A 243793-nucleotide genomic window follows, 5' to 3' on the forward strand; every position below is an offset into this window, starting at 1 on the left:
ACTCTGCGTCACTAGCAAAGTTACTGGAAGCGATGCTAACTGATGTAATTTTCTTTTAAAGTATTTTTTCACCCCGAATTATCTGGGTTTGTTTTTTATCTGACCTGAAGAGGTGGTCTGAGAAGCCTCATTTGAATTCAGGCAGTCCAGCACGAAGGAAAATTTTCTTTTTTAGAAGTGCTTGAATGTTTCCATTAAATCGCTTTTTTCTCTCCTAGAACCTTTATAACCATGCAAAGCACTCCAACACCAAATTTACATACACCAAGAGTTTCAATAAGACCAAAGAACTTGTCCACATTAATTGCAAAAACACTGAAATGCTTTGTAGGGCTCCGATGAGCCCATACACTGTAAGTACAAACCAGGTCCTTTGATCAGAACCTACACATCTCACACTTGGAGAAAGCAGGACTGAGGCTGCAGTCTGCTTTTCTGTGATAACTGACAGGATTCCTGAACTCTCCCACCCAAGGAACAAAGGGTATTTCTGCAGCTTGGCTTTGTCACTGCTGGGGTCTGGAGCAGATGTACCCCCTGCATTCCTGCACGCTGATCACCTCCACTCCCCCCTGACGTCTGCAGCCTGGGCTGCTCTCCTCTTCCAGCTCTCCCATGGTGATGAGCCAGAAGGTTACTTCACCTGCTGCACTGTATTATGATTTTCTTCATTCAGTTCTATGGAGAGATACAGTTTGTGACAGGGCCAGGGTGTTCCTTAGGGCTGTACAAGCCTCCAGGGATGTACACTGGAAAAATTTACATAATAAAACACCCTGAACAATCCTGACCTCCGCAAGCATCACCTCAGCACCACAAATGCTTAAATGAAAACTGTGTAAGATGAGAAAAACACGGGTAGGTTCTGAATCTCTTCAGGCAAAGCTCCAGCAGAGAAACTCTCTTTTTCTATCTTACAAGACTTGCAGGATCTGAGCTCTGTAGGGAAATTGACCACATTCCTCTCATTGAAAGGAAAGCCTTTTCCCTCTTGCTGGACCCTACTAAACCCACACATCTGTAGCAAAAGCTCTAAATACGTTTTCAGCTTGCCCTTGTTCAGATCCACTTGGGAACACCTCAGATTCACCATTTCCTTCAGTTAAACATTTTGCATCTGAAAACTGCAGACATCAAAGGTCAGTTGTGGATTCTTATCAGTTTAACCAGAGTTTTCCACGGGAATCTCCCATTAAGGTACTGTATCTCCACCAAACAGGGTGGAGTTGCTCTGATTACTAATGCTCTCCTTAGCCCCATCTATATCTAATAGTAGGACACTGAGGGAGTTCCTGCCTGTCCTGGCCAGGAGCCAGCGAACTGAACCTCTGACATCCCACCAGGGTGACAGAGCTGATGTACAGCTCTGCTAAACCAGGGAAGCACACAGCCTTTAACCTGCTCACCCATCAGTAACAACAGAAGAACTCCGTTCTGTGCCAAAATCAAGTGAAGCATCGCTTTATTCTCCAGGCATGCACATGTTGTCACTTGGGCTAGAAAACAGCACCAAATGGCAGACAAGGGACACATTTAAGTATTACACCATGTGAACCACCACCAAGAGGGTCAAATGGCAGGGCTTCCCAAATCAGAGAAAAACCTATATCAGTTGGCCTTTCAGGCTGAAGTGCTTCTGTTCCTGAATGAAGGTCTGTGACTTGTCTCTGAGAAATTCTATTTCTTTTTTTAAAGCCAGGACTGAGGAACAAAGTTAAAATCCTTTACACCACTAAGCAAACCCAGATTGTCCCAGTTCCACCTCCATGCTACTGTTTATTCACAACTTGGGCTCCTTTGCTGGGAGGCACAAAAGACAACACGCAAAGGAAGGACTTTGTCCTGGACCCTGGTCCAGCCCCTGATAGTATCAGTCAGGTATGAGAAGATGGAAGGGAGATTGAGGTTTTAGGTTCTGTTTACAGAGCTGGGCAGGATCCTGCACATCCTCATCCCTTCTCCTGTTAATAGCAGGTTCCCTGCTGTACTGAAATTAAATAATAAAGAACTGACCAGTCCTGCTGGGGACATCACTAATAACGTGAGCCATCTGCACTCCTACAATGGGTGGTTCCTCCCACGTCACCACAGCGAAGGTTACTGGCAGGACACCCAGTCTACTTCAGGACTTGTTCCCAGAGCTTTCCTATCATCCTGTCCTGAAGGGAATTTTACTTACACGCTCTGATATTTCTGCAAGCACCACCCTTCTGAAGCAGCATGTTGCAATTACACGTCAGAATTTGGCTAAGTATGACCAGCAATTTCATATCAGTTACTACTTCTACATTCACTTAGGAACAAATAAGTCACTGCTAGCAAACTCCCTTATTCTCTACTTCAAATGTATCTTTCATAGGATGGTTTACTAGAGAGTATTTTTTATGTAAGCTTTACAAAAAATAACTTTACAAAAAAATCCAATGTCATTGAGGAGCCATTTTTGCAATTAACAGTTACCATGTGATTTACCAGATACTGGGACACAAAATTAATATTTGCTTTTCTGGAAAAGCTGGGGTTTGGCTCAACTACAACTCTGGAAAGCAGGAGGACTGCAATGGTAATTCATCTTCTGGATTATCCAGATGAAAATGAATGAGGCTTTACTGGTAAAAGTTTAATGAAACAAAAGGTTATACTGCCACATATAATAAGCACCTGCCTGAGACAGGTTGGCACTGAAAAACAGATGACACAGGGACTAAAGTGTATTGAGAACTGATTTAAACTACTCAGAAGTCCTGGAAGAATTTGAATTCTGGCCAGTTCCTTGGTAATGTTACTTTTTCTAAATTTAAGTTTGGAACAGAATCCCAGCCTGCTGCTTCAGAAGAAAACTTCTGGTTTGTCAAAATCAAGACCTAAAAGCTCAAACACAATTTAATCACAGTAGGCTTATAGTTCAATCATGAGAAAACCTAAAGTGTTCAAAACAAGTGGAACCAAGTTGAATCACATATTCCTGTGACAGTATCCATTTCCTAGAGGACAAAATGCTGGCATTTCTGCTCTCCCTGCTATAAATAGATATATACAGATATAAGAGATTACACGTATAATATTTCTACACAACCAGCTACACCTGGAAACACAGGCCACGTAGGAGCATTCAGCCTCTTGGCGCTCATCAGCTGGGCTCTGGAAACAACTCAGTGGTTATCCCAGTGGCCCAACTGCAGGTGCTGTTGTCCACATGTGGGCGTTTTTAAGGGCAGTCTGAAAGCAATTATAAACCCAGTCAAACAAGAAACCTGAGGTTAGATTGTCTTTATTCTGTTTAAGACATGTGATTGAAGCTCTGCTTTTCAGGCCATGGTAGACTGTCATAACATGTCAGTTAATTATATAAGTCCAGTTATTAAAAAAACCAAGCAAGTTTTCACTTTTATTGGAGCTGAAATATTCCCAAAGCCAGCAGTAAACAAAGTGTCTGTATTAAATAAATCTCAGGATGTATGCATTATTGACACATAGATTAACTGGGCTGGATATTTCAAAACCACCTCTGTGCCTTTGCCCGTGCAGATGCTCTCACCAGACCAACAAAAAGTATTGTCTCATCAGAAACCCTGCAGGAATATTTGTCTAAAAATGCTTCCATTGCTCCTGTTGCCACTCAGCTTGCAGGGGAGAGGGATCTGTATATTTTCTCTGCCAGCTGGAGGGCGGACTCAGCCCTGTCTGTCTGACACGCTGCCCTGGCTACCTTCACACCTCTCAGGAGGATTTTGGGCTAGAGGAGCGTGTTTCCCTTCCCTGGTAGCTGATGCAACCAGTTTAATTCAGCTTTAGCTCAGGTGCTCAGAGTCTGCCCGAGCTCGCTGCTGTTCCCAGCCCCGGTGCTCTGCTGGCTCAGCGTTACCTGTGCACTTCGGCAGGGAAATTATCCAGGAAGGATTGCAGTCAAGCCAAGACGAGCTCTCCCGGTTACACGGCGAAGGAACTCGTGGAAGGAAAGTGTCTGTAGAAATGTCAGGGGCTTGAGCTTTCGTGGAAAAACTGAATAATTTGGAAGCAAGCCAGGTATTCACCCTCTTCGGGAGCAGCCTTCCCACCCTTTCTCTTTCTAGAAAATCAGATGAAGCTTCGCAAAGCCTGATTCTTTAAAAAAACCCAAAAGTGATGAAATGAACATGTGCTACCACCTGCTGTCCATTATTTGGAAGAGCAGGGTCCCCAGCAGGGCCTGGCACCCACGGTCTTTCCGCAGCCCCAAGTCCCACTCTGGCTCCAGGACATTGAGAGCATCTTGAGTCCATGTAGGGCCAGTCTTGGGGAGCTCAGGGGCACCAGTCACCCAGGAGAGAAGGCATTTTGTTGAATTCTCATGAACAAACAGCAGCATCGAGGAGAGAATTAGGAAATGAGGTTAAAGGGGATGTCAGAAAAGTGCCCAGGCTGGTGCAGTTCCTTGTGGTGCCAGATCCACGGACAGTCGTGGAGGTACCAAGATGGAGAAAACAGCATGGGCAGCTCCAGACATCCAGGTCCTGGGTGCTCTCCTGGGGCCCCTCACCACCCACTGGCACATCCCTGACAGGCAGCTGCTGTCACAAACAGCCATTAAGGCAAACGATTCACCAAATAAATATGGATTTAAATAGACCAATTTCTGTACAGGTCACTTCACTTCCACAAGTCCCTGCCAGGGACTGGCAACTCAGATTTGAAGCAATAAATCACCTCGGGCTGGCAAGAATAAGGGCCCAGAGCTCACGAACACAAAGAATGCATTTAATCCTTTTCTGTTGCTGTGGTGAGCAAACAGAGCGTGCCCGGTGCATTAGGCAGCTCTCTGTGTTAATGTATTACCTATAATTATTTGTAGAACAAAACAGAGCCCAGTGGAGTCAGTCCAGGTACTCACCATTCACTGCAGCCAAGGGGCTCCCAGCAATCATCATCTTCCCAAAGTCTTGACTAAGAGAGAATTAAGGGAGAAAAAGGGCTTGGTTCTAATTGTTGTAAAAAGAACCATATATACCCTGAACCCATGGTTACACACAAAATCTTACAGGAAAAAGAAAAAAAGGAAAAAAAATTTCTGGACACATAAAAAAACCCCCTTCCTTTATTCTTCTCAAGCTGTGCAGAGGCTTCTCTTTTTGCAAGGGCATCAATATTACCCATCTCAAAGTCTTTTTGCAACATGTCACTGATCCATGGTGTCTCCCATCCAAAACCCTCAAAACACCTCTACAACTAATTAATCAAGCACATTGTTTTACAAAGATTAAACGAACTAATCCCTCACATACAATGTTACATAGCTGAGCAGCAGACCAAGCAGCAGCTCAGTGCAGAACACATTACAGACACGTCCCAAACAGCTGAGGAGCTCAGCTATGCGGGTGGAGACAACACATCAAACATTTCTGAATAAGAAATTGGGAAGAAGTTGCTTTTTCCAAGAACATGTGTCAAAATAAAGTGTGGCTAAATTTAATTAATAAATGACCCAGATATAATATTCTGATCAGCTGCAACAAAAGGTTGGATTGCAGCAGATGTTTCATCGGTAATTCCCCTGGACTTCCTTAGCCTGTTGCAGTTTGCTCTGAAAGGAAACCCCACCAGGCCAGTTTGGAAGGCATAATTTCCATAAGCAAGTGTACCCCAGTTTTATCTGAAACCATCTCTGTTCAGCCAACATGCTGGAGCAATGGAATAAAAAGGCCAATACAGCATCAGTAAAAGCAGAAAGGCAAAAGGTAATCAGAGAAAAAGCAAAAAGGCAAATAAGTTAATGTCAATCCAGGCATTACAAACATGTCAAGGGTTTTTCTCTTACTTTCCATCTGCCATGAAGACAGGAAAGAAACATTCTATGGTGAAATAAAAATGAGCAAAGGAAGAAAACAACATGTGTGTTAAACCCATTTTTCCGAAGCCTCGATGGCATTTCTCTGCCACAGCACTCCACATCTCTCTGTAGGCTCGAGCCAGTGAGCGGATGCTGGGTTACTTCACTCTCATAGCATGAACTCGTACTCCTTGCTATTCTCAATCTGTCACATTCAACAATCATATGCGAAAATGACTCAGGCTGCCAGTTGTCTCCGTGTTGTGCTCGTTGAGCATTTGCCAGTTCCTCAGGAGTAGGCTTGATATTGAAAGCCACACTTTGAGAAACGTGATTTAGCCTCAGCCTGCTGCATTAGGCTCAAACATTTTGATTTTTTTTTGTCTGACAAACTTTTGTCCTTTTTTTAATCTTGCAGACCAACAATTCTGGACACAGAGGAAACAACAGCAGGTCAGATCAGTGGCCTGGCATTTTGTCCCTCCCAGGGGCATTTATTCAAAGTGCCCAATATTTTGGAAGGAGTGGAAAAGCCCTTAATGTACCACACCAATCACCAGCTGTGAACATTGGACAAATTCTCTTACTGTCACCTGCAGTGATCACCTGGGAAGCAGGCAATGATTTTCACCCTTTTTCTGTGCAGAAGCTGTTCTGTGCTGCAGCCTTTTAGCTGGCATGGCTGCAGACACTGAGTCACCCCCCACTCTTTGCAGCAGTGAATACCCTGCGTTCCTTCAGTTCAGTGAGGTCTCCCAGTGCTTGGAAACAAAACTCTTCCAGTTTCATCATCTCAGCCCAATGCCTGCCTTCAAAGCCTTCAAAAAGAAATTAGAGCCCCAAGGTACTGCAGCCTCCTCTGAGTGCAGGGGAATCCTGCAGTGAGCAGCTCACACACACAGATACGCCCACACTACTTTGGGTGATCCTACTCCAGTGTGTCCCAAAGCAATGGACCTACAGGTGGGGAACAACCTAATTAATGTTTAGCTCCATGAGAGGCTGAGAAGTTTTCATATTCAATTATTTTGGCGGTGCTGGTGTTTGACCCAACACTATGCTGACCCCTCTCTCTGCATACCTAATGTCCTAAGGAAAGTATTTTGTCAATTCAGATAATATAGAAATAGCCACACTTAACTACCAGCTAAATTTATTCAGTCATTTTGTAATTATTTTTTTTTTGCAACCAGCAATGAAAAAAAAAAAACCCTAAGAATAGTAGGCCAATAATAGCCTCAAGCTTAAAGTGTACTTTATAAATTCTCTGGAAGTTTTTTTCCCCACCAGACACTGCCCTTAGCCAAAATTCTTCAGATAAATAATAATAATCTCCTATACAAAACATTCAGCAATGAGGACATTCAACATCTTGGAAATGCAAAACACATTGCATAAAGAAGACTATGTATAACTGTAATTGAAAATTTTATGAAGTTGCTCGCTGTTAAATAAGCAAAATTTGTGCCTAAGGTTTGACACAGTAAATAACAATATTAAGAGATTGATTCCAAAATCCTCGTGCAACCATTTTATTGTTATTCCAAGTAATAAATCTGACTTGCTAATTTACGAAAGGTAAACAATAAATCACTCATTCTATCCCTCAAATATCAAAAGTTAGTTCATGGGGATAATAAACAAAGTCTGCTACATTTTCTAATAATGTAGCAAATGGACTTTTTCTTCAGGAAGCCTCTCCAGCGTCCCCCAATTACACAGATAGCTGTCTGAAAGCATACGGTTTGTGTAAAGCCTGTGTGTACCATATGCACGTATCACTTCACTTGCCACTGAAACAGTTGTGTCATGGGTGGAATGTGGCAACTCTACCCACACACAGTAATGTGATACAACAGATGAAGATAGTGGAAAGCCGTGAAACTGCATGGGGAAATTTAAGTAGATTGAGTCCATCTCTACTTCAGTGGGAATTAGATCAGGCCCCAAATGAGAATTTATGCATGACAGCTGGATTAACATATATATTTCCTGAAAGACAGTACCTTTATAAACTGAAGAGTTCCATAGTGTCACACTGGAGCATTCGTTCATTTTTTATTAAGAGAGAAACCATCATTTTGTAATTCACGGTAATTTCCTCCAGGACATAGGTCTCCTTAGTTATCTCTTTTGAGTCCTGATCCTACTTAATTTGCAAGGGATGAGACTGCAGCAGGGACAGCTTAGTGTATATTTGAGTTATAGTCCTCATACATTCTGGTTCATGAGCAGGAAGCAGTGCAAGCACAAGAGACCAAATTAAATTAAAAGTTCAGCACTCTTCCATTTCAATGAACGGTCAGGCAATGAATGATTACAGTATTATTGCATTTCCTTACACAAGAAAAACCCTCTTTTTTAAAAAGAAACCCATGCCCAGTGGGCAGTGCCCTGCCTGCCTGATCCATGGTGTGAAATCCTGGCACTCCGGAAGGCTGGAGCTTCCCACCCGTCGCATCAAACTCCATCAGACATGCAGTGCCACGGCAGGGGGAAGCTTTACAACGCGGGAGCACAGATGGGATCAGCTTGCAAGTAAATATGTTTCTGTTGCTAGAGAAAAGCATAGAAAGCGACGATGAATAAAGATGAAAAATAAGATGCTGACAGAGGAAGGGAAAAAAGCCGCCAAAATGGATACAAAGGGAAGAGGATATGGTAGAAAACACCAAAGATCTGGATGGGTAGTTTGAACACTGGCTTTCCACTAAAGAGAATCCTTCCCTCTTACATCAATAATGCCATTATTTGGCATTTAACCTCTCAGTTGTGACTCCATAACTGGGCATTCAGGTATTTGATAGCAATTTGCTCTATTCACTCACATACATAAAAGCTTTCACTGTGAAAGGCAAAGCCTGGTACTCTTTTTGCAGAGCTCTGAATGCAACCAGAAGCTCTGCCCATGTAACGAATGCAGGCAGGTCATACCATTAACATTTTCTTTCACATTACTAACTGAGTTCTAATATGAAAAGATGGATATCTTCTTGGAGAATTGTGACCAAGAGTTGGAGAGGTGATTCTAGGAACAAAAACACACAAGGATCAGCCTGTGTCTAAAAAATGACAATGAGGTAAACAACATCATGGTTCATAAATCCACCTTCTTAATAGCCTTCAGATTTTAATATTTGATTAGGACAAGTAAGAATTATGGCATTCTAAGATCTGTTACTTCACTGCTACAGTATAGCACAAATGTACAGACTAGGAAGTATTAATGACTCAATGCTCCACAGACCTGCACGCTTGAGATAGAGAACAAGATTCAATGCTCATTTTAAACTGCTACAATCCTGGTAGTTAATCAAATATCCAAATAATTGTAAGAGTCATCTAAACATAGTACACAAGCATCTCAGGTAGTGGCAGAGTTATATAGTAGTATCCATAACTGGCAAAAAGGAGTTAGAAACTCTTCTCTCACTGTGGAAGTCTTCCTACTAAAATGCAGATACTTCTAGAAAGAAAGCTTTTGATCATATTCAGTTTCTTTCAAAGTACTTATTCCGCTTTTGTCTACCAATGCATATTAAAGTAATTCCAGCGCTGCAAAGCCCTTACCTACAAATTGTGCCATGCCAGGATTAAAATTCCTGAATTCATCTCTGTTGTGGATATGCATAAGGGGAGATTTCAATTACCTTTTTACATACAGGTCTTCTGGAAACCACTGAACTCCATTCCATGCAGAGGAAAGCAGGAATATTAATTGCCTCAATGCTTTTTGTATGGAGCTTTCACTGTAGTTTTAATGCTCAATAAACATCAAAGATTTATCTTTACTATCCAGCTGTGAAAGAAGACGCTCTTACATTCACTCGGTAGATGGAGAACAGGCCATAAAACTTAAGGCTGAAATCATTAAAAATGCAATGATTTCAGAAGCACAATATGAGTGCTCCAAGTCCTCATTTTTCAGACTACCTGTCATTTTAGGCATATGCCATGTTCAGAGCAGCTATCCCACTGATCTCAACAGCCATGGAAGCCATCCTGCAGTTCAGGTCCCTGTATCTATACCCACACAGACTGAAAATGCAGACCATAATTAGGCTCTGCCCTCCTATTTGGGATCCCTCTCCATCTCCCAGTTACTCCTTCTTTCCTCCTCATTATCTCCCTTGCTTTACCATAACTGCGCTCTCCTTGCTGATCCCTTTCCTCCTCCAGTTACATTGCTTTTGTCACATTTCCTGGGCACAGAAAATGTGAGGGAGTGGGTAGGACTGAACCTTTTCTTGGTCACCTCTTCTGTGACCCCAGACACAAGAAATGTCACAAGCTACGAACCCTCTGTGCTTGCTCTCCCTCAGGATGGGGTGATGTATAAGCCATGCAATATCCTTTCCTAAAAACAAGCCTCTACTGTGCAACTGTATTTAGATATTTCAAGAGTGTATCTTCACCAAATTCAGCAATTTAAATAAAGCAAAAAAAGTACCACTGCTCAGCCACAAAGACAACTCTCTACCACAAGTTTCACATCCCTCTGTCAGTGCACAGAGGCACCAGAACCTCAAACCAGCTGTAAGTGTTGGTCAAATGGACCCACTGGCCTCCCCGAGGCCTCCCAGGCACGTTCCCAGTTCCAGCCTCGGATGTGTGCATTCAGGGAGAAAATGGTGGGGACCACTGTGATTTTTTTCAACCACTCACAGCAAATACTTCTATCTCCAAGTGTAAGGTGAGAAATGTAGGGCATTCACCTTCATAGTGTGGGACATGGGGTTGTGTGAGATGGGAGGTTTGACCCAGCTTAAGGTTTATTCCACAGCACAGAAAGGCATTTTTGGTTTAGAGTTAACAAAAGAAAACTTACACTCAGAGTATGGTTTATCTAATGTTGTGTTTTAAACAGTGGCTAATTTCTGATTAACCTGTTTTTCCTTCACAGCACTACTGTCCCAAACTCAGGACAACAGCACTCAGTGTGAGATGGCAGTTCCTGAGATGTATGGAACTGTCATGGGCAGGTAAAAGATTAACGGGAAGGGCTCTCTTTTGATTGATGAATCTGTGACCTTGAGCAACCAGAGCGCTTGCACCAAGTATATCTGCCATGTGAGACAGACAAAATGAAAGAGGCTCGTGTTACACTCTCAGATCTCATTAAGCACCCAGACCAGAAACACTGATACTGGCACTGGCCATCTGCTCTGCTGTTTGCCTGGTTACAGGTCTGATAACACTTTCAGGGAGCAAAAGTTAATCAGACGTACAGATGAGCAACAGCACTTCTGCACAGGAAATTCAGTGGAACATAACAGTTTCTAAAAAAAACCCCACATACCTGTTTTTACTTCATTTTGCTCTTTCAAACCACACAAGCTGGCAGTTAAAAAAATTGTTGACATAAAAGGCTGTTACTTTAGACCTTTCAAATACTGCTGTTGTTTCATAAATAACCTGTAAAATTGTAATAAAGTTCACTAACTTGAAATCTGCCAAATTGCTGTGATCTCCAGTTAATCTATATAATGGGCAATAATACAGAATTATTTTTAATTGCTTTTAAATTATTTTCTCTAAGGTTCTCATTTGCTTATCTCAGTTATTTGAGAATTACAGTATTTTCTGCCATTTGTTCTCCCCTTGGAGGCTTGAAGGCCTTTGCCAGTAGACCTTTCCATGTCTAATGTAATATTACCCCAGCACCCATCCCTGAGGAATGAAGGTTCCCTGCAAGCATTTTTCAAGAGACTTATGATCAACTGAATTTTCTTTGCTGAGCAGCAATTCCTGGAAAATCCTGCAACGTATTCAAAGACTTTCCTACTGCTTTTGGAGAATTAGCTCTGGGCAAAATGATATAGTCTATTGAGGCCATATCTGACCCAGAAAGTATTAACTGAAGAATGTGCAGGACAGCTGCTTATCGGAAAGAAAAGGCATGCAGTGCAGGAGAATGACATGTAGAGCTACTCGAGTTAGTTGTGAATGACTGTCAGCTCTCCAGAGGCAGCCAGCACGGGGAAGCAGATACAGCATTCTGCTGGAGCCCCTGCGCATCCGTAATGGAGCAGGCTCAGATATCTTAGCACAGGACTGCACCATGTGGAGAGGAGATAGTTTATCATCCAAGAGCATTTCAGATATAGGATATGATAAGGCTGAACAGAAATCTGAAGTACAGCAGGATTATTTCTAACCAAGTGTCAACCTTTCCGTGGAGGATGTTCTGTGAGCAGGTTTGGTCTGCCGCATGCCAGGGTCATGTTTTCCAAAGCACTGGCCTCGATGGACGGGGGTGGTGTTCCTCAGAAACTGGACCTGGTAACATCCTCTTTCACATTATGTTAAAAGAGAACGCCTCGCTGCACAGCAGTGTGAGTGCCATTTATTTCCAGCGACATATCCAGTTATACCTAAATGGAGGCCTCAATTCCTATTCAGCTTTCCCAGATCAGAAATAGGGTTCTGTACTTGGGACAGTGTCTTTGTCTTCACTATTCCATTGGATGAAGTGGTGTGTACCAAGTGCTCATTTGCTGCAGCATCATCAATTCTCCACACTTTAACTCTCTGACAAAAACTGACAAAACCCTTAATTTGGAAGTCATTATTTAGGAGATTTGCTAATATTACACTATGGATGGCACTTCCCCACCATCATTTCACTTGGCATCTCTCATCAGAAACTCCTGTGCAGGGACAGTAATAATAACACTTAATGAGAATGTACTTAATTTTTTGAAATATCTTGGTTTGAATCCAATAATCAGTTCACGAAGAAAATGCTGTGAGCCACAACCTGAATTTCAGAAAGGTGTTGCTGGGGGTTCTGGGGGACATTTGACAGCAAACATTGTCCATGAGTATGTCACAGCGAAGGCTCCGAGGCACTGGTTTACCATTAAAGACACAAACACGGAAAAAATGTACTCTTTCCAAAAAGGCGTCCGGCCTACCACCTGCACCGTATCTGAACTCAACCGCTTCAAGGCTGAGTTCCCTGCTTGGGCTTTTGCAGGAGAATTTAAAAGTTCTTTCCCAAACAAGTGACTGTTCATCCCCATTCGCCTTCCTTGGGCTCCTGCTAGGAACCCCTTCCCTGCCGTACACCATTCGCACGGCTTTCGAGCCTCACAGCGCAGCCCGCTCGTTACTTTCACCCACTCTCCCCCGCCGCGCTGCTGCGGCCGTACCCCCAAACGCGCTCCAAACCCCTCCCTCCGCATCCCCCCGCGGCCCCCCCGGCCCCGCCGCCCCCTCCCCGGCCTCCCTCCGCGGCCGCGGAGCGTGCGCGCAGTGCGGGCGGCCTGGGCAGGTGGGGCGGAGAGCGGAGCGGAGCGGAGGAGGAGGAGAGGAAGGAGGAGGAGGAGGAGGAGGCGGAGGAGGGGGGCCGGCCCGCCCGCAGCCGCCGCCGCCGCCAGCGCCGCCATGATGCTTGTTTGCTTTCAATGAGTGTGAGGAGGAGGCGGGGGGGAGCCGCTCTCCCGTCCGGCCCGCGGCAGGAAACAAAGAGCCAGGCAGGCGGCGGAGCGAGGGCGGCGGGGGGACGGGGATGCTGCAGCCACAGGTAGGGGCGGCCCCGGCGCCCGGCCCGGAGCGGGGGGCTCTGCCCGGGGGGGGCGACCGCGCTGCGGGGGGAGTGCGCCGAGGGGGGGAACCGGCGGTAGCACGGCGAGGGGGGGATCCCCGGGCTCGGCGGGGAGAAGCCTCCGCGCCGCGTCGTTTGGGGGTGTCGGGGGGGGCCGAGGCCCCTCTGGGGGCGGCGGGGGGGGCGCTCCGGGGGGGTGTGCTGGGCCTGGGCAGTCCTGCCGCGGGGACGGCCGGGGGAGGCTCCGCGCCCGGGGAGGCGGCGGGGAACGGCGGCTTTCGAAGCGGGGGCGGCGGGGAGGGGGCTCCGCAGCCCCGGGCCGAGCCCCGCGAGCGCCCACCGGCGAGCGGGAGGCGGGGAAGGAGGCTGGGAACGAGCTGGGCCGGGCGGCGCCGCGCAGGAGCCCGGCTCTGTTTGCATCGCGGAGGCAATTAAGAGAAATTAGTATAATGGCATCTGAAAGCCTGAAGTTGTTTTTTTTTTTGTTGTTGTTGTTGTTATTATTGGTGCTGGTGGGTCCTGTTGGTTTTGTGGGGTTTTTTGGTTTTTATTTTTTTTTTTCCTCACCGTGCAATTGAGTTTAAAATAATTAAACAAAAGGCCGAGGGAAATGACATCAATCGGGGAAACTGCCCGTCCACCCTCCACGGCACGGCACCCCGCGCCGCTGCCTCCCCGGAGGCCGATCCGCCTGGCTGGGCGCGCAGCGAGGGGCGGCAGCGCTGCCTGTCAGCGGAGCGCTTCGCCTGCTCCGGAAGGAGCCGCGGCAGCCGCCCGCCCGCCCGTCCGCCCGCCCTCCCGTCCCTCCCCGCCCCGCCGGCAGCGGGAGCCGCGGCCGCGCTGGCGCCGGGGCCGGAGCGCCGCTCGCTCGTTCCGGCGGAGGGAGCGGCGGGGCGGGCGGAGGCCCTGAGTGACAGCGGCGGCGGCCAATGTGAGACCGCGGGGGCCGTGAGTGACAGCGGCGGCGGCCAATGGGGAGGCGCGGGGGGCGGGCGCGCGAGGCCGCGGGACAGGCGCATGCAGGGATAAACAGAGGGAATTGGGGCGGGGGTGGCGGCGCCGCGCTCGGGATCGCGGGCCCCGGCCGTCGTTCCGTGACCGGGCGGGCCTGGAGCGGCGTCACTGCCTCGGCCGGGCGCCGGGAAGGAGCGCCCGGGCTGCCTGCGGAACCGCATCGCGCGGGGGAGCGGGCGGTGGGCAGCTCCCGCACCCCCCGGGTCGTCTTGGGGTTCGCAGGGCAGCCTTTCCTCCTCCAGAATTTTATGGAGAGCGATAAGCCTGGGATCAGACAAGGCTTTAGGAAAGGAGATATCTCATGCACCTGTCTCTGTCTTGGTATCTGTGTTGATCACGTATTTTATCAGCAATTTTTCCACGAACATGAAAAATTCATATGAAACCAACTAGGTTGTCGTCCTAGGTTGGACTCGGTGATCTTAGAGGTCTTCTCCAAGCTGATTCTGTGCTTCTTTGCTTCGTGTAATATAAGGAGTATATTCAAAACAAATACACTAAGCTAAAGGTTTTGTTGGGTTTTTTTTGTTTTGGTTTATTTTTGTTTTGGTGGGTTTTGTTTGTTTGTTTTTTAATACAGCCATCTGTATTTCCACAAACGCATAGAAAATTGTATCACTGAAAATGGAACTTCATGGATGGGTATTCGCATTATAACTAGAGTTGCAGATTGCCTGTTTTTTCGTTTGATTTCTGGGGCTTATTTTCATAATCTAGATTTCGCCACTGTGGGTAACTTATTCAAAATCCAAGGGATTAAGAAATACCTATGGTATTTGTCTGGCTTAAATACAAAGATGTGCAAGTGTTGACTGGTAATTGTATTGTATCTCGCATTTTTTTTCATTCTAGAGCAGGTCTCGTAATTGGGAATTTATCATCATTTCCACTGGGGTAATTTTACAGGATTATCCGCCCTCTGTTCTTCCTGCTGGTTCATCTGGACTCTGTGGAGTTTGCTGCGAGCAATGGAGCCTTCTGTGGGGGTTTATTCATGCTATTACTGAAATGGAGCCCTTCGCATTTGGATTAACTCTTTGTTCACTTTTCACCTGAATCGCTTGGATCAGCCCGTGTTTAAAAAGGATCCTACCATGCCTCTCTTTTCTTTTTGCATTCTGAAGTTGAACTCTGAATACAGTCTCATGTTCAGGCTGTTTATTGTGCTTGAATTTTAGAGGAAGAACTGAAATATAAAGATAGCTGAAACTGTAATACTGCATGGGCAGGTAAATACATTTGACATTTTATACATGAAGACTTGAAAACATGTTATGAAGGGTCACAAACTGAATGAGCATGGTACCTTTTCAGGATAGGGCTGTACTAGATATTAGGAAGACATTCTTATAACCAAGTGCAATATTTGTGATGGAAACCACCGTTTTTAAAATGGTTCCAAGACTGAGCAAACTAAAAATTCTTTCCCAACGTATGAACAAAAGAATCTATATTTGAAAACATGGCTGTATAAACAGAAATGGTTCTGATAATTTATTACCTAAAAACTTAAATATTAGTGTTTTCAGTGCACCGTGCCATGCTGTTTGGCTCACCAACATGCCAGGAGTCCATGTGGTGAACCAGAATTCTTCCATCCACTTGTGCAGTCCCTGTTGCAGAGGCCCTGGTTCTGTTTGCTAACAGACTGTTGAGTTTTAAATAATTATTATCTGTTTTTGTCATGTCCTTTTGGCTGTACACTTGTCTGATCATTATATCCCAGTCTCAAACAGGTCCACGTTAGGCAGAGATTCTGCACAGAATCTTTAGGAATGAGGGTGCCTTTCAGCCTTCAGAACTGAAGGGATGTACAGGAACTGACACTTATTTCTATAGGGGTTTTATTTTCAGGAAATATATGTAGTATTGAAAGATTACAGTTGTGTATGCTGGGCTTTAAAAAGCTACCAGTGACCTTCAAACACCACAAGAATATTCTCAACAGACCCAACCACCAGATTTTAGTTCTGGTTGTGTGAGGCAGAGGTTGACCCGTGCCCAGTTGCATAGAAAGTATCTGGGATTTTCAATCCATGTATTGAGGTTTTACACTACTTCCACGTGAAAATACTGACATTACTGATTCCGGTCTAAATTTAGCCTTCTCCATGGTGCAATTTTGAAAGCTTTATGCATAAATTGCTCAAACTGAGTCACTGCAGGGTTTAATCTGTTTTGTTCCTTCTAAAGTGTTGGTGCTTCACACTTGGAAGTGTGATTATTGTACAATACCCTGGAAGATTATTAGCATTGTGTTAAGTGACATAATTTATGTTCTTGCATTGAATTTGGATTGTACAAGTCCACTCAACAAGAGAGTTTTGGCATAAGCTTGGGGACCTGCGCTCACAGTTTCTACATGGAGCAATTTCTGCAGCTGATGTCTTGAAGAGTTTACAAATGCTTAGGCAGGTCCCAAAGAAAAAGCTGTTTAAATGCTTAACATGTACTTTTAGCTGCTAATTGCACTTCCAAGATGGTGCTTGTTTAAAAAAAAAGATTGGCAACAGCTCAATTTTTCCTTTTGTAAGACTGCAACATGAATCCTTTCGTTAATGCCTTGGAGGCCTTTTTTCTAGTGTATGAATCAAGGAGGGACTAGGAGCAGTAAATATACACAGTAGTTTATTTTAGAACTGAAATACTTGCTGTTAGGATTCCAATTTATGCTACAATGGAGATCTGCAGGAAGAGATTGATTTGACTTTAGATTTTTTTAGACTAGGAATGCTGTTAGTTGTTCTACGGAGGCTGCCAGCTCGACATTGTGAGCACAGCCTGGATATTTGGATGGCTCTCTTGTGCATCTTAGTTCATGTTCCTGGTATGCAGCCTTTATTCTGCAAGTGAAGGGGCTCCCTACCTGAGGACTTTCCTAAAGTTTTTGTTCCATTTTATAATACCAGTATCTCCAAATAATCCTTTGAGCTTCCCTTTTTCCTTAGCAAGGCAGCAGTTTCAGTTTGAGCCAGGAGGGTTTTCCAGAGCATGCTGAAGCAATTTGAGTGATGGATCCTTTCATGAGGGTGCAGCATCTTGCCATGGTTAGGAGGCCAGGAGTATACAATAATGTCATAATCCTGCATGTTACAAATAGTATGCAGCTTTATTGCTTGAGCTATTTTGGAGTGTATTGATGGGTGAGATGTGGATCTTGCACGTTGATCTGACTTAAATGCTGCTCCACAAAAGTATCTCTCTGCATAGATCAGTTTGCAAAGTCAGAGATCAGAAAAAAAACATGCTTCTGAGACAGATCTTTCATGTGATTTTTGCAACAAAGGCCATGTTTAGCCAACACCTACAAAGATAGAAGGCTTGAAACTAAACTGAAACACCACCAGGGTTGGCTGTGCACCATTTGATGTGTATCACCTGTCGCAGCGAAGAAATGGCAACGTAACGGTTGAATATAAAAAGGATTGAGAAATTTTATGCCATACTCTGACCATTAATACTTTTAAATACTGTTTTAAAGAAGTTTTAACAGTTGCTCACCCAGCAGAGGAGCTTTGTCTGACAAAACAAAGGTCCTGTGGATTAAGAAGGATTTCAGTGCAGCATTAATCAGAATTCATCTGCAGAGTACTTTCAGGAATGAGAGCCTCAAGAAACAAGTAATAAGTGTGAAGAATAATGAAAACTAGTAAGGATGTTTTGATGAGGAACATGATGAAAGATCGACCTCTGTAGATGTGCAATGGCCAGTCATGGCATAGGTGCTTTCTGTATCGGGAGCAGTGGACTAGATCACCTCATGGTTTCTTCTGATTTAGTAGGTCAGCACTTTTCTCCAGTGGCAGAATTTGGAAAGCTGCTACTTTGGTTGCACGTTAAATCCACATCATCTATGTCAGTTCAACTGTTGTCAGAGTTGTGCTCAAAAGCAGCCAGTGATGTGGCTGAGCAGTGATACTTCATTATTTAAAAACCCCAATCCCCACAACCTCTAAACCCCACTTTCTCACCTGAATATCATTGTTGTTTTTCAGTATTGTCTCACGAACAGCTGCATCAACACAGCTGAGAGAGGTGATGCAGTGGAACATGGGGCAGGAAAGAAGTCTTGAGTTGGCTTTGCTGCACAAGAGTGTGGTTGTGGAAAAACATTTTCAGGCTTGTTGGTTAAATTTGAAGTTAAACCAATCTGTGAATAATTTGCTTGCTGTCAGGATGTGGCTAGATGGGTAGAGCATCAACTGTACGATGACTTGTGTAACATCCTGACCTTCAGTTAGTTTAGCAATAATACTAACAAACATTTAGGTGTCTAGAAATTGTGTTCCAGGAAGGCAGAGATTTTCAGATTTAGATACTGACATGCCTTGTCAAGCTCTAGTTCAGTTCTATAGCAGGAATGCTGAAAAGAAGTTCATGTCCAAACTTCATTTAAAATAGCTGAGTTCTCTTTTAGTCCTTAGTTCTGTTGTAAGACTAAGAAATATTGTTTTGTGTGGTGACTTTTGGTTTTCCCCTATGAAACAACAGAAATGTGGTAAGCATTCTGCAGATATATAAAGGAAAATGTGGTAAGGAACATGTTGGTGCATGTACCAGTGTTTAGAAAAGCTTACTGAGTTGGACCAAGATAAGAAATTTTGCACTTGGTTCCCTAAACAAGAATCAATGTTCCATGTATTGTGAAGAATCTAAATAACTAAATTGTCAAATATGGTTGGATACAACCAGTGGAGTGGGAGTTGGTATTACATTAATGTTTTGGAGTGTAAGACTATACTCAACTTTCTAGAGATATTGGTAGGTGAAGCTTTTAAGCCTTGGTCTTTCTGCCTACATTTATAAAACCTGAACCTATATGTTTTACTACTCAACTCTTCCTTTTTAAAGCTGGTCTTTTAGGTTCCATCTGACTTGTACAGTATACAGTTCTGCAATGCAATGCAATTTAATTAAATTCTTCAAGTAATTAGTGAATCTGATATCTCTTTAATATATTGGCATTTCAGAATACACTAACAGAATGTGCAAAAAGCTGAGTGCTGTGTAGTACTCATTAACTAGCCAATGTGGTTCCAGGGGTACCAGTTAAGGTCAGGCTTTGCTTTGCAATTTGTTTTTGTGTTAGTATTTGTTTTGTATACAGCAGCCTTTTACTATAGTCATAATTAGATACAATTTCTGATAATTAGGAGCTATTCTAATCATCTGGACCATGTTTGCAACACTGAGAACATTTGGAAATCGTATTTCTAATGATTATATGTTGTGCAGGGTAAGGGGTGGGGATTTGAGGGGGTTTTATCATAAGCCTGATAAAACAGGTCTGTCTAGAAGATGGAGCAGTCAAGGACTTCTGTCCTCAGTTGTGCCTTATGTACTCTGATCATTTTAGAGATCTCTTCTGAACCTAAACTTCTTTATAGCAACTGAACAAGCAATTGCTTCTTTGCATTGTGTTTTTCACACTGTGCGAGGTTTAGAGGATTACATGTACACCATTAAAATACAGGGCTGCACATTGCTCATCCGTGGGAAATTGTAACAGGCAGGGCATGGGTGGAAAAAGTAGAAGTTGGGAAAATGACATCCTCCCTATGCCTGCCACTGCCAGCTGGAACCAGGCAGTTTGCCTTTCCATAAACAAGCAGTTATGAAGGACAAAGAAACTTTAATTAAATTTGAAATACCTGCAGGTCAAAATTTAATATGCTCTTCTTAAAAATATGAAATGACTGAGTTTTGAACTTAAGAAAATTTAAAGCCTGTTCTAGTCAGTGCTCTCTAGTCTAATGGAGCCTTCCTGATTTGAAGACAGCAAGTAAATCCTTTGACATTTATGGCCCAGTTTGTCTGAAGCAGGATGCTTTGCTTGAGTTTCAGGAGGGTTATGTTTCATTTTAGTCAGCTTTTGCCAGATTAAGGGGTTTGCTGGACTTTAACTGCTTTATAGATTTTTAAAAGAATATTAAAGCATTTGTCAGCTTCTGAGTTTCCTCCAGAAGAACTTATATATGCAAATTCGTATCACTCATCTGATTAGTAATATTCCAGATACACTTACATGAATTAATTGTTATTGACTTAATCAGCATCTTGTATTTATTATTACACATGTTCACATCCCAGAGCATTATCTTAAGTCTGAAAAGGAGGAAGGGTAACTCCTGGGGTTTTTTTGCACTTGTGTAAAATTACAGTTTTAGAAGTCCTCAAAATAGGATGGAGAAGCATTACATCCCCGATGAAGCCATTAAATCTTAATACGCTAACAGCCACTAAAATGTGATCTTAGCAAGTGAAAAAGTACTTGGAATGAATCAATTGACTTCGTGTTGACTCAACAGCTATTTTTATAATTTTAATTTAGATTATTCCAACATTAAGCTATAAATTGGGTTAAAGGGATCTTGACACTTTCCCACATGTTATAGTTGAGTCTCTTGGGAGGGGGGAATGTTTCAGGAGCTGTCCTTGTGCTGCTGCAGTTGTGCCTGTGCCTGTGCCTGTGCCTGCAGGCGGTACATGCCATCCCTCCCCACGCTAGGCAAAAGGAAATTTTTAACTTGCAGCATGTGTTCTGAAAAATTCAGGTGTTGCCCTTTAGCTGATTTCCCAATCGGATTTTTCCTAGCCTTATTTTTTTCAATACCAAATACTTACTGTAAAAAAAAAAAAAATTACTTGAACAGCTTTTTTTTTAAAAAAAAAATGCCAGGAGTGTTTGTACTAGTCCACAAATAATAGGTGTTTACACAACAGACTTGATATTTGCCTTGAAGTAGCATACTAGTAGGGAAAAAATAAATATGTGGTTTCTTGCAACACTGGTGTTTTCTTTGTGTATGTTTCAATAGAGGGATCTGGTTCATGCCTACAAAGTTAAATGTAAGGTTGTATTTCAATAGATAAGCAAGTCTTTAAATTTCTGTTTATTCAGCCTCAGAATATTTGTGATTTTGGTTCTAATGTGCTGTAGTATGGATTTCTCAATTCTGAGGCAGATATAATTCTTCCAGATTTTTTTTTTCCTTTTGGGTGATGGCTCACACCTGCTTCCCTGAAGTTTGGTTTATCTGCTTTTGTATTGTAGCAAAATATATTTTGCATACATGTTGCATGTTACAATACATTGTAACAAAAATACATTTTATATAAAATGTAAATTACATGTAACAAATATATATTTTATACTATATTGCAACAAAACATGCATTGTGTAGCAAGCCATGTTTCATAGCAGAATGCAAGTACTATATTATGGTGTATCCCTGCTAGTAGTTGGGAAATACACAGGTATATATTAAGTTTTATTTTTTAAAAAACAAAGTTTCAATTTAGTATGTTTTGAGTAAGACATTTATAGAAATAAGATAACATGAGATTTTGAAGGCTTTGTAGGAACAGTATCAGGGTACAGAAAAAGTATTCTCTAGTTTTATGTCTTAGGTGGGTGGGGTGATGCCACGTCATTTTAAATAAGAACTTAGCTGAAATACATTAAATGTGCTTCACAGGGCACTTGAGGTTTAGCTGGGATGCATTGGGTAGTTGTTTCCTTTCCTCATCATGGCATCTTGCCCATGAATATTTTTCCATCAGTTTTCTGTATTGACATCACTCTCGAGTTTGTTGCCCTGGCTGGGGACAGGCTGAGGATAAATTCAGTCATTGACTCAACTCATCAAGTCAAGTGTGTAAATTCTGCAGGGACTGACCTTTATCATAAACCCTGTTCAAGCCGCTGTGACTTTTCTGTGAGGAGGTGCCAGATGTTGCACCTTGTCATCCTGGCCAGGGACAGTGTTGTTGCTTATTTGCCTGTACTTCAAGCTGAAATGTAACTAAGTTCCCGTTGAAATTCATGACTTGCTGAGTAAAGCACCATCAGTGACAGGACAGGGAAAGCAGCAAGCTTGATTCGTGTTGGAAAAGCACATTTTAAGGAAGGGGTAGTGAGTCTTTGAGTAGGAAAGGGCAAGTCTGCAGTTTTATAGTAAAACTGTAATACAGCACTATGAAATTATCTTAAAGATTTTTTTTTTCCAAAGTACAGTAGTTATCTTTTAGAGGTACTTCTGTTCCCTTTGAAGAAGGTCACTGGTAGGAGTTGAAAGCAGAAATTCCTGTTAATTCTAATAAAGCTTAACAGTAGAAATTAACCCTTTCAATACAGGCTAACACATCTGATTAGCCTATACATTGCTAGACCTGCTACAGCCTCAAGTTATCTAAAAAGCAGTGTACTTTGCCTTCAGTTAGGATTTCAGACTTTGTTCAGTGTTACTGTTTAACTGGCTGAGGGTAGCTGGAAGCAAGAGTTTGCTTCCTGCTATGGGAGAAGAGATTCTGTGTCAGTGTGGCCAGAAGTGCTATTATGGTGGTGTCCTCATTTCAACAGCTGCAAATCCCCACATACATTCCTGCTATGCAGGAATAATAACATAGGAAGCTAGTCTCCCTCAAATATATATTTTTTTTCCTCTTCCCCCCTTAGCCAGTTCAATTCTCTTCACCAGCTCCTTTGTTATCAGACAAAAGTCGGTGCTGATGCAAGAGTGAAGTGGAAATACAGGGTCCTGGGGACGAGGAACTGCAGCAGGACCAGCTTAGTTCTGCTTCATGCTTTGTAAAACCACAGTGCAAGTGGTAGAGGGTGTGGAGGATCCTAAATTGACTTTGAATTCAAAACAGACCAGTCAATTTAAGAAACATTTATATTTGTGGGGAAGGTCATTGGAACCCATTTTTAAGTGAAACTTTGGATTGCATGGAAAAGAGCTTCAGGGTTAAAGGCACAAGGTTACAAAAGAATAATCTGGGGTGAGCTTCGAGTTGAGGGTTTGGAGAGAGAAAGGGAAAAAAAGTCTCTCAAATGTGCTATTGTTTTGTTATGAAATCTTTGAGCAACTTAATAGATTGCTTTCTGTCCTGCTACTTTTCAGCAGTTGAGAAGTAATTTATTTGGCAAGTAATGCTGCACTGCACCAACAAATGGAAAATATTGTCCAATTGTCTTCTTACTTCTCTCTTTATTAGATCTAGATTTGCATCATGTATTTGCTGTTTTTAATTAAAGTAGCAAGAAGTTTGAGTAATTCTTGATCAGATGTGGTGCTACTTCGTATACTTTCTCCTCCTGGCTATCTCCTGATCTGCATTGGTGCGTTAGTGACAAGTAAAAGCAAGTAAAGGGGAAGGAGGGGATGCCAGAAGAAATCACTGACATGTGATAGGAAGTTTCAGAAGCAGAGCTGTAATGCTTCAACATCGTGATCTTGAAGTATTTCTAAAGGTACTCCCAGATTTCTAAGTGGGTTTTATAGATAGTTCATAGTAAGTATGGAAATAGGTTTTTTGGGGTAGTTGATTGGATCAGTTGAAATTATGTCTGAACACTGTGTTGCTTTTACTTGTTCATCATTTTCTACACAGTTCTAGAATTCAAGTCTTCTTTTCCTAATTTAAAGAAGATGTTTTAGGGGTGAACTTGATATCTACAACCATAGTAATAGTATAAAAGATTGTACTTGGTCTAGAGGAGTTGTCCAATACATTTAGTTTTGAAATCAAGTTAATTTATTATGGTACTGGAGAAAGCATTTCAGGAAATGAAGAATTGCTGTAGTAGTGGGGTGCTTAAAAAACCCCCAAAACCTTGCTCTTGAAGTATACACTCACCTACTTATTTTGTTTAAATCTTCCTCCTTGCCATCTTCCAATTTCATAAGAATGGCAGAAGGGTTGAACAGGAAAAAGTCATCATTTTTCCTGTGCTGTCACTCAGAGCAGACTCATTTCTCCATTCTGAAGACATTATTTATTGGTAGTTTCCATAGTCACCCTGGGGCATTAACTACCTCATAGTCTAGCTTCCACTTTGCATGTGTCCATAGCCAAGGACACTTACCATTCCAAATGTCTTGTCAGGCAATGAGCTGAAGTCCCTTCGTTCTTCTACACTGAGCAGTGTATCTAAACCAGCTTGGCCTCCAGGAGGTCCTTTTCCAGGCCACCAGCTTCTCCTGACATGGTGCCATCCATGGCCCTGGTGCTGTGGCTGGGAGTGCACCCCAGGAGCTCGTGGTGCTGCTGATGACACTGTCATTGTCCAGGACAATCCCAGACCCAGCTCCTAGCCTGGCTCTGCATGGCCTGGCTGCAGTCATGGCTGTAATCTGGGGCAGGTGCAGCTCGACCTGGGAACATTTGGCTTTGTCTCCAGTGGTCTGTTCTGAGGGAAGCCAGAGCCAGAGCTCCATCACCCACCTGCTGTAGTGGCCAGCTTGGTCAGCACTCTTCCAGCAAGTTGCCCTCCCTTGACATAATAATCTTCAGGTTTTTTCTGTCTCGTTCTGGTCCCTGTCATCCTTCCCTGAAGGGGCTGTCAGTCCCTGCTGCCTCGCACCCTGTCCCAGTGCCTGTCTTTCAGCACCCTCCGTTCAAACAAGGGCTTAAAGCAGTGTCTGCACTGGAGGCTTGAGCTCTAATTCCCTGTGTCAGACCCTGAGCACTGCTGACCTCATTGGCCTTGCTTGGCTCAGTTTCTTTGGGGCAAGGGGTGTTAATTCTGTGTGGGGACTGAGTGACCCACAGTGGGAGTGGGCAGCCACACTCAGTGCAACTCTCAAGCTCTTCTGTTTTTACAGCTATTGAAATGACAATTTTAATAAGCTGGTACAAGATAGTAAACAACTTCATTTGCATTCAAACATATTTTCATGTCCTTTTCATTAGATTTATGTTGTCTGGAGTGTGTTCCAGGCATCCATGTCATATCTTTGTTACAAAGATTCTCTCCTTTACAAACTGATTTACTGTATGCAGTAGCAGCCTAACATTAATGGTGCTTCCACCATCTGTGTTGGTGCAAGTGAGAACTAGAGGTGGTATAAGCCCTTTTGAAAATTACCATGATGGTTGTTAAGAGCTGCAGGTAGCAATGGTTCTATGGATGTTCAACACTATTTTATGGGTCTTACTAAAAATTGCTTGAGTCTAACGAAACTCTGTCACTTAATCTGATGTTTACCTCACCTTTTATGTTTTACTGTAGCAGCTCAGCAGGTGCTAAATTTGGATTTGGGGAGGTGGAGAAAGGAGACAGTAAAAGAGACTGATTTTCTTGAACTACTCCATGCTGTGAACTTTTGAAACGCAATTCAAGGTGTTGTGCTTGTATTTTATGCTGTACTGTGAGATGCAACCCAAATTTAGCCCTCCTGTCAGTTCCTGAGAAATTTTGAGCTCTGGGTGATAGATGAAGATGTGCTGATGCCTGGTGTGACAGTATTCTAGATGTGGCTGGTGGCAGTGATGCTCTCAGGCAGCAGCAGCTCCTTCAGCCAGGAGGCTCTCAAGCATTTGCTGCTTTTTTGGCACCTGGTAATTCTAAACAGCAGGAACTCGTGCTCTGAGAAGTGCAGCAGTGAGAGAGGGAAAACTATGGAGAGCAGGAACTTTATTGAGAGGGAGGGTGGTGCCATGGAGCTACTGGGAGTGCAAGATCACCAGGATCCAGTGTTAAACCCTCAAATTCTTAAATCTCTACTGGTTTTAGTGTACATTAACAAAAACCACTGGAAAAGTATGTCATCCTCTTCTAGCAGTGAGCAGTGATACACTGCTGGTACCAGCAAAGCTGTTAATTAGTGCATGTGATTGAGTGTGCTCTGGGGAGCGTTCGTGTTTCTGTGCTGAATGAGATTTCTGTCTTTGCAATACCTGCTTCTCGAAAAATTGGAACATATTTATTAATTCAGGGAGCGGCAGGAAGAGAAGGCAGTAAATGTCTGAGGAAGGTAAATGTTTCCTGACAAGCTGGAGCGTTCCTGCAAGGTCTTTGTGAATTATATATAATTACACATAGAAATTTCAGAAGAGATGCTCTGCACATTACTCTGATATATATTTTTGCACTAGTTGCATAATTACTGCAGGGAGAAGTTAGGCTTTTACCTTCCTGGAGATTGTAATCCACTCTCCTCTCGTTTAATTAGGGAAGTTTGATGAAAAAAGTGTTACACTTGGTGATTCCCTCACCCTGGGTACTCAAATGCCTTCACTCTGGAAGGAGCCTCACCCAGCTGCTATTTATAATCTGATCCTTTTACCCACAATTCACTTCTTAAAGGGGAATTTCTCTTCGCTGCAGAAATCTGGTTTTGACCAGTAGTGGGAGTGGGAAAGGGAAGGAGGAGTGTGACTTAGTAAAAGACCTGTTATATTAAAGTAAGCATGTGATTTATAAAAACTTCATTTTAATTAAAATGCATAGTTTTCAGAAAGTTTTTGGTGGATTTCTGTTGTTTTGTTTAACATGCAGAGTAAACATTTTTCAGTGAAATCAGTAAACAGATTATAAGTTTGGTTGATAGTCTTTTTTACTGGGAGTTATTCTTTGATTATTTTATATAATGAAATCATTTTTCAGTTCGCCCCAGGAAATGAAAAAATGAGAAAGCCTTAAAAGACTTAGTTGGAAGATGTCCTTAGAAATTTGACCAGTAAAGCTGCTTGCTTATTGAGTGGGTTTGGGTAGTATTATAATGTTGCTGTAATGTATTTTGCTGAATAATTGCATAATATTGCTTGTAATATGTTTTTAAGTGTGACTTGAGCCAGCATTGTTGAATTTCTCTATTTCATATAGATAGATTTATAGCTTGTTGTTTGTTGAAGATGAATGTTTGCTTCTCTGTCATGGTGCATGATTAAGTATGGTAAAATGAACCTAGAAAGATTATTCTTATAAAGTTACCAGGTATGATGTGAAAAAGAATGAGAAAAATGAAGTTAAATTTCAGTATTAAATACCTAGCTGAAGAAAGTGATAGAAATATCTACCTTGGGCGCAATATTTTCGGACTGCAGAGAGTAGGGTGAATGTTGGATTAAAACCTACCACTTTGGAGATTTAAAGAACTGAGGATCTTTTTGAAACCTTAATTCTTTTCTTCATGCTGATTTGTGTGAAAAGTTGAGAATTGCAGTAAACCTGGAACTGATTGGTAATCTGAGTTACTAGGAAATCTGTTCTCTAGGAGTATGAGAGATCCCAGTGGTGGTGATCATCCCTTTTTGAAGTTTTGTTGTTGAAACAAGTGCCTGCAGTGGGATGTGTCAGTTTTGAGGGACAGACAACAGAGCCATGGAAAGTGGTGGGACACAGTTTTTAAACTGCTTTGCAGATTCTTGTAAATTACTGAGGGGGGCTAGGCCGTTGTCTGCCATTCTAGGAGCATTAGAAATCTCTGGGGTTTTTTATTTTATAGCAGTGTTTCCCATTCAGTGACATTTGTAAGTGGGCACATTATCTGAAGCTTTGAAAAGTATCTGGTACAAAAGTCTAATATGTAATTTAACTGAAATGGGAACTATCTTCTAAAGAATTCTCAGTATATAATATCTCAGTTAATCACTTGACTTTTTGTTTCAATAGGAATGCCCAAGGAAAAGTACGATCCACCTGATCCACGGAGGATGTACACAATTATGTCCTCAGAGGAAGCAGCCAATGGAAAGAAATCACACTGGGCAGAGTTGGAAATAAGTGGTAAGAAACTGGGGCAATGGTCCTGAGTTACAAACTCACTGCAAGTAGTGTGGTGGGCTTGGCCAAGTCTGGGGTGGAGTTAGCGAGGTTGAGGTGAGCCAGCTGAACACTGGGATAGCAGCTGCCAGCTGGGGGTGTGTGGGGGGAAGAGCTTGGGCTGGGATAACACAAGGAGCTGTAGGAGGGGTAAGGTGGGGCAAGTAGGAAATCCCCATGTATAGGGAAGTTGTCAAGGTGAGGATATGGATGTAAGCTCTGTGTGTTTTAGGAAGATGAAGTGAGTGAGAGCGTGAATTTAAGATCTAATTTGTCAAAGAGAAGAGGGTGAAGTTGGGGTTGACCTATAGTGGTATGTTCTTACTGTAGGTAATGTAACAGTAAGATATTAGTCCATGAAGCCAAAGTTTTCTGTTTAAAAGCAGTTGGAAATTCTGCTTTGTTCTTAAGATTGGAGACAAAACACCAAAACCTCTACAATCTGTGCAAGCTTTGAGATACTGTTGGACTCTTGAATCTTTTCTGAAAAATAAGATAATGCTCAGAATTCATAAGCATGCATTCCAACTGGTCAACCACTCTTGATTTGTAGAGTAAATCCTGAGTTTGCTAAAAAAAAGCGTGTTTACAAGGAAATTAAAGCAAATATTTTAAGAACTAAAAAATTATTTCGTGATGTTTTAAACATAGGCTGTAATTTTGTGTAAATATATAGGTTCTTAAGCAACTGCAAAAATTGCCATGTGGGATTTATAAATGACTGTTCAGTAGAGAGATTTATTGAAGAAGGACCAAACAAACAGTTCTTCAAATTGTGAAGAATCTTTCCATCCAGTTCACTGAGTCTGTGCCTTGCTTCCAGTACCACCACGTGCCTCACCATGTGAATAGCATTCTTTACTGAAGGTTACAGATGCAGAAACCCAGTTAAATGCTGCTTCAGGAATCAGCATTATATATCAGCATTAGGCTTGGAATCCTCTTGGACATCTGCTGCTCTGCATAGGAAGTGCATTAAGTGATGGCTCTTTCCTTTCATGCCTGGTAATCTCACTACAGACTGATTCCCGCCAAGGGAGGTGCTGGAGTGGAGAGCCTGGATCAGGGATGTTGATTGGAAATCCTTTCAGCTACAAGGCTTTCTATGATCACAGTCACCTGTTTGCATTGGGGGTGGGGAAGGGGTGTTAATTCAGTTTTAAAAATGCAAAGAACTATTGATTTGTGTTTAAAACCTTTCAAAAGATTTCTTAACGAGCGTTAGAGGAACATCAATCCCTTAAGAACTGTGTGCATTCGCCTTGCAAACTGTGCAGTGTTTTTGTTTCATTAATGTTCACACTGTCCTTTCCTTGCAAAATACTTGGTCACATAATACAAAAAGCCACAGATGTTTTAACTGATCTCATTTAAATCATGTTTTTCCACTACAAGTTTTTTTTTATGCTCCTTGTTTTGTTATAGCTCACTGGAAATTATACCAGTATTAAACATTTTGCTCCCAGGGACTAAGTCCCAGATGTCTCAGTGTAACCTTCCCTGGGCACTAAATATGCATTTTTATTTTGGAGAAGATAATTTAAGGAAAGGAATTATGTTTGTGTTGATATAATATTAAAATGTGTGTGTTGGTATAATATTAACCAGACTGTTGCTAACCTTGATGAGTCACAGTGGGGATTTTAAAGTTGTTCCAACTAACTTTTTGCTTTGGAGAAACTGGTGTTGGTACTCCTAATGCTTTCAGTACAGTGAGATGATTTATGTAAATGAAGAAGGATTTACCCCTGGAGGAAAAAGAGTCTTGGAGAAAAGAAATATTTTGAGACTTTCTGATGATATCTCACACTCACTGCATGTGGCAGTGTAAAAATCTTGATTCTCTCACCCAAATCCATATTTCCATCCTTCAGTTTATACAAAAAATCATACCTTTTTTAAAATATCTGGCAATAGTTGATACAGCTTTTAGTTGAATGCCAGATGGAAATCCATGTTCTCAACTAAGCATCTTAGTCACCCTAAATATAGTGTTTCTATCTGTTCTTGGCTGGATTAATGCCATAGAGTAAAGATTTTTGGTTTGAAAGATGTGCGGAAATAAGGGAAGAACCAGAGCACCGTCTTTCATCTCAGACGTAAACTGTAATTGAAAAAAATCTGTTTCTTACACCTCTGTTAATGATAAATTCATGGTCAGCTAGTTAATATGTTTTGTCTTGCATGGAACTAGATAAAGACAGATGTTTAAGCCTTAAGTGTGGATTGGGAAAAACAGCCTCAAGCATCCTTGGCAATATCTTGCCTTTTCTCACACAGTGACAGATTTTTCATCTATAGAATCAGTGATTAATGGAATTTATATTGAATAAAATAATAATAAAACCCACAAGCAAAACTTCCCCTCAAATTCCTCTGCCCCGTACATACTTGAAAAATGTGCTGTTACTGCTAGACCTATGTATTTTAAGTGTTCTGTTTCCTCTTGCACTTTTCTTCCACAGGGAAAGTGAGAAGCTTAAGTTCATCATTGTGGACACTGACCCATTTGACAGCTTTGCACCTCAGTGACAATTCCTTATCCCGTATTCCTTCAGACATTGCCAAGCTTCACAATCTGGTATATCTGGACTTGTCCTCTAACAAAATCCGCAGTTTACCAGCAGAGCTCGGAAACATGGTGTCGCTCAGGTACGTAAATCCTAACGGGAGTTAAAATTGTTCTTTTATTATCTTTGTAGCAACAGTTCAAATTTCAGCGCAAGTAAATTCCCCTTTCCTCCCTTCTTATGTGTCTTCCTGAATACTTGCTGTGGGCTGTGCAGTTATAGCAGTACTGGCTTTTCTGTGATCTGCTGATCTGGTGTATGACAGCACAGAATGAGCCTCAGAAATGCTTGGTTCATGGCAGTCACCCATTTTATATTTTTCCAAGTCAGGTTTCCTCTCAGGCATCTCTTTCCAGATTCTTTTACAGATCTTTTATGTGGTGTTTGTCTCAAAGAGTAAGTGAAGCACCAAAAAAAATTGCTTTTAACTCATAGCAGGGTAGGAAAAGATCAGATTAAACATTTATAATCATGTTGATTACAATGTTTTCCTCTTTATTCTTATTTAGTAATTATACTTAACAGTAGTTCTTGTTCTGTTTATTGTATAACAATTGCAACATGTCTAATATCATCTCCCCCCCACCTTTGCTGTGATGTAACTGCATTTCTGTGCAAACTGGGAAGGAGAAAAAATGTTCTAATCACAGCTTTTTGAGGGTTTTTTTTCCTTCAGTTTAGTAATGCCAAGATGTACAAAGCTCACATGGAATGAAAACTCCTTTTGGAAGTGAAATATGAATAATGATGCTTATTTAGATTATCCTTAAGGCTGCAGCATTTTACTTTTTAAAAACACTGTTACATAAATATATAAATTATTTATATAAGACTAAATATTTACAGGCAACAGTCTTTTGCCCTTGGCCCAAAGGAAGAGCCTTATCTTAGGTTTATTAGACAGTTGCCAGTAATTGCCTTCATTGCTATTAATTTTGAAGATATTTCTGAACAGCTTTCTCAAATCCAGAAAATACACAGTCTGAAAGTAACAAGAATGTTATTAGAAGTAAAGACAATGATAGAGAAATGGACTGTGCCAGCACAGCTTTCATGAAACTGGAAGCCAAGCAAGTTTGTACATAGAAATATCTGTCATTGCATTTTCCTCCCCTTTAGAAAAGTCCGCTCTGTTGGAGAGGATTAAACTAGCTGATTAAATTGGTGCTAAAAGCTCAAATTCCAGAGCAGTTCAAGTCTCAGCCTTGGAGGCTGAGCAAAGGGACCTTGCTTTTTGAAGCATAATTGGCAGCTCTGTTTTGTAGCATGTTGTATAGTTGCTTTCAACTGGAGAGGAGTCTGTTCTAAGCTCTAGTTCTTTCTTTGCATTACTATTTCAATTAAAAGCAGTTATTAGTAACAGGTTTCTTCCCTTCTTTATCCAGCTCCTTGGATATTTTGAGCTAGCAACCCTAAGTTTACTGGAATAGTCTCAAATTCATCTTTGTACTTCATTGGCCTCCCTTCACTCTTCTTTGTAAAACATTTTTGTAAATGTAACACTTGTGACGTGGGGATAGCTTAGCAGTGCAGAGTTACCAGTAATGTCAAGTCATTATGCCTTCTTCCCAGCACTTGTGATTTATTCTGGCTGATTCTGTGAAGCTTCAGCTCATGCAAGTCCTTAGTTTCTTCTGAGCAGACAAGGGTAAATCTTGTAAATGTGAAATGTGTAGCTAAGGTCTAGGATCACATAAGCTTTCTATTTATGACCTAAACACAGCACTTGAACCCGCATCTCTAGATGAGAAAAGCTGTGCATGAACCCACTGTGCTCCTCAGTAATTGCAGCTGCTCCATGGGTTTTTTTCACTGTAGTGAAAGGGAAGAAAAACCCATAAGCACATCCTATATGAGAGCACATTGCAGGTCCCAGCTGGGCTGGGGTTTTGTGTTCCAGGCTGGCTCTTTCTTGCTGCAGACACTTCCCCTGGATTCTGGGAAGTTGTTCAAACTAATGGTAATTCAGCCCTGGGCATTGCTGATATCCTGAGCCACAGAAAACATTTGTGCTCTCAACACGGAGAACTGATAACAGCTCTCCCAGCTCCCACATCTGGAGCTCTGGGTTTGGTCTGTACTGTAGAGCTCACCCAAGACTCCTTTCATCTCCCTTTTTACTGCAAGTAGTTGAAAAAAGAGATGTCAGAGCAGTAGGATTTCTGATCTTTGCAGAAAAAGGAGAAAAAAAATAAACAGTGTAACATGTTATCTTGGAAAGCTCAGCTGCAAAACAGATGCTCTTGACATGCTTGAAAGAACTTGAGTGCACCCCCAGTACATTTGCAGATGACACAGAGCTGGGTGGAAGGGTTGATCTGCTGGAGGGCAGGAAGGCTCCACAGAGGGATTTGGACAGGCTGGATCACGGGCCAGGGCCAGTGGTGTGAGGTTCAGTCAGGTGAAATCATGATCCTGCACTTGGGTCACAACCCAGCAGTGCTCCAGTTTGGGGGAACTGTGTCTGGGAGGTTGCCTGGTGGAAAAGGACCTGGTGGGGGTGGTCAGCAGCAGCTGAACATGAGCCAGGTGTGCCCAGATGGCTGAGAAAGCTGATGGCCCCTGGCCTGGAGCAGCAATAATGTAGCAGCAGGACCAGAGCAGTGACTGTTCCCCTGTGCTGGGTATTGCTGATGCCACACCTCAAATCCTGGGGTCAGTTCTGGGCTGCTTATGCCAGAAAGACATTGAAACCCTCAAATGCTGTTCTGTGGAAGTCAACGACAGTTAAATTAACTCTTGCCCTCTGGGTTTCCTTTGTTTTTTTTTTTTCTTTTTTTTCAGAAATACTTGTCAAGTCTCTAGACACCAAGTTCTAAACACTTTGGAGCAGCAACTTTAGACTGATTGATTATATGAAAGTCTTCACTGTTTAGTGGGAATTCATTTAGGAAAGTGAAAAGTCTATTTTCTCAGCCTGATTTGTTGGGATATCAGAATTCAGGACATGAATTCTGTTCCTGTCTTTATATTGGTTTTGTGAGTTACAAAGCACATATTTTGTCTTACCACTGAAATTATGAAAAGAAAACCACTCAAACCAACAGAAAATTACTGCTGTAAATGACTGCTGCATGGTAATGCCATAGCTGTAATCATACTGCCGTGATCTTGGGTTTTTTTAATTTGGTTTCAGGGATATAATTTCCCTTTATTTCTTAATCACAGCTGACCTGTTTCATGGCCTGATTTGTCTGAGCTGTTACTGCATCATCACTTGTAGATAATAAAGTGTTTAATTATTGCTAATGTTCACAAAATGTCTGACTGTTTAAGATAAACTCTCCAAACAGCTCCATTCCTTTGTACTTTCACACAATGTGTTTTGTCTGGGTGTGTGTTTCTGAGTACAGCAGGATTTCCCTAACCATTGCTGTTTAGTCTCTGAATTTTTCAATATTGTGGTTCGCTACTATATTGATTCTCTTATAGTTCATTTCTCATACTGCTGCAGATAAACGTTGCTCTGTTTTCAGACCCATATGATTCTTGCTCTGTCTACAGGGAACTACATTTAAATAACAACCTGTTACGAGTTTTACCTTTTGAGCTGGGAAAACTGTTCCAGTTACAGACTTTGGGTCTGAAAGGTATTGCTGTTTTTTTCTTGGTATCTCTTCTTGTTTAGTGATACTGCTGCTGAGCTGTAATGGCTGTAGTCTGCTGGTTCATAAAATGTTACTGATTAGCAATCCCAGATGTAGCTGCTCACTCCACATTTATAAATACTGTTACTTACGGATTATTTAGAAAAATAACAGGTTTAGCAGAGCAGTGCCCATAGAAAGAGGTTTCCCTTTCTTTTTGCAGAGTGTGCAGAAGCTTTCTGTTGCTTGCATGGGAGTTGAATGCAGTTCTGCTTTAACTAAGAAATAGTCTGTGGTTAACTGTGGTACATCTCCAGCCAGAAAGGGAGCATCCTTTGTACAGCTGCAGGGTTTTGTGCTGTTCATGCAAGCAGCAATTTAAGTCTTTTCCCATTTTTTTTTTCCCTCTGAACTCTATGGATTCTAGCCTACAAAATTGCTGACCTTGGGGAATTTTGAGTCACAAAATCAGAAGCACTGAGAGATATAATACTCTAAACACTGTTAAGTCTCAAAAGTCTGTTTATCTCCCCCTTAAAACTGGGCACTTGCAGTGTGTGTTGTCCATGACAACAACTTCTGCAATCTGCTTATGTTTGGCAGATGGCGGAGTCTCTGCTGAGATCTGACTGTCAGATCAACTGCTGGTGGATGTTTCACACTGAGCAGAGGTGGCTCCTGTGTTTGTGCTCATCAGCTCTGCCTGTTGTACCACACAAGTTCTTCGCTGCTATTAGTCCAAAGACCACCTTTGAGATGCTCAGTCCCGCAGCAGAATCAGGAGGGAATGTTGTTAAACTTCACTAGGGCTCTCCACACATCCAGGGTTTTGTGGGATTGAAGACCTGAAATCTGTAACCCCAAAGTAGTTCATAGTAGATCTTGTCTCCAAGATGTCAGCTTTCAACACTGATGTGCAAGTCTGCAATAGTTCTGTATATTTTATTCAATATTCCTGTGACTTGGTTTGTAGGAAACCCACTTACACAGGACATTCTGAACCTGTATCAGGAACCAGATGGGACACGACGGCTACTGAACTATTTGCTTGATAATTTGGCAGGTACTGCAAAAAGAAGTAAGTGATCATTCTTAAAACACTCATTTCTGCTGTGTAAAATAAATGTGATTATCACTTGTTGTATCTCTATTTTAAAATGTTCCCATAGTTTCAACAGAACAGCCACCTCCAAGATCCTGGATTATGTTGCAAGAACCAGACCGTACAAGACCAACAGGTATTGTAACACTTCAAAGATTTCTCATTTCTTCTATTTTCCTTTTAATAAAAGCTGTTGATCTTTACTGGAAAAGAAGTTAATACTTAAATTAATCAATCATCTCTTCAGTGCTGACCAGCCAGCTGAAGTCATTCTATCCCAATTGGAACACCTGTTCCAGATTTACCCATCTTTTACTCTAAAGTAATTTATTTTTAATTAATGTCCCCCTCACAGGAATTGAAACTGTTGTCCACAATTGGTTAAATGGCAGAATTACAACAGGCTTAATTTAATGTTTGTTGAAGAATAAAAAAATGGAAGCATTTGAGCATGATTTCTGAAAAGTGTGGAATTGTTTGAAGTAACCAGGGTATTATCCTTGATTCAGCATTTTTCTTGCTGTTAGGATTCAGGTCGTGTTTAATTCTTTACCCATTTTTTTCCTGCATAGATTGTTTAAAATACTATTTTTTATATTTACCCACGCACCAAAAATCTTAGTGTATTTCTCAATTATTGCAGTGTCTTCTCTTTCAGGACTGATAATTCTCCCATTATTAAGGTGATTGCTTCAAAGAGCCTGTTAATGCAGTTTCTGTTTTACTGTCACCTGTTTATTTGTTTTCCAAATGCCAGACTTTGATGCCAGTCAGCCCAAGATTCTTTTCCTCAGTTCTCTGTATCTTCAAACTTCTTGTTTCTTTTTCCTGCATTTGAGAGGAGCTTCCAAGTATCTCATTGTTGTACTACAAATTCCTTAAATGCTTTTTAAAAACTAACAAACCTAAAAACCCAACAAAACAGCCCCCCAAATCCATGCTGCTGGATTACCTGTCAAGTTGCCCCAGCCTGTGTCATTATTACTCCTGTTTCAAATTAATACAGAGAAGAGATACTTTTTGTCCTATGCTTTTTCAGGTGGAAATGGCTTTTTCAGGTGGAAATATTTGAGGGGTTAATTAGCCTACACTTTTTCTTTGTGGGAAAGGATCCTCAGCCTGCCTGTGGATCTGTTACAGTTTGTGGTGGCCATAATTAAGGTAGATTTTAAAGAATCTAATTGTAACTTGCAGGCCTTTGTGTAGCTGGCAAATACAAGTGTTCAAATACGCGTACTTTGTTTTGGGTTTTTTACAGTACAGCACCACTTACCATAAAACACATTTTTCTGCTCTTCACTGTGTTAACCGTATAAAGGGGGGTGTTTGTTTCCTAATTAAATGCTAGAAGACAGCTGCCATTAATCCAAACATGTAATTTGTCTCCCTAGAAGAGCTAACAATTTTTTTTAGCATAGATACACATGCTGTGTTTTGGTTGAAACAAATGAAGCGTGAATTGATAAATTCGCGGAAGACAAAAGTCAGGAACGTAATTGTATTTTTTTTTTTAATCTATTAGTGTGTAAGTAAAATTATTGTTCTGCAGCCTTGTTCTCTGTCATGTGTTACAACGTCCTCTGTGACAAATACGCCACACGGCAGCTGTATGGCTATTGTCCATCCTGGGCCTTGAACTGGGAATACAGAAAAAAAGCCATTATGCAGGAAATACTGAGCTGCAATGCTGACATCATAAGTCTGCAGGTAAATAAAAAAAAAAAATACACCATTATTTCTTTTCCTTTTCTATTCCCATGTGCTGGTTTCTTCACATTAAGTGTATTTATAGTAAACGGTCTGTTTTCAAAACCTTCTGCAAACAAAAGAAAAAGAAGTGATGTTTAGAACATTATTTGTGGCTTGACATCAAAAGAAGGCTCTCAGCCCCCGCAGTTGGAATGGGAACCAGCAGCCCCTGATCAAAGCAATGTTCGTGGGGGTGTCTTTGTGCCTGTGTGTGTATGTGGGGCTGTAATTGGCACATTTTCAAATAAGAGGCTTGAGATAATCATAACTCCAGGGATTACAGAAATACATTTATATTTTCTTAAAATAAGGATATTGCTCTTGAATTTGCATTCTCTGATGTACTTAATTCTTAGATTTTTTCCCCTTAAATCTAATTTGAAAGTGATTTACACTTCTGAAGAGTCTAAATAATATCTGTCTTCTATATTTTGCTAATAGAATGTTCATGCTGTGCTTCCTTAACTTTACAGGAGGTTGAAACAGAGCAGTACTACAGTTTTTTCCTGGTAGAATTGAAAGAACGTGGCTATAATGGATTCTTCAGTCCAAAATCTAGAGCTAGGACAATGTCAGAACAGGAAAGAAAACATGTTGATGGTTGTGCAATATTTTTCAAAACAGAAAAGTGAGTAATGTGGTTTGCTGAGCCTTCTGTTGTCTCTTACTGTCTCTTACATAATTTCTCAGGTTGGTCTGTAGTTCAAACAGTTGGGCTTTAACTGTCCTTTTGTAGCCAGGCAGGGTTTCATACAGAGCATTCCTACCCCTGGAAAGACTGGTTTATATGAGAGAGATCATTCTGTGTGAAACTAGCAATAAAAAAATTAACCTTGAACTGCGGAGTTGAATGAGATCTCAGTCTGTTTGAGCAGTGCTGGTTGGGAGTTCACTAAATTATCCTTCACTTGTTGAGTGTGGGTGTTCCAACCATTAGCTGATAATAAAAGAAAATGAAGGAAATAATGAAAAATGAAGCAGATTTTCTTGCCTTTTGGTTTTTTGAGTAAAGGAATTTATAATTCTCCAAATTGCTAAAATGAGGCCTCAGATGACATTAACTTTTTGATACATTAGCCTTTGGTAAAGCAAACGAGAAGGTATCACTGCACACTTCTGTAAAAAAAAAACCAACCCAGTCATTTAAGAGCTGCAGCACTTACTGGTTGTGTCATATTGCACTTGTACAACTTTGGATGTGATGGTAATAATGTCCCTTCCTGCTTCCATTCCTGTGTATCCACAAGTAAATGTAGGTGCCAGGTTTGCTACCTAGTGACTTGGAAAATTATTTAGTCCCTCTCTGTTGAATCTCAATATTTGAACTAGGAACAGATGCAGAGTAAGAAACAAGCATGACTTTTTAAAAATCTCTATCTCTCTTAACAAAATCTTTTAATTGCAACTAAGGGACTATAAACTACATGAAGATAGCTAGGAAAACTATCACTTGATTTCAATTTAGGATTTTATGAAATGATGTGACTGGCTGAGATTTTCACATCATAAATGTGTTTGAGCTTTAATTAAAAGGAGAGTTACTGATAACATTTCCAAGTGTATCTAGCCGCTGAAAAAATTTGCATATGTTTTTCTTTCAGATTTACTTTGGTTCAAAAGCATACTGTTGAGTTCAATCAACTAGCAATGGCAAATTCAGAAGGTTCAGAGGCAATGCTGAACAGAGTTATGACAAAAGATAACATTGGAGTCGCTGTTCTGCTAGAACTGCGAAAGGAATTGATAGAAATGTCATGTAAGTCCCATTTCATTTCTTTTTTAAGTAAGGTGGTATTTTGTAAATGAAAAAAAATTTCTCTTGTAATAAGCAGGAGAAACCAGGTTCTGCAGGTGAATTTGGCTTTGCAGTTCATATGTTCAGACAAATTTATTTCCAAAGAGGATTTTGGGGAAAAGTCATACTGCTTAAATGATGAGGTTGGGTTTTTTCCCCCCACTTGTATTTTTAAGGGAAAAAAAATATATATATAAAAACTTGAGTTTGAGTGATTTTGTTGTTTGGTTTTGGGGATTTTTTTCTTAAAATTATGTACAAGTACCAAAGAATCAGGTGGTGTTAGCTGTGTTTTTAGACCGTGTATCTCCATCATTTTAACTTATTTTCTTTACTGTCATGCTTATACAACCTGTTTGTTCTGCCCTGTCATTCTGAATTTAGGAAATGTAAATTGGCTTTATAAGTATCACAGTGGGAAGCTACTCAGCCTGTGTTATATTTATCCAAATGATATTTTGTTAATTCAGATTGTAGCAAACAAGCCTTTTAAGAAACACTTCCAGGAAGAGAGGTAACTTAAAATGTGGATAACTTAGAATTCAGAGCTTGCTGCCTAATAAGATATGAACAGAGCCTGTTTGCTATCATAGCCTGAGGAAAGCTGCTGTAATTTTTTAGAAAAACATTATTTGCCTGTAATTAAGATTGTCTGTTACTTACGTTAATTTTCAGTGAATACAAAAGCATTACATGTAACAAGATGGTCTGCAAGTGATCTTGAATATGAAATACCATTCCTAATGCTTTATATCAACTAAAACACTCATTAAATGTAAGAGGAGTTATCTGACCCTCTTCCTTCAAACTATATTAACGCTCTTGAAGTCATCCTGGTATTTTATTTTCTTGTTCCCTTAAGCATTTCGTTTAAATTTCTGTAATAGTGTTTTCTGTTGCTGACTGGTTTTAAATAAATAACTGATTTTAAATTTTAGCTGGAAAGCCACATCTTGGGATGGAAAAGCAGCTAGTTCTTGTAGCTAATGCACATATGCATTGGGACCCAGATTATTCTGATGTGAAGCTGGTTCAGACTATGATGTTCCTGTCCGAGGTAAAGAACATTATTGATAAAGCTTCTCGTAGTCTCAAACCTGGTGTTTCGGGAGAACTTGGAACCATTCCACTTGTACTGTGTGCAGATCTCAATTCTCTACCAGACTCTGGTAAGAGTTCTATTTCTTATTCTTTAGACTGTTTCAAGTGTGTAACAATTTTAAGTTTTTCAATTTAGAGAATGCATTGTTTGATAATATAAGCTCTAGGGGTGCTAAAGGAGGAGAAGGAGGAGAGAGAACTGTTCCCTTTGTGAGTGGCCTTATTGCCTGTGCTGTAATAGAGCTGTATCTGGTCTTTCAGAAGCATTTCTACTGTGGTTTTGTTTGCACCTTGTTCCTGTATTTTAAAATACCTTCCAAAAATAACTGGAAACATGAGTGTGTTGCTGATAATTTGGTTTTCCTAATTTTAAGTGTGAAAAGATAATTTTTTACCTTTAAATTTGCTACCATACAATAATTTTCTGTTGTGTTTTAGAACTTCTAAAATTCAATACATCCCCTTGAGAAGGGGACTTTCCAGAGCTGTTTACTAACTTGGAACTTTGTTTCTTGACTTGGTGTTCTTTTCTTGCACCTTTATAAAGTGCAAGAAAAGCACACATTCAGTGACTTCCGCCTTGTTTGCTCAGGTACCCAGTTGAAGTGCTGTACTCAAGAGCCGGCATTCCTTCTTAGTGCTGGTTGTACAATCTAATCATCTCCATTCCTGGTCCCCTTCCTTCTGGCTTCATCTTGGCAACTCTTAACATCTGTTAGGGTTTTAAGGAGCAGTTACTGCTCAGCAGTAATGGAAATGGGATTCTTTTTGATCCCAGAAGGCCAGTATCACTAGTGGTGATTGCAACGACCAGTTCATGTGTCTGGTTGCGTCTTCAGAACAACTTAACAGCTTCTTTTACCTTCCAGAACTTTAACACCGCTATTCTGAAATTGAGGCACAATCACTTTTCTCTGACACAAATCTAATCAATTTGGCTTTGCAGCGTCTTTACCTTCTTTTGAAGTACTGTTTCAGAAGTCGGCTTTTTTGCAACACTTCAGCTGAAGAACGTTGAATGGCAGGACTTGAGCATAAAAGCAGGAAGAGGCAGCCAGTAACTAGCACTGATAGAATTTTACTTCTGATTTTTTTCACCTTCCCCTTCCCAATCTATGCCTTATTATTTTTTCTAGTCAAAGTATGTCTCTTTGTTCTAGGTGACATTTGTTCTTGATACACATTGCCCTGCAGTGTTTTAAAAGAACTACTGTTGGTTGTACTGTGTATTGTTAAAGTTTTGGTTATATAAAGCCTAAAGTTGTGTGTCTGACTTCAAGTACCTACACACACTTATTTGCTGAATGTTTGCCTATACCTTCTTGTTTGTAATGTGTGTCCTCACAGGTGTTGTTGAGTACTTGAGCACTGGGGGAGTGGAAACAAACCACAAAGATTTTAAGGAACTGAGATACAATGAAAGTCTTACTAACTTCAGCTGTAATGGAAAAAATGGGACAACAAATGGAAGAATTACACATGGTTTCAAGTTGAAGAGTGCCTATGAGAATGGTCTAATGCCTTATACAAATTACACATTTGACTTCAAGGTAAGGACTTGCTTGTATTTTGGAGAAGTTTTCCATTTTCGAGTGTAACGAATGCGATTTGTTCTATGAAGTTGTTACGTAAGTAGCTAAGTTCACCAAGTTTATACTTAAAACATAGCAAACTAGAATGCCCAACACTTCAGTCTCCTAGAAACTATCTTATTCTTTTTAATAACTTGCAATAGCTTTGCAAGAGTTGGGATGCTCTTAACCTTCCCTGTAAACAGTGAGAGTTTGTATTTTGATACTCCAAGCTAAATGACAGGGCCACTTAAGCTGTCAAGTGCAAGGAAGTAATCCATGTTGCTCTGGCAAATTCTCAGTTCTCTGTTGCCCAGGGAAGACAAAGCTTGTTTTTTTCCTCTTCAAAATCACCGAAATCTGATTTGAAGCTCTGTAGGAGGTTGGAAATTGAAACCCACAAAAGCATAGCAGAAGTGATAAAGGGTGGCCTTTGCTTTGGTTTTCCTAATCTATAATTGAGCATCCCACTGGATATAGGAAGAAGAAATCTCCTAAATTGTGGTGTGCTATAGAGAAGGAATGGGATATTTCATTACTTGTAACACTGAGCTCACCTCTTGTTTGGAATAATAACTTCAGACAAGAATAAATACTAACAATAGTCTTTTTTCTCCCTTTTGTTTTAGGGTATTATTGATTACATCTTCTACTCTAAACCTCAGCTAAACATACTTGGCATTCTTGGACCTTTGGATCATCATTGGTTAATAGAGAACAATATAAGTGGTTGTCCACATCCACTCATCCCTTCTGACCACTTCTCACTTTTTGCACAACTGGAGCTTTTGCTGCCTTTCCTGCCTCCTGTAAATGGAATCCATCTCCCTGGCAGGAGGTAGTCAAATACATTTTAGAGGGCAACCTCAATCTAACTTGTACAATTGTAAAATCTGAATATAGAGGAGTGAGGTATGGCCAACAGGGATTTTTTTTTCTTAATAATCTTAATCTTAAATCTAATTATTTGCTAAAGACATAGTAAAAGCCAGGTGCTATCAACAGACACAATTCTGAGCCCAATATACTTTGTATACTGTTCCACAGCGATTGGTGCATTTGCGCCTTTCTTTAATACGTTACAATTAACCTTCCTGTTTCTTTTCTCCAACGTGACATTTTCATGCCTTGAAATAGGGAATTGTTATACAGTGTATTCTCTTTGCACAGTTATCTGTAGCACTACTTTTTTGAGGCCAGTAGGAACATCCACAGAACATTCTCCGTACTTCACTCCCTCCTTTTTCAGACTTGTTTGTAAAATATAGAATTTGAATTTAGCCTTTATTGATTGTATATGAACAACAGAAAACCTGATTTATGAGATTTTGTACTTTAAAAAAAAAAAAAGAAAAATCAGATTTGGAAAATGATTGTATTGTAAACTAAGGCTAAATTTTTATCTGTTTTCATGTGTTATAAAGGCCAGCGTGTAAAAGAGGTTGTCACAGGTTTTCTCTGCTAATGATTTGCACTGTTAGGGTTTTGTTAGCCCTTTTATACTACTTTTTATGTTCAATTGAGAACGTTGCTTTCAAAATCCAAACCTATAAAATCTTAGTATCTTACAGAGTTAACAAAATACATTCTATTTCTGATAAAAAAAGAGAGGCATAGAGTTCTTGCAGAACAGATAAGCTGAGCAGTGAATATAAGTAGACCTGTATGGATTAAAAGTTATTGCTGATGTGTACACACTCAGACATTTTTCTCATCTCTAACTTTTGAAGTAAAATCTAGGGATACTTGTGTACAGCTTCTTCATTTCTGTTTTAAATATTTGTCCTATCTCCACTGTGCCTGCTTAAATTTCTTCTCAACTAGCACTGCCTGTGCATGCAGAGAGATCCTGTGCATCCTCTTTTATTTTTTTAAATAATGTTAACACTTGTGAAAATTTTATGAAGATACTTTTGTATAAGCTGTGGCATCTTTTTTTCCTTTGTGAAGCATTGAATATCACATTTTGGAACATGTTCAGGTTATGGGTACACAGTTTCTAGCTTCTAATGCCCATGCACTGCTTCTTTCAGTGTCATTGCACAGTGCCGTTGTTCCCACTAAGAGTTACTATCATGTGGATTCTCTTTCATTTGTGTGTTCCTCAGTTTCTGAAAGTATAATTCCTTGAAGATAAAAACCTAGCCCTACATTTTCTATTAATGAAGCAGTGTAAAATAAATGCATCTTCAGTACAGGTCCCAAAGACAATTCTTCAGATCATATTTTAAAGTGACCAAGTCTTATTTTAAAGTGTCAAGCAAGACCGAAGTTATAGTGTACCCTCAGTGCCATTTGTGTCATGAAGCCAAGTATGTAACAGCTTACAAATTTAACTTGTCTATTTGTATCCTAAAAGGGAGAATTCATCATCTCCTTAGACTAATACAACTTGAATAATAAATATTAAAAAAAAAAAATAATGGAGATAGAGCTTGGTCTTAAACAGCTTTTGTTTCAGCTGCGGGCAGGGAAGCAAAAGGACACTGAGCATTAAGAGAAAACTTTCTAAATATTATGAGTTTTTTATATATAAGAGAATGAATTGGTAATAATGATTCAAAATTTATTATTATCCAAATTATTATTATTATCCAAATTATTGAAAAGTAGTCAGCACACAAATGTGCTCAAACCGTTCTGTTTTAAGCTCAAAGTAAAAATTGCGAACAGTTCGGATGTGTAAAATGTACATTTTAAAATTTCAATACAAGAAATTTTGATCTTGAATCCTTGTCTGGGACCTGATCTCTTGGGGTTATCTTGTTTTGGTTTTAGTTGTAAAAACACCAAACATGTCCAGTTTATAATCAGTACATTGAAATGCTGGTAGTATTGCTGTAGTAGATTTAATGCGTAGTGTTATTTTTTTTTCTGTTTGTTTTTTGGGGTTTTTTTGTAAAGTGTGAATAAAAGGTGTTTTACTCATGTTTCCTTAATGATGTCTTGGTAATGTACATCATGACAATTTCCAGAAATGATGAGCCAATTTAGCTTGTCAGACTAAGCAAACTATTTTTGTTTTCTGATATCTGGATTGTGTAAGGAGTCCAGAAAGCTTTACAGAAGGGGAAGGGAAGCACTTACTCATTTTGTATTTTTTTAGAGGGGGATAATTTACTTTAATAGATGCTGGAGCTTGAGTGCACTTGTTAGATTCTAAAGGTTTGAGCTTTATCCAGTATGTGTTCTCCTCTATTGCTTAGTCTTAAAAAATATTTGAATTTATGACAGCATGTGAAAATATGGCCCCTTGTGCTTTTGGAGACACAACTGTTCCTGCTTAGTCACCTTATGGTCTAAGGGTCCATTTGAATAACCGTTTCCTCCAGCTTTTATAGTAGTCCATCAGGTCCTGATTGAAAACCCTCTGAATCCATTGAAGACACTCCTTTGACTTCACTGGGTTTTAACTGGACTGCAGCTGTGACTCGGGGGCTGAAGGAAGGAAGGAGAAATGTTTTGAAAATAGGAAAAGACCAGATGGCACCAAAACAGAGCTGAGATAAACTTTGTCAAACAATCTTTCAAAGAAAATACATTCTTGTGTCAAACAAATCTAACTCAAAAGTCTCAATTTCCAGCTATAACATAGAATAAGGCAATAAACCGTGTCTTCACAAAATCAAAATGTTTGCTTCATAGTTTTTAACATGAAGTGGTTATTTGCAATATTTTTATTCGAGGTGGTTTTGGGTGTTGCCATAATGTACCTTCAGTGTTCTTGTTGTAAAAGCACATATAGCAAAAGTCACAGAACATCCTTGGGGTTGTAAGGATTTATTTAGGTAAGACCAGGCTTTTTTCGACTTAAAGTACACTCTGCCATATCTTGTCTAGTTTTATTTACATTTACCAAGAATTCTGGGTGTCAAAGTGTAAATTGAACTACATCTTTAACTAAAACAATTGTTTAGAGTACAAGACTAATACCACAAGTTACTGCTTTTAACATAACACAAGTGGGGGGGGAAGAGCATATAAATCGGTGTGTGTTGTAATTATTTTGTTCTTTTAGCAGCTTTAAATTAAAGGTAAATTTGTCTAGCATTTGACTGAACTGATTTTAAGAACATTGTGTGCATCTTTGGTGTAACTTCAGCAAATCTCTCAAGGTGGTTTTTTTTTTTTAATAGCAGGCTTAGAAAACAGCTTATGCTTTGCTTTTTCAACCATGCAAAACCTGTATGAAAGACAAAATAATTGCAACACCATTGTAGGGGAGGGGGAAAAAGAAAACTAATTACACTGTAAAACTTTGAAAAGTTCAGTTAACCGCTTCAGTAGCAACGCCTTTCTCATCCAGCCGGACACAGTATTTTTTAGTATGTTAACTGCTATTCTTTTCTTTTGGTTGCATAAATTTGTAACTCTTAAGTGTCTTGGTATGTTTAAGTAGTGTCTAAAATAGAATATCTTAGTCTTTATTCACAGTACTTCTGTATAATGTGTAATGCACTGGACTAACTCTTGTTTACCATTCATGTAACAAAAACCAGCACATTATCTGCACTAAGCTCAAAGAATGTTGCATTTGTCTATAGGCAGCTCTTCAATAAGATAAATGGGAAACTGAATATGGTCTGATGGTAAACAAGGGCTTTTACTGTTCTCTTCAGTGGAACTTTCTTCTTGGTCAAATTTTAACTAGTTAGTATTATATTTATATACAGGGTCTTCTTTTTCTTTACCAATGTATTTTCCTACTCATAGCTGACCAATAAATCCAGTATCTGTTTCAAACCTTCTTGAAGTCTAATTCATATTTTAATTTGATTTGTAAAGCTCTTCCTCAAGAGTTACAGCCAAAGTGAGTGAAGTATATGAATAGTATAATGAAAACATTAAGGAATTTGATAATCCCAGAAAGACCTGGCTGTTCTTCCTGTGGCTTTTGAGATCTGTGCACCAGAAATCTCCTCCAGTCAGTTGGGTTTGGATTGCAGAGTGAAGGCATGGTCAGAAATGCCTCCAGAGCTTGTAGAGAACCCTGTCCAGACCTACTCAGAGCTCAACCCCTTGTCTTCATAGCTGGCCATCCTCTGACGTTCCAGGTCAGTTTGTAAGGTCAGTTGTGTAGTGGAGGTTTTGTCTCAAGTCCTGTAGACCCCGCTCCTTCCTTCCTCTTACTGCTCTAGAAGCACAAAGTAGACTTGGGGTCTGACAGCAGGAAGGGATTCAAATACTCAATTAGCTATGGGTGGGAAACGAAGTGAAGACTTCTTCAACTTCTTTTTCAGGAATGAGATTTAGTTAACTCTTGTCGTTGCATTTTTGTACCTCGTTCTTTCCCTGCGGGTGCCTCTGTCTCAGGGTCTGTAACGGTGCAGCCTCACCACGTTTGGTGTGATGTTCCCATCACTGGAGCAGGAAACATCAGACACCTGAGCACACCTGTATGAGTGTGGAGCACTGAAGCACCCAATACCTCTCAGAGCCCACGTTGTGTATGTTGGTGCTGCTTTGCTATGAAATAAATGATCTAGTTCAGTGTTCCCACAAATGCCAGAGGCCCCAGGATGTTCAGCTTGTTTGTAGGTTTAAAACGTGCTCTCTTTAAGTCCCCAGCAGTGTGATGGCTCCCTTGCAGGTTTAGCAATGATTTCTCTCTGCTTTTGTCCCTTGGGTGAGATGTTTATTCCCATCACATTTGCAGGATTGCCACTAGATGGAGTGAGAAACACAGACTTCAGCTGCACGCAGCCCGAACCTGTTTCAGTGCCACGCACAAAGTGTGCCTTGTGGAATTATTCTGAAGAATATTCGCGGGAATTCAGGCAGAGGGCTGGACCTTTTCTAGTGGCAGCAGTTGGTTTGGTAACATCCATGCCAATTAATCCTGGTTTTATAAATCCAGCTGTCACGATGGGAGAGAGAAGGACCTACTTGGTCCTTGGTGACAGAATCACTAAGTAGGGCTTCCCTTGTTGCATTAACCTACTTAACGTCATGTTTTCAGCTAAGTACGGTTGTTACATGGTTCCAGATTGGAGTTTAAAAGCTCTTAAATAGTGTCTGCAAACCTGACATGCAAGTATGGGGAGAGCTGTTTATAGGGAAACTGCCAAAATTAACAGAGAGGCCAGTGTTCTGTCAGAAAGAAAACAGCATCTCTCCCTCAAAGGCAGAGGACTGAGTTGAGCCTCTGTCCTGTCATCCTCAGCCAGGTCAAAGAAATCTTGCCTTTGCTTAACGTGCAGTAAAATAACTGGAACTATTTTAATAGAATTGAGTACACAATCTCTCTGGACAAACTCTGGTTACTGGTCCCTCATACCCCATGTCCACTGGCTCTTCAGTGATAGAAAAGAAGTTGGATTTGGGCCTTCTAGGGAGAGAATCTCCCAAATCAAAGCAGTTGACAGTGTGGCTTGTCTTTTCTACTGGCACTACTGGTGAAGCAGAGGAACCTTAAAACCTGTGGAATTGAGCCCAAAGAGAAAAAGGTAAGTGGAAAGGACAAGACTATGCCAGGTAGATGAAGTGACCTCTTGGGAGAAGCCATACTTCACTAAAGGTGAGTGTTCTGGTTCTTTTCTTGCTTTTCATCCTCCTTTTCTAACCCAAAGGCAGTAATGGTTTACTCTCTAAATGTTTCCTTACTCTATATGGAAAGCAGTAAATCTAATTAAGCTATTTATAGGGATCTTCTGTACACTTGAATATTTTCTTATTCCAAAATAAGCCTAGTGTTCTCACAGATTATCAGTTTTTAAAAGTAGGACGGTACATTTTGGTTAAATCTCCCTAGTGCATCAGTGGAGAGTAGTGATTTATTCAAAAATGCTAGATGGTTACTGTAAAAACACACGCACTACAGAAAATAAAAACATACATACCCTTCCTTTTGGGCTTTAGTGACCGCCGAGATTTAAGTAACACATTGGTCACTTGATGAGGCTACACCTTTTGTTTTGTTTTGTTTCTAGTTTAAGTTTTCTCTGCAGTTTTCTGGTCTCTGGGAACATGCCAGGCTCCAGTGGCTTGTGAGAGTGCTTCATGGCGCTCTGTGGGGTGGTGGGATGCTCGGAACCAAGTCCTTGCCACACTTACGCCCTCACGTGCATCATGGGGGGCATGTGCTGCCAGCCGTGGAACAGCTGCTGAAAGGCTGAACAGGCTCAGAAAGATGAATTACAGGTCACTGTGCAAAGGAAATCAAATGGAGACAGTGAATATTTACCTTGGTTAATACCTCTGAAAACTGAGCCTCAGGGGGAACCTCATCCCACCGTGCAGCTCTCTGGAAGGAGGCTGTAGCCAGGTGGGGGTTGGTCTCTTCTCCTAGGTAACCGGCAACAGGACAAGAGGAAATGGTCTGTCAGGAAAAGTTTAGATTGGATATTGGATTTCCCTAGAATATTTCTCGTGGAAAGGGTTGCTAAGCATTGGAACAGGCTGCCCAGAGAACTGGTGGAGTGGCCATCCCTGGAGGGATTTAAAAGATGTTTAGCGGTGGTACCTGGGGATGTGGTGGGCTTGGCAGTGCTGGGTTAATGGTGGCCAGTTTTCCAGTGACTAAGAGCAACTATACACGCATTGCCCAGTGAGGCAAGATCAAATCAAACATGCTTTGCCTTCAACTGTTCTTCGATTTTCGGTTTCTGACTTCACAAATTTATGTGTTTTCATGTCCTTTCCAGTGTTTTAAGTTGGTGTGTGAGGCAGCTGAAAATTTTTAGTGCCTTAGCTGTTCTCTGAGAGGCTGTACCCCTGTGTAAGTGGGGCTATGCCTGTTAATGCTTGCAAGTAGTGAACTAGGAGTGTTTCTGCTGTAAAGTGAGGTAATAGACTGCAGGAAGGGTTGGGACTACCCTGTGTAACATTGTCTCCCTCGGGTGGAATCATTTATCCACAGACCAATGGGGGAGGAGGGAGATGAACAAAAGGTAGAAATTTGAGTCTTGGCCCAAAACAGCCATCAGGAAACTTTCCATTGACTCCACTGGGCTTTCACTGGGAAAACAGGAGTACAGAAAAATGAAGTTACCACATGTGCAGGTGGAACAGCCTGTCTTCCCTGGGACCTGTCCTAACCCCCAGGGCCCTGCAGGCACGAGGGCAGTGTCTGACCTGTGGCACCCAACACAGGATTCACATTCCACTGAACAGAGTTTGCATTTTTGCTGGGTCCCGTGCCAAGTCTCTGGCGTGGCTGTACAATTTAATTAAGCTTTCAATTTGATGGTGTGAAAACTACACTTTCAACTTGTTGCAACATCCTCAGGAGTCAGTCAGCCTTTCCCTTACATTTGTCTGTGTATTACTCATGTCCTGCAGGAACTGGTGAAATGAATAAAGAGAAAGAACCACCTGGCACAGCAACACATGCTCCTCTTTTACCTCTGTGATTCTTTGCTTGACCTGGAAAATCTGGGGGGTTTATAGATAGATAGATAGATAGATAGATAGATAGATAGATATAGATATATATATAGTATATAGTATATATATGTATGTATATATTTTTCTTATATGTTTGGCTAATCCTATGAATCTTCATCCCCTAAGTAGGAATGATTCCCATTCTACAGAAAGCAGAAATAATTCCAAAAGCCAGCAGCTAGCTGAAGGTCCTGGGTGTCTGGGTGGTGGAGCAGGTCACACCTGCAGTCCCCAGCTTGGACTCTGGAATTGGTTCTGCTCCCTCTTGTCCTGCGAGTGAGAATCTCATCCCATGAGCTGAGGGACTTTAGCAAGGGTACAACTGCTCTGCATTCAAGCAGATCAAATGGTCTGAGGAGGGTACAGAGCCATGGCCTTGTCCTCCCTGGAGCTCCTCTCCACAGCAGGGTGAGCAATGTGTCTTCAGTCTGTCAGGGGGGTTGGTTCCCTCCTGTCCCCAAGGAAAAGGAATGCGTGTGCTGCAGGGCTTTGTTTTCACAGGGATTTTAAAAGTAATGTACTGCTGGCCGGGAACACTCTGTACAAGGTTCTGAGAGCAGTGACTTCTTAAACACATCTGCAAAGGTTCTGACCCATGAGTCTGTGTTGTCTGTTGAAGTACAATGGAGCTGAGAGACCTTGGGAGCCCGTGTGGGTCAGGATGTGAATGCTTGTACCGGGAGCAGTAAAATCCAAGAGTCCAACTGTTTCATTGTGGTCCAATCAAAAACACTTCCCTAAAAAAACCCAAATGTGTGACAAACCACGATGTAAATGTGATGCTTGATGCCTTCTGATGAGAAAGGAAGGATTCTAATAAAGGTTAATTACAATGGCCCGGGCAAAGATTCCCAGAGAAGCTGTGGCTGCTCCATCCCTGGAAATACTCAAGGTCAGGCTGGATGGGGTTTGGAGAAAGCTGGTCTAGTGGAAGGTGGCATGGCAGGGGGTTGGAATGAAATGATCTTTAAGGCCCAAACCATTCTATGATATTATGAAAGTTTTGAACACAAGGGACATCACAAATTTTGCCAAGCCTAATGAGGTGATGTTTAAATGCTGACATGTTTTCCTTTCTAGCCTGTATCCTTTGCAATGGAATGTAGGAAGGAGACTTCTTCTTTGGGTGCAGAATCCAAAGATTTCCGCTGCCTGTCTGAGATCACCAGGTAATTTTTTGTTGCCAGCATTAGCCTCAGCAAGGCTTTTCTCTCAGAATCCTGTTGTTGAAGACAGTGAGATGTAATGAAGTGAACCGATGTGCTCAGAGCAGCTGCACTGCCCTTGCTGTCACATGCAGTGCCTTGTGCCTGCTAGCCAATTGTGCCAGGAGCACTTTTACGTGTCAGAAAAATGTGCAGGGATTATGGATGTTTGTCAGCATCTTTCTACTGAAAAATAAAATCTAGTATAAGGTTATACTGGATGCCCCAACCTCCACCTTTTACCTCCATGGCAAGTCCCACTTTGGAGCAGCTGGTGCAGAATCTGCCAACCTGGAGAGTGAACTCTGTTCTAAAACCCTGAGGATTTTGCTCTTCTTTTTCCTTGTTGCAAGACCCAATCTCTTCTTCTCTCTTTGGTGGTGGAAGCCATCACTCCTATTATCCTCCAACACTTCCCTGTAATACCACTGTTGGCTTCTGGATCCAGCTATTTACCCCACATGTTTTTCTGGTTAACACGATTGTAGTTATACAATTAATTCAGTTCATTACGCTTAGTAAGTTTCAGGGTGGAGACACAAGCAGCTCATTTGCAGCCAGTTTATTGTGCAGTTCATTCCCTTCTTGAGAAATTGTTGATCTGAAGCTTAGAGACAGCAAAGGAAGAAAACTTTCATTTTCTGCCTCTAAAAAGATGAGGGGAGGGTTTTGCTGAGCACCGTGGCATGGATTCATTGTCACTTTGGCCTTGAGGACTTCCTAAGCAGGCAGTGCTTTATTATTCCAAGGGAAGAGAAGACACTTTGCAATAGATCCTGCTATTTGCTTGTTGCTATAAAAAGACTGGGAAAGGGAGGTGGGGAGGAATCTGTTCTAAACCCAGCTGGTACCAGCTCAGCCCTTCAGGGAAGCACAACACTGAATTTCTCTTGTATTTCTTTGACCCAGTTAGCATTGCACAAACGTTCCTGATCACAGGACTGTCTAATCCTCTCTTGAATCCTGCTGCATTTTATCTTGTTGACATCCTGCAGCAATTAATTCCAGGAGCTGACCCTGCGCAGCAAAAACACTGTGTTGTTTTCTGTCTGTGTTCCCTTGTTCCGGCAAACCAGGTTTGAGCAGAGGCAGCATGGAGGGTCAACACCGAATTTGGCATCTGAGGCAGGGATGTCACCATCCCTGGAGGTCTGGGGATGCCTCACACCCCAGCACACCTGAAGGAAAGCTGAACATTGACTGAGCAGCTCAAATGTCACCACAGCCTGCCTGTGCTTTGTGTCACCTTGTAGCGCCTGAAGGAGCAGGTGTAGTGATGTTTAGGAGAGGGCTGGGACTGAACCAGGCTGGGAGCAGCAGCAGAGTCCCAGCTGCAGCCACTCTGGCCCATCCCTATCAGCTCTTCTGGGCAGGAGCAAGAACTCACCTGCAATATTTGTACCACCAAACCCTTCTCACCAGCAGACAGTGCCAGTTGTTAGACACCCATCTGTCCTAAACTGGAGTCTGGAGTAGGACTTGGATGGTTTTGGATTCAAAACTGGGCATGATCAGGCCTGTGCTTGTATTTGCATAAAATAAACAATTATGCTTTTACTGTTCTCCACAGCTGGCTCTGTGAGCAAGGACCATGCTCAGGTTCCTTTGGCCTTTGTGCAAATCAGCCTCAGCCTGAAGCTCCCAGCTCATCCCACGAATGAGGCTGCAATGGCTTGTAGGCTCAGCCAGTCAGGGGTGGCCACTCGGGGCATTTACACAGCCCCCAGCTCAACAGGGCCTGGTGGGAGGCTGCCACTGCTAAACAACCGTGAAGGGCATTTGTGAGCCAAAACAATTTATTCTGAGCAGTTTTTGATGCTTCTGTAGCATGACCTGAGGGGGAATGCGAAGAACATCTGGAGCAAATTTGGTATTTCTTGTGTAATTGTTTTGGAGCCCGGACACTTGAGATGTGGCATCTCCCTGCTCTGAAGCTGAGCTAGTGGAGCTCACCCAGGGCTCATTGAGTCAGTTGGAAAGACAAAAAAAACCATAAAACAATTCACGTTGGAAAAGCCCTCTAAGATCGCTGACTTCAGCACGGCACTGCTAAACCCTGTTCCCAAGTGCCACACCTACCTGTTTTTGGACCACTTCCAGGGACAGTGATTCCACCATTTCCCCTGGCAGCCTGTTCCAGGGCTTGACAACCCATCCAGAATTTTTTCCCAATACCCGATCTAAACCTCTCCTAGCACAACTTGAGGCCATTTCCTCTGGTCCTGCCACTTGTTACCTGGGAGGAGAGACCAACACCCACCTGGCTACAGCCTCCTTTCAGAGAGTTTAAGAGAGCAGCCCAGCACCTCTGGTATAAACCATTTTCTCTCCCACATTCTCGCCGTCCAGGAAAAAATAACAAAACATTCAGCTAAGCACAGCTGACTTGCAAATGTCACATTGTGCTGCCAGATGAGATGTGGCAGTGTCCCTGCTGGCTCCTCCTGCTCTCACCACGTGTGACCACCCGCTCTGCAGGGCAGGGATTTGCTGGTCCTGAGGGACAAAGCCACTGCAGGTGTGTGAGGCACAGGCAGATAAAGCCTTGTGGTTTACACACAGGTTTTGCTAAGCTCACAGCAGGCTGATGGGCTTTCAGCTAGGTTAATTTAAAAGCAAAGATGAGAAACAGTTGATACAAAGCTAAATACACACAAATAAATAAACTAATAATTTGGTTTTCCTCATCAGCTGCTATTAGAAATCCGTGCTTTAAATGCAGCAGAAAATTATTCCCATTACAAGCCCATTTCAAAGCACTTAAAGGCTCCCTTTGATTTAAATGGCATTTGGTCAAACTTCATGGAGCAACAAGCTGGTATTCTAAAAATGCCCAGTTTTTCTACAGCTCTTTGCAACAGTCCTAGGAAGCATTGCCTCCAGGACCACTAATTCCAGGAAGGCTGCAATTACCAGGAACAGTATCTCTCTATTTACACAACATGTATTTTGCATCAGCTCTAGCTCGTGTCAAGCAAATTAGATCATACTTGACAATCCCTGAGCATGGGGAAAGGCCACAGGCCCATGATGTGGCACTTCAGGGGTCATCCCTGCTGTCAACTGTGCCCCACATAAGTGATGCCAGCCACAAAAACACGTGTGGGCCCTGGTGAGCAAAGCAGAGAGCTGTGCCTGAACGTTCTGGCTCTTCAAACACAAGCAGCAAAGCTTTCAGCCATCATTTCAGAGCTCTCTTCTGCCCATGGTTACAACTGCAAATGGAAAACACAAAACACTTTGCCAATAATCACGTTGCTGATGGTTCAGTCAAGGTTTCATTCAAAGCCAAGGGATTCCTGCTTATCACTAAATGCGGTTTAACTTCATTCTGCACCATGACAAATGAAGTTAGTCTGCACTTAGGAAGTCTGAAAGTTAATTAAAATATGCCCTCAATGAGGAATTAGGCCCAAATGCAGGCACTTCAGGCAGGAGGAAAGCCTGAAGCACCACCCACAGAGCCCCTGCTTTCAGCTGAGACATCCTGGTTTTGCCTTGGTCTCAGGTCTGATCTCTTTAAAAGGTGTGAGCTTTAAGGTTTCCTTGGAGCTTTAAGAGTTAGGTTTTCTTCTGAAATCAAAAATAATCCTAACTTCAAAGTTAAAGACCTTTCTAGAAACTGATTTTGCTAACCTTGCTCATACCCCTCCAGCATCTCCCTCCGATCTGCTCCCCTTGCCTCTCGCATGACAATCCCTGGCTGAGAGAGCCCCATTCGTGTCGTATCCCTGTCTGCACTGGCTCAGATTTTGGGTTGTTTATCAACATCTCTCTTGCTGGCTGTCTGTGTGGGAACAGAAAGGCCCCTCCCGGGTGGGTGAGGCTCCCTGTGCTGGAGCAGCTTCTGAGCAGCTCCTGCACTGCACAGGTCTGATCACCAGAGACAGGCTTGTGGAGCCGTTGCTTCCTCATCTTTGGTTTCAGCTGATGGGTGCGTTTGTCATCTAAAAGACAAGAATCCGAGGAAAGAGTGGGACAGTTTTCTTTCTGCCTTGCCATCTCTGGTTTGTAAATTCTGGTCATGATTTTCTGTGTCCAAATGCATTTACCGTTTGCAGCAGGAAGAGCCTGCATGATCATGCAAGCAAAATTGCCATGTTAGCTCACAGTTTGCTTGTGAACTGGATGTGAAGTCTGAGACTGAAAGCTGCCAGTGGGATTTGGATACCAATTCCCCATTCAAATTAATCCAAATCCCTTTGGCAGTTCCAATGATCTCAATAAATGAGATTTTTCTGCCGGTGACTTCAAATGCAGAGCCTGCCATGAGATTGGCCATGGAAGCAGCACGACTTTTATCTCACTCTGTGACCTACATTCCTCAGTAAGGTTTTCTTTCTTGTCTGGTAGCACTTCTGAACAGGCAGCAACTTCTACAGGCTTACCCCGACCAGCGATTCCTCAGGGGCTGTTCTGCAGAGAGGGAAAGAGGCCCTGGTGTGCACCCATGGCGTGAACAGGGAGAAAAGTGCTGTATAACTACAGGCCACATTATCCCACCCAACAGCATCCAATTTTTTTTCCTTTAGTAGGACTGCAGGCTCCCTCAGCACCTGGGGGGCAGAGAGGTTGTGACAGGGGTGTGACCCCCATCCCCTCCCCTCCCCAAGCTGCCCCAATCCCCATCCCCTCCCTGAACCCGCCCAAGGCACATCCGCAGGAGGTGGGAGATGCTGTATAGCTGCAGAACTGCCTCATCCAGGGAACTGGTGCATATTTAATTAGGCAGTGATTTCACAAGGACCAATATGGTAACTTCCAACAGAATTGATGGTGGAGAAGGTGAGGACTGCGCTTTTCAAAACAGGATTTAAGTGAACCTGGATAGAAACAACTTTCCTTACCTGCTGCCTCCATCTTGCATTAAACCAGCATTTCTTTTCTTACCTGTCAGAACTTCTACTGCACAGCTGCAATTCCTCAGCCTGGGGCTCCTGGCCCTGCCACCCAGCATCCCTCTCCTGCTGGGAGCTGCCCTGCTCACACCCTGGCACCACAAACCCCACATTTCCCTCCTCCCTCCCCTGCCTTGCCACTTCTATGACCCTAATTTGCTCATATCTCTTTGCCCGCATCTTTGCTGCATCCCAGCAGCTTTGGCTCCTCTTGCAAAACCCAGCTGCTTGAGCAGAATCTCAGTTTTCACTAAAGAAAAAGTATTCTGCAGAAAGAGGCAGTTCACTCCAAAACTTCTTTGCTCCAAACCCAACTCCAATCTTCGGGTGCTCCACGGGCACATAACAGCTACTGCTGAGCAAACCTGGACCTGACACTGTGTTTTTAAATGCCCCCAGCCCTGAGCCCAACCCTGCCACCTCCCCAGCCCCCACAACCTGCTCCCAGCCCTACATTAGAGGAGTTGGAGGCTTCTCCCAGTGTGTCCTGGGTTGTAGCTCTCATCTGCTGCTGTGCCTCTTTGCTCTGGAGAGAAAAGGTGACGGGTTTCAGGGGTGTAGGGACTTGCAGGATTATGTGGCAGCTGAGAAGGAATCCCAGTCCTGGGCAGCAGCTGCTGAAGGGTGAGGTGTGAAGGCCTTTGGTGACCTGGTAGAATGAGAAGGTGTTTGAATGGCAAGTCACAGCCCATGTGCTGTAGATCAGCCCAGAGCTAAAAATAATCCCCTGTGGAAGGCAGAATGGAAACAACAACTGGATGGAAAGATTTTATTTGTTTCCTCTGTCAAAAGCAGTGATACATGCAGTTGGCACAAGACTTGTTAGGCATTAGAGTCATAAATATTCACATGGAGAGAAATTTAAAGGACAGCAGAGCAGTGAGGACAAGCATCACTTGAACCCCAGCATTTTCCTGAGAAGGGAGGGACAGGCGTGGAGGAGGCAGAGCAGGCTGGGACCTCCTGGATTCAAATTTCTCCATCAGCTTTAATGAATGCTGGAGCCACCTTCACTTCTGTACTTGCTGTGTGGTTAGTTCAAAAACAGAGCTGAGAAGCAGCTCAGCTCCATAGCACTAATGAGTTTCAACTGAAGAAAAAAATATTTGAGGTAAGAGATGTGAGGATGAGAAGCTCAAACACTCTCACCTTTTGATCCTTTGAGCATATTTACACTCGTGTTGGTACTGAGTAGAAGTTGCTTTTTCATTTAATCTGCTTGAGGGTGGTTTGGAAATCACTTGTGAGCATTTTTATAATTGCAGCTTTCCAATGCTGTTTCTCATCTTAGCTGCTGTTGAGCAAACAGCCTGGTCCCTCTGCTCTCTTCTGTGCCAAAACATTTATTCCTAGTAGTAGTAATAATTAGGCTGGTATTGCTGTGCAGTTTTCCCAGCTACATCTCCTGACTGGCTATGGAGAGTGTGGCACCAGACACAGGTGGGTGAGGTTGCTCTGACTGCAGGAGAAAGTGCCAATGGCAGCTTCTCTGATGGAGAAGTCTTTGTGTGGCAGCGAGGGGTGGCCTGAGCACGTGCCCACTACCCCATGCCAGGACCTCCCAGCCTTTGTGGGAATGTTTCTCGTCCTACAGACATCCCATGTAGCAATACCATCAACATGAATAGTTTGTATATGCTGTGTGCAGGATGGTTGGAACATGCACGTTTGTTTTTTTCTATGTTTCAGTCTCGCAGCACGAAGCAAAGCTCAGTCAACATCATCAGCACGGTCAGGTAGGGGAGAATACAGAAGCACAGGTATGAAGGGAAACACAAGTTACTATTTTACATTCAGGTTCTATGAGCACCAGCTCAGCACCCCTAGGCTGCCCCTCAGCCAAGGCTGCTCTTCTGAGCCTGCAGAGCTCTGTGTGCTCTCCTGGGGCTCCTGCACCTGAGCAGCAAATCCTGCGGGTGCCCGTGGTGTGCAGCCTGGCTGTGACAGTGCAGAGTCCAACATGATGCCTTTTTCTTTACAGCTGGCTCCACGACAGCCACAGCACTGCCATGGCAATGCCCACCAGGGCTCCTAGCTCTCCTCCTGACAGGGGTAAGTCCAGGAGTAAGGGGAACAGAGTTGTGCCAGGGTAAGCACCAGGGAAATCCCCACCCAAGGAGTTGCAATATTCTCCACGTTGCTCTCCAAAAAATCCTCATAAAAGACTTCTTATGACTTCTAAGAAATATTTCTTTATGCTACCGCTCTAATGGATGACCTCTCCAGTGGGATCCTGGTGCAGAGGCAGGGATCTATGATGGGTCTCCCAGTAACTGTGTGTGTCAGAGAGAGTGCATTTCGTACTGTCCAAGCCTTGGGCAAAGGGTTTCTTTTTTGAATAACTGTTCCCAAGTGCCAGCAACATCTGGCTGCTTGGCATTGGCTGGAAAGCACTGGTATTTCAGGAAAGCACTGGTATAACAGTGTTCCCACTTCTTCTCCAGCACAGATGGGATTTGTGTTCTCTCCAGCTCTCTCCAGCTTTTTTTCATGTTCAGGGCAGTTCTAGGCTGTAGGTGGGAGGAGATGCTTTATGAACTGTTGCATTTCCAAAATGAGAACTGATTGCTGTTTCCTTAGCAGATGAGACTCTGAATTGTCCCTTTGCCCACGGATGAGGGATATGATGGATCACAAGAGTCTGCCTGACTCGCATGCATGTTCAAGCCATGTTTTCTGTGTGAGGACTCCAGGGAGAGCTGCTAGAGCACAGGGTGGTTATATCTTGTGAATAAAATTACTCTAAGCAGCTACTTCTTCACACTTCAGCAATGGCTGGGAGCAAACAAGCTTTTATCTTTGCTTCTTTCCAGATGCATCTGTGCTCTGAAATCCAGTTATGGATGGTGGCTTTTTTAGGTACCTGAAAAGACTCGAAGTATCTCTGCTTAGTCGGGACATCACCCATGACATTTTTGTCACAGTGAGAAGTTTCTCTTCCTTCTTTTTCACCAACGCCTGCTGTATTGAACAAATTCTGCCTTCTTGCAGAGCAGGGCAGGGCTGGGTTTCCTACAACCTTCCCTCTGGCTGAGGGTGCCAATAGCCCTTCAGCGTTAATGATCATAGGGCCACTTTCTTTCTGACTGTGGTTATTCCCTAAAACTGTTCCCTCATCCCTTCTGAGATACCTCAGCTCTGAGTATACTGCTTCTTTCTGAACTGGTCTTGGGGAGGGAAGCCTTGGAAAACTGAACACTCGTGGAAAACTGGTTTTCCCTGTGTTTTTTTCTTCCAGGTTTGTGCGATGAAGGTCGTCATTTGGGTCAGAAGAATTGCACTGTGAGTAACCAGTGCTGGCACTTTCACCATGGGAAGAAGCCTTGGAGGAGCAAAGATTTCCTGTATTGGTGTAAATTTGTTCCAGGGGGTTCTCTCTGGACCAAAAGTCGGTTTCTGCAGGTGGGACTTTTCCCAGTGGCACCACATTCGAGATGAAATTGGTCAATTTACATTTTGACCTTTCCTGCTGTGTCCCCACAAGCGGTGGAGAACCTGACACATCTTCAAGGGTCTTCGGGGTCTTTCTGTCCTGACCCTTACGTCTGCTTTCCAGAAGGGCTGGGAAGGTGGGCCTGGCAAGGTGGCAGATGGATTGGATGTAGTCATCACTGGAGTACAAGTCCGGGCTGGCTGCAGCACTTCCAGCACGCTTTGGGTTGCTGCTTGGATCCTCCATCGCTTCCTCGTGGGTTTCCCGTATGGTTGGGAGAGGCTTTGAAAGGCTCAGTCTGATCCGGGGTGCCATGGCTGCAAAGAACAGAGCAGACATGATCAGTGTGAGGAAACTTGCTGTGGCAAAGAAATCCTGGGCTTGTTTCTACCTGAGCCACCTGACGTCTTCTTGTGGTAAACACGGCTGGTAACAAAAACTGCATTTTATAAGTTTGCTCACAGTACTTTTATATCCATGGCTTCATAAAGAGCTCCATAAATGTACCAGAAAAGCCACATCATTAAATGTGGCAGTAAATAGAAGGTTCATTAAGGAGATCAGCAATGGTGCTCCCTCCTGAAGCAATGCAAGGGAGCACAGCTGGCGAGGTGTAGGGCAAGGGCATGAGCTTGTCTCACTGCCCTTGCTGGAGCAGCAAAGCACAAACTACTCTCCTTATTTAACGCTCCATGTCTGTTCACTGTGACATGGTTCTGACCTCACCCTTAGTCCAAGCAGGCAGGAGCTGAGCCCAACAGGAGAGGAGCTGCCCTTCCCCTGTGAGGAGCACCACCTAAATAAAGCAACATTACAGTGGTCTCTTCTAGAAGCTGTAGGTGAGACTGTACCGGGTCACTTTGGTCCATAGCTCATAAATGTAGTTACAGAGAAGTAGGTCTTCCCCTGAGTGCTTACATAGGGTCAAAGGGATTTAATTCACGTCCTTTATGTTCAAATAGTCATCCTCAACTCTTTTTAGGATGAATTTCCATCAAGCTGCTCCCATTACTCAGTTAAATATATTGAATTACAAATATTTCAGCGTATTTTGTGCTGCAGTGTTTTCTAACTGTAGAGATTTTGATTTTTTTTTCTCTAAACACTACCCCCTGTGCTTTGCTTATCTTCCCTTCTGGCAGAAATGACCACATAGCCTGGATTATTATCTTTTTTCTTTTTTTTTTTTTTTTACTGCTTCCCCCAGTGAAATTTGTATGTGACTAATCTGCAGACACAATATAGCTTTGTTGTGTGATTAAACACAAAAGTGCCTTGCTGGCTATTTTAATGCCTTGCTTGTCATTCTGGCTTTGTTGAACCTCCCTGCAAAGCTGCAGCTCACACACGGAGCACAGATGAGCAGCTCCAGCCCAGGGCAGAGCTCTCTGGGTGCCCATCCCTCCCCAGGCTGCTGCTGGCCCTCTCTGGTTTTTCTCAGGTGCTACTGGTAAAGCCAGCCAAACGGGGATTTGCTGACCTGACAGCAGGAGATGCTTGGTTTAGACCTTAGGGCCTTTTTATTAGCCTTTTTCCTGCCCGCTCTGTTTCTCTCATGTCTTCAAGCCTTAAAGAAAGGGCTTGTTCCTCCCTTCCCTCCCTGCCAGCCCTTGCCTGAGCTCGGCAGTGTCACTCTAGGCCCGGCAGTGACAGCGGCCGGATGCTCCTGGCAAGGGGCGCGGGCATGTCGTGTTAAATCACGATAGCGCTAATCAGTAACTAAGTCCTGCCAACACGCCCTTCCCCCGGAAGGAAATTAAATTACCTATTTGCAGTAAAACTCTTCCCATGATGGGATGGGTCAGGTCCCGCCCGGATGCGCTCCCCTTCGCCCCGGGCACCGCGCTGGCGTGGCCGGGGTCACCTCCCCGCCACCTGCGGCCCCCGGGGAGCGGCACCCGCTGCCCTGCAGCTTCCCTTCCACCACGCCTTGAGCATCACTGGCTGCCAGCACCCCGGATATTCCTGGCGACCCCCAGCACACAGCCCCTGGCCAGACCCCCTCCCCTTACCTGAGGGGTGCGGCCACGGGCGGCTGTCGTCTCCCCTGGCTGCGCGGCTCTGCCCCGCTCCCTGCTCCCTGTTTCCAGCACGGGAGATGTGCTAACACTAACCCATGCGCCAGCTCCCTGCCTCAGTCAGCTGATCCCGCTGCCTGTTTTGTTGCTGTTGCTAAATATATCCCCTGGCTGCCTGCCCTGCCCGAGCCGCAGCCGGCGGGCGCCGAGGCACCGGGGCAGCCCGCGGGCACGGGCCGGGCTGCGCCCCCCAGCCCCGGCCATCACATCCCTGCGGCCCATCCACGGCCTGCCGACGATTCCCCGGCTGGAAGGGACTGCGGGGCCGGGGCCGTGGCGAGGGAGGGCGAGGGCTGCCTGTGCTCCAGGCTGGCGTGGGAAAACAGGAGCCCTAGTTCCTTCGTGCTTTATTGCTGGAAGGGAAATCCATGGGGTTTGGGGCTTATTTGGGGCTTCTCTGCCTTATTTTGTGAACAAATTTGTGCTGGTTTGCCCAAGAGGCAGTGAGGGTTTGCAGCTTCGTTGGTGCTGCTCTCTGCTCTCCTCTGTCCCTGCTCCCATCCTGCTCTGAGCCGAGCATTGCTGGGCTGAGCTGTACATCCTGGACTGAGCTGTACACCCCGGGATTGAGCTGTACAGCCCTGAATTGAGCTGTACAGCCCTGGACTGAGCTGTATACCCCTGGATTGAGCTGTACATCCCCGCATTAGGCCCTACATCCTGGGCCAAGCTGTACATCCCTAGGCTAAACTGTATCTCCCTGGGCTGAGCTCTACATCTCTGGAGTTGTACCTCCCAGGATTGAGTTGAACATCCCTGGATTGAGCCGTGCATGCCTGGGCTGGGCTGTACATCCATGTTGCTGTGGAGGCACAGCAGCAGCCAGCCCTGCCACGGCACCTCCCAGGGCTCTGCTCCAACAACCCCCCTCTCCCACTGCTCCCAGTATCATCCCTGTTTTTGTTTCTCTCAGACCACACAAGGGCATTACAGCAAATTGGTTTGCCAGGAGGACTGGCAGCATCCAACCTTGTGGGTCCCTGGGCAGCGGGGATTTGCCTTAGTTTCCTGCTTAATTAACATGCTGCCAGCCGATTGCAATCCCGGAGTAGCCTCAGCGTCCCTCTCACAGCCTCTCTTGCAGCATCATGTTGTGTGGGGAAATGAATTGTTATGTTGCAGCAGAATCTTTCTTCTGTATTTATTTCCCAACACTGCCCTCAGAGGCAGCCCCAACAGCTGCTGCTCTTTCCTGGGGAATAACCATCCCACACAACATCCCTGTGTGCCCAGGGAGTATGACTGCATTTCTGAGCCTTGCTGCTCCCCACAATGCCTCTCCTGACCTGCTGGAGGAATGAACAGAAAAGCAGAAATCCTAGATTAAAAATCGCTGCTTTCTTTTTGATGCAAATATTCTGTGTTACCAGCATTCAGGCTGGAATTGGCTGTAACAGCTGATTTAGTCACCCAAGCCCACACTCATCATTCAGGTTTTTTCTTTATCTCCAGTAAAAAGAAATAAGCAGCTAAACAGGCTTGTGCGTCCCTTCAGGGTATGGTTCCAAGCAGATTATTTTTTTCCTGGAAACAGCCATTGCTTAGCATTTCACTATAGCAGGTATGTAAGCTTAAGCTGTTTGTCTGGACTTCTGGTACCAAACAGCTGAATTTATCTGAAATGACCCACAACCTCCATGCATTAAATTCACAACAGCAATGATCAGCTGGAATCATGCTGAAGCAGCTCCGAGCTTCAATTTTTCCTTCTTGTTTGCAGGAAACATGATTACCATCAAAAGGAAAAAAACCCTCAGACACCAGCTATGCCAAGCAGCTGCAGTATGGAGCTTGGGAAAAATATCTTGTGAGGAAGATCACTGATCTGGAAACAATCTCCACATGTGCAGATGTGCATGAATACATTATCTTTAAAAAGAGTCTTCAAGATGGTTCCTCTGCCCTGGTAAGCCCCTCCTGCCTGCTGGAGTTGCCTCCTTGTCAAAGGTCTGATGGAGTGAATAGAACATGCCAGATGGGAGAGACAAGTATAATATACCTCTTCTTTTTTTTTTTTTTTTTTCTCTTTTTTTTTTTTTTTTTAACCTCAACCACAGCCATTTGGTTTCTTCTTTCATCAGCCATGTCTTTGAAAAATTTCAATTTGAAAGAAACAAGGTGCAACTTTCAATGCTGGTTGAAAGAATGCCGTAGGTTTCTCCCAAGCACTTGTGAGGATGGTTCCGGATAAATCATCTCAGTTTCCTGTATTTATACTCCCCAAGGGTGCAGTGAATCAGCATTCCTGGATGCATGAAAACTGTCACCAAATGGGATTAATGGCAAAAGAAAATAGCAGCAAGCAGCAGTGCCTGAGCTGCAGAGGAAAACACCAGTTGTTAGTTCTGCAGGGCTTGGTTGAGTGTCTGAGATATAAACGCTAACAGTTATTTTTTGGTTTGGTTTTACATTTGTTAGTTTTGGTCTTTTAGGAATGCTTCCAGTTTTTGGGAAATCCATGCAGTTTAGCAGAGTTGGGTAAGTGTAACGGGTGATGCTCCTCTGGGCATTTTTGAAGCTTGTTGGCTCTTGCCAGGGCTGAGGGACAGGGTTAACATGACACTGAGCATCTCCACACCTCAGTGCAGGTCCTCCTTGAAGGTGCGTCAACAACCTGGAAGAGCTGCTCCTCTCTTGCATGTGGGAGAGTGACTTTTTACATGACAGATATTGAATGGGACAAGGGGGAGTAATTTTAAAATTAAGAGGAAAGATTCAGATTATGAAGAAATTTTTTATTGTGAGTGTTCTGAGGCACAGGTTGCCCAGAGAGGTTGTAGGTTCCTAGAAGTGTTCAAGGCCAGGTTGGACAGGGCTTGGAGCAACCTGGTTTGGTGGAAGATGTCCCTGCTCGTGGCAGGGTGGTGGAACAAGATGATCTCTAAGGTCCCTTCCATTCCAAACCATCCTGTGATTCTGTGTTTCCATGTTTGTCATTAAAAGTTTAGCAAAGGAAAAAGGTTTTGACCTGATTTGTGCCAGATTCCAGATGATTTGTGTTCTCTGATTACATCCCCCAGCCCATTAACCTCCTGTGCATTACAGCAAGCAGCCACTACCGCACCAGTGAAGATAATGCCATGAAATATTAATGAGCTGGTTTTGTATTAACTAGACAATGCTGGGTTGGAATTGTTGCACCCACAGCTGTTGCCTTGACTGCAGATCACAGAGCAACTGGAGGTGGCTAGGTATGCCAACGCTGTTACTGATGCACACAGATTTTCTGTGAGTTCCTGGCTCTTTCTTGCCCTTTTCAGGTGAGGAACCAGTTGCTGTAAGGGCTGGGTGTCTGTAGCAAAACGTCCCAGGGCACAAGGCTTGCTTGCAGGACCTGAGCTGGGAACATGGGTGTTCTGCTCCTCCTGTCGGGAGCCTTTGCAAAGGCCCAGAGGGATTTAGGTACTTTGTTTCACTGAGAGTTTCCTTATGCTGGAAAATGACTCCTGCGAGCCTTTGCTGGGAGTTTCTAGGCCATGACACTGTTGCAGGTCTCAGCAAGGGCAGCACTGCCATCGCCTGAAAACCTTCTCCTGCTTGGGGTCACATGAAACCCCCTGTCCTGCCAGCAGCCCGGGTCACCTAAAACTGGTTCGTCCTTCCACAGCTGTTGTGTTTCTTTAATAAAAGATTTTTTAAAATTAAATTACATTCATCAGTGGAACCTCCTGTATTGTTACTGGCCTCAAAACTTTCTTCTGTAAGCTGGGATGTCTTTAGATGCCCTAAGAAATAACAAACCCAGAAAACAACTTATTCTCGAGGTATTTTCAGTGATTTGAGTGGTGGTATTGATCACGTCTCTATTTCTCCACTGCAGGCGCTGTCTGTGTTTCTCTCCTGCAGGATTCCTCCTCCACCCCGCCGGCCACAGTCAGAGCACAGACAGCAGCACAGCAGCATCTTCTATTACACCCACACCGTGATGGGTGAGCCGAGTGGGTTTTATTCTACCTGGCCCTTCCTGAGCGCATCTCACCAGACCCAGGGATTTTTCAGGCTGGGATCACAGTCCAGCGGCCCTTTCGTGCTCGTACTTTTTGTGCCGTGCCACCATCTAGTGGTGACTCCAGCGACGAGAGGCGACCCCGCCCTGCCGGGGACCCCGGGGCTGCTCTGCTCAGCTTCATCTCTGGAGGGATGCTGCTGGCAGCACTCTGCTGATGGAGCATAAAACCCGGCAGGTTAACTAGGATAAGGCTTCTCCCACACGTGTCATCCTGCTCTGCTCCTTCCTGTGTTCAGATTTTAGAAGTGCTGCTTGTGTTCGATGCGTCTCTGCGGCTCCATTGCTCCGGGCCCTGCCCGGCTTTGGGAGGTTGCTGAAGGAGGAGGGACTGGGAAAGGCGGTGGGGAGGGGGAGAGCAAAGGTGAGCACTGCACGCACACAAACACACACATCCCCATGCACACACACGCAGTCCTAGTGGAGTTTCCAGGCATTTATCTCCCAGGAAGGCTCGGCAGCATTTTTTACCCCTGTGAGCAAATCCAGTTGATGAGCCAGAACGCCCTGTGGGAGGCTGGAAATCATCCCGTGCCCCCCTCGCTGGGGAAAAGGAGAGTCAAATTTGCACAGCACTTTGGAGGAGCTGCCTTCTGCCTGGTGTAATTAAGAACAACCTGAAAACTGCTTTCCTGGCCGGGAATTGCAGCTCCTTGAGCTGCCTTTTTAAAACAATTTTTCCTCAGAGGCAGGTGATGGTGAAAAGGGCTAAAAATCTGACACAAGTCAGGAGAGGAAGAGAAGGCCTCCTGTGGGTGTCATCTTTTGGTATTTGAGATAGAGAGAGCAAGACCAGGGGGAGGGAGAGGTGTTGGACATGACTGACCCCACCTTGAGTGTCCTTCGTGTCTGCCATGGCCACTCTAAAAATCTTAAAATCTTTGAAAGCAAAAGGCAATTAAATATCACCCTCGTCACAGCTGTAAATGCTGCATGAATTATCACAGCCAATGAACCCCAGGTTTGGGCTTCTCCACTGTTTTATTGGGGCATTAAAGTATGTAAATTGCTTTTCCAGATGGAAAGTGTTGAGGTGGCTCATTACCTGACTAAAGAATGCTGGACTTGAATGCACTGCACGGTGCTCACTGAATAATCACAGTAAGAAGGGATCTTTCAAATCCGCAAGCAACAAACTTGAACCAGATGGGAAAGATTCAATTATGTTTTAAAGTAAACCTGGCTATGTGTGTGCAGGATACGGCAGGAGAATGTGTGCAGAAGAATTTCATGGAAAGGAGCAATTACTTTATCAATAGGACATGCAAAGCAGAATTCACTCATCAGTCCTGAACAGAAGCCCAGATAAATGAGCCTTTTAAAGAGATGACACATGGACCAGGATGGATCTGGGCCTCAAGCAGGTTTAAGTGAGTTTGATTAATTTCTGTACAGTTATCAACTCAGGTTTTGGTCCAGTGACTTCTTGATATTTAGCCTTGGATAATGGATGTTGTAATAGGGATGTAGGACTTTGTCCCAATCCCACTTCATTAAGTTGTGGAAATTGAATTGGTTTTGAATCTGAAGATGCTGGTTCTTTGTCCTCCAGCATCTCTGCATAACATCAACTCAACAAAAAAAGCACAGGGAAAAGCCGAACACCTTTTTTTTTTTTTTTTTTTTTTTTTTTTTTGCAAAAGAACACAGACATTTGAATTTAATAAATTATAAAATTAAAGATTCTAATTTGTATATACATTTTTAATATACAAGAAATGGCTATTTATTGCAATTTCTGTGAAGGCATATGTAAGTGAATGGAAGTTGCATATAGATATTCAGAGGAACATAGCTAATACTGTGCATTGTAGGTGAGTAAATAAGACATTAAATGCATTATGTAATAAAATAAAACATAAAACCCTTTGAGTACTGGTAAAGCACCATTTCTAGAATTCTCAAAATATCTGAAAGCATTCTGTGGAGGTGTTGGGAGACTCTAAATATTGAATGGATATATGAATATAAAAAGTGAAGCATTCATAACAGATAACAGAAATTTTAAAGGAAATGATGGTGAAAAAAACTGGCAGATGACTGAAGCCAAGGAAACCAGAATTTGTTTGGGATTTTTTTTTTTTTTGAAGAGAGACTGTCACTTGGATTTTAAGTTTAGACAGCCAGAAAAATGACAATTGAGAAAACTGTGTACTTGCAAGGTTAGATGGTAACTACATTGTTTCGTGGGAGCACGTTACTTTATCTCTCAGATCTCCGAGATAGTCTCTGCAGGAATATATTTGTTAATAAACCTGCTTTAGTTTCTGGGGATTAGGTTACAGTAAAATATCTTTCTGCTTGTTATGTCTGAAAATGCAGCACCTGGGCAAACAGCAAACTGGCTACAGAAGATCCACTGTGATGATGCTCTTGCCCAATTACAGCATTGTAGAGAAGATGAAACCGTTGTCAAAGTTCAACCAAACAAAAAAAAAAAAAAAAAAAAAAAAAAAAAAAACAGACCAAATTTTCCTGCATGACACAGAAATGAAATCAGCTCAGGAGAGCAAACCCCCACCTTTTGTCTGGGGCTGTGTTTTCTTTATCAATAGAGCCCTGTGTTGTGTTTTCCAGTAGAAATGATGTACATGTTCTTGGGGAACTGCTGGAAAAAAACACCTTTTGAAGAACTCATGGCAGCTTGTAAAGAAGGCATCTTTCCTGGTCTGAAGAGATTTAACTTCCCCCCTTCTCACACAGGAAGAGTGTGAAGGCAGCTGGTGGCTCCTGACCCTTAAACAGATGGTCCACCAGCCTCTCCATGTCTTGAGCAAGGTAGACTGAAGCTTCTACTTCAAGTAGTTAAGTGTTCCCCCCCCAAAAAAAACAGCTAGAGAAATATTCAGGAGAATTTAAACCATTGAAAAACAAACCAAATTAAATCTCCCAGAAGGTCAGACTGAGAAGGGAACAAGCCCTTCCCAAATACAGATGGCACCAGGCATTCCATGGGGCTCCTAATGAACACTGAACCTAACACAGCACCAGACCAGCCCTCCAGGAGGCTGTTCCTGCTCTCTGAGGCAGCAGAACTTTCCACTTTATCTGGAAAAATGCTTTTTTGAGCTGTGGGCACTTCCTTCCGTGGTATTTCTTCACACTGCCTGGTTGACTAAGCCTATTTGAGAAGTTAGGGCAGAACAGAATCTATTAGATGAGTTACCTCAGGGGACTGGAGCAATGGGTCTCAAAAAAGTCCCGGAGGGTAAGACTGGTACCCTCCAGGCAGCAAACTTTAACCTCCCCATCTGCATAAATCCAGCTCCAACCCTTTCTATCTTTGGGTTTGTAAGGGTTTTTCCTAAGATTCATATGCTTGGATGAGCTTCTAGTCTATGAAAAAGCTGGGAGTTGTGGTTTATTTTTATTGTCCACAGAGCTAAAAAGACGTTAACTTGAAGGGGAAAAGATGAGTTTTATACTAACCACATCTGTGTAAAGGAAATGTGGAAGGCAAGAAATACTATGACTACAGGCTGGGAGCCCGGCTACAGCTTGTGTCTCCCATGGCACAGCAGCTGGAATGATGTTGATTTAGACACGTCTTCCTTGCTTATAAATAGAATGGTGGGGTTTTTTTCCCTTCAGCACTCATTACTACATTGCTGCTGTGACCTGAAGCTAGTCTGTTATTAAAACTTGTCCTGTCTGTAGGCAACCACAAATCCCTTGGCACCAGGATCCCCGGGCTTGTCCACGCACTGTGGCTGTGGGATGGCCGGCAGGCCATGGAGCAGGGCTGAGACAGGGCACCAAGGACAAGCACCTTTACCTGCAGGAGAACACTCCATGTCCCAGGAGTGAAAGCCTGCAGTGCAACTCTTCCCACTGTGCTGCCAAACTGCAGAGCCTGAGTTTTACTGCTCCACACCAGAACAGATTTTTGCTGGTGCTGGCTGCTGCCTCCACATCTGCAGCCACGTCTGCTTGGCCCAGGAGATGGTTCCTAATGGTCTGGACTCTTGGCAAGCCTGTTGGGATTTCCAGTTTTCATGGTCTTCAATGTATCTCTCATCCCTGTGCTATCTGAGCTGCTCCACGTGTATCCCCTTTGTCCTGTGTAAGAAGGGCCACTTGATGCCACGACACCAGCTGAAAACATTCTTTCTCTGCTTGGGCTAGTATCTCCACAAAGAATTTTTCTTAGACCAGGTCCTGTGCTTCAAAAACTTCTGGCCACAGTTCAGGCCAAAACAGTCCCACATGCAGGTGCTGTAAAGCCCGAGGTTCCCACAGGCTCCCTCCTCCTTTCCAGGAGGAATGGCTCATTTGGAAGAGGAGACTGGGCAGTTCATTCAGTCGTGGTGGTCAACGGCAGAAGGTCACAGGAAGTCATATGTGCTCTACCTTGCAATACCTGTGAAGTTCTTTGCCAGCAGCTGGGCCAGAGAAGAGCTCACACATTGCTGAGAATGCAGCATGTTCCCAATAATTTTGTGACTCCATATACAGGCATACTGCTGGTGCCTCCTCAAACCAGGACCAGCTCAGGCTGGAGGGTGAGATCTTCCCCTCAGACAGGAAAATCTGAACTTGGAGCCACCAGACCTGCCTAATGGTAAAGAGAGGATTTCAGGGAAGCCCCAGGCTCTGCAGGAGATTTACCAGCAAAGAAGAAACAAATGGAAGAATCCAAGCCAGGAAAAAAACTGCTCAGATGCCACCCACAGCAGGAACCACTCCATGCTGCCTGTCTGGGCAGTGTTAGAGCCAAGCTGAGTTCATCTTCTGTTCTCCAACCAGGAATGCAAAATGACCTATGAAAACCATGATGACCCTGAGGGGAAAAAAGTACTCAAAGGGCTGTCAGGTTACACATCTTGAAGTTTTCTAGCAGACCTGGTGCTGTGAATACACATGTGTGTGTGTTTGTTTATGTAAGGGCACAGCAAACAGTTGTTCACTTCTGCACCAATAAAGCTGTCCTAAGGAAAGGAAGGTAATACAAAATTGATTGCTCAAAAATAACTGCATCCTATATGGGGGAAAAAAAGTTTGTCTTAACAAAGCACCAAAGAAAAGACAACAAGAATCCAGTCATCTTTAAGTTAAACAGAATGTGGGCAGAAAAAAATCAGACCAATAAAAAAAGCACCAACCAATAAGGGTCACTGAGGCTGTTGCATTACAGGAACTCAAAGACTATAAAAAATATGGATAATTGTAAACAGAAAGACTAGGATGTTTTCAGTCCAAGTTGGCCAGATCTACCCTACTAAATGTCTTGCGTGTATCCAAAAGTTTAGGAGAATCCTTTGAAATTGTTTATGGAAGTATGTAAACTACTGCTTGTCAGTTTTTAATTTACACATAAATATACGGCTACAGAATTTTCTCTGTATTTTCTTACACAGTCCTGGTTCAGGAAGCTACGAGAGCACATGCCGAGCTGTGACCACAGAGGCAATTCCGCCAGGGTCAGCCAAACCAAGCCCGGAATGTCCTAAGAACCTTCCTGAAGTGGGCTGTGTTGGTGCCAGGGTTTGTGCAAGGCACAGAAGCATCACAGGAGTGCTGACCCCCTGCTTGTCAGAGTTAAAGGGATTTATTATGTCTTGGGACTGCTTTCTTCCATACTAAGCGTGACTCCCATTGCTATTCCCAAGCAGTTTTTCACAGGCATAGAAGAATTTAAAGAGCCTGTCACTGAGAAACCTGCTAACCTGACCTAAGTAATGTGGTTTGTTTGGATTCAGTGGCACACTGTAGGGATATTGCACTAATACTCTGCCGTACCCTGTACACCTAACCTAGCCATCAACGTGTTCAGATTAGCACTTACGAAACAATCTGTCTTTTCCATTTATAGTAGGCTTGAGAATTTGGTATCTCTGCCATAGCACCACTTCGATCTTTCCCCATTTTTAGTCTCTACAATGGCCAATACTACGATGTTGGTAACATCTCTATAAGAGAAAAGTGTTGTTTGTGCCTTATTTCCACTTTAGTTTATTTTCCTAAGAGTCTCTCTTTTCATTTTCTCAGCGATCAGCTCCTGAATTCTTTGATTCCTTGTCCTTTCATAAGGCCTCCTCCGTGTAATGATGTTGTGCTGCGGTACTTCGTTATCCAACCCATCAACTTTATAGGGAACATCCACTGCATTTATTTCTGGGTGCTCCTCAGTTGCATTGGAAGGGGGTGCAGGTGTTTTGGAGAGCAGAGGAGGGCTGGTGGCAGACTGTGTGGTGGACACTCCCACGGGAGGGCTGAGGGTTGTCAGGAGCTCCTCCTCAATGACATTATTCTTATTTACATTGGCACTGGTTACATTGCTGTCCTCTGTTACGTTGCTGTACGTGTTGCAGGACTTGCAACACAGCTTATTGTACCCAGGAATGGAGCAGTAACGGGAGAGGACTTCCATGCGACAAAACATTGACTTGTCTCCTTGACAATGATCTTCTGAAAGAGAAAAAGGGGACAGATAAATAAAGAGCATCTTCACATTAATCAGAAAAAGAAACACAGCTGAAGCTTTGGCAGTGGGCAGAGGGTTTGATATTTAAAGTGGGATGGGAAACTGGCAAATGAGCCTTCTATAAGCAGAAGCAGGCTTATATTCAACCTAAAAGTCAACACGCTTCAAGAGCTGCAAAAGCTGATCTGAACTGTTTGTACCAGCCCCATCCAAACTCTAGACCATGACACCCCAATTTCTGCCTTCACATCCTGGAAACACTGCCCTGAAGACCGTGAAGCCACAATGAATTGTGTTACTGTCCTGGTTTAAACTTCAAAAGACACTGATTGTGATGTGTTGTTGCTAAAACTACATTGAACTCCCACAAAGTCATCAAGTTTTATATTAAGAAATTTATTTTTTCCCTCATTGCTCCTTTTAATGCTTTTCTGCAACCAAACAGTGACTAACCATGGTCAGGGGTAACATATTTATCTGGACTATCTCAGGAAAGTCACGTCCTATTTTGATGCGTACCATGTAACTCTCAGAACTAATCCATCTCCACTAATTGGAGTGATATTGTTGCCAGGTACCCCTACTCTGAAAACAGCAGCATTTTCTCAGCAGGTCTCTTGTTTGAGAGAAAAGTGGTGCATTTACCATGAGGCTTTTCTACTCCTCCGAGAAGGGAGCTGATATTTTTGGAACAACAAACTCCAGTGAAATGGAGCCAAGCCAGTCCGTTAATGACTGGGAGACTCAGTAAAAGTCCTGATTTTTGTGTCAATGACTGTAATAAAAGAGAAAGAATGAGAATCGATAAGCTTTAAGCTGTCAATAGCTGTTACAACAATCTGCACGACAATAGAGGTGTTATGGCAGATCCTGATCTTGCTGAAATGCAGGTGGTAAATTGTAGGCTGAGGCATTAAAGGTGAAGGGGTCAAAGTGTTCCTGCCTGAGAAACAGAAACAGAAGCCTACTCGGAGATTCCCCAAGCCCTTGTGATTTCTGCCCAGGGGAGGCAGAGGACTGAATGAATTGGTGGCAAACGGGTGGTGAGAGTCTAGCAGGCTCCTTGGAGAGATATTTGCCTGTCCTCTGTCCTGCACAGACACCCCTCAGGTCCTGTGCCTCCAGGATGAAGTAATGGAGCCAGGCACTGCATGAAGGAAAAATCCCAACATGCAGCCCATGCTGAGAGAGGAGTCAGAGGGTTTGTAGGAGAGGAGAGGCTGAGGAGAAGAGCAGACTGACCAACACCTGGCATCACCAACAACAAAACATCTCTGTGACCAGAGTGCTGAGACAGAGATGAAATCACTTGCCTCTCTCCCCCTGCTCTTACTACATTTCCACCTCCTCTTACAGTAAAGGGTGAGTAACTCCAATTACTCGCCTTTATTTAGAGTGCACCCGATGGCAGACGGTGCTCTCAGCCTCATCTGGAGCTCACATTTCACCCTCCTGCTACGAGCACTGGCTTGTGTCAGCACCCTCACAGCAAAGGAGAGAAGCAGAGCAGGTTCAGCGATACCAAGGGGATTTGGAAAGCGTAGGTGCCACCTCCTCACTCATCCTCAGTCAGCAAAACAGGGCATCGTGGGTTTTTCATTGGCAAACATATCAGTCTAAAAGAAACTAATAACTGGTGCTTTAAAATGCTAGTGCTGGCTGAGGCAGATGAAAACACCTCCTGTACATTGTATTTATGCCCTGATTGTTGCTTTTGTTGCAGAAAAGCAAAATTGTAGTTCCTACTTTAGGATGTGTCAGGTAATTTTCATATTTTTCAAATGCTAAACTGAAATACTGCTGGAGATTAGGAATGACTCCTTCCTTAGGAACCTAAGAATAGTACCGTGGTTTTGGAGAGATTTTCAAACCAGCCTTTAAGAGCTTGAGCTGTTCATACCTGAATGCACAGCTCCATACAAAAGCCTGCATGTGCCTATACAATTTATATATATCTTTTTTACATACCCCATGAGAGTCCTCTTTGAACATCTTGCCTTGTGATGCATGACCCTTATGCACGTTCCTCTAAATGGCTTCCATAATAAAAGCCAACAGTTATAATATTTAAATGTGGTTTTAACAAGTCAGGTGTGTTCTTGGCTTTGTAAGAATCAATAACAGCACCTTTAGAAAAATGCCTTTTTTCCTAACAAAAATATGGAATGTCAAGCTTAACAATACATGGAAATAAAACTGCATTATGTAATGAGTTTAGTGACATCTGATAAGTTATATAAATAAACTCTGCAACTTCTCAATGCCAGAATGAAATTTTGATCCTCTATCCAAACCAAAATATCCAGATTTGCTGAACTTTTATTTATTTTTACTTGCAGTATGCATGACAGACTGGAAGTATATATTCAAAACATCAGTAAGAAAAAAATAAATCAGTTTCACAGTCACTTTGGTACACATTAGTCTCATAAAAAAATATTGAAAAGCAAACTGAATTGGCACATCTTTAATATTATGTTAAATACATACAAAACACTAATAAAATATCCCTGATAAACCAAAGTGCATATAGACATAGTGCACAATGCCCAGATACCTTATTGCACCATTCTCTATAGCCACCCATCTCTTGAAACATCACTAAACATTGTCTATTTAAAGGTAACAGTCATGAATATATTTATACAGTTAAACATCGATTATTTTACATAACAGTATTCAGTGCCAGATACGTGTCTTTGCTTTTTCACCTTGTCATGTAAATTGTTAACATGTTTCAGGAAATATTAACAGCAAAATTTAAATATGTGATCACATGATAATGACAAGTTTGAAGTGCTACACTGTTGACGACCCAAAGATTCAAAAATGCCACTTTTCCAAAAAATATGATCAAAGCAATAAGGTAGTAATTTGCTCCAAGACTGCAGTTTTACATTTCTGCTATTGGTACTGACTGTCACAAAGAAGTTTATGACTTCTGAATTCCAAATCTTCAACACAAACACGGAAGGAGAAGCACGAATGCCAGTTAAATTTCAGTAAGTCAGGCCACAATCCTGTCTTTATGAAGATATGGATATGCACTGTGCAAATCAACCTCCAATTAAATTTACTGCCTTCCAATAGTTATCATTCAAGTAAAAACACTCCATATGATTAACTCAAGGTACCAGTGTACTGTTCATATTTAAAGCTGAATCTGGTAAATTAATGCCATTCACATTTCAACATTAAGGCATTTTTCTAAAATTCATCTCCTAAGCAAAAAAAGCAATAAAAATTGAGGTAATTCTGTAGTAGTTCACACTGTTATGTTTGCCAGTTGACACATCTAAGAGCACACACGCACACACACACACGCACACACACACACACAACCGTACCAGTCAAGTCAGACATGCACATGGTGAAAAAAGACCAGAGATGTGATGAGTATAAACAGCTCCATGCTGAGCAGCTGGAGACATCGTAGTCAATGAAAACATCATATTGCCTCTGCCACGCTGAGGAAAACACCACCACGCCACCTTCACCATGGACCATGCCTGTTCTGCTTTGGGTTTGGTTCTAAAGTGAAAATACGCAAAACTGGCAAAAATTGTGCGATGGAAAAAACAAGCGCGGCTTTTCTCGAGGAAAAACCCACCAAACGACCACCTGGAGTCTGGCGAGAGCAACTGCATCAGAGCAGCACGGAAAGTACCGACAGAAACTCAGCTTCTGCTCCCCAGTGAGCCCTCCCCGGGCCACAAACGTAAAGGTGAGGGTCAGGAATAAAAAATGAGCAGTAAGGGTGAGGAAAGCAACAGCACCTCAAAGGAAAATGGAATGAAAAAATTCTTCCACTCATCAGACTACCCTGTCAGCGAACTGAAACCAGAGAGTTACGAGATTTTGGGTTTTTAGATAAAGGAGAACTTTAGCACTACAAGGTGTCATTATTGTGATGTGATCACATTCACAATAAGTTCTCAGTTTTGCTATCAAACTGAACATCAGGAACCAGTAAGAGCCTTTTTTCACCACCACCACCAAGCAACAAGCAAACCGATCCCAGCTCCCTTTCAGAGGACTGCAACATACTGTGGAGATCCAACTTCACACATCCAACACTTCAAGACCTCCACCACCAGTGCTATGCAAGCTCCAGAGAAGAAAGACACCGAGCACCGAGTGCCTGGTGTGAAAAAACAGATTCAGCCCAAGATTTAAACTTGGCAAAGTCAGGGGAACTTTCCGCATAGAGAGAAGAAGAGAGCAAAAGGCAAAGTCCACATTCGATGTGGCATGCATTTAAGGGCAAAGGCAGAGTTATAAATGGGTCTTTTACTTGAAGATATTTTCTGGATGGGGTAGTCTGGATCGGGTCTTGACAGCCATTGTATCATGTAGGTTTTCTTTGAAGGATCAGAAACGTTTCCTTGAATAGAGGAAAAAAAAAAGATGCAACACAACATATGTTAGGCAGCATTAAATTGTTACCCTGTCAGAAGGGGACAAGCTCAGAGAGTGAGTGGGCTCCAGTTGTGAAGGAGCCCAGGGAAGGATTGCAACCAAGCTGTGTGAGTTTGGACAAATGGTGCTGTTTGGGGAAGTTGCTACAACCCATGCCCAGCACCTCACAGCCAACACTGAAGACAGCCCAAGGGCCAGTTCTCCAGAAGCACTTCTCATGGCAGTGTCACACATCCCCAGAGACATGCAGTCTAGTTTAGTTACAGTGCCTCATTAAAATCTTTGTATTGGAGACCATAATTGACAGCTTGCTTCTAATTAATTAGAAATCAAAAGCCACCCTGAGAAATACATCAGAAAAAAAAAAAGAAAAATATCAACTACATAATAATAGGAATATGTGAAATGATCTCACAAGTATCATTTGCAAACAGCTGAAAAGCTAACAAGAATAAAGGCCTGATTGCCCTGGATTAAGCAGGAACAAATTAATCACAGCTTCTAAAAACTGAGTTAGATAACTCCTGTAGATAACTTGTGTTTTACGGAATGAAAAAGAGGCCTGGAACTGTTGGCAGAGGTGGGGAAAGCAGAGGCATCCTTGGTTAGCCACAGCTCAGGAGCCCCTTGCCAAGCCCCACAGGTCTCAGGGGTGCAGGGCTGGACTCAGGCACTGCTCCTCTCCCAGGGCAGCTGTTGGCTGCTGGCCACATCCAGCCATCAGCACTGTGCTGAGGTCTGTCCCGGACTCTCAGGCTGTCCTGGGCCAAGCAGGGCTCTCCAGCAGCAGAAGAGTGCCCAAGGAGCCCATCGGCAGCTCCACAAATTTTACTCAAAACAGGGATTGTGGAGAAGTGCCCCCCGTCTGCCTATGTAGGCAGACATAGCACACAAGTATCAATTCAATGAAAGCATTGCAAAATAATTAATTAATTAATTAATTAATTAATTTTTTTCTACAAGTAATAGAAGCTATTGAAGAGAAGCCCTTACTGGGACACGGAGGTAGTCGGCAGATCCTGACGGTCTCTGGTTTATCCTCCTTGCACAGGCCGATGGCGTTGTCCCTGGTCCGGCACAGGACCGGCCGATCCTGGGTGCCATTGCCACAGCTGACAGAGCACTGAAAGGACAGCAGCAGTTACTCCCCAGCCACCCTCTGGAAACAACAGGTTAGAAACTACCTTCTCAGTTTTAAACTGCCCTTGATTTGGGCTGACCTGGTACATTGTTTGAGCCACTGCAGTACCTACAGTAACGAAGCAGGAGGGAGAGCCACTCACTGCTTCTTGCGGCACACCAGTAATCGTGAAATACTCCAAGACTGAGCTGTGGTCCAGCAATAAACAAACTGTACAGACGAGCCATCTATTCACAGAGCCATCTATTCACAAATACAGGGGTGGCATTACTTGTCATGCTCATTCCACCCAGTCAGAAACCAGTTGTTTGAGACCTGCAGAAGGAGACTGACCTGTGACCAGGGTCCTATTCTCCACTGTGCTGGGCACAGCTCCCTGTTGCAGGGCCTCCTGCCCTCGGGGCGGTCGTTGTTGCAGTACTTGGTGTGCACAGAGCGGTTTGTGTTGTCCTGCAGGGGCTGGATGCAGCGCACAGACCGCACCTGGTACCCTGTCTTCCCACAGGATTTGCTGCAAGGCTCCCATTCTCCTGTAACCCAGCTGGGGTGGTGAAAACAGAGTGAGCAGAGTAAAATTTGTTGGTCTGTAACTCTTAAACACAGGTTTAACATGATGTTAACATTAGTTCTAATGTGGGGAAAAAAAGAAGAAGATAAGATAAAAACGTAGCAGTTATGGTGAGGGTTATTTGACTACCCCTGAAATAAGACCCAGATCTTCCATAATACTCTTTCTCATTATCTCCAAAATAAGGATTATTCTTACTTTGCTGTATTTGCTTTGATTTCAAGCTGCCCTTTCCAAGACTGCACATAAAAATATGGTTGCTCTTATGTCAAAAGCAGCCACCCAAGGGTGCTGCTGAGCTTCCCAGGTCTGGGTGCATGAGGTGTGCCTTGTCTCATAATGCAGCATGAACCAGCTGGTTCCCATACGAGTGAAGCCAAAACATCTGGGCTAGAAATGCAGCTCCTGCCTGGTCCACATCTGGGCACTCCATGGACCATATCCCTGGCCATGTTAGACTCAATCTGCTGAATCACTGGCAAACCCAGTGCTGAGTGCTGAGCTTGGGCAGATCAGGGTCCTCATCATCACAAATGTTTGGTTTTCAGGGAAGGCAACACTCCACTGAAAACCAGAAAGTTTGAGTTCATAATTTCTGAATTAGTTTGGCCACTGAGAAATGAAATCTACAGTCTGTAACGTGGTGTAGTTGAAACTCTCACTGATCACCCAAACTAACTCATGAATTATAGCTACAAATTGTAAAGAATTTAGAGAAGAACAGGGACAGACAGCAACAGAGGAAATTTACCTAGACTACTGAAAGCTGGGTTATAATTGAAGACATACAGCAGTCTATAAATACGTACAGAGTGCAGAGATCTGCAAGATGGAAATACTGTTTCATGTAAACAGTATTCATGGGATAAACGTAACCAAAAAATATATGTAGTCTGGAGAAACACCCTGAGCTTGAAGGATTTGTCCTGAAGTACTCATAAAATCCTGGGTTTGGAAATGGTCAAAAAATAGTACAAGGCACTGCAGTACACATTCCAGTTAAACAGAAAGTAACAATTTCTCCCAACTTTCTCTTTTTAACTTACAGAAATCACACAGCTGTGAAGAAAGGCAAGAGCTGTGGAGCCATGAATCCTGAGGTGACTTCTGGGACAAAGATGAGTTGTTCCCAGAAGTGAAGAAGCAGCATATTAGTGTAGTGCGTGTCCCAGAGCTTTGTAAAACCCCTTAATAATTGCCTCTCCTATGCACAAGAGCAAAACGCTTGGATGACATTCTATGGAAACAGAGCTAACTGAAACTTCAGGGTTCCAAGTACAATTTAGGGCCCTATTGAGTCTTTGTGGTACCTGGGCCCAATTATATTTGCAGCTGAAAGGAGGATACAGTCCTTTCCAGACAGCCTGAGATAGGTTAGGTCATTACTTCAGTTTTCCAATCAACATTCAACCCTCACCCATGCAGAGTTTATGGAGCACAGTTTCTTGCCTTTTCTCTCTTTCAGATTTTTTTTTTTAAGGAAGTTAGGAAATATTGTGTGGTATGTTCTATTTATTTGCTGTGATTCCTGGAACCTGGAACTCGGTCCCCAGAGATAAAAGCTGGGATCAACATACTCCTTTCTTGTCGAAGTAGTAGCACAAAGAATGTATTAGTCCTACATGTGGCAGGAATAACCTGCTGTCAGTCAAAAAAACCCCTGTAAAATGTGAATTAAAATATTTATAACACTTAACTATGTAGAGCAGAAATGAAGGTACGACAGGCATTTCATGCTGTACAAGGGCAGCCAGAGAAGTCTAGCAGGTCAAATATTTTCCCTGTGTTTAAATGTCCCAAAATATGCTGTGAACTTTATGAAGATTTGGATTTGAGAAACTGGATGACATTGGTTGTCTTCTGTAGCACTCTGTACATTTGTTGTGACATGGTTAACTCACGCTGTGTAAAATCCGTTGGTATAAATTGAATTTATGTCTATGCTGCATCACCTCAAGATGGCCTGAACATAAAAGCCTGAATCAGGACAGCACTCCTTTTCTAATCCAACTTACTTCATAAGTCATAGGAACCAGCAACCACAGAAAGAATATTTCTATGGGCAGAACAGAGCATGGGATCCTCACAGTCCTGGGTCCCTGTAATGGCCATCAAGGTGAAGCTAAAGCCACCTTCCTTGAGGTGACAATGCTGGCTGTGTGTGCTGCCCCCTGCACCTCCAGGGAGCAGTGCTGGGGGGCAGGGATGCTTACATGGGCTGGGAGCACTCCTGGAGGTTGCACACCCTGCGGATGGGTTTGGGCTTCTGGATCAGCTCACAGTAGCTCCGATGAACCATCTTGTGGTCCGCCTTCCTGCGGCAGCCGTACTTGGTGAACTGGAACCCTGGGGAAAGACACTGCTCTCACTCTCAGAACTGGCAGACCTCACAGAGGGCTCGAGTTTCAGATGAGCTGCACAAATTCTGTCAAGGGTTGCAGTAGGAACTGCAGAGGAACATGCTACCAAAGGAGGAGTAAGCAGTTTTGTTTTTACCTCCTCCACAAGGTTTTGAACACTGGGACCATTTCTTCAAAGCCCATTCATATGAATCTTCCACAACATTATTGTTATCTACATTCAAGGAATCTTCATGGATCATGTACTTGTAAGTCAAAGATATCTTGGCACCACCATGAGGAATCACCTAATAAGCAAAGCAGATGTAAGGGAAAAGGATATGAAAGACTGACATCAGGAGCTCTATGAGAAGATGTGAAATACTGATTGTGGCTCACGCATAAAAACATCCCCAGAGGGATTTCAACCTTTTAGCTGCACTCAACACATTTTTTCCCTGATGAAAAATTATCCCCATCCTTATGACACGGTGTTTCTAAATTGCATATTAAGAAAGACTGTTGTTGATTTAGACTTATTTTCCTTGCCAGCATTGGACTGACATAATGATACTAAATTTTTTCCACATCCCATCACAAAGGAAGGAAATTTTGCCCTGAAATGATAACGGATAATTCCACTAAAAGACAAAGCAAATTCAACTGCAAAAATAAGTGAAAGCAGCAAAGAAAATTGCTTATATTTCTGATAAAACACAAATATTCTTATGATAATCCTGGAATTCTGCAAAGCTTTTTACTTTATCTTGACAGAAATATAAACTGTTTAGAAAGAGGTCTTGTTATCACACTGCACTAAGACAAATTCAAGAAAATGGAACTCAATGTGAACAAAGTGCAAAATATTGCTCCTTTGGAAACATAATATTTATTCTTTCTTTGAAGTTCAGCTGGTGTAGATCAACACATTACAGTTGTTTTCAGAGGCATTCTAAATCAACTTACCCCTGCTAATTGAAGTCTATTGTTTGCTAATTTGCAGTGAAAAAAGAATATATTTAGGTGGTTTGGGGAACTGAACTGGTTTTGCCCTGAAAAGGGAAGCCAGGAAGTGCAGGAATCCGGCTACAACCTTTGCAGGATACATTTTCAAAACATGGATGCGAGAAGGAGCTATTAGATCTAGCTGATACCAGCCACTCTGACTTTTTTTGATTGCTGCTCACATGTCAGATAGAAGTAAGCTGCAGTCTTTACCCAGTGGCTGATTGCTATGCCATCCACAGGAAATAATCAGGACAGCTGGTTGCTCAACACATAACCCTGAATTATAACAGCTCTCATACAGAGCAATGAATTGGGAGAAAGGAATTAAAATACATCTATTGTCTTATAATTGAAGCAGATGTCTTCTTGTAACTCACAAGAGGAATCTGAATGATGTGCTAGCCCATTATGGCTCTGTGGAAGGTGGTTTTCATTTGACTTACCAGAATAACTATCCCATTACGCAGTGGCCCCATGGTCTGCACCGTTTCTCTATCGTCGTCATTCCGATATTCCCACTCCACACCCATGTCAATAAATACTTTGGAGTCTGGCACATAGTTGTCTTCACTTAGAATGAATTTCCCTGTTTCACGATTTTTAATAGCTGGAAACAACACAAGAAAAGTGAATATGAGAGGTTGGTTTCTCATCTCCAGCTTTGTTCTGCTCGTGTCCCAGTGGACGAAGCTGAAAAGGCCAGTGTGCATTTTCCCTCTGTTCCCTCACAGGTTTGGAAAGACTTTTTCAGGTGTTTCACTGAACTGTCAGTGCTTTTCTGCTCAGCTCCAAGAACATCAGTTGTCCTTTTTTCCCCTTTTCCATAGCTTGCCTTGCCAGAGAAATGAGGCCAATGCGGCTGCACCACAGGGGTCCAGCTGCCTGCTCCCATATAACAACTTCGGAATCCACTGGCCAAATCCAAGCCAATTTGAGAGCCAGTGGGGGACCCAGAGCTATTCCGCTTTTTCATACGTTGTAAGGCAGCTCAGGGGGCTGTTACTGCTCCATCAGAGAAAGGCTACTGAGCTCGCCCCCAGCAGGTCCCCACAGTGAGAGAGAGACTCCAGAAACAGCATTAATTCTCCTGCTCAGATCCAGTCCTGACACCAACACAGCCCTGTTAAGCTCCTGCTGCTCTGCAGGCACCTGCCACTGCACACAGAGCCTGATTCCTCTCTTCAGCTCTCACCAGTGCTCCATCCTCCACCTGAAGAGACTTCAGCCACCTTTGTGAGAGGACAGGTTTTCACCGGAGATGGAAAATTTGCCCTTCTCATTAAAAGAAGCAAGGACTATTGATGTAACATCAGATTTTGAATCCATTCTCTCTCTGGCAGCTACTTGAGCATCCTGCTCCCTCAGCATTGGCCTCCACAGCGAGCCAGCTATCCATGTGCACAGCACTCACCCCACCCTGACAGAACCTTGTCTGAACGAGGATTGCCCCCTGATCCACAGGGCCAGGCTGCCCTGAGCAGCAAGGAAAGCTTTCGCTGGGGAGAAGCTGGGATGGCTCACACTATAATTAGCAGACCATTCACTGTGAATCTACTTCCAATTAACAGCAGCCTACTAGTCACTGCTTCCCATTGATCACAGGGCCCGGGGAGGAGTGGATTTCCATTCCCTTCTAACCTGCTGGATTGATTTGGCAGCCTCGTGTCAATACTGTTTGCAGCAGGGCAGAATCTGCAACAGATCTGGATGTAGCTGGAAAATTACTGAGGGAGGGAAGCGTGAACGATGCACACAAAGATCATGGAATGGTTTGGCTTGAAAGGGACTTTGAAGATCATCTATTTCCAACCCCCAAAGATAATGCAGTGCACTCCATAAAGTAACTCAGTGCCTCTTCCAGCAGCTTTCACACATGCACATACCAACACAGAGATCTGGCTGGGACACCCTGATATACAGCACAAGGAAATCAAATTGCCAAACAAGTTTCCTAATTTAACATACCTTGAGGAAGTACATGGTGTGGGAGGGTAATGGGTAAACAAATGTATAAACACATTGACAGCCTCCAGAGACAAAAATAAACACCAGAAAAAATTATTGTGACTGAAATTTTTCCTACTTGTTACTTACCGAGATTATGAGCGGTGGCATCTGTTTCCTGTATAAGTAAATGTCTTGCACCAGCAGGAATTTCAAACATCTTAACATACCCTATATTGAGATATTTGAAACGACAGTTATGGATTAACAGACCACAAACAGGGAGGCTTTTTCTTAGGTTTTTAAATAAATCTTATTTTCTGAAAGCGGGGTGTATTAAACAAGATGAACTGAATCCAGCATTATGCCCATGCCTATTTCTGTGCCAGGTGATGGAACATAACAGGGACAAAGGGCTTTGGGTCGGGAGAAAGATGCTTGAAGTATCATCAACAGTCTTTGCCTCAGACTGAAATGGGCTTTGAGTGCCATATGCACCCACAGAGACCACACAACCTCCTGCCTGACAGTGCCTGATGTGACAGGTTATTGCAGCACTGGAGTGACAGAGCAGCTGGGTGACATCAGCACCACAAGTCCACAGGTCTCCAACAAGGAGCAGGGAAGCCCTCTCCTATGCATGCACAGTCCCTGGTATCAGCAGCTTTAACTGCTCACTGGACAGAAGTCATATTTTCAAACTATAAACACATTTGGAAGTCCAGACTGTTTACTGGAATTAATGATGCTGCAAACGATTTGTAATTGTCCTGGTACTTTCCATGAAACATAAGAGATCGAGAAAAAATACCCTGAATTTCCCAGGGCAAACCACACTGGATGTACTGACCTTGCTTTTTTGGTATTCTTGAAAATGTTCTTTTCACCACTTTGCAGTGGGAATTATCTCCTCCACAGACACCACACTTATCTTCCTGTTTCGTGGAACCTATGACCCTGTCACACCCAACTTTCTGTGCACAAAATAGAGAAACAGTCATTCTTATTTGTCCACTCTTCAATTCAAATGAGCCTTCACTTTACACGTCAACCCCCAGATTCTGCTTCAGCAAAGCAGCACACCTCGTAGTATTCTCTTGGAAGATCAACACCTAAACAGATTTTAATACTTCCAGTTCCTATAATAGCCGTCAACTGGGTGGTTATATTTTTATATCATGCTTCACAGTGGTTCTCTTACTGAAGGAAAGCAGCATGGTTAAGGAAAAGCTCTTAAGCCTCAGCTTACTTTAAGACATATACTTAAATTCCAGGAAAATCTAGGCATCTACATGGGGATAAACACCTCCACCAGTGTTTTGCTAGTCAGAGACAAATTCCTTTGAAAGATGACCTGCAGCATATCTCAACTTAGAGGAACTGTCATTGATTTTTTAAAAATAGCATGATTAAATACCAAGAGAATGCACATCAGCCATATCCTAACACCACTTTCCTTGAAAGCTGCTGTGCATTACCATTTCATTGTACATTCCACCCCCACCAAACCTCAGCGGGAAGAGCTTTCCTTGAAAGCTAATTGTAATAGTTCATCTCAAAATACTGCATGAGAGATTACTTGTGTAGGTAGGTGCTTCTGGAATCGACTCACACGCATGGCAACTGTGAATATCACACATAATATTGTGACAATGATCCTAATGAAATCTCCTTATTGCCCAAAGTGTTATTATACTTAGTCATCCTCGGAGAGAAACACGCAAGGTACAATTTGAATTGTTTTCACAACACTGGGCTCTGAGGAAGCCCCCAGACACTCACGAGGCAGTCCCCCCTCACGCAGATGCTGTAAGCATCCTTGTAGGAGCAGCGGGTCCCGTCGTGGACCATCCTCTTCATGTACACCACATCCCCTGTCTCCTTCGATTCACAGTACAGGTGGCACCTCTCCTTAGCTGAAAAATAAAAAATTGTGCATGTTCAGCTCTCACAGTTTAGTTGCTGACGTTTGTGAGTAGTGCTTTCAGTAGTGTTGGCTCTCCCTTCTTCCTTGCACACATCACAGAGCCCAACGTGGTACCCATAAATCATTGATGCTTGTCTCCTTTGAAATATTCTGTGATCTCTTGGAAAATGTTGAATCATAAAGCATCCATGTGTCACCATTAGGAGACAGGCTTAAAAATAACAGATCATTGGCTTTGAGGGGGGGATCTCTTTAATCCTTTGCAGATGATGCAAAGCTGGCAGAGCTCTCCTCAGTTGCACCACTACCTGTGAGAGATGCTGGTTTCTCCTGCATTGTACTTAAACAAAAAAAAAAGCCAAAGTAATTTTCCCATTAAACACAGCTGTTTGACACTGAGTGAACCTGGCATCCAAAATTTCTTCAGAGACAGCTGGGCCATAGTATTTCATCCTAACCACAAAGTTAATTTTCCCTCATGGTTGTACTTGTATTTATGATAGTTTAAACCATTAAACAAGATGAGATGTCAAAAAGATTCAGACAAAACCTTTTTTTTTTTTTTTTACTGCTAACACATGCACAAACAGCCAGACAAGTGATATTTTCTCTAATCTGTTCCAAAGAGCTAGGAACAAAGAATAAAGCTGAAAATGACTAGTCAGTAGCTGAATAAAGTTGTATTCCACTAGTGTATCTCATTTTATCCATGTCTCTTGCTGTCCTCAGCATCATAATAGGATTCACTATGCTTTCCTTGGCGCTTAAAAGCAGATGGGCTTTCTGCTAGATGAAACAAATAGAGATCCTGCTATTTTAACATGATTAAAAGTTGGAATGCCTTTCCCACCATTTAAAACAATAAAGACCTTTCCATTATAGCAGTTCAACTGAAATCTTCACAGGCCCTTTGCATTCTTCCCCTGTACAGTTCCATGGCCTCTGCCCTCTTTTTATAAAGTCCTTGTTATTGCTGTTGGTGTCCTCAAGGCCACTGGGTATTGGTACATCAGAGACCTTTGTTACTGCTTCCAAACCATGCAGAGAAGTCATGCTAAAAATCCAGGGTCTAGTCTATTAAAATAGGTACTTTTTTTGGTGCAAATTCTTCATCGGAGACTATTAAGATCATAATAACGACAGACCTACTGTATATATTAGAAATATTAAGCTGTGCACAAGATAGATGTGCACACACCACCCCTGGGTATGCACCCACCCCCACCCCGGACATACCATGCATTCATTGCATGTGATTAAATGAAAATACCAGCAGGTCTGACTGGGTGCCAGCAGCTCTGTACAAGGGCTTTATTTTAGAGGTGGTTCTGCTCCCACTGCTCCATGGGAACGGTGAATGTGCGAGCGCTGTTAAATTAGACCCTGCTATTGCAAAGAATAATCTTCTTCCTATTCACTGGTGCTGGACACACCAGCAGGAGGTGCAGGAGCATGGATGTGATGGTTTGCCTGTCCATTCCCTGCTCTCTGAGCCTCATTTAACTGAGGCTGGGATCTCATAGCCAGAGTTTCTCCCTGCTGCCCTGGCAGATGCACAATGCAGAGGTCTGTGAGCATGGTGGGGGTGAGGACGTGGGGGGCTCAGAGGGTCTGGAACAGGAGACAGACCATGGCACAACGGGGCACGGGATGCTCAAGGACACACTGGGGTGTACCCCAGCTCAGTGGCTTTTCTCTGCCCACTGCTCTCTGTTCTTATGCCCTGCACAATGTGTCAGACACGTCCAGCTGAGCTGCCTGTGAAGTGTATGGATTTATGTCACTTCTGAGCCACAGCTGCATTATCCTCACAAGTATGTCACTGATATGCCTTATCCTTACAAAAGGGAGTTTTGAATAGATTGAAGTTCAAGCATAAGCTTGTCTCTGGCCTTGTTTTCACACAAAAGCTGTTCTGTCTAATAACCCTGCACAGGTAAATGTAACTCTCAAGGTGTCTGCAGTTATACCACAGTTACATTGGAAACCAGCAGTGCCCAGGGATCAGTGCTCAGACATCAATGAGCTGGTTTCTGACCCAGAAGCCATTGAATTTAATTGAAAAAAATCTGATTTGTTTCACTGGTCTTTGCAGCAGAGTGCTCCAAAGGCTAAAGCATAAGCAAAGGTCCTGCAGGCCACAGCCTTCATCCCTTCACCCTGTGCCAGCAAAGCTATTTTATGAAATTAAGCTGTGAGGCTGTGGCTGTGCCTTTGAAAATCCCAGACTGACCAAAATGGCATGAAAAGAATGAGGGAACTCTGAGAACTCTTTGGGAAGAAAGTCAGGCAAATTAGTTATAAGGAATTTGCTATTAATTTCTGGCAGTTATTCTCTCACTGGAATGCAAAATGATTCACCCAAAGTGACCCTTCCCCTCCCAGTGATGGAAGCTGGGCTGAGGATGGGGTGGGTGCCCAGAAATTGCCCCTTGCCAGGCCAACCCTGCCCTCAAGAATGTGTCATTCAAGTGAAGTGACAGGGTACAAAACCAGCAAGTGGCTCACACTGCTCATTCAGCAAGTTGAGACTCACTGCCCTCTGCCTTTTGGTTCGGTAAAACCTGGCAGTGTGCTTTCTGGCAAGAGCTGACATGGCCCAAATCAACCAGCTGCTCTTGCATTGACAGTTAAGCCGAGGCATTAACAGGAACAGGAGCATTTTTGTTCTAGGAGGTGACCTCTGTCAAGAGGCCACAGCATTAGCCTGACCTTGCTGCTTGGGAGCCAACACCCAACAGCTGCCTCCAATGGTGCCAGCAGCATTTGCAGGAACAAACCAGAAACTTTTCTCGTAATATTCTCCCAGTTCTTCCTACACTGCAGCTTGGGGACTTCCAAAATCATGGCTGGAACTTGGTGTTTAATGGCTCTTAACGGACTGTAGAACTGTCAAGAATTTTTCAAAATAATTTCTAAAACTTTCTGGCATCTGCAGCTTTCTTTGGCAGTGAATTTCAAGATAATTAGATGCTTTGTACTAAGTCTTTCCTCTTATTTGTTTTAACTGTCACCCAATAATTTTATTTGATGTTCCCAGGCTCGTGTTATGAGAAACTCAATAATCATTCCACGTTCAGTCTCTTTGGGCCACTCACAACTCTGTAACTCTTATCTTTTTAATCTACATCCTTGCTTTTCCAGGGTGAAAAGTACTGGTTTATCCAAACTCTCCTCATCCAGAAGTCATTATTTGTGTTTGCTTTATTCTGACCTGAGTTCAGCTGTGGGTTTTTTAGAAGTGTGGGCAGCAGTGAGATGGGTACACCCTGAGCTGCATTGGCTGGGTATTTAAAGTGCAGACACAACGTGCAGGTACATGGGGGCAGGTCAGTGTTCTCCATCTCTCCCTTCACAGTCACTGAACGGATCTTTTCCTAAAGCTATGCCCAACCTTTCTCTTCAGAGCCCACCATCCATGCGCACACACACACACATACCAGTTGTTACCCCTATATCCATTACCAGTATTCATTAATACCAAATTTCCTTTGCCTTCTTGTGCCACTTAATTGTCACAAGGTCCTTCTGCAGCTCTCAGAGTGGGCCATCCTCCCATGCAAAACCATTCCCTTTTATCTCATGGTAAATCCATTTAACAGCTGTCACTGGGGAACGGTGTCCAAAGTCTTCTGAAAATCCAAGTGCACCGTATAAATTGAATCTCTCATACACTGATACTCACTGATCCCTCCAAACAACTCCTAACAGATTTAGGAGGCGTGATTCCCCAGGAAGAAGTTTTACCCCTCCCTACATAATTTTTATTCATATTTCCAATTGATTTTAGTTTTCACAGGAGAGGGGCTGCTCACCGTCAACATGTTCATAGGGGAGCCAGTGGTGTTTGGTGTTCTGGTACTCGAAGTAAGGGTCCCACTGCCGGCACTGCTCCTCTCTGAAATCCTCAAAGTCCTTGGGGCAGTCCTGGGTGTTGCACAGCTGGAACTCATAGCTCGGCCCCACACACGTGCGGCCTCCGTTGGCAGGACTGTGACAGGGAGAAAAACCCATGGTCAGTTTTGCCATCATTACATTAATCAAGTGTCTATCAAATCTTTCGAGGAGCAACTTGTTTCCCAGTGATGTCAGTAGGCACTTGTTGAAGCCTACTTCTGGTATGTGAAATACATATTTCCTCTCAAAACCCACTGTCACTATTTAGCTGTTAAAAAGAAACTTCTGCAAGTAGAGGTTCAAAATACTTGATAAAGGCAAAAAAACCCATTTTCTTTGTGTAGGCAGGAAAGGAAAGCGCAGCAGAAGTCATTCACATTCAGCCCTAATGCAGCAGCAAAGGCAGAACAGCCCAGCTCAGTGCTGTGCCCCCAGGCAGATGTGCACCAGATCCCTGGCAGATCTGGCAAGGCAGAGCTCAGGACCTGTAGCTGGGTTTTTCATCCTCTTCCAGGAAACACAGAAAATGTTTTCAATAGCACATTAGGCTTTTCCTACATGCAAATGGGTTTTACAACTAAAACTGTGCCCACAATTATAAAGGTCACTTCCCTGTCGCCAAAGTAATAAAGGCTGAAAAAAGAAATGGCAATGTTTTTCTTAACAGAACAATTTCCATTGGAAAATACTCCTTCATAAAAGTCAATTAAAAAAAAAAAGTCAATGATAAGATGATCTTCAACACTAGTCAAGTTCAATTGCTTTATAAACAAACCAAGAAATTCAATGTTAAAATATTCTCTCTGTTAAAATCATTTAATTCTAACAATTGTTTTAGTTCTTGCTGTTAGGATCTTGACATTTTACAATACCACACTAAGATAGCAATAATTACACATTTCATATCATTTACATTAACTATACTTTACTTCCACTGTTACTGGAATGGAATCATTCTATCATTCTACGTTATCTAGATGACTCATATGTAATTTATTAAAGCAAGACAATTCAAAATTCCTAAAACTAACTTTGGGGAAGGTTCTCATCTCAGGAACTTTGTTCCAACTTGGAATGAAAACAGTTTGAAAATATTTTAAGAGCTTCTTGTTGAAATATCCTAAAAAGGTGGATTAAAGAAAACTTTTTAAAAGGTTTAAAAAAATCCGGTAATTCACTGCTATTATTTCATACTCACATTTTAAAACGAGATATATAGGACCTTAAACTTTTACTTATGCTTTACACAGCACTGCATTAGCACTTTCCAGATCCTTGTAACTGCATAACCAGCTCAATGGATGGATAGACTGAGAAATAAAGATGATTCATGACTTGTTAAGGGCCAAAAGTAGAATTTCTGGCAACTTATGCTATAAGTCAGATTTAACAAGCACCACTCAGCATCCTTTACTGCACTGCTGCACTGGTCATGCACTGAGGATCCTCTGCACATCAGTGGGACCCATGGGCTGTCACTTACTGTGGGTTGTCACACTGCCGGGTCCTGTACTTCACCCCGGTGCCACACGTGCGGGAGCAAGAGCCAAACTTGCTCCATGCCCCCCAGTGCCCATCCTGCTTCAGGATGTCTGGTGTGAGCCAGATGCAGTGACCTTTAAAGCAATGCTGAAAGAGAAAATCAGATGTCAGAATGATTAAATGATTAACTTAGATGACAAGCTGTTGTACCACACGTTATAATTTTCAGCACAAGTTCTGGATTTTTTTTTCACCTCTCCAGTAGAAAGTAGAGGGACCTGATGTCAGATTGTGCCCATGATCCCAAACTCACTCAGATTTTATAAACTTACATGTTCATTATGCACATGCGTGCATACAGGTTTCAAGCCTAGCAAGTTCATTAAACTGCTCCCAGTGTTACATTTCCTCATCACCTGTTTGCAGCAGAGATATCATTTAAGGGAAACGGCAGAATCCCAAATCTTGGAGGCTAACAGTAGCATCCTGCCTCCACTATTGCCTGCAGCGTCTCCAGGCAGCACTGTCTAGAGCTCTGGCCACAGCCCCATCCTGCCCAGTCACTCCCAAATCCACAGACATATTCCTATAATAAATGTGATCAGCAAAGTGTCATGGAATTAAAGCAAGCTCCCACTGTAGACATTAATGTTATTAAATGGAATTTTTTCTCAGCTGAAGTCACAAAGAATTCTTCTCAAGGATCACAAGATTCTGGCCCCTTTCAGTACTATTTCTGCTTTCATAAAAGCCTACTGATGAAGTGTGGGTGCTGGAAAATATATTCCAGCAAACAAACGACTTTGCATGAGACTGTCACAGTTTGTCTGCGTTAACGGTTACTGCTGGGATGAGAGCTCTGGCTCAGGAGCACAGATGGCTGCAACAACAAGTGAAATCAGTCACTTACTTTCCTTAACATTCAAGTCAACAACAACATTTTACACAGCTTAACAAGCCCTGGAACGCAGGAATTTGGCAGGCTGCACAAGACAAGCATATGGCTAAATGCATGCTGCCAGCAAAAACAAAATCAGAAGATACATAACAGGAGAGCGTTCTTGAGCATAGAGCGATTAGTGATCTGGAAGGCAAATCTAAAAGTGAAGGATAATCACTAATAATGCTGAATTTAAAGAGAGAATCATTAGTAGAATGGTGACAAGGCACAGCTTACTGATTCACTAATCTGCTCAGTGACTGGCTCCTTATTCATGCAATTTATTTTGGGGCTGATTTGGTTGGACAAGGAGTAGAAGAGAGAGTAGAAATTAGGTTTCAACTATTTTTTCTTTCCCATGACTTCAGCGATTCGAAGTCAAAAACCTATGAAATAGATGAGTTACCACAAAGCCAATTATACCAATCCTGCTCCAGAGCTGTTACAGGCAGATTTTTCTTAGATGTTTGACAGAACAAGAGATAATTCAGCAAAGCATGAAAGAAATGCAAAATGCTAATATGTCCTTTGCTTTTTTTGGTTTAGAAGCTCAGGGCTGTACCCTTCAGGGACTGTTTACTTATGGCTTTAGAGAGGTTTGTTTGAACAAACAGTTTGAGTCATGGGGCCCTGTGCAGCCAGGGGACCATTCAGCGATGCGGGGGAAGCTGGCAGTGGTTCAGCTTGTCAATAGACATTTCAGCTGGGCTTGGAAGCAGATGTGAAGTGACAGCTCCTGATCTGTTCTTGCTCACACATCCTTTCATCAGGCTGCTGCATCTCTCAGGTGTAAGTTCCACAGCAGTGACCAAATCCATTTCAGGAGCCATTTAGCCTGTGTTGAGTATGTGATGATCCAGAATCCAGTGCTTCGACTCATGGAGGAGAGGGAGAGACATGTGATGACACTCTGTTTCCCAGTCTCTTTTCTCTGTTTTAATCAGGAACAGCACAATGTAGGTTTGCAACAGCCTCTAATAAACCCCCTCTCTGACACTGAGACTGGTCCCTGAACTGGAAGGCAAACACAGAAAAGTGTTACTGACTTTGCTGTGTAAATGGAAGAGCAGCACTGATTTTTAGTAGTGAAGTTGGTCAGATGCTGATTGTTGAGGAAGCTGAGGCAGAGCTATTGGGAGAGAAGCATTTGTGTAAAAAAGAGTCACCCCCAGCTCTGCCTTTTTTTGTGGATTAAAAGAAAGGAGCCTATAGAAAACAAAATGATTCACTAATGAATCTTACTCTGTGCAGATCCGTGCAAGAAAATGCATGAGAGGTAAAACCAGAGACAGAGCAATCTTCAGTCGAATAAAGGAAGCTAAAGCCAACCATTCCTAGTGCTACTACATTAACTACGTAATGAGGTGGAAAAGAGCCAATTTCAAGCACTATTCCCTTCATAAACAGGGGGTTTCACTTAAGGAATAAAGCATATTAAAGCACTTCTTTTTAATGACAAAAAAATGGGTAAATGCAAATTATTTTCTTAGTTGAAGACAAGATGACTTCTTGCAGTCTCGCCTATTTTTCTGGCAAACAGGGCAGTCCAAAACAAGTGCAATTTCCAGGACAGGGAGCTTAAATTTCTTGCAGTAAAACATTCCACTGCTGTTTTCAGCAGTTCTTTGAAACAACTGCTTTGAATGCCAAAAAAGGAGCCAGTGTGTTCCTGTAGGCTTAACACATCTGCAAGTCAATTTTCCAAGAAAATACTTGAAGATCTTTTGTGGGTATCTGTATCTATTTTATATTGGGCAGCAATGGGCACCTCTCTGATCTCCTCACTTGATGCTCCAGTATCTACGCCAAACAACCTCTCATACTGCACCATGGCTGGGGGTGCTCAGTTCTCCTCACTCTCCTGAGGTCCCATCAGGAGGAGGTTACTTATTTATTTATATTCCCCATCACACACAGGCTGGCCCGTTCTGCTCCATCTGTTTGAGATAATTAGTTGCAAGGGATGAACTGAAAGTTCCAACACTGAGGACTACTCCGAGGCAGTAAAAGTTTCTTCAGTGGAGAATCAAGTATTCTTCCAGTTTCTGTGGTGACTAACACAGCACACACTCACCCATCTGTCTCCTGTCTCCAAGAGAAGCTGAGGTCAGCTTTCTCAGTGGGAAATTAACTGGATTGCTTTGAGTACACATTAGTGTTTTCAGAAACCTTTTTTCTTGGTCCATTTTTCTTCTCAAAAGTATCTATTTATTTCAATATTTAATCATTGCCTTCCTTTCCTGACAGAGTAAAAAATCATTCCAAGTTTTACTCAGATCATCTCATTAGCACAGTGCAAGCAAAGAGAAGACCTGCTAGGTTTGTGCTGGGTCCTTGGCACAGAAGTCAAATCCAAGAGCAACATCAGCTTGGTTGGCAGGGGCAGTTACCAGGCTCTTACCTCTCTCCAAGAAAAGAAAAAAAAGGAGGCTCAGGTAGTGCAAACCTTGATGTTAGTCACTGCAGCAAGCAGAAGGACTCAAGCATGTGATCTCCCTGCGTGACTGACTCTGGGTTTTATTTCTATGCTGTGGAGAGCAGTTAGCTACTTCAGGCGACATAAATGTCTCCCCAGAAGAGTAATATATTTAAAAAATGGAATAACAAAAACTGATGATAGATTTCTGAAGTTTGCTTGGATTCAGAAGCCTGAGGCTAATGGTAGAGCTGACAGAATTGTATACAAGTAAATAAATTATCAGCTGACAGCATACATTTTCTTTCAATCTAGAGAATGCCGAGCAGGGTTAAGCTTTGCAGTTATGTCTTGTCTGCATGGTTTACAATAGCAATTTATGGAATGTCTTTGACTCCACAGTAAGATTCTGAACCTCCATGTGCTTAACTTTACACACGAGTTATTTCATGGAAGGTAATGTGACCATTGCAAGTGGCTGCATCATCAAAGCTTCACAAAACTGATAGAAACTTCCCTTTTGCTACTGAAAATTCAATCTGGTTTAAAAAAAAAAATCAAGCTAGGAGAAATATAAATTATTCTATTTCCTTTAGGATTCTGTCAAAAAAGTAGCGGTCTTTTCAGACTGGGAAGCTCCAGGAGAATGTTATTTTTTTACCATTAATCACTGCAAATTATTAATTTGCTGCCAATTAGTAATGGTTGCTCAGTATCTCCATTCGCACAAGAAGACTTTACTAAGAAGTTTTCAAAATGGCAGAACCTCACTCTGTTCGTGACTTAGTTCAAATAACCACAGGCATAGAAGAGCTTACAAACATTTAGACAAATATACACTTATCTGTACACATACACGCACAGGTATAGACAGCAACAGAAAGGTTCATCTTCCCTTTCAAAGGGTCATGCCTGGGTCCAGGACACAGCCTGGGTGTGCAGACACGTGCCCCTTACCATCCTGCCTGCCGAAAATGTGCTCCAGATATCATGTCTCCTACATGGCTGCTCTTGCCCCTTGACCATCAATTAGGAAGGAGACAGCTGGACTGGATGGTCTTCAATGGCATCTTGCTAAATTTGGGATCAGTTGTCAGTTATGTGAACACCAGCCCTAGGTGGGAACATCCACGCACTACACGCCACGTTCGCCTCCCCAGCGGCACTTTCATTTCTGGCATCCAGTCCCCTCAGCTGCAGCAAAGCCAGGATGTTTCTGTGACACATCAGCAGTGTTGTGATTGGTTTGAGCTTAAAATAGGCCCTGGGAATTAGTGGTATAAAATCAGGAAAACTGCAAGTCTCCAAAGTGGGAAACAAATGAATCTTTCTCAATCAACTTCTTTAATTGCTTATGTTCCTGTACTTTTCTTTTCTGGCATGATTCCAAAGAAAATAGGAGATCATGTTAGAAATTATTTTCCTTTCTCTCAAGTACTGATGAGGCATCCTGGGAGATGCACCTGAAAGGAAGCTGCCCAACAGCAAATGACTCCCAACTTTGGGCAATAAATGCACTTTACAGCCCTGTGCATTCAGGCAAGAGCCGCTGGTATTGTCCCAGTTGCTGAAGAGAGTGAACAGGGGAAGGCAAAACCAAGGGCAGGGATGAAACGGAAAGGAACAGATGTTCCTGCATTAAAAACACCAACATCTAATAAATACATTGGTCAAACGCTGAGCTCAGATACACAAAGTCAGCTATATAACCTTCAGAACTCACACTATTTTAAAAAACCCAAAACATTTAGTTCAGACCGCTGAGCCTTATCTAATAAAATGGTTTTCATTTTACATCGTTTTCTCAGGTTCTTCTGGAAGGTGGCAGCAAGTTTATTTATCAAAAATCTGGGACAGCTCTCTTGAGAATAAAACAGTCAGAGTCCTATCATCTACTGAAACTTCAGAATGTGCACATACTCTCTTGCATCTTTGCTGAGCTCAAAAGCCTGGCTGTCTGCACAGCTTGCTGAAGCCTTGGATCCCAAGTTCCAGTCCAAAGAAAATTTTTACAGCTGAGTTGCATAATATCCTGACAAACTGTTTATAATGGAAGCACTGACAGATCCTTAACTGTAGGGTTACAAATTCCTTTTTTCTCCTCATTTCTGTTCAAATACTAATATGAATGAATAGCTCAGAGAAGAGGGTGATGCAACAAAATGGAATATAATTGTATTTTTCAGTTGGGGGTCATGAATATTTTTAATATAAAAATCAATATAAAGAAAAGTGTATCCAAATAAATTGTCTAAAATTTTGAATTGTAACCCAATTTTTTAGTTTATTTTTTTTAAATACGAAACAAAGCTTTTATAACAGAAATAATTTAAAGAAGAGAAAACCAGAAGGGAGTGGTTTGCACAGAGCATGACTTGCTGGGGAATTAATTTAACAAAACGCTTTCATAAAAAAGACTTTTCAAACCATAACAGCAGCTGCTAATATGGTTCATTTATCGCATAAATGATGTCATACACTGGGCTGTAAAAAAACCTTTCCAAGTAGCGACATCTTCCTCTCCCCCTCAGTCACTGCATCCAAAGCTCAGGGAAGCCAGATTTTTTTCATCAGACTTCAAAGGATTTGGAGTTCAGGCCCACTGTGAGCAGACTGTGATCTCCACGGAGGATAGCTGGGACTGGGAGCAGCTCCAGCTGGTGGCGGAGCAGCCGGAGCTCTCCGAGCCTTTGCCATCTCACACCATCCCTCCATCGCTCCTTGTGCCTCCCTGGGCTCCCATCAAACCAGCAAATCCACCTCCACAGACCTGCCCTTCTCTGCTCACAGTCCCTCGGAGCTGTCATGTGGGTTCTCTCTTGCTGGCACTCAACTCCCACATCCATCCTTTCCCTCTGGGAAGCTCCAGGGGCCGTGGTTTGGCTGCGTCTCCAGCTCCCCCCCGCTCCCTGTGCCCCCACACGGGGGAGGCCAGGCAGCCCCACAGCAACATTGCTGATCCAAGCACAACACCCTGACCTCGTAAGAGTCATAGCAGAGCGGAAATTTCCCCATTTTTGGCTTTGCCACAGAGACATGAGTGGGGCTGATACCGCCATGACCCGCCTGAGGACGGGGTTTAATGGTCCCAGGGTGGCCATGCAGGACATGCCAGCCCTCACCCCATGTCCTCCCTCACACTGTTCAGAATCACAGAATATTCTGAGTTGTATGGGACCCACAAATCCAACTCCTGAGTGAATGGCCCCTACAGGGATCAAACCTATATGCTATTAGCACCATGTTCTAACCAGCTGAGCTAATGCTCAGCACTTCACAATCACCACATCTTAGCAAACCCTAGGTCCTCCAGACAGTCTCTTCTCTTGCTCCCCTCGATTTTGAGGGGAACATCCCCAAGTGCACACAAACACATGTGAACACACACGGGCATGTGGGTCCACTGGGCACCAGCTCTCACCTTCCCTGGCGCGCACATGGTCCCGTCCAGCGGAGGCCCTTTCTTTGTTTTGCAGAAATAGGGGTTCTCGGGGTGACTACACCACAGCTGCTTGCAGGGATCAAACGTACGGAACTGGAATACAGGAAAAAAAATCAGAGTGGGTGATGCTTTGAGAGAGCTCCCACTGGGAACAGCAACAGAAGCTACAGATGGGGGGGTCCCTTTCCTAGGTATAAAATGCCAGCTGCTAGCGCTGGGTCCTGAGGAGCGCTGTGATGTCTGCGGATTGAATATTTGAGCACACAGAATCACGACTCTGAGGTGAGATCCCATCTGCATGCAGTGGAATAAAGTCAGGCAAAACCAGTTTTATACAAGTGACCAACCAGTTTCCTTAGGCAGTGAGACACACGCTGCCTTTTCGTACTGCTTTTCCAAATGGGGCTGCTTCATTTGGCAAACAAAGCAAAAAATCCTTGTGCACCCATGGGAGATGGAAATGAGCTGCTCAGACTTTAGCTCAGCTGTTGTAATCCCTTTCTTAGGGGAAATTTGAGATCAGGTCCCCAGTGCAATGAATAAATCAGCATTTTACCTACAATGCACAGGCTTGTATAGGAGAGGATGGGAACCACCCACCACAAAACATACTAAATCATGATGTCTGGACATGCTTTTGGCTATTCTGAACAAAGAAGAATAGAAAGCCTCCATCTCCCAGGCTCTAGAGGATGGCTGCAAGCAAAGATTCTCTTTGGCTGGGACATTCTTCCAAGGCAGCATCAGAGGGAATTGTGTCAAGACACAATTCTACAGCTCATGCTCTAAAGGTTCTCATCCATTATCTAGGGACACTGCTCAGCACATATATTCCTGCAGATGGGAATGAAAGCAGAAATGTTACGTGTCAGCAGCTGCCAGCAGCTGAAAACATCTCTTTCCATTTAATATTTTGTTCTACTTGAGGAGCTGGAGGTGGGAGGCACAGCCCTGCTGCGGAAGACTCTATTTTCTGAGGCCAGTCCACTGAGAATTGCACTAATCTTGCCTTGCTTTAAATTTAGACTTTGTCTCTTGTTTTCCTCATACACGAAAGCTAACCATGTCATCAAGAGCCCTTAGAAGTTGCTTTATTCACTGTCATGCCTATTTTCTCTTTCAAGGTATCAAAATGCATCACACTTTCCATAAAATTGGATCATAAAAGCATGCTGGCCTGTGCTAGCACTATGAGATGTGGCAGCAAATCCATCTCCTTCACATCTAGGTGGGAGTTTTGTAGCAAAATAACCAGCTCTCAGCAAGTGGAGGGTCAATAACACAGCAAGTTTGTTTGCTTGACAACTACAGATACCTATGAAACTATACAATAATTACTTCTGTAACTCCGGTTCAAAAAAAACCCCAAAAGAATCCAAGAGATATTTAAAATAACATATATGTCAACATTCAGTTGTTAATACTTGCTTACAGCTAAGAGGGCACAACATCATTCCTTGTGGGCTTCACTACGCTGTCCCTACTAAGGACATTTCAGAGACACTTTGGACCACTCCTGGATGAGAAACAGCAGAAGCTGAAGTTAAGTACTCACAGCTGTGCACATCATGTATCCCAGACCGAAGTCAAACCGGCACTGCTCATTCATGGAGTAGTGAATCCCTGGCAGCTGTGGAAGGGAAGGCCAGTCGTGTTCGAAGGGATCATCCCGCAGACAATCGTAGGAACTGCAACAGGCAAAAATTACAGGAACAGATGGGGCTGTGAGGCTTGCACAGTGTTTGTGGTTTCATTGCCTTTTTGTTCCAAACAAAATTGAGCCTACAGTTTCTCAGATGCTGGTCCTGAAGGGCAGCTAATATTGCAATTATGCTCACATTCACTTTAGCATGTTGTATCCACCTTCAATGGATTCTACACATCTTTTTTTTTAAGCCATTCCATTGTAATTTCCATTTAGCTTGCAGGTAAATTCCTATCAGTCTCCAGGCTCCTTATGTGAAAGGAATCAAAGGAAGAATCCACATGAGACCAAGAAGAAAAGAAAGTTTAATTAATTTTCCATTTGTGGAATTTCTTGCTGCCTGCAGCTGTCTTTCAAGGGAGGTTTCAAAAGCAGAGGCCAGGGTAACCAGCCCAGAATACCACTGAACTTACCATTTCCCTGTGTCCTCCCTGAGAAGCAGTGACTCATTTACAGACTTCACCCAGGTTTGTTCCCTCTCTCTGCTTCCTCTCATCACTCCCAACTCCATCCATAGCTTAAACTAAGTTTCCTTTCTGTGCGATGAATGTGAAAGTTTCTCCTCTGCTCCTAAGGCACGAGGACAGCCTGTAGAATTACATCTGACCTAGTCATGCCAGCACAAAGGACTGAAGCTAGTGCCGCCAAATGGTTAACACAGTAAAAGTATTGGTTGATTCACAACACTGGCACAGTCCACAGGATCTCTGAAACGTCTCCCAGTTATTTAACAGACATGAGGACACCATACATGAGCCCATCCTGGCAATCATTAAGGTTGCCTTGAAGTTACCGATAGCTGAAAGCAGAATTTTGAGGTTAGATTTACTTCAAAGCAAACCATCGTTGTGCTTTGTTATAAGACATTTTAAAAATAGTTGTATTTAAAAGAACGTAAAGCAACCCTCTAGACCAGATGATTTTTATTTAATAGCTAAAACTCTGGAGGATCTTGCTAATTGAAACAATCACACTTCCCTCACAATGTTTTTATTCCTGATCGCCACGCCTAAGATATCTATGATAATAAAAATACTAGCAAAAAGACTGACTCATGTTTACTTCATGTATTTTGCTGCACTTTTTTCCTACCCATTTTCAGCTTTTGCTGGTTATGGTAGTAGTTTCCCCATAGTTTTCATACAACTTGCACACAACATGAGGAGGGTTTTTTTTTCCTGTAAGGAGCAAAAAACAGGCAATAAACAACAGACCTTGTCAGGAACTCCTGCACAGGTCTAATGTCTGAAGTGCCAGGTCCAAAAAGGAAGGCAAGGGACATGGATGAAGCTGTTTAAACAGCTCTTGCATTTAAGGTACTGAAAGAAAAATTAACAACTGAAGAACTAATTCTAGAACCATGTGTGCTCTTTAGGTATCTACTAAAGTCAAGAAAAGCCCCAAGCACCTAAAAGGCAGATTTTCTCCTCTAGGCAGCACCATCTTGTCACTGACAGGTGCCATAAACAACAAATAGCATGACAGACACGATGCTGCTGGGTAGCCAAGGCAGCCCTCAGCCAGAGGTTAGAGTAGGGAGGGAGGAAATTTAGTAATGAGATTCATAACAGCACCTTCCATCATCCCTGAGAGGACAGCAAATACACCCTCAGCGTACAGAAAATGAACAGACGTAAATGAAGTAAGAAAGAATGGACTGACATCAAAGTAAAGGCGAGATGCAGAATGGCGCTGCCCCGTGGCAGGGGAGGGGTGCAGGGCAGAGCAGGACTCACTGGAGGTAGCGGTTCAGCTCCTGCTGGCTGCAGCGGGACCAGTGGAAGCGGTGGAAGGCAGCCTGCACCAGGGGGGCCATGATGCTGCCCAGCCGGACCTCGTCCCCGCAGCGGTTCCCTTGGCCGTCGTGCTCCATTCCTAAACTGCCCCGCACACAGAGACACAGCGGTGACCCAGGTGGGCTCCCAGTGCTGCCCCAGTGCTGTTCCCTCCCCAGTGCTGCTCCCTCCCCAGCACTGCCCCCTCCCCAGTGCTGTCCCCTCCCCAGTGTCACCAGGGATTGGTGCCAGCAAGGTTCTGAAGTCCCATGGCCCTCCTCCACACGAACAAAGTCATAAGGAATAAGACAGGGCGAGGCTGAAGCTAAAGAGCTGCTCTGGAGTAACTCCCACATTGATTGACCCTTGAGAGTATTTTCATGTCAGTAGCCTAATCCACTTTCGGAAAAAACTAAAAATGCCTTTTTCAGACTTCTGTGCACATGCACATTTGTGAATTACTACAGCTAAATGTGAATCCATTTCTGAATTACTGAGCCTGCCCTCCCTCCAGGAATACTAACAGAAATGTACCCAGGCTCTAATCTGCAGCTATTCAGGACTTTATATGACTTCCAAAAAAATCACACCTTAGTTTAATTCAAAGTATTTTGCAACTGCAGACAAGTCCTTTGCATGGAAGAAAAGAAAGGCACCACACAGACAGCTAGTTCAGACAAGCTGCTGCTGCTGCTGCTGCCCGGGAGCAATCCCACATTGTTTAAATGTGAAACAGCCTGGAAAGTGGTGGATGCTTTCTAGAAAATTGCCCCAAGTTAGATATTTTAAAGTTTCTTTTTGGCTTTATTGTGAATATATATGTTCCTTTCCTTTGTTAGGATCTTATATTGCATTTTTAATAAGCACTATTGGACTAATGTGGACAATATCTGTCCACAGCTAAACCAAATAAACAGATAATGCGGAATATGATTTGAGGGATTACAAACTTTCTGCAGTGGTGTCTCTTTTAAAGCTCATGCTGTGTTCCTTTTATTCCTGATTCAAAAATTCTGGAATCAAATACTATCTGAGTCTCAAATAGATGTCCCAGTCTAACTAAGACATGTTTATAGTGATTTCAATAAATTTTGGCACTTTATTGTTTAAAAAAAGAGAAAGGGCCTGCAGGCTTTCTCAGGGAAAACAGAATAGATGGAAACTGTTCAGAAAAAGCCTTCTGGTAACTGTTATTCTACCAAAGAGAAAATGGGAAATCAGTGGGAGTTCTCTGCGGGGAAAACAGGGAAACTAAAGAGATTTGGGAGAAACCAAAGCTCTGACAACTGCTGCCCAGGCATTGGTTCAAATCACATCAATAGGTAAAATGATTGCATTTTTTATATGAGATATATAGAATAGTTATAACAGCAGTGCTTGGCACCTCGCCTCTATACAGTATTGTTGCTTTTATCAGCAGTAACATATACAGATTATGTGCTTATTTAGTATGGATTGCTTGCAAGAATACTGTGTTCCACTGACTCAGTGAATTCATATTTCTTTATTATGGGTATTTTACATTTCCACCAGGGGACTACAATACATCATTCAATCTAGTTCCCCAGCAGCCCTGGAAGATATTTCGGCATTAGTACTTTTCTCACATTTGAAAATCCCAAAATATAAAGCTTGCTTAAAATCATAAAGAAAGCCTTGTGAGAGCTGAGACCTGAAACCAGAGCTAACCCTAAATACTGTTTCTTAACACTAATTGCACCTGTCCAATGTCATCAGCATTTGTCTGTACCAAAAACCATTTAAGGTATGACACAGATGTCCAGTTGTACTCACACATGTCCAGTTTCATGAGCCACCACAAACGCAGATGAAAAACCATCTTCATGGTTGAGAGTGCAGCTTCGGACAGGATGGCACATCCCAGTGACAGGAGCATAGCCTGTGAGAAACACCAAGTGTTTCAGAAAATGAACAAGTACAGAGAAATCAACATGGTGGGAAGCTCTAGGATGAGCATCTGTGCTTTGTTGTGACACAAGTTTAGTTGAAGTGGTCCTCTCAGGACCTCTGGCCCCAAACATTTAACAGTGTGTTCCTTCAGCTATAAAACAGAGGAAACCAGCCTGTTGAACAAGTTCCTTCAGCTATAAAACAGATGAAACTAGCCTGTTGAACAAGTTAAAACTTCCTGCCTCACCAAGAAAATTCTTGTCACCTCTTGGACTGCCCTACAATTGCCTTTTCTAGGTGCATAAGACAACAGAGGCAAAGGACACCACATGCTGCTGTGTGGAAGAGCTGAGCACCAGCCCTCAGGGAGCAAAGCCCCAGGCCTGTATTGACAGCAGTCCTGGCCAACACAGAATGAATGGGAAACCTCTGAGATTTCTCCCCTCTGGTGAAAAACCTGATCTCACAGGAGGCAGAGTTCTGAAAAAAGGAAAAGGTGGACAGCATTTGGCCCTGCTGTTCCAGACCTCTCCATAACATTTCTTGCAATTTAGCTGTAACACAGCAACAGCTTTGGAACTTTTTAAACGTGAAATCTATTCTTTAATCTTTGGGAAATTTCAGGACTGTTTACATATGGATCCCATTTTCTTGGCTTCAGTAAGAACACAGAAACAATCCAATAGGTAATCAGTAACAAAGGATAAAATAATAAGTGAAGCAGTTACAACTGAAAATGGCCCAACGCAGAGCTCTTGGGGAAAGAAAACACTGAGCACAGCTCAGCAAAAGATATACAATTAAACTTCACATGACTAGCATGGCTTGGTGATAAACGCAAATGCAAAGCAAACCCAGGCACACACCTTGCATGCCTGATGGACCAAAATCCTGCCTGGTGAGGAAGATTGCATGGTCATGATACTCTGCGTGCCCAGTGTCGGGTTTCTGCTGCAGGTAGGCCCAGCGACACACGTTCTCCAGACTTTGTGAGGGGTTCCCAATCTCTATCAGACTCATGGACTGCAGTCACACAGGGGAAAAAAAGACATCAAGAGTTATTTATTTCAAGTGTGGGCAATTTCTTTTCCCCCAACGTTTTCAGGCACTTGAGTAAACATCCCATTCCCGTTACAAGTTTGTTCTTAATAAAGAGATGCTCACACTTCAGAAACAAATTTTACTGGACCAAGAAAGCAAGAAAATAGCTCAAGTTCATGGTAGATTGTGATTTCTGCATTTAATGAGATGTAAGATACAAAAAATGTAAAAAATAGAAAAGAAATAAAAAGATGGGTATCTTAATGTCAAATCTGATACTGCATTGTGCACTCTGATTACCTCTATGCCACCCTGGCATCAGTTTACATCGCTTTATCATCTCTTTACCATCACTTCCAGTCTGGATATACAGTTCCTGATGGAGCCCATGTCCCTTTTGGAGCCACAACAAGTCTCAGCCAGGAGAGATTGACCCAGTGTGGGGAAGATCAGTGCCTAATGGCCAAGTAAAGCAGAGAGCCAGTGCCCTGTGCTGTCCATAGGCTGCTTTTGTCATGAAATGTAGCTGCCTAGGTTGCTCTGGCAGCCTTGGCACACTCCGGGATGCTCTGTTGGTGTAAAACTAAGTGTACTTTTTCAACTGCACTTGAATCATTACTCCCAGAAATGGACTTTCTCAGTGACTGTCTTTTAAATTGCATTTTCTTTATCCTATTACTCATCTGAAGATCATTCAGAAGGTGGAACACGTCTTCCCACTGTGGGATGCCGTTCTCCATGTAAACCACATGTTAAATGGGTGGTGAATTGACATGGCTTGGCTGGCTCCAGTGAGCTGACATATTAGGTGAGGTGCAAAGGACAGTTCTCTTGGGAAAGGAAGAGAAAAATATTTTAAAATCCAACTATTACGTTTGCCTATTTTTTTTTTGTTTTTGCAGTAGTACTTTCTGAAGAGTTCCCAGCTAATTCTGCTTGATACTGTGCACTGCTAAAACTTTAGAAAGATTATTGTATTTGGGATACTGTAAAATGTATGACTAACTGACCTGTCCAGGTCTTCCAGGATTTTTAAAAACTACAGATGTGAACCCTGGCTTTTCATTTGCAAAAATTATATTACCATGACAACACTGTAATCATAACAAAAACCACTACAGTTTAGATGCTATACTGTACTGCAAGCATTTGTCATTCCAAAATACTTAATGTAGAGCAAAACTTAGCCTAGGCCAAAAATAAGAGAGAAGTAATACAATTCATGTTTAAATACAGATGTATTTGACGTGTCCTCTAATTAAATGCATGATGGAGTACATAGAGTATTGACTACATGAAAAAGAAAATCCTCAAAGGGTTGTGGAAGAACAACTGGAATTGATAAAATAAATGTCTGCCAAACTGAGGTCTGATTTTGGCAAAACTAAGATATTACAATTCTGCAAATGTTCAGAAAAACAAATTTATAAACCAAATAGAGGCATGGTTTGGATTCTGATACCACTGTGGAATGAAAAAGTTGTAATATAATCCTGTGCTGGATCATACTGCTTCCAGCCATAATTCCCTTGGAAATTGAACTAATAACTGTATGTTAAATGGTGGGACACTTGTGGTGCCTTTATTGAATCTTTGTATATTTATAAGAACATACTTAAACAAACTTTGAGTCACTAACACAGGGAAAAACCCTGGCTCTTCAAGTAAAAATCCTAGTCAGTTAAACAGGGTTTGACTCTTGCTGAGGTCCTTAATAACATCAATCAGTGGTAAAACAAAAACAAACAAGCAAACAAAAAACTTATCTATATCACCTTCACTCTTATTTCTCCTAAACTGCACAGAAAAAGATCAATTCCTTCAAGAAGCTCAATTAAAAAATCTTGACTGGAAGACTCAAAAGCAAAGAATGCTGTAAAATGAAGTTGAGAAACCTCTAGTTTTCTAATCTTTTCTGATGTTTGCTAACACTTCCATATTTCATAACGACCTCCTTGTGTACATTCTACCAAATGAAAAATCACATCATTTAAGACACATTGATCAGAAAACAATGAAAACACATACGCTATCAACATATGCTTTGTTTAAGGGTATCCAATTATTTGCAAAGACGTCTTGAATTTGCATGATCAGCAAAAAAGCACGGAAAATGAAACATCAATTATTTCCTAATAACCACTGCTTTATAGCTTTCCTCTGTCATCTCTTCCTTGCCCACTAAACCAAACCCTTGTTGGTAGAGTCCATCACAAAAGCAAAATATTTGTGTCTGAATGAACTAAGAGAGCAGGTTCCAGCTCTCCTCTGATTAACATCGAGACTGCCAGAGGCCAGACCAGTCTGGCACAGCAAACCAGCAGCTCCTGTGGTGCAGGCACTGCACTGGCATCTGCCACGAGTCAACAACTCTCTCCCTGTATACTGAAGTCCATTCCAACAGCAAAACCACAGGCTCAGTCCAAGAGAACCTCAGTGCTTACTTATCAAAACACTGATTTTAGAGCTTGTCTTCAAGCAAACGAAGTTGGACCAACTGGTTAATGTGGAGTGTTGTGGGGTTTTTGCATCCAACACAATAGGGAGAAAGAAAAAAGGCCCCTTCCACATAAAAGGGGAAACTGAGAACACGCAAGTCCTATAAAACGTGTTTCAGCTGACTCAGCTTTTTTGCCAATGACACAATTTTAACATCATAAAACTGAGCCTTACTGCTCTTTAAGTTGGGAAACAAGACATCCAGTAGGAAGTCAATTATTTTGAGTATCCATGTGCTACTAATGTAAATAGGAAATCGAGGTCCTGTAAGTGAAGAGGACTTCAAAGAGTGAGAGGAAAAACTCAGTCTGCCTGCTGAGTACTCCAAGTCCATTGAGCACTCAAATCATCTGGTTACTAATCCCTTTTCTTTCCTCACTGTAATGCAGCAGTGTGAAAAGAGAAACTCACTTGATTCCTAGCAAATTTTCACCTGGAAGCCCACTTTCCGCAATTTGCCGAAGACTTTCAGATCAGAAAGGCTTCAACGGTGCTAACAGCAAATATTGCATGGCCAGGAAACCATCAGTCTGACAGTAAGTCAAGCTCACTGTGCTGTGCAACTGCACTGGCTGAGACCGAAGAACCATGAACACCGTGGTACTCTCCTCACAGTAGGCAATGGTATGGCCAAGGAAAGGAATTAGAGGTAGTGCTTCCCTCCAAAGAACCTCCAGGGCTCCAGTGGTCTTTGGATCAAAGAATTCCTAAGCCAGGCATGCCTTTATATAGAATTATATCCACTTTCCCAGCTGCCTTGCCTTTATAGATAAATGTTGCTGTCCTGAAGAAATAGCTTAGGAGATCATGGGACCAGGCAGAGCTTGTTAGTAGACAGGGCAGATGTCATATGTTTTAGAAGGATGTTGTCCAAAAATTACTCTTGTAGAGATATCAGATAACACTTAATAATATTTTCTTTTGGAAGTCAATGTGGGCTTTCATCAGAGCCCAACTCGTTATTAAATGGACAAAGCAAATGAGAAAGAGGAAAAGAGATGAGCTGTGTGCAGTAATAAAGGGCTGAAAGGTGAAATCCCTCTTTGTCACACTGCAAACAGGAGAAGTTTGGGGGCCAGCAGGCTGCACATGGAGAAGAGGTGTAGGTGTTACTCTTGGCCAGCAAAGGGCCCACACTGCCAGGAACTCGCAGGTCCTGCAGCTGGCTGGGAGCTCCGACCTGGCTGGGAAGGACCTCTTTCCAAGCAGGACAGCAGGCCTGTGGAGAGCATTACTCAGCTGATCAGCAGGAAAACTGCCAATGGAAAGAGAAACTTTCCTTCTCACAGCAAGAAAAGCAAAAAATCTGTGAACTGCTGATGGAAACAGATGGAGATGTTGGCCAAGAAGTGGAAAGGGCTCAGCTGGAAAAACATCCCCCAGGCGAGAAGACACCACAGAGGATGACGAGGACAGTGTGCCCTACAGAACCAGCCGAGGCCTTTTCTCTGGGAAACTCAACATCTACCAATGCTGCACATTCTCCTTCCTTTTTCTGATTCTGCCTTCATTTCTTCTCCACTACCTTCCTTCTTAGATGGAAGCAGCAAAAAACTCCAAAACTAAAAAAAACCAGAAGACAACTGAGTTGCAACTAGCATTCTTACGAAGAGGCAAAGCAGGGCAGTAAGAAATGGTTGAAAGCCAGAGAGGTCTTGGAACCTTCTTTGCTATCTGTCTTATCCTTTGGGAAGTTATCAGTTCTCTCATATGAACACCCTGAAGAACAAGTCGTTCACGAAGCTGACAGGAATACTTGTGGAGATTGTGGGGCAAGGAAGACATATGTACTTTTTTTTTTCTTTAACAATGTCAAAGTTATCTTAGAAGAAAACCGCAAATTTAGTCTATATTCTACCCAAACCTTCCAAAAATGTTCAAGCTGCCTGCCCATGTGAAAGACATACTGGTGTCACACACGGAATGGCAGCTCCCCTTAAACAACTGTTTTATTTACCTGATATTTGGCATCACTGGGTACAACTTTGCAAAAGTGATAATGAGCAGGTACTTGATGATAAGAACATAAGAAATTTAGGCTGGTCAGAAGCTTAGGGACCTTTCCTAACTCATCCATTAGGTGGTGCTCCAAGAGAACCAACGGGGAAGGCTTTGCAACTCTTCAGTAGCTCCAGGAGGAGCAGAAATATTCCTAACATGACAGGCTTCAAACTATAGTAGGAAAAGTTGGACCACAGCAATGCACACATTCAGGAAACAATTTAACATATGACTTTTCCTTCCTGAATGTGCAAAGTCTCTGCAAAACACACTGTTTACATTGCTTCTACTTGGCACTTCTATTGTTCATTGGATATTGGATTAGAACTTCTGTATTATTCTCTCATACTGAACAAGACAAGCAAAAGATAAATAAATACAATTATTGAATGTCCATGGTAACCAAACTAACAAAAATAGCTCATTCAGCAAACTGTCATTTTGCATTCAAAGGATTTGTAAAGCTTTCTTATGGCAGCAGTTAGTAAACATTTTTCAGTCTCCAATTCTGTATAAACGTAAGCAGACCAGGAATACAAAGCACTGTTTACGCTGTCAGCCAGCTCCACATACTTCAAGGTCCCAACAAAACATACTGGGAAATTTTAAGCTCTAAGTCTAATATATAAATAAGGGAATTCAACAATTCACCCAGATAAAAAAACAGGAGGGGCAATATCTCTTCTCTTTATCCCCATATGAAACATATGGAAACAGTGCAAAAATATGAACAGCTGCCAAAATGCTACATCATATGTAGGTCCTGGCCTTGCAACTCAGCCTGTGCAGAGCTGGTTACCAGATATGGCCAAATGCTGGGGTCAACAACTCTGTCTTCAGGCACATTTGTAAGGTCAGGGCTTGATTTCTGCTGATTCTTTCAGGTCCTCTGCATCTACCAATGTAAGTGGAAAAATAAGATACTCATATTTGTGACCTAGTACAATGAGAAGCTGGAGGAGGCTCAGGAAGATCTCAATATATAGAAATACCTATTGGGTAGGGAATTAAGATGACTGAGACAGTCTTCTCAGTGGTATCCAGAGAAAGGAAAAGAGGCAATGGGCAAAAAAAGAAGCCTTTAGGAGTGTTACTGTAGTTTTACCGTAAGAGTGGCCAAACATTTTGAAGGGTTGTTCAGAGAGGTTATTGAGTCTCTGGAAACATTCAAAACCAAGCTGGACCAAGTCCTGAACAACCTGCTCCAGGTGACCTTGCTCTGAGCAAGGCAGTTGGACTAGATGATGTTCAGAAGTCCATTCCAAGCACAGCTGTTCCATGACCCTAATGTGCAGCTAACAACCTCCTTGCATTACCAGGCACGGGTGTACTCAGCCAGAGTCTTTGCACCTTCCTGGGAGATGCAGAGGTAAGTGGAGGTGCTTATCCCTTTCCCTCCAGGGAAAGAGCAGGGTCCACAGCAAAACAGTAAGGACAAACACCAGATTTAAGGAATAAACCTGATTTGTGCTTCCAAGGCTGCCCTCTGAGAAACAGAGAGAAAGAACCTGACTCAGACTGAACCAGTACTTGCATCCTGGCTGAACCAAGAACATCTCCCCTGCTAGCATCAAGCTTAGACCTTAGAAAAGGTCAGATGGCAGACATAAAGAGAGCATCATTTTATGAAAAGATCGAAGGTAAAATCCTGTCCCAAATGAAGGCAGCAGGAGCTCTGCTAATATCTCAGACATACAAAATTGAAAAGTCCTTCTCAGTTGAGCAGTCCTGTCCCATGAGGTTGCAAGCATCCACCCCATAGTACCTTCTTCCTGAGCTGCCACCTAAACCCTGTTTGGGTTTCCTTCCCTCCTCTAAGCTATTTGAGAGGCTCTCTGCAGTGGTAGTCAGGTTCCACTTTCACTCTGACCAAGTTAACACGTGGTCAGAGTCCAACCACTTGTTATGGTGCCAACACCAGATTACAGCTTATGTGGTTTCATTTCCACACACCCCTGAGCAGAGCCAGCATCCCTCAGCCCATCCCACCCTGCTCCAGGCTGAGTACAGGCTCCTTGGGCTGTGCATGGTGCTAAAGGAGAGCTCAGGGGTGTCCTGCACTGCCACATCCACACTTCCCAAGAAATAACCCTCACACATCCTCAGGTGGCTGAATTTATTGAAACCCCTGCAGTCCCTGCAAAATTCTTTCCAAGTGTTTTTTCATTAATCACTGTATTAATTACATCCATCCCAGCTAACTTGTGCTTTCCTCTGCACTGTGCAAGGGCAGCGCATCTGCACACAGAGTCACCATTGTCAGTGGACAGAGCATGGGGCTGGAGCCAGGAATTTATGAGGTCTTATCCCCAGTCTGCCAGTGGCCTTCCGTGTGGCCTTGGAAAATAACACTTAACATCTTTGTTTTTTTAGCTGTAAAATGGGAATAATAATCTTTATTCACTCACCTCAAAGAGGCGATGAGAGGATTTTATGCAGTGCTCGGTATTTAAATGTTTCCAAACAAATTTTAGAATAACCAGTCAGGGTTTTTAAATGCATGCTCAGCTCATCTCTTGCAACCTCCTCTGCACTTGGTGTTCGTGGTTGCTTTGCTTATTTTCCTTAGTATTCTAGAGCTAGCTGGATTACAGAGCTGTTACAACCAAAATAGGTCTAAGTGGAATAATTCGCACAAACATTGATATATATTAATCTCAAATGCATCCGCAGTTGCCAAAATTTGGAACCAATCTTCCTACTACTGAAGTCAAAAAGGCAGAAGAGAGCCAACTCATCTTTTTCCCATTTGAAGAAAAATGCACTGCGTGTACCCTGTTTACTTATTTGTAGTATCCCATCACATCAAAAGAGCCAGTGACTTTGGAAGTCAATGTCAAGAAAATGCAGAGAAATGCATTGTGGCTTCTGAAGCCAACAAAGATATGGAGCAGCCTTTGCAGAACACATTTTTTCAATCCCGTGATGGAATTGACAAATGATTGGGCAGCAGCAAAGCACAGCTGAAGCCTGCACATCAGTCTGTGCTAGATCATTTGTTGGAAGTACTAAGAGAAAAGTGGGGAGTCAGGGAAGTCCTGCAAAGTCTTGCAAAGCTACCCCAGCTCCAGCCCAGCCACTCTCTGCCTGCTCCCAAGCCTGGTGCTCTTGGCAGGGATCAACCTGCCACCCTCTCAAAGTCCTGAGGTGATTACTTACACAAAATGCAAATTCAGTAAAACCATGTCAGATATTTGAATTTGTTCCTGAAGTAATTTCAGCATCTAATCACCAAGTAATATCTTCCATTTTTTATTTTACCAAGGCAATTAATGTTATTCCTGAAATTAGTGAAACTTCTGCATGTACAGTTGCCTGTGTTTGAAAATATTAAAAAATAAGTACATTTGAAAGAGTTGAGTACCTTCAAGCAAGAACCAGTGAAAGGTTGGTTGCTATGCAACTCAAGCATTGTCCATATTATTCTTATCAACAGATGACATATTGTATAAAATAATATAATAGTCTAAAAAAACCCACAATACAGTAGAAGGCTGCTCAGGGGTGAAGAATTGGCAATAGCTGAGAGCGCTGTCATAAACCTGACATTGATGGTACATACTCCATCAATTACAGAGCCATAATGTAATTATTATGATTATTTAAATGGCACCCTTGATAATATATATAAATTGCCTGCAGTGAAGCAAATGAATCTGAAAATATTAGCTCCATGCTTTCAAAAGAAATGCTTATTCAAACAAGACTGGGATAACATTTTCATGTTGTGGAGCCAATCGCGCTGCTTCATTCATGCACTGCCTTAACTTGTACACATACCCTACTTAATACTATCTATTTTGAATATATATTTTCCTAAAAATTGTTAGTGCTGGTGTGTGGGAGAGTAAAATATTCAAGGCTTTGTTCTAATTCCTCTGAACAAGTTCAGAAAATAAGAACTATACACGTCTTCTTCTGCTTTTCCAGTGCTAAGTTATCCTAAACCTTTAAAGAAAAATCTCCTCACCTTCTACTCCCTGGTACTAATTCTCTGATCAGGAACTTTAAAAACATGAACAGAAAAGGATGTATTCTTATAACAGCCATGGCATGCAGGTTCCCACATCATAAAGTAGAGGAGCTCTGGAATTATATCTTTTATATATACTTTTTACTATTTTTAGAAAGCCATAGATTGTCTTTCATATAAACAAGAATCAGATATAGAAATGCAAGAAAAATTATCTTTGGGGCAAGCTTGTGATAGCAAAATTATTCCACTGAAACCATCAGGACAGCACCGAAGCTAAAGTATTGTCCACTGTAGATTGTGGATGTAGAACCCAAAAGCAGAATATCCACAAGCAGATTATACAGACCTGCAAATGCCACTTCTGTGATGTGGCCAAAGACCCGCCAAGAAATGATGACTTCTGTCCTCCACCCCAACTCTACTTTCTAAATAATACGAAACTGATAACTTTCAAATTATAAATGGACAAGGCTTTGCTCTTCACAAGAAAACAGATCCTTAAGATGGAATGATGACTGCTGTAGCCACTGTCTGCCATCTGGAAACTGGCAGAAATAACCAGAGTTCACACTGAGGTAGATCCATAGGGCTAAAGATGAATAATAATAAACACACACCAATTATGAAATGCCCATAAAATAAGGACTACAAAAAAGTGACTAGCCCAAGTACTAATTCTGCTGGCTTCCACCACTATTGCAACATCAGATTTGTATGAGATTCGTAAGTCAATTCGCAATCAAATTTTTTGCCATTACAGCAATCACAAGGATATTTCAATCATTTTGTAATTCAATGTTATCTACACACTCCATGAACTTTCAATCAGAAAATGGCAAATATGACCTTTTCGACCTTTTACTTTAGGACGTAATCTGATCAAGCTTATCAAAAGTACATAACTACATCATCCTCACTATCACTGCAGGAAAAGCAGAGATGGATAGGTTTGTTTAGTTCTCAGATGGAGAAGCTCCAACAGAAAAATTTAACCTGTATCCAGGTAATCAATCTCCTGCAGAGTCCAGGCTAAACATGAGAGCTCCCTCATTTGCACCAAGGAGGAAAATTCTCAGCTGGTGTTGAGCAGGGTAAGCTGGTGAATGCCAGTGGAGCTTCACCGTCTGCACTGGCTCTTTGCTCACAGCATTCCAGCAACTTCCATGAACAGACATGGAGTCATCCAAAATCCAGGTTTACTACATAAACATGGAAATCCCAGCAACTCCAGTCACAGGAACATGCATTAGACGCTAACCCTCTGCTCTGAGTAGCTGGGCCTGATGCTGCATTGGAGAGCAGTAAAATCACATGTCCTTAACTAAAGCTGTTATCAACATACTTGAAATGTCCTGTTCCTGTTTCCATGGAATCTGATGTTGACTTGGCAATAAAGACACAGGTACTGAACAGATCAATACTTTTGAAACCCATTTAACATTTTGTTCCTCTTTACCCAAGTTTTGTCTGTGGAGCAATCCCTTCCACAGAAACTGAGAGAAAGAACACTTGATATTTTTAATTACGGGTTTGATCTGCAGAGCTCTTGCCTTCTGGCCCCTATTCCACAGAACACCCAGTTAACTTTCAGCACATGTGTAGTTCCACTGATAATAAGAACAAGTATAAATGAGTTCTTAGAAGGAGACTGTAGCCCTCAGCATCTTCCAGAACTGACTTTGTGTTTACTGTTACTTACTTACAGTTGAACCAAAACACATTGTGTTTTCTTTAAGAACTAAAATGTTCTCTATGTTTCGCGGACTATTCCAAACAAATCTGAAAAGACAGACTGCCAGAGCTAAGCAGTAACTTCAAATGACAAGGGAAATCCCAGAAGAAATTGAAATTATTTAAAATGCAAAGTTTAAATTATAAGCATATATATATAAAAACATGAAAGCTCTTTATATTTGCAGACTAGTAAGGATAATATATATGGGTAAAAATACAAAACAAATGCATGTCCTCAGTAACTGCACTGCTCATAAGAGAACAAAGTCTATAGATATTGATATCCTCCATTTAAATTAACATTTTCTTACCTTGCTGTAGCTCAGCAGGATTATCCTCACCAAGACAACATTAATGTGAGCACCCAGGGACTCATCATGATAAATTTCATTAACCTGCAAAAGAGTTCAGTGCTTTAACAATGGTAACTATGAAGGCAGTGATACAGCCAGTACCTTTTATGCTCTGTCATTAGGCCAGACACCACTTTTTGATCATATTTAAAACGTGAAAAACTCCACTAATGAGAGAGGGAATTTTTTTTTTGCCAAACCCTGCTCTACTCTCCCAATAGGCCATAATTTAGGGAATCATTTAAGACAAATGTATACTCAGAGACTTCAGATTAACAGGTATACAAGTGCCAGCCTAATTGGACTTGGTGGTATCATGGTGCACCCACATGATGCAGCTGAGTTGACCCATGTGTGCCCACTGGAGCCTGGCAATCCAGGCAAAATCCCAAACATCTCCCTGCTGAGAAGGACCATGCATAGGGAAGGGGATGAGCGAGCAGGGAGACAGGACCTCTCTCCTGAGAGCCATTCACCAGATCAGCTCAGCTGCACCCTTGTAACTCTTCCATCTGGGACCCATCACATCACACTCTGCCAAGAGGATGTGCCTCCCCGAAAACGCTGGTCAGGCACATGGGCTGGTTTTATTGTGTGTCAAAACTCATCAGTGTTAAACTTTGCAAGAAGAACAAAAGCTACAAAATGCCAGCAAATTAAAATTGACTTCTTTTTTTTATACCAGAGCTACATAGCTGAACACACACATGGGGAAATCACCCCAGGAACACTGAAAAGAAAACTGTAAATATTTAGAGTAGAGAATGAAATGTGGATGAATAACAATTACTTAGGAAACACTGCTACAAGCAAGCTGGGCAAATATTAACTGTTAACAAGGCTGATTTAAGTATTCAGTGATGAAGACTGCATGAGACTTGGCCAAATGGCAGGGGTTTAGCTTTGCAAATTAGAAGAGGCAGATGAGATCCCTGCAAGGCAAGTTCCTTCCCTAAAACCTCCTTCTCTTCGTAAAGGTTGCACCAAACCGAACTGTTTTGCTGGCTGGACCTAGATTTCATTTATTCCTGCAAACTAGATTCATTACTTCAAGCTAATAAATAACTTTCAGGGAACATTTCACTTGAAACATGGTAAATAATGCCCTGCTACTTCAATCAGCCCCAGTTTTTAATGGCCTGTATTTTATCTCTTCAAAAACCATTAAAATTAAATACATCAGTGTAGGTTTTGCTAAGCAATCCCCACTGACATTTAAAAGTGAATTTTAATTCGTTTCATCAGTATTTTTTGACAGAAGAGCCTTATTTTATGCCTGGTAGGCATCCAAGTTTTCAACGGTCCTGAGTGTCCTGCTGGACGGCAGCGCCAGGAGGAGGCTCACACCCTCCAGGACACCTGGGGAATATTCTAGGGGATGCCTGGGATGCAGGCTTGTTACCGGTTGATGAGCAAGCAGATCCTTGGATTAAGATGGGGGATGAGGAGCTCTTGGCTATGAGTGGCTTCAGGGACTTTTGTTTTCATTGCAGGGCAGAAGGAGCTGATTATGTTCAAATCTGCTTTGTAAACAACCCCTCTAGAAATCAGATCATCTCTTTGCATGTTTAAATGAGACTTAGAAGACTGACTTTATATTCTGAAATTTTAAATACTCTCTTATTTTTACTTTGAGGACCATTGCTCAACACAGATTATGAAGAGATAAGACATAAAAGCATTTTGCTTTAACAAAATTCTTTCACCCAGGAAAAAGACCGTTGAACATTGTCAAGGGAGGCAGGGATATTAATTTGTCTCCCTCTTTGTGTGGGGGAAAGCAAGCATTCAAATCAAGGGTATGAGGTTGAAATAAGCTGTAAATTACCTGTACATTAAATGATTATTAAACAAAAACTACTGTGCATAGAGGACAGTAAACACAGCATGTAAATAAGTATGTAATTAGTTCATAAAGCATAATCCAAATTGGTGCACACCACTCTCTCATTAACTTCCAGAATTTAACCTAAGCCTCTTTAGACAATCGTTGAGTAACCGAACAACTGTATCGCTGTTGTGTGCCAAAGGGAAACTTGGCTTGAAAAAACTGATGGAACAGAATTATAACACTGTTTGACTATTCATGCAAATGACATCTAACAAACAAACTGTGAATGAACAGAAAAGCACAAGCACTGTAAAAAGCTGTTTGGTTCTCTTGGGATCCTGGATTTTCTGCAAGACAGTGGGCCAATTCAAAGCTCTGGGTCTTGGTTTCATTAACAAAGATGAGTCCAAGCCCTCTTCACACAGCATCTTCCTCTGAGCTAAACTGTGGTTTGCTGGGCGTGTCTCACTGCACATGAATAATATGCTGAAATAGATGCTTTTCCTTTTTTCATGCACAGTCTAAATCACACCTATTTGTTTCAGGAAGCTGTTAGAGATACAAGATCCAAGCGAACATTGTGTTTTCAGAGGTTCGTGAAAATGCACGTTGAAAGGGCCAGCACAATCCCTAGCTCAGATTCTCCACGTTCCTCTTAATTCAACAGGAAAGCAGAGTCAAGCTAATGCAGCTCGATGTATAGGGCAGAAAATGACCAAGCAGCCTGTGCAATCAGAAAGCTCCAGGCTTAAGAGCAACTCACAACTTTGAAACTTACTGTTTGAAAGCACAGATAGCCAGACAATGGAGATACAGGTTCAGATGTCTGTGCAATAAATACACACAGCTGTGGAAAAGACTGCAAGTACTTTTCCAGCACTGCATCTCCATGTACTTCAGCAGGACATCCTGCTTTGTATCAACAGAAGAAAAGCCAGAGTCAATCTCCTGTTGTTCTTAGATCAGTAGGTCTAAAATTAAGTTGCTGCATAGGAGAAAAAAAAGTACACAGAGACCATCCCATAATCACAGCTCCTGAACTGAAGGCAGTGAATGAATTAAATCTTGATAGATGTCCTACAGTGATTCAGCATTTATAGAGGGTGATGAAGAAGGCTGGGTAAATCTCAAAGAATTCAAAGCACAGTGAAACACTGTAAAGAGATTTTCATCAAGCTATTCTAGTTCGCTAACTATTTTGGGATATCTTTGGTTTCTTTTTCTGGGATATTTCAAAGGAAAGCATGCATTTCTATTTAAAGTTTCTGTGTAGAAATCAGGCTGGCACAGATTGGTGCTACATAAAAAAACAAAGACTTTATTTACTTTTTTCATCTGTCCCTCTCTGCTAATTTTATAATTCTTCTGCCTTGAGTAAGTTTCAAGTCAGTACAGTAGGCACATAGAATACATCAAAAAGCTAAAGGCAAGCCAAGTGCCTGTGAGGTGCCTCATGCTTTGTAAAAGAAGAACTGGAAAGTTTTGAGTACTGAGCAAAGGACGGCCGAATCCTAAAATGGAATTTTGAAAGCTCCTGTACCACAAAGAGTAATCAACAGCCTGCAGTTCTGCTAGTCTTGGGGCAGGGTGGGTTACCTGCTGATAGAGCTGGCAGGATTTTTAGGCAAAGTCAGGTGGTTCCCTGGATCCCTAATTAAACCAATGCACCACAGGAGAATAATCTGCGTATTTTGGCAAATCATCAGCAAACTCATTCATGCAGTTTGAAGGAGCTCCCAGCCTTGCAGAGTTTGTTAGTATCTGCAATGCAAAAGGCGGATCATTTCATCACAATGGCTCCTGAACCATAAATCAACCGGTTTGTCTTGAGGCAGCTCCATGGATTGCTCCTCACGCCTGGGTGAGTGCTGCTGCCCCGGGCTCCTGAGCACACACCCCTGCTGGACATTTCATAGCTTCAACCTCAGGCTACATCAGCATCAAACGGCTCCAACCCAGCAACAGCAGCCATCAGAGGGCACATCTGACCGTTTGGAGAGGGCACAAACCAAGAGTCATCTGGTTTTGCAGCCACCACAAATTGCTGACCCATCCAAGCTGATTATCCCGCTGTTTGATCACCCGGCATCCTTACACAACTGCTGCTGCAGAAACTACTGATGGCTACGTGCTCCCGGGCAGAGCTGGGACCATGTGTGGATCTCTGCCAGAGCACTACTGGAGAGGCTGGAGAGCATCAGCTCCTTCCCTGTGGGATGGCAGAGCTCCTGGCAAGCCATTGTAAGAGCCCAACCCGAGACGCAGCTCATTCATCAGACCATAATTATCTGCAGCAAAGCCTCAGTGCCTGGTGGGCATCCAGTGATTGTCTATTTCTGTAAGAAATGTCTGGTTTGAATTACAGGATAGGAACCAGAAATGTCACGGTGGATACTGAGCACAAACTTCTGTAATCTGACCCTCTCAAAAGCGTTCTCCTCTCACTTTATTTTTCTGTGGTACCACTTCAAACACCACTGTGCTCTTCGATTTTCATCACCTTTTTTATGCTTTTGTGGATCCCAAATGAACATTTTTGACATTCCCAAAGCTTTATCTTAATCCCACAGGAATAATATTACATCAGTTCCTCTGGTGGATGTACCATGGTCACACAGAAAGTTGTAAGCCAAAATCAAGGGCTCCTAGTCTCCCTTTCTAGTCCTTACAAGGCATTTCCTCATTTCCTCAGAGAAGAACTCTCTTTTTTTTTTTCCTGAAATCTTTGTTGAGCATCACAAGGAAAAAAGAATAATGAAAGCACACAACACACATGAAACTTAAAGGTCAAACTGTGATCTCACATTTGGAAAACATCTATCATTCTGCTCAAAACCAGGCAGTTTTAGAAGAGCTTGGCAATGTACACTGCAAAACAGAGATAAGTATCTCGCATTTTCTATGCAAATATGAGCCTGAGTCCTGATTTACCTTCCCTAGTGTCACAGTCAGTAGGTGTTACCAAGTCCAAGTTAGCTGCTTCTGATCAAAATCAAAAACATTCCCCAGCAGATGTGTTGGCAAGGCACTAGGTAGCTTCAAGTTACAGGTCTCTATCTCATCTTCAACTGTAACATTGGCTTTAGAAAGGTCATAGACTTTGTTTTCTGACTTCATGACTAATTTATTTTTCTTAGTTCCTCCCGCAGGCTCTTGGAACTTCTCATTCCTGTTCATGAACCACTGCTGTGAGAAGTATCTCTAAACACTGTAAATTACCTTTGCACCAACAGACTCGGTATTTTTCTGAATTACTGTCTTGAGATCATGTTAATAAAATCAACCATAGCATCATAAAATAATTAAGCAGACTGATTTATCACTTCACTACAAGGGATAGGGGTGTGGTGTCAAAGTAATAAATACGGTGACCTCTTCAAATCTAAGTGGTTTGGTTAAGAAAAGCATCCAGAATTTGAAAGCTGATCCTAATTATCCACACTCCATCACACAAACCACACTGTCACAACTCAGAAGTCCCTGGCTGAAACCTTTGTGGCTAAAGCTCATATTGGTATCTGGAGTAAAGGAAAAAGTCTATCTTTTAACAGTACCTACCCTCTGCCTTGAGGACAGCACCAAAACCTGCGTGATAGGGCAGAAAGGCACATTGCAGGTACCAATAATGAGCAATGCTCACCTAATTGACACTGGGAATAACATCCCTGTGAAAATGTCCACAACCTGTAAGAGTTCTGAGAGGGTCTTTCTCGCAGGAGCCCCTGAATGCCCAAGCACAACTACACAGCTTCCGCTGTAGGGTGGCAATCAAGATAATGAACAAAAATAACCTCATGGAAGCCTCTTCAGACACTGCTCACACCAGTCACAGCTACAGGTTTATAATGAACAGTCAAAATGTGGAGTTAACTCACATACATATATTTAAACTTTCAAACAAGCTGTAATTCAGCCACAGACAGCTGAAGTCCCTCAGATGAATAGAGCTGGACTTACATTTGTTATTTGTGGAACTTCTTAGAGTTAGTTCAAATTTAAAGTGCCCATATTAAAATAAACTGATTTTAAATAATGAGCAATGGAGCTTATGAATTATTTAATTTTCAAAAATCCAGTCAAATTCTACATTATTGAACTATCCTTTCTGTCTAAAAGAAATGCTTTTCAGTTTAAAAAGCATGATTCTGAAGACAGGGAGCACCATTATTTCAATGTATTCAATCATCACTTTCTTTTTAGCAGCTTGAATTAGACACGCTTTCAGGTTTTTATCCAACTGTCAGTTAGAAAACGATGGCATTTCTGCCCTTTCCTCTCATTAGGGACTTGCTGTTCTGTACCTGCAAATCTTCATCCCTCATCAGCCAGAGATACGAGAGCAGAAATCTCATCTATAATAGTAGTATCATGTACATCCTATTAAGGAGGACAGATAACACATTCAGCAGCGCCTCAGGGCCACAATTTCAAAGACATGTGTAGTGCTGAAAGATGCAGGTGAAAGACTCCAGGGACTTTCCAAAGCCCCCAGCTGCATAACTCTCATTGATTTCAGTTATTCAAATGAAAAGTTGTTTAATGTATTTGTTCTGGAGTTGAAGTTTCACTTGAAGGCTGGGGGATACATAATCCCATGAGTTAATTTTTAATACTGACTCTCACTGATTTCAAAGGCACGTAAATGACTTAATACTCAGATAAATCTAGCCCAGAGTGAGGGACAGTTCTTATTTAGGGTCTTTCTCCCTTTGAAATAACAGCAATTAGGCACTTTGCTACTTTGAGGAGATGGGCTTTAGTATCACAAATGTTTTGGTCATATATCCATTACATGAATATATATAAATATTTTAATATCAGCCCTTTTACAGTAAAGGAACAGAAAAGAAATTAAAGATTTTTACCTCTCAAAATTGCTTAATCCTGGAAACTACTTTTAAGAGGGTTATGAAACAGAGAATTTCAGCACGAGGACAGGGTCCCAACAACATCCATTCCAGAATCAGCGAACCCTTTAGGTTGGAAAAGCTCCTTAAGATCATTAAGTCCAACCATCAACCACAGCACTGCCAAGAACACTAAACCATACCCCCAAGTGCCACATCCAAACATCTTCCAAACATCTCCAGGGATGGTGACTCCATCACTTCCCTGGGCAGCCTGTTCCAGTGCTTGACAACCATGAAGAGATTTTTCCAAATATTCAATCTAAGTATCTCCTGGAGCGACTTGAGCCCATGTCCAGATCCCACTGGAGAGTCTTCCAGCCCTGCAGCAGATCACCACTCCCATCTACCCTGGTGTCACCTGCACATGAACTGGGGATTCACTCAATTCCCTAATCCAGATCACTGGTACCGAACAATGCTGGACCTAGGGAATACCACTTTGGACTGGCCACCAACTTGATTTGGTTCCATTCACCACCATCCTTTTGACTTGACCACACAGCCAGGTTTTTTATCCCGTGATCAGCACACACATCCAAGCCATTCAGCCCAATGACATCCATTCAGCATCCTTCTCCTCCTCCCAGAGCATCCTGCAGTGAAAACCTTTTCTTTCCCAAGCAACAAGGTAACTCTCCAATTCCACTTCTAGCCTTGCATTTTTCTAGCATTTTCCAAACAACTGTACAAGCAGAAACAATTACTGGGGGTTTGAGATGCTTTCTTGCTGAAATTCAATTACCTTCTACGTTCTTGAGTAACCACAGAACTACAAGATTCCACCCAAATATCTCTCCTCAGTGGAAATGCTCCTGCATGCTATAAATACAAAGTTAATTTGTGCAATGTGTGGGCTCACGCTTGGAAATGCAGAGGACTGTGCAGGCCAATATCCTTCCCAGGAAAAAGCACAGCATGACGTACAAATGAAAATGGTGCAAGCGAGAGGCAGCTGAGGGTCTCTAAAGCAAAAACAATGGCATATTTTCCAAAAGTGACTGAATGTCCTGATGGTGCTGAGCAGAGAAAAGAGAGGAGGTCAAGAGAAACCAGAGTTTTGTCAGAGGAAATGACTGGAGGATGAAAAAGGGGAGGCATGAGGCCGAGCTCACTGCAGTGGAACGGCTGGCGCACAGTCAGACGATACGTGGCTGCAGCCCAACGTGTTAAAAATCCTCTGGCATCTATCACCATTTGTTTGGGAGTGACTTCATTTCCAAACTTTGGGATAAATATTAGCACAGCTATTCAAGATAGCCAGGACGCTCAGCCCCTGTTTTTTCTCACTTCATGGCTTTTAGGTGTGGACTGTAACACATCACTTAAGCTGCACAAAACAGATTTTACTGAATTTACAGTCATTGCACTGGGCTTGAAAAAAAAATATTGTTTTGGTTGGGTTGGTGGTAGGGTTCCACCCAAGAGCCCTGGGAAAAGTTAGTTAAGGACAACTGTTCACGCCATTACACATAAGGAGATCAAGCACAGTGGGAGAAGCAGCCATGCTGGGAGTTGCTTCGGGGAAAGTAATGTCTTGTCCTACGAGGGACAATTCACCTAAGATTTCTTTCTTTTTTGGAACCTCAGAAATTCAGTTATTGGATCACCTGTTTTATCTCCAGTAAATACCTTCACTATTATTTTATTTTGTTACCATGAATTCTTGATTTTATGCTTACTACCTCATTACCATACAAAGCTAATTGATTCTATGCCTTGTTACTACAGGAAGCTAATTGATTACATCCTAAACCCAGCAGAGTACACACAATCTGATGGCTATGAGAGGATCTCTGATTAGATTTAAAAATACGGCTGGAATTGTTTGTAGCTGTCTCTTCTTTTTCAGTGACCTTGGCCCCACACATCTCTGCAAAAATCTGACCCCTAACAGCCAAGGAGCCCAAGGCCTTTTATAGTGAGCTCATTTTCTGAAAGAAAACCCCCCATTATTCAAAGAGGTAGAAGACAGGGCAGTGGGGGAGTCACTGCGAACCTCAGGAAAGGAGACCTAAGCCATGTTCTACACAGAATTACACCTTGCAACCATCTAGAAATGAGGGCAAGAGCTGGAGTTGCCCTGCTGAGGGGAAGGAGAGGTTCTGCACTGTGCTGTCCTTGCAGGTCCCCAGCACAACTCTCTGCAGTAACAAACCCCTCCTGCCTCTTTGTGCTGGAGCTGGGAACAGGAATGGTTACCATCACCCCCCCTCTGCTAAAATGCGGACTCTAGAATCCAGCTGAGTTTTGAAGGAAAGAAAAGGACAACACTGATGACTGCCAGTGACTATCCAGAGCCTTTCAAGAGGCCGTGGGGATTTCAAACAGCCCCTTGAATCTGGGCACAAGGCATGGGACACATCCTCAGTCCCCAAAAGACATGTTTCTACCTCAGAGCTCTCAACAGAACAATTGCTGCCTATGCCAAGGGCTGCCGTGCCCTGTGGGGATGGTTACACAGGCTGCACTTTCTAAACCACTTGCAGAGACAGGCTGCTGAAGAGTTGTTATTTCTTGCAATTTGTGTCTTGGATGGTTTACTAAAATTAGGAAAAAGTATATTCCAGAGCTGGAACATTTATGGCTTCTTTACCATTACTGTATATTTTAATTCTTAAAAATAGATTTAAGTGACATGATAAGTAAAGACTCCTGCTTAATCTATTTTGGCCTGTTTGCCACATTCCTGGTTTGGCCTGTTTGACTTGTTAATTTAGAGATGCATAAAACCATCTGTTTCACTGTGGACTTTGTTTTAAGCCTCAGAGGAAACAAACCACACAAATAAATGAAATTCACTATGTCATTTCTGTTAGAATATATGCATTTACAGCCATCAGAGCAGACACCAAGTACCCCATAACTCTAATGTCAGGGCAGGTTTTTAACTATTTACAATGCTGTTATAAAAAGCCATAACTGAATTTATATCACACAAGGGATTTTCTTAAATTGTATTCCACCTCTCATTTAAAATGAAAAACAGTGATATTCTGAACATTGCAAAAAGAACGTAATAAAGAAAGAAAAAAAACAAGCTTCATAATTAAAAAAATATATCTTGGAAAAACTACATCCCAGACAAATCTACCTAATAGCCTGGATTTCTGCCTCTGTGGTTTGCAAAGTGAAAGGAGTCATCCACAGGCTCATCCTCTTGACAGAACTGTAAACTTCAGCAGTCAGACTCCATTTGTCAAAACCAGAGCAGACCTAGAATTTTTAACTCAACACTTTTTTACTAAGAACACACATTTTCTGAGGCCAAAGCTTTTCCAGAAATGTGTTTTATTGAGAAAAGACTCCTGTTCCAGACAAGGAGAAAGAAGAAAGTGATACTCAAATGAGTTACCTATGAGGGGGGCTACCACTTCTGTTTCTTCAGCAAAAAAATTAAATATATTTTGATTTTGATCTATACTAGGGATGATTTTTCGAGTCTTCATTCTTTTCCAAAAAATAGTGTCCTTGCTTACTGTCTGGGGTACTAGAGGGCTGCTGCATTGATATTTAGAAATAAAAAGTGATTCTTCCAAACATACTATTCCCTAGTGTCTCCTTTCATCACTCCTACACTATATATTGTGTTGCACAGACTACGATTCTGAAGATTAAATATTTAACTAAGGAAACCTAAAGATGTCCGTCATGGAGTAAATACTAAATCCATCTAAGAAAGCTCCGTGTTACACTGCAGAACATTTTACTGCAGTGTGAAGGAGGAGCAGGGAGGTGGCCCAGGACCTAAAGTGGCTGTTGAGAAATCAAAGAATTCAGCAGAGTAGTTTTAAAAATGTAAAAGCCAATTGTAATTTCTGTTAGAACCTTATTTGAAGACAGTTCTCCAAACCGTGTTCCTCAGCAGGAAGCTTAGGTTAAGGGAATATACAGTTAAACATAATGACTTCCAAAAACCTGAGCCCCTGACCTTGTGTCCCCACCCACCAAAGCACATAAGCAGGACTTTGAACATTTTAACAGTCCCACACTCAGCTTCTGTCTTGACTCCTTTTTATTTGGTTTTTTTTGGTTTGTTTTTTTTTTCTTCTCCCCTACTGGATTTTCTGAAAGTGGCCTGGATTTCCCTCCCAGAGTTATTTTATCGCCTGCCACGAGAAAAAATCTGTTACGTCTTATTCAAATGGCTTACCCAGCCTACAATTCCCAGCCCTTTCAGAACCTCCCCACAGGGCAGCTAGCAGGGCTGTACTCACAATGTTCATCAAGGTCAGCAGGTACTTCTGAACATGTTCTTTCCCGTGGAACTGAACAACTGAGTCATCCACCCCCAGGAGCACTTCGATGTTGTAATCATCCTCTGTCGCGTGCCTTCGACGGCGCTGCCTCGATCTCTGCACCTGCTCCTCAACCAGGCCCAGTGCCCTGCCCAGATTGTCCAAACCAGTCAGGTTGGAGCCTGAAACCAAACAGACAAACGAGTTACCAGCCAGGAGAGGTTCAGGTTTCAGCTCAGATAAATTTGAAGTAGCAGCATTTGTTATTATCTGAGTGTTATATAACAGCATTAGTTTCACGAAATGTCAATTAAAAACGACCTAAATGAGAGAAAAATATGACCTGAAACGTTTTTATTCTGCAAAGTAAAAGCAATACTTTCTACAAAGTAATACTGACCCAAAAGAGCAGCAAGTCACACCAATGTCTTGATGAGAAGAATGGGGCTGTTAGCAGTAAAATACATGTTGCTTAAAAGTACTTCTAACAGAAATACACTGTCCAGAGATCCTGTGCTACCCAAAGTAGCCTCTATTTAGAACAGTTAAAGATGGACACATAGTTCAAAATCCAATCTTACTGCCCAAATCTGACCCTACTCCTATTTCAAGGTAAGTGCAGTTGCCAGTACAGCCTTTTGCTATCCATGCAGGTACCACAGTAGTGACATGGATCCTATTTATCATTACAGCTCAGCACCACATTTTAGATATGAGATAAATTAATCTATAGCTACGTCCACAATTTTTTTAACAGCTTTTCATCCTTCATTCCAAATTTTTCATGTCACTTTGCATTACTGCATGTCAAAGACCAACCCACCAGGCACAACAGTTGTCTCCTTCATTACTTATGATTTCTAACAGTTCCTGTGATATGAAAAGCATGTTCCCTGACAGGATGGACATGCTTAATGTGGCACTTGCCTACTAAAAATTAACATAAATATATGGAATTTTGACATTTCATCCTGAAGAATAACAATGATTAGCATTCATATCATTATTACCATTTGCATTACAAGAAACTAGAATCACCACTGAGAATCTCTTGTTTTTGCAAATGTCAAGAAAGATTCACTTAGAGAGGTCAGCAAAGGTGCAGAGAGGGCTGTGGGTTGAGTAAAGGTCCCAGTGCTTCATTCACAGAAATATAATGGGAAGCAAAGGGAACAAGCCCAAGCCATCACCTTCAAACCAGAAACGAGAAACAGCTCTTGGAAATGTTACAAAAGTGGATTCTCCATTTATTGAAGTTTTCACATCAAAAGTGGCTGCTTGGGAAGGGAATGAGTCACCATATCACTGGGCTCACTACAAGAACATCTGTGCTCTTGCCTGAACTTCGCTGCCTCAGGCTGCTGTGTCAGCAGGTCCTGGGCAATGTGCAGCCTGAGCAGAGTCCCCTCAGCTCCGCACTGAGGTGACAGCAACACACCAACCTGCACAGCCTCCAGCTGCCAGGAAGGACACACACCAGGCATCCCCAATCCCCACGGAGCAATCCTTACTGCCCTGGGCCCCAGGCTGTGCCTTGTGTGGTGAGAAGCTGGTCTTTGTTCTCCTTGAAGAGACCTCCAGGAAAAGGACAGACCCTGAAAGACACAGCATCCTGCCAGTTTCCAGCGAGCTTCAAGGACATGCTTGTCCTGAGATCCACAGCTGCAGAGATCTCCTCTGCACAGCACTGGCAGGGCTCCCCGTGCTCAGTGGACACAGGGAAGGTCCCAGTAGCAGTTCAACACCCCCATGAAGCCCCAATGTCCTTCTCCCCAGACAACACCATTTAATGCAGCTAACAAGCATAACCACCACGTTCTCCTTGCCAGCCTCTGGGCTCCCATCAGCTTCTGCTCCTGGGGCCACAAGCCTTTAAAATTAGTCCGGTCAGAATCCATGATTCAGCATGAGAATTCATTCCTCACGCAGAGCCCAGCTGTCACTCCCAGGTGTACCAGGGAGGGCAAATGAGCCTGGCCTGGCAGCACTGGAGGCAGCTCTTTATCAGGCTCCAGACCTGCCAAACAGCCAGCTCCAGCCCAGCCTTGTGGTTTACTCCACCAGGAAAACTTCAGAGTTAAAATTTCCTTTCTAGTATGCTCAGAAGTAATGACCAAGCCATCACAGTGGAGACTTACTATGGGATCATGGGGCAATCATATATTCATGATCTATAAGAAATCACAGTTACTGTAAAATATGACCATAAATCTTAAAAGCTCTGTAGAAAAGTAAGCCTAGGCTGGCAGGGGCTGCAGGTCATGACTTCTCTCTGTTGTGCATAAAAAGCTAAAGCAATCAGCAGCAAGGCAAATCTATCAGAGCTGCCACTGCAGAACAGCAGTGCTGGGCAGGTGGACAGCCTGAGCCATGCACTGAGGTTGTAGACAGAAAGCTCTGCTGGCTGGGGGGCTGTTATTTGGGTGGGTGACTGGCTGTCAAGGTATCTTGAGCTTTTGTGCTTTCATTTCTCTCCCTTATGTGTCAAGCTAACTCCTGGCACGGTACTTTTATTCCTGCTGTGAGTAAATCAGCCAGAGGCAAAATGTGATCCTACCATTCTGCAGTGAAAACTGCCTGTCCTCCCTCTTTGCTGCTCACTTCATCACTGTCACACTGTAGTCCCTACAGTCCTGCCAACTCCTGAGGAAAGTTATCAGGAGGTTCCCTGGAAGTCACCTCACTGCCAGGAGGCACCAACCAACCGCTTTAAATTTTCGTGGGAGCATAAAAATTCCGCACATACACAATTACCTTCAACTCTCAGCTGCTCCCCTCAGGACAACACGCCCAGTGTTGGGCACTGGTACCTCTGAGGCACCAACCCCATGTGCTTCCCAGCAGAGGGAGAGCCACACTGGCTCCAGCTGGTGCTGGAATCATCCCAAGACCAGAAACACAGCTCAAAACATTTACAACAGTAGCTGCAAGATTTCTGCTTCATACCCCAACTTACCACCCAGCGCTCTTTCCCAGAGGCTGTCCCCGGACAGGCAGGGATGCCTCCACACACGCCTGACCACAAACCCCACAGAGCCTCCTCCAGTGCTGCTCTGCCTCTCAGGCTCGTGGATGATGAATTGCTGGATTTGCTGGACCATGCAAAGTTATTCCCATGTTGGATTTGCTCCTAAATGACTGTTGCATCCAAGTGAAATTAATACCCGTATCTTAGCAAAGAGGAAGAGAAACAAAGTTCCATATGTAGTAAATGAGAAATTTGTGATGTTTTGGCATCTCAGCTTTCCTTAGTTAACGTCAGTAACTTTGCTGTATCATTGTACTGCAAACAATATGATGGAAAAGCTCAAGAGAAAGCACAAAGAACTAAATAAGACACCAAATTCCTCCTTCACATTTTCCACATTACATTCCTTCTGATCAGCCCTGCACTTTGCACAGTAACATCACAAAAGTAATCTCAAACTGCACTGTTTTACTAAATCATCCCAAGACCTCTCCCTCAGATGTCAATTTTCAGCAACTTTTGCCAAATCAGCCACTAATCATTGGTGCCAACTTTGTTCTCCATCTCCCAGGAGCAGACACTTGTCATTTGCAGAGCCTCACAACAGCCTGTGTTGAAACCTTCTTGCTCCTGCTAGGAAAAATTCACATTTGTGAAAATTAACCAGTCACAGACAAGCTTTTATTTCTCTCTTTTGCTGCTCATTCAGAATAAATCAAACGACAGTGGCACTCCAACAGTTCAACCAAAAATCCCTCAGCCCCCCTCTTTTTTTCTAAAGCCAGCTAAAAACTCAGTGATATTTCAGTAATTTTCTCCTACCCCTGCAGACCATCTTCCAGAGAAGGAATAAAAAGTGCTCAAGTTGTCAAATAGTGTTGCCTTTGCACATCTTCAGCAGAATTCTCCATCTGCAACAGTTTGGGATGACACCGCCTTATTTTCTGGGAATTTTTGCCTTGCTCATGAATGTTTGATATCATGTTCTTTATGGAAACCCAATTACATGACATCTCCTAATTCTGCCTCACCCATCATGGCAGGCAAAGCTCAAACAGATGCTCTGAATTACTGAAGCATGAACACACTGCCTGCCATAAGAACATCCTTTCCCTGTGTTTTCTGTCACTCCCTTTAGGACATCCACCAAATCCACAGTTGCTGGCTCATGATCTTGTTTTGGTTTTTTCATGACCCCTTTCAAAAAGGCTCAGGAAAATACAGCTGCACCTACAGTCCTTATGAAACAACTGGACTATAACAATACCAGCCTTAGGGTTCCCTCATCTCACAGCAGCAATATTGTCCAAATAAAGCAGTTTCTAATATTTTATCTCCTCTTTCTGATAGGGAGAAGGGAACTTTCTGGCAAGCTTAGAGCAGAGACCAGGATGAGCAGCTGGGAGACTGAACTGTGTGTCATGTTCACAGCCATCATCTGCGGCTTGTCAGCACAGCAACGAGCTGGAATTTCATTTCAAACCCGAGTGTACAGCATTCAGACCAGCCAGCCACCATTGAAATGCAGCTGGTCTGCTTGTGTGGACACTTCATCTGTCAGCGTGGGAGCAGACGAATGCCTGAGCCGACTGCTGAGCACCTTCTCCGCAGCCACACGAGGATCAGCACTTCCGATCTGCTGCCTTGCCACTCATCACCATTCCTGGGACACACTGCTGAAGGAATTCCCAGCTTCCCCTTCCTTGCTGCAAACCACCAGTTTTTGTGCCGTTGTTGTTATGTTTTTCATCCCGGTGGCTCAGCCTGAGCACCCGTGAAGGTGGCAGATACATCGGTGACAGCACAGGAGCCTGGGCACCCTGCCCTGCTCAGCTGCACCGCACCTGGTGGCAGTGCCACTCCAGGCCTGGGGCTGCAATCCCACCAGGGCAGGCATCAGCCCTTCCATCCCTCAGTGCTGCAAATGCAGGAGGAACAGGCTGTGTGGTAGGGAAGCAGAAGCAGGCAGGGTGGACTTGCTTTAGCTCCCAGCTTCCCACTGCTCAAGTCCATCTGCACCTCTGGAAAAGCACCAAACCCTGCTGACAGATTGACAGAGAACTGCTCTTTTGGGAATTGCACCTTAAATCATGAGCGATCTTTCAGCAGCACTCCCTGCCACTTGGATCCTGTGGGCTCCTCTTGTGTCAGTCCTCTGCAATCAACTGACTCCCTAATTAGCCTCCAAATTGCCTGTTCATGCATTCTACCAAAATCCTCATTTGTCTTCCATGGTAAACTGAAGCCCAACCCATGGAGGTTGAAGTCAACAATGAACAGTCATCAAACCTTGGATTGTATCCCCTAGTGATTTATTCTCCCATTTTTAAGTTCCTCCATTTGGGATTTTGTTTTTCATTACAGTTGTACACAAACATATTGTGTTATGTTCATTTCTTAATTAATAGTTTCTATGATTTATAATTTCTTTTAAAACATATTTCTGCTGGTTTTACTGCCATGCTCACCTTCCTCTGCTCTCTCCTTTGTTTTCCAAATGTCCTCTACTTGTCTTTCTTCTCCCCCCTAACCATCCTGCTCAGCTACATTGGTGTTTCATAATTTATAAATCCCTCTCCCATACTACAGTCTGAATTTGGACCCTTCTGCTATAGATCACTCATAAGAAAACTGGGTAAAGCCAGCAGGGAATTAAAATGGGAGAGAGCTTCTGTGAGGTGAAAGCAAATTGAAAACAGCCTAAACAAGAGGAAATCCAGAGTGCACTGGTTACATGATACCAAGTCAGCCCTGTTTTGAAGGCATCTCCAGGAGGACACTGCCTCAACACAATTTTAACTTGGAGCTCAATTTTCATGGGATTCTTGTGATTTCCTGAATCACAGGTTAACAATGGCTGCTACTTGGTAAATCCTTAACCAAGGGCAATCACTCCAGCAGAATTCTCTTGAGGAGTGAGATCAAATTCCTCCTCTCACACATTTTTACATAAAACAAAAGTAAGACCACACCAGTAAACTAAAGACTGGGCATGCACCAGGCATCCTCTCCAACTTTATAAATCATTGTCCTGCTCTGATGTGCAAAGAAGCAGCCATTTAAAAGGAAGCTTTTAGGCTGTGTGCCTTGCTGACCATATGATCTCATTGCAAGCTCCCTGCCTCTGAGTTATGGTAATGCTGCTTCTGGTCAAATCACATCTTAACACAGAGCCTGCTCCACCTTTCATCTGGCCAGGGGGGGTTGACACCACTGTTGGGGTAGGTTGGGCTGGGCTCTCCAAAAATAGGTCTCAGACTCCAGCTGCATGAAGGCCAGCAGATAGAGCAGCTGAATTCCTGCTGGAATGATCTGGTCCTGGTATTTAAAATCAGGAGTTCAAAGTATTTAACAGTATTTCATATAGAGAGCAATTATTGTAAACTCCTTGGGGCAGAACTATTGTCCCCCATCTGCAGAGTGAATGCACATTCCTGCAAACACACAGGCACAGGCAATGCTCCTTTTTCTTCTTGTCACCTTTGCAACAGCACAGTGACTTTGAAACTTGGGACATGATCAAGTGCCTACCTGAACCACAAAATCACAAAATGGTTTGGGTTGGAAGGGACCTTAAAGTTCATCCCATTCCACCTCCCTGACTGGGCAAGGACACCTTCCACCATCCCAGGTTGCTGCAAGCCCTGTCCAGCCTGGCCTTGGACACTTTCAGGGATGGGGCAGCCACAGCTTCTCTGGGCAACCTGTGCCAGGGTCTCACCACCCTCACAGGGAAGATTTTTTTCTTTATATGCAATCTAAACCTAGATCAGAGAATCAGGGTTACAAAGATAAACAAAGATGAACCTGCCAAAGTTGAAAAACAGATAACCAAAAAAAAAAAAAAAAGGTCTTTCCAAAGGATAAACCAATTAGTGCAGTGAAAATGGCCAGGTGGACACGGTAGCAAGTGGCCAGGCCAGAGGCACGAAGAATAACCACAGTCAGGTGTTGCCAGGGAGATCTTTTCTGGCATATCACAACAAAGAGAAAAGATATCACAATACTAAAAAGAGAAGTTGAAAACTAAATTGATCTCATCAGGGCCAGAGTCACACAAAGAATAACATAAAGATGAGAGATAATTGCACTGTCAGAAGATTAAGTGAGAGCAAGGTAATAGAATACCCCAGGCTAAAATTTCTTCTTTTTTTTTTTTCATTTTTTAATGGTGAAACATGGTGTGTTAAAATTTTAATTTTTATCTTACAATATAATAGCCAAAAAGGGGAAATGAAAGAAACGGCAAATCAGCCAGGAAACCAGTCTGTGTGACCTGGCTGAAATGGAGCTCTCTGAGAACTGAACACAAATTTTTTCCAACAGCGAAACTTATCCTTTGGAAAATTTTCAGCTATCAGCCTTACTAATGCAAACACAGGTTTCACAATTTAGCAGCAAATAATCCATGAGCAAGATGTCCAAACTCAGCGCTTAAAAGTAAGCTCAAAAAGGGGCAAAGAAAGCTGCTCTAGAAAACTAATTTAGAGGCAAACTTGAAAGTTTCACTGACTTAATTGATTGCATCTGAAAAGTGCTATCTGGCAAATATTTCGGCAAGTCATTGTAAGCTGGCCTGTATTGCAGAGCCTGTGACTTGCAAAACAAGGTGCCTGATTTACCACACCCCACCCACTCTGAGAGCCCACATCTGGCCTGGGTCAAGGCTGCATCCCTTCCAAGCCCTGGAGTGCTCCCTGTGCCTGGGCAAAGGTTTTGCGCCGCATCGCTCACAGAGAGCTGCAAAGGGAGCTCCACACGCTCAATCTCATTTGCAGCTAATGCATAATTAATTAAACTGCAGAGTTCAGAGGCACTGGGCACAGAGCCACAGCTCCACAGAGTTCTACGAGCCCCAAGGGCCCCACCTGAAGTCCCAAAGGCAAAGGATCAGGAGCTGACCACAACTCGCTTTTCCCGACCAGGCTTTAACGAAGTGTTTATGGGCTGTTCGAGTCCAAGTCTGCCACCAAGATACTCAGATGTCCAATCCATATTCCAAGCATGATTAAATTACAGCAAATTAGCACATTAAGTAAGCTGCCAAGCTGACCCCCTGGCTTTGTAGGTGACATGTCTAACAATCCCACTTGCATTTTTAACAGAATGAAATGCCAAGCCACGGTACAGGATCTGAATAACAACAGATTATATGGGATGGCAGTTGTCTTTCCATAAGCCAAGTATTCTGCAAGAAAGGGAAATAAAGTTTAATTACAGGTCAAGAAAATAACATTTAAAAATGCACAGGTAACAAAAGACAAATTCTTAGCCAGGGCAGGAAGGTGAGGTGAGGGAGAAAAGGCAAAGAAATACATAAAATAACCATACATAATTGGAAATATTACTGAAAAAATATGACTGAAACAAATACGTATCTTTTCTATACTTTTTTAGCCATAACCTTAAGTCTTGTCTTTTGGTAACAGTTCAAAGTAGAATTATTCCATCCATTTAAAAGGGCAGCACTTTTCTCAGTTATAAAGTCCCACAAAGTTGTAAATTATACAATTGAATGTTCTCAATGTCAAGTAGAATAGAAAACTCATCAGTGTAAATAACGTACAGCAAAAATGACAATGCAAACAGTTCCTGTTTCCTATATAATCATAATGATCTTTTAATTAGACAAAGTAAACAGTCTGCTCATTTCACCTTGTGAAGAAAAGTATAGGAAGAAATCTTCCCAAATTCTAAGGTAAAAAATGTCTGCATTTTGCAATATCAGTGAGTTCAACAGACCTTTTGTACATCTCAAAAAATTTCGCCATAAATCAGCAGTCAGACAGACAAAAAAAAAAAAAAAAGAGAGGTTAAATTGAGTATTACAAGAAGAAAACCTCATCTAGACAGGCTGAGAAAGGCAGGGCAATACACGATGCCTTGGCTACTTATGCTGGCAGGATTTAAAACTGAGGAGTTGTAATTTTACCTATGTTTTGAAAATACCCTTGTTGCTAATTCTGCTTGGACCTTCTGCACTAACAAATGCAGCTGCAATTGATTAGAGAGTGCAGGAAAGACATAATTCACTTGGAGGATGCAGGAATTTCTTAAACTTCAAAATAACACTTAAAAACCCTGAAAGAGAATCAAATCAGTCTCTGCTCCAGTGAAAGCGCATGAGGTTTACTCCCAAGGCATTTCAAAATCAAGGGCAAAGGCTTCTTTTGTTATTTGTACAAGAGCTCTGAATTTGTCAAGCCCTACCAAAGGCAAACTGTGAAATGCTGCCCTTCTATTGTGGTGGGTGGGTGGGAGATGGGCCTGGCAATGACACAGAGAAGAGATGCTTTAAATGCGCAGTCCTCTTCATGAGCATAGACTGGGGCTGGAGAGAGGGGAAAGGAAGGTAGAGAGGAAGGAAAGAAGATGAATGGGCGTGAGGATAACAAAACCCTCTGGGAAAAGGCAAATTTAGAGGCAGAAGTTGTGAGGACACAAATGCAAAGGAGGAAAGGGAAAAGAAATCACCGTTGGTTTTCCCGCTGCAGTTCCCCACTGGCCCTAGGAAAGCAAAGCCAGGGCTTCCTGCTACACCCCACTCCCCATCCCTGAAAGCTGTGTCCTGGGACCAAACCCTGAGCTTCAGGAAGATAGGGACAAATGCCAGGGTTTGCCGGGCAAACCATCTCCCCAGCACCTGCAGGCAGGGCTTTAATGTTCCTTTCTCGAAATAAATTTAGCATTAATATCTGGGAGCTTTAGAGGGATTAGAACAGGTCAACATGCATTTATTTAGTTTTCTGGCAGGTCCAAAGTATTTTTAATTCTTTTCAGGTCAAATGGACTTTAATACTGAACTTTTTAAAGAGTGAACAAACAAACAAAACATTTCAGTTCATCTGAAATCAAGTTTTACTCATTTGATATGAAATCAAGTACTTCAAGTCTCAATGCAGACATCAATTTGAAATTATAGGATATCTTAAGGGGAAGAAGGGAGATGGTTTGTTTGGAATGCACTGTTATGAAACCCCTCCACATTTTCTGCATTTTTCCTTCTTTATCGATGTGAAGTTCAGTGAAAAATTCAGAATTTATCACCAATAAAAAATTTTACCCAACTCAGCTGTGCCAAGACTAAAAGGAGTTTCCATTTCCTCTTCCTACCATCTACCCCCCTTCCTCCAAAGGAGCGATCATCATTTTAGGACCTCTGTATTTTTGTTGGGTTATTCACGTATTTTTGATAAACAAGCTGTACTCAGCACTGACTGGCTTGTCCTTCAAATTGGCCTGTAGCCCAATCAAACTCAGGTCATTTTTCTACTAAATGAGATGTAGTTGGTAGGATGTAGTGCTCCTTGGCAGGCAGCAGACAACTCTCCTATAGGGACAAATCAGACCCACCTCAAAATAAAAGCCTTTCAAGAATTAGGTAGCAAGGAATTTATCTCCTGAATTAAAGATATCGTGTTCATGCAAATAAGGCTTAAAATGGTCAGAAACTGCATTTGTATTCCCTTTGCAGAGTGCTATAAAATTGCTTTAATAGTAATGACTGCTCTGCCCTTACTACAGAGAATGAAATCAGACTTTGAAAAGCAAATGCACAATGCCAAGTAAGAAGGGCTGGGAAACCTCTTACATATATATATGTGTGTGTGTATATATATATACACATGTAGAGATATACTTACATGTAATAATGCTGAAATAAGAGAACTGTGTATTTTAAACAAGGTACAATGGTGAGCGGAGGGTTGATGGATGAACAACTCTCTTGATAGCTAACATTTCTATTAGAAAAGTTGTTAAATTATGTTAAACATTAGAAAACTATCAGAAACAACAGAAAATTGAGATTTTTTTAAAGTAAATTAAATTGTCTTTAAATGGTATTAACCCAATTGGAAGATGACTAGACAAGTCAGTGGATGTTAGAGAAACAGTGGATGCTGTTAAGGATAAAAGTAGACAGCTGTTCCAAAGCTCCAAGTAGTTTCTGCCTCTGGAACTGGAACAGGATTTAAAGACCATTCAGCCTGTAGCCTGTTACTTTTGCATAGTAACAAATGGAAATGTTAAAGCGAACACCAAAAAAACACCCCTTTTTAAATTGCCTTAAAAAGCAGTTGCTAAAGTAACCAAGAAGTTAACTGAAAACAATGCTGACATACATGGTAAAGACTTCTAGTAATTAACACACTCTCTCTAAAACTGGTGAAAACAGAGTCACTCCAGATCTGAGTTCCTGCAATGAATTACGGGTTTTATCCAAATATACTGGACTGGATTAGTTGAATCCTATCACCTGTTTCCACCTGGGAAAGAACTGGCTAACCAAGCCATTCCCAGTTTACATGATCGAAAAGATACCTGTGATCAGCTGAACAGCAATCACAGGGGAAAAAACAGAAATGCAAAAACCTTCTACAAATCATCAGCTGCATCACCACAGTTTATGTTTCATTTTGGGAATCAAGAGGTAAAAAGATGTCCATGAGTAGTATCTTCTTTATTCTTCCAAAAATCTAAATGTTTAGGTAAGAGGTCATGCAAACTCTGATAATATTAATTATTAATGCATATTGTGCTAACAGAAGCAATAATGTGGTTTCCTCACTTGAAGTCAGAATAGACTCCATCCAGTTTCAGTTCTTCCTGAGCAAGAGAATATTATTTCTTCAGTGTTTCAACATAGAAGTTCTTAGTATTTTCCCATTACTCCAAAAAAGAAAAGTCTACAAAGATAAACAGCCAAGGTAACATTAACTGAACTTACTTTAAAGGAATAAAGTGACATTTGTAGCAAAGGGGGAGCAAGGCTGGAGGGAAAAGTAATCTTTTTTGGCAGCTGAAGAAGGCACATGTTAGGTGTCAGGGTCTGTCTCTTCACCAGATTATTGTTCCCCAAGAGCAACTTCCTACCTGTCTACTCAGCAACACAAGTCCCACAAACACAGCCTCCTTCAGTTCACTATTGTACCTGCTCAACCAGATCTGAGACCATAAATCAGTGCTGAAAAAGAATGTTTCTGAAAGTCATACAAAACAGCATTTACTTGTCCAACAACAGTGCTACTCAGTTATGAAATAAGACATGAAAGTACCATTGTCAATAAAGACTCCTCTTTGCTGTGGTGCCCTGGAAGCCCCCATGAGTCCTCAACAATTATTTTGCACTTGCAGGACTCTGAATGATCTTGTGCAGTGGGGGAGCTGGACATGTATTTATTGAAGCTGACACTAATCAATACCCATCACTTTCTCACTGGTTTCAACTTTATTAGAAAAATGATATCAACAGCTGCCACTGTCCCAGCGAGCCTCAGAAGAAAGCCGAGGGTTGGTGGCATCCAGCTGCTCTCTTTGCCTGGTTCTCCAGTCTCTCTCCCAGTGAGCTCCAGGCTGCCTTTCAGTGCAAAGCTTTCCATTCGACCTTTCCTACATTTCTCCGAGGATCACAGAATTTTAGTGCATTACTTTTTCGCTCTTCCGAATCTATTTCTGGCTAATCTTCTCTAAAATTTCTGAGGCATTCGGAAAGGTTTCTTACATTCTGGTTTTAGTCCAAGGTGCCTTGGTTTCAAATACTGCAGTGCAGCTGGGCAACTCTTACATTTGGCTGAATAACTGGTTCACCAAAAACAAAGTTATGATTGCTTTGAAATTATTTTCAAATCAAATCACAGGGGGTTTTAGGGATTAAAAATAAATAAATAATGGTGTAAGGACTCACATTTCATTTTGATGAATATATATTCCACAATATGAAAGCACCCAACCAGCTCAGGCTACAGCAGAGAGGAGGACACAGGACCATAGAATAGTTTTGGATTCAAAGAACTTTTAAATGTCACCTAGTTCAACGCCCCTGTGATGGGCAGAAACATTATCAATTAGGATCCTCTCAGAAAACCTCATCCAGACTGACCTTGAGTTGATTCCCAGGATGGGGCATCTACCACTTCTCTGGGACACTCAACCTGGCCAGCACATGGGTGTTCATCTTCCAGTGACAAGAGCCAGCTCTGCCCTGTGAGGCCCCAAGCATGGCAAAGTGAGTCCATCCCTAAGGTCTTGAAGGTATAATGTAAGTTAAAGGAGTTAGTTTACAGAAAGAGACAAAAGGCTGCACCTTGCCAAAGGACCGGAGCCTTTGGGAATTCAACCAGGAATAGGAGGGAGATCCTCAAGCCTCCCAGTGAGAGCTTGATTATTTTTTGTAGAGACTGCCTCACTTTAAGCTTTGAGCTTTTAGTCTTGACCTTGACTTCCTGACTATTTAAATGGGAGATTGTTCTCTGACTTTAACAATGGATCTTAGCCTGGCTAAAAATCAGAAAATACCAATTCTGAGCAACCAGCTTGTGGAGGGAGGGGAGAAGGGGAAACCCACACCAAACAAACCCAATTGCAATGAAAAAAATTAAAATATGAAAAGAGGGGAAACAAAGAAGCTTGTGAAGGGAAAAACCTTTTAAAGGTTTTTTAGGTTTTTTTCCTCACAAAGTGAGAGTGTCAAACTGTGGGATGAAATTAGTGCAGCAACCACTGCCCATTGCATGGGTTTTAGCTGTCTCTTCTGACCAAAGGTCAGCTCTGCAGTGAGGTTTTTCTATTTGGGGGAGATAAATATTCTTGAACAATTCCACTAAAATCGTGATTTAAAAAATAATCTGGAAAGCCAAGCAATGCTGTGGGAGACAAAAGAGAACACCAGTATTTGGATCACCTAAAGTACAAGGAAAGTCAGCAAAGAACAAATTGTCTGAAGCATTAACCTGCCAGGATTATATCTTAACGTCACAAATTTCAGATCCATTTGAAGTCTCACAGCAGAGAAACTAAAGCAACCGATTGAACTTCTTTGTGAAAAGATTTTTAAAAACCCAAAACCTATAGAGTACAGCATGTGGTCTTGCCTATATGTCCCAAATTCACCCAGGGAAACCAATTCCTCTTGCAGAACCCCTCAGTTGCCATTACTCAGGGAAAACAGATGGTAAAAAAAAAGTACTTTCTAATCCAGCTGCAAAAGCGGCTCCTGTCTCTTTGTTTCCCAGCCTTCCACGCCTGGATCTCGCTCAATCCAGACATCACTTCCAGCTATCAACCTCAGCAAGGCCAAAACACGCCCAGGGGCCTGTGAGCAACATCCTGCCCCACTGGTATGAGCACCTTGATTTCAACAGGGACATGTTTCCAACTTCTCTCTCCTTGCAAATCAGAATAATCTCCAGAAAACCAACCCCCTTCCCCAAAGACAAGTCATGGCAAAACCCCAACAGGTTCTGTAGATAACTATCTGAGCGAGGAGAGGTTCATGCCAAAAAGCATGTGTGAGAGGGAAGAAGGGCTGTTTAGGTTTGGAGAGAAGATTGCTTTGCTTGGCAGACACCTGTAGAGTATAACCATGAAGCCAGAGGGTTTTGGGAAGAGGCATTTTAATGTGCTTTCAAGTGCTGGACCACTGATGGAAACACTGGTGAAGAAGTGCAAGAAGCAAGGCTGAAAGGGCCAAGCTGAGTCACTTCATGTACGTGGGACCACCACAGCTCAGCTGGCACCAGCACAGACTTCTTCCTACCCCTGCCTTCCTGACACACGTTTGCTTGGAATAATGCCCATGTAAGTAAGGCCAACTCTTAGCTTTTGAAGTTTCTCCAGATTTACAGATGCATGGGAAAGCAAGAGGCCAAGACAAGAGTAGACACCCCAGGAGCTCCCCAGTTCTTCCCCTTGGCACCTTGCGAGGAGAAGGAAAGAGGCTGGGAAGACACATCCAGGGACTGAACTTGCACCAGGGCAGGTAACGCAGGGCAGACACCTGCACCAGGCTCTGAACAGCTGCACTGGCACCACAGCACGTGGCTGCTGCTACAGCTCCTGCCAGATCTGCTCCCACTGGAAATCCTGCAGGGCAGGGAGTGCCCCTCATCCCTGCTGGTATTTCCAGCCCAGGCTGGGCATTTCGTATAACCATCAAGCAGAGCAGCTGATAGCAACAGGCCATTTTCTCCCTGGAGCCAAATGCTTTCCAAAACTTCTGTAAAGCTCTTAACATGAAGCTACCACAGGTCCGTAATTATGGATGTAGCAGAAGGAGTAGACAAGCTGGATTAGGCTTCCAATTGCATGTCTAATTTATGTACAACTGCAGCAATCATAGATGCAAATTAAATAACTGTGCAGAAAATGGGTTTTATTAGCCATAACTAAAACCCAATAAAACTCAGCAACTCATGCACATCTCTGTACTGAATATGCCTCTTCAGAATGCCAATTGAAAACGTGAGAAAAGACCAGGATTTTCTATTTCATAATCTGAACAAAAGGAAAAAAAGTATGTGCTGTCAGAGCACGTCTTTCTACCACAAGAAAACAAACAGGAGACCTAATTGGCAATTTCAGAGCAACACATTGTTTTACAGGCAGCAGTTCTGTGCAGCTTTTAAACACATTATCTGTACTCAGTCTTTCATGCCTGACATGGCTGAGAAAAGTCTCATCTAATAAAACTGTATGCTAAGTGTAATTCAGTTGCACAAGAGGCCCATTCTGACTGCCTGGCAGGTTGGGATTTAAAAGTTTAAACTCTAAGCTGAGGAACATCATGCTTAACTTTGCAGACCTTCTGAGATTTGGGAAAGTGGGGGCTTCTTAGCATCACATCAGCTGGGTTCAGGGCTGTGAAAAGCTTCTCTGGATGTTTTAATGCTGAAACCTCTCAAATCTTCTGTCATTCAGACTTAGCATGAGAGTTGTCATGTCTAAGAAGCCAGCACTTACCTGTCAATTTGTTTAAAAGCAATAAAAAAATTGTTCCCATTAAATCAAGGTTAATCTTCCTGCACAGTTCTTACACAATTCCCTGCTATGTGTGATTAAACCTATTCCATATATATATATATATATATATGTGTGTGTGTGAGTGTGTGTGTGTATATATAATATATATGTATATATATATATGTATATATATGTATATGTATATGTGTAAATATATAAATATATACAACACAAGCACCTGGATAAAAGTTTATATATACCACAGTGTGTCTGCACTGTTTGTTTGCATCATTCCTTGTTTTGCTGGGGACAGGGTATTTTCCTGGCTGGCTGCATTACACACATGGAAGTTGGTCACTGGGAATGACCCTAGGCCTCACCTCAGGAACCCAGGGGTGCTTCTGTAGAGCCACCTACACACTGCAGGTCGGAGCAGACCAACAATGCACAGCCTGGATCTCCACCTACAGCAGAGAGAATGCCCACACACGTCCATCCTTCCCCATTCAGCTGTAGGCAGAGTCTTAGAAAGGCTCTGTTCTCCCAGGACACACATCCCAGATGGGGTGGGATCACCAGGTCCCTTCCCCAGGGCACTCTGGCAGCCACAGGCAGGGCCAGGAGGAGACACAAACACCCAGCTGCTGGCAGGGACAGGCAGCAGACACCAGGAGTGGAGCAGGCAGAGTGCCACTGTCCCTCGGTCCCCTTGTCCCCAGACTCCCCCCAAATGTGGCTTCCACTGGCACCCTCTTCTCCCACAGATATCCATGGACACTCTCTATGTCCTCAGCTATCCCACTCCATGTTGGATCACTTCCAACACATCTTCTTCAGTGCACACAGGTGGAATTTAGCACAGAAGATGAGCAGGAACACTGATATTCCTATGCCACTTCCTAATGGACCTGGTCCTGGATTCAGTGTCCTACCAGTCATGAGCGTCTCCTGCCAGGCCACAGCATGGACACTCATTCTGGATGCAGAAACCACCTTCAAAATTTAAATAGACCACAAGCACTGACTTGCCCTTATCTCTTGTGGCAGTTATATCCTCAAACAACTCCCGCAAATTACTTAAACATGACATCCCTTGGCTGAATGTCTGCCAGGTAGTCTTAATTAAACCGTGCATCTCCACATACACTCTCCACATCACCCTAAGGGAGGTTTCCAAGATTTCCTCATTTTGTTTATTCCCTTGAATCATCTATCATTAAACAGCAATAATGATAAGCAAAATGAAAAAGGCAAGAATAGTTTTGTATCTGCAGAAAGATAATGCACCAAAAATAACTAACTAGAAATCAGTTATTAGATGGGTCACCATGCCTCTCCCAAACACAGATCCTGAGATGCTGAGCACTTCCCTACAGCTACTAAAGAATAAAGTTTTCAAACCTCATGGTGATGAACATGGAGTAAAATCTAAGTACAGGTTCAGATCAGGTCTTACCGTAAGAAGGATAATCTAAGTCACTAAAAAAGAAGAAAGACCAGAAATTCTGATTTTTCCTATCATTCAAATAGGTGAAGGATTTACATGGAATCATCTCCATCTTTCTTAACCAAGAGATTCATATCAAAGGCATTATCATTTGATAATTAATTTTTTATGCTGCAGTTCCAGATGCAGATGTTACAGATTCCATTAAAAGCTTTATAAACCCCGACCCTCAGTAAACCCACTGCTTTCTCAAACCTGCTCCCTCCTCTTAAATCTGCAGGAGCATCCTGAGGCCACCAGCTGCAAACAGCTCTGCAATAGAGCAAAGGGCAGGCAGGGCTCAGCACAGCCAGCCTTGGCACTCCAAGCAAACACCTTCTCCTCAGGGTGAACTGCTCTGGAAATGGAGATTTCAGAACACTGGGAACAGCCAAAGGACAGAGAATGAACTCCACTCTCCAAACCTCCAGCTGACAGTCACATCAGTGGGGCTGTAACACAACAGGAGCAGTATCCTGGGCCCCAGGAGCCCGTGACAGAGTGTTTGACATCCAGAGAAGGTGAGTAAGGTAATGTAAGGCACAGGTTTACTAATCCCGCCGAGAAAAAAATCAGTTTAAGGAGATTTAGGATTTACACTTATCCCATGCCTGATTTTAAAAGATATTTTAAGGTATCATGCATTTGTTTCTAGACGTATTTTGTAGCTGACCCATTTCTCTTCATAATTAATTGGGGTTTTATTTTAGTCCAGAATCAAGATACATAGGGAAAATGACCTGGGTTGCATCTGGACTGACGTAACAAGGTTACACAAATTCTGAGTACAAGGCTGTTGTTGCTGATGAGTGGAGGAGGAGAGAAATCACCTTGATTTTGTGACCCAAGCTTCACTTCACATAGGTCAGCACTCAAAGAAATTCTCTGTTTCCAACAGTACAATGAAATCTGGCAGCATTTCACAGCAATGCATATGGAAGTCCACAATGTCATCTCTGCAAAGTCATCTTTCAGAAGAGAAGTACACCCACAGCTGCGTCATGCCATCAAAAATTCCTCCACTGCAGCCTAGACCATGTTATGTCAGGCACATAAAAACACAGCTGGGATTTTACAGTCGGAGCTGAATATTAAAAAAATCCCAAACAAAAAAAAACCTCCAACAATCTTTTAATCAAAACCAATGTTTTAATAACTCAAGGGACTACCTCCTCCTACACCTGCAGCTGATGGTCAGCTGGCTGAGGACACTGATATGAGGTGGAGGGTGAGGACGTTGGGAAAGGGAGATGAAGCAAAAGACGGAAAAATGGGAGGAGGAAAGTTACACACATCAGCAAACTTTGCCTCCTTAAAGTAGATGAAAAAAACAGGGGATATGGAGCAATGCATCTAAGAGGAGGACAGTTGCAGTCATTCACAGTGCTCTAGAGAACAGGAAACTCTGTATGAGATAAATGACTTTTACCACAGGAAATACACGGGTACATCCATTTCGGATTTGGACCTTGTATGTGCAACTGGTGTGAAACCACAGACAAGCCTTGCTATTGACACCCGTGGTTTGTGGGCTGCGCTTCCAGTACGGGGGCAGGATGCAGACTCACTGCAGCCAGCAGACCTGATGGGATCGTCTGGCATCATGGGGGACATCACTTTCTTGCATTGCATACAGTGCATCCGTGTTAAATATTAATGAAGACTCGGGTACAGCTATCAATAAAGATGGACAAAAGTGAATACTGTGTGCAGGAGGTCTCTGTGCAGCTGAGGAGAAGAGTCACTTTCAGGCTTGCAGGCAGAACACCACACACACTTTGCTAGTGCAGCGTCCCCAGGAGTCAGCACATCACCAGATGCCATCGATCTGTGCCAGGTTATGCAAGGTCTGGGGCACCCTGCCTACAGAAACTTGACAAAGTAGAGATCCTTTCAGTACTTAACTGGAGATTTTGTTTGGATTCGCTTAATCTGTCCTCTTAAAGTACATTTTAAAAAGCAAAATTAATCAATAACTCCACCATTAAATTGCATTACTTTGCATGAGTAATTTGGGACAATACATTAGGTAAATGAATGAATAATCCTTGAAATCTACATTCAGTAGGACAACAGCTTTAGTAGCAAATCTCTGCTGGAAGGAAAACCAGCTATTCAGATGACTACATCTACTAGGCAATTTAGGAAAACAAAAAAACAATCAGTTTCATATTGCAAGCAAGTGGATTAACTTTAACAGACATCAGCATAGCAATTTATAGTTATTACAATTTTTTTGACAACATAAATCTCCAATTTCAGCAACCAGAGTAGGTGAAGCTTTGAGAACAAAGAGCTCATTGATTCAATATGTCTGTGCAGTTTAATTCTGAGAAATCGATCATCGTGCATTTCCTCCAACACTTTTTTTTGTAGCATCCTCCTAAAAAATTTATTATTATTGCTAAAATAAAAACGGTGATTCCACCACTTGCAGCCCTAGTAAATCACAGTTTAATGCTGCATGGCTGCCCTGCTTATATAAAGGGATAGCTCAGTTTATTATGAAAACAATTGCTATTAAATGTTTCTCATTTGTGTTTATAATTGGTGGCTATTATTTTAAGAAATCTGTTTTCTTTGACTATATTTCCCTTGCCCCACCTATGTCGTGTCAAGCTCTTGGAATCACCTCTAAGGGAAAGGGTCACTTTTGGTTTATGAAGCATCCCCAGGCAAAACCCAGAAGCTATAAACATGAATTTTTCATTATATTAATTGTCCTAGTTTAACTATGCTACATGACTCTTCCAGATAACCGATACAGAATTTTAATTGTGTGTGAAATATTCAGTCTTCATAAGCCTCCTTCCTAACCTTTTTTATACTGGAGGGAGCTTCTGCCAACAAACACTGCCTCTTAGCTAATGCTCAACTTTCTCTGTAATTCAGTTTCCTGACCTTTTATTTTGACATTTTCACCTCATATATTAATTTCTGCCTGCACTGAATACTGCAGCATTATAATTACTTACATATAAACCTTTCATCACATCTTTCTTTGGATTTTGTTAGAAAACACTGTATATCAAATAACTGCAAATTTCACGATAATCAGCTGGCCTTTCAGCAAAACAGGGAGATGGGAGCAGGAGATGATCCCACCTAAGAGCTTTTGTGCCTCCAAGGCTGGGTCAGAAGAGTCTTCTACTTTGAGAGAGCAACATGGGGCACCCAAATGAGAAGAACCAGCCTTTCCAGACCTCCCACAGGCCCTGTGGATGTGTCCTCAGCCTTGTCCTTGCTCAGATTTAGGGCAGCAATAAATTAAGCGGGACACTGAGCACCCTTCCAAGAACATCCCAGGAATCCCCACTGCCTCATTCAACCTTCAGACAAGCCTGAGGATTACCTTTCTCATCTTGTTCCCTCCATTTATGGGTATTACTGGTAATCTAACCCACACTTTCCAGTGAGTTTATTATCCATATTACATAAATAAATAAATAAAATTGCAGGTTTTATTACATATTTTTGTCTATTGCACATTCACACACCATTGCAAACAGACAAGGTGCAGTGGCAGACTGAAGTAGTCACATTCCATAAGTGTTTTCCTCACCTGGTTTCCACACTAGAAACAAGGAAAGTGCACAAGGCATGATTCAGGTGATCAGCTTTAGCAAGATGCTGTCCATTGACCCTGACATCTCCTAAACCCAGCCCGGGGACCCTCCTGAGGCTCTTCCACAGCAAAGACAGCACAGAGCAAAGAGATCCTTATGCCTCCCTGTAGGGAACACACCTCCCCAACAGAGCCTGCCCTGCCTCACCCCATGAGAGGGAATCTGTCCAGCTGGCAACAGGCACCGGGTTCAGCAGCTGTTCTCCACGGTATTTCTGACCCTTCAGGATACAGACGTGATTCTCCAAACTGCTGGGGTGACTGCAATATCCCACAGTGACTTCCACACACCCCTGTAGATTTCTGCCTTCCTCTCTCTTGCTGGCTCCTCTTCCCAGGACAGTGCTTCAAGCATCTTTCCAGGGACAGGCCAATGTTGGGATGACAACCCATGAAAAGCAAGAACAGGATTTAACTTCTCTAAACCCCAGCCTAACTTTTTTCTACTTCTGTTCCATCAGATATCATAAAAAGCATTTAAATTCATTCCCCAGCAGCTGCCTTCAAGAAAGTCTCTTGGATGTGACTGCTTTAAATACAATTCCAGACTTTTTTAGATTTTTCATCTTTCAGTTGCACTGAAGGAATTGTAGGACCTTCACAGCTGTCACAAATTTTTGATACATAGACAGAAGAGATTTTCAAATAACGTGTGCAAGCAGCACAGATGTTCTTGCATTGTTCTTCCAGCTTCCATTCAGCCAAGGCCTTTAGTTCTGTTATTTACCATGGAGACCAGCGAAAAACTAATCCAAATATGTGGGTGAATTGAAGTAACCTTGTCAATAGTTCTGAGAAGTGGGTATGTGCTCAGCTGAGCAAGAGAGACAGAAAAACATGCCAACACCATTTCAACTATCATGCAGTGTGAGCTGCAGGCACACTGGAACTTGTGCCTTGGTGGAAAATATCCACAACTCTGCTATCCAGCCTTTAATTTTACTAGCTAATAAAGATATAACTCAAAACTTTTGCAGACAGGAACAGCTGGGTATCCTTAATGTAGAGGTCTAAGTCATCTTCTAGTATCCTGAACATTAAGCAGACTGAGATTCTGGTGGGATACTTAATGTGCAGTATAAAATGGCACAACAGAAAAAAAGAAAGGTGCAAACAGATTATGTTTGTGCTGCCATATATTAAATACATTTTCTGGAATAGAAAAGGATTTAGGAGGAACACCACAGATGCTATCGGGCTGCTCTGTCTTTCCTATAAGGCATTACATATTTTTCTTCCTTCCCCTTATCAAGGTCCCATTTTGCAGCGGACAGTTTAGTGCCGGTTCAAACCTCCACTCCAAAATGTGAAAGCACATTTTCAGCTCCAGATAATGAGAGACTTTCCCACTAAGAGCGCCACAGTTTCATCCTATCTTTGCAAGATAACCAAAATGCAACTAAAAACATAAGCATTACTAAGCAGACATCGTCTGTGCCAGAGATAATCCTGTCGCTGAGAGGACTGCGAGGTATTTATCCTGTGTTTTTGCTTTCCAAGACCACCAGAGCAGGGTTTTGTTAGTACACATGAAGATATCATTAACTCAACCAACATGCAGCCTCGCTGGTCTCAAAATTAAGAGAAGTCAGCCCAAAACCCCAACCACAGTTTTTGCTTCTAACTTGCTAGGAAGAAGCAGAGAGCTCACAATCATTGTCCCACTATTTTTTAAATACCATTTCAAATCTCTCTGAGCCGATTAGTTCAAAGCTTGATCCCAGCTCACCGCAGAGTGATGCTCTTGTGGAACTCCTGGTAATGAGAAAAGAGCAGGCAACACAATGGCTATTTATCAGAGCACATTGTAGGAGAGAAGTCTGTGCCCATAAAAGCACAGCCAGGTCCCCTGGGCCTGTCCAGACACCAGCGCTGCTATTTAATCACTGGAAGCTGGAGGAACATTCAGAATCCTGGAATGCAAGTCAGTAAATTGAACAAGCGAAGTTTCTTTCTTCTTTAACCCATTCCAAGGAATTTTCAGCAAAATTCTTAAACCCAGACAGTATGGATGCTTTATGCCCAGCACAACTAAATGGTAAGAAACTTTCCCAGGCTTGGCAAAGGGTGAGTGAAGTTAGTTGTATTGGGGATTGCTTTGTGTGTTCAGTCTTGGGGATGTTTCAGACAGCTCCAGCCATCTTCTTGTGAAGGATACAGTATGTCCTACCTGAAGTTACACAAATTAATCTATTTTTTAACTTAAAATTTTAAGTTTAAAAAAAAAATCATTCTTCCTTTATATTTTTGTGTCTTTACTTGCTAGGATTTCTCTGGCTGTAATCTCAATGTTGGATATACCTCATTTTTGTTAGTCCTAATTTAGGGATAATTTCATCATCTAAAATGTATCATCTTTTTAGATTACTCCCAATTCTAATTTCAATATACATAGTCATTTTTGACAATATGCTATTACCAATCAAAAATTACTCTGATTCTTTTCTATCAAGGTTAGGAGTACCTGAAGGCAGATAAATTGGTTTTAAGGAAAACAAAGGTTAAACTTACCAAACTTATAATGCAGAAAGATGCTGTCAGCATGGCTAATCAGACACTATTTAAAACCAGGAATATATCCTGTGCTATCCCAAACCCATATATTAACTAAAAATTGGCCCAGTAATAACATAAGCATTTTGTTTTATTTGGTGTAGGAATGGCCCCCTGTTAAGTGCAGTAACAGAGATTGTATTCTGCAGAGAGGGAAACGAGCCCTGGGAGAGGCACACACAGAGCCAGCACCATAAAGCAAAACTGTCTGCAAGAAAGTTTGTTAATCTCTGCTATGGGACATTTCCATTAAAACATGTTTCATAAAGCCACAGGTTCGTTCTGCCAAACCCAGGCAGCAAGACCGACCCGCCAGCAAGCAGAGCCATGGAAGACCTCAGTCTCTGTTTAATGAGCATTTCAACAAAACTTGCATTTACCCAAAGACCAACAGCAATTCATGTTCTACACCATTTCCTAAGCCAGATACCTGAATCCAAACCTATGTGCCCACAAACTTTTCTTTAGATTGCTGTACAAGCAGGGGATAAATTCTTCTAAAACCTGAATACTCATGTAACAGTTAGAGCATTCCAAAAGCAACTGGATTTTATATTCATCATAATATTCAAAAACATCTTTAACACTGCCTTTATAGTAGGAGATAGTTTAAATTTAAGAAAATAAGTTGACATAAGAATAAACAAGACACAAGAGAAGGCTAAAGCCACATATTACAAATACACAAAAGAAATATCACTACAACACCTCAAAATGATAGATTACTTTTCTTTCAGCAGACCCCAAAGGTCAGTCGGTTTGAATGACTTTGGAAAAAAGGAACATTAAGTCTGAAGCTGAAAATCCACTGCAGAGGAAGTCTAGACAGCCAGTCTTGAATCTCACTCCTAAATCAACTGTGCTGCAGCTCAGCTGCCCCTGCCATGTTGTCATGCTGGGTGAGAGAAAAGTCTTAGTGAGGAGCAGTCCCCAAAACCAGAAAGGTGAGCTCTGAGGGCCTGAGATGCTGCCCTGAGAGCAGGGGACAGCCCATCCCATCCTGCACAGAGGTGCACTGTGTGAATGGTACCAGATGAGGGTGGGGTTTAAGGAATCAGAAATGTTCTGCCTGAGCTTCCAGGTGGATTTAACAACCACATCTGCAGCAGCAGCCGCGGGAGCAGGAGCAGCAGCCAAATTTTTAATCTACAGCTCTCAAAACACTTACAAAAGAGACTTTTATTGTTACACCGTGATACAGAGAGGGAAAATGCAGCTCTGGGAAGGGAGATGACTGATGGAGAGCAGACATCCTAGCCCAGTGCCATCACAACACCCCACCTGCACCCCTTTGCTCTCTGGAGGTGCCCACCAGCTATTCTGCACCTATAATAACAGCAAATCTTCCAACTCTTATTCTTTTCAGCTATACTCTGACTGCAGGCATAAGAAAATTCAACATCATCAGAAGTTTAGTGTCTGTTTTTCCCCACGGAAAAGAATTTAAAACTCCTTTCCCTAATTTCTGATTCCACTGTCTGGATCTCCTTCAAAGACTCAGCTACAACATTGGGTAGTATTTTGTACACCAGAGGGTAAAAGCTGTAAATTGATTCACTTTGGGTGCTGTCTTCTTCAAATATAATTTATCAGACTCAGCTCACTGTGAGGAATATTATGCAGGGGAGGAAGAGTGATAAATGCCATTAATGACTGGCCTGAGAACACGCAGGATGGAGCAGCGGGATAATGAATAGTGGGGGACTCCTACCTCCTGGTCATGGCTGCAGATCATTAGACAAAGATATTGTTTTATGCTGCAACAGGTTCAGACGCACTCCATTCTTTTGTTTAATCCATGGAAAATAGATTTACCTGAGAAACAGATCTGAAGTAATTAAAAATAACAGAGAAACATCATCTTTTCCGCCTTATTTTAAAATTTCTCTCTTTCGTTCATTCCTTCTCTTATTTCTCCTCCTCTCCCACCCCAGACATCCCTTTTTATTATTTTTGGGTTTATTTCCCCCAGATAGAGACCAAAAGAAGTCATACCATCATGATTACCCTTAATCTTTGCCATTCCCTCGTCTGACTCTCTCTAATTTCAGAAAAGATCCCGGAGCAAATAAACAGCTAAACCACAGCAGAAAGACTCCTGGAAGATGTATTGCAGGAAGAATTAAACAGATAGATAGATAGATAGATAGATAGACAGACAGACAGATAGATAGACAGATAGATAGACAGATAGATAGATAGATAGATAGATAGATAGATAGATAGATAGATAGATTTTTTTTTCCTAAGTAGCCAGAAATTGCAAAAAATATTTTGAGCAGCCTGACGGCTTTGGGATTCATGGCGTGAGATTTATGAATTTGGTAGCAACTGCATGCAAATATCAGTAATTTCATATAGCCATTCCACTGAGGAGAAAAACAACAACAAAAAAAAATCTTGAAGAATAAATGGGGAGAGAAAGAAACTAAGGGGTGGTGCAGAAATGGAAATGTCAGAGAATGTCGCAGGCAGAGGGTAGGTATGGGAATTACAGATCCAGAGCAAATCTGCTGGAGATGTTAAGAGCTGGCAAAAGATCAAAGTGATAAGAAGCAGGAATGGAAATAACCTTTAATTCTGTGCCTATAAGAGGATGTCAAGAAAACATTGCAGCAAAGGCCAGCCAAGGTAACATGGAAAGGGGCCTAGTCATGCGCTGGGAGCTCTGCTCAAATCGGTCCAAACCTACGGCTTTTGTCCCACTTCAAAAGCATTCTGCTAAAAACACGGGACAGAGAAGCTCTGAAACAAAGCTGAAATATTTTGGGGGTATTTAGTAAACCAAGGCTATAACTGCAGTTTTGTAACTCTTTGGACATCCCAGCTCTGCAAAGCTGCATTTTCACTCCTTCTCTTCCAGACATCGACAGGAGGCAATTCCACTGCCCATAAGTGCCATTTGTGGCACCATGTTTAATTAGGTGACAGAGCAGAGATAAAACTGACAAATGGGCCTTTGTTCCCCTTCTGGAGACATCTGGATATCCACTGTACCCTGCCCTGAATGACTGCTCTGGGCTTACTAAGAAGACAAGTAATGAGCAGATGTCTTCTCATTGGAAATCCCATCATTACTGCTTTGCTCCAGAGCAGGTGCAACCTGCCCAGGTGCTCCCAGTGCAGGTCCTACAGCCCAAATCCCTTTCTCAGAGGACACAAAAGCTCAGCCAAACCCTTGTCTACTTGCCCCCAAAGCTTTGCTGGAGCACTCTCTAAACTTGAGTTAAGATTTTCCTGAAGTTAGGAGAGTGTGTGGAGCAGACATAATGTCATCCCTGATCCAAACATGTTTTTATCTTTTGAACACCTGTTTATACCTTCCTCATCCTCATCCCAAAGTGCCAAAACACTGCCAGGAAAGGGTTGAGGGTGTTACAGCTTGTTCTCAATCTAAAACCACCAGAGAAGTCTTAACTTTACCAGAGTAACAAAACCAGATTTGCACAACTTGAGATGTTTAAAAAACTTGGCTAAAACCTGGAGAACTGCTCAGCTTTTGAGCAGCATCCGAATTGAACCACAGGGAAAAACTGAGGTTCGTTCATCACTAATTAAGGGCTTAACTGACATTACCAATGCTTAGCATATGTTCCTCCCCATTAGCTTCCAAGAACAACAACAGGCATGCAAGATTATTTTGAGCTGGAGTTGAAATAAGGTGAAACATACCTTAGGCCAACAAAGTTTTCCAGAAGGAACAAACATTTTGTTTATTCTGAAGTCAATTCTAAGACACAAAGTATTTACTCAACTTCAGCAAACACCGCCACAGATCAGCCCCATTTCCTGCAAACTGAAGTCAGCTTGATTCTTAATTCTTCATTTCAGCAACTTCAGTTTGCTCATATAAACCTGAGTGGTGATAAACCATATCATTTTAATGCTCATTACATTAAATTAGCACATTTGTTGAAGTTGCAAAGTTTTTCCACGGAGAGTTGTACAGATTCTCCTGATTACAGCAGGGCTGATATCTTGTGTGTCTGCACGATGTTTTCTCTAATGCACATGGATACAATATCCAATATGCAATATGTGCAACACATATTTGTGATGGGAACTACCCACACTGAGCCCTATCAAAGACCTCAAAAAAGGCTAAAGTGAGGCTCTGTGAAGCACAGAACTTGCTCCACGGGAGAAGTTTAATCCTAAAATGGATTTCTTCCCATATTATGGTTTCAAACTACACAGTGCTCACTAACATCCTTATCTGCAGGCACATATGGAGTTCCAGAAAACTTGCTATGATGCTTTTATATTTAAAAGTTTATACATTCAGAGACTCGGATGTCATTATTCATGAGCAAATAAAATTTCAGAACTGCAAGGCACTGTGGAAAATGTCAAAGGCAGTTCATCTCATTTTCATATAAGTTTTTACCCTCATCATTTCATCAACATCATTTAATGTTATTGTTTGCTATACAAGGGGGGAAAATATCACGTCTATTTTTAAAATGGAACACTCAGTTAATAAAGCAGCATATTTATTTATTACATTTTAAAAATCAATCTGGCTTTTACTAAAGCCCACAGAAAATTCCATTGATTCCACTGGGAAATGGGTCAGACCTTCAAATATAGGCCAAAACAATAAGGTTTCCTGCAAATGTAGAATAGGTTATACCATTGAAAGGCCTAAAATCATCACATCCCAGCTCTCCTACCAATAGTGGGTGGAGGGACAGGAGTTTTCTCCCATTTGGCTCTGGAAAACTGAGTTCAGTAGGAAGGGAAGGGCTCACTCAGTGGCTTTTGCAGCACAACCCGGATTTGGTACATGTACCTGAACTGAAGCCAAGTAGAAAACATTGTCATTTTCTTCAGGGATCAAAATTTGCATCACTGAAAGATGCTGCTATTTATTTTTCTGTGTCCTGTCACACGACAGTTTAATACTTTAGGGCTGAACTCCTGCCAGCTCTCCCTTCCTACCACCACTGGTAGCTTTTGCTAGAAAACCAGTATCACTGGCTTAAATAAACAGCTGGCAGCAGGCAGATTTCCACCCACTGTGAAAAGGTCAGATGCATCCCTGACTATTTTTAGTGTGTATTTAGGGCCCATTCAGGCGTGATTTATGCCTTCTTTTAATTCAGAGAGTTAAGAATAGTATAAAGTTGCAGTACTTTAAAACTCATTAAGGCAACATCTAAAAGGAAACCTAATGACCTTCCAGTGACCCAAGATTGATTTCAGTATGATTAGCAACAGAAATGAAAATTCATATTCTTGTAATAAAGGACAGTTGATTTCACCATTATGTTAGAATTTAGTCTTAAACCAATTATATTTTTAAAGCATTGCTAGTCTTTTACACTGCCTGGTGGAGTAGTTTCATCTATCAAAATCCAAGCACAATCTCAATAATTGGGATGTTCTCAGGCTACAAGTGCTTTTTGCTGCCTAAAATGTCTTCAGTAAGCCTGACTTCTCAAGCAAGCATGGATCAACAATTTTTGAAAACAAGGCCTTGCAAAAGTATAAAAATTGTTACTTAGCAGGTACCTTCAAAAATGTAGGTCACCTGTTAAACTCAGTGAAAAAATAACCAGGATGCTTATTCCCTTCAAGCTATCCAAGCTGGCTATGAAATTTGATTTCCTTTCTGTAGATTGCCAACGTCAACTGTCTATGTAAGAGATGCTCGGTTTTGATGTTGCTTCTATGTGGAGAGATGATGTGCTAAGAACAGCTGGACTCTACCACAAATACATCCAGGGCAGAGCCCTTCATGAGAACTGCTGTGAAGGGGCTTTCAGCAGGATTTCAGGGGCTGAGGGGAGAAAAAGAGGGAAAACATGTTGGTGAAAAGGAAGTCCTGCCTCTCATCAGGGCCTAAAAGATCAACTAGGAAGCCTCTTTTTCTATTGAGGTATAAGAAAGTTTTGATTCTCATCAAACACTTTAAAAAGTAACGTAGAACAGGAAAAAAAAAATCTTAGTTGTACTCTGTCGTGGGGAAGGTGGACAAAAATTAGGATTCAGATTTAGTCCTTGAATAGCAACTGTCACACTACGAATTTAGCAGTCACAAGTAACTATAATGAAGAGAATCAAAGCAGTTATTTACTACTTCTGGTCATCACTTTGTGCATTTAGCTCTCTCTGAAGATGACTGATAGATTGATAGACAGACAGAGAGACAGGAAAGAGTCTTCCACACACCCAGAGCAATAAATGCCAACAAACTAAAATTCTGTCACTGGAGACTTTACCTGTCTCCCAGAAACTGTAATTGCTTTCTTAGTATCACTAATGAACTGAATCTCTGTAACCTACATTCAAGCTGTCAAATCTTGCATCCCACTAAGAGTCACAAAAGCCAACATATCTCTTTGCTCTCCAGAAAACATACACTATTTTCACTAATTAAACTATGGAATAAAGAGGCAATTTAACTGTCTTTTCATTTCTTAGACATATGTTGCTTTACTTGAAAATATTTTTTAACTGAAAAATCTAGGTTAACTTTAGAAAATCGACCATGAGAGCAGGTTGGTAAATTTATATGATGGAACATAGACTAGATTTTGAAATAAAATAGAATTTCTAGCAATGAACAAAAAATGCTATTTATTAAATTTTGTTTTCCCATATCCACATGAAGCATAGCTGTACTGCCCTCCCATCCTGCCAAACATCCTTCTACCACTGGCATCTTTACAGGTAAATACAAGAAACATTTGGAAAGGTACCTTCTTGCCCATACGAGCTCTAAGAATTCCTCAATATTTGCTCTGTGAATTAAGAAAGAAGCTGAAACTTTTTAACGCAGCAAATGAGATGGGGTGCTTTGCCCTTATTCTTTCCAGGAGAGTAATCATTTCTGCCTGATTTATCTGTCCTTTAGCTACATCTGCAGCCTTTGCTCATTAACTCCAGGAAACTGGCCTTTGAGTTGAAATCCTGCACAGATTTCATGCACCCACCCCAGTGAGAAACCTTTCATATATTTCCATGTTTGTGTATTTGTTGCTCATCCTTAAGAACCATTCACTCAGTACAGCCAGCAGGAAGGTCGAGTCAGTTGTGTATAGTTTAGGAAAACTTAGCTCCTTTCCATCCTGGAATATGCTGCACCAGAGGTCTGTCCTATAAAAACACTACACAGATGCAGTGGAATTTCCCTGACACACCCAGCTCCATGGCTGTTGTTATCCTTACAACACCCCCTGAATCTCTCACACACCTTCCCCTGCAAACTGGGTCACTATCCATGGAGTGAGTCATCGTGCCCAGCTGGAGCATCTGATGCAGCTGGCTGTTCAGGAATCTGCTCACCTGAGATTCTCTAAACAGTCAACAAAGATAAAAAGGCATCTCCTGACAGTGATTCAGAAAAAGACACCAACAAAATGCTCCGAGTCCTTTTCCAGAGGAAAACAGTGATTGTCACCCAAATTTCCAGAAAATTATCAGGGCAAAGGAAAAACTCTGTGACTAAATATTTTAATGCACATCCTTTGATATTGCATTTTGAAGAGCAACATTTTTTGAAATGAGGAAAATCAGTCAAAGAAGCTCAGCTGCTTATAATATGACATTTGCAATACCACTTATCCATAGCATAGCTATAGATTATTTAGGCCTTCTCCAGCGGTCTGGTGCTAGAGAAGACCAACCATTTCATTGAGCTGTGGATGAACTCCCACTGGAAGTACTTCAGGAATCAATCACTGCACAGCAATCCATCAGAAAACACTTTGAATCACAGCAATGGGAAACAAAAACTACAGATGATCCTTTCAGATCTCTAAGACCAAAAAACAGAAATCCCATGTTTAAATAAGATTTCTAAAGCATCAGTGTCAAAGGTTTTGTCAGCTACAAAGGTTGCTCACCGAAAATGCTTTCGTAATGCTCGTGTGACCCTAACCCTGAACCCCATGTATTATGATGCAGATTTCTAGATCTTCACATACTCTTTTTTCCATTGAACCCTTGACCATGCAAGCAATAAACATGCATAGACATGATTCAGGAGAGGACAGGAAATAATTTTCCATGGAATATCTTCTTATCACATGTTGAAAAAGATCAGAAGCATGTTAGAAAGTGTCTAAGGAAGGGATACAAAGTGATGTGCTGGAGAAGAAAACTCATCTCTGTCACATGCACCACAGAGATTTTCCTGCACAGGTACCACTAACTATGTGCCATAGCCATCTGGCTTGAAACATCAGCCTTGGATTTTCAAAAGCATCAAGTTCCACAACCTGCAGCTGGGCATTAGAGCTGCTCAGTGTGTTCTGACTTTCTAAAGCACTCAGAAAAAGGTGCCTCAAGCGGGCCAGTCAGAATACAAGGGAAGTTCCAGCTCCAACCACTGGTTACTTGGATCTCTCTTCTAAGATGTGAAAAAACACTCTCTTCTTGTGGAGGGCTATAAAAACAGATGCGTTAGTGACTGTGAAACATCTACCTAAAGTATCTGAGAAAAACCCTGGAGAAAGTTCAGACATTGGAGCAGGGATGAAGGGGAACCCTGGAGAGCAAACAGAAAACAAAACCTAAAGTAGCTTCTCCCTGGAGAGCCTTTTTTACTCCATTCATCAAGTACGGCCCAAACAGCACTGCCAAAAGCCAGTCTGGCCCAAGCCTCCAGCATAACTCAGCCCTGGCAGACACCTGACACAAAAACCTTCACCCCGAACCAGGAAGGTTTGGCAAAATTTTTTAGCAAAATTAAATGCGAGTTCAATAATAGGAAGCATCATGTAAACTCAGCAATAGCTGACACTACCCACTCTGCTTACAACTCTGCCATCTCTCCAGATAAACCGCCAGCTTCCAGCTGCCCACACGGAGATTCATTGAGGCGCCCGCAGGAAAGAACCGCGCTGCTTTGTTCGGGGGAAAGTGTGAAATTTATCATATGCCTTTTATTTTTTGCTTTCCCTTTTCCCCTTACTTCAGACTGACAAGTGCAAATTAAAATTTCACACCCAGCCTCACACAGGGAGCATGAAATTCTGATTTGGAGGATTTAGGTAGATTTCTCCAGGATTACACGGATGGCAGCTGCCCAAATCAGTGCCACCGGGCCTGTGCTGGCCAGCCTGCCCTGCCCTTGGGCAAAAACTTGTTGGGGCAAATGTTTGAAGAGGAGCCAATGCTGCTGTAATGTTAACAGAACTACTGCATATGCATCTTTTTTATTACTGATAATAACAAAACACATTCATACTGGGAAGCACCCTCAGAAGGACTGAGGCCATACTCTGAGGAGAGGTGTCTGGTCCTCAGTGTCACTGCAACAGAGCCACTTACAGGGTAATCACAGATAACCAGAAGATTCGCATATCTAAACTCCTAAAACTTAATATATGATTAGCATTGAACACAGATTTTTACAGCTCCATTTCTAGAAACAAGAAAGGATTTATTATTTTGGATGAAACATTTCTTAGATAATACCTATCCTTTAAAGCTTATTGACATTAATGATTTAATAAATCATAATTTAATAAATCAGAGACTGCAGTGAACTGAGGAACAAACCATTTAAAGAAATAGGTTTCTTCTGGCACCAGTTCCTGTTTTAGTTAGTGTATATCACAGCACAGACATTCAATGAGCTACTTTTCTCTTTGCAGAGAACGTTCTCCCCGTTTTTTGAGATGATCTAGCACATGGAAAATAAAAAGGTGGGACTAGAGTCAACTCTCAGTTGTGCTGGCAGATATTTAGTGCAATCTCAATAAACTCTATGTCCTTGAAGAGTTCTAGACCCTCACCAGCGTAATTGAAAGATGTTAATGACTCCAACTCTTAAAAATCGTCCATACGACAGACCTAGGAATCCAACCTTCACATTATTAAGGGTATTGGTCGTCATTACACTTGATTAACTCTGAAACCTTTTTTCTAATTCAAAGTCAGGATGTGATGCCGTTCCAACACCACACAGTCACAACACTTCTGGAAAAGCATCCCTTACAGAAAATAACTACACCCAGTGTCAAAACAGCACTGCAGGATTAACAGCGGCCTCCACATTTGGACATTACTTTGTCCCAGTTTTGAATCCATAAAAAACAACTCTGCTCAGTCAGGATGTTTTAATCACTGAGACTTATTTGGGAATACAAATGTATGAATAAGAGTCATTCCTCCATCCAACACCACCAAACCACAGCAGAACATGAACTCTGCTCAAGGACACACTTTTACTCAGCTGAGGACTCTGCTGCCAAGCTGCCTACCCATTGCTATATTTTTCTTGTTTCAAGGGTGTGGAAATCTTTGTTCATTTAAAGGCATCCTTCTGTCTTATTGTCCTTGATCACTTACCTTCTGGGTGATAATTATCAGTACAAGCACCAGTGTGGGTACTGGGATAAAGGTGCCTTATCCCAAGCAGTTTGTCTTCCCACAGAACTACATTACACAACGACACCAGCGAGGTTGCATCATTTTAAGTACAGGAGGTTACATTAGTACGATTTCTGTATTTACATAAAGATGAAGAAAAAAAATAATGATCTACAGGAACTAAAAAGTACATCTTGATTGAAAGATGGCTGAGACAACCTGATAACAGCTTATATGTCTACAAAACACTGGCACATGGAAGGGAAGGAATTTTTTTTAAGAAGAAAGTGGGGGAGGGTTAGCTACAAAGGATAGATTGTGAAAAAATTATTAAACTTAGACCCAAGAAAACATTTTTAAGCAGTGAGATCATTTAGACTACAATGCAGGCTCCAAGTGCAAATTGTTGAATTTCTTCCTCTGGAGTTCTGCTAAATGAGTTTGAACAATGCACGGGAGGGAGTGGTGGGACGGGGGCTCAGGGCTCACCAAAGGACCAAGGAGATCATTTCCATAGCAGACAGAGGATACTGACAGTGCTATACAAGTGACTGCAGAAGAGATCTGGAATATCTGGCTTCTGAATCTAAATGAAAGATAAACAACTCACATTCTAACTGCATTTCTACGGTTTTGCTTGCGCCTAGAAACCATCCATCAATGGAAGGCAGAGAGGCACAGGGAGAGACAGATGTGAGGAGAGCAGGGTGGGTTGTAAGCACTGCAGTGTCCCTCCACAGGGAATCCTGCATTTCTGTGGGTTACACCAAAATTAAGTTCATTTCCTGCCCATTTGGCCAGAGGGAGTGGATATGCAGAATAAAAAGTAACCGCCTCTTAAAGACAAGTAAAATTTGAGGATACCGCAGTCAAGAAACAGATTGGAAATATCAAATCAAAACAGGATTTTGATTTTAATACAGCAAACCATTATCAAACACTTAAAGCAAGGACAAAAATACAGTCAGCACCAATTGCAAGGCAAATGGCTTACACCAAACACTCTGACTAAATGCTTCTCCATTTCATGTAGACAAAGGCTAATATGTATGAGTTTGTCTAAGCAAGAACTTAGAGCCTTGGTGATAAGATGTTTGCACCAAATCCTCAACTTTGTTTTTAAATTATTTTCCCCTCAGCTAATTATACACCACTTGGAAAATTCAAGCTACATTTCAATCCTGCTTTGATAAGAAAGGCTATAAAATCAAAACAGGCTCTGATTTTGGCCAAAATTTTTCTGTATTTTTCCAGAAGGGAAAAAAACAAAACCAGAAAGAGAAAAAAATGAGATATACCTTTGTGGGTGGCCTCCTGCAAAACTGGCAGAAGAAACCCACTGCTTTCCAGTTTCACTTCTATATTCAGACATGTTTGCATAACTTTTGCATTTGAAAAGGATCTTTCATATTTCACGGGAAGATGGTTCTAGTAAGAAAAAAATTCTGTACCCAATAACAACTTCCTTTTGTCTTCTTCATTCTAAGTTTAGCAAAGAAAGCTTCATCTCGTTCAACAAAACAATCCAAAACCCACTGAAACTTGATTCTTATCAAGCACAATGCTAACAGAGCCCTTGTGAACAGTGCCTCCTTGGAACCAAGGTTTTGACATTATTTTGTTCATCCAGGTTTTCTCCTGCTTCTGCTCTTTATCTTCCCAGAAATTTTGCCCAGGTGGAATTGGAGAGCACTGGCTGTTTGCCTCACATTTCTAAATGCCCAGATGCCCGACCAAGCTACTGGTGTTTTGAACCACTCCCCCAAGGAAAAGCACGGGGCACAAGGTAATCAGCTCCAGAAGCCCAGTAAATCCGGTACAGCTGCAAGGTACTGGAACATGTGAGCCACACACGTACCCAGTAAATTTGGGACATCTTTCAGCATTGTCTCTCATGTTAAGAGTGTGCTCTGAAATCTCCTGAGCACATGCAGCAAGCAGGATGTAACTGGTATGTACTGGGATTACAACAGGTAGATGGACCTGTGCTGCAGGACACGCAGCACACCAAGTCCCAGTCCTGTATATTAAATCCCACACAACTTGGATACTGCAGATTCACTCTGGTCAAAGCACACACAGATCCCTTTTTGGAAAATCCTGACAGAATGATGATCACAGAGCCTGACAGATTTGTCCAAGTCCTATTAAAAAATCCATCAAAAATCAGGTGACACTGAAATTTTTCATGCAACTCAATCATTTAGCCATAAGCATATAGACTTCTTGCAAGATACAGCTAAATCAGCAAAGCACAACACTTCAGATTGGAAGGCAGATTGGAAGATTTGAGTATCTTGACACTGCCTAATTAAGCTATGCTGCTTTTCACACCAGAACTGCCGGCAGAAGGTAAAACATATTGCAAGCATACAGCTCTCTGTACAACCAGACACTAAATGGCACTCCTGCCTTGCTTCCTCACTCCTCTCCGTGCCATTCCACCTTGCCTGCCCACCGTGCTGGCAGGGAAACATTGCACAGGGCATGCAGCAGAGAGGCACTTCCCCAGGGATCAGGGGAGTTGTGCATTGTCCTTCTCCAGCCTGCCCAGGAGCCAACAGAGCCCCTCAGCTGGCAGGGACAGGGCAGCACATGGCCACGCTCTAACCACGAGAGTTTTCTCCTTGCAAAGGACAACAGCCTGTAGCAAAGGAAACACCTGCAGCTGTGGAGTGTCTTTGGACCCCCCTGCAAAGGGAGAGTAGATCCCAGCTGGATTTCCACAGCAGCATCCTCTTCCAGCTTGAGGTCAGCACTTCCAAGGGAAGGAAATTCACCCCGAGCTCTTGGCAGCTCTTTCTGAAACATCCTGTTAAGCAATTTTTGGGTGTTTTTTAAGAGCAAAACATGAAATGAAATGAAGTCCAAGGGTTTACACTGTCATTAAGGTGACTGTGAGAGGGAGAAACAAGAGGAGAGTGGCTAATGGGGCTACAGAGGTCAGACCAGGAACTTCAAAGTCTGTAGGTGCCTTATTGATTCTCCGTTCAGATCCTGAAACCAATGAAATTATCTTCTTGAGATCCTTTCTATAATGGCTGAAGTCAGTCATTTCTCCTGGATATCTGAAGAATTTGAAGCTTGTTTTTAAAAACTTGAACTATTTACCTTTATTATGAAGGAAGTGAGAAAAGTATTTGCACATGACAATGACTTCTGGAAGAATGTGGAGAGACCAATACTGCAGGACGTTTTTGGTGTTATTGCCCAGGAAGTGTGTTTCTATCCTTTTTAGCTATGTCATAATTTAGAGGTGTTTTGCTTGGATTGGATTTCATGGACATTTTGGGATTTGGGAAGCAAGGTTTTGTGTTTCAAGCCAAATTTGCCCATGAATGAAAAATTCTTCTAAATGCTAACACAATATCAAATTCTTCCCAGAATTTCACTATAAATTGGAAGAACGAAAAATGAGTGCAGTAAAAGGCCTCATGCAACATGACGTCTTGACATAAAGTGGTCAAAATATGAAGAGGGCTTGATAGGTTCCTTGGAAAATGTGAATGAGAAGCCTGAAAGATACTAGGATATCTGGGAAACATGGGAATCACCAAGACATCACCTGGAAACCTAAGTTAGACCAACTGTTGCTAAAAAAAAAAAAAAAAAAAAAAAAAAAAAAAAAAAAAAAAAAAAGGCTCACCTGGACGAGACAAAAGAAAGGAAGTGGAAGGACAACCAGTAACAACAGAGTTGATGAGTCAAAATTTTAGGCTTCTTGCAGCTACACTGTAGAGCTGGAATAATTTTGGTGAATTTAGGAAACATACAGAAGCACAGCCCAATGTGAATTCAATCAATTACTGAAATCAATCAGTTGAGAAGTTTTCAGAAAATTGCAGCAGAGGGATGAAAAGATACTTTTACATGCACAAAAAAGCAGTGATTTTCAGAAAGTACTACAGGAAAAAAAGAAGGCACGATGTATTTCTTGAAAACTGGATTAAAAACAAAGTATAAATGGAATAATGAGATTGAACACAGTGAAGTGAATATCCAAAGAGAGAGCTGTACAAAGAAAATTCAGAAAATTATTTAATTGGAAAGCACAAGGAGGAATGGAGGTGAAATTGTTACTGGCAGAGTTTAACAAAATCAGACTCCACCTCTGAATGCATCTTACAAAGGCTGGAGGAAGGTCCACCTGACAAGGTGAGAGAGGAAAAACAGTGTTCATTAAAACAAAAAAGAGCAGTACTGAAATCCCATGACAAATAACCTGGTCACTTATGATCTGGAAGCTTCTTATCTAGTTCATTAATGACAAATTGGCTGAACTGGTTGAAACTAATGATGTGTTTCTTTCTATAAGGGAGGATATCGACAAAGCATAAGTGAGGAGGAAAAAACCCATCTCCTCGTGGCCAGGATCTTAAAGGCAGGAAAAGACCACCTGAATTCTGAGCAAATGAAATGAATGTGTATGAATTGTCCCAAGTCTTTGTCTGCGTCCTAAACAGTGAAAGCACATCTGCTGCAACTGGAAAGCAGCACAAAGCACAAAACCTCTGTAAGATGTACAGTGGGGAAACCAAGGAAAAATAAATATATTTTCAAAGGGGCTCTGATAATTTTTCATGAACCATGCAAGATGCTGCTGTCTCTCAATAGACATAAAAGGAATGTTAAAGAGCAAGCACCTATGCAGTGTAGCTTCATTAGGAATGCCTGGGTCCGTTCCATCATGTCCATACAAACACTCAAATCATTAGCAATACACAGGTCATGTTTTCAATGCTCAGTTCTTAACATAACTTCAAGTTACAAAATCCCAAAGTAGATCATGAAACCAGACGGCACAAAACTAACCTAAACAGAAGCAAAGACACTTTGCAGTTCAGGGAAATTCAGACATCCAGTTTCCCACAGCCTTGCATTGGGTCTGCCCCCACTAAACTCACTGGGAATTCTTCCACTAAAATCAGTGTGAACAGGATCAAGTGCATGGCTTGGCTGAACCCTATGCACTTGCCAACCAGTAATTTATTATTACAAAGGCAATTCCCAGAAAATGCAGTCGTATAAGGTATGTGAGAATTAGCTATCACATAGCACGCCTTGCCTATGGGATTTTGAAAGAGATACTGTAATTTATTTGGTGGGAGTACAATTTCATCTCCCATTGCAAAGACTCCAAGTTCTCCTTTAAAAAACTTTAAAAATCTGAAATAATCTTAAGGAAGAAATATGGCCTCCTATCAAAGGGGATTCTTTCTTCCAAAGACTCTTGGAAATGCCTCTGCCATCACTTCAGAGACAATCAGGCTTTCCAGCTGTCTGACCTGAGACCCACAAGGTCTGTAAATCCTATCAGTGCAATCAATCTGATCTGCTGCAAACCTCCAGATACCAGAGACACACCAGTTTCCTCACAAGGAACACTCTGCCCTTTGCCAGAGCTTTTCTCCAGGGTTTCAGCAGCACAAAAGAACATCTAATTCTCTTCAGGATGTCTCGTAAGAGGCTCCCATGAGAAGCAGCAGGCAATCCATCATTATGGACCAGTAAACACCTTCACAGAGATCTAAGGCTTAACTAATTCTGGCCAAGTGATCTCCCCACCCATATCCCACCACCATCACCAATGACCAGTGGAACGAGAGCACAAAGGGCCACCTCAGGCCCCCCCAAACTCAGTCAGCACCTGGAATTTAAGGATAATAAAAGTTGCTACAATATTTTTGCAATCGTCCCACCTCTATTCCACACCCAGCCACAAATACAAACCAGACCCACAGTCAAAAAATGGCAGCAATTAACCCCTTGGGGCTGGAATATGATATTACTCACCACCAGTGGAGTCTTAAACAAAACTTCCACTTAACTTTTAAGCTCAGATTTTATTCCAAAGCCTGTGTTTTCTCATCTGCATTTTGTTGCTATGCCGTTACTTGCACATTTTGCAGTAGACTGGTAGATTCTGCCAGTCTTCCAAAAATATTCTGCTTCAGTAATATATGACCTGCAGGTTAATATCTGAAATGCTACAATGGGTTGCCATGGAAATGTCAATACCATCCATTTCTCTACACACATTTAATTGGGATATCCTAGAAAAATACCTGGAAATTTAGTAAGTATATTCAAGTCATCTTATAGTGACTCAAAATCAGATTTGCCCCTTTTCTTATATTTTACTCCACTGAAGTCGGGGCAGTATCTATGCATTTTTGGACTTCCTGGGACATTTAACACCCTTAGCTGGAGCCTTTGGGCTGCTTTTTTGTAACCATTTCATAGTTTAACAAGTCTCCAGAGGCTCTGCTTAAAGAAAAACAAAGCAAAAAATACTTCAGCTTGCAAGTAGGGTATGAAGTTAACATGTATGATTTTCAGCCTGCTCATTAGTCAACACCTTCTTAAGAGGGACTGGGAAAAGGCTACACTGAACTAGCAAAAAGAACAGCCAGCATGTCTATGAATAAGGACTCAGGCAGAGATTTAATCTATGGCTTTAGACAATATATCATTTTAAGCTCAGTCCCCTGAAAGATCTGATTTCCCAACCTCAAGAAATACATTTTTTGATGTATTGAAGAAAAAAATCTGCTTTAAAAGCCACATAACAAATAGATACAAGCCCCAAATATCTAGGGTTTGGCATCCCCAGTTTCATTGTGAATAAAATGCAAACGAGAGCTCTGTAAAATGAGATCCACACTTCTGCCCTGCTCCACAGGGAAAAAGGCATGCACGACTGCAATGTGTTCATTACTATATATAACAGGGTCTCTCTAAAAATGGAAAACCCTAGAAAGAAAGAAACCCAGTAGGATGAATGAACTCTGAACACTGTGATCTAGCAAAGCTCAGTTAGACAAACAGGATTGCTGCCCACTCAGCAACAACAAAACACAGCTCACAAGAGATAATTGTCAGTGCTTGCTAATTTCATATATTTTAATAGTCAGGCAAGGGCAGCTTGTCATGTCACTATTTACATACTGTGGCTACCAGTCACACCAGATGCTTTCCCATGAAGTGACCTGGGTTTCCTGGTCTGTGGAAGAACGGTGTTTCCAAAATGTCATGACTCCCCACATCCAAAGACCCATTCAAAGACCTGCATCACTTAAAACCACACCACCCATTTATTTCTAAAATACTCCACAAAAAAAAAAAAAATATATATATATATAAGACAGAGAAAAGAAAAAAAATGGTTTGTATTTCTTTAAAAGTTAAAAAAAAGCGCCCTGCAGCAGCAAGGTAAACTTTCCCTGCTAGGCATGCAAGGTGGTTTTTGAAGGCGGTGCAGGGATGGGCGTTTTGGAGGCAGCCGCTTCAGGCACAAAACATTTTTTAGTGTCTCTCACCATTCACAATCTGCAAACACCTTCAACAACTGCAATATGCCTTCACATGTACCACAAGAAAAAAGACCGCCTTGACAGGCAAACAGACATGGTCACAAAATGCACAGATACCTGACAAGACTACAGGTTTAAAAAATTCCCACAGGTGGCAGTTCATGGAAACCACCATTAGGCTTGTCTTTTCAGGTTACTTTTAGACTGAGCATGTCTTACGTGCAACTCACTCTTTGGGTAAAAGAATCCTTCCTCAAATGTTCTGTAAATAATCACTCCAATGTTTACAAAGCTGTGACTGTTGAAGCAGTGCTAAAATATTAGTGTTACCAGGAAAAAAAACAACAACCCATGTCTCTGAAAATTGACAGTCTGTAATGACCAAACCCTGCAAAGTGGAGCAGAGCCCAGGGAAATTAATTTTGATCCAAGGACAACTGTCTGGAGCCCAGCAGTGCTAAAGAAGGTGATCCTCACCACCGTGAGGCTCCTGCAGCAGGACAGCAGCGAGGGACCGCGGGGCTGAGCCTCCAAGGACCACTGCTCCCAGCTCCTCCCGTGCACCTGGTCCTGCGGGATTTCTGCCACCCTTCCTCACACACCCATTAGGAAATGCTGCAAAAGACTGCTGAGAAACCCTCCCTGAAGAACTACACACCTGTGGAACTGTCAGCTCTGAAGTGGAAACAAAACCCATCCCTAGCCCCCTCACCATCCAGATTGTGATTAATAATTTTTCCCCTTGAAAGCAGCACACGCTGACGGGCAGCCGAGCCGTGCCAGATGGTCCGAGCTCACACACAGAGCTGGAACAAGGAAGCGACTGCTCAAAAGCTCAGAGATAAAAGGAAGAGCAAAGATGCATCTCAGGCTTTTAATCAAAGAACCTGCTGACAAATGAGATACATGGTATTTAACCCATTAACAAGCATTGCAGTTCCATGAGCTGAGCAACAGTATCATATAGAAAATTAGGAACCTGTTAGCGTGCAAGAAACTTCCCAATTCGCATGGGGATGGGACAAGTGGACACCAAAACCAGATGCCACTCCTTGAGGGTCCCTTTCAAGAAATGCGGCCAGTGGAGCACAGGGGCTCCATGGGCACTGAGGAAAGCAGTGCAGTGATTCAACTGCCTGTCTTGGCTCTGTTGGAACATTCAACAGCTTCCAGCTGGTGGCTGCATCCCTTCCAGCAATGAGGCTCAGATAGCAACAGCTGGCAAGAGACTAGGGCCAGTGAGAGAGGGGACTGGTCTGTCATTAGCATGGTGTTACACTGCTTGAAACCAATTACCAGACCATGCCTTTGCTCTTATGACAATAGTAAAGTTTCAGTAATGGAGTATCAGGATGCAAGTGTGTGCAGGCAGTGTGGCAAGGATCAAGAAAACACCTCTATATTAACAAATAGCCATTGTCTGGCTTGAAAATACATCATGGTCCAAGCCAGTCCTGCTGACAGACCATTTGTAATCTAATATGCAAATATTAAGTAAAACAACTCCCAAGGTTTATATTCAAATGAACAAGGACATTTAAATTCAAACTATTACCAGCAAGCATGTAGGTGGGACTTTATGAACTACACAGTTAGGGACAAAATATTTAGAAAAATAATTACAAATCATTTGAAACACAATCACTTAGAAAAAGCAGAGTTTGCACTCATAGTTTGCAGTAACAGTTTCTGTTACTGCTTTACCCCACTTACCCACTGTTTCAAAACAGTGTTTCTGCTCTATGGAAAAGAACAAATTTTCAGGAAGAAATTCATTCACTGCTGTTACCAAACTGCAGATTCAAAGCAACTATAATCAAAAACTTTGTTGTTTTCCTCCTGGGCTAAGACATTCTTGCCTTTTAGAATTTCAGGAAAGCACAGGGGAAAAGAGCCTTGCACTAGCTGAAAGGAAAGTTAACACTGCTGTTGCTTGTTCTTCAAATGAAAGTTATTTTTACCTAAAAAGTCCAAGCAGCCCCAAGCACTGCTTAGGGAACTCAAAACAAAAAAAAAAGCACCAAGAAAAATAAGGAAGAGTCACAAAATGGTCATGGAAAGTTATTACCCAACACAGGCTTTAGCTATAAAGCAAGGCTGGGCAGACCAGGCACCTCACTCATACCAACCACCGGGTTACCACAGGTGCTCTGCCCACCTCCTGCAGAGTGTAACACATGCTTGGCTAAGGCATAAACATCCATAAGCACGAGCTTCCCTGCTCATCCCTTGCACTGGCACACACCAGGGGCAGAATCTGGTCCAGAAAGCAGCATCCTCCTCTCAACCTGTCTACGGAAGGCAGGAGAAATGCTCTGTGTCCTCCATCCTGCCAGTTCACCCAGCACAGCAGCAGTGCCTGAGCTGCTCAGCTCCCCCGGCACTGCTGTCTCACTGACCCCCACAGGATCTGTGGCTGCAAGGGGGAGGCAGGACAAGCAGGAGTCCTGGCTCTGGCTTTAGGGCGGGGGCAAGAACAGCTTTTAAAGGGAACAGTGCATAATGCAGTGATTAAATACATTATATGATGCAGAACTCACCACATACAGAGTCAGCTAAAGAAACAGCCCCTTAGCTCAGGCAGTGGCTTTTGCTTTGAAGGTGTCCAATGATGACTGACTGCAGCACCAGCTCTGGGGCACTGAAAGGTTCTCCTTTAAACCAGCATTGAGCTCATGAGCAACACAGGGGTGTAGGGAAGTGTTTGGTGGCAACCATGAAAATCAGTGCAGAGAAAGACCAAGCCATTTGTTTCTCATTCTGCAGCTGGGCTCACACCACCACAAATGCAGAGACCCTTCCAGTGCCCCTTCTGCAAGCACCAAGATAACAGCGCCACACAGCCCTGCTGCTCTGGCTGGCCCATGAGGAGTACATCTCACACAGCTGAGAACAGTCAGAACAGCTGGAATACAATTTTAATCCTCGGACCACTCCACAGGGCCTCACATGTGGCTCTCCTGTTGCGAGAAATGACAGAAATGTAGATGTTTGAAAGATATGCATCTCTCTTGCAGCTCTGGGCTTGCCCATCACTCTCACTTGATGATGTCTTTCGGCCTCATCAAACCACTGCATCATCATCATCATCATCATGGACAGCAGGAAAGTTATGCCACTTTTTGTCAGAAAACATTTTAAACTGAAAACACTTATCGGCATTTTATTCTAGAGCTTATTTTAGTGGTGCCTACCAGATGCCGGTTTGTGTATTGTTATTAAACACAGAGTTTGAATCCCATGGCACGAAACAGCAAACACTACATGCTACCCATATTTTTGAATTCTCACTTTCAGAATCTCTTTCCTAAACAGAGATACGGGTTGCAGAACACTTTCAGTTTGTCAGGACAGAATATTAAGGTCTTTCTGTGAACAAGTTTCTCCCTCTTTGAGCCTGGCAGGACCCGCTGGATCCTCGCCATCCTCTGTTTTTCTCAGCAGGTTGAACAACACGAACACAGCTTGTAAATAAACAAACCCCAACAGGATGACACTTCACAGAAAAACACACCAGTAAATGTGAAATTGCAAAAACCTCGTGGGTGTGCACATACATTTTCATAAGGCAAAGCTCCCCACACGCCTGTGGGCGGCTGCACACCCTCACACATGAGAGCTCTGGCTGGGGCTCTGGAGGCAAATTCTGACTTCCCAACTGCTGCTCCAGTGAACTGTGCCCTTCCACAGGGCTCTTAGCAGCAAGACACAGGGTCAGCTGGCAGTGAAAACAAAGTTTATGTTACCCTTGTTCAAAACGCAAATATTTTGTTCTCTCATTCCTCCCAAGAGACTGAGAGGCTAAATCTATTAAGGATTGTGAGATCAATGGATATTAGAAGGAAGAATAAAAATTAGTTTTAATGAAATCTGCTGAAAATGTTTTGTCTTTATAAGCAAGTGTTGACTAAATGTAAATACAAACAAGTGATTAATCAACCTCAGTTTCACACACCCCCAAAGCCGAATTAATTGATGGAAGGATGTGAAAAGTAAAATCAGCACTTTCTCAATAATTTCATCAGAGCTAATCACAAAAATTTTACAGGCATATTCATATGAGAACTGGAAACTTGTTTTATAGACCAATATCAGCTTTATTATAATTTTTTTATATTTAGCAGCATTTGGTAATATTCAACTCCAGCTGTAAGCTATTCAGAGCAATCATTTTGGAGAGCCTTATAGAGCTTGAATTTAGCAGAGAAGCTAAAACGAACTCATCAGCTGAGAATTAAATTAATTTTATTTTTAAATTAGCTGTCAATACCAGCAAATCAGTGATATTTAAACAAGTACAAATAATTAAGTCCTTCACCCTTAATCAATGCGTATCTGAATAGAAGTACCTTGCTGCAGTAACTTGCCTCACAGAAACCCATTCAGAATAAAAAAACCATTTAGCCTAAGGTATGTACCCGAATCCCACTGAAATCAATTTAATTTAAGTACCTGCTCAAAGCTGAGCCTGCACTGAAGTGTTTCCTCAAAGTCTACAAGGATCCCAAGCTGCCTAATGAGAAAGGCAGGGACAGATACAGACACTGAGCTTCTTCACATACTATCATCATGTTCCTGTATTCCAGGAAGATAATAATAGTTTAGCAACAGTTTATTACACTTTGGTGGGGTGTGTGGGAGAGGGAGATGACAGCTCAGTGCCAGCAACCTGTAGTGGAGCTGGTGAGGTGGCAGCTCTGCTCCAGCTCCAGGCCACCCCACCAATTTTTACCTCTGTACAAGAGGATTTGTGTTCCTGGTGAAACAAAATGGTGCTGCAGGAACTACAGATTTGAGATCATGGAGAAATGATAATGAGAAACTATTTAATGAACGTTCAAGAATTCTGGAAACGATTTACAGCACCTGGAAAAAGGAGATATTTAATTAAAAGAAAAATCCTTTGAAGATGCAATATACTTCCCAAAGCACTCCAAAATTCAAAAAAGCACACTGCAAAGGTAGCCCACACAGCTTTGCTGCGGTCCTGATATGCATATGCCTCACCACACATCATTAGTTACATGAGCACATCCCATCGAGAAAACTGAGCAAAATTACTGATATTAAGAAAAAATGAATTCAATTCATTTTGTAGTAATTTTATTTCCAGGCAAAATGAAGCTGACTACCCCAGAAGCACAGGGAGGGCTGACTTTTTACCTGACACCATTCTGTGGCCCAGCTAAGGCCACCCACTGAGGAAGTCCATGGCAGAAAATTCCATCAGCTCTGGAGGAAAAGAGGCTATTGCTTGCATTGCCCATCAAGTACATTTAAGAGCGTTGTTCATTAGCCTTCACCTGATCGTCCCACATGATGTACTGCACTATTGTAAAAGTAGAAACCTTTAAATTTTTCCCCAAAATTACTGCAAGGGTCTCATTTGCCTGTGCTAGCAAAGAACTGCCTCATCAGCAGCGGGAATGATGTGCCTCATGCAGATGGCTGGGAAGGGTGACATCCCATGGCCTAAGACCACTTTCTCTGGAGACTTGTTTTTCCCAGGAGTGCCTAACCTTGCTTCTGAATCAAAAGCCGATTTGCAACTGAATTCTCAATCTTTCTCTTCCCAGAAGTCCCCATGAATCTGCAGTGTGGAATTCAGAGAAAACCCAAGACAGGAGAGAAAGACAGATGTATTTATCATGCACAGATGATGTAGGAAGGAGACAAAAAATATTGTCATCAGAATCTTACTGACTGCAAAACAAGGGAGCAGTAATTAATCAGCAAGAGTGCAGGCTGAGAGGAAATATTGATTGGATTTGGAGAAACTTCAGTTTCCTGAAGAAACTGTTCCCCTGTAAAGGTAACCAGGAAAGTTTGTGTAAATTAGAATGGCAACCGGCCAGCCAGCAGCCAGTCTGAGCCATTTCAGGCAATCCAGAAAAATAGACACCAGATGCACGTTGGTTTCTAAAGAGTAATTTAAATACATTAGTAAATCAATGGCATTGGCAGTTTGATGGACCATGATGGAGGAGTCTTCCTCTGAAATATCATCTCCAAAACCTGCAAAGCTCTGGCAACTGAGTTGTTACAACTTTATTGTATTTTTAACTTTCATCTTTTCAAAACCTTCTGGAGTGGGGTTTTTTCAGCTTAAATTTACATGGATTTCTCTCCTGCTGAAATGGGCCCTAACTTTTCAGGGTTCCTAAATGTCAGAGTGTTGTCCTTTTGCATTGTGGAGGGCCAGGAGATGCCAGTGAGAGGACTGAGGACCAGCTCTGCTCCGGTGAGGTTTGGGTCTCTCAGAAAGAAGCTGGCTACCACTATTGAGTAGAAGCAGCAAATTATTTCTGTCTTTTTCTTTGACTGGCATGTGCTTACGGCCAGGGGGATGTTAGAATCCCTCAATGTTAAAAAAAAAAAAAAAAAAAAAAAAAAAAAAAGGAAAGAGTTGAAAAATTAGCAAAAAAAAAGTAGTAAAAAAATTTATGGGGTTTGTCCCAGGAAGTACATCACAGGGACACATTAAATGATCACATCATTCAGCACCAAGGCACAACCCCTCTGCAGGTCTGACCTCCAGCAATCCCACGTATTGCCATGGGAAGGGGTCACGAGTCTCCAGCAGAGGCTGTGGGTTTGTTCACCCTGTCAGACCAGAGCTATTCGTGATGGGACTTGTGTCAGACTGCGTTTGCCCATTCCAAGGGGTTTAATTGGCACTTACAGGAACAACAACTTTCTGGTTTAAGCACATTTGGGGAGTTACCTTACTGTCCTCGTCAGTAATAAACTGTTCTTGGCTAAGGTCATCTTTCATCTGCACAGTAAATAAAACTGTCAGTAAAGCTGAGTTGCTGTTTCTCATCAATCAGGTAATACAATAAAACTCAGAGCACAGTACTTAAACAACGATTTTTAGAGAAAAGGCAAACCTTAAGGAAGTTTTAGTATAATCATTTCCTCTCAGCTGATCAACATAACAGACAGTAATTTAGCTAGAGAAATGTGATATTAAAGCTTACAAGCCCAATAATCAGATTGCCTTTAGAAGCAAAAATCAAGCTGGCTTTCCAGGACTCATCATAACCATTAATTAAATACTTACCATCTCTTCAGTTAACATGCAAAGACATTTAAGCAAAAACCCAGCAGTTTCAAGAAAAAAACAACCCACTCTAGCTTATCTATTTAATTCCAGTTCTATTATGTAGGTAGTTTTACTGCCATCAAGGAACATTTTTCATATTTGCAAGAAGGAATTCAACTGGAAATATTAAAATATGTTCAACATACTGCTTATTTTTATCTAGAGGAAGATAAATTATTATATGTATGCAAGCACTAAAAGCAGTTGCCAGAGAAAATAGGATTTATTCTCACTACACCTGCAATATTTCGGCCACTGCATGAAAATAGTTTTCTTTCTGAAACAATTAACCTAATTTGTAGTGAGCTTGCACAGACTTTCACAGTACTATTCTGCTGAAAATTATTACTTGCCTAAAATATGATGCTTACATTTTTCCAGTACATTAACAAATAGCATTGTTTGAGAGGGAGAGACCAGGCAGAAATATTACACCCCACACTCTGTGATTCTCCCAAACCCCAGATAATCCCAAACCAGTCAAAACAAATGATTCAGGTTGCCAAAACAAGTAGTTACATTTCCCAATCTTCTGATAACATTTTACATAAATGCTGAAGCAAACCTGGCACAGTCTGGAATGAGGGCAGGGCAGATCTCTCCCAGCACATTCCACTTTTCAAAACCCAGCACGTCAGCAGAGCCTTCATAACACAAGATGCACACCTTGATCTCTGCAGGGCTTAGGAGGTTGTGGGCTTTGCTTGTTTACAATTTTTAGACAAACAGAATAAAATCTCTATTTTTCTTATTATAATATATAAGATAGATAACGGTGCATGGAAAATGCTAGAAAAACCCTGCTGTCAGGTCCACCTCACCGCATGTGTTGGCATAATTTAGAATTTATTTCCATGCTGTGGAAAATGGATTTGTTTGTTTGTTTGTTTTTTGTTTTGTTTTGTTTTGTTTTTATCCACACTCCCAAGTAGCCAATGGACCTTCCATTAGTCCTGGTTGTCTTTCGGGGAGTTCAGCTGCCCCCCAGCCTCAGGGACCTTTGTCCCACTGCCTCGCAGCCCCGTGTTGGAGCTCTCTGCCTGGGCAGCTGCGGGGGATGCACACTGACCATTGAGCTCTTCAACAAACCACCCTCCAAAGTAACTGCATTTAGTAGTAAATCCAAAACTCTTGTGCCTTGAGAAGTCCAGCGTGGCCACTGCCCGCTGCAGACCCAAGACCCTGAAATGGTGACTGACCCTCTCCACTCCAAGTTCATGGAGTTTTCAATTCCTTCACCTCCTGTTTCGCTGAGGAGAGAACAGCTTGTCCTATTTCTTGTGAAAAGAGTGCCAAAGATAGGAATATTTATAAGGAATTTGTATCTATCTATCCAAACCAAAACATTCAAAAATCATGACTCACAATCCCCTCCCAAATCATGGGATTAAATTAACATATCATGGGATTTTAAAAGATGCTGTTTTAAAAATTATGGAATACATAAACTTTGTTCGTCACGCATTACCTTAAAATATTTACACAGCCAGAAACTAAAAATTTTTATCAACAGTTAAAAGAACCAGAAGCTCACCTAGGGAAAAAAAATCATCACATATTCATAAGATTCCTGGAGGCTGGACCTTTAAAAATAGTCCAAGTGTTACAATTCATCACATGTAAATTTATGGGATTTGGCAACAATGCAGTTGTCTCCAGGGATGTTGGAAAGAGGGGGAGTGCTCTTGGTTAACCTTTTTTTTTTCTTCTTTTTTTTTTTAATAGATACAGCATGCTGAAAGTGCCCTACTAAGTATTTCCTAAACCAGCCCATCAATCAGTTTAGAGCACTACGAAAACATACAGCAGAGTGTGCTTATCAATGCCCAATCACTAAATATTTTGCTATTTGTTAACCAAAACTCAATGCATTCTGGAAAAAGACCAAGTGGAAAACAAAATTACAATTTCTGAAAGCACATCCCGTCCAAGCCTTCTGCCTAGAGCAATCAGAGGTGGGAAGCCAGGTTTAATAAAAAGTGGAGAACAAACCATTTTCAAGTGGTTGCTCACTTTTTTTTTTAAAGTCAAAGACAATTTCATGGGAAAAAATCCCCTTTACAGTACAGTTTTTATTTTTACTGATTTTTCATAACAGTGGGGTTTTTTCCAAAATAAAAACTAATCTGTAATCAAGTTTACAAATCAAAAGATGATGGGGTAGAAGGGAAGATTACTGCCCTTCATGTTTTTTCCTTAGTTTAAAAATCTGAAATATCACTGCTATTCCTACCTGTCCCCAACACCTGCTGTTCCAGACAAGGTCACTGCTACGTCTCAGCCCAACCTGGCAGTGTCCAGCCTCCCTTTTCCTTTTCAGTCCCACAGTGCTGGCTGGTGGCTGTGATTACTTTGTGCCTTTTTACCACAGCTTACAAACTCCAGCCCTGACACAGGTGAGGTGACAGACACCAAGTCTGGTGGCATCAGACACGGCGTGTGGCTCTGCTGCCAGGTACAGGCTGCATCTCAGCCACTGCTGTCAGAGCCTCCTCGAGCAGGTACCAGGTGCCAGGAACTGGAGCTGATCTACAGTTTGTGCTTTTCTGTGTACCAGACTCCTACTCCTGAGGAATATTTACCATCTGAAACCAAAAATATTGCCATAAGGTGTGAACAACATCAAGTCTCTTTTGTTCAAGAGGAAACACAGTGAGCCGCTGGTGTTTTCCAACATGCGGTAATTTTATAAACATTCTCCAATATAGCAACTTCCACCACACCTACCATCCACTCCTTCTGGGATTGTGGCACTCAGACTCCTGCATTAGCCAGGTCTGCTCCACAGTGAGTACAAAGGCAACAAGAAGAAATCAGCCAAGCACTGTGTCAGTCACAAAATTCACAGGTCACTTCCAAGGTGGAAAAAAAAAAGCAGGTTGAATGCTATTGCTTGTTTTCATCTTAATCCTTGTTCCAACCTCAACAGTGAGAAATTTACAGTGTTCACATGGCCCTAATTTCAGTGTCTCATCCCTGTGGCTCTCTGTTCCTTCCTTCCTATACTTGATACCCCATTATACTGAAATAAGATAATACTAGGGTATGAGTGACAAATAACTCTGCAGTTTGGTACACACACTTGGAACAAAAATGTAGCTATTTTGTTGTTTCCACTCAAATGACCCAGTTAATTTCAGTGTTAACATCAGCTGTCAAAACATCCACTTAGCAGATTTGCATCCCTTATTTATTCAGAAAAAAAGGTGCAATAACCAAGCAGTTATCAGAGAAACAGAAAACACTACACAAAATGGGTGTTTATGTTTAATTCTTGTTATTCCATCACTGTCTATCACATACTTAGGACATTATATTCCACGCTTGGCAAAACATAAATAAATCAAGAGAGTTTGTGTGCATACTGGAGACAACATTATTTTCCTTTCGGGACTAAAGCAGCCCAGTGAAGACACTGTGAATGAAGCCCACATACCATGTCAGCCTCGGTGTCCTGGTTGCAGCCTTCCAACACAGCCTTTGAAAAGCCAGCACTGCCACCTGTCCCAGCAGGCACAGCCACCTCTGCACTGCTGTGCCACCCACCGTCCCCTCCCTCTGCTCTGGGCCAGGGCTCAGGGGGACACACGACTTTATGTTGGCCATCTCCGGAGCCAAGGAAACCCTTCAAGGCAAATACAGTGCCGGCATCCCCAAGATGGTTTGGGCTGCTGGGATGTTTGCTTAGCCCATGCAAAGTGTTCAACTCTTTTCTCTCCTTGGAGGGAGAACGCATTTCCACTTCGAAGGGCAAAAAAAGCCTGAGGTGGCAGATCACATTGGCTAGGTGCCTTCAGCTACACTTTATCCCACAGCCTTACCTCTGCACACAGTATCCACGTTCTCAATAGGAAGCTGCTTCCTGGCAGCTGCTCTGCGATAGACCACGTGTGTTCTGCCTCCTCCCTCCTCCTCCTCCTGGGCCCCCTTCTCCAGAGGCTCGATGAAGAACTCGTCCTTGTCCGTGCGAATCATGCCAGCCTGCAGCACAGGGCAGAGATGGAACACTTTGCATTACTGCACACACTGCAGGCGCTGCGAGTAAACAGTTACAATATGCTTAAGCACACTTTAGTGCTCTCTGGAGAGCAATTAGGATGCAGAGAGGAAACCAGGTGAATTCTTTATTAGAGCAAAACAAAGCATCATTTTCCCATCTTGACAAGAAAGGACAAAAGATACAACTGTGAACAAAAAGGACTTCTCCTTGAGCCACATGAGCCAAGTATAGGTCTAAGAATCTGTCTAGGAAATCACCCTCTCTGTTAAAAACCAGCTACAATGGAAATTACTCTGACCTTAGCGATCCATCAGGCCCAGACCACTCCAGTGTTTACTTTTTCTGCTAAATAAAGGATGAGATCAGTGCCACAAGCTGGTTCTGCTGTGCAGTTCAACAGTCAAAAGCCGTAAGTCAGCCTTTCTGTTCAGAAGCAAGATAGAAAAATACTATATCTTACATTCAGGCAGCTAAGCTTTGTGATTACTTCCCCTGTGACACAAAGGGTTCAGCCAACAAAATAATTTTTCAAGAATTAGCCACAACTAGTTTGAGTGTCAGTAGTGCATTGTTAAAAAAACCCCCAACTTCTCAGACTGGACCAGATACCCTGGTATGAAGATAGAAATTTGCACTTCTACAAAGCACCTCAAAGGAACATCATCCAAGAAATTCTCATTGTGTTCAGGGAAAACACTCATAAAGACTGCAAACTTTAAAAAGAAAAGGACTTTTCATCATCTATATGCAGGTGAAACGACTTGGGTACCTGGATCACCTGGGCTTGTCTCCTCTAGCAGTCCCGCCCAACTGCAGGAGGTGACAGCAGCCAGGAGCTGCTTGTAGAGATGGTTGGCTTGAATCAATTTTTTTCTGCATGTTTGCACATCTGTGTTTGAGAACTTCAGCTAGTGAACTATCAGCTTGAAGACAAAGTCTTACTATTAACACAAATGAAATTGCTCTAGATCTAACCTTCAGAAGTTCCTTCATCACATGCTTTCCCATTCTCCCCAGAGATGACCCTGGAGACACTGTAGTTTCAAACGCGCACTGTGACACTCTCCATTTTGCTATCTGAGCTTCTGGGAGCCTAAATCCCCTGTTCAGTGAAGCCTTACCTCCAGCTTCCAGGGGAACCAGTTTGGCTCCTATGAACCCAGTATCCTCACTTGAATCAAGTACATCTAAACACACTTATCATATTCCAGCACTAAAGTTCTCAAGTAGCACATATTTTTCTTCTACAAGCAGCAAACGACATTCCTACTGCTATAAATACAGTATGTTCACTGGTTCCCTCCTTGGAAAAATGTCAGGTTCATTTGTCATGTCTTAACTTACATTAGGCAAGATTTCCAGTCCCAGAATTCATATATAAAATATATACAAAAACAGATTGGAAAGGAAGGATTAAAGAAGCAAAATTATATCAAAGCAATTTAAGCTGATGCCATCCTGCCTGTATAGAGGAAACTGAATTTGAAATCATGTCCTGTTTCTTCTTAACTAATTTAGATTCTACATGAGGCACAGAAAAGGTGAGACAGGCTCAGCAGCTCCAGGAAGCCAAGACAACCAAGAAAATAAGTGCTGAACCCAAAGAGACAGCAACTGATCTTTTACTGTAAAGTGGAATACATGAAAAATTCAGACTTGATGTTACTCTCCTTTTATTCTAATTGCATTACACACACACACTTCTCCTGGACATTAAATATTTTACCCAGAAATTTGGAAATCTTTTTATGATAAATGCACAACTAAACATCAAGAAGGAACAAGCATTTGCAAGTCCAACAGCCCAGGGTACGATGCACATGCCATACATGCACTCAGGAGAAATATACTGAGAGCTTGACTGTCGTGAAAAATACGTGATTCTGGTTTCTGCAGGTGAAAAAAGCACCATGGTTGTGCACATGTTCCTACGTATTTTTGGATCCATTAAGCCTAATATTAACTAAGCAGCTAATGCCAGACCTTAGTTTGGAATGTAGACCATAATTTAGGGTACAGGGGGAAATGCTGCTGTACACTGTGTGCAGCAGGGAGTACTGATGGGAGTTTGGAGGAATTTAGGTCTTCTAAGAAAATTAACAGGGAAGCAACTTCTGCAATCAGTAGTTGAACTGATTGGACAGGGGAACAACTGTTATAGGTGAACTTTAGCTTCCAGGGTATGGTGGCCTTTTGGAAATGAAAACAGTTGGTCAGAGCAAGTTCTCTTCTCTGAGAAGATGAAGGTGACACCCTGGGACAGGCTGTAAGACTAAACAGGAAGACATATTTGAATGCAGGATCCCTTAACATAAAACAGTGCTCAAACACTGACATTTCCTGCAGATCATTGTGCCTGGTATTGGCCCTTTTCTAGGCAGGGCAATTCATGTGACACTGGAAGCTGGCAAAGAGTAGGACAACATCAGGTGCTCTCATTCCACACTCTGCTTCTTGGATGGACATGACACCACTCTGTACATGCCCACAGATCCCCCTACTTCTGCAAGGGTGTAGAAAGGAAGGAATTTGACCTTCAAACACAGAATCATAGAATCTCCTGAGTTGGAAGGGCCCCCAAGGACCATCAAAGCCCAACTTCTGACCCTGCATGGCTGAATATTCTTTTTCTCATTTTCATCTTGGACTACACTGGAATTTCTCTTTTCTTTTAGTGCTGAGAAACACATCAATTATTTTTGATCAGAATTATTAGGAAAGAATGTGCGCTTGAACTGTAAAAGAATTTTATATATTGCATGTCCTACACAGTCTTTGATTTAGCCAACATATTGTCATGAAATAAAATGAAATAAGAAAGAATGGTTGTTTCAGACTTCAAGAAGAAAATTCATTTAGATGGCAAGGCAGAGTTCCTACAACAATCCACAGTTCAAGTCATCTGCCTAATAATATAACCACAGCTATAAATGATTCATTAAGAAATATGTGGGGCTCCTGAAAGTCTCCACCACACATTTCCTTACTGCTTTGAGCAAGACATTTTACCTCTTTACTTCCATTTCTCCACCTCTGAACCAGCATAACAACAGTCTTGCAGGATAATTACACAGCCTGATTTGGGGTGGTTTTTTTTTTGGTCAAATGCTTTGAACATGAAAAGCTCAAGATGAATCACCTAATGCATTTTTTTTCTGATACTACTCAGAACACCCTCAAAAAGCCACCATGAAAGGGAGATTGCTTTTAGTCATCAACACAACACCAGTGTTGTGCAAGCAATAGGGCAGCAAATAAGGCAGCAGGGGTTTGCCCAACTCCTTCACCTTCACCCTTCAGTCCCGTTCTTATCCACAGCTGCCATCGCCCCTGTGCCAGCCCGTCATGCCAAGACCACTGTCAGAAAACCACCAAGTTTGTGATGATAACAAAGAGCATTAAAGCTCCTGCAGTTTCCTGGAGAATACCTCTGGATGACTAAAACAGAAGTGCTGTATTGTTTGAGCCTTCCCTTTGACTGGAAGGGCTTCAGAAAATCCTTGGACCGTCATCATCTGGACATCTACTCCACAAGATGTGAAAACAGATTTCAACCTTTCAATTACTTGTTCCCCAAAAAGTTCTGAGCAGAATCACAGCTGGTGCTTTCACAAACTAAGAGCTTAAAAGTACCTGCCATCCGTAGTGTTTTTCTATGCTATACTGCTCACCACCCATCCCAGGAATGTTGTACTTCCAGGCATTATGGGTTAGCAGGGATCACCCTGCACTACCACCCTGCAGCCACATACACTCTGTGCAATCCATAACCAGGCATGGAATTGTGCATCTCCATGGAAAGGAAGTCCAATTCTGGAAAAAAATGCTAAGCTCTTAACTCTTCCTCTCCTCTTCTGGGACTTTTAACTTGAAACTAAGCTGAATATGGGAATATTGATGATAGCAGCTGTGATTGTGCCTTGTGACTAAAGAAAATATAAATTAATAGAAAAAGTGTTTGCCTTTGAAATGCACCAAATTGTAGCAAGGAGCCTACAATATCCCACTCTTTCCCAAACTGGGACATCCCCAGACCTTCCTTCCAAGGGTTTTTAGATCCCAGCTGCAAATTACTCAAGTCAAGCACTGCTTGGCACTCATTAATATACATTAAAGACTAGAGCAGAAAACACTTAATCAAAAGGAAACGGCAGTTCAGAGAATCAAAACCTCTGCTAAGGTTAGCAAGGCAGTTATTTAGAAGTGAAACCCACACAGAAAAAATCCCAAGGAAGACTGAGAGTGAATGTCCTGTCTAATTACGACACGAGTTACACTGATAAGCCACAAATGAGTCCATTTGTGCATCACACAGAGTTGGGGTCTAGAGTTGCACTAATCTCTTTTGAGGGTAACAGGGCTCCTGTGCATCCCTGGACACCTCCTCCCAGGGCTTTCAAGGACCACAGGACCTACTGTCAATATACTGGCAAGGGCCACAGCCACACGGGCTTTCTGCCCAGGTTAATGACACTAATCCCATCGCACGTGATGGAGATCTCCTCTCCAGCCCAGAAGACCTGCCAGAGCTTTGCCATCACACCACAGAGCTCAGCTGAACAGCAGGTTTCTTTTCCCATCTCCTCAACATCCCCAGCCCCTCCTGCATTTCTAAAGACATCTTCAGAAGCCTGATTTGACAGAAAAACTGCCTGGCATATTTAGATCTACAGAAAACTCCAGGTTTTGGAGCGTTAGCTCCTGTGGATAATTAAATTTTTCTCTGGCTCTGCACTTGGTGAGAGACTTAATTGTCTCCTCATTGCATTCACATCACAGCTCCTTGTTCTGGGCTGTAATGAAATAACCCATCCAGCGGCTGCTTCAGGACTCCAGAGCCTCAGCCCATCCTGCAGCCACAAGTTTAATTAATGTTCATTTTCTTCCTCATTAGTACAGATTTACAAAGTTTCTTATTGCCATATAAAAGCAGATTTACATCCCAATCTCTGAGCACTTGATGCAGATAGGAAGATAAAATTAAATGTGAACAAACCTGAAATTAGTATTTTCAAAAATCCATGTAACTGGTTAGTTACTAAAATCGGTAACCTAGAAAAACAGTGTTTCAGAAACTCTTAGAAATAATATTTCTGTAAACAGAGAAAGATCTAATTTTTTGAGCATTTGATTCTGAAAGAGGTAATACCTGTGCATGAACAAATCCTGAATACAGTCTTGAAACACAGGCTATTTTCTTGAGACAAAAGTGACATACAAACTATCTGATATTTACCCTCAGTGCCTGGGTTATGATCTTGCACTCCCTGCAATGCAAATGAACACTCCAGATGAGAACTGGCAATATGGGATTCTCCCAACAATCACTTCACAGAGAATCTGAGAAAGACTTGCATCCAAACGTGGAGTTGCCAAAAATAATCTGCAGATTACTTGAAATGGAAAATATTTATATTTTCAGGACACGATATTGGACAAAGTCTTATTCCATGCTTATATCAATGTGCTTTTACTTAAAAACACAACTGCTCTACATTTGACCAAAGCGGCACTAGCAGAGCAGAGAATTTACAAGCAAATCCTACACGTTACCTTCATGATCCTTCACTAAGTCTTAGAGCCACAGGAACCTGCTCTCTCCAGACAACAACAGATGAGTCCTCCCAACACGAAAGCAAAGTACAGAAATACTCTTTGTTCAATTACAATGGAATGGACCTGATGAACCAGGAGCTCCAGTGACTGGAGCAAGTTCACCCAGGAAGTCTGTAGCAGAGCTATGGACGTAATAGAGACCTTCCAAACTCATCTCTGCCCACATGGGATCTCTCAGTATTTTCCCTCGTGCAATGTGTTCATTCCCAATCACACAGTGCATGGATTCAGGAACAGATGAGTTTGGAATTTTACTTCGATTCAGCTTAATTAATGTAGATAACAATGCAAAAACAAAACAAAACAAAACAAAAAAACCCCCCCAAAACCTTCTGATGTCATATTTGCATTGATTCTTTGAGAACATGCCTCCAACTACTGAAACGTTGCAGAGGCAGAATTGTGCATTGCTGCAAATTGATCTTCCTTTACAGTGAATGGAGGTACTGAAGGAATTGGGCAAATATTTGGAACATTCTGGCACTTACTGTGCTGCATGCTGCTGCTGCCCTCAATCTACACTGATCTATTCAGGCCCAGACTAGATGGGGAAGAAAGTTTCCCACTGACCATACATATATTTTTGTTACTGTAAGTAGTTTTCAGCTTTTTTCTTTCAAGTTGGTTTGCAATTAAGTTGCATGCTATTTTCACATATCCTCAGAAAAATTAAGGGGATGAATATTTATGGATACAGATAAGAATTACACAGCCAGACTGACAGAGAGGCAGAGCCTTCTGGATCACCCTATGGAAGCTGTGTGTCCCTTTAGGGCCTCCATTTATCCTCCGCAGGGGGGTAAGGTCACATTTTTACTGCACTTTGAGATCTACTAATGAATGGCACCACACAGGAATTATTGCTACTAGGAGCTCTTTCATGACAGGCTGCTTTCTACAGTCCTTGTTGCTCAAGGGACGATGGGTATCCATCCATTCATGCATCCACAGACTTCCGCTGCTACCAAAAATAAAATTTTGTCCTCAGAGCCCAGCTTAGTCACTACACAATTGCAGGTGTGATTGATAACAGCAGGGGGACAAGTCAGAGCCAATATAACCTGAAGTTAAGAGAGCGGCATTAGTTTATAGCAGATGGGAACCTGGACCCAAATCTTGCAGTTTTATGGTATAATTCATTTTAGAAACTCAAAAGGGTTTTCCGTGGTTTTTAAGAGACACAATAGTGAGACAGACTGTGTCTCATTCTCAGTGAACCATCGAGAAAACAGACACAAAATAAGTGATTTCACAAAGCAGTGCCAGCAGATTTCAAGGCAAGGGTCCTGGCCAAAGGGCCTGGCTTTCAACAGTGAGCAATGCTAAAAACATTGCTTTCAACTTCTCTGCCTTTACAAGAAAATTACCAAATTCTCACTTGTCACTCAGCGCCTGCCCAGGGCCAGCAGCAGCAGGAGACCAGGGCACAACCCCAAGCACTTCCCTCCAGTAAATCTCCTGCCTCTGTCCCCCACAACCTGCCCTGTCCTAGCAGCCACTCACCTATGAACCCTCAGAGATCCCAAGAGATAAATCTCATTTTCAACAAGTTTAGGTAATATACAAACCCAGAACTTTCTGTATTTGCCACAGATACTCCTTTTGCAGAGCACAGCCTGCAAAAGTACAAAGAGGCTCTGAAGCAGGAAAATTCAGAGCAGATCTCCCTGCAGTTGCTGTACAGGGAATAGCCTGGCACCTTTGCCAGGTTGGCTTCCACCTTTGGGTACCTCCACCACCACCAGCAGGAACCTCATCCCCAATGAGCCCAGCTGCCAAAGTGTTACAACTGTGTAGCTTTTCAGGGACAAGCAGTTCTTTTAGCTAAAATAATACATAAGCAAGAAAATTTTGGAAATTCTCTAGGCTTGATGCCCACAGGTATGTGTAATTCCAAGTGGGAAAGAGGTGAGTTATTAAATAGCTGTTAAGAACGAAAATGATAAATGTGGCAGATCTTGCAGACTCAGGGGATTGTAAACTTGATTGCTGTTGTTGCAAGCAGGGAATAGTAATTCCAGTGCCCTGAAACAGAGTTTCTCAACCTTAATCTTTCAGGGAGGAAAAGCATGAATATCAAGTCCATGAATTTGCTAACAGCAAGACCCAAAAAGATTAACTTTCCCAATTTTGACACACAGAACCATTTGAAATAGAGCATTTCTGAGGACACTGTGACAAAACACATAGTTGAGTCCGACCCTCAACAATAAAACTTAATTGACATTCTGCAAGAAAACAAAACAAGTCCAACTTTTCGTTGGACTCTTCAGCTCAAACCCTCACAAAATGGGACAATTGCTACACAAGTCTCTTTACAAAAATACATTTGCTCAAGGCACAAATCACCACCCACTTAAGTCAACGGGTGTCACACTCATAAATCTCAAGGCCAGAATTTATAAATGGATTTGTAAATACTAAAGCAGTTTAGTCTGATATTCTGTATAAGACAGGCCAAAGACTTTTTACCAAAGCACCGCTGCAGCCTCCCAAAAACTGTCTGCAGGAGGCCTGGAACAGATCCATTAATGGGTAGGAAACAGAGTCCAGGTCTTTGCTATGGTAAACAAGATAAAATGATCCAGAGTACAGAAAACTGCAGAAAAAGGTTTACTATATTAAAGGAAAAAAAAAAAGTTTAATATATTAAATTCATCTGAGTGGAAACTCAGCATTTAAAGTAATTTCAAATTATCTTACAAAAGCCCTGAGTCTTCCCTCAGGAAGATGTTCTGCAGCAGCATTTCACATTCCAGAGGAGCATGTGAGCGACAGAGCACACGCTGCAGGGCAGCAGGAGCCAGCCCTGGCCTGGGCCATTCCCATCTCCTGCTGCTCCCAGTGACACCCACCCCGTGCAGCACAGCAGCCCCAGTGCCCACACAGCCACACCACGGGCAGGTTCAGGGAGCTCATCCCAAAATCCCCACCCCAGGAAGCTGTGCCCCTTGGCAGAACCCAGTGCCCCTGGTCTGCAGCCTCTGACATTTGCTAGCACAGGGAAAGCAAGACCCCCAGCAGGCAAAAACTCCCACCTGGGAGAGAGTATCTTATCTCACATTGTTCCATGCGACAGCTCATAACCCCAAGCCAGCCACAGATCTGGATTCATGGCTTGGAAATCAGACAGGGTTCTTCTCTGCTAAATGCCAGCTCCAGTCAAACAGGATGCCCATAAGGGTGCAGGAAAACAAAAGTAACAAAAGGTTGCTGAAGCTGATGCTTGTTTTTCTTTACACATGCTATAGCCAGGCTTATTTTAACCTTCTTTCTCTTACCCTGTATTGGAGAAATGAACCTGGAAAGCAGTTTTTCAAATGAGAGCATGAAAACCTAATGAGAGATGAGCTTTCAATTTTATACTGTACTCAGTTGTAGGCTCCCAGTACAAGATGTCAACAAAGTGCAAGCTACAGTACAAAAACTAAAATAATTAATCCCTGGAGGAACAGGCTTATTAAGAAGGATTAAATCAAAGAATTAATGTGCACTATTTGTCTGTATGACAAAGACGAAGGGAGGCATATGATAACTCTCCAAGATCTGAGAGGATAGAAAGAGTAAGAATTGCTGATGAGAAAAGCTTGGACATACCAGGAAACAAACAAAAAAAGAAACTCTGACAAGAAATTTCAGCCTGCAATATTAAAGGCAGTCTTATGCAAAACCGGCTCAAAACTTTTCCTTAAAAATCCTTAAAAACCTCATTGTTTACACTGCGCTAGTACCTACAGTTCAAGGACCAAGGTTTAGGCATCACACAATAACAAAGACATTTTAGCAGACTTCTGCAGAGGAAAAAATAAAGAACATCACCTTAGTCCAGGGAGCTCAGCAGTAGCTGGTGATCTTCGTCCTTTGAAAAGCAAAATCAAACATGAGCTAGGTTTAGACACCAAAGACAATCTCCTGCTACTGGCTGGTGTTGAAGACAAGACACGGCCTCACACGCACATCTGGTCAAACACAGTGTGGCTCATGCGACTGTCTTCCCCTCTTTTTGATCACCTCCATTTTTCATGGTTTTAGCTGTTTGTGTTTTTCCAGATACCTTTCTCCTCTCCTCCCTTCAAGGCTGCAGCTACTAATAAAACAATTTAATATTGTGTGAATTGAAGAACAAGAACGTTCCCTCTGTTGCTTAGACTATGGCTCCAGTAACCATAAACTTTTCACCATACTCCAGGAAGAACAAAAGGACTTAAGTATCACACACAAAACTCTAAAGGACAAAACCACAGTTAGATAATAATGGTAGAAAGCTGAAAAAATAGCAAGTGTTGCGGTAGAAGGTAGACTGGTTGTAATGTTTGATTTTGGAAAAGCACCTATACTCTTAGGCAAAAGTTAAAAGAATATTTTCCCAAAATAAACAGAAATTCATATCCAACAGCATTCAGGTAGTTGGAAGTTGGACGTAACATACATTGAGTCAAATAGAGCCTGTAAAGGAATATAAGAGAGCATGGAAAATAAAGGCAAAGCAAGAAGCATAAGTCAGCCTGTAAATCTTTCAGAACTACTAGAAATCAAATTACACACCATATGTCAGTGGGCTAATGTATTCACACCAGTAGAGCTGGGTTAGCACCACCACACATTCTGGTAAGTTTTCAACTGTGTGTGTGTTTATTTGGACAATACTATTACTATAGAAGATATTAAACAAGTTCTTCAAGAGGTGGGGTGGTTTCCATAATTTACAAGTCTACTATAAAATGATGTGGCTTTCTTACTTAAAGTTGCCTTTAAAATCTCATGGGATTGTTTTATAATGAAACAGACATTATTAATTTATATTACTAGGCAAAGAGAAAAAAACCAAGCATTTGTAGTTCTTGAGACAAGAACAATGCTTAAAAACTTCTTAAAGTCAGTTGTGCAAGTACAGTCACAAGAACTACAAGCTGGGAATATAGGTCAGAGGAAAAACTCTAGTAAAGGTGCCAGTTTTCTACCTCTATAAATCCAAAAATCATTAGTTTTCAAAAGAAATTATCAGATAATCTGTATTTACTCCCCCACTCACTCTAAAGTCAATTATTGCAATTGTGTCTCTGAGTCCTGCCTAGAGGAGGACCAAATATCCAGTACAGACAAAAACAGCTGAGGGCACCAAGGGTGGCACTGAGGGTCCCCAGCAGTGACATGGGGGCATCCAGGGCCTGACAGGAAACATCCCTCATCCAGAAAACAGAGGGTCCAACCAACTCATGCTTATCCCAGACCAGAAAGGTGAACTTACACACCGGTGGTGAGTCGTGGCCACGTGACCAGTGAGCCACTGAGCTTCACAACAAATTTCCAAGTGTTTTTGAAAAATTAAAAAGGAGGTCAACATAATCCTCGCACTTCCACTTTGAATTTGTTGCTAGATACACAATTTAGAGATAGCAGCATCAGGAGCCCAAGAGACAGAACTCAGGAAGATCAAGGAATGAATGCACAGGAACCTGTCAAATGGAAGATAACACTGACAAAAAACTAAAATGCTCTGTTAGAAACATTTAACCAACCTAGGCACCATACCAAGTACTTAATTAGCTACTTCCAACTCAGGTGAGGGATGGACAACTATTGCAACAAGTTCAATAAATATTTCCTTTCACTTCACTCTACAAATTCAATCAGCACCAAAACAGGGGGAGGGAAAAAAAAAAAAAATTATGTTTAAATATGGGATAAAAAAAAAGACAAGACAGATGGCATTGTTTTGTTGTTACACAAGTCTGTCCTATAGCTGCACTGCAAACATTGGATGCAGGATGCCTGCAAATACAACCAAACTGAAGTGTTTCCAAAGAATTTGAATGGGAATGACCAGGATCTCAAACCTATCCTTATTTCAGCAGGGAGACTGAAAACGTTAAATATTTGTTTAAACACGAATGAGAAGGACAGAGAAGCACAATTAACGGTGTAATAAAGACTACCTGAAAGTCATCTCTTCGTTTCACAATAAAGAGAGTATCAATTAGATTAAATATTCTTTCCCCTGCCTCCTTCTGCCTAAAACAAATCACAGAGTAACTCTACAGTTTTTATTCTCCAGCTGACATTTTATAGCAAATTAAAGACCTTTAATACAAACAGTGAGGAGCCTCAGAAGCTCCCGGGTGCCCCAGAAAGAACAGAAGCAGGTCTGGACTTCTTGGTTTTGGACTCCTGCCAGATCAAAAGACTCTATTAAATGAAAAGGCCCAGAGGATCCTAAAGAGAAAATCTCTTTTAGTTTATTTGTTTAACTAGTGATACTGCTTTATATTTATGGGCTGAGTTTGTGCTACTAGCTTTTTGTTTTTACAAGTCAGTGCTCCAGATGACCCAGGTTTCACAGGACTTACACCTCCTGTGACAGTTTTACAACCTGCTGTAGCTGCCCCACACAACACGGCCAAAGCCAAGCTGCTCTTTTGGTAACACTGTCAGGTTTCCAGCTCTCCTTCAACAGGTTTCAAATTCTATTTAGGTCCCTCATCTCTATGGTAACTGCCAACTCCACGGAGCCTCACAGCACCGTTGCCGGAGGAAAGCAATCCCCCATTCCTCACTGGGGAAAAGAGAGGAGGGTAAACTGGATGACTTGCCCAAGGACATGTAGGAACGCTGTGGCAGAGGTGGGAAACCAAATGTCCTGAAGCCCAAGTCCAGAGCATGATCCACAAGGTGCCCTTTTCACTCTTACCAGCAAAATCTCTCACTCCAGGAGGCTCTCAGCATCAGAGTCACTTCCAACCAGACCATGACTCTCATTTAAAAAGCAGGAGACGCGTGGGATATACCTGCTGCTCCTGTTCTACTCTGCTGTAAGGAGTTGGTCAACAAATGACCCTCTCTGCCAACTGTTCACCACCAGCACAGCCACCTGCATGGCCACCAGCCCATGGCACTGCAACAAGGAGCTTCACACAATTCAACTTTTATGGGATTCATCTGAACTCTGGGGAAGTTGGAATTTCAAAAAACTATTAAAGGTTGTTTTAAAAAGTTTTCCAGATTTTATCATTTTTCACACAGTCTGCAAATTCTCCTTCCTGGGTTTTGAAAAATGACACACATCTGTGCTTTGGATCACAGCTGTGACTTCTGGCAGCAGGCAGAGGAGGGCCAATGCTAAGCTGGGGTAGCCAGTGTCACCCTGAGCTATCTGGGGCTTCTCATCAGCCAGGAGGGACCAGTCCCCCTCACTGGTACGGCACGGTGAGGCTCCTGCACTGTCACAGCATTTCTGAGCCATGAAATTCCCTCTGGATCTGCTTTCCTGAGTAGAATCACTGGAAAAAAATTACCACATGTACGAAAGGCAGTGGGGAAGATACAAGACAAAAAATCCAATCAATGTTGTGTTTTCCTGCACTTGAAGGCAGTTTTCTTTCTTGTGTTTGCCCCTTCAAGTGTTCGGTTTGTTGTATTTGGTCTGTTTTGGTGTTATCCAGGCTCCTACCAATTGTCAGCACCTTATTTTCACATCCACCTTTTCCACAGATCCTGAACATATTCTCTGCCTTTTCCAAGGAGCTCACTGGGTTTTGTGCCTCTGCAGAACAGATGGCACAGCACTCAGATTTGCTTTGGTAACTGGACAAATGCAATTGCTTTGTTCTGCTCTTCTCACAGCCGCTGGGTGGCTGTACCTCTGCAAGCCAAGGACAAGGATGCTGTGGCCATCAGCTGGCACTGGGCAGGACCAGGCACTCTCCAGATCCCCTGGACCCAAACTGGCCTTTGGGCAGCACGGATGGGCACAGACATGGCATCTCCCGGCTGGCAGCACAAGGATCAAACACCAATAGGCACCTTCCTCCCAGCTCCTCCAGGATAACAAACCTTGGGAAAGCATTAAAGCGCAAGGGGAGGTAGGGAGAATGAGAAGAACAAAAGAACAAGATATGCTGACTCTCCCAGAAGAGCCTGAGGATAAGTACTGTCATTTTTAACCATATTTCAACTTCTTAAGCAGCCTCCCATCAGTCAGAATTACGGTTTGTGGAAGGAACCTGTTCCATCTTGGAAAGCCAGAGGCCACGTAGCCTCGTGACAGCAGACACAGCTTCTGAACAGAGCCAAGCAGTGACAATTAACCCCCAGCCTGCCAAGAGCTCTGCCGTGTTGGCAGACACATGGAGCAAGCCATGTCTGAAAGCTGTGCCTGGTGATGGATGAAGCAATCTGTGAACACCCTGCTGTGGCCAGCTCACATCATGCTTACAGACAGGACCCACTCCTTCCTCAGGTGGGCTCTCGTGTGCACAAAGGGCCCACAGTAGCAATTCCAGGTTAGTGGTCCAGATTTCTTCTGGGCACAACTGTCTCAAAAGGGAGAAGATGATTATTTCACACTTCCAACTGATCACATCAGCAACCACAGGTGTGTTTGAAGGAGCCTTTTCTCTTCCTCCTCCACAAACTCACCATCCTACTTCAGAGTGACCAGTGGGAAATATTTCAGGCCACTTCAACTCAGTAAGGAATTTTCAGATGCACATTTTTGGTTTCAGTTTGGGCTAATACCCATTGGAAACATGATAAATTACCATGGAGAGAGAGATGTCATTTTTCAACCCATGGAGATAATCCTAGAGGAGGAAGAAGAGAAAGCATAAGGAAGTAATGAGCTCTGAGGTCTTGCTTTGGGAAAAAACCTCTGTAGAAGAAAGGGATTAATAAAACATCTGTGTGTTCCCAGAGCTCAGACTCCTCCTGGATTTACATTGGACTTGTGATCCTCAAAGCATTACATTTGGGATGTCTTGTTTTATCAGCCGGTATTAATACAGACGAATCTTCAAATGTATTAACACATCCTTAGTTATAAACACATCACTGTGTTCATGGGAACCAAGTGATTTTAGCATGAACCGACTTTTTTATCCACTCACCAACTCCTGCATTCATTCACAAGTGTGTTGTGTTTGTAACTGGCCATTAAAGGTGTGCCACTTAACAATAACTCTGACAGGAAACAGTCTTTGGGATCTACTTCCTACCTTGGGCAAAGAGGAGGTAGAAATGAGAGCAGAGTTGTAAAGGCCAACATTTTTCCACAAGATTTTAAGGTTTCTCTTACAGAGTTTATGCTGATTTTTTTATAGTTTATTGGAAGAAAAGGAAAAAAAAAAAGTCATTTTAGTTCAGTCTCAGAGGAACTGAAAACTACTTATTTTTTATTTGACTCTCTCCAAGCCTCTTTATGTATCCCTTAAGAGAGAACAAAAGTTTGCTTTTTTCCACATCTTGTACAGATTTTTTAAGAATTAGCATAATGCTTTAAAATTAATTGCATTTTTGAAAGAGAATAACTTCATCTTTCTTGCAGGCAGCTAGTGCAACACATGATTATGCAAACCACAACCAATATTTTGGTGCCAAAAATATAGCTCAGCAGTGAGATGTATAAATACTGGCCAAACCTTGGAAAGTTTGAGTTACAGAAGTAGATAACAGAGCTCTCCTTTCAGCAGCTATTCAAATTTCCTTCCTTTTAAAATTCCTTGGAAGGGAATCAATTAAAAACCAAGCATTAATACAACTTCTGCATCATTTTTATTGCTTCTATCTCATGGGGTAAACTAAATCACACCTTAAAAACTCTTCTTAACATCTCCTTTCAAAAAGCAATGTCACTCACTATGGCCAGAGCTCTCTGCGCTCAGCTCCTGGGGCTATAAAATCAAAACCTCAAAAACTATAAAATTCAGGTAGCAGAAACTGGGCTTTGGAACTCTGTTCTTCTCCAAGACTTGCACATGACTCTGCAGCAACCAAGACACTTAGCACACGTGAAAGATGTGGGCAAACAGAGGGGGTTTCTTATTTTACAAGTGATTCATAGGGGAGAAAATGCTGAAAGACTCACTTTCAAATTCCTTTTTGCTCTCTGTGAAGACAAACTTGGGCATTTATAGATTTCTTTATAGATCAGTACTTGTACAAATTTTATAGAGGGCTAAAATTAACAGGCAGGTATTCTTAACTACTTATTAATACTACTTTAAAAGAGCTGGAATACAATCAAACATTTGTATCTATAAACAAGTAACTTGTTTTTCAAACCTGAACCTCATCTTTCTCCAGTGAAGCACACAGGCAAAGTCCAGCCAGGTACCTGGCATGTATGTCTAAAACAATAGCCAGAGCCTGATACTGGAAGGCCCCTGGGAATTTTATGGGGGGGAAAAAAAATCATTACTTAAGAATGTAAGTACAGCATAAGCCATGTGATTGCATTATCTAATGTGACTACAACATTCTTCAAAAGCATTGGATTCATATGGAAAATATGTGGATAGAGAAGCCTTGAAAGAAGCTCCTCCATCTGTCACCTTTCCCTCCCGTAAGTGCTGTCTCACTCAAAAGTCAGGCTAAGCCTGCAACTCCTCTCAGCAAGGAAAGGACTAACCACACCCTAAATTCTCACTGGAAATGCCTAACCTTGCCACTCTTTATATCAGTATTCATGGCTGTAGCAAAGACCTTGGATACTGTGCTTAAAAAAAGCACATCCCCCATGCATTGCATCCCTATGGGGATCTGGTCTCATTCTACTGCTCAGTAGAAGGCAATGGGCGAGTTCATGGGCTGATTTTTTTTCCATTTGTTCTCCACTGGTCTCTTCTACATCTTTTCAGTTAAGCACTATGTCCTATTGAGTGAGTTAAAACTCCTTAATAACACACATAGGTTTATGGGAATTGGGTTTTCCTCTTTCCTTCGACCCAAGTATAAGGAACTGTATACTGGAAAAAAAAAAAAAATATTCAGGGGGGTTGTCTCTGTGTGCATTTCAAACAGCACACTGTGCCTCCCCTACAAACCCCTTTTAGGGATGTATAATGTCAAAGCTAAACAGGTTATGTTCTTCTCATCTATTATTAACCAAGAATATTCTGTACAGATTTCAGTATATGTTTACTCTGTGAAAACCTACACAGTACAATCTACAGCTAAGAGCAATAGTAGACACCTACAGAACCAGAGAAAAAGAAGGAAGAATTCTGTAGAGCAAATGAGAAAAGCTAAATAGATCCTATTATATTGCTCTGACTCTCTGGAAAAGGGAGAACAAATATTGAACATGCAGTATTACCATTTATTTCAGCTGAAGTTGCTCAGGAGTAAAGAGGCATTGTGTAAATATACAACCCACAAATTGCTGATGATCAAACTACAGTCCTGCACACAAGGATTAGACACAAAAAAACAAACCAGGAGTGGGGTAAACACCAGGTAATCAGAAGGAATTACAGTCTGCCAATACACAGCAGCTGGAGAGCTTGGGTGTGCCCAAGCCAAGTGCAGTGCCGCTGTTTGCACATGAAATCACAGAATCATCTAGGTTGGAAAATACCTTTAAGATCATCGAGTCCAACCATAAAACCCAGGATCCAAAGCACACAGCCCCAGGGGCTGACTCCATATGGGAAGCACATGTCAGGCTGAGGGCATAAAACCATGCAAGAAATGATGAAAAAGCAACACAGGTTACAGCAGATTGCCAGAGTTATCAATTCAAATGCGACAAACGATCCCTGTGGGCAATAATACTATTTCAAGAAGTGTCTACCTGGCAGGGGAGCAGCTGACTCCAGGAGCGTGGGCAGCCAGCCTGTGCTTTCCTGAAGTTGCACTTTCAGGACTCCTCCAGCAACAGACACTTAGGAAAAATTACACACATTTCTTCAAGTTCTTACAGGATTTTAAATTGCATTTATAATGACAACTTGATCACCAAGACAGACTAGAAAGAGAGGCAACAAAACAGGGTGTCTGACAAGGTCAGCTTCGCTTCCCAGCCCAGCACAATGTAATAAAGTGCAGCATGAGCCACTGCAGCCAGCAAACCTGGCACAGGGAATACACAGCACCTTGTCAAACAAGCAGCAGTGTACATGTCTAATGCCTTTAATTTTGTATATTGGAATCTGGTGCATTAATAAAGCCTGTCATAATGGGCACAATAAAGTTCGGAGCAATTTCTGCACATCAGTGTTACATTAGCTCCCTGTTTAGAAAAAGTGTAAAGATACATAGTTTTCATTAGCTGACAAGATTTCTAAAAATTATGGGGAAGATAGTTGAAGGGAACTAATTCTTGTGACTGTGCAACTGAGCCCATGTTTTTAAAGCAAAACAAAACAAAACAGAATTAAAAAAAATAAAAACAACCCACAAACCAATCTACCTATAAACAATTTTAGACTCTCTGAGCCTGACATGGACTTGTTCTGACCCATTTTTAGGAGCAGAATAAGACACAAAAAGTCAGAGTTCTTCTTTATTCTTCAAGATTAGCCCTGAAAAAGTCACCACTAGAATCTGATAATATTGCCTTGATGGAGATAGCCTTTGTATTGGTTACTCCAAAAATCAGTTCAGTTTCAAAGTATGTAGAAGACAGAAAGAAATGAGACAGTCTATTTTTAATAATGCAATTGCTTCATCTGTCTTATAATGAAATAATTTTTTGGCAGAACATCTGGCTGAAACATGAAATTCTGGCAAATATTACAATATTCAAATAATACAATATCAACTTATGAATCAGAATACTCTGGAATTTTAGTCAATTCTTTCAACAAGGCAAAACTTATCTTAATCTTATCATATCTTAACTTATGATATCTTATCAAAACTTATCATAATCTAATAAAAAAATAGAAAAATTAAACCTGGAATTTCTGTGTCCAGTGCAACACGTGAGCTTCAAAACATCAACTGCTCACATTGTAAATTAGTTGCAAAGTAAGGATTACTGACAGAAATTATTTGGTGTCTAATTTTAATTAACAACTAAATTCAAGTAAGCCATGCTTTATTCCCAGGCAATTCAAAATAGAAAGAGGTGACATTCATAAAATAAATTACTCTTTATGAATTATTCACCCAGTTCTAATATCTTTTTCAGACTTTCCAATCTGTTCACTAAACCCTACTGTAAAAAGCTCAATACCATATTCATTAAAACAAACTTAACTGAACCCTGAAGGAAAGCACAAATGGATTGGTCATTACAACCAACTGTTCTGCATCTGAAAATCCTGTTTTACACAAATGCAGAATGTGTTCTCTTACCTGCAGTTTAAAAGACACATCAACACCTGGATTACAAGTGCTATCCTTAAAAAGAAACTCAAGATGTCTGGGCATGACCTACTGACCTACTTCCTGGACAATCATGGGCAGACTTAGAAGACGTTGACTTTCTCCTATTAGTGGTTGGATGTCGTAACAGACATGTTCCTTTGCCACATGAAAGAACATGCTTAAGGGAAGGTGAGTCACAGGCTAAGAAAGTAAACTTTCCACATCCTGACCTTCTCCTTGCACTAAATCGTCACTTGGGTCTGTCCAAGAGCAGGAGAGGGGTAGAGACTCCTGAAACAGCAGCTGTCTTGGTCCACACTGCCAAGATGCAATCACAGACCCTTTAGTTGACTCATGACCTTGTGTCTTACAACAGAGGCACGCAAACTAAACACACTCATTGACCTTTGTTGGGGAATGCAGTGTAGTGATGAATGAAGAGGAACTGGAGCTGCTTCTGTCCGTGTTACTCACCACGGAGAGTTCACTTCTCCAGTATTAGTAAATACAAAAATATGCAGTTTTATCATCAGCCAAATAGCCAGGCTGTGGTCCACAGAGTATAATCTGGCAGTCATTGCTGCAAGGTTTCTCCATTTGGTTTGCTATTACATTAAATAAGATGTCTCAGATCTCCCTCATAACAGTCATCTGGTGTGTTATCTCTCATGTATATTAGGAGGGCTGTTTTCCCGAAACCTGATGTATCATTGTAACCAGCATATGTCAGGGAATTGCAAATCAGCACATTACAGAGCACTGCTGTAGTCCCAGCCCTGAGAACAAAATGCAGCACCACACCAGAGGGCAGGACCACACGTCAACCGAGAGGCCCCTGCTCTGCTGGGAAGCTGAGCACATGCTGCTCTGGGCACATGGGGATCCCAAATGCCAGGCAGCACTGAAGGAAGGAGATTCACAATGCAAATCTAATATTTACAGTCTTTCCCATAATCTTGGCCAGATTGCCAATGGTTTGTTGGCAGCTCAAGTAAATACGGAAGTGTGCAAAAGCAGGAAAAGAACCACAATTCTGCATTACAGGACAATAAACAAGAGCAGCCAGGACAGGCAGTGATGCACCTCAAAGCAACCTCTGTCCCTCCAGGTTGCTGTGACAGAGGGGGAAGCCTGTGCTCACTGAGCAGGGTCTTGTGGCATTGCTGTGCGCAGTGCTGCTATGCACAGGGGATGGAGAAACAGGACAGCAGAGGCAGGGTGGCTTTTTGAGAGGCTATAAAGAGCATCCCCATTCCCTTTCTGAGAAATATGTCAGCATTAAATAAACTAACTCTGTTCTCAAATCTTCTGTTCTGATTTGCAGTGTCTGAGTTCTCTACAAATCAATGTAGGTTACAATGAAGTTGCTGCTTCTCATTTTTGAAGGAAAATCTAAATCTTACATAGCTATTTCTGAGCAAATTTAGGGCTTGGGAGGGTGAGGGAAAAGTGTTCTTTTCAGAGGGGAAATGGACTAAAAACTTCCAACTAACCCTAATGGATCTACAGCTGTGTTCCCTCTGCTACATCACCACCCTGAACCTATGCAGCCACAGCCTCCACTTTGCATCCAAGAAACATGACTAACATGCTGGGGGAGTAATCTGATAACTCAAAATGCTGGACAGTGACCTTTCATGTCTACTCTGAGCCAGCCTAAAACCCCAGAAAACATTTTCCTTGGAGTGCTAGATGACCTACCGATGAAAAACACTTAAGATAAATCCTCTGTTCGCTGTGAGCAGGAAGGAAGATGGAATGGGGTGACCCACAACCTAAAAGACCAAAGGGAAGAAAGAAAAGAGAAAGACATGGCAAAGGCAGAATGGGAGAGAAAGCAGAACCTGCAGTAAATGGCATAAAGGTCCAACAGAAAAAGATGGAGTGGCAAGGAGGAAAACAGGGTTTCAACTGAAATGTCACAAGTGGTTTGTTAAGGAGGTGCCACCAGTGAACTTTTAGAAAAGAGACATTTATATCACAGAAAATATAAGGTGATGAGAACTGAACATGCTAAGAGCATAATTCAAAGTTTCTTTCTCACCTCATCCAAACCTGGCATTATTTCTTACTAGTCTTATGTCTTTAGAGGAGACAGAACCAAGCCCATCTCACTGTTGTCAGAGATCACTGTCTGGCACAGCAATACAACATATCCATCAAGAATGACCCACAGCAAGGGAATACTCATGTGCAGTTCAACAGCTGCACATTGCTTTAAAGACGAACAGAAACAGACAAAATACATTTTGTGCTATTTTAATATCCACATATTTAAACATATCTAGTAGGCAAAGGAAATCGAAATTCAAAGTGCTAGCAGACTGCCAAAACCAAAAGAAAAACCCCATGGTGTTGCTGTTGGCTCCAAAGAAAATGGTTTGTCCCTTCTTCCAAGAACTTTAAAAGTTAGTGATAGAAAGCAAAAGGAGGGGGGAAAAACATAGATCTGAAAAGAAGAAAATTACCATGTAAATGGAAACTACATACTGGGTCCCATATGTATATCACCTACTTGTGCTCATGGTGTGTATCAGCCCTGTAACTCACAATTTCAGATCAATACTCTCCACTGTCACTGGGCATTAACACACTCTGTGGCTTATTTTTGTTTGTGTAGAGATAAAGGGAAAGACCATCTCTAAGTAACAGTCAACTTACGTCATTATTAGAGAATGAGTTTCCGTGGGGAGCTTCACAGACCAAAGTTCTCATCTCTCTGGCAGTGGGTTTTGCACTACCTGAAGGAGCAGGTGGGGAAGGCTTTGAATCCAAAGGAGCCCCCCACTTGTGATCAAGGAGAGAGGTAAGGGGCTGAGGTGACCAAAGGAGCCTCTCACTTGTGATCAAGAAGGAGAGAGGTAAGGGGCTGAGGTGACCCCGTTCTCAGCCATCAGCCACATCTGTGCCAGCATTTTTTGCAAACCAGATTATTTAGAAAGAGGACACTCCACCATGTAGATGTTTCTGCAACTGAAAGGACAAAAGGATTGCAGGCACCAACCAGGAAAGCAGATCTCAAAATATATGAAAGGGGAAAATGTGGATGATGAGATCTGCATTTGAGATATGTTTAAGGTGCCTGAAGCAGTTTGGAAAGAAATCCCAGCTTTGCAGGCTTCCTACTATATAAAGAGGCATCACACTCCAAAGCCAGAAAGATGAGCAGAAAAAGCAGAAGCAAATGAATCAGCTAGTTCCACAAAGTTGATGCACATAAATTAAAGCTCACTAAGTGCTGGGGATTATGCTCATCTGAAAGAGGAATTTGTTTGTCATAACTTAATCTTACCCAGATGAACATTCAGCAACTACACTCACTTCACTGCCAGACAAGACCGTTCTGGCAGAGGCTTGAGATGCTCTAGCTAAGTCCCAGTAAGTTCACAATTTTAGGGAGTTTTGTTCCTCAAATAAACCATCCTCAAGCATTGTTAAAGAAATCTTAAGGCTATTACACCAAATAAATAAGTCATCATATTTCAGAGGAAAAAAAGCAACCACTCACAGCTTCAGAGTGGGATGACTTTACACCAGCTATTAATCTTCATGTACCTGTGGCTGGGACCTTTGGCTTTGGCCATTTTCAAGGCAAAAAAACCTGATTAATGGGAAAACAGATGGTAACTGATATGATAAAACACTTTTTCCTGACAGCAGAAACAACACAATCACATTTACACCCAGTGTAACCCAGTTCCCTCTGCCCTCCTCAGAAGGGCAATGCAACCACAGCTCCTGCTCCACAGCTGTGCTACCTCAAGGAAGAAGAGCAGGATCAAGAATGTGAACACGGAGAATTCCTATTGGTAGAGAAGCAACAAAAACAAGATTGTGCAGTCTGTGAATTCAGACTGATAATCTAAATTTTTGCCACCACTTTTCCTCTCGTTGTACCACCAAAATCAAATGAACCTGGAACAAGTTATAAATTGGCCTTTATAAAAACAGGATTTGTTGTCTTTAAATGCACAGTGCTCTGCCATGCCGCAATGCATGAATTCTGCAGCCTTTGCACTTTAAGGGACATTAATTCAAATGAATACAGTAGCAGACCACTGCCATATATTACACTCTGTTTTTACAGATGTACGTAGTTTTCCAATTGAAAGATAAAATAATGCAAACCTTGGCAGGGGAATTAGGCATGCAGGCAGAGTCAAAGAACAGGTATGAAATACAAAGCAGGACTGGCATGCTGACAGGACATTGCTTTTCTCTAGTGAAATATAACATTTTAAAAGGATAAAGTGTGCAGCTTAAGAACATCTGAATGGCCAAACACAGCTTCCTGTTTACATAAATTAATAGAAGATTAGTCTTTTCCAAGCTTTGAGTTCAGCAAGTGACGTGTAAATTCCATGTGACTCACAAATCCTTTGCATATGGCCCAAGCACACATGGGATTTTCCATCCCAAGCCAGCACTTGACTCTAGAATTTTCCTGTAATGGTGATTTCTGGGAATGGAGATAGGAACTCTAAGATCTTTTTCTCAGTCCATCCTTCTAAAGATATGTGGTAACTTTGTTTTGCAGGAGTAAGCCTGGTAAAAATGCAGACCAGATGGACATACATGGCTATTGGGAGTCATCCAAAGAAGCACGTACTATCTTCTCAGGCTGAGGCAAATGTCCTGGTATTTCTCCTGAAGAATGGTGAGTGATCTTACCCACTTCATTCCCAACATAGGGCTAGAATAAAAGTCCTCTACAGATGTCAAATAATCTACATGGTGATCACAAGATGGTAAGAAAGACGGAAAGCAAATTCTTACCATGTTGGGAATTGCATGTATCTTCCTCAAGGGAAATATTGAAATATTTCCTCCACAGCATTTTCAAGCCTCATGTGTGCCATAATAAACAAATAAGCTCTGAAAAGCCTGATGGCTTCATTTTCCACTGAGGCCAAGTGCTATCTGCTACAAAGAGGGACTGATGATTGCCCCACTGCCGAGGTGGGAAAGGCACGATCCCAGCAAGGACGGGCATCACACTCACTCCACACTAATTGGAAGAATCATCCGCTGCCTGTTTCAGCTGGCCTTGCAACCTCTTCACACACAGTCCGAACACTCCTCGCGGGAAAACTGGCAAAAGCCCCAGAGAATTACAAAATGATGAATTTTTCTTGGACAAGAGAGATTGCCAGAGTTAATTACGAACCATTATTTAGACATATTGGTGAGGAAGACATAACAATTCTCAATACTCAGACTTATTATGAAGCCTGCCAAATTCCTGCCTCTGGGTTCAATGCTGCACATAGACCAAAGACATTCCTTCAGAAATTGGCATTGATGAAATTTTATGAATAAGCAAAACATCCCATTAGCAAGGGGTCTCTGAACACCCATTAGTCAGAGCAGCAAAAAAAGCATGAGATGGAGCAGCCTACATGGTCACTTCTTGCCCTATCCCAGTAACATGGATCATGAGAAATGGATTTGCAGCCACTGAAAGACCCAAGAATGTTGATAGCTTGGGAATAGGCTGAAATTTTGCCCTGTTAAGTGGAAAGAATGGGGAAATGGATTTTCACATTGCCAAGAAATTAAATCAAATTTAATTTCCCATCTTGGGCTTTTTTGAATCTTCTCAAGTTCTTGCAAATCAGTCATTATGCCAAGAAAATATCTTTAAAATATCACAATGAACACAAACCCCATACTGCTAAAGCAAATGATGAGTTAGAAAAAGAAAACATTTTCTCTAGTGTCTGAAAAGCTTTGATGCCAACCAACAGAAGACGGGAGAAGTATCATAATAAGAAACTGAGAATTTAATACATGGAGAGTGATGGGATATTTGGACAATATAATATAGGAAAGCTATGAGAACTGCATTAACAGTAAATCTCCAAGCCACTCCTAACTGCAATAATAAGATGTGCCGATGGGATGGTGGAGAAATATGAGGGGTTTTTTCATAATATAAGATGCATAAGAGCAAATGTCTGTCCTCACTGGCCAAGACCGATACAGAGTTTTTCTGTCTAAATAGAGGATGATAGAGAAAGGTATGACAGCAGTGTTTGTGAGCCTGCTGATTGCCTGTGAAGCCTCAAGGGTCCCCAGCTGCAATAAGAACAAATATTCTCAGTACTTTGGGACTCCCAAATAGAAGTTCAATATCCTGTTTCCAGAGGTGTCCTGTAACTCCTTCCTAAGAAACTATGTAAGACTAAGAGGTATTAAACATCATACCTCCTGCAAACTTGCAAGTGAGCGGTGATGTTCTCCAGAATACACTTCCTACTTCCAGAGAAGTGCTAGTCTGGGGTTTCCTGCAGCAGTGCTGGTGAATGGATACTTCCCAGCCCTTAATCAATATTCCTTCTCTGAATTTCTGATGATTTTTTGAACTCTTGCAGCACTTTACCATCCACAGTATCACTCAGCAAATAATCCCATGGCTTTATTGTGCTGAGGTGCCTTCCTTGTGCTTGTCTGAAACTGCTTTCACTGAGTTTTACTTGATGTCTCTTGGTTGTTACATAGGAAGAGACATGGGACCTTGTCCTGAACACTCACGATTTTATACATCTTGATAGCTCAGTATTACTTCCCATCTCCGCTCCCCTGGAATAGTTCTGTCCTTTGCAACAAACACTCTTTAAACTGCCCTTGGAGACAGGTCCATCACACTCCCTGTCCCACTCTCAGGGCCCAGGAACAGTTTTGCTGGGTTCCCACACTGCCATACAGTCTGGTCTTCCAGGGACTCAGATGAGGAAGAGTTTTGTGGAAATGCTAATTATTACCACTGCAATTCACTGTCTGTTCTTCTCTATATCCTCAGTTCTGTAATAGTACCATATTCCATAGCTTTGTTTTATATTATTTTGGCATTACACATCATACCTCCTGCAAACTTGTCACAGAGGTCCCATCTAAAGGTTTAGTCTCAATTCAAGGTTAAGCTCCAACCTGAATATAAGATTTGCAAGTTAAAATTCAAGGTAACAGAACACTGTTGTTGATGAAAAGGGACAGACAGCATAATTAGTGGTTTATCCTCGCACAACCACAGCTTCTGCTATCCCAGTGAAGTCTGTTTTCTACCACTGAAAAGTTCAAGCAATTCATGCTTAGAGGAAAGAACTCATTTCACAATTTTATCACTGTTGTTATGATACCAGCAGGGGTTTCTTTTAAAGCCTGCCCTGGCAGGAGCATAACTCCCTTCGATTCTCTCCCTGCATTTAAAACAAAACAGCTTGAGCTGTTGTGGTTGCAAAGAAACATTTGAACTTTAACACAATCTTAAAAGCCCAGGGGAGGCAGCAGATATAAACCCAAACATGATGAGAAATTAAACAACAAATCTGAGGATTTTTCACCAAATCTCATTTTCTGAGCAATTTGATTTGGTGCATGAACCTCCCTCTACACTCTACGGATTATCCGTCTGTTTCCTAACACCGCGCCTACAGCCCATGCAAGTTTAAAACAGGTTCCTTGGGTATTCATTTCACCATGAAGTTCAGCTCAGGCTCATCAGTCTTTTTGGAATGAGGGAGGCTGCAGTTACAGGTTGTTTTGGAGGAGTTGTAGCCTCTCCTTCAAGCTCTCGGTGTCTCAGCAACTGCATGTGGTCTACACAAGCTGCAATCACACCTTTGACCCAAGAGCCACAAACCTAAATTGAGTTCAGAAGGACTCCAAGTTGGATTTAGCAGCTCATAGCTTCACTCTGCTGCTTTCCACAGTTCAGAGTACAACTGAAATATCTTTTTCATTCTGCACAGCACACTAAGTTACAAAATAATACTCACATACTCCAAATTCATGTTGCAGTTTGTATCCAACTTCCATGTATTTATGTCTGTTTATATGAAATCATTGCATATTTTAAGTCTTTACATAACATGGGAACCTAAAAATGGTAAAAGCTGCTCCAGGAAATTGGTATTCACTTACAGTTTGTTTACACTTGATTCAGAACTTCTTTTCAAAACCTTCTCTGAATTATTATTAGCAGCTTTTATACAACACTGAAAACATACAGATCATTTTACACATAATATGAAGAACATTCTTTGTCGTGAAAACTTAATCATGGACTGAGTTAAATTGTAGTCAGATTTCACAATCATCTTCTCAATTTGAGAATATAAATGGCAATGTTTATAAGTATAAATATAAATGGCAATTGTCCTTGCCATGGCAGGGGGTTGGAACCAGATGATCTCTAAAGTCCCTTCCAACCCAAACCATCCAATGAATCATTCCATGAATGTGCCCTCATTTGAACAAAATTGCTTAGAAGTCAGCTAAATACATGTTTGGCTGAAACAAGTAGGCATTTATCTGACAATCTTGGCATATACAAAACTTATTTACAGCAAATGAGAAAAATGGGGAGTTTGAAGATAGAGAGCTTCAAACATTGAACATTATAAAACTGTTCTACAATTGTTCTAGGCATGATCAGTGGAGGTTCACTAGCTGCATTTTGTACCCAGCTCTGGGACCTGATCCTACCCATCCCCTTTAATTTGTTTGTGGCCTTGGTCAACTCTGAGCCTGTCTGTACTTCCAAGAGCACTGACATGCGTCCCTCGGCCCAACATTCAAGCCTCTGGTTTCCAACCATGTCAGAACACATCCCCAGACACTACCAGGAAAACCCCTAAGAAGTTTCCAGGTAACTCTCTGGAAATATTCCAGCTGTGAGACAGCAAATTATTTGTTCTCTATTTTCCCCTTTCTATTTTTTAATATAGACCACATTAAGTTGCTCCCACATGGCTTATTTTAGTTGTCTCCCTTTTGCAGTTGCACTGAATTGGCAGAAGACAACTCTGCCCTGCTCCTATTCTCAAACCAGGCTTTTACATTCCAGAAGTTCCTCTAGAAACAAAGGTGCTTTTTTTTTCTCCTCACTTTAAATATTGTGTGTTTAAACAACCATCAGTGCCCTCTCAATGACCAGGCAGCTCAGACTCCAGAAATCCATGAGGGAACCACAGGCTACAACCATCTCACTCCATCCATTCCCAGAACCCAGAGTTCACATGGAAGTGTTCCCATGGGATGCCAAGGGGAAATTGATATTTGGAAAGGCAAGTCTACTTTACATTTTTACCACTTTTAAGTTTGTCTGGTCCTTCTGAAGGAGAATGTCATATTCATGGTTACTGGGTAGGAGAGGATAAGGACAGGAATGCTGTTTCATGAAGACCTTGTGGTATGACCTTCTGAGGGTACAAGGCAAAGAATTCTCCCACCCATCTTGGAGAAAAGTCAGCACTGACACTCCTACGAGTTCCTGCTTTGGTTTAACTCTCAACATCTCATCACCTGGAAGCTCTTAGTAACTGCACAAGCTGCAGCCAAAGCAGTCCAGGCCTCCGAGTGTCCAGCTACCACCTGTGATCCCTGACAGTTTCTAGTCATTTCCATGAAACTCTGAAAGTAAAAGAAAGAGAAAAGCTCCCAAACCCCATACACTCATGCCTTAAGAACCAGCCAAAACCCTGAGACAAGCAGTACCCCATTTATCTGGAGAATCTGACAACCACTCCTGACATGTAAAGGCGGACCTTCTAATCTAGCCAATTTGTAAAACTACAGGAATTCATTCCAGTGCTGCACAGCAGGCACGCTCCAGCAGAAAATCAATTCCAACGAGCAAAGACTGTGGAAAGCACAGAATACTTATTTTAGTATTTTGGTGAAAGCTGAGGTGGTTATTAATTTTTGTTTCACCCTTATTATCAATATATTTTCCAATGCATACATCTAAAAATTTCCAGAGAAACAGGGCATCAGATGAGGCAGAAATTATCTTCCTACTTATAGGTTTGGTAGGTTTAGTGCTATTGTGACCCATTTCAAAATGTATCACAGATCACAATGGATGATGGACTGCAGAGAGAAAAAGACATTTCCAGTGCATTCACAAAACCACACAATCCTAGACTCAGAGCTTAGTGGTCTTTTGTAGAATATACCCAAGCATGAAGCCATTCCACTCTTTCACTCTTAAGTCAGATTTTGCTGGTTAACATACCACTATTTCACAAAATTTTACAAGGAAATCTTAGGCTTAAAACAGGTCAGATCAGAATCACAAATCCCCAAACTCCAGATCCTGAAGGCAACCAAAACCCTGTCAGACTGGATTCTCACCTCGAGCTCACTATGGGAACTGAAACACTTACTCAAAGGCAGATGGTTTTCTCTACCTCATTAAATATTTAAACCACATATCATGGTGCGATGTTTTGTGCCTTGTCCATCCACAGCAAGCAAATGAGAACTCAGGGTAAAACCTTGACACATCCTAAATATTTGCTGGCAGGCTGAGAATTGCCACTGTCCATTGATGGGCTCTTAAAAAAGCAGAGCTCTGGGACATTCGACCCATCGCTGTGTCAGGGAGAAACTCCCACTGGAAGGACTCTGCCTGCAGGGTCGAGCACAGAGCCGTGGTGGGAGCAGACACTGGAGATCACAATGAAGGATTTCTTCAGCCCTTACTGATTATTCAAACTACAGCAGCACTTTGAGGAACTGAGAATCAACCAGAGTGCTTGCTCCTCCAGTTCCCAGGGGGTCCAGGATATGGTACAGAAGGAATCTAGTAGACTCCCAGACCTAAAATTAACTATTGACATTTTTGAGATCTGTTGCCTTTTTAATTGTAAGCAACTGTAAAATCACTCTCTTGGTTTTATCCAAAGCTCCACAGGATCAAGTTTCAGTTCCTGTCTTTAAACTTATATGTTCATATTCATATAGTGGGGTTTTAAAAACAAAAGTAAATTAAAAAAGTGATCACAACTTTCCAACAAAAATTTAGTACAACCAGAAAGGTATGCTCAGCATCAAGAGACAAAAAGAAAACGTGAATAACTAAAAAAAATCTTTACTATTTTTTTACATTATTCTGTACTTGGGGGTGGAACAGCAGAATTGAGCCAGAATGCTTTAAATTTGTTTTACTGCAACACATCCCCAGGAGGATTTAAACCCAGAAAATGAGAGCAGAAGCCTTGATATTCAGCCCAGGAGCTGTCTGGATCAAAGGTTACAGAAGAAATCACAAAGCCACATAAGCATTTGTACTTTGACATGCAGGACCTCTCCAAGAGCAGGTTTTTCCCAAATTCTCTGCAAAATAACTGCTAGCAGTAATGATATTTATAAACTGTGTTCACAAGGCAGCGATATGGCAGGTTTTTGAGTTCTTCAAAGGGATTAGTGAATTTCACGCTTGCCAGAAAAGCAGATAAATCTTAATATTCTCCTTTGTTTTGCAACCAAATAATGACTGTTTAAGAACAGTTCTTACTCCTTTAAGCTTTGCTCGAGTAATGGAATATTTTATGCACATGAAATTTGTCCCTGTCTGTGACCCCTGCTACCCCATGTAAAGTGCATATTTTAATAGAATATTTAATTATAGGCCAGTAATTCCAGCGTACCACAATTCATTTATTTCACAATCTCCATTTGTATAGCAATTCCAATCAGTTATTTTTCACACATGCTTGGTGACAAGGCTGCAGCTCCAAGGACTCCATCAAATACACCTGCCAAGCCACAACTGCAAGCAGTGAGAACAACATTAAACATCCTGTTTATAGCACTAAATGAATATGTTTAATGGAGCTTAAATGGCAAAGCCTCGTGTCTCCCACATCCTTCTCTGTAAAGTCAGGTAAGTGTTAGTAGTAGTTTGCTTGTCTGGAAGGGAAACCTGCCTTTTTCTACAGCTGCTTATCTTAAATTCAAGCTTTCAACCTTAAGGGGTAAATAGCGTGAGGATTTAAGAATAAATCTCAGTGAAACACATGGAAGATTTACTACAGACAATTTGAAAATGTAAAAGAGAAAAAACATTCTGACAGAAAATTATTTAGGTCACTGGGATAATTCATTGTTATGTGCCCTAGAATTTATAATGCCACTTGCTCACTCTAGTATTGATATGTATGCATTAGCAGTTACACTACACATCATGATTCTGACACATGCACTTCACAAACACTTTAAATCAATAAACATCTTTATATTGAGAAGACAGTTTTTCCTGTGTTTTTAAGGACCAACAATTTTGACTCCTTTTCCCCATATCATCTCTAGAACTGATGAATGAAACCACTACAGTTTCAAACCACTCGGTAAAATCAGCTGCATAACCCTTCCACAAAGAAAAGGGCAGACACCCTGCAGAGTTTATAATTCTCCTCATATCTTTCTACCTCCTGACTACACCAAACATTTTCATTCCTCAGTGTCATTTCCATCTTATTCAAAGGTATTTTAAGACCTGAACTGAAAATCCTGGCCTCTGCTTCCCAGCCCCTTTGCCAATCAGCTCCACACACCACTAGCAGAAGGAGAATTTTGTTCCATATTTTTTCTATTAACATCTTTGGGATTTTGGGGTGTTTCACACTTCCTAAAATCAGATCTAATGTCAACATTCATACCTTTGGAGACTAAGGAAATTCCTGTGGCCTGATCCATGCTGCTCAAGTGTTGTGCTGAGAGGTTAGCAATCCACTTGAAGCCACAAATGAGGGTAAGAACCCTTCAGGAATGCTAACAATAGTTTGGATTGCTGTTAAAATAGCATTTGCTGATAAACTAGTAATAAACAAAAGATTCTCATGTCCTCCTTCTTTTGCACTTAAACTTACTAATTACCCCCAGCCCATGAGGCAGCCTCCTTACTAAGTACGCTCTTGGCTGGAAAGGCCACTAGCCAGTAACTACTACTGTATTTTCACCTCCATTATCTGCAACTTTCCATGATGTTTGTCAAAGATTCCTTTGCCTTTGGATATTTATTCTTTCCTTCTTCCCTAACAATGAGCTACATGTAGGGAAACTTCTCTTTCTCTTAGACTCCTTCAATGCACAGTGGCTGCAAAATCAACGCAGCACTGGGAGCAGCGCGATTCGGTTTCTGCAGTTTCTGAATTTGCAAGGAAGATCACAATGACTTGTGGCTACACATCTATGAGACAGAACCCCATCCTCTAGCTCAACCAGCTTCTTAAACAGACACCAGACCATAAAATGAGCCCTTAAGCTCCTTGTGTTCATGGAAGAATTACACTGATCACAACAGAGTTTGTGCCTGTTTCCATCAGTGCACAGCAAGAGTTGTACCTTCCAAAATCTCCATCATAAAACACCGAAGACCATTTTCAGAATAAAATTGTTTAATATATGTATCACAAAGTGAATTTCAGTTGAATTATTCCACTTGCTTCAGAAATCTACAGGAAAAAACATTATTGGCATTGTCCCACGCTATTTGTAATCTTCACGGTCATAACACACAGAGATCGTAGAAACTGGCAGAACTGCTATGGAGACTTCTACACTTGGTGAATATTCTGTTTAGAGGGCAGTGTAGTGTAACTGCAAGACAAAACCCTGGCTTTGTCCTAGCCCTGCCACTGACCCATCTGTGTAATTGTCAAAGATTGCTGGTTTGTGAAATGGAGATGAGAAAGGGACAACCTCACACGTGTGCGGCACCCGCACCAGTGGCAGAAAGCACATGGCAGCTCAGGAGGTTTCTTCCACTCCATGCTCTTAAAAATCTATAATTTACATATAGTTCTTTGAGGTCCTTAAATAATTGAGACTCTTTGCACAGGGCATGTTGCATCAATTCCCTATGGGGTGTAAAGGGGGAGGAAATAATTTTTGGAAATACTAGGAATATAATCTGACCAACATTCTTACTATTTTAACTTTATCCAGATTTACCTTGTTCAAGGCAGACCAATAAAAGATGTATTCTATTGCAGTGGAAAAGCGTAGGCATACAAAAGAAACTGTAACTTAAGTTCTAAAAACAAATCAAACCCCAAATCCAAGATGGATCTATCCATATCTGCAGCCTACCATTAGTCCAGACACAGCTTCCAACCTGTTCACAAGCCCTTCCCAACATCAGTAGCTTCCACTGAAGCTCCATCACAGTGAGCTGAGCTACACAGAGAAGTTACAAATTAAAGAAAGTGGTAACTATTATGCTTCAGATGCTCTCCTATAGAAGCCAGGCTCATCTACAGCTTTGGTCAATCCAATTCCAGAAGCTGTTGCAGTTTACAAGGAAAATTCCATTGCACAGAGCAATGTCACACTGGAGGATGACACCAAACACAAGAGTACACCCTGTGCAGGGCAAGTAATCTGGACAGAGTGGATGTCAGCATTGGGACATGTGATTCAGCCATGGCAGGAGTTATTTCAAAATTCAGGAGCAAAGGAAAAAATCTTGAGATGAAAATCTTGGCAGGTACAATAAAATAGATAAATAAAATAGGTTGTGAAATCTCAGTTTGTGAATCTTACAAATAGATCAAGTTCTTATGACTGGATTACAAATAAGCATTTACAAAAGCATGTCTTTGAGGGGAAGGGGGGTTATTATTTTTTGTTTTGGAGGAGGATCAAAGAAGGATGACCAAGATGAGAAACTGCCTGCAAATCTGAGTACAACAGGAAAGAAAGAAGAAAAAACTCACACAAAGCCAAGAAACAAATGGATAACTGGAGAGAAAAGAATCCCTCCCTCTTTCATCATCTTCTCCTAAGTTTCAGGCAGAATTTCTCTTAAATTGTAGGCTGGGAGCAGTGGAAAAGAGATGGGGCATTTGTAATCACAATGGAAGCCAGGGAATATATCAAAACAGCTCTAGGCACAAATGCATTAGCTGGGACAGCAAGCCCACTGCCTAAGCCTGCTACCACAACTCTCTGCCCTGGCCATAAATTAGTCTTAACATAATGGGAATCATCATCACAGAAGAGGCAGACCTTGCCTCTGGGAGCCAAACAGCAAAATATGCCAAGAGGAGAGAGGAGAAGAAATTCCAGCACCGATCTGCAGCGATGCTCTGCTGCTGGAGCCCCCATGCAAGGCTCTGAGCTGGGACTCTCCAGCTCCTTCTCTACTGGCACAGATGCTCCATGTGGCCCCTGGCAAGAGGAGGGACACAGGGATTTGGCAGTGCCTCATGGTGGTCTTTTTTATATCTCTTAAAGCCTTTCTGAAATCTCTCTTCAAACTACAGCAGAGTAAGGGATGGGTAATTAAAAATAAAAGGAAGTTTTTATCTGTTTCATCAAGATCAAAGGAGAAGGTAAAGGAGCCTGTGAGTCCTGAGGGACCTGTGCTCCCCACCATGGCAGTCAGCTACTGTCATAAGACATGGATCTGTATTTTATTCACAGTTTTGCTCAACAGAATAGGCTAAGATGCATCATCTCATTTTCATAAGAAGCCTCAGGGGACAGAGTAAGAACACCCAGCCTGAACAAGAGCATTTAAATGTAAAAGTGCGAGGGGGGAAAAAGGTAGAAAAGAACGCAAAACACTGTCCAGCTACAGAGACTAATGAACGATGACCCAGGTTCATTTACCATCAGCTAACTGAACTTCCTTAGTGTAAGCAAGGCTTGGGATAAATTGGGACATTTATTTCAGCTGACAGGACCAGAGTAAACAAGTAGATGCTTTTTAATTTCTCCTTTTAGTTAGAGGGATATAAAAAGTCCAGGGAAAAGAAACCACATAGAAGATTTAGATTAGCACAAGAAATTTAACATTGCCATCTGAGCAAAGGTTTGCCTTAAAAAATTAAAAGAAGATTTTTTTAAGTCCAGAATGGCTCATCCTCAAAGAAAAGAACAACAACTTTTACTTTTGTACACATCCCTGCTCTCTTTTCTGCCTGCATGCTGGTGTCCTGAGCATCCCTTTCTCCTCTCTTCACAAAAGTAGCAATGGTTTAAAATCCTCTTGCATCTTGTGAGGAAAACAAAACAAAACAAAACAAACACCATCACCACTAGTTAAACCAAAACTGAAACACTGAGCTCTGTGTTTAAGTTTGGCTCTTCAAACCCCTAACTAAACACTTAAAAATGACCTAATTTTAAACACTCAACTTCCTTTCATTCCATTTAAATTGCAGAGCTGGACTAGCCGTAATATTGACTGCAGCTGCCTGTATCATCAACCTGAGGAAACCACAGCAATGATATTACATCTGAAACAGCACTTTAACTCAAAGACCATTAAAGAAGGGGTTAAGAACACCTTAGGTACTTTATCCCTGAGTAAAATAACACCACCCCGTCTCACACAAAACGGATACACCAAGCAAAACCAGTTATCAGAATGCCACACATGAGTCTATCTGCCAAGTAGGAACATAGGGAAGAGTCAACCCATCATCATTTAAGAAAATTGAGCAGTGCTGTGACATGTATGTAATGTAACCAGGACTTTACACACAGTGTCAAGTTGTGCTATCTAAAGGAAGTGTTCCCTTTATGGAGGATAACGCCTCAGCTCTCATGAGTTATATCAGTTTTTCATCAAATTTTATCTCACTTTTTATTGCTGCTGTTTAAGCCTTTAGGAATCAAAGTTTTTCCAAAACCTTTCCCTGATACAGAAAAAAAAAAGCCAGAAGCCTTAGGAGTCTGCTATATACTCCACTTTCCTTGCAGCTATCTCTGTTGAAGACTTTTTTAATTATAAAATGGCTTTTGGAAGGCACAGGAGTGGTTCAGCAAATTACTGCCTAGAGCACAGCATAAAACCCAATGCCAACAAGGGGGCACGTTCAGAATTTCAGTCTTGAAGGTCAGAAATACCAACTGTAATGAAAGACGGTTTGATTTCAAAGTGCTAAATGACAGCTGTGATCCAGAGATTTTTTTGTCAGATGTGAAGGAAGGCAGAATCCTAAAGAGGAGAAATTGGTGCACGCACATCTGGTAGAACAGCATCCAGTGATTTCCTGGGGCATAATAAGGCAAAATAAGGTTTTAAAAGGCAGGTTTCAAAAACGCACAAAAAAAGGTATCAATACATATAAAATTTCTTTTTAAGCAGTTAAAAAATTCACTGTCTTGTTCTTGGATGCAGTCCATAGCCTGGAGACAACTGTGGAATGCCTCACTCCACATCAGTGATCAAGGTCTGAAGAGCTGCACTATAGTGAGAGAAGAACAAGAGCTCTGCATAGAGCAATTGTTCATATACACAGATTTAAATTTCACTTCTCATATGGGAGGAGAGGGAGGAGCTCTCTCACTTTGGAAGAACTTGAGCCAAAGATAGAGACTATTACTAAGAGTTATACTGATGCACTTGATTGATTCTATAGAATTCCAGTCATCACAAAAAATAGCAAAAAAAAAACCCCAAAAAAACACCAAACAGTGGAGACTCTGAAACTTTACAGTATAAGCTATATACTGCTTTTCAGACTTTTTTCCCTGTTCATTTCTGATCATGACCAGATGTATGAAGAATCTCTGATAAGAACAAAGCAATTTTTTTTCAAATTAAAAGTCATGTTTTCATGCTAGTTATAACTCAACATACATTTTGTGTTAAGAAATGCTGCCAAATTTTATCACTTAATTTGAAAAAAATCTCATTTTCCTTGGTGTACAAATTGCTACATTCCAAGCACATCCTACACAGCCTGGCCAAATTAACATATTCTAATAAAGCTTAGCAGATATTATATTCACTTGTCCTGCAAGTCAATATGAAAAGGATGAATGTTGCCTATGATGCTATTAAAAATATTTAGAAAACAAGGTACAAAACATGGACATTAATAATTCAGAGGTATAGGACTTGTCTATTTTTCTTCTCCCAAATTATACTCTCAGTCACCACTCTTTAATATCAGAGCCTATTGTCCAACAGATCATGTGTAATTTTTGCCTTTTAATTGCAAGTTCATCTCTTTTGCGTTTTCCAACAGTCCATACTTTTTCAGCAAGTTCAGGTCCAGTCTTTCCTCACCCTGGTTTACTTAGTTGCATAATGCAACCTTATTAAAGATTACAGTCTGCTGCAAATGGCTTTCTTCTGCCTGGAAATACAGAGAGAACTGAACGAGGGCGGGCAGCATTTCAACAATAAGTCAGACTAATTCCAACAAGGCAAACTAAATAATTTTCTGTCCCAATTACTTTGGATAATCTTGAATTTAGTCCTATGCCATCTTTCTATGCAGTATTTTGCCATGAACTGGAGACTTGCTAATGCACCCTGACCTGCTTAATTGGAAGCTGAAGCATAATTGATATCAAAACAGATATCAGAGGAAAACGTTAGCCAGTTCACCAGATTTCCCATGCCCAAAAAACTTCAAATGACTCATTAAGAAATTACTGTAAGAAATGAGATATGGAAGAGCAGTGACATCCTAATTAACAGAACAGGAAACACATAATCAGCAGGAGAGTCGTTTCGTGTAGTGGGTGCACTGTGAGATTTTTCAAGTAAATAAGGCAAACGCTGTGTCCAAACTCAAATTTCCCTGCATTGATGGTGCAGTTTTCTCAGTACCACACACTAGCGAGAGTTTAAATAAACCTGCCCAACAGTAAAGTCTTAGTAATCTGCCTATCAAAAATAGATCAGTTTAAAAGATGTTTGAAATCTTAACCTCATCTCTTGAGATTATATCCACCTCCTGTCTGTTTCATTTATTTAAAAAAATACTTTTGCTCCATTGCAGAAGAATGTATTTTAACCAGAAATAGGCCAAGACTAAAAGATTTCTTCCAAGTCCTTAACAATTCAGGTGGGGCACCCATCCAAATCTGCTTTGGATGCAAGTCAGATGCAAAACCAGAGAAAAACGGTTCTCTTGTTCCAGTTCAAATACGGACAAAATCTCAAAATCTGTCTTGAGACAATGAACATGTGCCTCAGATGAAACATAATTAAAAATACTGTTCTCCTTCGTCTCCTGTTTTAATTCTTTGTAGACAGTCCCACTTTGCCCTCTTGCACCATTTCACCCAGCACTGCTGATGGTCCACGGGACACTGAAGCAAAGCAATCTCCTCTTCCCAGCTACAGACTTTCCACCACTTTGTCCTGTTCCAACCCAGATTTAACACTTCACCAAAATATGGGTGTGATCCCTTCCATTTCCAAAGTAGATTCCCACAGATTAATACACATGGATTTATGAGTCTACACGTAGCACGTTTAACGTGAGAAGCTCCTCCCTTTGTGACCACACTCCATATTCTCAGGTACAGGAACTGCATTGGAATAGAGTTATATCCAAAATCATTAATTAATGGCTTAATCCATCCCACAGGGAACGAGCAGAGGATTTATTTTCTGCAAAACCCTGCTATAAGGAAGGCTGATCTACGCTTACCACATGTTTAAAATCAGCAGCTTTTCCTTCTTCATTAACCCTCATTAATTATCACTTCATTTCACTCGGAAAAATCACTTGCAAACCCCCCAAAAACATCAGATTAATAAAAACAAAGCAAATCTGACTTGCACGGGGTTCCTTACATCATGACCACCTTCCTCACCCCAGCAGCTGCCTCGGAGTCTGAGCAGAGCAGCCCACACGTGGGTGATGCCAGACACCTCCCCGCTCCCCGCAGTGACTGCTTCCAGCTCTGCCGAGCCACGCTCAGGAGTGGAGCAGGTAAAGGGACACAGACCAGAGTTAATCCTCACCCAAATATATGAGCTGTGCACAAACGCACCCGTGAGCAGCTTGTTATCTGGGTGGCAACTGACCTCTCCTGTAATGTCATAGGGAAAATGGGAAAGTTCAATTCCTTAAAAGCTTAAGAGTTCAGCATAAGATATAAGGAACAAATTTTTTCCCTACAACAATCTGCTCTTTGGCACTGCCTCAGAATACTTTACTGCCACGTCTTACTTTGAAATGGGAGGATGCCAAGAATGAGATAAGTGCAGACATCCATGACTGGGAAACACAAGTAAAAAGCTTTCTCCAGAGCCAATTACAGCCTTCGACACACAAGTACTTAAAAAAAAAAAAAAAAACAAAAAAAACAAAAAAAAAAACCCAACCTTAAACTAAACAAACATAGTAAAAGCAACAGTAAATTTCTCTCTCTGCATTCAAGTAGAAACTCAACATTTATTTCTTTAGAATAAAAGACTCTCTTTTTTTCTTAATTAAAAGCTTCAGAATATCCAGCCAAATTGAAATAAAGCATTTGTTTCTTCAGATCATGAATCTTCATTCTCAAAAAGATACAAATGCCCACACTATTACATTAAAAAGAGATTATTCCTCATGTGCTATTCAATGAATGGAAACCCGGATTAGAGCTGACACTTGCATGAGATATAACTGCTGTAGCGGCCAGGTTTGTCTCCTGACAGTTCCATTTGCCCTTTGTCTTCCATAAATGTCTGATAGCACTTTACCATATAATTTTATCAGCAGTTCTTTCCACTACTAAATATTGTAGTCAAGATGATGAAAAAATGACAACGTGGCCACAGTCTTCCTTTGAAAGCTTTTAGTTTGGCATATCTCCTTTTGAAAAAGGAAGAGCTAACTTAAGTCAATTAGGGAAAACGTGATATGAATACTTTATAAACCATCAGGGAAAAGAAACTGAGTGAAATTAAATAAGCCACAGCAAGTAATTGGCTATTTAGATTCAGCTTCATACTCACTTAAGCCTATCAGGGATCCCAAACTGACCCATTCTGCATCCACCATTCTTGCCTGACTAGAAAAGTCCAGGTGCAGGAAGTCAGAGGCGAGCACAGGAAGGTCCATATAAGAGAACAACAACATCAAGGTATGAAGTTACTCAAATGAAAAGAGCTCTGAAATCTCTAAAATCAAGCAAGCTCATGAGTGGATGTCTTTCCACCAGTCAGACCAAATGAAACTGAAAACTATCTTCAAATACCAGTAGAAATGTGTTTTAGCTCCTCTTTCTCTTGCCTGACATGTCCATATTGCCTCTTCCAAGAGCTCTAGCAACTTCAAAGTCCTCGGTTCCACTTTTCTTTCTTTGCTAAGTACAGTGATGCTCACCTCTGCTATTGCAGAGGACAGATACAGATAATTTAAATAAATAAAAAATAAATAAATAAACAAATGTAATTTTTAAAAACATTAAAAACAAACCCTAAACAAACAATTTCAAAAGGAGTGGGTGCCAAATTCAGAAGAAGACAATGAAGCCCAGCACATGACTTCACTTCCTCTGGAGCCTATGAAGGAGATCTTACAAAAGTCAACAGTTCAGAAACTCGGCTGTGTGGGGTTGCATATCCAAAGGTGCTCACTCACCAAAGAGGCAGGTGGGATCTGCAAAGCCCCACTCCCAGTGAGTTAGATGCTTAAACCCCTTCAGGTCAGGAAAATTAAGACCACAGCTCAGTTGAAAGTGGAAGTGTCACTAGGTATCACGTATCTTTTTCAGTTCTCAATGTAACTCTACAAAAACTCAAAATACACCATAACCTTTGGTATCAGTGGAGGTTTCAAACTCCTGCTTTTCTGAGAGGTTTGATTTGGGCCTCAACTACTTTCTTAGGCTGGCTGCACACAGCTTCAGGTGATTATGTGGTTTGCATTCTCCAAGAGATCTATCAGCAGCATCATAAACATTCTTAGTGATATTAGATATAAAAGGCAAAGGACCATAGCAATATTTTTGTGAACATGTGCAAAAACACTCCAAAAGAAGCTTAAGGCAGAGCCCTCACAGCTGCTGCAGCATTGGCACAGCAATGGGAAAAGGGCAGGAACCCTGATGAGAGGGAGAACACAAAAAAATGATTGAATTGGTTTTATTCAAAGTTTCCACACAGAGGAGAATTTACCTTTGGCCTAAAACCAGGAAGGAAAATCTCAGTCCAAAAAGAATGCTTTGGCCAGGGCCACGTACAGCTTGAAAAGGGGGCTTCTTGTGAGAGCTGGAGCACTGTGGTTTGTCTGGCATCCGCTATCACATGTTTTGCATTTTCCTTTCTTAATGACATTATGCTCCCTGTAAGTACTGAAAGTAACAGAGATTTCCTTATTTTACCCATTTTTCCCATATGTTGTAGAGGTGCACTAGCATCATTTGCTGATTTATTCCATTTTGTAAGTATTTAAGGGATTTTGAATGTACAATAGTCTAAATTATTCAGCCCAAATTTCATTTCATCACTGTTTTATGTTCATTTTCTGTGACTCTTCTGTTCCACAAAAAGAATCAACTGTCTTTTGTAAAAGGTGGTATTTGGACCAATATACAATATAATGTTTCAAGCACACTGAAATATAATGATATACACAGACTACTCCAAGAAACCTCCCTTTTCCAGTATTTTCCATAAATCTTAACCCAGAAACTGAAAAGACTTTTTTTTCTAAAGGAAAGAGCAATATGTACTTGGTAAGATCTATGCAGAAGATTAAAATAAAGGTTATATAAAAAGAAAAACATGACCCTGATGCCTGATAAAAAGAAAATTATCATTAAATTAACTTTCATCTGTTGGCTTTTAATTGTACTGGCCCAAATAATTGAATAATTCTCAATTTCAAAATTGGTCCGACCACTTCAGTATGAAAATAAAGTAATACTACAGTCACTTTTTGCTGAACTCAGCCGAGCTGACCTCTCTCAAGCCACCACAGCATTGCCACTGTTTTCCTACAAATGGGAAAGAAAGGGATGCTTTACTCACTTTAGTAGTGAGCACTTCCTCACATGGCTCGTGTCTATGGCCTGGGGGAGATTAAACAGGGAGGTCAAAGAGCCACTGGGGCAGGAGGCTGCATATGCCACATTTGGTCCACTTTCTCTCTATGATCCAAAAATTGTGTCTCCAACCAACCCCCAGTTTACCCTCTCCTTTTGTGGGGAGGCTGGACCAGCACCTTCCAAGGAGCTGCCAGGCAGAAGGAACCCAGGGAACTGCAGCTCATCAGCAGCTCAGAGGGTGACAGTTCCAACAGGGATGAAGGGCAACAGACAAAAATGCTGGGACACTGAAGTCCCCAATTTCCTTTTCTCAGAAGCAGAGGGTGATGCTGCATTCAGTTTGGGCCTCAACATGCAGAAGAGAATGAAATCAGAGGACGTATCAAGGAAGGGACAAACATTTAGAACTGTTCATGTAAGAACAGCTCTGGAACACGGCAGCATTCCTTAGAAACCAGGGGCAAAAAAAAAGCAATACTGAAAATTGGTAATTCCCTCTGCAACAACAGAGAACTTTCAAAGAGGGTTTGAAGATGATATTTATTGTTTTACACTTCAGTGAGCAAATGATGCAGAAAACTAACAGAAGAGAGCAACAAGTGTATTTACACAGCTAGAATTTCAAGGGGAGCAGCTGTATTTTGAAAGGAAGGAAAGGCCACCTTCTCCTCTAAAGCTGGATTTAAAGAACACAGAAAACACCGAGCTTTATGATATTTGTATTAAAGATTTGGCTGGTTCAGAAGCAAAATAGAAATTCTTTATCTGAAAATTAATGCCTGCAAAGTGACCAGAAGGCTTCAATTTTTTTTCCAAAAAGAGATTTTTTTAATATGAATTATCTCATTTCCTGATTAGCAAACTAAAATTATGAAATTGTTTTCCCCTTGGCTATATTCCAGCTAGATCAAAGCACTGGCCCAAGAACATACTGTACCAGGCTAGCTATGAAGAAAGTCCACAAGAAATTCAAGCATCTACTTCTCATCTCTCCTGATAAAGTTATTACCCCAGAATGCAAACATGGGCTCTTCATGCCTATAGTCACAGATACATGCCCAGATTTTATAACTTTTTTGTTGCAGTTATTACTTTAGCACAAACAGTATCTGCTCTGCTTTGGGAGCAGAGTTCATGCCCAGTCCTAGACAAATCACTAAAGCTCACTCCACTATCACTTCTCTTGCCAGGTCTCACAGAGAAAAGTTTATTCCATACCTGGAAAAACCATCCCCTCTGATAAATACCAGAGGGCCACAGCTCCCCCAGGAGTTGTGAGTGCCTGTGGGCCAGCGAATGGCCCAGGGACACCCTGTGAGGAGCAGTGCACGGGGGGATACCTCAGCATGGTTCCTAAGAGTTAAACATCACTGTGATATCTATTGTCAGTGAAGACAGAGGAAAGAATCTACACCCACATCTTTTGAATGCACAGAGTCATCAATAAAAGAAGTCTCCTGCTCCAAGCCATAGTGTCATAAATCAAGGCAAAACAAGCCATTGACCTGTTTTTATTCTTATGTGGAGATACACTACTGCAGTGAGGGTTTAAGGCCATGACAAATCCTGCTGCATAAATCAGCTCCCTCCCAGGTAATGGTATGAAGAATAAATCCAAATACACACTGACAGACAAAACAGGAGAGTGGCATTGTGGTGGGGGGCCACTGGCTGGATGCCAGATGCCCACCAAAGCCAGTGCATCGCTCCCCTCCTCAGATGGACAGAGGAGATAAAATACAACAAAATCCTCTAGTCTGATATAAGGATAGGAAGAAATCACTCACCAATTACTGCCACAGGAAAAACTTGCCTTGGGGAAAATTAATTTAATTTATTACCAATCAAATCACAGCACAGTAATGAGAAATAAAACCAAACCTTAAAAACACCTTCACCTCATCCCTCTGTTCTTCCCAAGCTCCATTTCACTCCTGAATTCTCTGCCTCCTTCCCCACAATGGTGCAGTGGGATGGGGAATGGGGGCTGTGGTCAGTTCATCACACACTCTGTGCTGCTTCTTCCTCCTCAGGGGGAGGACTCCTCACACTCTTGCCCAGCTCCAGTGTGGGATCCTCCTTGGGCTGCAGGTGGATCTCTGCCACCCCCGTGTTCCTCCATGGGCTGCGTGGAGACATCTAGCCTCATCATAGGGAATTTCTGCTCCAGCACCTGCAGCACCTCCTCCCTTTCATCTGCGACGACGTTGGGGTCTGCCAGAGCCGCTGCTCTCAAATATTCTCACTCCTCTGACCACGGCTGCAAGTTCTCTCCCCTTCTTTTAAAATACGTTATCCCAGAGGCACTACCACCATCACAGCCTTGGCCAGCAGCGAGTCCCTCCTGGAGCCATTGGCACTGGGGTACATGGGGGGAGATTTTAGCAGCTGCTCACAGAAGCCACCCCTCCAGTCCCCACACACACAGTATCAAAACCTGGCCTCACAAATCCGATACAAATGTTCCTCTCTGTTTGGAAAAGTAGAGCTATCCTTTAGGAAGGTGTCTGTATAAATACTACAAAGACTGAGAAGTGATTATTATCTTCCAGAGAGCAGTGTTAATACGGGCTTTAAAAAGAGATCAATGGGCATTTTTGTATTAGTCACATTTTTGGCAGCTTGTCCATATCTGCAAATACATATTTTAGGAGATCAAATCAGCAGCCAACCTGTGCTACAGACAGAAAAAGGAAGACAGTAAAAGCATATATCGTACAATTATATTAGTGCTCCCTCCTAGAGAATGTTTTACAATTCTGTCTGGCTAGCCAAACCAATTTCTCTTTACTGCTCACTGGAACACCATCTCTTCTATTTCCTCCAAGTTGACTAGGGCTTTTCTGTTCCCCTTCTTCAGTTCTCTTATTTCACAAATGTTTTGCAAATACACTCTCTCTTGGATTAGGCCGCACTTAACCTGAAAAGGGTTCACCATTCCCTGGGTATAAAATGAAAATCATCAGATGAACAGAGAGAGATCTGGTGAACATCACTGTCCAAAGCCTGCATGTCCAGGATCAAGAACAACTCTGCTGAACACAGAACAGAGAAGCAGGTGCACCTGAAAAAAGTCAGACAGCCCAAAAACACACAGTGCAGAGAATCAGACACAGAACCCACTGACAAACAGTCCTGGAGAAAAAACAGACTTTGAGTTCGTTGCTGACCTTGGAGCTGGAGCAGGAACCTGTGTCCCATTGCCTGAGTTCAGTGAGAACTCAAAGAACTTCCTTATTCTTTGTAAAAAAGCAGGAGGTACAAAGAATATCTGAGTCCATCACCTTTCCCTCACTTCAACTGTCTCAAAAAGCCAGTTTTTGGCAAATCTCACTCATGTCCAAAGAGGCAGCAGTACATGCAAATGCTTTATAGTTTAAAATGTCATATGTTGATGCTGACAAGTTCAAGACATGAGAAGAGGTTGCTATGGAAACACATGCAGTATTGCCTGGAACATAAGGCAACATTTTACATTGGGAATTTTTTAAAAAACCAACATTGGGCCAACAAATTAGTTGGTTGCCAAATTAGGTTTAGGATGGGGAAAAATTAGTTTGTTATTTGTTCTCAGACAGAAATATTTTTGTTTAGAAACAATAAAGCTAAATGTAATGAAAGCTTTTGCATTGTATTTTGGATTATTTTCCTTGTCTCAGAGCAAAAAGCAATTTTATATTTAAAGAGTTTCTTTTGAAGCAAATCCATCTCTATATTCCCCTGTGCTGGAGTCTCCATCTAATTTTCTTTTTATAATCAATGAAATTACTTTAGTAAAGAGTTGTGTTCTTGGAAGGGTTAAACCTTTAACTTTTACATAACCTTACTTTCCTGTGAACCCACTTTGGCCAACAGAACAAATATAGGAGTAGAGCTGATCAGAAAACAGCAGAATTGCACCCTTGGGCAGTCTGGCAGTTCTTGGTTGCTTCCTAAGCCCTGTTTTATAACCCTGTTTGCAACCTGCCACCGTTGCAAGGTGACACCTGCCCTTCTGGAGTATTGCTCTGCAGTGGCATCTTTCAATGCCAATCTCTTCTACTTCATTCCCTGCCCTCCCAACACGCACAAGAACAACTGTGAACTCCCCAAGTAACAGTTTTACTCTGCAGGTCTCACGAAAAGCCTGATTCTAAAACACGATTCCTACACACCCATGTACTCAAGGGGAAAAAAAACCCTCACCACTTAATCTTTCTTACATAAAACATAAAGCTTTTTGTTTTTTCTTCTGAAAACCTTCTATTAGTTATCCATTGGATTTAAAAGAGATGATTTATAAAAAGAGGACACAGGGTTCTACTTCTGACACTTTATTTTTGGAAGTACAAAAGAGCATTTGAGCTGCTGGGCCTCAGATTGGTTCTTTCCTTTCATCTTTTCCTATTTTGAGTATTCTAGAAAATTTCAGTGTACTAGAACTTTTTTTGGGTTTTTTGGGGTGGGTTTTTTTTTTGAGAGTTTGGGTCATCACAGAATTGAAAAACATACTAATCTACAATTCAACTTAAATTACTCTCCAATCTGCACCTGCAGCTGACAACACCTCATGATTTTTGCAAGTAGAAGGCCAAGATATACTTGTAAACACACAAGACGGGGTCATGGTATCAGCGTAGCATGATCAACATCTTCGTCTGATAACTTTAGTAAAAACCTAAACCAAATTGCAGACACCATTTCCTCACAAATACCTGAGCAGTGAAGGTGGGAAAACCTCTTTTTTGCTAAGTTTGAGAGAGAGGGTGCTAGGAGACCTGATGACAAATATCTGAAATGGAAAAAAGCTTGTGAACTGGCTTGAGAGCACTGTCCTTCAGTAAACGCAGCAGCAAGCAAACAATGCCAGCAAGTTGTTTTTAGAAAACATCTCATTTAGGGTTGTGTTGTCAAAGACGCCTAAGGAGACCTGACAGCCAAACACAGATGGGCTCCTCATGCTTCAAAACCTCAGCTTACATGGTTATAGTTGAATCCCAACATATCCAACTTATTTCAAATGAGAGGTGTTGTCCAACCATCCCACTGTCTTAGGAAAATTCCCATAAATGCTTTTTGTGAGTGCAGACCTCCTGTCTCAGCAGGGCTGTAGGCTACTGAATTCAAGGGCCACTGCTGCCACCCAGGCAAAGTGGGTCACAGCAAGAGAAATGAAGAACAGCATTTCTGAGTTTTAAATGCCAGATCTTGTTAACATCCATCCAGCAGCCCATATAAATTCATTTATTACTGTATTTCTAAGCTGTCTGTACATGGTTGGGTTTTGGCCAGTTCCAGAACAGCCTTTTTTAAATTTTATTTTTAAAATAAAACCTACCTTTTATGCAGATCTTCCAGATCCATAAGATATTAACTTTTACTTTATCTTCTACTTACAACATCAATAACAGTGAAAAGCTGTTTCTCTTTTCTTTGGAATCTAGTAAATCTGTGTTCCTAAGAATCTTATAAGAATACTCAGGCAAAGTATGTGCAAATTGTTAGTATCCGATTTCAATGTTGTTTAAAGCATAACTTTTTCTTCTGTCACACCTCACTTCCCATTTTTTTCTTATTATTACCTTGAATAAGGTAATACTTATTGACTAAATGTGCCTATGAAAACTTGTAAATAGGCAGGATAAATGTAAGGATTTTTATAAGTTCAGTTCTCTTAAAAATCCACCATGTATCTGTGTCAGAAGGACTGAGGCAGAGAAAAATGGGAAAGCTCATCTGTAAAGATGCTGAGACTTTGGCTGCACTTCACTCAACTTCATAGGGTTCATCATAACAGAATTTGGCTCTCCTCTCTTCTGTTTTCTTCACTACTAACGGATACTTTACTATTTAATTAGTGCAGCATGATCCAAATCCCATCAAAGTCAATAAAACTCTTTTCATTTATGTTAACGGGTTTTGGACCAACTCCTGGTTTAATACCAGAATCAAATAAAACACCCCTAGGAAAAGAACAGATATACCAAGCTTACACTTTAAAGTACAATCTTAAAACCTTCCTAAGGTTTTTTACCCGCTTTAAAGTAAATCTCATTATTGACCATCTCACAAAAAACAGCTGGACAGCCCTTTTTTTTGCCAGTCTGATTAAAGTGTCAGAAGGCATCTAAATGCGTGCAGAGCTTCACTGTGAAAAACTTTCCCACAGCAGAGGGTGACGCCTTCCTGAAGCTTTTCCTGGGGTTCCTTTGCTGTGCAAGCACAGGAGGGCTCACCCTGGGAGGAAAGACCTGGCACAGAACTGTTTAAAAGGTCCTTGTTCTTTGTCTGGCACCACCACCGTTGTGCCAACACTGTTTCTGTTGGGCTGCTCTGCAGAAAACTTCACCAAAGTCCTTCAGCCACTAAGGCTGTTTGGCCTGAGACATCCACACCTGACCGGGTGGCACCAGGACAGCCAGGGCCCAGCTGAGGAGAGCTCTGTTCAGCAGAGCAGTCAGCTCTAGTACAGCACTGCTGAACCTCCATAACCACTTTAATCAAACCAGCAGGAGAGAGCACCAGCTATTTTTGTCACACAGAACAGAGGAGGCTTCCTGCTCTTAGACTATACCCCAGTCGCTGCAGAAAGCAATGAACCACAAAGCAAGCAAAATGACACTGTGTAAACAGGGAGATTAAACCTCCTCCTGATACTTTTGACCCATTTTGGCAATACCAAGCAAGCCACACAAAGCCACCACATCATTTCTAGCATAGCAGCATGGTTTAATTGACTGGCACATTAAATATCAAAGTTCTGTGTAAAGTTTGACCACAGAAATCACGTTCAGAAATCACATCCAACCAGGGCTGACTCAGCAGCAGCGCCACAGGATTCTTTTTTTAAATTCTCAAAAGCCCAAGCAACAACAACAAAAAAATTGTGGTGTTGCTTTCAATGTATTTTTTTTTCATTTCCCACTACTCCAGCCTGGCAGCACAGTAGGCTGGGGGATGAATTTCCTGGAAAACAACTTTGACAGAATGTTAATAGAAAAAGAAGAAAATTCAGGGCAAGGTTTAGAGGTGCTGTAGAGATGCTTCCCTTCTGGGCTGCACCTGTGACCCTTCTCATGGAATCCATCACAGCAGCTCTGGAGGGGACTGTCCTGCAGCACACCAGGACACGCTGGTGATGTGGACAGGTGTCTCCAGCTCCCTGCTCCCATCTGCCCAGTGCCTCCAGGCAGCCCTGATTCACCTTGTACTGACACATGCACTGGGTTGGGAGGTGCAGGAACCTCTGGTTGCTCTCCCATGGAGTCAGATTCCAGCCCTTCCCTGCAAACTTGCACTGAGGATAAATGGGGGCATCACTTCTTGCTTCATTCTCCCTTCTGGAGCTATTCATTAAAGGAGAATATTCACTCAGCAAAGATTCTGTTGTGAATTGCCAGGAAATACAGTGTTTTCTGCTCCTTCCTGCTGCATGGGCCACTCCCAAGCTATTCTCACCACCTCAGCACTCCAGTGCCAGTGCTCAGCATCTTGCCCTGCTGACACTGATCAGATGTCCACAACTGCTCTTTCTTTTGGCCTTCTTTCTGACACATCCCTGCCTCTCCCCCAAATCCCACACAGAGACAGTCATCTCACTGCTCTGAGCACTACACTTCTCCACAGGAACCACAGTGCATTTTTCCCCAGTGAAGGAAGTCTTTCCAGCTCATGAAAAGGAGAGCAGAACTGCCCAGCAGCCCACCAGCAGCCAGAGGGGAGGGAGGTAGACTTCCAAACAATCGGTGCAGCTTTGGAATTCAAACCCGTTTACAGTGGTGGAGCAAATTCACCAGCTCTTGGCAACAATTTCAAAGATGGCCATTTGCTCCACATTCCTGGGCAAAGGAGGGCTGCTGACAAGGTCCCTGGCTCTGTAAAGGTGAGGACTGAGAACCTCCAGGCTCAACCATCCCCTAGAACCAGCTCCAGGGAGGACATCATTACAAGGTGAAAGCTGCCTCCACACAGACCTGGAAACACAAGTATTAGGGCTAATCTAGCCAGCGCACCGTGAGATATAGAGGATTAGATCTGACCTGATAGGTCTCTGACGTCAGTGAAAAGTGGTCTTAATATAAACAAATTTAAAATGAAAAGAGAAAAAAAACCAATGCTTTCCCACAGTGGAATAGCTGGAATCTATTGCAGAACTTGCAAGCAGTGATTCAACACTCCAAAAATTATATCCTTGGGTTAAAGACTGCGTGGAGTTCATTCTGGAAGTGCACTATAAAAGCGTTACCTAAGCACAAATATTTCTTAAACTCACAAGTCAAAGCAAACACCTCTTCAAATCACCCAAAAGGAGCACAAAATTGCCAGAAGCAGCTAAATCCTTCAAAGACCTAAGTATATCCATCACGGATGAATTTCACATTACTAGCATTGCATTTATTCCACAGTCTTCCTAGTCCTGTCATGATTTCTACAGGCTTGCATAATAACATGAAAATGTCACAAAAATTAAGTGAGAATGGAAATCCAGAGGCAGGGAGCCACAGGGCCCTCAGTGAGCTTTGTATGACGAGCAGCAGTGCCTGGAGCTGTGTCTTTAACTCATCTGCCCATTCGAGACCAAGGACCCTTCAAAGATCCTGGGATCCCCAGTCTCCCTTTTCAGTGCCATTTCAGTGCCACTTTGCCATTTCCAAAAAAGCAAACCCTAAATATGTTACTTAATGAAATCTCATGAAAACATATACACATTCACAGATCTTGTGTGTCCTGCTGCCTCCCAAGAAGGAGTGTCTCTCTTTTCAAACCACGGGAGCCTGTAACCCAGACTGTCGGAGGAGGGCATATCTCCACACGAGTGTGAAAACATCTAATTACATAAGGCCAGGTCCTCAGCTAATGCAAAGTGACAGAGCTCCCAGAAATCTGTGGAGACACGATGATGTAGATTAACAGAGGTTTGGCTCGTTGTGATTGAAAGGACCCAACTCCTAATTTTCCCATCCAGTGACAGATTGTTGGAATCCTGACCACCAGAACCTCAGAGTGCAATGGGGAGTTGAAAGGAGATAGCATCAGGGAAAGTAAACTCCAGTTTGGCTGAAAGCATATTTATGATCCAGGAGTTTCAATTAACTGTTGCTGAGTTATCACAAAAGTCTGTTGAACAGATGTGCAATTAGGGTTTTTCTCATGTTGTTCTCTCTTGCAACTTGGGGTTTTTTTTCGTTGGGGGATTGTATTTGGCGTTTGGGTGGGGTTTTCTGCAAGTGATGCTAGTTTTATTGAGGTCAAAGCTAACATCTTAGGCAGAAAAAGCTCTTCCCACCACCACGCCTCCAGCAGTGCAGAAGCAAAGAGAGGCAGTCTCAGCAGGAAAATCTTTCTCCTTTCTCTTCATAGGAAGATGGAGACAGAAAAGCTGACAGAATGAGCCTGCAAATTCAAGGCAGCTGGAATTGCCTCATCCTCCTGGCATGGACTGGAGGGTTTCTCCTGATCCCTCCCCCTTACTTAATGCATCACCTCTTCTGTGGTGGGGATGTGGTGTGAGACAGAAAGAGAAGAAGGTTGAGCAGAGCTATTTCAGGTTTAGAGGCACACAGTTCTGTCCTGTTCCATCCAGCACACGGGATATAAACAGCCATGGGAAAAGCTGCACTTGAGCTTCTCATGCTCACCTCCCTCCCCACCACCACTGCATCAGGTGATGGAGAACAAGGTGAAAGACAAGGTTGTGATGTGGAATACTCCATGGCCTGCTTTTTGTCCCAAATACTCTTCTAATCAACCTGTCCACACAAAGCCAAACGGAGCCAGTGAAACTAAACACATTCACTTCAGCAGCTTTGGAACAGACCCAAAAATCAGCTACTTGTCATGGGACCTCCCTGGCCCTTATGTAAAATGATGCTGGACCATGACACAAACATTGACAGAGATCTGGGTTTTTTCCTGTGTGATTTTCTGTTTAGATAAATGCAAGATTACACTGTATTTTCGCTGGTTCAGCATTTTTATTCTATTTTATAAGATGCGTATGATTATTGTTGGGCTTAATTTGACTGCAGTGAACTAAGCACTTTATTTTCACAGAAATTCATTGCACTCTCCTACTGAGGAGTTTAAATTAATTCAAAACATCTTGTAAATGGTCTTGTCTTTCTTTGCTCGTCTATTACTTATCCAGACTGAATTTCATATTCTTCTTTCAGAGTACTAAATCATCCTTTGATTAATCCCATTTTTACACTTGCTGCTTATGTCAGCCTTAATGTGCTGTAACTTGGCAAACAAATTTAATATTGACAGACACCTCTTATCACTTATTTGGGAATTAAATATTTTGGTTTACTGATGAATGGTGGATTTGCCATTTTTACAATGAAACCTAAAACTATTAGAAAACTCTGATTTCAAGCTTGGTTATAAATCTGAAATCAATCCAAATTCATCTCTAAAACTTCCTCATCCCTAAGGTCCTTAGTGGTATTGAGCAGAAGTGGTGTAAAATTTCTGCTTCTGGGTTTTGGGGTGGGGGTTTTGTTGTTGTTCACAATGGGTAAAAGATTGTGACCTTATGTACGTTCACGGTGCTCTACAGAGAGCGTTTGAAGTCTGAAAGACACCATTTTATCCAGATATTACTTTAGGTATATAAAACTTTTTAGACATTCTCAGCCTTGCAAGCTTCAAAGCCTGTCATCTTCCAATATAACTCCTGTCACGTGAGAGTGTTGGCACGTGGAAGACTCTTGGCCCAGCTCAGCTGTCTTCATCATCAGGTAGTGATTTATTTCTCAAAGACTGTTTCTTAAATACATTCTGCTTTGCAGAATGCTTTCTGAACAACATCTCTCACATTCCTTCCACAGCTCCTCTGCTTGGAGAAAGAAAGGCCTCACAAACTTAGCACTCTGGAAAATGAAGAAGTATCTTCTTCTGCATATGAGTTGGATGAACATGATTTACCCAAAAGAGATGATTTAAAACAAATAAACCCACTACTAAAACAGTAACTACAGCCTGTGCTGCCACCTACCCTTGGTTAATCTCCGTTTTCTGTAGGCTCTTTTCCCAAAGCGTGGGCTCTGTCCTGGGAATGGGAATGCCCTGCAGGTGATGTGGTGGTCATGAGCACCAGCCCTTGCATCAGCCTTGGGAGTCACACACTTCACCATGGGAGAAATACAAGGTGCAGCTGCTTAGGGCAGGTACTGGATGTTAGTTCTGCCTTTTGCATATGGGGGAAAGAGCACAGAAATGAGAATCACAGAACCACAGAATCATTTAGGTTGGAAGGGACTTGGAAGATCTTTAAGTCCAACCATTAACACAGGACTGTCAAGTCCACACTAAACCATGGCCCCAGGTGCCACACCAGTACTGCCCTGAGCAGCCTGTTCCAAGGTTTGACAGTCCTTTTGGTGAAGAAGTTTTTCCTAACATCCTAAAAAAATCAGCAAGTGCTTGGAGTAAAATCTGTGCTTTCCCCTCTTCCTTTCTAAATTCTATAATTTTACTGTATTTGAATTAAAATGTAAATGGTTCATTACTATGCTTCGCTCTTGAAATAGCTTTACTCCCGAGAAAGTAAGCCTTTCTTTCCTGTTGGACTCGATGTATTATTTTGACTTTCTCTGTTCCATAATCTACAATACTCATTAAATCATGCCAAAAAAGCACACATTCAGAAACAAAACTTAAAAGAGAAATCCCTCCCACGGACCAAATTGTGCAAGAGTAGCCCTGAGTTTGCAGTGCCCATCCTGGGTGTGTGGTGTGAAGGTGCCTTTGGATGGGTTTGCCTGAGGGGGCTGATGCACGTCCAGAGCTCCACTGGACATGCTGGAAGCTGCTGCTGCAGCCCAGCAGCCCCCAGGGCACAGAGGGTGGAGGCAGAGGTGAAAGAGGGACTGCCCACAACCTTGGGAAGCAGGCACAGCAGCAGGCTGAGAGAGCTGCACTCAGGGCTCCTGTAGAAATTTGCTATATCATTCACAAAATTCAATGCCCCCTGCCATTTCATGGACTGCTTATTGTCAGGATTGTAAGTGATGCAGTACGAGAAAAGAGCTGCTGGCCAGCCTGCTCATTAGCCAGCCTGCTCATTAGCCAGCCTGCTCATTAGCCATGCAGGTTCTTCTCCACACATCCACTTCATTATTCCTACAGTGACAGTAAATCAGAAAACACACTAATAAAGGCTCAAAGACTCAGGGCCACACATCAAGGTGTGGCTCTGTGCTACCCTAAATCTCAGGCAGATATTTTGATTTCATGTTTTTCAAAAAACAGCCTAAATGTTCACCATATGCCCGGTATTTCCTTCCAGTTTTCTTGCCTCAGAAAACTGTAAAAATCATTTACCTTCATTACAGGGCAATAACAGCAACCTGTAGTCCACACACTTAGTGAAGAGAAATAACTTAAAAGCATAAATTAGCTGGATCTAGTTAGAGGTAGAAGGAGCTCTTCTTATCCACAGATACCAGTGATGTCCACTGACTTTCTCATTACAGGATTAGTGGGCTTCACGCTTAATTTCAGTGGAAAATAGATTATAATTTGTCCCCTGAGGTCCACCAGGCTAGAGGTTAAATGCTGGGAAAAAGCAGTCTGACCGTATAATGAAATTCAAACACAGAGGTGGCAACTACAGGAAAAGTTAAAGGGAATGACAGTAGTAAAGAAGTTAAAGTAGCTGTATTTATAGCTCACCACATCAAAAGAAAAGTGGTAACACTGTACTTTGCGGGTGGAAGAGTCAGAAAGTACCAGGGACGCTGGGCAATTCCAACCTCTGAATTCTCCACAGAGAGCTGCATAAGTGAAGAATTAATAGTGTCTTTATTTTGAAGATAAGGGTCGCAAATGCAGCAGTAAAGGGGAAAAATACCAAAGCCTACATAAACAATTTTAAATGGAATTAAAGAATCTATAAACTTGACGGCTAACGCTGAAAAACTGGGCCGCACTTGGGATGCCAAGACCAAAAAGCAACAGCAAGTTGTACAAATGGGACTTCCATTTCATCAGGGCAAAGATTTGGAAAACAGACAGATCAGTAGATGCATTCTCCAAGGGGCATGAAGGGGAGGGGGAAAAGCAAGTATATACATTAGTGGTGAGGGCAGGTTCTCTCTGTGGCATTAGAGAGGATAAAATGATACTGAAGTTACCACGTTCAGTAAATGAACCTCCCCTACCTGAGGGGCAGCCAGCCCATGGAACCCACACCAGTGCACAAAGTCTCACAGAACCACACACAAGAAAAAATGCACAAGGTGTAAAGAGAAACTCATCTGTACTGTAAAACGACACCTTCAAAACAACATACTTGGGATGATTTTCACTGGCCTGGTGATTTTTGAGACTTCAAGAAAGAGAACTGGCATCTCTGTCTTTTCCTTGAGGGAAACACTTACTTTAAAATTCTTTCTTTAAACAAAAACCAGTTACTTAGAAGAAAAAGCAGAAACATTAATGCTGAGATTCACACTTACAACTCCGAGAACTCCAGATCTAAAGAAAGTACCAGACGTTTTGAGACCTGGGAATAACTGAGAAGATCTATAAGAGAAGCTGTGATTTAGATATGAGAAAGCAACGTGCTCTTCTGCACTTGAAGAGGACACTCTTCTTTTCAATGTTACAGTTTAATAGAACAGTGCTGAAAATAGCATGTGAAATGTGGGCCTTTCATTTGCAGACTATTAGAACTGGGAACCCGCTGTGTCAAGACTCTGCAAACAAAGATGAATTTAAAACACACTCAGATAAAGGGGCTAAAGGAACCAGATGTGATGTGTTAGAGAACTTACTGAAACTTTGGAAGAAAGAAGGCAATAAAGGGACAAGGTGATCCGAAAAGGAAGGTGTGCACAGCAGAGCAAGGTTGTGCAACCCCCTGCAAGACACTCAAGACCTGCTCCCTGGTCCAGTTTTAATCAGACCCAGTATGAGAAATGTCCTAGTATGCCATTAAGTAATGGCATGACCTGCTTACAAAGCAACAGTCACCATAAATAAAAAGTACTCCGAAGTAGGTCGAATAAAACTGATCTCTGGAGAAAAGATCCTGCTCCATGCAACAGCTGGAATTCTGGTTGATCCAAAAAAATATTTTTTAACCTTCTGTAGGAAAAAAGTAAACATGTAACTAACCTGAAATGTGGTAATGTCTTGCCATTTGCAGGAGTCTTGAATTGTCAGGGAACACTCTCCCCACACCAGGAGGAAGCAGTGAGCTGGCAGGTAAGTGAGCACTTTTTGAGGGACACACCTTCAAAAACTAAGGAGGGACAGACTTCTCAAAATAGATGTTCTGCTTACCCCAGAAATTAATTATGACCTTATCAAAATTAGTTCCTATATTTGGGTCTTTCAAGATGGGAAGCAGGAGACACTAGGCACCTTTCCTTGGATGTATAGAGTTTAATATTCTGGTTGGGAAATTAATTTTTGTGTGGTCAAAGCGTATAGCACAGCTGAGACACTACCACAATGAGGACAATGCAACACAAGGTCAAATAGGACATAAAGAAATACTTATATTTTATCCAAAGGCCTACAACATACCACAAAGATGCCAGTTTTGACTGCCTGAGGATACTCTGTCCAGATGGTGTCCACCTGCATGATGTAGGAAATTACTTGCTCTGCTCTCAGATAAAATGTAGGTGAGATGATCCATGCACAGAAGATGCAAAGAAAAAAAAAATAGTATTTACTGATGACAGAGTCTCTTTTAAGGACAGCAGAGGATAATTTACTCCAGTCGGAGGCTGAATCATAGTGTTTACACTCTTTGTGTGTCACACCATAACTTTTAAAAGGGAAAGCCTGTGCAATTTACAAAGCAGAAGGGACCATCCAACTAGGCTCGTGTTGGCTGGGGAAGTGAACAGCAGAAACCCAGAGAATGGGTTACAAAGCAAAGTCTCTAACCTGTGAAGACATGGACATGCTGGAGTGCTAGGCATCAAAACAGCTCCATTGCTTTGCCAGGCCATACAGGTCTTTTAAATGATGTGTGTAGATGGGGATGTGCAGTCAGGCTCTGATTGTTCTACAGCTCACATACGTGCTTGGCTTACCCATGTGGAAACCCCAGCTGAATTCAAAATGCCCCTGAAAAAGGGTTAATGGCGATCCCACTGATCATCTGCAGAGGAAGGGCTGCCGTTTCCTTAATGAGAATGGCTTTTACATTTTGTCCTATACTGCGTCAGAGAAATTATTTGCACTTCTTCTGCCACTGTATTGCAGTTCTACTTAGCAAAAGGCCCACAGTGAATTTTGCCTTTACATTAAAAAATGAAGAAAAGAAAAAAACACAGATGGCAACTTTGGTTTGATTTTGGTTTAATTTAATGAGAAAATGTTCCCAAATGAAAAGATTATACATGCCCAATTTTGATCTCCTTAAAATGAATGCAACCCCATCATAATGTAAATGCTAAGAATTTAGCATACAGAAAAGGAATTACTGGAATTACTTGTAGCAGGCATCTGTTTTAACTGTCAGGAATTGACCTGACCAGACTTTGAAGATAATATTGTGCTACCTTGAGTTCTGCTTTTTTTTCTACATTACAAACCAGTGTAATCCAAAAACCAGATCAAAAAGAAACACGACTAAATTGTAAATCCATATGAAAGCAGGAGATGGATGTCTGAAAGGAAAAATAACATGGTTACATAAGCATGTCTGCCTCCTCCTGGTATATTCATTGTGAGCAGCTCCTTCACCCTCTCATCCAGGTAAGTTACATGTTCCACCTAAGGTGAGTTAGATTCACCTTCAACTCTGTGGGCAGTTCCAAGAAAACACCTCTGTCAGGAGAGTACATAACAACACAACCTTAAAATTTACTGACTAGAAAGAGATCAAGCTCATGCTCAAAGTGAAGAAGAACTATACTAAACAAGGCTAGACTTCACAAGGTGTCTAAATGCCTTTAGGAATGCAGCGAAGGTGGCAGGAGGAAGGGGAGAAAGGTGAGCATTTCACATGGGTGGCTGGAATTGCTCTTAGGAAACACCATTGACTGGATCTGAACATGAGACTCTACAACTACACTTTAGAAATTAGATAATATGAATACAACCCTGTAAAATAAAAACAGGGGTGGGGGAAAAGGTTTTGTTCTCTGATTTAAAACAGGAAAGAAAATACTCATAATATAAATAATACCTAACAGCATCTTGGGACACCTGACAGACGTACATTTGTATTGACAGCAGACAAAGCACCAGCCAGTTCCTGGGGATCCACAACTGGTTAGGAAAGGGAAATGGATCACTACAAACCCACCCAGGTGAGCCCAGGGCTGCAGATACTGTAGCATTGAGCATGAGCCGAAAAAGCACTGCTGGTGTCCCAAGCATTTCTAGAAGAAACAGAGTCTGGGCAAGCAGCCAGCCAGCCAGCAGGCTGCGAGCAAACAGTTTGGGAGGGTTAGCACAGAGCACAGGAAAGACTGAAATGTTGTAGAGCAAACCCTGCCTGGTTCATCACAGGAAGAAACAAGTCCACTGCACTTGTAAGGTGTCGCTCTTGGTACCCTCTGCCCCATAATGCTTACAGCTCATTTAGAAAACAACCAATCAGAGATGCCTTGAAAAGCTCAGTTTCTATATATCTTCTAATAACTTTCCATTTTAATGATAATACTGTGAACTTTTTGGAGAGCTGATCTTTTAGCTTTAAAAAAGGACGAGAATTACACTAATGGAGCCAAATTAGGACGTCATGATGTGTTACTGAAACCGACGTTCCTTCCTCTGCTTCAGTGGGTGCAATCAAATCACATTGATTGTTCATCATGGAGTAGTGATCCTCAGTCTTCTCAGTCCTGTCAGTACATCTGACTCTGCACTGCAGCCTAAGTAAATCATGTGTTCATTATCCACTTCAGATGTGGTGTTGATATTGTGTTTTTCCTGTCTAAGTACACATTCTAGCTCACAAACTACAAATGTCAGGAGAAGACTGGGAGGGAGTTCATGCCTCTGAATTTCCTCAACCAAATAGTGCCACCCTGTCAACCTGAAGAAGACATTTTTGGCACATCATCCTCAAGCACTGCAGAAGTATTTATCAAAAATCTAGATGTGTAAAGATTTCTTCTACAATGGCAGGTTCATCTGCTGAAGTGAAGAAAGACAGTTCCCATAGTTAGGCAATAATCTGAAAGGATTAACATAATCCTAACTCTTTGTTGTTATATGGTATTTTTTACAGCCTCCAACCACTTCTCCTTCACAACCCTTGGAGAGGACAGCCAGCTCCCTCATTCTTCAACTGCATCCACAAGTAAGAATTTGGCCAAGGACCAAGAACATACTCAAAGCACAACAACTTCTACCACAGTCTGCAGGCCATCGAGAGTTGACTGTGCTTGTTCTGCGCACTCAGTGGAGAATTAGTTTGAATGCTATCAGGCCAACCAAGATGATAACAAGTTGTCCAGAGTGTTTCTATCTTAAGTGGGGAAGTTTTGACAGTACTTTTTTTTTTTAATATGGTAAAAATCACATTTATAATTCAGAAAGTTGTTAAAAATCTATTGATTAGTTTTAACTTTGATTCTTCACCCACAATTTTTAATGACCCACTCCAGCTCTGACAACACACCTAGATTGCATACTTCAGAAGTTTTCTTCATCTGCCTCAGATCTGATTTTTGGGTCAATAAATTTTCATTGACTTCTGATCCTGAAAACCGTGAGTACGCAAACTAATGCGAATCTCCTCAGCCAGGGCAGCAGATCTTCATAATTTATAGTACAGTTCAAAAGTCCCTTCACAGATCTACTATTTTCATATAAATTCCTTCTAACAACTTCTCATTTGGCAATACCAACTCCAGCAGTCAGACCCTTTAAGACAAGAACTGGGAAATAAGACATAGTTGGCAGTGCAGTGCAAACCAAAAGGGATGTTCAAAGGAAATAACATCAGAAGTTGGCAAGGTGGCAGATGTATTTGCTGAATTAAACCAGATTCAGTTAAAAAAAGTTTGAAATGTAAAAGTCAAAGTAGGACACTTCAAGTCCAGTATTGTTTCAGCCCTGATGATTGATGCAAAAGACAAGACCGTAAGAAGCATAGACAGATGTCAAATCACCTTCAAAAGCAAGCACTTCAAAAATAAATACTAGGATTTAAATTAATCAAGTTTATAATGTAAAATTCTAACAGTTGTCAGTTGACAACTCAGTCACAAGAGAGGTACACCATCCCTATCTCCAGAATAACCTAGAAAAGGTGGTGGAAATACTTGGGCCCACTGAAGAAAACTAGGTGTGAAGTAAAAAACAGACATAAAGAAACAGTTGAGAATAGCTTTATCCATGTCTTTATTCACATCCACACGTCAATAAACCCAAGAAAAGCACAGGCCCCAGTGGTCCCTAAAAATGTCTTGCTGGCAACACATTGCTCCAAGGACTCTTCAATACTCCTTGCAAAAAACAAGAAATAAAAGGTAAAGGGAGAGATAATTACAAGTAGTATTAACTTCTGTGGTTACTTGCTTATTATTTCTGCCCACAGAATAGAAAGAGCAGTGGCTTTTGGAGAAACATTGGCATAATTCCTTCGAGTTTGTGTAATTCTATTGATAATCTGTTTTATACACTCACCCCACAAGAAAGAAAAAAAGAAACTGAGATGGAGGGAAAGGGTAGAAATGGAACATGGTACCCAAGGGACTGGAGTTCAATTTGTTGTTCCAAAACAGATTTACTGCACAATCTCAGCAAAATCTTTACAGCCTAAAGGTACTGAGGCAATGCTTCCTCTAGGAAGGTTTCAGTGACCTGGGCAAAAAAAAATACGTCTACCATGTAGATGCACCATGGAAAAAGCAGTAACCCATTTCCAAATGTATTAGCAGAACCACAGAAGTTGTAATTCTGTGTGAAAATCGTCCAGATTAGAATGTGGCACCTCCCAGCACAGATCAACTTTCCAGCTTCTTCTAATGAAAACAAGTACACTGGAAAAGGCAGGCACATGGGTTGGGCATACAGGTTGACAACTACAATTCCTTTGGTAGCTTTCTGTATTCCAGTCATTTATGAGTGCATTTATTATTGCATTGAGGCCTGGCTTCAAGCTTTTGCATTTGAGAAATTACAAATGTGAAAAGAGCGGTAATTTATAAAGTCTTTTCATTTATATTTTCACTGCATTTTAAAAACCAATTGTCATTTGTACATGCAGCATGAGGCTTTGGACCTTTAGAGTCTCATCCAAAGTTTGGCTTTAACTCCTGTTCTATTTTATCATAACTCTTTTTTCTAAATATAAGGAGCCCACAGTCAAATACTGGAAGGAAGCAGGAACAAGCTCTCCCCCTGCCCTTACAGTCAACACCTGTGCTGAGGAGAAGAGCACAAGGCAAGGAGTAGCCATCAACAGGATCTTCCTAGATCTTTCAGTACACATGAACAAGGAAGAAGAGCTTTGGCTCTGCCCCAGTTCTAAAAGTAAAGAGCAAGTAAATCTTGAGCAAGTAAATGTGCCTTACACAAAATGATCTGTGCTAGATACAGGGAGAGCACAGAACTTTTGCTTCCCCCCCGAGGCAGAACTGCAGGCTCACACTCTGCTCTCTGAAACGCTCTTCTTGCTCAGTCCTGGTGCTTCCCTTACCCTCAGCCAGCTGTCCACATCAAACAACTGCAACATTAAAACCTGCTTCTCAAAACAGGAATGCACATGGCTAGGAGAAACCACAGGAAAGGAAAGACTAAGGGGAAAAGTATTTGATTCCCTTCCATTCTTAGATAGCCAACATACTATCTCCATACATGTCATCTTCTTGGCACAGCAAATGAACAACTTCCTATGACTAAATAAATAGAAATACAACTGACTCCTACTGGTTCTTTATGCAGAGGCAGAATGCATTACAATTAAGCAATCTCAAAATTACAAACTCTAAAGGCTATAACAAGGAAGTACAGGCTAGATAAACTGGTCATTATTAAAAAAATATAACCCTTTTCTCACTAAAGAAATTGCTGTGCAGTAATTACTGCTCACATGACAGTGTGACAGTTTAGGATGTCAGGGACAAGCAGTGATAATCTGAGTGCTGAACATGCACTCCAGAACAGAAAGCTGCAGCCAGTTTTAAAACACACAGCTTTGACAAATGTATCACAGGGAGCTGTTTTGCTCATAAAACTTAAAGTCTTCTGCAACTTTTCATCAATCACTTGATTAGGCAATGAAACTCACCAAGTGAAATATCCAAGAAAACAGACTCTGAATAAATTAAAATTTTCCAGGACAAAACCATATTTTACCTATCAATTTTGTTTCCAGGGTAGTCCAGCCCATTGTTTGGGATTAACTCTTTCCAACATTTATCCTTGCAGGCTGGAAGCGAGAAGTGGAAGAGGATGCTGAGAACTTTCCACTTAACCTTCTGGTTTAGAGTACCAGACCCCTCAAGTAACTTTACCACATATCAACATAAACGCTGGTTTCAGCTGTTCTGTTCCCGAGTAGCTACCTCAGAGCATGTGCTCAAACTTCTAGTGCCACTGTCTGTAAAGCAGCTCCTGGTGCAGCGCAGCTATTCCCACACAAGGGAACATTAGTTAATTTGCATTCACAGTTACCATATGAGGTGTGAGTTTCTGACAGTCCACACATTTTATATTTAAAGACTGTAGGAAATTAAAATAATTATCTTTGATATAATAACAAAAGTAACTTACCAGTCCATCGCAATTGCTGATAGCGACTGAAGCATTTGGCAGATCAGTGATATCCCCAACATAGAGGCAATTCCCATAGAGAGGTTCAATATGAGTCTCCTCAGAGTCCTCCTGCCACTCAACTGTTGCTCCAGGGGCCACGAGCCTGGAGTTTGGCCGCAACCTGAAGTGAAACTCTCTTCCAAAAACAGTGACATTGTAAAATATCTGCTCATTTGCTGCTTCATGTTGCAAGTCCTCCACAGCTCTCCTGAAGCGTGCTTTTGGCGGTCCGGACACCAGGTGGGATAGGAACCTGCCCTCTGAATCGGTGCTTGTGGGGATGACAAGGCTGTACTCCTCTATATTCCTCAGGATTGAATCTTTACAGGGAGAAAGCAAGAGAGGACAGAGATACTAGAACTAAACATATCCTGATGCCGCGGGAATTTTATTCCATTATTCATTAGCACAGCAGACACTTACATAAGGCAGATGGACACTGCACTCTTTGCAGGCACTTGGTTCACCTGCATGAAGTGTGCAGAGTTCACTCAAACTTGCCTTTTCTTCCCCAAAATACCAGACGGCAGCGTGAGCCTCCCCACCCTGCCAGGACCCGCGAGGTCCCGCTCCCCTTTGCTCACCCAGCCGGGACCCCGCACCCCTGCACACCCCGTCAGTGACCCGGTCGCCTCGGGGACTTTGGGGGTTTCCCGGGTGGCCAGCGTTGAAGAGAGAGCGTTGATTCACTTCGGGACCGCTCGCAGGGGCAGGGGTAGGGGCTGGGTTTGCAGGTGGTAAGCCTGCAAGGCAAAGGCACGTCCCTCAAACTACCTCCGGTGCGGCGGGTTTGAGCGGAGCGGTGATGGGGACGCCGCGGGCAGCGATCGGGAGCGGTCTGAGTGGGGAGCCCGGGAGTTTTGGACGGAGGCGATGGCCCGGGCAGGAGGAGGAGGCAGACGAGCTGCCATGTGTTCCAGCCCGCACGGGGAACCCCAGGCACCGCTCCCTGCCCGCCGGGGCTCGCCCGCTCCGCGGGGCAGGCAGCGGGCGGCCGGGGCTGCGGGCAGCGGCGCAGCGCTGCCAGTGCCGGGCGCTCCCGCGTCCCTTCCCCGCCGGCGGAGCGGCTGCCCGGTCCCCGTCCCCGCCTGCCGCTCGCAGGAAACAACTGGAAACCCGGCAAAAGTAGCCGCAGAAGAAGTTCAAGGGGAGCCGAAAGCCGCGAGGCGACGAGCCGCTACTTGGGACGGGCGGGCTGCGGGCACCGGCCGGCGGCGGCGGGGCAGGGCGAGCAGCCCCGAAGGCGTCCCGGCGGAGACCTACCTCTGTCCCCGGGGCGCCGCAGGGCGCCGGCCGGCAGGGCGAGCGCGCAGCAGAGCAGGAGGCAGGCGATGCCCGCGGGAGGGTCCATCGCGGCGGCCCCGGTCAGACGCGGGGGCCGGCGCCCGGGCTGCCCGCAGTCGGGGCGGGCCAGGCGGCAGCCCCGCTCCGCGCTGCTCCGCGCCGCTCAGCGCTGCCCCGCGCCCCGCCGCCCGCGCATTCGCCCAGCCGCAGCCGCAGCGGCAGTGGCGGCCGCGCTCCCGGCTCGCAGCGAAGCAGAGACACCAGGAGGCGGCGGGGGTATAGTACTGGAAGCACAGGGCGTGCGGAGTGAAGTCAGGCTGATTGACAGAGGCGCTGCCACACGGCGCAGCCGGGCCGCGGGGAGCGGGGACGGGCCGCGGGGAGCGGGGACGGGACCGCCCGCCCCGCCGGGCAGCCCCCGCGCCCGCCCCCGCCGCGCTCCGGGCAGCCCCGGCCGGGAGCGCCCGCCCCGCGCCGCGCCCCGCTCCGGGACCGGCCCGCCGGCGGGGACTGGAGTTGGCAGATCGCGTGTGGAGGCGAAAAGAAACGGCCCGCGTCGGGCTCGGGAGCCCCCGGCGCTGGGGCAGCGTCCCGCTACCGAGGCCCGCGGGCTGCGCCGCCCCGGCTGCGCATCCATATGGAGCCGGCCGGGGACAGACGGGGCTGGCAAACTTAAGGCACCTCGGCATAAGTTGTGTTGCAGTCTTAGTTTCCAGTTGACAGCAGGGACCCAAATGGAAAAAGTGCCACCAGCAGAGGCAAATCACGGTCAGCGATCTTCATCTGATCCCATAAATTACTCTAAGCAGCCATTTCACAGGAAAAAATTGTTTGGACTATTTGCTAATAAGACTGAAAGTGCTTCCTGCAATCTTATATTAAATATCTGCAATTGGAGAGATAGACCCTGAAAGTCTTTAGGAGTACTATAAATACAATATAGAAGAAGGATTTTTAAATAATTAAATAATCAAGAGTGGCCTTTATGGTAAAAAAACAAGTTATATTTGTTTCCATATGGCCAGGATAAATGCCATACTGCTTATTCCCTTCAAATAATGTATATATTTCCTCAGCTTTTACATTGCTGGCATCATCTGCTGTTTTCACCACTTTACTCTTTAACCTTGCAGAATCCTATTAGCCCTTCTTGTGCTCCTGCTGGCCCTGCCAGCCCACAGCCCTACCTCCCCCCAGGCTGATTCTCACTGTATCTGCATGTGTTAGACCTCTCTGGAAAGCTGCAGGCAATGGCTTCCTGCAGGAAGCTGGTCTTCTGCCAAGGAATTTTCCTGGGTATCCTTGACTATTCTTGCTCCTTTATGACTAAGGGTCCGGCTATTACCTTCCACCCCTATATTATGGATACAAATGAAGGGTATGGAAGAAAAATAACAGCAAGCCAGTCCTGCTCCCTCCCCATGATGAGGTTTATGGACGCCAGCCCTGATCAGTTACGGCAGTATATGATTTCTTCTTGCTTGGTTTGATGTTCTGGTTTGGCTTTCCCATTTTTTAGGTTAAGCATAAAAAGGGAAAGATTATACTGAATGATGAGGTAGATCAACTTGTACGTTGCATTCAAACATCCCTTTTCTTATCTTTTCAAATGATCTCGATTTAGAATTGCTGTCTGCACCAGGCTTCTCCCAGTTCTTCCTTTTGGTTTGGTTTTATGTTGGTTCTTTTTTTTTTCTTTCTTTTTTTTTTTTTTTTTTTTTTTTTTTTTGGTTTGGGTTTGGGTCCATATTGAGCAGCTTCTCTTACTTAAAATCTCATATGCTTTCATCAGTACACAGCTGGTAAAGTTCCAGCTTCATTTTTATTGGACTTGTATTTTAAGCTGATGATGTGGCTTTTTTATGTTTCATCCATCCCATCCTGCTCAAATTGAAATAACTTCTGCACATAAACTTGAAAGGGAGAGGGGTTGGCCCTCTACATTTGAAATCAAAGTCCTTATTTGTACATGATTCATCCAAAAAAAATAAGGGACAGAGTAGATTATACAAATACAAAACAACCCAGCCATTAGTTCTACTAATTAAGATGGATTTTTACTCTTAAAAATACTGGAGGTTAGAAAATATGCCTTAATATGGATAACAGCTGTACTGCAGAGTAATGATATAAACAAAAAGAATCAGTAACTGCCTTCATGCAGTTTATTTCTATACAGAAAGCAAGTTCTATGTGCACATGTTGTTACCTTATCACATGGAGACAAAAGCTCCATGGGCTCCAGGGCTTGGGGAGACTGTTTTACAACCTCCTTTAAAATTTTAAACAAAACCAAACTGAGAACCAGTGTCAAACAATGGAGCCAGATCTGCAGCTGGTAAAAACTGTGCTTCCACTGCACTCGCTGGAATAAATCCTGGTCCCTACTGAAGTCAGTGAGAGTTTTGCCATTGACTTCAGCGGAGCCAAGATTTCCTGCAGTAGATTCTCAGTGAGATTTAGACCAACTGAGGATGTTCCACATGGCACAGCAATGGGCCTGTTATCCTTCCACAGGAAAAATGGATGCATGTTTGACCCTGAGGAGGTGGTCCAAAGTACGCCAAACACCACAGAGCCCAGAGGAGTGAAATTCAAGAACAGTACTTATGTCCCTGCTATTACACCACTGTAGCAGAGAAGTTCAGGGACATATCCTTCTCAAAACTAGTTCTCCATTTCCTAAACTGGGATTCTTGTCACAGACAGATGAGGCTGTGGCCTGGGTTTCCTTAGTGGGGCATTGCCATGGCTGTCTCCAGAACAATGCTTCTATACATTTTAGAATCAACTAGAAAAAAAGTCAGTGTGGAATGTATGGACTGCTGCATTAATTATAGTCCACAACCTTCTAAATTAATTGTTGTGAACGAAGTCACAGCATATTTATTTCACTGGAATGAAGGGAGAAGGACTAGATACCGCAACTGTGCTTGGATAGTTCAATCTGAGAGTATGGCTGTGCTGCTGCCAGCCATGACTACAGTCACACAGATGTTTGCCTTCACTGGATACAGGCATAGAGGAAGGAGAAAATGATGCTCTGTGTGTCCTGAATGAACGCCTAGACTGAAGGAAAGGTGTTCTAGCAGCTGAAATACCTGAATTAGTTTTAAATGAGCCAGCAGAAGT

The 243793-nt window shown here is 42.3% G+C and overlaps 3 protein-coding genes and 1 long non-coding RNA gene across 7 annotated transcripts; 2 read left to right on the forward strand and 2 right to left on the reverse strand.

Moving 5' to 3' along the window:
• Window positions 1–13174: 13174 nt before the first annotated feature.
• Window positions 13175–46139, forward strand: CNOT6 (CCR4-NOT transcription complex subunit 6). Of its 4 annotated transcripts, none has more exons than XM_066197525.1 (12): window positions 13175–13334; window positions 27772–27885; window positions 30387–30573; window positions 33996–34081; window positions 35052–35156; window positions 35248–35316; window positions 36730–36887; window positions 37403–37557; window positions 38531–38685; window positions 39663–39893; window positions 41173–41375; window positions 42026–46139. In XM_066197525.1, exons 2-12 carry the CDS (start codon window positions 27774–27776, stop codon window positions 42236–42238), a joined length of 1674 nt encoding a protein of 557 aa, XP_066053622.1. In that variant the 5' UTR covers window positions 13175–13334; window positions 27772–27773; the 3' UTR covers window positions 42239–46139. The 4 variants fall into 4 exon arrangements, with proteins under 4 accessions (XP_066053622.1, XP_066053625.1, XP_066053623.1 ...); XM_066197528.1 differs by having other exon boundaries at window positions 35052–35141; XM_066197526.1 differs by lacking the exon at window positions 13175–13334 and adding an exon at window positions 14196–15598.
• A 10509-nt stretch (window positions 46140–56648) lies between these two features.
• LOC136297440 (uncharacterized) lies at window positions 56649–61412 on the reverse strand. The gene is made up of 2 exons (XM_066197342.1): window positions 61330–61412; window positions 56649–59634 (listed from the first exon to the last, which is right to left on the reverse strand). The coding sequence occupies exon 2, from the start codon at window positions 59630–59632 to the stop codon at window positions 58643–58645; it is 990 nt and encodes a 329-aa protein (XP_066053439.1). The 5' UTR covers window positions 59633–59634; window positions 61330–61412; the 3' UTR covers window positions 56649–58642.
• A 3063-nt stretch (window positions 61413–64475) lies between these two features.
• LOC136297437 (uncharacterized) lies at window positions 64476–69075 on the forward strand. Its single transcript, XR_010723163.1, has 3 exons — window positions 64476–64655; window positions 65216–66771; window positions 67979–69075. It is a non-coding gene; the product is annotated as an uncharacterized lncRNA (long non-coding RNA).
• Window positions 69076–70006: 931 nt separating this feature from the next.
• On the reverse strand, window positions 70007–240728 carry ADAMTS2 (ADAM metallopeptidase with thrombospondin type 1 motif 2). Its single transcript, XM_066197448.1, has 27 exons — window positions 240681–240728; window positions 240152–240281; window positions 239336–239697; window positions 177304–177411; window positions 169910–169921; window positions 159485–159489; window positions 149640–149656; window positions 149120–149131; window positions 125299–125501; window positions 114302–114385; window positions 103606–103762; window positions 102623–102728; window positions 100790–100933; window positions 98904–99036; window positions 97328–97441; window positions 90552–90697; window positions 88987–89162; window positions 85027–85160; window positions 84095–84218; window positions 83395–83475; window positions 81744–81907; window positions 80450–80600; window positions 80167–80299; window positions 77719–77926; window positions 77238–77367; window positions 76120–76209; window positions 70007–71809 (listed from the first exon to the last, which is right to left on the reverse strand). Exons 1-27 carry the CDS (start codon window positions 240726–240728, stop codon window positions 71349–71351), a joined length of 3633 nt encoding a protein of 1210 aa, XP_066053545.1. The 3' UTR covers window positions 70007–71348.
• Between the last annotated feature and the right edge of the window lie 3065 nt (window positions 240729–243793).

Source organism: Chamaea fasciata, unplaced genomic scaffold (genome assembly GCF_029207755.1).
Source record: "Chamaea fasciata isolate MVZ Bird 193981 ecotype frontalis unplaced genomic scaffold, bChaFas1.0.hap1 SCAF_15, whole genome shotgun sequence".
Taxonomy (NCBI): domain Eukaryota; kingdom Metazoa; phylum Chordata; class Aves; order Passeriformes; family Sylviidae; genus Chamaea; species Chamaea fasciata.

Excerpts from the sequence above, each read along its gene's own strand:
- CNOT6 (XM_066197525.1), top strand. The coding sequence starts at position 27,774 with ATGCCCAAGGAAAAGTACGATCCACCTGATCCACGGAGGATGTACACA. Across the intron at positions 27,886-30,386 it reads GGCAGAGTTGGAAATAAGTG|GGAAAGTGAGAAGCTTAAGT; the intron begins GTAAGAAACTGG and ends TTTCTTCCACAG. Across the intron at positions 35,157-35,247 it reads GGCAGGTACTGCAAAAAGAA|TTTCAACAGAACAGCCACCT; the intron begins GTAAGTGATCAT and ends ATGTTCCCATAG.
- LOC136297440 (XM_066197342.1), bottom strand. The coding sequence starts at position 59,632 with ATGGCACCCCGGATCAGACTGAGCCTTTCAAAGCCTCTCCCAACCATA.
- ADAMTS2 (XM_066197448.1), bottom strand. The coding sequence starts at position 240,728 with ATGGACCCTCCCGCGGGCATCGCCTGCCTCCTGCTCTGCTGCGCGCTC. Across the intron at positions 177,412-239,335 it reads TCAGCAATTGCGATGGACTG|GCTGGCATGATTCGCACGGA; the intron begins GTAAGTTACTTT and ends CCTGTGCTGCAG. Across the intron at positions 102,729-103,605 it reads TGGTCCATCAGGCATGCAAG|GCTATGCTCCTGTCACTGGG; the intron begins GTGTGTGCCTGG and ends TGTTTCTCACAG.